Source organism: Haliotis rufescens, unplaced genomic scaffold (genome assembly GCF_023055435.1).
Source record: "Haliotis rufescens isolate VD_foot unplaced genomic scaffold, xgHalRufe1.0.p SCAF_85, whole genome shotgun sequence".
In the NCBI taxonomy this organism is placed as follows: Eukaryota; Metazoa; Mollusca; class Gastropoda; order Lepetellida; family Haliotidae; genus Haliotis; species Haliotis rufescens.
This window is the reverse complement of record NW_025964378.1, coordinates 691,059-946,987: the sequence shown is the minus strand read 5'-3', so window position 1 is coordinate 946,987 and position 255,929 is coordinate 691,059. Positions and strand designations below refer to the sequence as shown.

The 255,929-nt window shown below is 41.2% G+C and overlaps 1 protein-coding gene across 3 annotated transcripts; it reads right to left on the bottom strand.

Moving 5' to 3' along the window:
- Positions 1-26,750: 26,750 nt before the first annotated feature.
- LOC124146914 lies at positions 26,751-187,164 on the bottom strand. 3 transcript variants are annotated; one of them, XM_046517472.2, is made up of 9 exons: positions 186,217-187,164; positions 116,836-116,957; positions 98,098-98,222; positions 65,283-65,656; positions 53,975-54,028; positions 38,314-38,467; positions 32,656-32,771; positions 29,922-30,015; positions 26,751-27,090 (listed from the first exon to the last, which is right to left on the bottom strand). In XM_046517472.2, exons 1-9 carry the CDS (start codon positions 186,253-186,255, stop codon positions 26,810-26,812), a joined length of 1,359 nt encoding a protein of 452 aa, XP_046373428.1. In that variant the 5' UTR covers positions 186,256-187,164; the 3' UTR covers positions 26,751-26,809. The 3 variants fall into 3 exon arrangements, with proteins under 3 accessions (XP_046373428.1, XP_046373429.1, XP_046373430.1); XM_046517473.2 differs by having other exon boundaries at positions 38,314-38,452; XM_046517474.2 differs by lacking the exons at positions 116,836-116,957; positions 186,217-187,164 and adding an exon at positions 107,204-107,666.
- Between the last annotated feature and the right edge of the window lie 68,765 nt (positions 187,165-255,929).

Sequence of the window (255,929 nt, the reverse complement as noted above, 5' to 3'; positions counted from 1 at the left end):
CCTCAAACAGTCCAGGTACTTATCAGTAGTGTTTCACATTGTGGTTTAAACATATTTATATTCACAAATGAATCTGGATTGGTAACAGGAGAATTTACCTCATTTCCATTATTGCTTTTTCAGTATTGTGCTAAATGATTTTTTTTCTATTTACAGACTGATGGACTTTGCCCACTGTAACCTGAAAGGGATGCTTCTTCCACTTCACCCAGTGTGGGGAGGAAAGCTCAACACTGTTGTCTCCAAACGGAATATTAGCACTGTGGCGATATGACAAAGTTGTCTTCTATCGTTAACTGTGTTTAATCACTGTAAGTGTAGCTGTGTACAAGAGTGTGCCTAACGCCATGTGCTTGCAGCATGCTCGTTTGAGTTATCTCCCCTATATCCCTATGATGCTGATACCGATGTAACTGCTAACCATCCATTGAAGAGACCATTCACCATTGCAGAGGTAGTAAGTACAGTTAAAGGACTGAAAAACAATAAATCTCCGGGACCTGATGGGCTCACAAACGAACATATTAAGTATGCGGGAAGATCTTTATTAAAGCATATTATGGTTTTATTCAATGCTATTATTAAACATGAATATATACCCAAAATGTATCATATTGGCGAAATCTTACCAGTACATAAGGGACGAGGAAAAAGTAAAAGTGATCCATCTAACTACAGGGGCATAACACTAACTTCAGTCCTAAGTAAGCTTTTCGAAAGAATGCTTCTCAACAGAATCGAAAAATGGATAAGCGACGATGTAACCTTCCCTCACCCACTACAGTTTGGATTTAGAAAAAATGCTGGTGCTGAAACGGCGGCTCTCACTCTTCTAGAAAGTATTTCATACTTTAACGAAAGAAACTCACCAGTTTATTGTGCCTTCCTCGATAACGAGAAAGCCTTCGATCGTGTTTGGCTTGACGGTCTCTTCTACAAATTACATAAATTTGGTATCAATGGTAAATTATGGAGAATTCTACGTTTGTCTTACAATTCTATGTACTCATGTGTTAGCTTTGCTGGCTTCAAATCTGATGTTTTCCCTGTTAAACAGGGTGTAGGCCAGGGTCGTGTCATATCAGCATGGCTCTTTACTCTTTATATAAACGATTTGCTTCATGAACTAAGCAATTCCGGTTGTGGACTATGTCTCCCATGGGGACGATGCCCAGGAATACTGTTAGCAGACGACACGACCTTGATCAGCTGTAACACAACAGGTCTTCAAATGCTCCTAAACGTTGCAGAAAATTATGGTAACAAGTGGCAGTTAAAATACAATGTGTTCAAAAGTGCTGTCCTAACTTTTGGATGTAGTAAAAAAATAGTGTCGCCTGAACATCTTTACATTGGTAAGATAAAATTACCTGTTCAAAAGGCAATTGTCTATGCGGGAGTGTACATAAGTACTGCTAAAACTTCGGTAGAAAGAACGAGGTTAGCATGTGAAAAACTGAGAAAATTGATAAATGTAAACCATGATTCTGGCCTGTACTTTGGTGGACTTAATCCTATAGCCGCCGTGCGCATCTGGCAACGAGTGATATTACCCTGTGGCTTATATGGATGTAATGTGTGGGGAAAACTATCATTAAAGGAATATGAAATGCTAGAAATCACTCAACGCTATTTCTGTAAGAAAATCCAGGGTTTTAATAAGCGTATGCCTAAAGAAATAGAGAGGGACACAATTGGTGTTATATCAGTACAAGGATACATTGATCAACAAAAGCTTTTGCTCCTTGGTAAGCTATGTAATTCAAACCTAATGTATATTTTCAAACAAATGTTTCTAGCCCGACTTGGACAGTTTAGATATAAAACAACACTAGTTAATAAGAACAAGTGGGACACGAAATCACCCATCTTTAGCATGCTACATCTTGTCTCCAAATATAATTTATCTGACGAGGTTAATGATTATATAATGTGTTCAAATTTCATCAAGAAACGATTATGGTCAAAACTGGTGAAAGAAAAGATTCACCAACACGAAAAACAATTACTAAACAATGCGTTTCTGAGCAGATTATCTCTGTCAAGATATCTAACAATACGATCTGGAAGAGAACATAGATTATGGAAACTTGCTCTCGATAGACCAGAATATTTCACTTCCTTAGCTAGACTAGTTCGCTTAGGTTCAATGCCAATAGAATCAAAGGAATGTATTTGTGGAACAGTTGCGAATGATATAGTGAAACACGTTTTCATGTCATGTCAAAAGAATTTAGAAGAAAGAAATATCATATTTGATAAAATCATTGATTTGCTTGATGTTAAAATATTTGTGAGAATCTGGGCAGACGATGACACCTTTCTGACTTTTTTGCTTGGCGGTTTACCTGAACAACTTGAAGTAGAATTAGACTACAATGTATGGGCAGAGAGCATGATAAATATTGGTGGTGCAGTAAAAAAGTGGGATGAAGTCATCCGAAGCTGCTTATACTAAACAATGTATGTATTGTAAACAAGTGTACATTTGTAAATAACACATGCTAATTGTCCATCTAATAACACAAATAATAAATACGATACATATGTATAATATTTTTTATGAACTACTTCTGACACATATGTAATATATATATGTATGTGTGTGTGCACATTTATACTATAGATGTTGTCCTTTCACTGTATACCTTGTACTCTTCATGAAATGGAGGAAATAAAGAAGATCTATCTATCTATCTTACGAAGGTTACGGGTAGGCATGGTGTCTCGTGACTTTAGTCTACCACGTGCGAGTCTCATCAGGCCATAACTGAATAACGGACATGAAGTAGTAACATATAGTTACGTGACGTCATAACATTTAGGAGAACTATGACGTCACAATACCAAAGTGACAATGGACAAATAACTTACGCCTTTACATTTAACTTAGGACACACATGTTAAACATTTTAGTCAGCCGTTATTACTCGTAAATTAGGAGATAAACATACTGTGTTTTCAATGTAGAGCTAGGTTACCTGTAGATTTAACCCCGCTAAATTGAATTTGGAAGCGAACGCGCAGCGTGAGGTTTCAAATGTTAAATTTAGCGCGGTTAAATCTACAGGTAACCTAGCTCTACATTGAAAACACAGTATGTTTACCTCCATTCTACCATGACTAAATAAAACGCGAACTCTTTGGTGTTAGCAAATATACTGAGTGAAGCGGCATGGGTTGAGTTCAGTGTTTTGCGTGGGTTATCGATCTGAATTACGGAATCACCAAACAAAATATGGTGCTGTATATACTCAAGCAGTTTGTTTACACAGTTATACTTCACTCGAACATATGACAGGCATTGAAAGCTTATAAGCACGGCAACTTGGTAAGCTAACATGAGGTGGGCATCCCTAAAGAAAACAAAGCAAGCTTTGCAAGGCTTTCGCTCTACATCGCGCGTCACCATTATGACGTCATATCGCTCATTGTGACGCAAAAAATATGACGTCACAGTCGTATATAGAAAAGCGCCAAAATTCCAAGCGCTCTGTTGTCTCCCAAACGTAAATACATTCCCTTTGTTGATTTCTGTCATGTTTTTCTGCACAAAATGTATTGCCACGTATCCTTTGAATATTGTAGTAACCGCATCTGTACATTTCGTAACCTGTAATTGTAGATATAATTATTTAAATATGCCTACCGACAATGACTGAAAATAGTACTATTCTGTGAATATTAGCTTCCGCGGTGATGCGGTCGTCAAACCAGCTGTTTCAATCAGAGGGGGTTTATTGTGATTTAATAGCCTCTGATTGACCAATCAGAATCGAGTAAATTCCAAATTCATGGTAGAATATGAAATACTGTAAGGGACATTCTCGCGATCTCGCGTTCTCGTGATCTCGACCTTTGGAAACGAGCGAAATATGCACCAAACACGAGAATACGAGAATGTCCCTTACAGTATTTCACACGTAAATGTTAGTTGTTGGTTTGTTGTTTTACGCCGCACTCAGCAATATTCCAGCTATATGACGGCGGTCTGTAAATAATCGAGTCTGGACCAGAGTATCCAGTGATTGATATCATGAGCATCGATCCACGCAATTAGGATCGATGACCGTGCATCAACCAAGTCAGCGAGCCTGACCACCCGATCCCGTTAGTCGCCTTTTACGACAAGCATAGTCGCCTTATTACGGCAAGCATGGGCTGCTGACGACCTATTCGTAAATGAGGGAAATTGACATTGAAATAAACATGTTCTTCATCTTCAATATGACCATAACAGTTACAACCCCATGTCTTCAACATTTAAAGTTTACATATCTGCTTGTTTTGATTTTTAAATATGCAAGGCCACATCTAAATGTTGTACAGGAAATGTCACAGAAAATGAAAAGCTATTGTGGTTTTGTTACGATATCATACACAGGGGATGAAACGTTATCTTGAAACCCCACCATCCGCATGTTTACTGTTATTAATATCTTATATATACAGTATCGGTATCATATTTTGTTTAATTGTTCAGCTTAAAGCCACGTCGAGCAAAGTTACATAAAGCCTAAATTTTACATAAAACCAAATATTTCGAAATTTTATTTCCCTACTGTCATCGCAAGACCTTAATATCAGTACAGCAAAGTACTGCTGACGACTTAGAGAGAGCCTTCCGCCTGGTTAAAGAAGCTGCTGAGCACCCGAGGATATCAGGTGCTTCCTCAAACAGTCCAGGTACTTATCAGTAGTGTTTCACATTGTGGTTTAAACATATTTATATTCACAAATGAATCTGGATTGGTAACAGGAGAATTTACCTCATTTCCATTATTGCTTTTTCAGTATTGTGCTAAATGATTTTTTTTCTATTTACAGACTGATGGACTTTGCCCACTGTAACCTGAAAGGGATGCTTCTTCCACTTCACCCAGTGTGGGGAGGAAAGCTCAACACTGTTGTCTCCAAACGGAATATTAGCACTGTGGCGATATGACAAAGTTGTCTTCTATCGTTAACTGTGTTTAATCACTGTAAGTGTAGCTGTGTACAAGAGTGTGCCTAACGCCATGTGCTTGCAGCATGCTCGTTTGAGTTATCTCCCCTATATCCCGTCTCTCACTTAAACGTTTGAACGGAGGAGGCGTTGCACAGTACGTGGGAAGCACTGCCATACAATCTCAACCATATATTATACATTCCGGAATGTTCGTTTGTTTAGTTTTCAAAATTTTAATCGAGAAATGTGTCAGCATATTTTTTAAGCGTAGTCTGAAATGGAAGTCGCCAGTGCCGTAAAGCTCGAGAAAGCTGCTTTCTAATAGGCTGATGTCGACTTCTTGTTAGTCATTTCAGTTGTCGGTCAAAGTTCGCGAAAGGAGGTTCTGACGTGACCGGTAATGGGATGTCCTCAGATCTTTGTTCATCTTCCCAAGGCAAGTGAGTTAACTGACTTTAAAAGTCCAGTTTCCACCCTTGCCGAACTAGGCTGGTATTATGGAGTTACATTTTGGCTGGGCTAACGAGTCTATGCATAGTCCAATCAAAATCGCGCATCGAAATCGAAATCCGGTTCGTAAACTGTCGTGCAGATTTCGGTCGATTGCAGGATTTGCAAAGCATGTGCACCGCCAACTCGTCAGCAGATATTTTCCAAATCTATTCATGTTTTTAATCAAGGTGCTCACGTGATTTGATGCGTTTCGCGATGTAAGACCCGTTTTATCACAATATAGATCTTCATTATCGATCAGATCGTCCCGACTGGGCGCCACCATTTTATGTGAAGCAAACACAAGTGATACGACAATTGGGATCTGATTGGTCAATAGGAGAGGCTTAGAAGGGACATAACTGGTAATAACCGGTGGTGGCCCTACGATCGAGCCCAGTAATTCCAGCCTAGTTCGGCAAGGGTGGAAACTGGACTTTTAAAGTCAGTTAACTCTCTTGCCTCGGGAAGATGATCTTTGTTTTGCGGCAGCGAGAACTTAGATCTGATTTTAATGAGATTGCACTTCTCTCTGCTCATTAATGTGAACTGTGATATTTCGACCCCCATGTGCCTTGAGACGTCATGTTGTGAGGTACTCATTGATATGATGCATGTAATATCGCCTATGGTACCCGTATTAAATAAAGCACCATCGAATACCCGACCCGTTAAGATCCAGGGTAGAATAGGTCTTCAGCAACCTTTGCTTGCCGTAAACGGCGACTATGCCTGTCGTAAGAGGCAACTAAGGGGATCGGGTGGTCAGGCTGGCTGACTTGGTTGATGCATGTCTTCGTATCCCAATTACGTGGATCAATGCTCATGATATCAATCACTGAATTGTCTGGTCCAGACTCGATTATTTACAGACCGCCTTCATATAGCTGGAATATTGCTGAGTGCGGCGTTAAACAACAAACAAACAAACAAACAAACAAAAACCATCGAATACCCATGTCTTCTTTGGTTCATATTTCGCCACCATCAAGCATGGATGTCAGTCAGCCATTGAATAGAATATTGTATTCATTTTTCAGTCCGTTTCAAATAGTTATGACTTTGCAATGTAATGTTATTTCTTCATCGTGACCACAAAAAGCAAGGTGACATTTTGGAATGTATCCGTCTTAAACGGCCCCAGTAGGTATAATGTCCGACTGATGATGCAATGGAAGTATTAACTTGAAGGGCTATGTTAAATGTTAATGCGTGTAGTATCTACTTGTTCTACTTAAACATTGTTTGTAATAAACCAGGATAAGAAATGCTTCAGTAAAGACAACAAAAACATTAATCCTATTTATACTTTAGCATACGACCAAATATTGGATATAAGAATATTAGACATGCAACTTCTGAAAGAGTGAATGAGTGAGTATTGTTTTACGCCACTTTTAGCAATATTCCAGCAATGGGCCTCACACATTGTACCCATGTCCGGAATCGAACTCAGGTCTTCGGCGTGACGATCGAACGCTTTTACCACTGGGCTACCTCTCCACCCCAACTTCTGAAAGAAGATGAGGAGGAAGGTCTCAGGTCATCATTTCATTGTTCAACGGTTTGTTTGTTTGTTTGTTGTTTAACGCCACACTTACCAATATTCCAGATAGATAAACGCGGGCTGTAAATAATTGATCTGGACCAGACAATCCAGTGAATGACACCATGAGCATCGATCCAAGCAAATGGGATACGTTTGCATGCATCAACCAAGTCAGCGAGCCTGACCTACTGATCAGGTTAGTCGCCTCTTACGACACACATGGGTTCCTGAAAGACCAATTCTAACCCGGAATCTTCACGGGACCATTGTTCCACGGCATTCGTCGTATTTGAAAATTATACATGTGGTATGTCAGTTTAGCTGACTATAGGAATGGGTGCCCAATGCCAGCTTTAATATTTAACACTATCTACAGATTTAAACTTTTGAAAGGGGTGGTCGGGTAGTCTAGTTGTTAAAGCGTTTTTCTCGTCACGCCGAAGGCCCGGGTTCGACTCCCCACATGGGCACAATGGGTGAAGCCATGATATTGCTGGAATATTGCTAAAAGCGGCGTAAAACCATACTCACTTATTCATTTAAACTTTTAAGATATTACTCTGGGGTACAAATTTAACGTCTACCATCAGCCACCAAATCCCTGATATCTTGTGACAATTCGCTGTTATATTTTTACTTTTATATCTATATCTATATCCATATACAGTTTGTAGCAGATCGTGTGGTATAACAAGATTTGCGTCAGGGTGTTTTTTTAAAATGATTCAACAACAAACATTTAAAACTATATTCTGGTTGGTGTAACACATATTTTATACACAAATAAATGAGATAAACACGAAAGTTGTCAAAGGACACCCTTGCTCTTACATAATACGTAACCAAAAAAGCATCATACGTAACAATGAAAAGAAGCTATGCTATTAAACTGAATATTAAATAATTACAGGGATGGTTAATCGAAGTTTAATTTGATAAACGTAAATGTTGAAATTACCAAAATGGGAGATATGGTTATATCTTTGATTTCATGGATCACTTTTTACATTTATTCGTGCTTTAAACCTGTGAAGGGGGCATGGGTGGCCCAGTCGTCTCAAGCGCCGCGATTCGCTATGCAGAGTTGCGTCCCTTGGGCACGCCAGAAATCTATGATTGTGGGTTCGAGTCCAGGTTCGCCCCGATTATGTTTCTAGATTTGTCAGCACCATACTCGTGCTCGTGGGTTTCACCGAAGTGGTAAACTTCTGAGACTCGCATCACTTCGGGCTTTCCTCCCACATCAAGCTGACACGCCGTGATATAACTGGAATATTGTTAAAAGCGGCGTTAAACCCAACTCACCCACTCACTCACTCAATTATTAACCTGTAAGAGACTATATTACCACACTATTTATGTAGTTGAATACACACTATATAAAAAGTTGTAATATTTGATATCCATCTGAATTACTTTATTAAAACTTCTTTGAAAGGCAAGGGTACTGATGACAATCATCGGTGAAGTCAGTGACATAAACAAAGGATGATTGTCATCACTACCCTTGTGTATACATAACAGGCTTCTCTACTCCAGTATAACAATATCTACTCTACAGTATAAACATTGCCTCCTACTTGTATATATACTTGTCAACCAAAATCTGTTTATCACTTGCTTGATAACGGTGTTAGAACCTACACCGAAACGTTGCTCTTAATTGTAATAAAGAAGTTGTTCATCCATAAATTCTTATCCTTACGGAATTTATTATAGATTGTGAATTTGTTTTTTTCTTAATACATGTACAATAAATTTCAACAAGCTTTGAATACGAAAGGGTCACGCGATACTGTTGGGATATATTTGAAATCTTACACATGTTTGTGGATATGATGGATATTCGAACACTTCATTGTCTGGCATGTTTGCATGTTGACGTCGCATGGCAAGAGTGTTGCGGTGGTAGGGTCAGGCGACAAAGGTGAGGTGAAATGGGGTTTAACGTCGCGTCCAAGATTATTGCACTTATATAGCGACGTGCATGCACGTGTATGTGTGTGTGTGGCTGCTTGTACTAGTCCGGACTGATGCCGATTTATAGTGCTAGCTCACTGAGATACCATGCCGCAGTTTAACATGAATACCCCACTCAGACACAGTATACTGACTCCGAGCCGACCAGTCCTTGTTTAGACCCTTAATGCCGAGCGCCAGACAGGGTAACAACAGGTAACGTCTTTTGGTATGACGCGGGCGGGGATCGAACCCCGGACCTTCCGCTCTCCGGGCGGACGCTCTACCATTAGACCACGGAGGCGGCCTCAGGCAACAAAGTGTTGGTGGGGCACTCATCACTGGTTTTCAGGGTCCATTCCTATGGTTTTCACCGCTGTTTTGCCTTTTGAGGCCGACGGAATATTTTTCGGCGGATGATCGAAATTGGTTGTCGGCGTTTTATATCTTATAATATATCGAAATGAGCACATATATATTGATTGTGTATACCATTTGTTCACGTTATGGAGCAAAAGGGCAAACTCAGTCATGACCTAAAGGCATATGTCATTGTCCTTTCAAGCAAGGAAAAGACGAAGTCATAATTGTTATACCTAAATGAAGTATTCATATGTCTAGGGAGTGAGTGAGTATGGTTTTACGCCGCTTTTAGCAATATTCCAGCAATATCACGGCGGGGACACCAGAAATGGGCTTCACTCATTGTACCCATGTCGGGAATGGAACCCGGGTCTTCGACGTGACGAGTGAACGCTTTAACCACTAGGCTGACCGACCGCCCCATCTGTCTAGGGAATTAAATGTGGAAATTATTTAAAACTTTTTTTTTTACGCTTTTCTGATCCAACTTAAAGTTACTGAATGGAATAATTTGTAGATAAATAATAAACAGCTGAGAATAAATGAGTTCAATTGTGTGTTAAAGAAACATTTTAACAAGAGATGTTTTATATGAGACAGGTTCATTCCTTATTATGGCTGGGTTACTACCAATGTGACCTTGAACTTTTAACTCACTTACTCACCCATACCTTAACGTCAGGAATAAGCTTAAATAAACTGCCGGGTAAAAGTATACACCCATGTTTGATGGTGGCTAAAAATGAAACAAAAAATAAATGGTCATTCGATTGTGATTTTTTTATGCTAGTATTATTATATAGGTTCTTTAAATATTGTCGAGATATTAAAGGAATGGTTAAATTTTCTTGCCTAAATTCTTCCGCCAGGACTGACAAAAGACACAGGGGTAAGGCTCCATGCCAAACCGGAAGTAGATACCAACTACCATTTTTTCGCTGGACAGTAAAAAATGCGATTTCACCCGAGAACACGGAGCATTATTTAGGCAAGTTTGTAGCTCTTTAAATGAATATTTTGAACTACATCTAACTTCTATCACCCACCAAATGACTTCCGGACTCTAATCGTTTCAGTATTTTTATACGACATATTTTTATCTTTATCTTTGACATAATTTGGCGCGAAAGAGACGAGTCGAAAACTAGAATGCTTTTCATCGTGAAAGTGACATGAATTCTTTCATATTAGCGTAACTTTTTGTCAGTTTTAGCTTTAATAAGCTATTTTCTAATTCGTCTCATGAACCTTTATGTGATTTATATTTAACAAAACAAAAACTGTTCGAATTGATGGTAGTTGCTTTAACACTGTCTTGGTTGTTGATTACCTCATATTAGATGGCTGTCTTGTTAGTTGCAGCTTGATAAAATCCCATCTATATCTTGTATCTGGCTTTCAGATTGCCGATAAGCCAAACGTGACGCCACGCTGAGGATATTCATCCCCAAAGACTGACGGAAGCAATTTTTCATTGCTGACGCCCTGCACGTATGTGCAACATATACCCGCAGATAACTACCTCAAGGTAAATCCAGTAACGTGAAAATATTATACTATCGTTACATATATATAGAGAATCTCACCCGAATGTCTTTTGATATCAACTATATCAACACGAGTTGATAAAAGTGGAAAAATTCCGAGGTTTGCCGAGGATTTTTGCCACTTTTATCAACGAGTGTTGATATATTTGATGTCAAAAGACACGAGGGTGAGATTTTATTTATCATCCAACATCATTCTTTCAACTTTTTCAATTTGTAGACAGTAATTAGCAGTGTCTTCAGTGTAAAAAGTACTGCAAACAGCTTCAGTAGCAGAGCCATAAGTGATGTCATTTGATTGTGACGTCATGGTAACAAGTGACGTCACAATGGTCTGCAAAACATTGTGATGCAATTTCATTGCAGCGATATCTACAGTGTAGATATCGCTTGATCTCATCCAAGCGATATCTCCTGTGGGAGCCAGTTTTGGATGATAAATACACTGTATGTACAAAATCTGCACATCTGAGCATTAATATAGTCTCTGACAGCGATGGCTCAAACTTCTGACGAGGATTTCGTCTCTACTGTCATGGCGTCCCAGGTCCAAGCGATATGTGTTGACATTGATCATGGTGATAATTGCCGTAAACGACGCTACGAAGAACAAAGCGATAACAAGGTGGACAATATGAATAAGAAAAGTAAAGGTGAGAACGAAGTGATCTGTGATGATTTACTTTTACGTGACGATGCACGGCTTAGTGACGTGGTGAGAGCTATGCATCTTTTGACCACAGCACTCACAACACGTATGGACAGCCTTGAAGATGGTATGCTCAAGAAGATAGAACATTCTTTTGAAGATTGACGATAGACAAGAAGAATCTATAAAATTGAACATTGTTCTTAAAAATGTACGCGAGACAGAAGGGGAATATATAAGGAACAAAGTGAATGCTATTTAACAGGAGGAATTGAAGTTGAGAAATATAATTATTGACAGAGCTGTGAGAAAACATACTACAAACAACCGCTACCCTGGAGTAGTCATGGCCACCTGTATGTCCATGGCAGATAAGATTGACATTCTAAAATCAAAAGTCAAACTCAAAGATTCGAGAAATTTTAAAGATATATACATCGCTTCTGACAAATCAAAACAACAAAGGCTATATGAAGCCAATCTGAGGTCGATCGCCACGGCTGAGGGTGAGGATAGGCTCGCTGTGAGGGGTGCGCGTCTCGAGGTAAGAAGATCACGTGATGACAATATACACCATGGAGACAGATACACAGCACAAAGGTGTGAGGTGGGTGAGCGTCACACTGACAACCCCGACCGATACGACACATCACATGTAGATGGTGACTGGCAGACCCAGGGAAAGTATGCCAAACACGACAGACATCGGTATGGCCGTGAGGAAAGAACTACAAGCAGAAGAGGAACAGATACAGCGTCCCCGTCTACATGGGGTAGACCCGGGGGTAGAAGATAGGCCCTATGCGGGTTTTGGAATGTAGCTGGATGGCCCGGTGATGCACAGAATAATAATTTCGCATTACGGCGTGACCTTTTACTTTCACGTGACATGGATATAATTGGGATATCTGAAACTCACTTACGTAAGGATGAAGAACTGTATTTAGATGGTTATAAGGGGATTGGACACCATAGAGAGTTACTCCATAACCGTGCCAAGGCTGGATCTGATGGTGTAGGTTTTTTAATTAAAACCTCATTCCTAGGTAATTTTAATAATATTAATGTTGCTGATATTTCTTCTGAAGGCATATTATGGCTAGAACTAACTGACCATTGTAAGTCAAAGTTTTATTTGGCAGTGTGTTATCTCCCCCCTGAGAATTCAACGAGAAATGTTTGTGTAGCTGACTTTCTCGACACCTTGTCGCAAATTTTAGAGTTTCAGTCATGTGGTACAATACTGTATGTATGTGGAGACTTCAAACTTCATTTGTATACTGAATGGAAGAAATACAGCATCCAATGACTTTACCTACATATCTACGAAGGGTGCCTCTGTAGTTGACTATTGCATAATACCACATGAATCTCTATGTGATTTTAGCTGTTTTCAAGTATTTAGACCTTCAGCGCATAGATGGCGCTGGTGTTGAACAGGAAATACAGACTTACATAGTTAGCTTGATCACTCGCTGTTACAGTGGTCAGTGTCTTGTGAGGCTATTAATATTGGCTCACAGGTAGCAGATAACTAGTCAGACACGGTTTATGCTACAAGCTTTATTACATCTGATGTACCTTCTGACTTTTTAACATCTGATAAATGTATAGCACACTTGAATGACATCATATTGCAGCTCCAGATGTCGACCCAGTCCCAGAATGACCTAGATCTAGGTGCGGAGACTGTCACAGACTTAGTTCAGAGAGAGATGCATGAAAAGTTAAACCAAGTTCTCATGTGGATTTTGGTGGTAAGAGCAATAAAAAGCGTCGTGTGAGAAAGCCATGGTGGAATGATGATCTGCGTGTGTTGTGGAATGACATGTGCGAGGCAGAGAGAAAGTGGTGTAAATGTAAACGCCCTGGTAATGAGAGAATGTTTCTGAAACATATTTTTGTTAAAAAGCGAAAACACTTTGACAAAACAGTGCAAATTGCTAAACGAATGTATGCGACAGGGGAAAGAAAACGGTTGGATGAAATGTGGGAGGATAATGATAGAGAGTTCTGGAAGAAGATTGGTAAAATTGGGGTAGGTGGGGAGAGACGAAGACAGATCCCCATGAGAGTGGTTTTAGAGGATGGAAATGTGTTTGAGAAATGGAGTGATGTACTAGATAAGTGGAAGGATGATTATTGTAAACTGCTAAATGGTGACGTCAGGATGCAGAATGTTAAGTGTGACAGTGAGACTGGTAAAAACACATATATTGTTCGACTCTAAAATTACTATCTTTGAAGTAACCAGAGCGGTTGATAGAAGCCACTGTGGCAAGGCTCATGGTGTTGACGGTATTCCAATGGAATGTCTTAAATCTCAAAATGTTATTTCGGCGATGCACAATATCTTTAATATATGTTTTAGCACAGGGAAAATCCCTGCATTGTGGTTAAAGGGCATAATTAACCCTATACCAAAGTGTTCTACTTTAGATCCTGCGGATCCTTTATCATATAGAGGTTTGACCCTCACCAATTATATGTACAAATTATATTGTAATATTTTAAATAACCGTCTGCAATCTTGGGCTGAAAGCACAGGTGATCTAAATGATGCACAAAATGGGTTCCGGAAGCGTAGATCAACTACGGATCATATTCACTCTGTTTGTTCTTTTATTGAAACTAGAAAATGTATTAAAAAAGACACTTTTTCTGCTTTTATCGACTTTCATAAAGCGTATGATAGCATTAACAGAGGTGTGCTGTGGGAGAAATTATGTAACATTGGTGTGAAAGGGAAAATGTTTCTAGCACTTCAATCTTTATATGATGTGAAATGCAGTGTACGTATAAATGGTATGCTTACACCCTGGTTTAATGTTAATCGTGGTTTAAAACAAGGATGTTTACTTTCGCCAATTCTGTTTAACTTTTTTATTAATGATTTGCTTCACAAGCTAAATGAAACTGGTATTGGTATTTGTGTTGATGATATTACTATTGCAGCCTTAGCATATGCTGATGATCTTATTTTACTTGCAGAATCGGCAGACGATTTGAATCGTCTATTACATGTTATGAATACATGGTGTATTGATAATAGTATCCTTATTAATAATGACAAGTCTAAGATTGTACACTTTAGAAATGTAAGTGTTCCAAGAACAACAGCTTTTTTAAATATTGGTAACTCTGTTTTAGACATTGTTGATTGTTATAATTATCTAGGCTTACTGCTCACGGAACATGTTGACTACAATGCTATGGCAAAAGCAGCAGCTAAATCGGCTAACAGAGCATTAGGTCATCTTATATGTAAACATAAGGCAAATGGAGGACTGCAATCCACTACTTATTCCAAATGGTATGATACGATGGTTTGGCCAGTCTTGAGTTGTGGGGCATCTATCTGGGGTCATCGTGACATTTCTTCTGTAAATGCCGTTCACCATCGTGCTTTGAGATTTTTTTTGGGTTGGGTAAATACGCTCCAAATGTTGCTGTTAATGGAGATATATGATGGATTTCTCCGATAGTTAGACAGTGGATGTGTATTGTTAGACAGTATTGTCGTTTTACTAAAATGTCCCTTAGATTAAATAAGTATGTTTTTATGTGGTCTGAACGTTATGCTAGTGGACGTGTGAAAAACTGGAATTTTCGTGTGAGGGCAAAGCTGAACGAATGGGGTCTGAATATTTCTGAGAATGTTAGCGTGAAAAGTGTAGTTGTACGTGTGCAAGATATATGCATGTGAAAGTATCTGTCTGAATGGAATGAACGGTTATGCAAGCCTGGCGGAAGAACGGGTGGTAACAAATTACGTACGTATAGAATGTTTAAAGATGGGTATGGATGTGAAAGTTATGTAAGTATGTATATGCCTCATTCTTACCGCTCTGCCTTCTCCAAATTTAGATCAGGTACTGCTCCTCTGAAGTTGGAAACAGGCAGATATACGAATATGAATGTGAATGAAAGAGTGTGTTTTCAGTGTAAGGAAAGTATTGAAGATGAATGTCATGTATTACTTGATTGCCCTGTGTACGATGATTTGCGTGAAAGTTTATACGTAAAGGTGAGTTTTAGCTATCCCAACTGTCTAGAGTTATGCAATACGGATAAACTTATTGTACTTTTTAAATATTATGTATATTTTACAGCCAAAACCTGCTTTTTAATTTTCCAACGAAGAAAAAATATTTTATATGGCTAGTGACGGGTAGTATATTTTCATACCCCTTTTACACCAATATATTTATGCTGTACATACTGTGATATATTTTAAGTCTCTCGTAACCCTTAAAGGGTGGCTCACTTTTATGTCCTTTTATATGTATTTATGTAATTATTTCTGAGGTGAGACTCAAATAAACAATCTGTCTGTCTGTCTGTTACTTTCATCAATTATCTGATTTCGCTGGACAGTAAAGAATGCGATTTCACCCGAGCACACGGAGCATTATTTAGGCAAGTTTGTAGCTCTTTAAATGAATATTTGAACTACATCTAACTTCTTTCACTCACCAAATGACTTCCGGACTATAATCGTTTTAGTATTTTTATACATATTTGTATCTTTATCTTTGACATAATTTGGCGCGACTGAGACGAGTCGAAAACTAGAATGCTTTTCATCGTGAAATTGACTTGAATTCTTTCATATTAGCGTAACTTTTTGTCAATTTTAGCTTTAATAAGCTATATTCTAATTCGTCTCATGAACCTTTATGTGATGTATATTTAACAAAACCAAAAGTGTACGAATTGATGGTAGTTGCTTGAACACTGTCTTGGTTGTTGATTTCCTCATATTAGATGGCTGTCTTGGTAGTTGCAGCTTGACAAAATCCCATTTATATCTTGTATCTGGCTTTCAGATTGCCGATAAGCCAAACGTGACGCCACGCTGAGGATATTCATCCCCCAAAGACTGACGGAAGCAATTTTTCATTGTTGTTACTTTCATCAATTATCTGATTTCGACATATTTAGACTTGTACGTCTTCCCGCATGGCTCACGCGGGACAGCTTAAAGCTCGGAACTGGTGTTTAAAGACACGCACGATTCATCAGTTGCCTTGATTTTTTATGATTCTGAAAGCAAGAGAATACTAATTGGCGAGGTTAGGTTGCTTCATTATTTATATTAGGAATGGAGACATTCCCCTCTACATAGAATACCCCTTTCTAATCACCATCCCCCCATCCCACACCTCATCCCACCCCTCATTCCACCCCTCAGGTAACCTGGTGCCTGGTCTAACATCAAGTAAGTGAAGCGAAGAAGGGAGAGATTGAGAGCGAGAGAGTTGGAGAGAGTGAATGAGAGAGTGATTGAGTGAGAGATTGTATCTGAAAGCGATCAATTTACTCCAGTGTGATTACATTGGTTGTGGTATTTTTATACCCATGCTACCAGTGAGTGAGTATGGGTTTACGCCGCTTTTATCAATACTCCAACTATATCACGGCAGGGGACACCGGAAATGGGCTTCACAGATTGTACCCATGTCGGGAATCGAATCCGGGTCTTCGGCGTGATGAGCGAACGCATTAAACCCCCCCCCTCCATGCTACCAAATTCTTTTGACCTGGTTAATGAACGTTGTACAAAGAAAGGGAGGTTGTATCTAAAAGCCTTGCAGAGGTTATTTCATTGCTAATGCATTGATAATATAACTACTTCATGTCAGATATCCCCTCATTTCCCCTAGTTTCAAACTATTTCCAAATTATGTACTCCGTATTTCCCGACCCAAATCGGCAGTTTTAACCCACGTGATGTTATTGGCGCAAACAAGAAGCCCCCTCATGGTATACAATCTCCCTAAATCCAACTACCACCACGTATACTTTAATAAAATTCACCCTTTGTCTCAGTGTTCCGTTCACTATCCTTGAAACGAAGTCAGCTCGCATGCCATTTCGTTAATAATTGATTCAGCAAGAAGAAGCTTTCTGTTGCGTTTAAGATTCACAGCAATTACCAATTCCATTATTTCCATGTTTCGGTCGTCAAGGAAACATAGAAAATGGCTCAGTCGCTACGTGAAAACAAGAAAACTTAGCTTCGAAAGCCGTGCTGCACCAGTTGACCAATGGGGTCAATGACGCCACTAATGCGCTCTGCAGTGCTTTAGACTTTAAGCCGCTGCAGGAACTGCTGAAAGTGAAAGATTCCACTTTAATACCGCTAATTTCTCCATCGTCAACTCCGACACAAAATGCTATTCATAAGGAGTAGGTTTTAATCGTAAACAATGGGGGAGATGGGGGGCGGGTGTGTGTGTCTTTGCGTTTAAGATTCACAGCAATTACCAATTCCATTATTTCCATGTTTCAGTCGTCAAGAATTGGGCTTCACCAAAGGTACCTATATGGAGGATCGAACACGGACCTCCGGCGTGACGACGAGACTCTTAAACCACTAAGGCCACCCCACCGCCCCTTGCTTACTGTGTCACATATGTCTTGACTAAACTCGTGATCGTGTCTCCAAACGGTAACCGGGTATGGGCCTTTAACACCAAAGATATTTCAGGGGTCTTCTTTAGCAGGTCAACGTTCGCCAGCGACTTGGACAGCTGCTCAGAATTGCCTTAGGTGCTCTGGAACCCCGAACATTTTCATGCATTATTGATGACAGTGTGAAAACACATCCATCAGCTCTCTCTGTATTTTAATCGATTGTATTACAGTTAAGGTTCATAGACTTGAAACTGTTGTGTTTTATGTTTTGCCACTATTGTAAGACGACATTTCTTCTGTTTGGGAAAAAGGAATATTGAGTTAAAGTGTTGTCAAATGTCATCTTGTATTGATATCCAGTGACGTTAAGGTGATGTCAAATGTTATCTTGTTTTGATATCTACAGTGACGTTAAGGTGATGTCAAATGTTATCTTGTTTTGACATACAGTGACGTTAAAGTGATGTCAAATGTTATCTTGTTTTGATATCTACAGTGACGTTAAGGTAATGTCAAGTGTTATCTTGTTTTGATATCTACAGTGATGTTAATGTGATGTCAAATGTCATCATGTTCTTGATATTCACAGTGACGTTAAGGTGAAGTCAAATGTCATCTTGAATTGATATCCACAGTGTCGTTTAGGTGAAGTCAAATGTCATCTTGTATTGATATCCACAGTGACGTTACGGTGAAGTCAAATGTAATCTTGTTTTGATATCCACTGTGATATTTAAGTGATGTCAAATGTCGTCATGTTCTTGATATCCACAGTGATGTTAAGGTGAAGTCAAATGTAATCTTGTTTTGATATCCACTGTGATGTTAAAGTGATGTCAAATGTCGTCATGTTCTTGATATCCACAGTGACGTTAAGGTGAAGTCAAATGTCATCTTGCATTGATATCCACATTGACGTTAAGTGATGTTTTATGTCAACATGTAGTAATCTCATAAGAGCTTTGGAAGTAATGCCTAATGTCACCGTATGAAGATGCCCAAGGTGACGTGAACGTGATCTCTAATGTCAACGTGTAACAGTGTCCAAGGTGACACTTAAGTGAGGTATGATGTCAATTTGTAGTGGTGGTCAAAGTGACGTTAAAGTGAAGTACAATGTCACTGTAGCATATTGTGCAAGTTGACATGAATGTGATGTATTATGCATCGTCTATTGATATCCATAGTGACGTGAAAATGATGTTTAATATCAACGTGTAGCAATGCCGTAAGTGCTGTGAGAGTGATGTCTAATGTCACTGTGGAAAGACGCCAAAAGGTGACGTGAAAGTGATCTCTACTGTCAACGTGTAATAATGTCGCATGATGTCCAAGGTGACGTGAACGTTATGTCGAGTGTCAACGTGTATAAATATCCGAGGTGCGGTGAAAGTGATGTCGAGTGTCAACGTGTAGTTATGTCCAAGGTGACGTAAAAGTGATGTCTAATGTCAACGTATAGTTATGTCCAAGGTGACGTGAAAGTGATGTCTTATGTCAACGTGTAGTTATGTCCAAGGTAACGTGAAAGTGATGTCTAATGTCAACGTGTAGTTATTTCCAAGGTGACGTGAAAGAGATCTCTTATGTCAACGTGAAGTTATGTCCAAGGTGACGTGAAAGTGATGTCTTATGTCAAGGTGTAGTTATGTCCAAGGTGACGTGAAGGTGATGTCTAATGTCAAGGTGTAGTTATGTCCAAGGTGACGTGAAAGTGGTGTCTTATGTCAACGTGTAGTTATGTCCAAGGTGACGTGAAAGTGGTGTCTTGTGTCAACGTGTAGTTATGTCCAAGGTGACGTGAAAGTTGTGTATTGTGTCAATGTCAACGTGTAGTTATGTCCAAGGTGACGTGAAAGTGGTGTATTGTGTCAATGTGAAGGTATGTCCAAGGTGACGTGAAAGTGGTGTTTTGTGTCAACGTGAAGTTATGTCCATGTTAACGTGAAAGTGATGTCTTATGTCAACGTGAAGGTATATCCAAGGTGACGTGAAAGTGATGTCTTATGTCAAGGTGTAGTTATGTCCAAGGTGACGTGAAGGTGATGTCTAATGTCAAGGTGTAGTAATGTCCAAGGTGACGTGAAAGTGGTGTCTTATGTCAACGTGTAGTTATGTCCAAGGTGACGTGAAAGTGGTGTCTTGTGTCAACGTGTAGTTATGTCCAAGGTGACGTGAAAGTGGTGTATTGTGTCAATGTGAAGGTATGTCCAAGGTGACGTGAAAGTGGTGTATTGTGTCAATGTGAAGGTATGTCCAAGGTGACGTGAAAGTGGTGTTTTGTGTCAACGTGAAGTTATGTCCATGTTAACGTGAAAGTGATGTCTTATGTCAACGTGAAGGTATATCCAAGGTGACGTGAAAGTGGTGTCTTATGTCAACGTGTAATAATGTCGCATGGTGTTCAGGGTGACGTGAAGGTGATGTCGAATGTCAAGGTGATGTTATGTCCAAGGTGACATAGAAGTGATGTGCTCTGTCAGCGTGTTGTAATGTCAAAGGTGGATTGAAAGTGATGTCTTATGTCAACGTGTAATAACGTCAAAGTTGACGTGAAAGTGATGTCTTATTTCAAGGTGCAGTTATGTCCAAGGTGACGTGAAAGTGATGTCAAATGTCAAGGTGCAGTTATGTCCAAGGTGACGTGAAACTGATGTCTTATGTCAACGTGTAGGTATGTCCAAGGTGACGTGAAAGTGGTGTCTTGTGTCAACGCGTAATAATGTCGCATGATGTCCAAGGTAACGTGAAGGTGATGTCGAATGTCAACGTGAAGTTATGTCCAAGGTGACGTGAAAGTGATGTCTAGTGTCAAGTTGTTGTAATGTTCAAGGTGACGTGGAAGTGATGTCGAATGTCAAGGTGTAGTTATGTCCAAGGTGACATGGAAGTGATGTCTAGTGTCAAGGTGTTGTAATGTTCAAGGTGTATTGAAAGTGATGTCTAGTGTGTAGTTACATCCTAGGTGACGTCAAAGCGATGTCTGTTGTCAACGTGTAGTGCTATCCAAGGTCACATTTAGTGATGTCAAAAGTTGTATTGCATTTCCCCATTTCGATACAAAAAACAAACAGAAATATCGTCAGCAACCAAGTTTATTTACATTGTGTACATATTTAGAGTCGTGCAAAAATTAGCAAGTATTGCTCAGTAGGGAGAGTCAGGCCGCGTCGATGCAGGTTCCACGTCTACCCACGACGGGCTGAGTAACCATCCATACTTCCTGGATCATTGATGATAAGCTGTTGTACCTGACTATCGCATCGTTATGGTTGGTAAAGGGGATAGGACAAATCGGACTATCGATGCATCGCAATTGGCCATGTCCCAATGGCAAGTGACAACTTCATAATGAATCATCATGCCGCCAAACACATGCTGCCAGAGACCGACTATTTCATATTCGGGAAGACGAGAGTGAGGGGTGATTTGGTATGGATATTGTAATGCTATTTTGTCAAGCTCCAACTGCGCCACCTGGCCCCTCTTAAGATAACTATATGAGCCTAAATATTGTTATATTTGTTTGTAGTTTGAGGTCGCAAACAGCAATATTCCAGCTATAAGACGGCGGTCTGGAAATAATCGAGTCTGGACCAGACCATCCAGTGATTGACGCCATGAGCATCGAGACACGCAATTGGGATACGATGACATGCATCAACCAAGTCAGCGAGCCTCACCACTCGATCCCGTTAGTCGCCTTTTACAACAAGCATAGTCGCCGTTAACAGCAAGCATCTAAAGCATGATTATTGTTTTCAAGCATTTTCTGGTAGAATTCACCCAGTCCCCCCACCCCACCCCCAATAATGTGAAATAGTCGGTCTCTTAGTGGTAATTTTAATTTTCATTATTTGGGATAAAAAGGATCACCCTCCTTGATGAGGCAGGTATTATCCAGAGTTGCCCCCTTAACTCCCCGACAAGTTCCGGGTAAAAGATACATTGCAACAGCTGTATCTACACTGCGATTGTTTTTTCCACTATTGCAATATAGTTATAACTCTAACACACTGGCATTTAAACTAGCGCAATATCATAAAAATAACAACTTTGTATCTGGATAGTCACCTCTAAGTATGATTGCGTTGCATCAAAATTGTTCGTCGGCTCCCTCAATACATATGTCCAAAGAAGATAACAGGTTTCCAATCGGTCATCAGTTGTAAATGTATATTTTGTCATAGTTATGCTTGCCGAGGGCACGATTAATTGTTGTATCACAACGAAGGCCGTAGTTAACTGGTAGGGGTGCCATTAAAACATGTCCACTTAGGGACTTGTCAATCATCAAGGGAGAGGGGATGGGGGTTGGGGGTGGTAGTGAGTGAGATTGGGATTGTATCGTTATTTATTTTTCCCAATTTATGTAACGTTTCGTGATGAACCACCCTCCTGGTAATAAATTGGTTGGTTGGTTTGTTGTTTAACGCCGCACTCAGCAATATACCAGCTATATGACGGCGGTCTGTAAATAATCGAGTCTCGACCAGACAATCCAGTGATTAATATCATGAGCATCGATCCACGCAATTGGGATCGATGACATGCATCAACCAAGTCAGCGAGCCTGACCACCCGATCCCGTTAGTCGCCTTTTACGACAAGCATAGTCGCCTTTTACGGCAACCATGGGTTGCTGAAGATCTATTCTACCCTGGATCTTAACGGGTCCGGTAATAAATGATCAGTCCCTAAGTAAAGTTCCATAATTGACAAAACTCAGAACTGTATCATTTTTTAAATTTCATGCTACACCACCCACCAATATAGTTGTGATACATTTTAGGGACCCCCACCCTCGTCGCTGTCCTTTTTTCCACTCCTTCCCCCTTAATGACCAGTCCCTTATGTTACCAATCCCTAGTACAACAAACACCCGTTCTCCCAATTAAAGTGTACACTAGTACTGAAATGGATTTGATGTTATGTAATAATAACAAAATTAAGACTGAATTGAGAATGAGTACTTCAGATAAAAAATATTTGTTCCCATGTCATATGTTTTAGTGGAAAATATGTTGCAAAATTCGCCTTTTGAATTTTTTTTATAAAAAGCGGAGAAAAAGTGTGTGTGTGTTTGGGGATGGGGTGGGGGTGGGGAATGGGGAGGAGGGGGAGGGGGAGGGGGGAGGGGGGCACCCACGGCCTTGGGACATCTCGTATGAATTGTCATATCCCCCCACAATAACACGTCTTTGTATGAAAAGATTGTTCATACACTCACGAGTGTTATAACATGTTGGCAGAAACTTTGGTATTGACTGACTGATAACTAATTGTTGTACCGTTTAGCAGATAACACTATTGGCTGACTGAAGTGCATCGGAGATGGGTGTGGAAATTGAGTGATCTTGATCAGGGCTCAAGTGCAACACAACGGCAGTCCGGTCATGTATTGTTAAGGGAACATACGTGATCGCAAAACGATTGCTGAAACATAGTCTTTAAACATATCAAGACTTGAAACACAACAAACTAGGAATGTACATTCGTTCTCGCCATCCTAAATTGTTGCACTGCTGTTGAAAAAAATCCAAGTTATTGCCATAGATTTACATAATGAAAATCATAACACACATAAACGAGATGTTTTCAAATATAAAACCATCAATATGTTCAAATCAGCGGCATGGCTTTGTCTCAGGAAGTGACGTCATGTCACATCCGCTAGTCAGTGATCCATGAGTAGTCACGTGACACAAACATTCTAAGCTGAGTAAAACACGACAGCCTCGTTGTGCAAAGTGTATCTAATGGAACATGAAAAGCAATAGGCCATTGGGATTACAATGAGGTAATTGATTCAGAAAACTACATCCGATACACAATACCCATCTAAACTGCACTCACAGAACACATTTTCCCGAGTTTCAATCATTAAACATTTTACTTAAACCGACTGTAATATAAAACACCCGAAATAATAAAACGAAGGCTTTTAAGTCTAAACTACTAACATGTAAATTTGGACACTGTACATGAATGACCCGTCTACGCTCTTTGTCGAAATTAGATATAGATGTGTTGTCATTCGTTGTTTATCTACAAGGCACTTGTCTCTCAACCAGATACCGAATTATACTACCCATGTCATTTAAAGCTGGGCTAGGCTATGAAAAAGTGGCAGGCCAAGCAAATTTACCCCCGTCGTTCGAACACCAATTTGTCTCAAGCATTACTACTGTATGGATCAATCGGGTTTATGATTAACCAAAATAACTAGAATTAATGTCTCACTTTTACACAAGACATCATTACAAGGTTTAGATCGGGACAGAATCGAAGAAACAGGCTGTATGTCCCTCGTTATGGGTGGACTCGTCGCCGGAAGTCGGGGTGTCACAATGGCTGCTGTCGTCGTCGGTCGCCAGAAACCCCGTTTTAAACAGAAAATTGCAAACACATTTGGATTTTCTATATCCAGCCTGAACAAATAACCCGTATGATCCATGTCATGAACAATATAGGCAATGACTTGACATAGGAGCTAGACTGTTGAGACAATCAAGGCATAGGTCTGAGAGAGGCACCAGACTGTGGTGACAATCTGGGCATGGACTGGACACAGGAACTAGACCGTGGTGACAATCTGGGCATGGACTGGACACAGGAACTAGACCGTGGTGACAATCTGGGCATAGAGTGGACACAGGAACTAGACTGTGGTGGCAATTTGGGCATAGACTGGTCACAGGCACTAGGCCGTGGTGACAATCTGTGCATAGACTGGACACAGGCACTAGACAGTGGTGACAATCTGGGCATGGACTGGACATAGGAACTAGACCGTGGTGATAATCTGGGCATGGACTGGACACAGGCACTAGACCGTGTTGACAATCTGGGCATGGACTGAACACAGGAACTAGACCGTGGTGACAATCTGGGCATAGACTGGACACAGGAACTAGACCGTGGTGACAATCTGGGCATAGAGTGGACACAGGAACTAGACTGTGGTGACAATCTGGGCAGGGACTGGACACAAGAACTAGACCGTGGTGACAATCTGGGCATAGACCGGACACAGGCACTAGACCGTGGTGACAATTTGGGCATAGAGTGGACACGGGCACTAGACCGTGGTGACAATCTGGGCATAGACTGGACACAGGAACTAGATCGTGGTGACAATCTAGGCATAGACTGTGAACAGGCACTAAACCATGGTGATAATCTGGGTATAGACTGGACACAGACTCTAGACCGTGGTGACAATCTGGGCATAGACTGGACACAGGAACTAGATCGTGGTGACAATCTAGGCATAGACTGTGAACAGGCACTAAACCATGGTGATAATCTGGGTATAGACTGGACACAGACACTAGACCGTGGTGACAATCTGGGCATGGACTGGACACAGGCACTAGGCCGTGGTAACAATCTGGCCATGTACCGGACACAGGCACTAGACCGTGGTGACAATCTGGGCATGGACTGGACACAGGCACTAGGCCGTGGTAACAATCTGGCCATGTACCGGACACAGGCACTAGACCGTGGTGACAATCTGGGCATAGACCGGACACAGGCACTAGACCGTGGTGACAATCTCGGGGTAAACTGATCACAGGCAGCAGACCGCTGAGTCAACAGTTGTTACGAATCGCCTTATCATTATATTTCAAGATGGGTACCACTACGAATTGTTAAATATAAAACTACATTCAAATAAAATATGTTTGTTTATAGTGTTTCGTTAAAAACAAACCAAATAAAAACACTGAATAGTAAAAGGAATCAATCCAAGGTACCTACACTTAACAAAAGTGTGAACTGTGTGTGAATCCTCAGAGACACCTAAGACTAAACACGTAAATATCTGGAATATAATAATGGCACTGCCGTTCACGGGATATCTTGTTTCAGTAGAGGCATTTACGTCAATGGTTTTCAAACTTAATCGACATGGGTTGTCTCCCTTGATGAAATGGGTTACCTCCCTTGCATGGGAACGCCGTGCACAACGAGGGTGCCGTGTCACCCTAACTACCACACATGGTGGAGAAATACAGACGGTGGGGGTGTCCTTATGCACTGCAATATACCAAGCTCAGGTAACTAGTCTCCATGGCGTTGAGAGACCTGAACGTTCAGGCAATATCTACACTTTTTACACCACGACGTAAGTAACACAATAAGCCGTCTGTATCACTACTAGTCCGTGCTGCCAGGCCTCTCAACTGTTCAGTGGACTGATATGAATATTTACAACTGCTGAAAGACACATTTCTGCATTAGGTGCGGTGCACCGGTGTGGTAATAATAAACTATGAATAAATAACATATCTAACAAATTGCGATAATCAATTTATATAAATGTGTGGATGTCGTATTTCAGTTGAAGGTACGATCCAAGGTGCTAATGTATGGAAAACACGCAGTGAGAATATCAAAGGATGATATCGTCGAGTTATGACGTCACCTATGACATCACAGACATATCGAGATGAAAGGGTACTATATCCAGTATTGTTAATCCCGTGTTTAACACGTTAACACCCGGTGTCTGTGGGATCCATACTGGCCTTCTCCAGCTCGGCGACAATGCTCGGTAAAAGTGTTGAAATTTCAATTCCATGCACTCCATTTGTGATCTGCCATTTTGAAAATAAGCAGTTGCCCACGCACATACTTCGCTAATGGCGCCACTCCTACATTCCGTAACAACAAGTGAATCTTTCAGTCAGTTTCTGAAAGGTTCAGAAAACCTGTATCCACTGAGCGCTTAATGATCCCAGAGTGATTGTCCACAATCTTGAAATATGGCGAGTCACATCTATTGCATCGTGTGAATAACACCCCCGGATTATCAAGGGACACATATTCTGCCTTTATAATTGTATCACGGTTTAGCTAGAGTTTCGCATTCATTATACACTGGATTTGCCATCACTTGTGCCTATTCCATTCATTTCTTTCCCTGATTTAACCTTCTTCTCCTTGCTTTCCTTGATCTCCTCGATCTCCGACTTATCCGGGCTGAGGGAGTCTTCCTCTTCGATGGTTGGAACCAGGCTTCCGCGCAGGCGCGCCTCCGAGAGATTGGAGAGTGACGGGCGGGGAGATAACCGAGGAAAATCCCTCCGGTCATCCAAGAGTATCACAGAGGCATTGTCTATCTTAATCTTGCACTTGCTCTTCCCTGCCTTGTCTGAAGAAGAGAGTATACATTGTTAGTTAGTGAGAAGGGTTTTACTTTGAAGAGTGTTTCGGCTATAGCAATGTGTGTCCGCTAAATGTGGGAGGATTGTCACTACTTTGATGGAATACAAGGGTATAGTGCTGACAGGTAGTAGTAGTAGTAGTAGTAGTAGTAGCGTTAGTAGTAGTAGTAGTGGTAGTGGTTGCAGTAGTGGTAGTGGAAGCAGTATTGTTTGCAATATTGATAGTGGATAGCGTAGTGACAGTATTGTTAGTTGTGGTTTGAGTTGTAGTGATAACCGTAGCAGTAGTGTTAGTTGTAGTGGCAGAAGGGTTAGTTGTAGTGATAGTAGTGTTAGTTGTAGTGATAGTAGTGTTAGTTGTAGTGACAGTAGTGTTAGTTGTAGTGATAGTAGTGGCAGTTGTAGTGATAGTAGTGTTAGTTGTAGTGATAGTAGTGTTAGTTGTAGTGATAGTAGTGGCAGTTGTGTTAGTTGTAGTGGCAGTAGTAGCAATATTGTTAGTTGTAGTGATAACAGTGGCAGTAGTGTTAGTTGTAGGGATAGTAGCAGCAGTATTGTTAGTTGTAGTGATAGTAGCAGCAGTATTGTTAATTGTAGTGATGGTAGCAGCAGTATTGTTGGTTGTAGCGATAGTAGCAGCAGTATTGTTAGTTGTAGTGATGGTAGCAGTAGTATTGTTAGTTGTAGTGATGGTGGCAGCAGTATTGTTAGTTGTAGTGATGGTAGCAGCAGTATTGTTAGTTGTAGTGATAGTAGCAGTAGTATTGTTAGTTGTAGTGATGGTGGCAGCAGTATTGTTAGTTGTAGTGATGGTAGCAGCAGTAGTGTTAGTTGTAGTGATGGTAGCAGCAGTAGTGTTAGTTGTAGTGATAGTAGCAGCAGTATTGTTAGTTGTAGTGATGGTAGCAGCAGTATTGTTAGTTGTAGTGATGGTAGTAGCAGTAGTGTTAGTTGTAGTGATAGTAGCAGCAGTATTGTCAGTTGTAGTGATGGTAGCAGCAGTTTTGTTAGTTGTAGTGATGGTAGCAGCAGTATTGTTAGTTGTAGTGATGGTAGCAGTAGTATTGTTGGTTGTAGTGATGGTAGCAGCAGTATTGTTAGTTGTAGTGATGGTAGCAGCAGTATTGTTAGTTGTTGTGATGGTAGCAGCAGTATTGTGGTTATGGGGTAGCAATATTGTTAGTTTTTGTGGGAGTAAATGGTGAATGAACCTATAGTGAATGAACCACCAGTGATTGAACCCCTAGTGAGTGAACCCCTAGTGAGTGAACCCCTTGTGAATGAACCCCTTGTGAATGAACCCCTAGTGAGTGAACCCCTAGTGAGTGAGCCCCTAGTGAGTGAACCCCTAGTGAGTGAACCCCTAGTGAGTGAGCCCCTAGTGAGTGAACCCCTTGTGAGTGAACCCCCAGTGAGTGAACCCCTTGTGAGTGAACCCCCAGTGAGTGAACCCCTTGTGAGTGAACCCCTAGTGAGTGAGCCCCTTGTGAGTGAACCCCCAGTGAGTGAGCCCCTGGTGAGTGAACCCCTTGTGAGTGAACCCCCAGTGAGTGAACCCCTTGTGAGTGAACCCCTAGTGAGTGAGCCCCTAGTGAGTGAACCCCCAGTGAGTGAACCCCTTGTGAGTGAACCCCCAGTGAGTGAACCCCTTGTGAGTGAACCCCTAGTGAGTGAGCCCCTTGTGAGTGAACCCCCAGTGAGTGAGCCCCTTGTGAGTGAACCCCTTGTGAGTGAACCCCCAGTGAGTGAACCCCTAGTGAGTGAACCCCTAGTGAGTGAGCCCCCAGTGAGTGAACCCCTTGTGAGTGAACCCCCAGTGAGTGAACCCCTTGTGAGTGAACCCCCAGTGAGTGAACCCCTTGTGAGTGAACCCCCAGTGAGTGAGCCCCTTGTGAGTGAACCCCTAGTGAGTGAGCCCCTAGTGAGTGAACCCCTTGTGAGTGAACCCCTTGTGAGTGAACCTCTTGTGAGTGAACCCCTAGTGAGTGAGCCCCTAGTGAGTGAACCCCCAGTGAGTGAACCCCTTGTGAGTGAACCCCCAGTGAGTAAACCCCTTGTGAGTGAACCCCTAGTGAGTGAGCCCCTAGTGAGTGAACCCCTAGTGAGTGAGCCCCTTGTGAGTGAACCCCTTGTGAGTGAACCCCTAGTGAGTGAACCCCTTGTGAGTGAACCCCCAGTGAGTGAACCCCTAGTGAGTGAACCCCCAGTGAGTGAACCCCAAGTGAGTGAACCACAAGGCTACTGAAGCGCTGATAAAACACAATGTTTTTAAGAATCCAAGTACATGTACGCCAGCAAGAGTTATTTTACGTCCGCTTCCTAAGGTTCATTGAAAGCGTGTTGGCAACAAACATTTGTTGATAAATGTTGTTTCAAGTTTTTCTTTCGGCTTATTAGACAACTAAAGCACTTTACCTCGGGTTTAGTTAAAACTGTAAACACGCGGGGTGGGGAATAACCCTCTCCATCGCGCTTCCATTTTCAACTAAATAAAGCGAGAAAACTTTCAATATCACAAGAATGAGTTTTTTAAGCATGTTTTTTTATGAATCACTGTGAAATACAGTGTATGGTGATGTAACCAGGTGTGCGCGAAAAGTTGAGCGGATCCTGCCCACCTGGCACCTGTCACAAACACATGCAAAGGCAACTAAAACCTTGTGTTTAATCCTGTACGTAGCAATAACTGGAGAAAAAGTATCACAGGTGCTGTAAGGAATGGTGTGTGTCAAAGACGACTTTGAAACTTCTTCATATTAAGTCACTGTTCCGTTCATATGCCACCCCCTCTGTAAGGAGTAAGGAAGGGGGTACTTACTGACGACGTATTCGTCAATACGAAGAAGCTGTTCCACCCTCCACTCATCCACCCCCTCAGTGATGCATAGTTTACGTAAAGCGTTGCATTGGGACTGAAAGAGAACACAAATATATCATCTTGGTGCTAGATTGCATTGAGAAGGAAAGAATAGAAATAACACAAATTTATAGTCTTTGTGCCAAGATGCATTAGAACCGATATTAAGGAACGAAAGTACAGCATCTAAAGACAAGGTAAAAAATCCCACCTATCTACGCATGGGTAAAACCGGACATTAAAAATAACAGATGCCATTTATTGTCTCGTAAACACTTTCATGGTGAGGTCATATTAAAACGTTGAAAGAACTGGAGGAGTTTCTAACGTTGTCCATGGTGAATAATGAAGACCACCACATGGACGTTACGCGGACAATTATAAATTTTACTCATTTTTTTCTCAAATTTAAAAATAATTTGAAAAAAAAAACCAAATTAAAAGTGATTTTAGATGCATATTTCATATATCCGTAAAATAATCAAAATTGACACACATCATGTCAATGACCCAGGTTCCATATGGCATACATTGAACAGAAGATTTTCAAGGGGAAAATAATATTTTTTCAATTTTGTTTATAGCCAACATTAGGGTCCCAAACTGACTGGCATCGTCGTCCCATGGAAGCAATTGGATCCCGAATTGTGGCGGGGGGAATGTTCACCCACTTTCCCAGCAGTGCTTGTGCCATATGTCGGAGGTTCTGTAGTTGTTGCTGACGTGCTCACAGTCGTTGATCCAGTGCGCCCCATGAATGTTCGATTGGGTTTAAATCACGAGACCTGGAGGGCAATGACAAGACCTGGTTGTTGTAATTCCCGAAAAAGGCTGTTGTCAGTCTTGCCGTGTGAGGTCAGGCGTTGTAATGTTGGGGAATAACTCTCGCTTGTTGCATAATGGGAAGGATGTGTGGCCGAAGAATCTCATTCAGGTAACGTTGTGCCGTAAAATTCCCCAGAACTTGCACCAAGTGTAGGAGATGGCAGCCCACATCATGACGCTACCACCATCAAATCTGTCCACTTCCTGTATGCAGTTTCGTGCATAACGTTCTCCGCAACGCCTATAAACACGACGTCGCCGTATGAATCTGTCCTAAGCTCTAGTAGTGATACGTAGTCGACCGGATCTGGGAAGGTCACGTGTTGTCCCTCGTGTCTGATAACGGCTCCACATTCTTGTAATGGTGCTTGGTGCTACGTGAAAAAAACGAACCTGGCTACAGCTGAAGATGATTCTCCTGTTTGCAGTCGGCCGATGGCGTTGCTGGGTTGGGCTTCCGTCAGTCGTGGCATGTTTTCGCTATTCAATTGCTGTAAGATTGTTATGGCATGCAAATAAAAACCCAAGTTTTTAAAGTCCAACAAGTGATGTTGCACGTGCATGTCATGTTGGTGTGTTTCGACGCCAGGCGCTCACGTAGTTGTGTTTTTTCGATCTTTTCACCAAATTTCTGCAGTACCTCATTGTTTCTACACAAATCAATCCCAATCCATGGGACCAATTACGTTGCGGTATTAATTTTGAATGGATGTCAGCAACGCTCTGTCAGATATTTACGATTTTACTACTTTTGCGTTTCTTCTTTTGCAGAGTATATACGTTTGGTATTTTACAGTACTATATCAGTTTGAGGTGTAAAATGACCTGTCTACAGTGACCTCTTCGCAATTATTTTAGTGCTTTCAGTAATATAAGTGCTTCGGTCAGTATACCAGTAAATATGCAGGTGTTTATCCGAAACTGTTTCATCAAACGAGATGCAACAGAACAGTAGTTTAAGACGCATTGGGCATGTTGAGGCTAAAGTTGTTTACAGGGTGTCTTTCACAGAGAAGTATCTTTAAAATTGCATGCATATATAACAATTCATGCCATTAGAAATGCGTAGAAAATAGAAAATAAAAACCAGCAACTATATTTTGGTTGTGAAGCAAGGAACAAACCTGAAAAAGAATTACCTCCCTTACAACACAAACACTCGCATTTTCCGTAACCTACACGAAGGCATTCATTCGGCTTGACCCGGAATGACACGAGTTGGTCACGAATGCACTGGAAGGACAATGAATCGAGTGGTTCCGATTTACACACACAAACCATTCCTTAAGGGGCCGTCCATTTGATATTCTTTTGAGGAGTAGGGTGTTGTGTGGCTTGTGGGAGCCAGGGATTTTGTACTGAGACTAGATATTTTCCAGTTACAGCTGCAATACCAGAGATTATTATAATTAGGTATACGATCCGAAATGTTAAAAATTCACAACATCTTGCAACAATGTCTTTTGTCGATAAAATCCCCCTTTCCAATAATATCAACTGATCGGTCCATTACAAATATTGACAGGTGTTTTCATCCGATTACCTGTGTTTGTTTGTCTGTTTGTTGTTAAACGCCGCACTCAGCAATATTCCAGCTGTATGACGGCGGACTGTAAATTATCGAGTCTGGACCAGGCAATCCAGTGATTGACATCATGAGCATCAATCCACGCAATTGGGATCGATGACATGCAGCGAGCCAGACCACCCGATCCCGTCAGTCGCCTTTTACGACAAGCATAGTCGCCTTTTAGGGCAAGTATGTCTGATTATCTCTATATATATATAGAATAACCGTTGATGTCCAGAGATGACCATTGGTGAAGGCTTGCAATCCGGCAATCCTTGCCGGTCAGATATATTTCCTCACCCTAAATATTTGCAGTTTAATCTCTGTGTCCCTCAGGCTGTTCTGTATTTTCTTCTTCCGGCTATACACAAGCTTCAACCGGAAGTGCTCGTGATCTTTCACAGCAACCACCAAACCTGAAACGAAACAGGGCATGTTAAAAGGAAAGCGTAAACATCACAACTTTACTCCATGTAACGCGTACACAAAACGACCGCCTCCGTGGTCTAGTGGTAGAGCGTCCACACGCTCCGATTCGATCCCCGGCCGCGTAACACCAAAATACGTCAAACGTGTTACTTCTTGTTACCAAGCCTGACGCTCGGCATTGTGAGGATAACACAAGGACTGGCCGAGTCGCAGTCAGTATACTGTGTCTGAATTGGATATTCCTGTTAAACTGCAGCATGGTATCTCTGGGCTAGCTCTATAAAATCCGGACTAGTACAAGCAGCAACACACACACATACACACACACACACACACACACACACACACACACACACACACACACACACACACACACACACACACACACACACACACACACTAATCTTGCACGCGACGTTAAACCCTATTTTACCGTACACAAAACGCAACGCGGAGATCATCTTTGGTGTCTCCGTGATCAAGATTTGCACTTTGGGACAAATGTGAAGTTCAGACGAAGATGTCCAGATCATATACATCTACAAAATATCTTATATATTGCTCACTCGGCTTACCCCAATTCTACCTGAAATAAGGTTTCAATAAGATATTAAACCATGCCACAATTTGTCTTGGGCGTTGTTGGGTACTCGTGGTTAACCTTTCCGCCAACACCTGGTGTCATCACAGCTTTTCAGTGATCTACTCATATAATTTGTACCGTTATTTTGCCTTTTTCGTCCAATGGAATCTTTTTCGGCGGATAATGGACACTTGTTATTCTGTGGTGTTGACGTTTTGTAAACTGAGGAGCAAATGAAGCTGTACCTCTCAGTTTTTTATAATATGTTTTGATTTTCAACTGAAAATATAAGTTTGCGAAGTTTGATCCAATATATGAACTGTAATAAAGAATAATTCTACATGGATAAATTTTGCTTTTATTGAAACAATATATTTTTTACAAATAATTACCCAGCCACTGATTACTTTTACAAATTGTTGCAGAAATGTGTGATGGTTAAATAAATGGTTCTTTCACTGTTTAATTAATTACTTAAAAAATAAAGTCGGTCTACTTTCTTTTTCCCCTCGGGTTCTTTACTCCTCCTTACATCATTGATTAATAGGATTGTCACACAACATGCATTTAACATCACTGAGCGATGAGGACAGTACATCCCACCGTCTATCTATCTGCTATTCTCTCTCTCCCTCTCTCTCTCTATTTCTCTCTCTCTCTCTCTCTCTATTTCTCTCAGGTTCTTTACTCCTCCTTACATCATTGATTAATAGCATTGTCACACAACATGCATTTAACATCACTGAGTGACAAGGACAGTACATCCCACACACCTATCTGCTATTCTCTCTCTCCCTCTCTCTCTCTATTTCTCTCTCTCTCTCTCTATTTCCCTCTCTCTCCCTCTCTCTCTCTATTTCTCTCTCTCTCTCTCTCTTTCTCTCAGGTTCTTTACTCCTCCTTACATCATTGATTAATAGGATTGTCACACAACATGCATTTAACATCACTGAGTGACAAGGACAGTACATCCCACACACCTATCTATCTATCTGCTATTCTCTCTCTCTCCCTCTCACTTTCTCGCTTTCTCCTCTCTTTCTTTCTTTCTTTCTCATTCTCTCTCTTATTCTCACTTTCTCCCTCTCTCCTTCTTTTTCTCTTTTTTTTCTTTCTCTCTCTCTTTCTCATTCTCTCTTTCTCCCTCCCTCTCCTTCTCCTTCTCTCTCTCTCCTCCCTCTCACTTTCTCTCCTCCTCTCTTTCTCTCTCCCTCTTTCTCTCTCTACATCTCTCTATTTCTCTCTCTCTCCCCTCTCTCTCTCTCCCCTCTCTCTCTCTATTTCTCTCTTTCTCCCATGTTCTTTACTCCTCCTTACATCATTGATTAATATGATTGTCACAAAACATGCATTTAACATCACTGAGTGACAAGGACAGTACATCTATCTATCTATCTATCTATCTATCTATCTATAAGGACAGTACATCTATCTATCTATCTATCCCACACATCTATCTATCTGCTATTCTCTCTCTCGCTCTCTATTTCTCTCTTTCTCTCAGGTTCTTTACTCCTCCTTACATCATTGATTAATAGGATTGTCACAAAACATGCATTTAACATCACTGAGTGACAAGGACAGTACATCTATCTATCTATCTATCCCACACATATATCTATCTGCTATTCTCTCTCTCTCTCTATTTCTCTCTCTCTCTCTATTTCTCTCAGGTTCTTTACTACTCCTTACATCATTGATTAATAGGATTGTCACACAACATGCATTTAACATCACTGAGTGACGAGGACAGTACATCCCACACACCTATCTATCTGCTATTCTCTCTCTCTCTGTCTCTCTCTCTGTCTCTCTATTTCTCTCTCTCTCTTTCTCTCAGGTTCTTTACTCCTCCTTACATCATTGATTAATAGGATTGTCACACAACATGCATTTAACACCACTGAGTGACAAGGACAGTACTTCCCACACACCTGTAACAGCAACCAATACCATTGTATAATTTCTCCTTTGTTTATGTTTATGTTTCTTTTGTTGTATTTGTAATTAATGTAAGTCTTTCTAACTAATTTAATCCCACTGCTATCACTGTTTTATCCATAAATCCCTCGACCAAACATTTTTGGAATTCTTTCTTTTTCCGAATGTGTTAATTATTTGTTGATTAAAACAGGTCAAAGTAAGAAGCCTTTCACTTGTCATAAATAAATCGTTTTCTGTTCTTTTCTTTTTTCGTAATTTCCCTTACAGGCAATACAATTTCGAGATCATTTCTCAAAATCAACATTTTAATGGTTTTTTTTTATTTCGACACAAAAAAATATAAAATTTCGCAAGCCAAATATTATATTATAGGCCTAAATACCTGGGCAAAAAATAGTCACAGAAATCTCGATTAATGAGAAGTTTTTCTGTCGGCAATGTCAAGTCAAATGGCCCGTTGAGTTAGATAACCTTCAATTATGTGCTTAATTACCTAGCATGAAGAGCTTCACCTGACAGTCACTGTCCATAAATATGTGACGAACTTAATGGTTTTCTTGCACGAAGGCGTACCAGTGTCGTTCCCAATCACTGCTATTTTCAATATGGCTTATTGCTGTTTATCACGCTGGTACCACCGTCATTGACGTGCTGTATCAAAATAAACCGCTATTTTTCTTCAGAAGGCGACATAGGTTACAGACCTTTTAAACATTGAGTGTAGAAAGTTTATGTGTTTAACGTTCTATCCTTGTGACGATTATTAAAAACGAAAGTTAAATTTAACATGACTGAACGAGTATGAGTCACTACGCTACATTTTGATGGAATGACGTTTTTAGTCCAGGGCTAGCACGACGCGGACAGTATTCTCACAATTTACCCTTCAATCAATCGAACCTTGACGGCGTGACGAGCGAACGCTTTAACGAGTAGGGCGTCCTACTCTGAAGAGACAACATAACCATGAAGAAGGAGTGGGCGGACGTGGTCATTGACGGTGTATAAGTTTAAACCATTATTACCTTGAAATGAGCAACTATGCTGACGACGATGTGTTCTCGTGTAGAGGGCGTTACCGATAACATGAACTGATATTGACTTAAGAACAGTTTGTTTGCTTGTTGTTCATCGCCGCCCTCAGCGTTATTCCAGCTGTATGAAGGCGGTCTGTAAATAATCGAGTCTGGACCAGACAACCAAATGATTGATATCATGAGCATCGATTTACCCAGTTGGGATATCTATTAGCGGCGAGCAGCGGCGACACCGTATGCAAATGAGCGGATATCCAATATCATGTTCAACCTTGTCGGACAAACACTTCTTTCCAAGCTCTTCTAAACCTTGGTCTACACTGGATCTCATCGATCATACGTAGCTCTAGGAATAGTATACAGAAGCCGAACCTTCTCTTAGCGGCATTTCAATATTTAGGCAGGCAATACCACTGACCTATTTGGATCAGTTATTGATTTTACAATCCCACTGCTCCGGCCGATGGATATAAACGACACGAGCCGCCATGTCCAAATAGGGAAAATGGCCGCAGTGGGCCGTCGATGATTGGCTGAAATATGCGCGCGCATTGCGCCCAAACCTAGATCCGTTTCTGTGAAGTCGTTAAAGTTTGCTAAGCAAACTAATGAAGTCCTGGAGATGTTTTTTTTTTCAAAACCTCTCTATTGATTTGTGTTCATGTGCCCAGATACGAGCTTGCTCCAAGTTCCGTGTGTAATTAAACACAGAATTTAGCCCATCCATCTGAAATAGTGCTGTGGTGGGGAGGGAGAAATCCGTCCGGGAGAAACTTACAGGTTTCCATCATTTTGATGGCGGAATTTGGACTCTGTAAACACCACACACGCGGTTAATGGCTCTCGTTACGCAAGACGGACAACACAAGGTTGTGAATGTTGATTGTTCGTACACATTTGTCGACTGGATAGCCTTGTTTTCCGCGGTGTAATTAAATTAGGACGGTATGCCATTTACTTCGCGGAATAAGATAGACGCGAAGGGACTCCCGGTTCTCGCGATGGTAAGGGAACCTAGTGGACATCTACGAATGCAGTTGAGTTGCATCTGGAATGAACCATTCTATACCCGCATTGACTGTTCCTTGTCATGTATTGCACGTGCATTGGCTAAAACCACTGGTTGCGTTCAGTTCTGTGTTTTAAGTAGCCTTTTCCAGCACTCGTGACAACTCGTACTGTAATCTCTACATACTGTTGGCAAATCGTAATTTAATCTCTACTTACTGTTTTCATCTCTTTCTGTTATCTCTACTTTCTGTTGACAAATCGTAATTCAATCTCTACTTTCTTTTGACAAATCGTAATTTAATCTCTACTTTCTCTTGACAACTCGTTCTGTAATCTCTTCTTTCAGTCGACAAATCGTATTTTAATCTCTACTTTCGGTTGACAAATCGTAATTTCATCTCTACTTTCTGTTGACAAATCGTAATGTAATCTCTACTTTCTGTTGACAAATCGTAATTTAATCTCTACTTTCTCTTGACAACTTGTTCTGTAATCTCAACTTTCTGTTGACAAATCGTAATTTAATCTCTACTTTCTGTTGACAAATCGTAATTTAATCTCTACTTTCTGTTGACAAATCGTAATTTAATCTCTACTTACTGATGACAACTCGTTCTGAAATCTCTCTACTTTCAGTTGACAAATCGTATTTTAATCTCTACTTTCTGTTGACAAATCGTAATTTAATCTCTACTTTCTGTTGACAAATCGTAATTTAATCTCTACTTTCGGTTGACAAATCGTAATTTAATCTCCAGATTCTGTTGTCAAATCGTAATTTAATCTCTACTTTCTCTTGACAACTCGTTCTGTAATCTCTTCTTTCAGGTGACAAATCGTAATTAAATCTCTACTTTCTCTTGACAAATCGTTATTAAATCTCTACTTTCTGTTGACAAATCGTAATTTTATCTCTGCTTACTGTTGACAAATCGTAATTTAATCTCTACTCACTGTTGACAACTCGTATAACCCTCCATGGCAGGAGGAAGGCCAGGATGAAGACGAAGTCCTGGATCTTGTAGTTGGGGAGGCGATTGAGGAACACCAGATCCACGACAAAAGACACGATGACGATAAAGGCATCAAACACCTGAAACATACAACCCTAAATCTTCAGATGCTAAATCATGACACATCCAGTACTTCAGATGCTCACGTGTAAAGTCAAAAGGGTTAATGCTGACAAATCCATTACTTCAGATGCACACCTGAATTTTTATAGGGTTTATCATCGCATATCCTTTAGTTCAGACACACACGGGTAAAGTCAATGGGACAATTACAGATTCAATATACGCAATCATCACACAACTGGTTCAGTTACACAATTACAGATTCAAGATGATCAATCATGATTCAACCGGTACTTAAGATACACAAGTACAGATTCAAAATGTTAAATAATGACAGAGCTGATACTTAAGATACACAATTACAGATTCAAGATGATCAATCATCACACAACTGGTACTTTAGATACACACGTACAGATTCAAGATGATCAACCATGACACAACTGGTACTTCAGATGCACACGTACAGATTCAAGATGGTCAATCATGACCCAACTGGTACTTCAGATACACAAGTACAGATTCAAGATGATCAATCATGACCCAACTGGTACTTAAGATACACAAGTACAGATTCAAGATGATCAATCATGACACAACTGGTACTTAAGATACACAAGTACAGATTCAATATTATCAATCATGACCCAACTCGTACTTAAGATACACAAGAACAGATTCAAGATGATCAACCATGACACAACTGGTACTTAAGATACACAATTACAGATTCAAGATGATCAACCATGACCCAACTGATACTTCAGATACACAATAACAGATTCAAGATTATCAATCATGACCCAACTGGTACTTAAGATACACAAGAACAGATTCAAGATGATCAATCATGACCCAACTGGTACTTAAGATACACAATTACAGATTCAAGATGATCAACCATGACCCAACTGATACTTCAGATACACAATAACAGATTCAAGATGATCAATCATCACCCAACTGGTACTTCAGATACACAAGTACAGATTCAAGATTATCAATCATGACCCAACTGGTACTTAAGATACACAAGTACAGATTCAAGATGATCAATCATGACACAACTGGTACTTAAGATACACAATTACAGATTCAAGATGATCAACCATGACCCAACTGGTACTTAAGATACACAAGTACAGATTCAAGATGATCAATCATGACACAACTGGTACTTAAGATACACAAGTACAGATTCAAGATTATCAATCATGACCCAACTGGTACTTAAGATACACAAGTACAGATTCAAGATGATCAATCATGACACAACTGGTACTTAAGATACACAATTACAGATTCAAGATGATCAACCATGACCCAACTGATACTTCAGATACACAATAACAGATTCAAGATGATCAATCATCACACAACTGGTACTTCAGATACACAAGTACAGATTCAAGATCATCAATCATGACCCAACTGATACTAAGGATTCAAAGGTACTGATGGGGACTGGTCAGGAAAAAAATGCTACATGCAACTTGGTGGGGGCACGACAATATATTACATAAAATTGTTTTTTACCTTTGTAAAATTATGATACAGTCCTTAGACCAACCCCCCACAACCCACCCCCCACCCCCCATAATAAATTACCAGTCCCTTATACACGGAAATGTGTGCAGTGTTTACATAAATTGTTATTTGGAAATTAACAGGAATGAAATGTTCTTACGTATAGTCGATTCTTTAATCAAGCACAAATTCATACGTAAGCAATAAAGTTAACGAACGCCATAAGAATACGATGACATCAGATATAAGATTAAGACGAACAACTTTTTGAGATAAATCTAACACAAAATGTTACACGACACAAGGCAATTGCCTGCCACACAGTTTTGTTCTGAAACTTGTATTACATCTGTATAAACTGCAATCTAAACAGAAACGGTTTCCTTGGAACGTGCATTCAATATTTGTAATGGAAAAGGAAACAGTTTTTACCAACATTTTATATTAAAGTTATTGCCGTTTCAACAGTTTCCTCACACCACACCTATATATGAGTGAAAAGTTGGTCTTCAATCAAATACCATACTGTTTTATGGTCTACAAAACATATTTACAAACGACTTGGCCGGTGGAGCGTCTCGCCATTTTCGAGAATCAACGTGCCGTTACAGACTTCGGAAATTCACTCGTTTATCATAAGATCCATAAGAAGAACTCGACAAAAAGTACACATGAAAAATGAAAAAAAACACTCTTTGACAACCTGTAGCGTGTATACCGAACGGGCTATGCCGCTTGAAGGCAGGATGATAAAATGGATATTCTACCCCGAACAAATAAAAGTCAATCAATACATATCTGTCACTGGATTTAATGGATTAAAAATCGTGACTATTTAGTTATTGGTCCTCCGATTGATGTTTTTGCGGGTATTTGAGATGACTTTGACAAATATATCCTCATCTTTATTGATTACTAGGGGATTTATTAGAAACAAATAACTCAAGTATTCACACATTTGATTACCCGTCTCAGTGGTGTAGTGGATAGAACGTCTGCCCATAGAGCGGAAGGTACTAGGTTCGATCCCAAAAGACCTAAAAGGATGGGGCTTGTTGTTACCCTGCCTGGCGTAGGGTATCCATGTTTAACTGCGGAATGGTGTCTCAGTGAGTTAGCACTATAAAACCGGCATTAGTCCGTACTAGTATAAACAGACACACACACGTCGCAATATCAGTCTAGTAATCTCGAACGCCACGTTAAAACGTCATATTTTCATGTTCGGTTTAATGTTGGTGTATTTAAATTGGTCTAAAGTTGCATCAAGGTTTTCTGACGGTATATTTAAAAAAAAATCAGATTCTTTCTGGTCATAATTCTTTCCAAATAAAAAATGTACAGAAGGTGATGTGAAAGGTTTGAGGTGTGGCAGGGTTTACTTACGTGGGGTGGGGTGTGGGGTGGGGGGTGGTGGTTTAATTTTGTGTACGTTCCACGGAAACCAATTGTGTTATTGTACAGGCCAAACAATCAATAACGTATTGAAACAAGGCTGAGAAAGTATTGCCAAGCCTATGGTTTATGTGATTAAACGATATCGTTAAGTATTAGCCAGACTCCTTTCAACATGCAGCCTTGAAAAGTAAGGTCTTATTCAACTTAGTTTCATTCTTTGAACAACGTGGATGTTCAGTGGCCCAGCTGGTCTGCCATACAAAATTAAACACTTTGCTCTAAAAAGTGCAAATTCAATTTCCCAGAATTGGTACCCAGAGATGTTTTCATCGGTTTGCCGAGTTCTTTTAACAGAGGTGGGATTCCAATGAAGTTTGGACTAACTCTTCCGATCTAAATGTGGAGTTTATTTCTAACCATGCGCGTTAGAACTGCGATTACCTTTCGTGCCTGTATGCACGTGGTGAAAGAGCGTGCACGCTCATTTCCAGCACAGCACTTAATGTAATGACTACATGTGTTGTGTGAAACACTGCCTACTTCAGTGAAACATCCCATGTCCGTCATTGAATAAACTTTAGCTTCCCAGTAATCAACGATGTTCAAGCACAATCATTTTTCTCAATAAAAAATAAGATAAATAGCATTACTGATTAATGAAAGTGCTTTTGGTTCAACGAGATTTAGAAATTTAAGTGCATCTTGGTGTCGATGCAAACTTGGAATATGCCTTATCATAGCATCACGATTTTCGTCAGGTTTAAGGAAAAACCTTTTTTTTTGACTGGTCCGCATATTTTATCATTACATGTAAAGAATTAGATTTTTTTAAACATATGTTTTTTCCTTTCCATCTCAAGTTTAAAAAAAAATTCAGATGCGCCTTTGTTGTGAATACAAAGCGGGGTTGAAAACTTTGAACAATGAATAAGGATATGCAGTAGGGTGTTGTTGTTGTTGTTGTTGTTGTTGTTGTTGTTGTTTCACGCCGCACTCAGCAATATTTCAGCTATATGATGGCGGTCTGTAAATAATCGAGTCTGGATCAGACAAACTAGTGATTGTCATCATGGGCTTTAACGTCGCGTTCAAGATTATTTAACTTATACAGTAACGTGTGAGTCTGCTTGTACTTGTCCGGTTGGTTGGTTGTTTAACGCCGCACTATTCCAATATTCCAGCCATATGACGGCGGTCTGTAAATGATCGAGTCTGGACCAGACAATCCAGTTATTAATGTAATGAGCATCGATCCACGCAATTGGGATCGATGACATGCTTCAACCAAGTCAGCGAGCTTGACCACCCGATCGCGTAAGTCGCCTCTTACGACAAGCATAGTCGCCTTTTACGGGAAGCATGGGTCGCTGAAGACCTATTCTACCCGGATCTTCACGGGTCTGTACTCGTCCGGACTAATGCCGGTTTTAGGTCGCTGGGTCACCGAGATACCATGTCGCAATTTAACATGGATACAAACAAGTACCATCTTTCAGGGTCTTTTGGGATCGAACCACCGATCTTTCGCTCTCCGGGTGGGTGCTCTATCAACTACACCACGAAGGCGGTCAGTGAAACCTCGTTAATTCGATATATAATTGTACCTCGAGTTATCCGTTGTTCGATAAACGTACTGCTATAAGATTGTTTGGAGGGATACTGTCAGACCATTAAAGTAACATCGTCTTAAATGATATATCGAGTGTATAACCTGTGCTGGTGCGCTGAAAAATTGCTTCTATAATAAATAAATAAATAAATAAATAAATAAATAAATAATTAATTAATTAATTAATTAATTAATTAATTAATTAATTAATTAATTAATTAATTAATTAATTAATTAATTAAATAAATAAATAAATAAATAAATAAATAAATAAATAAATAAATAAAGATAGATAGATAGATAGATAGATAGATGCCCTCGATTGTCATTCTCAGCTCCCTGGGGAGTATACAATCCAAGCTGCCCGTGAGGCGCTAGAAGGTTATACACTTATCAAAGCACACACAAGTAAGGCAAGGCAAGTAAGTCTCAAAAGTTCCAATAAATTGGTCTAATATTTGTAAGAGCTTTACAATTAGCTCGAAGACCAGCAGCTTATTATGTTATTATGTTATTGTGCTAATATAATGTCACTAAAACAGCAAAATATGTTTTAGTTTGTTTTTGTATTCTGTTCATACATTATCATTCCAGATTAATTTGTTTTGTATTAATGCACTGACCCAAAAAGAGCCTGATGACATAGACTCAGTTTCAAATGCCGGCGAGGCTTCGTTTTGATCATTTACACATTATCGATGCCGTAGACAGTTTTGTTGCTATTCATTAGGAATTCATGCATCTTGCTGTCCTTGACATTTAGTGAAAACGTTAAAACTTCATAAGAAAAGCAGTTTTAATGATTTATGAAATGTACACATATCAGAGTATACGCGTACTTTGCACAACATGTATGACAACGCCCAATCAATACATGTTCGTTTCTCTTCGGCTTTTAAGAGTTTATTTACGATTTATTTTGGGAAGTCGATTTCACACACACAACCTCATATCTATCACCTACCCCGCATCCCCCGGTCTGTCTCTGACCCTCTCTCTCTATCCCCCCTCTCCCTCTCTTGCACCCCTCCCTCCCTCTCTCTATCTCTCCTCCTCCGCTTACCTCTCTCTTCTCCACTGTCCCCCCTCTCCCCCTCTCTCTCACACATCCCCTACCTCGCTCACTGTCTCTATCTCTCCCCTCCGTTTTCCTCTTTCTTCTCCCCTTGCCCTCACTGTCTTCTCTTCCTCCCTCACACTCCCCCTCTCTCCTCATCCCTCTTTCTCACGCCTTCCTCTCACACACTGTCTCTCCTCATCCCTCTTTCTCACGCCTTCCTCTCACACACTGTCTCTCTTCATCCCTCTTTCTCACGCCTTCCTCTCACACACTGTCTCTCCTCCTCCCCTCTTTCTCCTTCTATCTCTCCCTCTCTCTCTCTCTCTCTCACACACACACACACACACACACACACACACACACACACACACACACACACACACACACACACACACACACACACACACACACACACACACTTCAACCGGATGCACCCAACGAAAATGATCACAGGTGTCTGAATGCCATCCAATGCTACTTGAGGCGCTGGAGAGATCTACAAGATATTTTACTAATTACACATCAAAGAGCTATGATTTTTGTTGAAAAGAAAAACAACAGATGAAATAATTTGACTTTGTAAGCCTGATTTAGCACTTGTGTGGAATTGCCAAAATATTGATGGAATCGTTCGTCTTATCGCATGACGTCATACTGCAGGGAATTCTGGCTTGTCTTGTTGTTGTCGGTGCCAGACTGCTGTAATTAACTACTAGGTTCATCTTGTAGGCAGTGACCCTTGTGTAGCTCGCTCAAGCAAGACTCCAAACCGGAAATATTTTTCTAAAGTGAGTTTGCTTAACGCCGCTGAAACAATATTTCAGTTATATCACCGTGTGTCGGCTTAACGTGAAATGAAAGTACAGCCTTGCGAAGGTCGTAGTCACGTTGGTGAAAACCATGACCACGGTTTTGTATTCAAAAATTTGAACCCGTTATGAGCGGATCTTGCATTATTAAGGGACGTAACCCTGCACATTACTAAGGGACGTAACCCTGCACATTACTAAGGGACGTAACCCTGCACATTACTACGGGACGTAACCCTGCACATTACTAAGGGACATAACCCTGCACATTACTAAGGGACATAACCCTGTACATTACTAAGGGACATAACCCTGCACAATACTAAGGGACATAATCCTGCACAGAGAAGTTCGATGTCCGAGACAACTGTGCTATGCGGGTATCCAGGTATGACATTTAAACTCTGAACACGGTCCATGAGGTTCAGTAATACACAATATTGAGTGAGAGATGGTTAAATGTCGCTTTGAACGGTGTCTCATTCATGTGAGTGAGTCACTGATTTTACGCCGCTTTTAGAATATTCTGTTATTAGCGAATGTAGAATTCAAATATATTCACAGACTGATCCCGACAGAGACACACACAATAATAACGTCGAATCAGGGTTCCCGTGATTTTTGTTCAGGTGAACAATTGACTTGCATTTGCATGTGTTTGTGACGGTGCAACCAGTGGGGCAGGTTGAAGTTACCCTATCGCGAAAATCTTGTATCATCTCTATTTGATAGTGATTCATTTACACATGTTTATGGTGTAGTTGGGATCGTACAACGGTCTCTGCTTTCAGCATATATTTCTTATCATTATGTGTCGCTTTTATTCACAATATTCATGTACATGACATCAGCAGTGATAATCATTATCTCAGAAATAAAAATAATAATTTATCATGAAATTAAAGCTAATCCTATAGATACGCGGTTCCAGAGGGCTGTGTGGGCAGTGGGAGAAGGGGGTATTGGGGGTGGGGGTGGGGGGTGGGTGGAGGCAGGTTGATTTAATTGGAAAAAATCCCCATCACGTTGACTCACTAAATCATTTGGTGACATTTAGTCAACAAAAATATCCATTAATCCTCCAACATTTAACCAACAAACACATTATGTCCCTCGCATTTAATGAGAGCTCTCCCTTTTCCAAAACGCATGCACCCGTGTTTTTAAAAAAAAGAAGCTGTATCCTTGCATGGCTGCTGCGGCGACTTTGCACTAGGTGGAGAATGTCAACCTCTTGTAGCATCCACAAGAATCATGAAATAAGCTTCATCCAAGCAGCAGACTGAGCGCTTGAAAGACTAACTGCTAACGGTCTTGTGGCTACCTACTAATACCACGTGATCAACGAGGCTAACCACGATGCCACGAGACCATGCCAATAAACATTTATTCCCCCCGACATATTTTCACGGGGGGGGGGGGGGGGGGGGTTGGTAAACTCCAAGCAAAATTAGCAGGGTCTCATCGTAGGAACAAGCTTTTCTTATGGAGATTTATTCCCAGAATATCCGTTTGCGAAACTCAGTTTGTATTGAAAATGTTGAGAGTAGAAAGAAAAATGATTATTGAGAGGAAAACTGTCTCAAGAAGCACTTTATTCACCTTATGAAAGACAGAAGTAAGAAGGATTGCGAATACCTACTTTGCTCGGTTTAGTCAATATCAGCTGCGGTCGGATTCTGCCCGATTTGATTTCTGTTCGCCAAGCAAAGAGGCAATCTCATATAGCCCGCAGCTATGCTCTTGCATCGTTAATACCATAACAACATTGCGATAACACATTGTCATATATAAAACTGCATAACGCTCGTAAATTGCGGGCGTATTGGTGAATATTAGGGGCAAACTGGGAGCACGCATTGTTGATGAGACAGTTTTATGAAAACATGGTGGCAAATATTCCCTCTGGAGCTTACGTAATGGATAATTGTGGAATATCAATATGAGCTTAATGAGCACGAGTTTCCATTTGTTTATAGGGAATATTTTTACGTCTGTGAAGATTTGCGTCGACAGTAGATATTTGGAGTCTAGAGTACTTAAGTGCAGTGGAGACATTCTATACAGTACTACATACTGTTGGCCCGGCGGGTGGTGTGGGGTGACCATGGTAACGTCTTTGTTTGTTGATCACTATTTAAACCTAACGCTTCGAACGCTACAACTGAATCAGTAGGAATACAATCTGCTGTCCTGAGGCCTGTCTGAAAGAAGTGGTCACAACGGCCCACAAGCACATACAGGCAGCAGGTACTGATTCGTATTGCATAATCTATATATTATTCCATACAAGCCCTGTTTAATTTCTCCTCCCATTATGTTTCTTGTATGTGGATATTGCTATTATCTTACTGTCCCCTCTCTTTTGTATATATGTACACACGGTGTGTTGAGCATTGAGCATGTCCCTGAGTGATGTGGACCTTTGCGCTATACAAACAGCCTACCATCATCATCATCATCATCATCATCATCATCATCATCATCACCACCACCACCACCACCATCATCATCATCATCATCATCATCATTATTATTATTATCTGTTACGGGAGATCGCAGGCTGGTGATGATGGGTGGAAGTTAGACATGTATTTTAACTGTTCAGGAAATCAATAAAAGTTTGGATGGATTCCACATTTTGTGACGTTTTGTTACTGAGTAGAGTTACATTCCTCACTCACTCACTCACTCACTCGAGCCAACCTTGGAATCGAACTAATGATACGCGGATCCTGATTGCTACAGGACATGCGTTAGAAACGAGACCTAATCATGATCGGTTTAACGGGATATGGAATAAAAAACCGAAACACGTTGGGAAATAATGATAATGATAATAATCACTTATAATATTGTCTTGTTTGTTTGTTTGTTGTTTATCTCTATATGTAGTTATAAGAAGGAGGTATGCAATAGTCGAATCTGAATCAATTTTGGTTTGTGTACTTGCCTAAATCTTCGCAAATACAGTATCCTGAATATTTGGCAGACATCGTATTTCTTTCTTTCTCGGGTATGGTTATACGCCGCTTTTAGTAATATTCAAGCTATATCACGGCGAGGGACACTAGTGATTGGCTTCACATATTGAACCCATATGAGGAATCGAACCTGGGCCCTCGGCGTGACGAGCGAACGCTTTAACCACCACCGTAGGGATTCCGGGACAGAAAATTGATCAGGTGGCTACAGTGCGTGACGTATCTGTCAAAATGTTGTTCATGATATCAACCACTATGTTTTCTGGTCATATACATTATTTTCACGATATTGCAGATTGTATCTTAAAGCAAAATTCACTCACGCGACCTCGACAACGTCTGAAGCGTTTTTCGAATGCGAATATGTTTATTTCGAATTACAACTTATTCCAGGCTACAGTAACCTACGGTTATAACGAACTCAAAGGGACCACTAATTTTAATTTGTTATAACCGTAGTTCGTTATAAGCATATGTACAACATATATTCAAGATGGACGGGACCAAGAAACAGTTCGTTACATCCGGAAGTTCGTTATAAGCGTGTTCGTTATAAACGTAGTTTACTGTATTGTGAATAACACCTTTCTTGAACTACGGTTATTTCGAACCCATCCATTTACCGAAATACACGTGTACCTAATCATGTGACTCCTTGTACCATTTGACCGCCTCCGTGGTCTAATGGTAGAGCGTCCGCCCGGATCCCCAGGCGCGTCACACCAAAATACGTTGAAAGATGGTACTTGTTGTTACCCTGTCAGGCGCTCGGCATTAAGGGGTTAAAACAAGGACTGGTAGACTCGGAGTCAGTATACTGTGTCTGAGTGGGGTATTCATGTTAAACTGCGGCATGGTATCTCAGTGTGCTAGCACAATAAATCGGCATCAGTCCGGACTAGTACAAGCAGCCACACACACGTACATACACGTGCATGCACGTCGCTATATAAGTGCAATAAACTTGGACGCGACGTTAAACCCTATTTCACCTCACCTTATACCATTTTAAGCCAAGTAGAAGTAAGTAGGTCACAGCGAGTGTAACGAATACGGGCTCTTGCGTTAACTATTCCCATTAGAATGGAATACCAAAACCAACTTAAACCAAGAGATGTAACAACCCGGTTACTCTGAGTGCATCACTTAAACCACTGGACACATGATTGGCAGGTCACTGTGACCTTAGAAAAAACACCCATTATCCTACTGACAAAGAGAGTATCCAAAACATTCGTTCTGAAAATCACAGAAAATAAACAACTTATTTTTTTCAAAAAGCATTTCACAAATCTTTGAGGTTGCAAGTGTTCTTGAAAGATGACTTTAAGAATAGGGGACTTGTTGATGTGATATAAGTAATTACACTTCCACGTGTCATCACCCAGAGCTTCATCGTCTGTAGGATGCTGATGAGAGTCGATGGGAACAAGATAATGTTATCAGTAATACGTTTTAACCGCGCAGTTAAGCTGATTGCTCGGATTTGGATGGTGTCGTTACTCCATCTCCTATATTTCCCAGTTGTATAGTTGTATACAAACAGCTGTTTCAAAATGTTGTATTAACGAAATCGTTGTATTCAAAGTGCAACAATAGTGAAATAAAACTCCGTCGCAAATTAAAGCAGCTTTTAAACATGTTCTGTCAGGAGATTTTGTGGAACACTCTGCCAGCGAGCACCTAATGGACCATTGTAAAGCACCTTCTGACATGAGAAATGCTATTTATTTCACTGAATTGTAATTCCGTTTATGGACTGTGCTTTTTACATCTAGACCAAGGCCACGTTTCGACAGAAGTAGAATTAATGCCCTACATGATTCATAGCCCTTAATTACGATTGCATTTTCTGTGGAAGGAAGATGTGATGAAATGATAACGGGCTACAGTTAGCGTCAACGAAAGACGGGATGAACTCGACAGTTTGTAGCAGGATCAGGCAAAATTAAAGTGATTTGAAATGTTATATTTTACTGCAACACAATGGAAAATCGATGATGGATGGTTGGAATTTATACCCTCTTATCCGAGGGTTTTGTGATGGGACGATTAAAAAACTGTTTGTGTTATCAGTAAAGTTGTTTGTTGGAGATGTCGTTGGAAATTCGCAATCACATAACAAATGTGGGTGATCCACTCGTCTGAGGCGCTGCAATTCATTGTCTAGATCGAGAGTTGCGTCTCTTGGGCGTGCCAGGAGTTTGTGATTACTGGTTCGAATCACAGTTTCGGACTGGTTGTCTGTTGTTATTTTATTTTTGTTTGTTTTAAGGGGATAGGTTATTGTTTGTTTGGAGTTAAACAACAAACAAACAAATAAATAAACAAATAAACGATAGCCTACCCCCCTAAAAAAATAAATAAAATGACATTAAACAACTAGAACCAATTAAACAAAAACATATAATGTCAAAAACAAACAATTACCCCATTCAACAAACCAAACTAAACAGAACAGACACACAACCTAAAAGATACCCAACCTAAAACAAAATACAAAAGTCTCCGACAAGATCCAATGGCTAGCAAATATATAGTCAGAAAAAAATAACTTACAAACTCAAGAAAAACCCCATCTCATATCAAGGATCCTGAGCATGAAAAGATAAAAACATGGCTTGAATCATCGGACCGTACATGTTAATACGACCAAAATAAACGTTTTCGCCAGCTTCGTGATTGATTGGCTAGTATTTGATAACGAAAGTCAGGTTTTATTTGTGAATACTAGGTTTTTTGTTATTGATTACTGTATTTGGGATGCTTTCAAGACGTGGGAGGAGGTTGATGATGATGATTTAGTTCGGGAAGATCCACGGAGGACATACGCTAAGGTGCTGTCAGTGATCACCTCGTTATAGCACGGGCTGCTCATCGTTCGGATTTCAGCCGTTAGGCTGGTCAGAAGCAGGAACTAATAAGGTGTAATGCCAGGATACGTAGGCTAATTACTGTATGACATATAAAAACTGCCGATTTTCGCGAAATGGGCGATCAAAGCTATTAACTGAGGCCCCGAGCAAACCAGTTGCTGCTGACCTTGGATAGAACGAGGTACAGCGAATTCAATTATCCCGTATATATTTTGTAATTAGATTTACTGATAACTTGACCAATGTTAGATATAACGTTGGTTGGTTGGTTTGTTGTTTAACGCCGCACTCAGCAATAACCCAGCTATATGACGGCGGTCTGTAAATAATCGAGCCCGGACCAGACTATCCAGTGATTAATATCATGAGCATCGATCCACGCAATGGGGATCGATGACATGCATCAACCAAGTCTGCGAGTCTGACCACCCGATCCCGTTAGTCGCTTTTTCGACAAGCATAGTCGCCTTTTATAGCAAGTATGGGTTGCTGAAGACCTATTCTTTTCCGGATTAGATATAACGAAGACGTTCGTTATAAGAGACGTTCGTTATGCAGAGACGTTCGTTGTGTAGAGACGTTCGTAATAGACGATGAAGTCGTTTACCTTTTTATGGAACACCAAGTATCATTACTACTTGAAAGTACATGCAATTCAGACACACATGTTCGTGTGTTAGTCGGGATTTCTTATGATTATGGAAATTGTTTTGTCGCGTACTATCTATTATACAGAGACGCTCATTATAAGACATGTTCGTTTTATAGGGGTGCTTGTTAAACGGATACGTTCGTTATGCAGAGAGGCTCGTATATAGACATGTTGATTATAAAGAGATGTTCGTTATACTGCAACGTTCTTCATACAGCTATGTTCGTTATACAGACATGTTCGTTATGCAGAGATGCTCGTTTAGTTTGAAAATATATTATTTTGATCGAAACAACCAACTTCATTTAAATTGAAAAGGAGCCCAAGTGAGAAGAGAGATTCAGGCCTGAAGCTGTGGAAAATCTAGACTTTCTTTATTTAGGGTAACAGCAGGGCTGGGCGAAATAATATGGTTCAGGGAGTGTGAGACAGGCTAGTCGTTATACAGAGAACATCGTTATAATAACAAACAGTTGGCGAAATTGAACGGAATAAGATGAAAGAGTAAGAAATGACCAGCTGGATGATGAAGCACAGAACTGATGTAAGAGTGAGTGAGTATGGTTTTATGACTCAATATTCCAGAAAAATCTAAACGGGGACACAAGAAATAATCTTAACACATTGTACCCAAGTCTGGATTCGAACCCGGGCCTTTAGCGTGACGAACGAACACTTAAATCTTCAAGCTACCCCACCGTCCTGAAGACGTAGTTTGTTTGTGGTTTGTTGCTTAACGCCGCGCTAAGAAATGTTCCAGCTATATGACGACTTGTAAATAATCAAGTCAGGACCAGACAATCCAGTGATCATGATCATCAATCTACGCATTTGAGATACGATGACATGTATCAACCAAGTCAGCGAGCCAGTTAGTCGCCTCTTACGACAAGCACAGGCGCCTTTTACGGCAAGCATGGGTTGCTGAAGACCTATTCTCTTCCCGGATCTTCACGGGTCCCTAAAGACACAGACCTGATGGAGTTGTTATTAAAAAAACACGTTTCCCTGTCCGACTCATTTGTCTGTGCAATATCTATTGGCAAATAACCATAGAAGCCCCTGGTCAGCAAAGTGGACACGCGGACATTATAACGATGCTTCAGAGGAGAGTAGCCTTACGAGAGACGTTGCCTCAAGATCTGCATCCCAATTCGTCTCCAGCCAGATGCTGTGCTAAGCGCCATGGAATTGATACAGTTCGTCCGTGTAATTAAGGTGTAAGGGGGCCATTAAGCGGTACATCCTAAACACATGCGCATAAGACCTTTAGTAAGGGTGAGTGAGTGAGTTGGGATTAACGACGCTTTGAACAGTATTCAAGTGTGTCAGCTTAAAAGGCAAACGAAATAAACCTATTTTTCTTGTACTTTTTCATCATGAAAATAATTTACCTAGTAGTTTCAGAGGCCAAACAATGCAAATATCACAAGTTTCTCATTTAATTTATTCATGAAATAGGTTCATATTTTTCACTTTAACCGAGAGTTCCATTTCCATAATAATTAAATTTTCGTTGTGTTCATTGAAATTCCTGTATACTGATTAGCTGATACGCGGATTCATACAGTTTGCACATTGGTTTTTCGATTCATACCTCAATGAACCGAAAAAAATACACAGTCAATCCTTAAATAAACACACCATGGCTTATACCCCTTGCGATGTGACGTCATTGGTGCCAATTGATAAAGGAATGACGTCATAAGACTTTATTAGATCCGTTTCACGTGGTGTAGGTACAGGTGTGTGATTCTATCTTCTCAGATGCGCAGCCTATTGTTTTGTTCGGTGCCGCGCTGTTCATAATACAACGCTGAGCACAATAATAACGGCACGACATTTTCACTTATTGTGAGCTGATACTAACTAATTCTAAAATTGCGTTTTGCTTTCAGAAATAAAAAAGAAAGTGATTTTGGCGTGTACACTTCCCCTTTAATGTCGGGTTGATGCAGAACGTTAACCAAGAGAGCGGGTAAGATACTAACAAAACTGGAAACATAATTGGGGCGAGTAGGGATTCAAACCAACTATAACAGTTTCCTGGTGTGCCCAAGGGACGCAACTCTGCAGAGCGACTTACGGCGCCTCAGACGACTTGGCCACCCGTGCCCCCTGCCCTCCCCCTAAAATAACACGTCATCTAAATAGGTCACCGGAAATTCCCTTCCTGCACGCGACACGATTCGGATAAATTTCTAAATAAATGTTCCGATAATCAGAGCCTCGCTGTCGTGACAAGCTTGAATGGGCTGTCGTTGACTGCCTTCAACTGGATCTCTATACATCATAGCAGTTAATTTAGCAGGCTCGAAAAAATTGGTATAACTTGAACCAAAATAGCTGGTCTGCAATTTGGCCTAACTCTTTTATGTTTAATCCTGGGTCGGTAGAATCACACACAGTCACGTGACCATGGCTGACATTTCTGTTACGGTGAAGACAAAAATAGGGAACCATATCAATAAATGTTGTGTGCCAATTGTCTTGTGTGTCTCAGCCGCTGACTTGAGTTTACATAACGACATTGTTGTCAAGGGCCAGCGTGTTCTAAGAATCACATTCTCACTTGCTGTGTTATAAAGGGACTCTACAGGATGGACGCACTGATTAATACTTACTTCTAGTTTACGATGGCAGAACGGCGTGCCGACACATATTGCCTTTAGGAAAGTCTGAAAGGAAACAAGCCATGCATTGATTAAATAGGTAGGTATAATATCAATATAATACAATTATCATCTTAAAATTATCCCCATCATCCAATTTAAAACAGCACTATCATCTTCTCCTCTCATCGTCATCCCCGTTTTTATTACTATCATTATTATTGTAATGCTAATAAAGATCATTATAAAACATTAAAACTATCATCGATAATACTGTTATCGACACAGTAATCATCATCATCATCATCATCATCATCATACCAGCACCATTATCTCCTATCATTGTCATATTCACCTATATCCCTATCCTTATTATTGTAATACTAATAATGTCCACTTTAAAGCAGAAATATTGTCGTCGATAATTCTTTTATTGACACAATCATCATCATCATCATACCAGCACCATTATCTTCTATCATCGTCATATTCACCTATATCCCTATCCTTATTATTGTAATACTAATAATGTCCACTTTAAAGCAGAAATATTGTCGTCGATAATACTTTTATTGAGTGAGTGAGTGAGTGAGTGAGTTTGGTTTTACGCCGCTTTTAGCAATATTCCAGCAAAATCACGGCGGGGGACACCAGAAATGGGCTTCACACATTGTACCCATGTCGGGAATCGAACCCGGGTCTTCGGCGTGACGAGCGAACGCTTTAACCACTAGGCTTCCCGACCGCCCACTTTTATTGACATCATCATCATCATCATCCCAGCACCATTATCTTCTATCATCATCATATTCACCTATATCCCTATCCTTATTATTGTAATACTAATAATGTCCACTTTAAAGCAGAAATATTGTGGTCGATAATACTTTTATTGACACAATCATCATCATCATCATCATCATCATCATCATCATCATCATCATCTTTTCAATTACCATTGTCATCATGTGATATTGTTTTATGCTAATGTGGGAATGTTCTGACACAGTTTTCGGCAAATATCTCGGAGAGTGACCCCAAATATGGATTTCTGTTTTTTACCCACTAGGGAACAACGCAAGTTCATCTACATGACAGACAACCACACAATGCACTGGGGCTACCCAAACAGCCATCCAACAACAGACGTGTCAACACGACGGACGGTGTCCTGATAAGACAGCCCTGCTAATCCACGTGAGAATACCATTTTCGCACCAAGTAAACAACCCTATAATTAGTTTGCTATAATGAAACACGTTGAGTCGGAATTCAATCAATTACTATGCAAGTGGATTTAAGGAAAACTGTGAAACCACCTGGATTCGGACGGAACCGTTCCCAACGAAATTGTCCGCATTAACAAATATACAGTTTAAAGTGCAAGTTTCATGGATACATACAACTTTGCAGATTTGGATAGATCGTCAATACAAATATCGCAGTAAAAACATTGACATCGGCGCGTAAATAAGGTTTATTTGCACTATTGTCCTGTCTATAAATTTCAAATACGGCGGAGGCGGAGCCTTTATATACAGAGGATCCAAATATGGTCTTGTTAGATGAAATTACCTTCAAAACTACACGCTTGGTCGCACAAGCTACCTGCAAAATCATTAGTGACCTATTGGTGTTATTCCGGGACAAGCCGAATAGCGACTCCATTCGTGACCAACTCGTGTTATTCCGGGACAAGCCGAATAGCGACTCGTGCCCCTCTCGCGGCCATTTTTGCGACCGGGTTCCGTCTTAGCGCAAACGGGCATACCTAAAACAATTTTCAACTCGTTGCGTAATTGTTCACATATATTTCACAATATATCATATATATTTCAGATGCAATTTAAAGCACACCTGGACATGCGGAATTCTACATTATACAGTATGATTGAACACATTTAACTGTGTCTTGGGTATATTTTTAGATGCAAGACATATATAAAATAAAAAAATAATTTTTTGAGGGATTCTTTGACGAAGAACTTGAAATCATACGCGCATTCTGATTGGTTTGTCGTATTTTCGCACATAACATTCATCGATAGTGGGGCGAGTCTTCTTTCAGGTTTCGAAAAGGGGCGAGTGGTGACGAATGCTCCAAAATTACACGCTTGATCGTACAAGCCCGCCCCTCCGTTTGCGCTTTGACAGGAAGCCTCCGTTCACGGTCTTAGTCGGCTGCGCACGTCCTCAGCAAAGCTAACGTATTCTTCGCTCTTTTTAACCCTTAGACATTCTCCTTTCCACAATTAACAATGACCATTTGTCAGCTGTACTTTCCTTCGTATGGGTCGGTTTAAAGGGTTAAAACATACCAACTACATTTCAACAACGGAAACGAAAAACGATGTTATTTGCATCAGGATTATGTGAGATATGAATAACCACTGATCGTGATTGTGACAGAATATTTTCCGGGCAAATAAGATATCCATTCATGTTTGAAGGTGGCTAAAAATAAAACAAAGAAGAAATAGTTATTCGACGGTAATATTTTTGAGGCGGACACCTTGGTTACGTTTTGGACCATAAGTTTTCAAGGTTTGGTAACTGTTGTCACCCTTGTTCTGTTTTGATAACGTTTGTAATTTGTTGTTCAAATCCTATTTTCAAGTTCAAATTAAACTAGTGAGCGAGTGAGTTTTGTTTTACGCCGCTTTTAGCAATATTCCAGCAGTATCACGGCGGGGGACACCAAAAATAGGCTTCACACAATGTACCCATGTCGGGAATCGAACCCGGGTCTTCGGCGTGACGAGCGAACGCTTTAACCACTAGGCTACCAGACCGCCCCCATATTGAATTCGCTCGCCCATGTTCATAACGGTTGTTTATATTGACTATAGGCATTCTAGAGTGAGTGAGTGAGTGAGTATGGTTTTGCGCCGCTTTTAGCAATATTCCAGCAATATCACGGCGGGGGACACCAGAAATGGGCTTCACACATTGTACCCATGTCGGGAATCGAACCCGAGTCTTCGGCGTGACGAGCGAACGCTTTAACCACTAGGCTACCAGACCGCCCCCATATTGAATTGGCTCGCGCATGTTCATAACGGTTGTTTATATTGACTATAGGCATTCTAGAGTGAGTGAGTATGGTTTTACGCCGCTTTTAGCAATATTCCAGCAATATCACGGCGGGGGACACCAGAAATGGGCTTCACACATTGTACCCATGTCGGGAATCGAACCCGAGTCTTCGGCGTGACGAGCGAACGCTTAAACCACTAGGCTACCAGACCGCCCCCATATTGAATTCGCTCGCGCATGTTCATAACGGTTGTTTATATTGACTATAGGCATTCTAGAGTGAGTGAGTGAGTGAGTATGGTTTTGCGCCGCTTTTAGCGATATCACGGCGGGGGACACCAGAAATGGGCTTCACACATTGTACCCATGTCGGGAATCGAACCCGAGTCTTCGGCGTGACGAGCGAACGCTTTAACCACCAGGCTACCCGACCGCCCCTGGCATTCTAGAAGTTGGTGAGTAAATAAGTAACGTTCAACTTTATGGACAACAACTTTTGGTTTATTGCATGCGTTTGATGTGGCCGCTTCTGTTGAGGCTGAAATATTCATCATGACAGGTCGCTTGAACAAACCGCTGCGAACAAAGTCATACCAAAATCTCTGATCTAGATCACATATTTGTCACTGACCCAAAACACACAAAAAATGTTTACTAAGGGCCGGAATTAATGTTTGTTTGAGAGGATTATTATTTTTTTTTCAGCTATCCATTGACCAAAAACACATTATTCTTCAGAACATGTCAGTTTTCACAAAGTCCAAAATATATTATTATGTAAAATGTGAAACATAAAACTTCTTTTGCTCGAAAGAATGATTCAGATCTGAAGTGAAATGAATTTTTCCTGTTATGTTTGACTTTGAAAATGTCGTTTCATGGAGAGCGCAAACTAACAGGAAAGATTGTGTGTCATATTTTATTCATAACTCAATTTATTAATATGAATAACAAACAATCTCGTCACTGTTGGTGGTTAATGACACGTTATTCATAGAGCGGACATCGATCGAAGAACACTTTTATTCAATTAAAACAGTCTGTTATATGAAAGGCACAATGTTTTGTAGTTTAATGTTGCGTTTTATCGTCGTCCATTCAACATTCAACAATGCGTGAGGCTTCTTTGTTTGATGGTCAAACATACAATTTGTCAGCGGTGCAGAATTGATAGTTGGTGTGGAAACATAAATAGCCCGATTTGGGCAAAAGACCTGATCATGCGATTCAAATATTAAGCGTAATCTGATCAATATACAATATCATAGTATAGAAATCGAATTTAAGAAAGTGACAAGAGCTCCCGAGGGTTTAATATTCAGTTCCGCATTACACGACAGGACGACTGGTTCAGAGATCTAATTTACATGGCCACACATCGCGCTGGGTAGAGTTGCCTCCCTTAGATGTGACAGAACCAACCCAACCGAACGAGTTCGAACCCAGTTTTAACGAACTATTTGTTTATCGGTGCTCCATGTATCTAATACAACATACAACTCCTACATAGGCTCGAAACAACAATCGTTGGTCTTTACCGTCATCGTAAGAAACCAAAGTTTTCGCGTCTATTTGTTCTGTGAAATTGAGGAAAAACCTTTTTGAGCTTTGTGGTGCTATGAGTTTAGCACTTAATACTCACATCCTCATCATTAGACGTGGTTTGTGTGTTTCCGTATTTCCTCCAATCCCGGATAGGGTCATTAGTTTTTTATAGACTGGTTTTGATTGTATGTGCGCTGCGTGATCTTTATGTCGTGTCGTGTCAGGTTCCCGGTATTCTGATGAATTTATTTTTATCCAAGAGCCAAGAGCCATGTTGGGATAACCCTATTGTTTAAACGGAGAGAGAGAGAGAGAGAGAGAGAGAGAGAGAGAGAGAGAGAGAGAGAGAGAGAGAGAGAGAGAGAGAGATTTTAAACAAGAAATCGTGGAATTTCGATCTCATAACGGAGTTCCACAATGGGATAGTCGATGGATAAAAGGATTCACACGAATGTCTTGGTCTTGTGAGAGGAACAATGTCATTTTCAGAGTTTCTGAGACTGAATGAGTTTGTTTCAGCAAGATTTGAACCCATTTAGTAAAACACAACTAATGACAAAAAACAGATTTGCAGGATTAATGTAAATACCAATTATATCAGTATATGGATTTATCCACAGATGTCGATTTGGAGGAATTGTTATTTGTTGATGGGAGGGCGAGGTGTTTCAGTACAGACGTCTTCGTGCAGTCGTGCCGACAGTTGCGAGAAGAATCTTGAAGCATCTTTTGACTTGGGGGGATTCATCGATTCTTGCGCAACTTGTTTGGATTTGTATTTTGCTCCGCTGATAACAAGGGGAAGTGATCTATGCTGTAGGCGCTAAGATCCGCCGTCGCGAAGGTGTCCACTACACGAAGCTGGCAGTGTAGTAACAGTTTTTTTGTGCGGTGGCTTTTGATGTTGCGCTCCCTCTAACGATTTCTACACCAATGGGCAGTCACTCCGCAAGACTTGTTTTTTTCAATATGACGGGCGTCTGGGTGGTCGGGATTGATTTGGACCGCAACACTGTAAAGCGTGAGCCGCCATTCTTATCAGGTACGGTGTGAGGTGCATTTTCATCTTAATGTTTAAAAAGTTCAAGTATGTATCCAGTACGTGTGCACGTGATTATCTGGTTGTTGTGTTTGCGTCACCGACAGCAAGACTATAGTGCATGAGTGAGTGAGTGAGGGGTTTGCTATTTAGCATTTATCGTGACATTATACATTCCACGTGAACAAAAATGGATTATGAACTTTCAGATATGCTTTGAGTTTTGGCAAATTATTACTAAAAATCACTTTTAATATATCAAACAGCTTACATAATAAACAGAAGGGATATATAGCACTGGAACTGAGCATGCCACAGGAAGCACCAGGAAGCAATAAAAATCCACATTGCCATAAAACGGGTCTTACTTCGCGAAGAGAATCAAATAACGTGGGCCTCTTGATTTATAACATGAAAAGATTTGGAAAATATCTGTTGACGCCGTGTTGTTGGTACATATGCTATGCAAATCCTGCAATCGACCGAAATCTGCACGGCAGCTTACGAACCGGATGTTGATTTCGTCACGCGATTTTGATTGGACTATGCATAGGCTTGTTAGTTCAGCCAAAATATAACTCCATAATACCAGCCTAGTTCGGCAAGGATGGAAACTTGACTTTTATAGTCAGTTAACTCACTTGCCTCGGGTATATGCCCTTTGGTGAAACCCACGAGCACGGGTATGGTGCTGACAAACCTAGAAACATAATCGGGGCGAACCGGGATTCGAACCCACAATCACAGGTTTTTGGTGTGCCCAAAGGACTGTGTGTGCGTGTATTGACTTAGCTCATATGCTGTTTAAATATGCATGATGATTATTTGACAACATACGTGCTGTTTACATTAACGATTCTGTCTTGCCACTATTATAATGTGTACGAAATGATTCAACAGTTATGGTTGGCCATATTATTACTAGACCGCCTCCGTGGTCTAGTGGTAGAGCGTCCGCCCGGAGAGCGGAAGGTACGGGGTTCTATCCCCGGTCGCGTCATACCAAAAGACGTTTAAAGATGGTACTTGTTGTTACCCTGTCTGGCGCTCGGCATTAAGGGGCTAAAACAAGGACTGGTAGGCTCGGAGTCAGTATACTGTGTCTGAGTGGGGTATTCATGTTAAACTGCGGTATGGTATCTCAGTGAGCTAGCACTATAAATCGGCATCAGTCCGGACTAGTACAAGCAGCCACAAACACACACACGTGCATGCACGTCGCTATATAAGTGCAATAATCTGACGTTAAACCCAATTTCAACTCACCTCACCTCACTATATTATTACTGGTAGAACTACGTGTGTTGGGACTTGAATGTATTAAATACTTATCACATTCATTTACTTCACTGAGACACTAACCATGTTACGCCTAATGCAATACGTTCCATAGAACACATCCGTGTCTAGTGAAGAGAGCGTCTGCCCGGAGATCAGAACGTGCGGGGTTCGATCCCTGGCCGATCAAAAGACGTTAAAAGATGATACTTGTTGTTGCCCTGCCTGGTGCTCGGCATTAAGAGGTTAAAACATGGCATGGTCGGCTCAGTATACCTCTGAGTTGGGTATTCATGTTAAACTTGGTATCTCAGTGGGTTATCACTATAAAACCGGCTTTAATGAAGCTGGACTAGTACAAGAAGCCACCCACATGGACGTGCTAGTCCTGCACCATGACCGTCGAATATATTTATTTTATGAAAAAAATAAATCTAGAAACTCATACAAAAGCAAGTCTTGCCAGCTCAAGCTAGATCTATTCCACACTCTGAAATCAGCATAGGGAATTTTATTTTATTTTTAGAGTCAAGAAGGATATTGTGTAAAATAAGATTTCAGAGACTAAATGTTAGTCTAAGAACGTGCATGTACGTCGCTATAGAGGCGCAATAACCTTGAACACGACGCTAAACGCCATTTCACCTTTCCTCACCCAACGCTCCCAAAGATTAAGTATTAGGAAATCCCGAAAAGTAAGATATCCTTCGTTTCAAGATTCCCTTCACTCTTATATACCACAGATTCCTCTCCAGGCCGTTCTTCTGTCTGGAATTGACCGTTTCACGCCACGTTGTTAATGGCTAAATAATGACCTTCTTCAGAAAGGTCACGTACAATTCGATGTGTCAACCATTAGTCTAAATTAGGTTAGGCCGTCACGTAATAATGACTGTCTATATCTCAGTGCGTATTTGCCTGGTTAAGGGGCAAGTATGGCCACGTGTCAAGGTTATGGCCAAATTGATCTGTTCAATAGTTGGTTAGGCTATTTCTTCTGAAGTAAGAAAGCTATTTGTTAAATTGTCATGTGTTTCTTCGAAACCATGATTAATTGGGTGTTTATTGGGCCTTGTCCTGAACTATTGAACAAGATGGATGATGAATACGAGGAGATGGTGCTGGGCAGTGGGACGACGATGTTGGATCGATGTGGGAGTTGGATGCAGTGCATGCATATGCTGATATAAAGACCATATAATACAAAACGCCAACGCCAGAAAATAACTCAATCTTGATTATGCGCCGAAACAGATCCATTGGCGGTGAAAATTACATGAATGGATTATTGGAGATCAGCGATGACACCAGGTGTTCGCGAAAGGGTAAGCATGTCCTGCCCTACCAGTAGCACCTAATCACCACACAATTTGCAAGCGTTTGTTGTCTGACGCTGCGCAGCGGTACTCCTGCCGTGCGACGCTGGTCTGTAAACAAACCAGATAAGGCAGGTTTAATGTCTCTGCCTAACCTTTCTTTTGCAGTTGACTCGTATTTAACTCGGGAACCCAGTCCACCAACAGACGCATCGACACATTTCACAAGTAAACGGTATCGGGTGGTCAGGCTCGCTGAACTTGGTTGATGCATATGATCGTATCCCAATTGCGTAGATCGATGCTCATGATGTCAATCACTGGATTGTCTGGTCAAGACTAAATTATATACAGACCGTCGTCATATGGCTGTAGTATTGCTGTGTGCGGCGTTGAACAACAAGCAAACAAACAAACAAACAAACAAACAAACAATTTTATACGTCAACGCAAGAGACAACCGTCAAAATCAATAACTCAAGAATGAACACCACAGTGCAAACTACTCAAACATGACGTCATCATATTATCCCGGTCGACGAATCATGCTACGTTCAAATTGTGGTATTAACAAACCTGAATGTTACCATGTCATACTACCGGGTACCCAGTCACTGCTTTGTGAACAAAAGCCAATGTCGATAGATTACTGCCGACGTTATTAAGTATGGTTCTTTTTCTGCAAGACTCACAGATAACCACAAGCAATCCATTCATTTATACGAGTGTAAGGAATGTTTTGCTGCTTGCTAACTCTCAGTGAACTGGTATTAGCTTTGAGAAAAGTATTCTCTTCGCAATCTAATTTTTGCCCATAGTGAGTGAGTGGGTAGGGTTGAACGCCGCTTTTAAAAGTATTCCAGAAACCAGAAACCTATGACCATGGGAACCAATCCCGGTTCGCCCCAATTATGTTTCTAGGTTTGTCAGCACCATACCCGGCTCGTGGGTTTCACCGAAGTGGTAAACGTCTGAGACGTGCATCACTTCTGGCTTTCCAACCCACATTAAACTGACACGCCGTGTTATAACTGGAATACTGTTAAAATCGGCGTGAAACCCAACTCACTCACTCACTTATAAAATGATTTATCACCGCTGCTAAAGGACAGTTTTTAGATAAAAATATAGGAAGTTTTGATTTTTGTCCTGGCTTTTAAGATTTCCAACCCGTTCATCCGATTATCGATACATTAAATCAGCAGTGTTGTCACATCAAGTTAGAATTACGCTATGAAATAGCCTTAGACCTAAAGACTTGTTTACATGTGGACAAATATGTTTTCACCAATACAAAGTTTGTATGCACAGGTCTGTAATGTCACCGCAGGCTAAAAAGGTTCCCAAATCGAGAAACCCAAATCGACATTTCTCGAAACTTTCTTAATGATATTATCAGGGATTGACAGACACCAAAGAGGTGATGTGAGAGGTTTTCACGCCAGCTAAAACATTCTATAAAGTTTGCTACTTCAGATTTACTTTCATTGATTACAGTGCCATCGGCATCAAATCTAAAGTGCCATGGTCTTCAGTGCGGGTCGCAATCGGTCAATATTGCTATGTCTATTTTAGTTGCAGCCCTCTCAACACAGCCTTATTTCCCGGACGGGAGAACATGAAAAACGAGAACATTACAACGCAACTACACAATGCAATAAATGTGTCATTAGGTCTCTGCACTGTGATGCTAAGCTATGTTTGATTGAAAAATCATGTGTAAATTTGTAAATGGCTAAATATTGATCCTCGTATGTTTCATCCATAGTAGACTTAGAGGCGGCAGGTGATCCTCCGAAGGATTTGTCTTCTCAAGCTATTGCTCGGCAACCCCCTTGGGATGAACACCTTCTACCCAATGTCTGTGATCTTCTCGATGATGTCAGACTGTACTCGCGGGATATCTTGACATTATTCACTGTAGGCTATTTTATAACTGCGCGTCCTAAGGTTTTAATCACAACTGCTGACGGTAGGCAAGACTTGCAAGGCTTTACAGCACGAAATGGCACGTTTTGGTGGCTGTGCAAGTACAAAAAGACGGCATATGTTTTTTTGACGCCATAATTGTTGTAATAATGGCAGTTTCATGGATGTAAAGCAAGCATGAATTAGACCTGTGTTGAGTTAAAAAAATCCCATTTACAACTTTTATCGCATCTGTTATTTTAACATTTTGGATAATGTATTCTATAGCATCCTGTTTTATTTGTAAATTCGTTACGTGTGTTTCAGATGGTAAGTCACGGTAGAATGTACATGTAATATATGCACGCCCATTAACTTGTGAGTATGCACACGTTCTATAAAGTAGTTTACGTCGCTTGCAACAGATCCTTACCATCATAAACCCACATCCAAGCATGTTCTTAGGAAATCCCATTTCTTCCCATACTACCTTATTTGGTAGGCTTCTTACCTTATTCGGATAGAATCATGACCCTCATTGCCGCATCGGGTAGAAATAGCATCCACCCCATTCATCATATAGAAATACTCCCCACCCCACCCCTAATCTGGTAGATTCGTATCAACGATCTGGCACATCACCCCATCGCCCGTGAAAATCCGGGTTAGAATTGGTCTTCAGCAACCCATGCTTGCCATAAGGGGCAAATAACGGGATTGTGTGGTCAGGCTCGCTGACTTGGTTGATGCATGTCATCGTATCAAAATTGCGAAGATTGATGCTCATGATGTCAATCACTGGATTGTCTGGTCCAGACTCGATTATTTACAGACAGCCGTTATACAGATTGAATATTGCCGAGTGCGGCGTTAAAGAATAAACTAACATCCCTCCATTAATTCCCAGATCTTTGTCCTCATCTCTACATCTAATAGAAGCATAACCCTCACTCTCCCCAATACAACCCACATCCCCCATTCCCTCGAATAACCCCAAATCCATTTCCCCTTCAACCAAACCTTACCCCCCACCCCAACCCCAATACCATCATCTAGTAGAATCAAAACCCCTCAACCCTCAACCCTCATCCACAAACTCACCCTCTCATCCAACAGATTCACACCCGCATCACATCATCAAACAGCGACACACCATCATCACCACATCTGAAACCCCCAACCAAGAGCAATGACTTACCTCAAAGACCAGTAGCGCCAGTATTGTGATGCTGGCCAGGTGGAATGCATGGGCGATATCATCCTCCACGCGATGCTCCGATATGCTCCGTGAATGCCTACTATTCTGAGTCTGTGGCCACCCAGATGAGTTTGTATGCACGGTATAGCTCCCACGTCCACTGTTCCTTCTTACACGTGTGACATTTCTCGGGACATATGTAGGCGTAGAATAACTGCTAATGTTTAATATCCTTTCATTCCAATAAATATTCGACTGAAGGAGTTTTTCAAAAATCTTGTCATTGTTGTCTTCTTCAGCAATGGTATCCGGATATTGTCTATGCAACTCTGCAACAAACTCACTTATCTTCCCCTCCGACCTTTCCAGCGAATCTGAAACAATTGAAAATGAATTAATCGAAGTCTTCCGACAAGGATGTTTGCTCCAAAGGTACGTTTTGCTGGGTAATTAGCATATTGAATTTATTATTTATTTGGAAATCAATTGAAAGCGGTTTCCACGCCAGCTTCTCGTAACACGGTTAGGGTTTGTGAAAAGGGCTTTGCGAATTTTACAAATTGGTTGTAAAATTTCTTTAAGTAGTAATTAATTAAAGGATTTCACGGAGATGGATGGACCAGGAGATGAATGTGCTGCTCCCAGAACCGAGGGTCAGGATGTATCTTAGAGGAAAATGGCTTCGTGACATCTCTGTACACATGTGATCGTGTATTTGCAGTGAGATGAGATGGTGATTTACGCCACTTTGAACAGTATTTCAGTTATGACACTGTGTGTTAGTTCATTGTGAGAGGAAGGCCCAGCTTGCTGCCTGTCGTGAACATTCATCACTTTGGTACTGTAAGACCAAAAAACATAATCGGTGCGAACCAACGAGCATCTAATCCAGACACAGTAAAGGGACGCAACTCTGACCTCAGGAGGCGACGTTGACCTGTGCCCCTGGACAACCTCCTGAGACACAACAAAAATATTCCCGTCACATCTTGGTGGAGGACACGAATTGTGGGCTTCACATATTGTATCAATATGGTAAACGGACCCATTCTGTATGACGAGCCAAAACAACCAGATTTACCCAGAGCCTGTATATAGACCTATCTTATACCCCGTTCACATGCACAACATTTACTAACGTAAGTTATTTTGCACGGGTAACTATACATACCTATGTATATGTAAAATTACTATGCGTTCATATGAAAATCGACTTAGGTGTGTAAATGAAGTATGTAAATTGTGTAAGGAACACATATTCGTCAGTCTGTTTACGACTTTCAACACAAAACAGGGTGTTTTCCAAGCAAAGTTAAACGAGAAGAGAGTTACTTCACCGAAAGTTTTCGCGTGAAGCAACATGTGTTTGATTTAATTTGTACACAAAGTTTTGACTCCTTGAAACAAAAAGAAAACAACGTCCGCTCAACTCTGTATATACGCATAAAAGTTGGCAACTGTTGACAAATTGTTTGGTGTTGGCAAAAGAACAGATATTAATGAGATCATCGTTTTACGTTGACACAAACGTTCACATTGCAACATATACACACAGTGCAAATTTACATTTACATTTGCACCTGCTCCAGACATGACGCAAATTTGCTCCTTGTGTTTACATGACAAGTATACTCACGTAAGTATTTCTACACACTTATGCACATATACACACATATATAATGAGGCGCATGTGAACGGGGTATTAGTAACGTTATACAGACTGGCAATTACCACAAAAACAACAACACGTTGACCTATGGAATAAACCTAAACTATTTACTACGTCCAATACCAATTTGAACAGTCTTTCCCCATTTGTCTAAACCAGCCTTTGATAAATCAGTATTAATTGTGAAACCTATACAGCTGACAAGATCCAATAATCCTATTCCCACTTGTGACTGTGAACGATTCAGTCTTTTATTGGCGATATCCATCTTATTTATCTACAGCCATTGTCAAGAACGTATAAACCCTGGTGATATATTAATCACATTGCTATGTTGCTGTGGAGATTGTTGTAAGTTTATTTGTAGTCATTGTCGGTGGGAGCAAACGGTTGAAGCGCTGGTAGAATGCCATGTTGTTTAGCACTATCCATCACTTGCTTGATAAAGGTGTTCGGATCTACACCGAAACGTCGCACTGATTGTAATAAAGAAGTTGTTCATCCATAGAACTTGTCTTACTTCATCGAAGATGTTCATTAAAACGATGTGAATTATGCAACATCTCTCAAACGTGATATAAAGTAGCTGAACAAACATATTTACAATTGTATTTTAGTAACCCCTAAAAGGCTGACGTACAATTATGCACTGTCAGCAATTATCTAGCTTACGTATAACACACAAAAATATCATAGTTTGCTTGAAATTCACATGTTGTATTCTATTAGCTGTCTGCAGCACATTTCTTGTAATATAAATATACCCAACATCACATAACGACATCGCCTGTGCGTCAGTCTGGCAATTATTGCTAGACAGCCTCTCCATTTCACACTGGTGCTTTCTGTGGCATATATGGACACAGTTTATGTACACCTACCATGAGTAGAGTTTTGCGTCTCCCAAACTTAACTGGCATCTCTCTGTCAACCATGGGTCCGGAAAGAGATGGCATTTAATTTTGGGAGATGCAAATTCACAAAAAGGTGAGCGAATTTGGTCCAATGTTGTCTTCAGGACAACTAAACTGAAATGACATCTTGATATTTGTTTTAGAGATACCGCAACCAAGTTGACCGGTTTAAGGGGGCACGGGTGGTCCAGTCGTCTAAGGCGCCGCGATTCGCTGTGCAGAGTTGCGTCCCTTGGGCACGCCAGAAACCTATGATTGTGCGTTCGAATTCCGGTTCGCCACAATTATGTTTCTATGTTTGTCAGCACCATACCCGTGCTCGTGGGTTTCACCGAAGTGGTAAACGTCTATGACCTGCATCACTTCGGGCTTTCCTCCCACATTAATACTGTTAATGCTGTAAAAAGCGGCGTTAAACCCAACCCACTCACTAATTGATGTAATTGAACGGTTTACGTAGCTTTAAACAGTACAGGTCTTAGACGTGTTCCACTTTGTGAAACCTACAAGCGTGGTTTGATGCAAAATATCCTTATCAGAGCGAAGTTTGGATTCAAACCCACGATCAGTGGATACTGCAAAGGGACGCAACTCAGCACAACATATTACGGCGGCGTTTACCATTGAATCAGCATGATGACTGATTGCACACACAAAATAGATAAAAACAGTGACTGTTCCCAATAATGAATATATCGTATAGCCGAAATTCTTCCACACCAATGATCAAAAGGTACCACTGTTTACAATCATTGCCCACATGAAAATTGAGATTGTTTCAAATAAACAATTCAGCAGTCAAGACGAATCCATGAAGCTGTTAGTCTTCCATATAAGAGGAAGCTGAAAAAAACAATTATGAGATAACTTGATTCCACGCGGTGTTTTCTACCATTTATGTCAGGTCCAGTGGGAAGAACCATGATCTTATCATCCATGAAGAATTCCGTTGCAATATGGAGTTGCAAAGTGGTTTCTAACGGAAGCAGCAGCTCCAGCACACGACAACGCTGCCGCTACCACTCCCCAGGAGAAACGCGTCATCACGCCGGCTGTAATAAGACCTGAAGCACTGTCTGATTTGGTTTTTCCACTAATTAAACATTTTGTTATCCGGTCGGATCAACAACGACCAAAGCCTGGGAGTTGGATTGTTTTACGAATGTTGCCCAGCACAGAAAACGGTTGAAACTCGTTCAGTGTGACCCATTTGAACCGCGTCATGATTAATATATTGAGAGTGACAGGTTTTACGCCATTAATATCTGCACCGGGGACGAGGGAATTTGACTACCTTGTTCCTATGTGGGGGTTTGAACATGGGTCTTCGGCGTGACGGGCGGACACTTTAAACACTGCGCTACCTTGCCGTACTTTTGCATTGTTAACGAAATCTTGTGTGATGTGAGCATATGGTTGCTTTGGCGAACATATGTGTCATCACTGATTTTCAGTGATCCATTCATATAACTTCCACTCCTATTTTGCTTTTTGTGCCCAATGGAATCTGTTTCGTCGGATAATCAAGACTGGTTATTCTCTGGCGTTGACGTTTAATATTTCATAAATGACGCATCCGGCAAATTGATGATGATGTGTCATTTTATGGAAGGGGCAACCGATGGCGTCGACCAATCAAACGAGTTCATATTCTTACACACAGTTGAGTCGGACATTTGTTGGTAAGCAACTGTAATAAGACAACACATTCATTCGAACGATATTACCAAATAAGTCGACGTCGACGTAAATGGGTGTTACACAATGTTTTCAGACGGGCAACGAGGTACCACTGGTATCAACGAAGTACCACAGGCATCAGCGAGGTACCAGGGTAGCGAGGTACAACACGTCTCAACGAGGTACCAGGATAGCGTGGTACCACAGGTATCAACGAGGTACCCGGACAGCGAGGTACCATGGGTATCAACGAGGTACCACAGGTATCAACGAGGTAAAACAGGTATTAACGAAGTACCGCAGGTATCAACGAGGTACTGGAAAGCGTGGTACCACAGGTATCAATGAGGTACCCGGGCAACGAGGATACATAGGTATCAACGAGGTACCCGGACAGCGAGGTACCATAGGTATCAACGCTTTACCCGGACAGCGAGGAACCACACGTATCAACGAGGTACCCGGACAACGATGTACCACAGGTATCAACGAGGTACCCGGACAACGATGTACCATAGGTATCAACGAGGTTCCCGGACAGCGAGGTACCATAGGTATCAACGCGGTACCCGGACAGCGAGATAGGTACCACACGTATCAACGAGGTACCCGGACAACGATGTACCACAGGTATCAACGAGGTACCCGGACAACGATGTACCCCAGGTTTCAACGAGGTACCCGGACAACGATGTACCACAGGTATCAACGAGGCAACCAAACGTTTGTTCGTTCGTTAAAAGCCTTACTCAGTAATATTCCAGCTATATGCCGATTGCTTGCAAATAATCGAGTCTTGACCAAATTATCCAGTGATTGATATTATGAGCAACGATCTACACCTTCGGGTTACAGTGACACCATCAACCAAGTCACTCATATTGACCTCCCGATCTATCAAGTCACTTACGACAAGCACAGGTTGCCCGGAATTCGGACCTGGAATCCCCTTAGGGTTCAAACTAAGGGCCATCGGAAAGGAATAGTCACATAGTTTATCATTGGAGCGGACTATGATAAACACTTGTGGTCACGGGGGGTACGGGTGGCCCAGTCGTCTAAGGCGCCGCGATTCGCTGTGCATGGTTGCGTCACTTGGGCACGCCAGAAATCTGTGATTGTGGGTTCGAATCCCGGTTCGACCCAATTATGTTTCTATGTTTGTCAGCACCATACCCGTGCTCGTGGGTTTCACCAAAGTGGTAAACGTCTGAGACCTGCATCACTTCGGACTTTCCTCCCACATTAAGCTGACACGCCGTGATATAACTGGAATACTGTAAAAAGCGGCGTTAAACCCAACTCACTCACTCACTCACTTGTCGTCACGATGTTTGACATCCGTGGCTGGTTGTCAAGTTATGCACAGAGTGTCTGGTTCTCAAGAGGTTCAAACATGATCGTGAGCAGACGAGGTTAACCGATTCATAAGTGTCTTGGGTTGGTGGGAGGGGTGTCTAATCGGTCCTACATTCGTAAAACCAAACTCACTCTCTCAGACACACTTTCCTCCCACAACAAACTGACACCTCGGCAAATAACCGAAATAATGTAAAAGACGGGCCTCCAACCATTATGGGTTTCAGACACTTCCTTGCACAAAAAATGTTTTTAAGCCTCGGCGTACTACAACGTATACCAGCGTGCTTTTAACGTATACAACTTACACCTAACTTATCCGTAGCGTGTTTCAGCGTAGTGGGCTTTTTGGCAAAAATTCTCATACATGTACGTCCCCATACGTTACACCTCACTTATCCATAGCGTGTTTCAGCGTTGCCGGCGTTATGGAAAAAATTCTCATACGTCGCCATACGTTACTGCTACGTTACACTATACGTTGCAGTGTGACAGAGCCATTAGCACTACGAGGGGGCACGGGTGGCCCAGTCGTCTAAGGCGCCGCGATTCGCTGTGCAGAGTTGCGTCCCTTGGGCACGCCAGAAACCTATGATTGTGGTTTCGAATCCCGGTTCGCTCCGATTATGTTTCTAGGTTTGTCAGCACCATACCAGTGCTCGTGGGTTTCACCGAAGTGGTAAACGTCTGAGACATGCATCACTTCGGGCTTTCTTCCCACATTAAGCTGACACACCGTGTTATAACTTGAATACTGTTAAAAGCGGCGTAAAACTCAACTCACTCACTCACTCATTAGCACTACGACAGACGTAAGTCTATGTCAAGGTATGGGAGTCACGACCACCTTAGCGCTAAGATCACTTTGTACAACAGAACCCTGGTCCTTGTCACAGAAGTTAGCAAGATCACACCACACATCAAAGGCGTACCGGCGGGTCGTCGTCCTGCGAATGGAAAAAATCGAGGGGTCGTCGTCCTGCGAATACCCCAGCAAGATGTCACTGAACTGAGTTTTTCTCCCACGCTCACGCTTGACGGAACAGACTATTATCGTCACGTTCACAACCTTGTTTCTTTCTATTTTATGATTTACAGATAATTACATTCAACGCTGTGATGGTTCTGTGGCGTGTCTGGCGAAAGCTTAAAATCTTAAAAAAAAACATGTTTTATATGTGTCTCATATTCGTTTAGTTTCTGATATGAATTTGTTATTTTTTAGACGCAAACGATCATGAAAATGTGTGTTATATTAATGTGTAATTTTAAAAACGCCAGTCCTCTTTCGGGCAATTTTCACGAGCCCTTTCGGGCCGGCAGCTGTTCGCGTGACATTTAGAGCCAGCCGATTGGCAGAGACGGGTCACGTGACTGACACGTCGATGACATCCGTTCGACCCGTATGAAGATCCTCGTTCTCAGAGGGGCGATGCCATCGTGAAGAGATCACTCCAATAACTTGAAGCTGGGCGATTCAAATTGCAAACTGTACACTGTGTCAAACTCGAAGTCAAACCAGTCCGCATATCGATCAAGCAAAACAGGGTATCATACATTTATTCATCGCGATGTGATGTAATTGTAACGTTGTTTTATTTATGAGAAATAATAATTAGGTATTGTTACAGTAGCACCGAGTGAATGCGATAGGGGGAAATAGATTATTTTAATGGCGACACGACACGACAACAGCACGTCTGAAAGATAATGCCTTATCTTTTAGCTTGAATAAATTGATAATAAACAATCGATTACCAAAAGTGATTAAGTTACTTTATTTGGGGCGGGCGAGCTGAAAAAAGAATAATAAGAATAACTCGTTTTTAAGGTTAAGGTCAAGATCAAGCCGGATGCAACTACAATACACAGACATTCGCCATGACAGAGTTGATTTATAAAACGGAGAATATAACACCGTGGATACAGTCCTTGGCATCTTTACGCATTCTTTGATTCTACACTCCGCTAACCATATGGACAGTTGCGACGATAGTCATTCATTAGGAAATAGACCCATGAAGATCCGGGGTAGAATAGGTCTTCAGCAACCCATGCTTGCCATAAAAAGCGGCTATGCGTGAAGTAAGAAGCGACAAGCGGGATCGGGTGGTCAGGCTTGCTGACTTGGTTTGATGCATGTCATCGTATCCCAATTGCGTGGCTCGATGCTCATGATATTAATCACTGGCTTGTCTGGTCCAGGCTCGATTATTTACAGACCGCCGTCATATAGCTGGAATATTGCTGAGTGCGGCGTTAAGTAACTTTGAAACAAACAAACAAACAAACATTAGGAAATTGACGTACTTCATCGTGGCTCAGTTTTCACTTCCATATTTCTCTTTATGAGAGTGTGGCTGGTCTAGTAGTTAAAGCGTTCGCTCGTCACACCAGCGAGTTGGTTCGATTCCAATCATGGGTACAATATATGAAGCTCAATTTTAGTGCCCCGCATCCCTTTAGGGCTGAAATATTGGCACACGCGACTCACCCATTCGTGGAATTGCTAGAAAAACGGAACAATATTCTCAGAACAAGTTGTAAATAAACTTTGCCATTGTTCAGACATGTTTATATTTGCTGTTGAACGCTAGAACAGCAGATAGCAGTAACGTGTCACTATACACAGATAAAACACCATAGAGGATCCCTTTTAAAGGAGCTCGTCGAGTCCGGATAAAACACTAAGCTTCCAGATTCCATTAAGCTGTCTACAGCATTAGACTTGATCTCTTTAGTATATTGTCGTAAATAAAAACGACAAAACCACTCCTATAGTCATAAGAAATAAGAAATAAGAGTCCATTTTGCGATTCCGACTATATCACAAACACATGCAAAGGCAATTTAAGTGTTCACCTGAACAAACACGGGAAATGTGAAGACGTCCTTCACATATCTATCATAAAACGTTTTGAAAGATTACTAAGACCTTGAACCAAGATGAAACAATAATTCTGTTGCAAACTTCCCGAACGTGAAACTCTTTCATGGCACGGAGTGGTCGGGTAGACAATAGTTAAAATATTGCTGAAAATTGCGCAAAACACACTCAATCCCACACTCTTTGTGTATAATATGGGGGGGGGGGGGATCGGTAATGCGAGGTACCCGGACAACGATGTACCACAGGTATCAACGAGGTACCCGGACAGCGAAGTACCATAGGTATCAACGAGGTACCCGGACAACGATGTACCACAGGTATCAACGAGGCAACCAAACGTTTGTTCGTTCGTTAAAAGCCTTACTCAGTAATATTCCAGCTATATGCCGATTGCTTGCAAATAATCGAGTCTTGACCAAATTATCCAGTGATTGATATTATGAGTAACGATCTACATCTTCGGGTTACAGTGACACCATCAACCAAGTCACTCATATTGACCTCCCGATCTATCAAGTCAATTAGGACAAGCACAGGTTGCCCGGAATTTGGACCTGGAATCCCCTTTGGGTTCAAACTAAGGGCCATCGGAAAGGAATAGTCACATAGTTTATCATTGGAGCGGACTATGATAAACACTTGTGGTCACGGGGCGCATGGGTGGCCCAGTCGTCTAGGGCGCCGCGATTCGCTGTGCAGAGTTGCGTCCCTTGGGCACGCCAGAGACCTGTGATTCTGGGTTCGAATCCCGGTTCGACCCAATTATGTTTCTAGGTTTGTCAGCACCATACCCGTGCTCGTGGGTTTCACCAAAGTGGTAAACGTCTGAGACCTGCATCACTTCGGACTTTCCTCCCACATTAAGCTGACACGCCGTGATATAACTGGAATACTGTAAAAAGCGGCGTTAAACCCAACTCACTCACTCACTCACTTGTCGTCACGATGTTTGACATCCGTGGCTGGTTGTCAAGTTATGCACAGAGTGTCTGGTTCTCAAGAGGTTCAAACATGATCGTGAGCAGACGAGGTTAACCGATTCATAAGTGTCTTGGGTTGGTGGGAGGGGTGTCTAATCGGTCCTACATTCGTAAAACCAAACTCACTCTCTCAGACACACTTTCCTCCCACAACAAACTGACACCTCGGCAAATAACCGAAATAATGTAAAAGACGGGCCTCCAACCATTATGGGTTTCAGACACTTCCTTGCACAAAAAATGTTTTTAAGCCTCGGCGTACTACAACGTATACCAGCGTGCTTTTAACGTATACAACTTACACCTAACTTATCCGTAGCGTGTTTCAGCGTAGTGGGCTTTTTGGCAAAAATTCTCATACATGTACGTCCCCATACGTTACACCTCACTTATCCATAGCGTGTTTCAGCGTTGCCGGCGTTATGGAAAAAATTCTCATACGTCGCCATACGTTACTGCTACGTTACACTATACGTTGCAGTGTGACAGAGCCATTAGCACTACGAGGGGGCACGGGTGGCCCAGTCGTCTAAGGCGCCGCGATTCGCTGTGCAGAGTTGCGTCCCTTGGGCACGCCAGAAACCTATGATTGTGGTTTCGAATCCCGGTTCGCTCCGATTATGTTTCTAGGTTTGTCAGCACCATACCAGTGCTCGTGGGTTTCACCGAAGTGGTAAACGTCTGAGACATGCATCACTTCGGGCTTTCTTCCCACATTAAGCTGACACACCGTGTTATAACTTGAATACTGTTAAAAGCGGCGTAAAACTCAACTCACTCACTCACTCATTAGCACTACGACAGACGTAAGTCTATGTCAAGGTATGGGAGTCACGACCACCTTAGCGCTAAGATCACTTTGTACAACAGAACCCTGGTCCTTGTCACAGAAGTTAGCAAGATCACACCACACATCAAAGGCGTACCGGCGGGTCGTCGTCCTGCGAATGGAAAAAATCGAGGGGTCGTCGTCCTGCGAATACCCCAGCAAGATGTCACTGAACTGAGTTTTTCACCCACGCTCACGCTTGACGGAACAGACTATTATCGTCACGTTCACAACCTTGTTTCTTTCTATTTTATGATTTACAGATAATTACATTCAACGCTGTGATGGTTCTGTGGCGTGTCTGGCGAAAGCTTAAAATCTTAAAAAAAAACATGTTTTATATGTGTCTCATATTCGTTTAGTTTCTGATATGAATTTGTTATTTTTTAGACGCAAACGATCATGAAAATGTGTGTTATATTAATGTGTAATTTTAAAAACGCCAGTCCTCTTTCGGGCAATTTTCACGAGCCCTTTCGGGCCGGCAGCTGTTCGCGTGACATTTAGAGCCAGCCGATTGGCAGAGACGGGTCACGTGACTGACACGTCGATGACATCCGTTCGACCCGTATGAAGATCCTCGTTCTCAGAGGGGCGATGCCATCGTGAAGAGATCACTCCAATAACTTGAAGCTGGGCGATTCAAATTGCAAACTGTACACTGTGTCAAACTCGAAGTCAAACCAGTCCGCATATCGATCAAGCAAAACAGGGTATCATACATTTATTCATCGCGATGTGATGTAATTGTAACGTTGTTTTATTTATGAGAAATAATAATTAGGTATTGTTACAGTAGCACCGAGTGAATGCGATAGGGGGAAATAGATTATTTTAATGGCGACACGACACGACAACAGCACGTCTGAAAGATAATGCCTTATCTTTTAGCTTGAATAAATTGATAATAAACAATCGATTACCAAAAGTGATTAAGTTACTTTATTTGGGGCGGGCGAGCTGAAAAAAGAATAATAAGAATAACTCGTTTTTAAGGTTAAGGTCAAGATCAAGCCGGATGCAACTACAATACACAGACATTCGCCATGACAGAGTTGATTTATAAAACGGAGAATATAACACCGTGGATACAGTCCTTGGCATCTTTACGCATTCTTTGATTCTACACTCCGCTAACCATATGGACAGTTGCGACGATAGTCATTCATTAGGAAATAGACCCATGAAGATCCGGGGTAGAATAGGTCTTCAGCAACCCATGCTTGCCATAAAAAGCGGCTATGCGTGAAGTAAGAAGCGACAAGCGGGATCGGGTGGTCAGGCTTGCTGACTTGGTTTGATGCATGTCATCGTATCCCAATTGCGTGGCTCGATGCTCATGATATTAATCACTGGCTTGTCTGGTCCAGGCTCGATTATTTACAGACCGCCGTCATATAGCTGGAATATTGCTGAGTGCGGCGTTAAGTAACTTTGAAACAAACAAACAAACAAACATTAGGAAATTGACGTACTTCATCGTGGCTCAGTTTTCACTTCCATATTTCTCTTTATGAGAGTGTGGCTGGTCTAGTAGTTAAAGCGTTCGCTCGTCACACCAGCGAGTTGGTTCGATTCCAATCATGGGTACAATATATGAAGCTCAATTTTAGTGCCCCGCATCCCTTTAGGGCTGAAATATTGGCACACGCGACTCACCCATTCGTGGAATTGCTAGAAAAACGGAACAATATTCTCAGAACAAGTTGTAAATAAACTTTGCCATTGTTCAGACATGTTTATATTTGCTGGTGAACGCTAGAACAGCAGATAGCAGTAACGTGTCACTATACACAGATAAAACACCATAGAGGATCCCTTTTAAAGGAGCTCGTCGAGTCCGGATAAAACACTAAGCTTCCAGATTCCATTAAGCTGTCTACAGCATTAGACTTGATCTCTTTAGTATATTGTCGTAAATAAAAACGACAAAACCACTCCTATAGTCATAAGAAATAAGAAATAAGAGTCCATTTTGCGATTCCGACTATATCACAAACACATGCAAAGGCAATTTAAGTGTTCACCTGAACAAACACGGGAAATGTGAAGACGTCCTTCACATATCTATCATAAAACGTTTTGAAAGATTACTAAGACCTTGAACCAAGATGAAACAATAATTCTGTTGCAAACTTCCCGAACGTGAAACTCTTTCATGGCACGGAGTGGTCGGGTAGACAATAGTTAAAATATTGCTGAAAATTGCGCAAAACACACTCAATCCCACACTCTTTGTGTATAATATGGGTGGGGGGGGATCGGTAATGCGAGGTACCCGGACAACGATGTACCACAGGTATCAACGAGGTACCCGGACAGCGAAGTACCATAGGTATCAACGAGGTACCCGGACAACGATGTACCACAGGTATCAACGAGGCAACCAAACGTTTGTTCGTTCGTTAAAAGCCTTACTCAGTAATATTCCAGCTATATGCCGATTGCTTGCAAATAATCGAGTCTTGACCAAATTATCCAGTGATTGATATTATGAGCAACGATCTACACCTTCGGGTTACAGTGACACCATCAACCAAGTCACTCATATTGACCTCCCGATCTATCAAGTCAATTACGACAAGCACAGGTTGCCCGGAATTCGGACCTGGAATCCCCTTAGGTTTCAAACTAAGGGCCATCGGAAAGGAATAGTCACATAGTTTATCATTGGAGCGGACTATGATAAACACTTGTGGTCAAGGGGCGCACAGGTGGCCCAGACGTCTAGGGCGCCGCGATTCGCTGTGCAGAGTTGCGTCACTTGGGCACGCCAGAGACCTGTGATTGTGGGTTCGAATCCCGGTTCGACCCAATTATGTTTCTAGGTTTGTCAGCACCATACCCGTGCTCGTGGGTTTCACCAAAGTGGTAAACGTCTGAGACCTGCATCACTTCGGACTTTCCTCCCACATTAAGCTGACACGCCGTGATATAACTGGAATACTGTAAAAAGCGGCGTTAAACCCAACTCACTCACTCACTCACTTGTCGTCACGATGTTTGACATCCGTGGCTGGTTGTCAAGTTATGCACAGAGTGTCTGGTTCTCAAGAGGTTCAAACATGATCGTGAGCAGACGAGGTTAACCGATTCATAAGTGTCTTGGGTTGGTGGGAGGGGTGTCTAATCGGTCCTACATTCGTAAAACCAAACTCACTCTCTCAGACACACTTTCCTCCCACAACAAACTGACACCTCGGCAAATAACCGAAATAATGTAAAAGACGGGCCTCCAACCATTATGGGTTTCAGACACTTCCTTGCACAAAAAATGTTTTTAAGCCTCGGCGTACTACAACGTATACCAGCGTGCTTTTAACGTATACAACTTACACCTAACTTATCCGTAGCGTGTTTCAGCGTAGTGGGCTTTTTGGCAAAAATTCTCATACATGTACGTCCCCATACGTTACACCTCACTTATCCATAGCGTGTTTCAGCGTTGCCGGCGTTATGGAAAAAATTCTCATACGTCGCCATACGTTACTGCTACGTTACACTATACGTTGCAGTGTGACAGAGCCATTAGCACTACGAGGGGGCACGGGTGGCCCAGTCGTCTAAGGCGCCGCGATTCGCTGTGCAGAGTTGCGTCCCTTGGGCACGCCAGAAACCTATGATTGTGGGTTCGAATCCCGGTTCGCTCCGATTATGTTTCTAGGTTTGTCAGCACCATACCAGTGCTCGTGGGTTTCACCGAAGTGGTAAACGTCTGAGACCTGCATCACTTCGGGCTTTCCTCCCACATTAAGCTGACACACCGTGTTATAACTTGAATACTGTTAAAAGCGGCGTAAAACTCAACTCACTCACTCACTCATTAGCACTACGACAGACGTAAGTCTATGTCAAGGTATGGGAGTCACGACCACCTTAGCGCTAAGATCACTTTGTACAACAGAACCCTGGTCCTTGTCACAAAAGTTAGCAAGATCACACCACACATCAAAGGCGTACCGGCGGGTCGTCGTCCTGCGAATGGAAAAAATCGAGGGGTCGTCGTCCTGCGAATACCCCAGCAAGATGTCACTGAACTGAGTTTTTCACCCGCGCTCACGCTTGACGGAACAGACTATTATCGTCACGTTCACAACCTTGTTTCTTTCTATTTTATGATTTACAGATAATTACATTCAACGCTGTGATGGTTCTGTGGCGTGTCTGGCGAAAGCTTAAAATCTTAAAAAAAAACATGTTTTATATGTGTCTCATATTCGTTTAGTTTCTGATATGAATTTGTTATTTTTTAGACGCAAACGATCATGAAAATGTGTGTTATATTAATGTGTAATTTTAAAAACGCCAGTCCTCTTTCGGGCAATTTTCACGAGCCCTTTCGGGCCGGCAGCTGTTCGCGTGACATTTAGAGCCAGCCGATTGGCAGAGACGGGTCACGTGACTGACACGTCGATGACATCCGTTCGACCTGTATGAAGAACCTCGTTCTCAGAGGGGCGATGCCATCGTGAAGAGATCACTCCAATAACTTGAAGCTGGGCGATTCAAATTGCAAACTGTACACTGTGTCAAACTCGAAGTCAAACCAGTCCGCATATCGATCAAGCAAAACAGGGTATCATACATTTATTCATCGCGATGTGATGTAATTGTAACGTTGTTTTATTTATGAGAAATAATAATTAGGTATTGTTACAGTAGCACCGAGTGAATGCGATAGGGGGAAATAGATTATTTTAATGGCGACACGACACGACAACAGCACGTCTGAAAGATAATGCCTTATCTTTTAGCTTGAATAAATTGATAATAAACAATCGATTACCAAAAGTGATTAAGTTACTTTATTTGGGGCGGGCGAGCTGAAAAAAGAATAATAAGAATAACTCGTTTTTATATAAAGGTTAAGGTCAAGATCAAGCCGGATGCAACTACAATACACAGACATTCGCCATGACAGAGTGGATTTATAAAACGGAGAATATAACACCGTGGATACAGTCCTTGGCATCTTAACGCATTCTTTGATTCTACACTCCGCTAACCATATGGACAGTTGCAACGAGAGTCATTCATTAGAAAATAGACCCATGAAGATCCGGGGTAGAATAGGTCTTCAGCAACCCATGCTTGCCATAAAAAGCGACTATGCGTGAAGTAAGAAGCGACAAGCGGGATCGGGTGGTCAGGCTTGCTGACTTGGTTTGATGCATGTCATCGTATCCCAATTGCGTGGCTCGATGCTCATGATATTAATCACTGGCTTGTCTGGTCCAGGCTCGATTATTTACAGACCGCCGTCATATAGCTGGAATATTGCTGAGTGCGGCGTTAAGTAACTTTGAAACAAACAAACAAACAAACATTAGGAAATTGACGTACTTCATCGTGGCTCAGTTTTCACTTCCATATTTCTCTTTATGAGAGTGTGGCTGGTCTAGTAGTTCGCTCGTCACACCAACGAGTTGGTTCGATTCCAATCATGGGTACAATATATGAAGCTCAATTTTAGTGCCCCGCATCCCTTTAGGGCTGAAATATTGGCACACGCGACTCACCCATTCGTGAAATTGCTAGAAAAACGGAACAATATTCTCAGAACAAGTTGTAAATAAACTTTGCCATTGTTCAGACATGTTTATATCTGCTGTGAACGCTAGAACGGCAGATAGCAGTAACGTGTCACTACACACAGATAAAACACCATAGAGGATCCCTATTAAAGGAGCTCGTCGAGTTCGGATAAAACACTTCCAGATTCCATTAAGCTGTCTACAGCATTAGACTTGATCTCTTTAGTATATTGTCGTAATTAAAAACGACAAAACCACTCCTATAGTCATAAGAAATAAGAAATTAGAGTCCATTTTGCGATTCCGACTATATCACAAACACATGCAAAGGCAATTTAAGTGTTCACCTGAACAAACACGGGAAATTTGAAGACGTCCTTCACATATCTATCATAAAACGTTTTGAAAGATTACTAAGACCTTGAACCAAGATGAAACAATAATTCTGTCGCAAACTTCCCGAACGTGAAACTCTTTCATGGCACGGAGTGGTCGGGTAGACAATAGTTAAAATATTGCTGAAAATTGCGCATAAGACACTCAATCCCATTCTCTTTGTGTATAATATGGGGGGGGGGACTGTAACCTTGAACCGTATTCTCATGTTTTGTCGTCAGGGCGTCACCTTTAATGACCGTATGTAATTTGCCCATGAATCATGACTCGATACGTAAAATAGTTGATGTTACGCCCATTTTTTTTTTATCTCGATTACCTTCGTTACTATGATAATGCTACTTGACATGAGGAACAAAGTACGTATTGGTCGCAAGGAGAGGTTATTGTTATTAAGTACACTCCATCGCTTGGCCTTGGCATATTTATTTACTGTTTGTTGTTTAACGCCGCACTCAGCAATATTCCAGCTATATGACAGCGGTCTGTAAATAATCTGGACCCGACAATCCTGTGATTGATAACATGAGCATCGATCTACGCAATTGGGATACGATGACATGCATCAACCAGGAAAGAGAGCCTGACCACCCGATCCCGTTAGCCGTTAGTCGCCCCTTACGACAAGCATGGGTTGCTGAAGACCATGCTCCGACAGTAAAGTCCAAACTGATGTAGGTTGGGGACATTTCATTATACGAGGAACTACATGTAGTCTGTGGATGCTAAGAAGTTAGAGAAATCATAACAATATTATCAGTTTTGAGTGGAAAAGACCCCACGACCGGAAGCTGTAAATCCAACTTAAAAAACATAATCTGCTAACTTTGCGAAATGGGAATCGCCCAGTTTCCAATCTCAAAGAATTTGCCAAAACGTTTCCTGCCAACGGAAGCCAGGGGCGATTATTAGCTAATTTGAGGAGTAGCGAAAACTGGAAACATTCGATATTCTTCATGTCAGTTCCCTAGACTAGTCTTGTATTATACATCCATTTCCTGACGCTGTTCTGGCATCTGCCTGTTAAAAGTCCCTCCCAACTAATCAATGATCTGTGCAAGATATATCAATGAAATTCTGCTGATTGGAAGAAAGAACGGAAATCGTGGGAAGAATAGAGTGTACCCAAATCAACTATTGGAGCGTTTCGTTGATGTTTCTTTTTTAAACCAAGTGTTTTTTTCTGTGTTACAATGCGGTAATGAGCGTTTTAAGTTGTTGGGTACCACACCAATTGGAGAACATTGCAGCTAATGTAGCGATGATATTAGCGGGAAGAACAAGATTTTTGCAAAGGGAGTGGATTTCGGATTGTTTATAACATATTTATGAGATATTCATATCGTGGTGTACTGAATGTCATCACTTAATTGGTGATTGCTCTACTTTAGAATATGACAATGGCTTCATGCTTTCTGGTTCCGTTATCACGCATAGCGGGCACCTCGGTATTCCATCCCATCGTACAATCCACGCACGGACTGAGAGGGGCGGGGATAAAAAGTCCATCTTAGAAACGCGATAACATTCTGTCTTGGTGACAAGTAATAGGTAGGTAGGTAGGTAGGTCTCTCTCCATCTCTCTTTATCCCACTGTGTATCTCTCTCCATCTCTCTTTATCCCACTGTGTATCTCTCTCCATCTCTCTTTATCCCACTGTGTATCTCTCTCCATCTCTCTTTATCCCTCTCTGTGTATCTCTCTCCATCTCTCTTTGTGTCTCATTCTCTGTGTTTCTATCTTTCTCTCTCTCCTCTCTCTATCGGTCTTTCTCTCTTTCTCTGTCTCACTCACTGCCTCTCTCTCTCTTTCTCTCGGTCTAGCTGTCTGTCTTTCTGTGTGTGTGAAACTCAGGTATCAGCGTACACGCTCGTAATTACCCTTATGAGATTTTACCTACACCCCGGACGCCACGCGATCTGCATCAGAAGCCATGTTATCTGCATCACCGCGCAATAATAATAATAACAATAATAATAAAAATAATAATAATACAACAAAAAACTACTACTACAACTACTACTACTACTACTACTACTATTACTACTACTACTACTTACTTACTTACTTTGGAGATTTAACGTGCGCTTTCAGACTGATGCGTATTTCGCACACGGGCCCGGCCAGGCCATTTAATGTGTTTCCGAAAGGGGCGAAAGTGGTCTGTGCAACCCAAGAGGGGGGTTTTAGGGGTTGCTTATATAGAATTTTGGAATTTTGAGATTTGGAATAGATGCCGATGGGATTGGGGAGGAGAACTAAGGGAGCTGGGTATGGTGGATGTTTGTTTGTTTATGTGATTTTGATTTGGTAGGTTATTGTGTTTTTAGATGCGTTTTATTAGTTCCGTTTTGATTAAGAATACGCCTAAGGCCTTGAAGTTTTCTAGTTTATTTTGTGGGTTTAGTATTGCTTCTAGAGTTAGAGCCTTGTTTAGATTGAGGGTGGTTTGTAATGCGGTTCGATGTGTTAGGTAGTGTGTGCAGTGGATGAGTGCGTGTTCTGGGGTTTCTGGTTGTTTGCAATGTGGGCAGTTACCTGTAGTGTGAAATTGTTCAAGTGGTTATTTAGGTTGGTGTGTCCTGTTTGGAGTTTAGTGATTACTCTGTCGATTTTTTTGGATGACTGGAGAATTTTTGGTTTGGTTAGTGGTTTGCTGAGCACTTTTTTGATTTGGCTATTTGAGTTTAGATATAGGTTATGCCATTTTTTGGGATTTTTTGCTTGTTTACACTTTTAATTTCTGATTTTGAGATGGGTAAGTTTAAGCTTATTTCTGGGATTTTGAGGGATAGTTTAGCTGCTTTATTGGCGTTTTTATTACCGTATATTCCTACGTGGGCGGGTATCCACAAGAAGGTTATTTGTTTGCCTACTTCTACTAGGTTTATTTATATAGCACTTAACTCCACGCCCAAGCACACTCAAAGCGCATACAAACACGAATACAATAGTCACACAATATTTTGTACTCAATACGTGCTTGTACAAGCAGCCATTGTAGTGATCATTATGCCATGACACTTCTTTGTGACAACTTCCTTATTCCCTATTGTTTGTTGAGGGTCAGGTCTTCTTGTGCTTATTCAGTGAGATGTTTAAGTTTTTCAGTGTCTATATTTTGACAGTATTGTTTAGACTTACTATTATCCTACCGTTGTGGATGCATCGACGTTCTGTGGGCTTACTGTGATTGGTCATGGCTGTTTGTGTTGTGTTGTGTTGTGTTGTGTTGTGCACAGACCCGGATTACACAAGGAAGCCAGTGTGACAAATGGGAGAGAAGTCAATGAAATACGACGATCGGTGCACAGTTTTATTCTATCTTCTTGCCGATTTAGAGATTTTGTCTGAGATGTTGGCTTTGCTATATGATACTGCGATGCTGAATGTAAATAATAATGTATCTGTAGCTATGGAAGATAACCCAGTAATTAAACACTTACAGAACAATACTTATCTTAATGCCATTTATACAATGTATGCTATTTCTCGTGTCACTTTCAATACATTGCTATTTGTATATGTATCATGTTTGGGAGAGGCATTCAGATAAGCAAAATTTGCTTGTTTGCCAATCCCTCCACTTTATGGAAATAAATATGTTTATATCAATACGGCGATAAAAGAGTGATGGAGCTGGGTGCGATAACAATGAACAATAAGGAAACAATACAATAAAATACAACCCATTTGCTGACACTCAATACGCTTGCTCTGCATTCATCTGATGAGGGGCAAGATGCAGCCATGAAACGTCGATACAAACAATAAAGAAGCTATACATAAAAGCTTCAGGTCTTCATATTATCCCAATGCCTATCAAAGAGTGAGTTGGGTTGAAGGCCGCTTTTAACAGTATTCCAGTTATATAAGAATGTCACCTTAATGTGGGAGGAAAGCCCGAAGTGATGCAAGTCTCAGACGGTTACCCTTTAGGTGAAACCCACGAGCACGGGTATGGTGTTGACAAACCTTGAAACATAATCGTGGCGAACCGGGATTCGAACCCACAATCATAGGTTTCTGGCGTGCCCAAGGGACGCACCTCTGCACAGCGAATCGCGGCGTCTTAGACGACTGGGCCACCCGTGCCACCGCCTATCAAGGACGTGTTTGTTAACATAATAGATGACATTGTGTAAAAAGTATCATACGAGGTGATTGGTCAGTGGTTACGTTATTATGGCAATGATATGGAAAAAAACCCAAGTAGCTAATGTGTCGGTTAAAGAGAGACTACACTCGGTGACAATTAACAACCCGTGCCATCTTTTTGTAGCTATTTGCGAAAGCCTTCAGTTGTATTGTATCCATCACCATTTCAGTGAATTGAACTGCAATACGTCTTTAGAAATATAAATAAAGAAATAGAAAAAAAGGTTTTCACGAAAGCTTTCAAAACCAGTTTGTTTGTGTGGTCTCCCTGGTTACTGGTTACTCGGAGACACTGTATGAGTTTGCCACAAGGTACTAATTACAACGTCTAGAACTGGTCTGCAAATTGGTCCAAGACCTCGGAGCATAATTTCTCTGCGAGACAACATCTTGCCCGTATCCAAGCATGGCAACATGAGCCACCTTGTTTAGAGATGCTTGCAACCAAACTGGGGTTTGTAGTACCAATAAAATAATATTGGGATTGTTTCATTCTAAACAAAACTTTCGGTCTGTATGAACACTTGGGTTTAAATTTTTTTAACGATTGAACTCATTTTTGGGGACTGACATTTTTTTGGAAAGAGAACTGTCTGTACGAGGTGATTCTGACGATGTTGGGATTTCCCTTGAGACATTCTGAACACTTGGAACAGCTACAGCTCGAGGAACGTTTTTCTAATCTGACGTAGTATTAGTGTAACTTAACTGAAATAGACATCATTCATAAAAAAAACAAAATACATGTACATACCCACAGGTAAAAGAAAACAGAAGAGTGTGACAATGTTTGGACATCTGTTTTATTTGTTCTTGACCATTAACTTTTATGACAAGATGCCCGAATAAGCGAGTGAATGTTGTTTCCTCGTCCCCGTCATTTGATGACGATGATGATGATGATGATGTTTTTTTTTTCTTGACCATTAACATTATGACAAGATGCCCGAATAAGTGAGTGAATGTTGTTTCCTTGTCCCGGTCATTTCATGATGATGATGATGATGATGTTTTTTTGTTCTTCACCATACAGATTTATGACGAGATGCCCGAGTAAGTGAGTGAATATTGTTTCCTCTCCCCGATCATTTGATGATGATGATGATGATGATGATGGTGACGATGATGATGATGTTTTTTTGTTCTTGACCATTAACTTTTATGACAAGATGCCCGAATAAGTGAGTGAATATTGTTTCCTCGTCCCCGTCATTTGATGATGATGATGATAAGGATGATGATGATGATGATGATGATGGTGAGGATGATGATGTTTTTTTGTTCTTCACCATTAACATTTATGACGAGATGCCCGAATAAGTGAGTGTATATTGTTTCCTCTCCCCGATCATTTGATGATGGTGATGATGATGATGATGATGATGGTGACGATGATGGTCAAAACCCGAAAATGAATGTTGATTTAGGCCAAAGTCACGGCGTCCTCTTAATTAATAAGTCTGGGGGAGACAAGCTTGTTGTTGATGGCGTGAGCGACGATTCGAGCCGTTGGGGTATGATGACGCCTGGAGAGTCAGGTGACTCATTGTGTCCAACCAATACCCAGTTTGTCTTTCTTAGGACAAGTGTGCCGTACTCGGGGCCTACTCCAACCCGTAATCACAATGAAGACACCATACAAACCGACCCAAACAATCGGGATACACTCAAGGACATTTTAACCATCTGATCTCCATAATCATATCTGTCGAAAGCATGGTTTTGGTATAAAGAACCCATGGAATCCCCAAATTGAATTGCGTTTAACGGCGTTTTCATCAGTATTTCAGAAATATCACGGCATTGGTGAAACCCAAGTGCACGGGGTTCGTGCTGACAAATCAGGAAACATTTTAGTACACAAGACCACTTGATGCTGGCACGCAAAAGGACGCAACTCTGCACATCGCAAAAGACGACTAAAGGCCTGGAATCGCCATGGTGACTTCAATGGTTTAAGCGATGGTAGTGGTTTATTTCAGTAAATCAGGCCACAGGCCCATTTTACAATATATATTCAAGCATTCGAACATGTTTGGTTCAATGGTTTAAGGAAACACAGAGTTTATTTCAGGTATATACTCCGAGGTATATTCATCAAAGAGCACGAAAAAAAGTAACCAGGACTCAAATTAGAAACAACAATGTGAAACTGTAAACTTCAAACCAAGGCTGGATGTCGGATTTGGTGCAAGGGAACGAAAACCGGACAAGTGTGAGAAATGCGTGCATGATGGGAAGTCAATAGCTGATCACTCACACCTGGCCAGCTGGCTGTAATTACTGACCGTGGCTATGGCCATAAGAGGCGATGGAATGTTAATAAGTAATGCAAACCACACACCCGTTTCTTAGATGAGTTTGGTGTCAGTCTGGTAAATGATTGAGACACATGGGCAACTTCTTGTCGTCTGCTTTGTTCTGCACGTGACATTAGGATGAGACCATGAAATATTCACGCAACATAATCCAATTGTCGGCACAATAGCACGCAACATCTGCAGAGACATCAAGTCTAGGTTTAAACAATACGTAAATTTATCACATTTCTTAATGAAATTATCGCCTTGACTGACTCTTCGGAAGGTAATAAGTTGATTAGTGGAGACAGTTTACACGGCGATCCATTCCCATTTTATTATAGACACCGCGGTCCGGAAATAACGGTTGAAGGAACAAGGTGGCTGGGGTTCCATCCCCGAAATAATTATAGGAATTTGCGTGAAAAACGTACCTAACAGTCTTTTTAGCTCGTTGGAATAAATCATTATTTTGTCTTCCTTGTGAGATGTCCCGAAACGTGGTCATCAAGGGGTACTTGGTGTTTGTACATTGACCTGCTGTTTTTCTTGTCTGTTTTCGAATGAAGAGTAGTTGCCTTATACGTGACACTTCACACGCAAGTGATTCATTATGTATAACAAAATCCTTTTATTTTTGCTCTCCCAGTGTCTGTTTATACATAAATATTATCGCCGTTTTAACGTCGTTTGAACAATAATTCGGTTACAGTAAACTACGGTTATAACGATTAAAGGGACCGCTAATTTTAGTTGGTAATAACCATAGTTCGTTATAAGCACATATACAGCATAACTACAGCAAATGGACGGGGCCAAAAAACAGTTCGTTATATCCGTCAGTTCGTTATAAGCGTGTTCGTTATAAACATTGTTTACTGTATATCACTACATGTCAGTGGAAACTCGATGTATTGCAGGTCGTGGACGTTGACCACTTTTAGTGAAACCCATTATCATTTGTTTGGTACTGGCAGACAATGGATGGTGCTTAAAGCTCCGCAATGAATCAGCGCATCCTGGTAACTCGTCATAGCGAATTGTGGCGCTCAGACCTTTTGGCCACCCTGCCCCTTAACAGTGGGTGAGTGAGTTGGGTTGAACGCTGTTGAACAGAATTTCATTTATTTTCACGACGTGTCAACTTAATGTTGGAAGAAAGCCCGAAGTGATGCAGGTCTTAGACGTTTACCACTTTGATAAAACCCACGAGCACGGGCATGGTGCTGACAAAACTAGAAACACTATCAGGGCGAACCGGGATTCGAACCCACAATCATAGGTTTCTGGCGCGCCCAAGGGACGCACCTCTGCACACTGACGACTTGGCCACCCGTGGCCCCTTCTTAAGCAGAAACATAAGGGTTTATCATACAGACGTGAGTGCGGCCTTTTGAATTGTTCACAAACGTCCACCAGAAGGCTTTCTTTTCTGGAATATGGCGAAGCATTAAGCTTACGACCTGGAATTCATAGTACATTTTACCTCTTATAGGTAGTTGGGTGGCCGAGTGGTAAAGGCGTTGACTCGTTACGCTGAAGACACGATTTCGATTCCCCAGATTGGTGCAATGTATAACGCCCATTTTCGGTTTCACCTGCCTTGATATGACTGGGATATTGCTAAAGGCTGCATGACACTCTATTCACCCTACCAACACGTGCCGTCTTACTGCTCATGCGTAATGCACCACACGATGAGGTATGGATATGTAGAGTTCAGAGTAACCTTCAATTCTACGATCAATGACGCCGTATAACTTCAAGAACACACCAAAACCTAGTCTGAAACTGGGCGAACCACCATTTTATTTATTAAAATAATCCCTGTTTTCCAAGAAACACCATAGTTAACTTAGGCCTTATCAATGCCCACATCTTCATTATGTTTTTGAACTGACATCTAATTAACTCGGACTTAGTGTCTCGAAGTATTGTCTCTTACGACTTTATTTGACGGTCATGGCATCTTTCATTTTGGTCCGCATGTCTGATTAGTCGATGAGCAACAAATATAGAATAATACAGTATTAAGTGATGTGTGAGGTAAATATATACAGGCACATTACATCGATGTGTCGAAGTAGTCATACAATATATGAAATACGTCGCATGGAGTCAAGGAGTCACATAGAGTGATGGAGTTACGGAGTCACATAGAGTGATGGAGTTACGGAGTCACATTGAGTGATGGAGTTACGGAGTCACATAGAGTGATGGAGTTACGGAGTCACATAGAGTGATGGAGTTACGGAGTCACATAGAGTGATGGAGTTACGGAGTCACATAGAGTGATGGAGTTATGGAGTCACATAGAGTGATGGAGTTACGGAGTCACATAGAGTGATGGAGTTACGGAGTCACATAGAGTGATGGAGTTACGGAGTCACATAGAGTGATGGAGTTACGGAGTCACATAGAGTGATGGAGTTACGGAGTCACATAGAGTGATGGAGTTACGGAGTCACATAGAGTGATGGAGTTACGGAGTCACATTGAGTGATGGAGTTACGGAGTCACATAGAGTGATGGAGTTACGGAGTCACATTGAGTGATGGAGTTACGGAGTCACATAGAGTGATGGAGTTACGGAGTCACATAGAGTGATGGAGTTACGGAGTCACATAGAGTGATGGAGTTACGGAGTCACATTGAGTGATGGAGTTACGGAGTCACATAGAGTGATGGAGTTACGGAGTCACATAGAGTGATGGAGTTACGGAGTCACATAGAGTGATGGAGTTACGGAGTCACATAGAGTGATGGAGTTACGGAGTCACATAGAGTGATGTAGTTACGGAGTCACATAGAGTGATGTAGTTACGGAGTCACATAGAGTGATGGAGTTACGGAGTCACATAGAGTGATGGAGTTACGGAGTCACATAGAGTGATGGAGTTACGGAGTCACATAGAGTGATGGAGTCAAGGAGTCACATAGAGTGATGGAGTTACGGAGTCACATGGAGCCATGGAATGTCAATGAGTGATGGAAACATGGGGCCACATGGAGTCATATGGAATCACATGGAGCCATGGGGTCACATGGAGTCACATGGAGCCATGGTGACAAGGGGTCACATAGAGTCACATGGAGCCATGGAAACATGGGGTCACGTGGAGCCATATGAAGTCACATGGAGCCATGGTGACAAGGGGTCACATGGAATCATATGGCGTCACATGGAGCCATGGAGTCACGTGGAGTCATGGAAACATGGGGTCACATGGTGTCATATGGAACCACATAGACCCATGAAGTCACCCGATCCACGTGTTAGTATTTGTGACCGCCTCCGTGGTCTACTGGTAGAGCGTCCTCCCGGAGCGGGGAAGGTCTGGAGTTCGATCCCAGACCGCCTTCTACTGAGTCACAAACAATGATAAACCTAATGCAATACGTTCTCCAGAACACATCACTGCCCCCCCCCCCCCCCCCCCCCGGTCGGGGATATATAGTCGGCAAAACAGAGATCCGAAGATGCCTCTCTTCTCGGTTCGAGTGGATGATATTTCTTTCGAAGTTATAAGAAAGTCTTGATCGGAACGATGAAAGTTTTTAAGGGGTAAGAATGCCCAAGTTGCGTGTGAACCCGAAAGCCTTCTCAGTATGGGGTTTCAATAATTCATCGTTGGGGCCAGAGTCATAATACACAGGTCAACAGTCGTCAAGATCGATTCTCCAATCAAACCAAACAGGAATTACTGGAATTGTTCGTTCACAGAAGAAGTATATGACGATTCACGCTTATTGCCGTGTTTCCTAGTTTGTGCAGTGCGCTCGTTGGTACAACCCGGTGGAATACTACCATCGGGGCAATATCCGTTTGGGCGCAGTGTGACAGTAATCGATAACAAGACAAAACTAATCGATAAATAAATCAGAGTTTCTTAACATGGCCCTATAAGAATTACAATCTCAAGACGATTGCGCGGGACTTGAAAGAGGATGATACATTTCATTCAGAAATAGAATACTTCTATACTCTTCCAGAAATTGCAATCTGGATTGAAAGTGTCAACTCTCCAAACTAGTTCCACAATGGAAGAGCAGATCGATTTAATGAAAAGTTTTACCAAAATTTCCACAGAAGTCTCAACCGCTTGATATAGAACCATCACATGATCCTAAATTGACAGTAATAAAAATGGAACGATACTTTCGCCATCTTGTACAATGTATTGTGGCATTGCATGCAGGATGTATTACCAGCGGCGGAGTGTAACGCCACATTTGAAAAAATACAAAAATAAATATTAATTTAAATAACTAATCGCTTATGTTTTTTGTTAAATTTTGCATAACTTACACATCCACTCTTGAGCTATGTGATAATAAATACTCATAATATTTTTAGTTTCGATTCGTTAGCAACTTGTAAGCTATGGCGACTTATTCGTACAAAGCCCGACAATCTTTCAGCTCGATTTATTTGGCTCACTTAACTCTGGGAAGATTATGTCCTGACACTGTAGTGTTATTAACGGCCTGCTGTTCCACGACATGCAACACGAGATGTGCAAGTCGCAGTCGTTGACGTAATCGCATCAACAGTTGACGTCAGCGTCGGTTTAGGAACGCCGTGATTCTGTTTGATGTTAGTAGGGATGTGTCAGTTCTCACATTCAGGACAGAGGTACTCCATAAACACTTGTATTGCAGATACCGTTATTCATTATCAACTGCATGGAAATAAACAACACCTATGGTTTGATGTTTATTGTTGTTTCAAACATGGCATAGTCACTTGTTTGGTCAATACTAATAACCTTGCGACTATATTGGGCTACAGATTGTTCAAGGGAGTTATTTGTGTACCTTAATAAAGTTATTAAGCCCTTATCACTTAATCCCTACCAATTTCAGCAGTAAGGAGGGATATATGACGATTGCTAAGCAATCAAACGGATTAGAATAACAACTTATAATAGGTGATCATTTGATATAATCATGGAATATAATGAAACTTCGTTAATCCAAAACCTGTTAATCTGGACATTCGGCATCGGGAGGGGTACTGCTGGGAATGTTTACTTTTATATACAGGGACATTGCTGTTTCAACATTATTCGTTAACCAGGATATTTGTTAAATTGGACAAGTGTGATCCACCATAATCCAAGACCAATAAAGATTACACTAATGATTTAAGTGAATGTTGTTTTACACCGCTTTTAGCAATATTTCAGCCATATCATGGCTGAGATCGTCGGAAACTGGTTTACACATTGTGCCTAGGTGGGGAGTCGAACCTGGACCTCTGGGGTTACGAGCGGATGCTATAACCACTCGGCTACCTACCGCCTTTAATTAAAGCACGTAAGGTAGGCCATGCGAAGAAAAATATTTGGTATCGTGAACAGCATGCGTTATGTTTTACAGTGAATAGCTGGGTGAGTGAGTTGATTTAGAGCCGTTTAGTATTAAGTTGTGATTTCGGTATGTATGTATGTATGTATGTATGTATGTGTGTGTGTGTGTGTGTGTGTGTGTGTGTGTGTGTGTGTGTGTGTGTGTGTGTGTGTGTGTGTGTGTGTGTGTGTGTGTGTGTGTGTGTGTGTGTGTGTGAGGATGGAATGCCGCAATTGATGCAGGTGATAGAGGAATACCCCCCAAAAAACCCCAAACAAAACAAAACAAAAAAACACACACAAAAAAACAAAATAAAAAACAAACAAAAAACCCCACTAAAAACAACAACAAAACAACAAAAACAACAACAAACAATCAAACAAACAAAAGAAAAACAAAACAAAAACAATACAAAAACAACAAAACAAAACAAACAAACACCCCCAAAAACAACAAAACAACAACAAACAAAAACAAACAAAAACAAACCCAACCCTCGATCTTGTGAATATTGCTGACAGAAAAAGGAACACACTCGGGTGAAAGTAGTAATTGAACCAGCGGATATTGTCACGACAACGGAACACTACTCGACACAGTCTAAGACTAGGCGAACCACCATTCCATTTAAAATATATTATAGTTCCTGCAACCAACATGGGTCATATTGAATATATGTCTTCACGCATTTTTCGTTAAGTTTGTTTGAGTGAGTGAGTATGATTTTACGCCTCTTTTAGCAATATTACAGCAATATCACGGTGGGGGACACCAGAAATAAAATGTGTTTGAAGTGACATCTCATATACTCGAACTCCAGCCTCTTGAAATATTGTTTAAGTCGACGTTACACATGGTTATAGCGTCTCCCTTTGTTCGGATGTCTGATGAGTCGATCAGCGACATATATCGAATAAGAGGAAGAAATTTGTGAGATGAGAACGCATACAAGTACATGTCCCCAATGTGTCGTAGTATTCATACAATTGATCAAAGAGATTTAAATGCTGGCTCTCTTGTAAAGTTCTAAGTTTAATTCTTTATTCCATTTATGAGCAATAAACACATTAATCACAAGCATGTTCAGTAATGTGACGTTTGTATCGAAGCCCTGTTAACTCGATTATTACATTCTTGTGCATCATCGACAAAAACGTCGCTGAAGGTAATTGGAGTTTCTCAATACTGGGCAGCGCACGATTGTCTCCTATGATATAACATCGATATGTTACTGCGTGGATGTCAATCGTTTTAACTTATTGCCATAACAAACGGCACACGTAAATTGCGAAAGATCTCTACCTTGTTCACAGCTTCAGTGAAATTCCCAATAAATTGATTGGCAAACAAGGCTTCAACACAAAACACTTTTTGAAAAAATATCGTTTCAACTGTCCTGACACAAAGCGTCATTCGTGACTTGGTACCATACAATAACACCTCTGAAATATCAATGTGAAAGGTAGAAGAAGGCAACGTGGTTCTTCGTGCACAAATGAATAAATCAGACACATTTCAAATAGGAACAAGTGAAATCGCACATCTGAGGAAATAGTTCGCGTGAGTTCTTACAGCTAGAAGCAATGTTATTCCTTATGAAAAGAAACATTGATCAGAATATTTACACTGGCGTTTAAGCTCTGTCTATTGTTCCTGCTGAATCATTCTGCTCTGTAATTCCATAATTCCTATGCCTCCTGGAAGCCAATAAACACTCGAATCAGAAACAAGACAGTGTAGAAACTATCTAGAAGCAATTAACAAGCCGGTCTCGTAACCTAGGCGTCTAAACAATGAATTCTGATTGAACAGCCTATAGATTTTTCAAAACTTTGTGCCCGAGTCGACACCAAATAGCTAGCGCCAAATGGGTAAATCAATTGTATGATGGAAAACGTAGAACTCCACAGAAAGCATAGATGAAGACACAACAAAGAATATTCTGGGCAAAAAGACTCCTTCATTATTTTCCCTTTACGCTTGGCCAAAGAATATGAAGTATTATTGTCCTTTACTGATCAATACACACATTATATCATCAATACATGCATTAAGGTTTAACTGGCAGCTATGCAAACATTATAATTTTAGTTAATGGTCGATGGTGACTTGCTGTTTGTCGGATTGCAATTTAGCTAAAATATAGTTGTCGATGTTGGCGAAGGACGTCAAAACAATAACACCACCCTCAATGAACATTGAGTTTTTGTTGCACACGAAACGAGTTCCGAGAAGCATAGTGCCTTTAAACCAGTGCAAAGACACAGTATTTAATTGTATTTGTACGATGATGAGCGTTATGTTGTAGAGAGCTTAATGAAGCCCCGCAAGTTCAGACCTTATGACGACAAAACGTGCAGAACACAAGGAAAATCTCATTCTGAATTATTGAAAACTTCAAATCTCGGTCGTCACGCCGAAGACCCGGGTTCGATTCCCGACATGGGTACAATGTGTGAAGGCCATTTCTGGTGTCCCCCGCCGTGATATTGCTGGAATATTGCTAAAAGCGGCGTAAAACCATACTCACTCACTCCTAATCTTGGTGCTGTGATAAGCCCAATATGCCCTTGAAATGACATTGTTATAATATACTTGTTACAACTGCTGCTCAATAAACCGTATTTGTGATTATATTCAAGTTGGTATTTCCGCTGTCCAAAGTGTGAAGTGAGGCCGTCTTATTTTTGATAGTCATTTTTCGCATTTATTTCACGCTCGCTTTAATTTCAAGATTTACAGTAAATCATTCCCCCGAGTACATCTAATTACATCCTTACCGATTGCTAAATAAAAGCGACAACGATAATTTACTTAATAGAGTGGGATGACGTCGAGGAAGAATAGATGCATGTATCACAACAAACATTGAAGACAAGCTAATTTGTTGGAATGATATATGCCCTTATGCACTTGTATGTCTTCTAAGATTTCATGCCAATAAAATTGCTTTACGTCAATAACCAAACACCAACGCCCTTTGCAAACTTAATGACAAATTCTGGTTGCTTATCCTGGGGACGAACCAATGTCTACTTATATTCGTGTAAGACTTCAATCCTATAAATGAAGTATATAAAATGACTGATATTAATGATATAATTTGTTATTATTTACGAGATAAACATACTCTGTTTTCAATGAAGAGATATGTTTCCTGTATATTTCACCGTGCTACGCTTGGAACAGAACGCGAGGTGGTTATTGCGATTTGAAACCTCCAATGTGACCAATCAAAATCGAGTATTTTACAAATTCACGATAAAATGGTGAATGATTGAATTTTGTTAAACGTTGCCTTTGAAAATAATTTTTCAATATTACATGACATGTCAGCTTAATATTGGGATGATTGGTTGGTTGGTTGGTTGTTTAACGCCGCACTCAGCAATATTCCAGCTATATGACGGCGGTTTGTAAATAATCGAGTCTGGACCAGACAATCCAGTGATTGATATCATGAGCATCGATCCACGCAATTGGGATCGATGACATGCATCAACCAAGTCAGCGAGCCTGACCACCCGGTCTCCTTTTACGACAAGCAGAGTCACCTTTTACGGCAAGTAGGGGTTGCTGAAGACCTATTCTACCCCGGAATCTTCACGGGTCAATATTGAGATGAGAGTCGTGTACGAACGTCATAAAGACGCTGGTGAAACACACGCGTACGGGTTTGGGGCTGTCAGGCCAATGGAAATTTTATGGCGAATCGGGGAGTTGAACCCACTTTTAGCGGATCCTGGCCACGATAAAAGGTCTTAACTCCCTACACCATTGAGCCAGCCGTGTAACCTAAATTAAAGTATATAGTTTACGCAGCTCTAAGAACGCTGCCCCGGCTCAAATGGCGATACACGTGTCCAATAAACCCGACCACCGGCGGAACATCAATCTTACTTAAGCACAAATGAAGGAACAGTTTCCTTCAATGGAGACGCCAATTACATAAGAAGGTTGTGTTCAATTTCCAAATTCATGTTTTTGCACTTTCTCAGACATGACTTGATGAACATTTGCGTGACTCAAACAAAATCATGGAATATACTACACATAATAGAGAAATCAATACAAAACAATCATGTTATCGAGGCTAGTTTGAAATATTTATGACAACCTCAACCCCCTCACCCCCATCATCAGGTCCTCCAGTAAACGTATCTGTTCCTTGGGCATAAAATCGTGTGAACACAGTGCTTGACTGTAAGTTGTGAAAAACTGCTTTTAACAACGTGATTGGTAATCTTTCCCATCGGACCATACATAACACCAGTAGGGTCGATCATTAGGACATCAGTGTTTTTTCTAACTCCATTTTGCAATACACTAAGACGCTTCTTCACATTGACGTCACTTTGTTGTCGATCACTGGGTGTTTTGTAGTAAAGGATTAAAGGAATTGTAATGATTGGTTGGTTGGTTTGTTGTTTAACGCCGCAATATTCCAGCTATATGACGGCGGTCTGTAAATAATCGAGTCTGGACCAAACAATCCAGTGATTGATATTATGAGCATCGATCCACGCAATTGGGATCGATGACATGCATCAACCAAGTCAGCGAGCCTGACCACCCGATCCCCTTAGTCGCCTTTTACGACAAGCCTAGTCGCCTCTCACGGCAAGCATGGGTTGCTGAAGACCTATTCTACCCCGGATCTTCACGGGTGGAATTGTAATGAACAGGGGTAGCATCTGAAATAAGATATTCATGGAATTAATATTCATATTGATGTAAGATGGATGACCTTTACCTTTGACCTTATGAAGGTCAAGTATGAGCTCTCCGAGGACAAGGGCACAGTCAGTGACACAGAAGAGCACTACGGTGAGAAGCATGTACTTGCTCTTGAGGATCCGTTCCCCGTCTCTCCGCCATCTGCAAACAGAATACATACGGCGTGTGATACTGCAGCAGGCAATGTGGGCATGTAGAGGGTTATGTGAGTCTGTGGCAGGAAATGTGGGCATGTGGAAGGTTATGTGAGTCTGTGGCAGGAAATGTGGGCATGTAGAAAGTTATGTGAGTCTGTGGCAGGAAATGTGGGCATGTAGAAGGTTATGTGAGTCTGTGGCAGGAAATGTGGGCATGTAGAAGGTTATGTGAGTCTGTGGCAGGAAATGTGGGCATGTAGAAGGTTATGTGAGTCTGTATCAGACAATTTAGGGATGTAGTAGGTCATATGACACTGTATCAAACATTGTAGGGATGTAGTGGGTCAGTTGACGATGCATCAGACAATGTAGGCATGTAGCAGGTTATGGGAGACTGTATCACACAATGTAGGCATGTAGTAGGTCATGTGACACTGTATCAGACAATGTAGAACTGTAGCAAGGCATGTGACAATGTATCAGACAATGTAGGACTGTAGCAGATCATGTGACACTGTATCAGACAATGTAGGCATGTAGGAGGTCACGTGACACTCTGGCAGACAACGTACGACATGACATAGATCATATGACACTGTAGCAACCATTGTAGGCATGGATGAGGTCGTGAAACACTGTAGCGGGTAACGTAGGTCATGACATACATGCAGGTCGTATTTAACATATATATAGCAGCCAATGTAGGGCACTGTAGCAGACAGTATAGGTCATGAAATAGGTCATGACATGGGTCACTATAGCAGGCGATGTAGGACAGGATATAGGCCATGTGTCACTGGCAGGCAATATAGGTCATGACATGGGTCGTGTCTCACTATAGCCGGCAAAGTAGGACAGGCTATAGGCCATGTGTCACTGGCAGGCAATGTAGGTCATGACATAGGCCATGTGTCACGGGCAAGCAATATATGTTATGACATAGGTCGTGTGACACTGTGGCAGGCACTGTGGTCGGTCATATTCCATTCATACGATGTCAGCCTGTAACTAGTTGACTCTGGACCAGACAAACAAGGGGTGGATATGATGAACAACGACCATCTCGGATGAGGTACGATGATACACCAACCAAGTAACACATTGTAAGAACTCGATCTCCAGTCAGTCGGAATTACAATGAGCATTTGGCGATGGAGAATGAAATCCCTAGGGACTATGCATCTCTCACATTGACACGGCTCAAGTACACCGATGACACGAACGTCCCCGGTGTTATTAGAAGGGAAACAGCCTACTGGCGATGTGCTAATGAATTGCGTGTCTGGCGGTGGACAGAGTGTCACGAATTTCCGTCACTGTGTCTTTGAAGTGAAGTAAACATCATGTAAATAAAAGCGACAAATCCCTTTCCATGTTCAGAAGAACTTTCTGCTACAAGCAGAGTAGAGTGTAAGATTCCGACTATATTGTGAACATATGTTTATGATCGACTCAAGACAATTAATTAGTTGACAGAGGTATTCAAAATATTAAAGTAACTTCTCTTGAAAGCACTAACTGATGAATTAAGGTTAATTATGGGAGTGAATGTGGGATTCGAACTCACGAATATATTGGTACGTACACAGGGTGTTGGCGCCTTTGACCATTGGGCCACCCATCACCACTGTACTATTAATATTAGCTGTAAACTAGTAAATGAGACCGATAGAAAAGTCAGTGTAAATGAGTTTCTCGCCCCTCTATGTTCGTAAATACACACACTAACACACATCCCCCCCCCCCCCCCCCTCCACACACACACATATCCACAGGCACAGACACACACATAAACACAGACACGCACACAGCTGGACACAGTCACAAACACAGACACAAACAGAAACACACAGACACACACAGACAGTCAGACTAACACACAGACAGTCACGCACACAGACACACACAAACACACACAGACAATCACGCACAAAGACACACACACAAACACAGACACGCACACAGATAGTCACATACACAAAAAAACACACAAACACAGATACAAACAGAAACACACAGACACACACACAAAGTCAGACTAACACACACACACGCTCACAGAGACACACACAAACACAGACACACACAGACAATCACGCACATAGACACACAAACACAAACACACAGACAATCACGCACACAGACACACACACAAACACAGACACAAACAGAAACACACAGACACACACACAAAGTCAGACTAACACACACACAGTCACGCACACAGACACACACACAAACACAGACACAAACAGAAACACACAGACACACACACAAAGTCAGACTAACACACACACACGCTCACAGAGACACACACACACACACAAACACAGACACACACAGACAATCACGCACATAGACACACAAACACAAACACACAGACAATCACGCACACAGACACACACACAAACACAGACACAAACAGAAACACACAGACACACACACAAAGTCAGACTAACACATACACGTTACGTTTACAAATCTAGTCAATACGGAACATATTGGCCATGATAAAACGAATCGCTGAAAGAAGAGCAGGATAAATATATATGACACAACTTTCCTGGGGACCAAGACAGACCACTCCGTATGTATATATGTTTTACATCAAATACCTCATTGATTCTCAGTATCCCTATCACAGTTTGAATAATATAATTACTGTCTGGACGGGGCTGGCAGATGAATATTTTTCAGGGAAGTTCTTTAATTTGGAAGATTCTAAAAATATGACCGAATGAAGAATAATCATCTATCGGTCTGACCTATGCCAACTGCAAATATGTACGCAGACGAGCTACGTCTGCGAGAGATGCGGAGTTTGAGTGATGAGTTGCATCTTCAATGCATATTCGCACATCTTACCCTTGAGAGGAGAAAGGAAGCAGTGAACCTTCTGCAATCTCCAGCAAAATAGCGATGCGTAAACGAAACGATTGATGGAATGATGTAACATGAAGAATTCTATTAGTTCGAATCATATAATAAATTCTTTCAAGAAACTCTCTGATGTTTGACCTATTTTCAAGCCAATTACAATTGACGTATTTGTATAATTTAAAAGCATACCTCACAAATTGCAAATATATCGTCTTGTTAAGAAGGATAACAAGGGTACAACGAAACTTTGATGACTTTTATATCATTTACTGTTTGTGTCGTGTCGTGGATGAGTGAGTGGTTTTACGCAGCTTTTAACAGTATTTCAGTAATATCACGGCGTGCCAGCTTAATGTATGAAGGCGGTTGTGGCAGTGATGCATGTCTCAGACGTTTACCACTTTGCTGAAACCCACGAGCAAGGGTATGGTGCTGACAAATATAGTATAATCAGGTCGAACCGGGGTTCGGACCCACGACGATAGGTTTTTGGCGTGCAAATTGCGACGCCTTTGACGACTGGGCCTCCTGTGTCGCGCGAAATATCCGATATCAAATCTCTTCCAAATACATACTCATGGAAATAACTATGAGAACACATGTAATGAAAAGCAGTGTTCGTTCTGCCATTAACTTATTTTGTTGACCTACATGTGAATCCCACGGCATCAAAAGTAGGCTCCATGGACCCCATTCTTCCTTTTTTGTGGAACCGCCATGTGACGTCTGTCTGTAAATAATCGAGTATGGGCCAGACCATCCAGTGACTGACATCATGATCACCAATCTACGCAATAGGGATACGATGACATGCTTAACCAAGACAGCGAGTCAGACCACCCGATCCCGTCAGTCGCCTCTTATGACAAGCATGAGTTGCCGAAGATCAGTTCCAACCCGGACCTTCACGAGGTGCTGGGGGCACGGGTGGCCCAGTCGTCTAAGGCGCCGCGATTCGCTGTGCAGAGTTGCGTCCCTTGGGCACGCCAGAAACCTATGATCGTGGGTTCGAATCCCGGTTCGCCCCGATTATGTTTCTAGGTTTGTCAGCACCATACCCGTGCTCGTGGGTTTCACCAAAGTGGTAAACGTCTGAGACCTGCATCACTTCGGGCTTTCCTTCCACATTAAGCTGACACGCCGCGATATAACTGGAATACTGTTAAAAAGCGGCGTTAAACCCAACTCACTCACTCACTCACTCACTCACGAGGTGCTTGTCACACGAGTTAAGTTGAAGATCGAGTGGCTGCAACGTCTGACACCGGATAACGTAGTGCTATCATGGCGGAGTAACTGGTTTTCCTGAACAAGGCTCGTTAGTTTTAATTACCGTCCTCCGTGAAAAACCTGGAATTCGAGTGTGGTGTAGAACCCTCGCTCATTCTCTTACAGCCCATCTCCGTGGTCCAGTGGAAAAGCGTCCGGAGAGCGGAAGGTCGGAGTTCTAACCCTTGCCTCGTCATACCAAAAGACGTTAAATATGGTACTTGTTGTTACCTTGCCTGGCACTCGGCATAAAGGGGCCAAAACAAGGACTGGTATCCGCTGGTATACTGTGTCTGAGTGGGATGTTTATGGTATCTCAGTAGGCTCGCAGTATAAAATCGGGATTAGGTCGTACTAGTTCAAGGAGACACACACACACACACACACACACACACACACACACACACACACACACACACACACACACACACACACACACACGCACGCACGCACGCACGCACGCACGCACGCACGCACGCACGCACACACACACACACACACACACACACACACACACACACACACACACGTGCATGCGCGTCGCTATTTAAGGGAAGCAACGTTCAACCGCATTTCACCTTACTCACTCACACACTCACTTATTATAAAACATTGCAAACATCACGAATCATATTTAAATTTTTCAAGATATTGCAAAAAAGCCCTTATTTTCGTCATCGTAATACATATTACACACTACAATCTCACACAAATCACTATAACACAAATTACGGTATTAAGGATATTATTATCAATTATTCGGTTGCAGTTGTTGACTTAAACAAATCGTTATCACCTTCAAACATATTAGTGTGTTTGTTAAGCGATGAATGTCTTTTTCCATCTTTCTTGTTTTCCTTTTATCCTTGTACAAAAAGGACATGAATATTATTAATGGTTCCGTGTCACAATTGTTGGCCTCGGACAGAAAACCCTTTCTCTTCAGCCTACAATTTGTTTCCAAATAACCAATTAGGCGATAATTTTCAATTATAATGAATTATCCCAAGTCATGTCCGGACAAAAGAATGCAGCCAACGGTATGTTATTGATTAATTAGCCACCACGCCTAGTTTCTTCTCAGAGGATTGGCAAATGAGAAGACACTGATGATTCTTGTTGAGGCTAATAAAACAATTAGCGAGATTAATACCAAACTACCAGAAGACAAATGCCATCAATAACAACTGTTCCAAGGTCGTTTTATAGTCATATTTGTTTTAACGAAAACCCACCGATGCTACTTGGTTATACATTGTCGTAAACAATAAACGATAATACAAAAGGAAAAAGGACAAAGATAACGGAACTTATATGAACACTCATGATCACTGTAAATATTGACACCAGGCGTTCGCGAAACGCTAAGCATGTCTTGCCCTATCTATAGATTCCGTTACAATATAATTGGCATGGTACGAATATCTTCATTGAAAAAGTAGGATGAATATGTTTAGGCGTTTCAACGATACATGACATGAAATAAGGTATCAAGGAGTGGGTGAATTTGGTTTTAACGCCTCTTTGAACAATGTTCCAATTCTATCACGGCTTAACTTAGGGGGAAAACCCAAAGTGATGCACGGGTATGGTGCTGACATATCTTGAAACTGGGATTCGAACCCACGATCATAGCTTTTTGGCGCAAGCTCCTCACAGCGATAGTACGTTCCCGGAGCTCTCTATACTATCGCTGCGACCAGTCAAAACTCCCCACTGTGAATAGGTGGCCACAACCATGCTTGGAGTTGAACTCGCAACCGAATGACCGTTATGTTTACAAACAAGTGACGACTGTCGTGACGCCGAATACACTTATCGCTGCTAAAATTACTTTCTTCGTTTGTCAATTTGAATTTCTGTTTCATTAAAACTATCGTGTTATTTATATAGTAAGAATGTAAGGGAGAAGTTGGTTGATTTTCCGTTAGTCTGCAATCTCGAACCAATCTAATTATCAAAACAACAAAGTAAATTCATCTGGAAAACATGGTCAGTCGTAAACCTTTTCAAATTGAAATATGATGGCATTCCCAAAGACATAAACAAAAGTATAAACGTTACTACATATGGGGTTGGAGGGCAAATTTCAAGATTCTTGAAATGGCCGCGCCCACACTGGTGGCAGCGATGTTACTGAGAGTGTAACGAAGGTGTCACGCGCTGGGAAGGAGCTTGATTTTTGGCGCGTCCAAGGGACGCAACCCTGCATAGCGAATTGTGGCGCCTTAGACGACTGGGCCACCCGTGCCTCCGTCAAGGCGTTCAACGAGACATGAAACGAAGCAAGAAACCAAGGAAATAATACAAGCAGGAATCTTGCAAGGTTGGGACAATGTGAGGTGAGGTGAAATGGGGTTTCACGTCGCGTCCAAGATTATTGCACTTATATAGCGACGTGCATGCACGTGTATGTATGTGTGAGGCTGCTTGTACTAGTCCGGACTAATGCCGATTTATAGTGCTAGCTCACTGAGATACCATGCCGCAGTTTAACATGAATACCCCACTCAGACACAGTATACTGACTCCGAGCCGAACAATTCTTGTTTTAGCCCCTGAATGCCGAGCGCCAGACAGGGTAACAACAAGTACCATCTTTTAACGTCTTTTGGTATGACGCGGCCGGGGATCGAACCCCGGACCTTCCGCTCTCCGGGCGGACGCTCTACCACTAGACCACGGAGGCGGTCTGGGACAATGTAATCATGTTTGTTTGTTTGTTAACGCCGCACTTAGCAATATTCCAGCTATATGACCAGACAATCCAGTGATTACCATCATGAGCGTCGATACGATGACGTGCATCAACCAAGTCAGCGTGCCTGACCACCCGGTCCCGTTAGTCGCCGTTAGTTGCTTAACGTCGCTCTTAGCAATATTACAGCTTTATGACGTTGGTCTGTAAATAATCGAGTTTGGACCAGACAATCCAGTGATTGACTTCATTAAGCATCGCTCTACGCAACTGGGATATGATGACATGCATCAACCAAGTCAGCGAGCCTGACCACCCGATCCCGTTAGTCGCCTCTTATGACAAGCATAGTCGCCTCTTACGGCAAGCATTGGTTGCTGAAGACCTATTCCACCCAGGATATTCACGGGTCTAAAGTAATCATGTAATAAATTTAGCTCGGACACCTTACGATTCTTTCTGAATTTTGGATTTTATATTGGTAAAACATGACTTCAAAAATTGGTGGTTTGCCTATTTCAGAGTCACGTGATTGTGATTTGATACCCCTTACTGGCCAATCAGCATCGAGTAGCCGGCAAAGTAACGTTAGGAAGTTCGAGGGATCAAACTGGCGAGCTGGGTTTTTATACTTTAAGGTTACTAACGATAATGGAAGTGTATTGGTCTCACATAGTATTGTAAGTAGACACATTTATGTGACTCTTACATTCTGTAATCATTAGACAAATACATGCGACTCTCACATGTACAGCATTATCAGTAGGGAATTGAGGTGAGGTGGGGTGAAATAGCGTTTAATGTAGCGGTCAAAGATAATTGCACTTATATAGGAACGGACATGCATGTGTGTGAATGGCTGCTTGTACTAGTCCGGATTAATGTCGATTTTATAGTGCTAGCCTACTGATATACCATACCGCAATTTAAAATGAATGCCCAACTCAAACACAGTATACTGACTCCAAGTCCCTGTTTGGGCCCCTTGTCCCTTAGTGCAAGGCAGGGTAACAACAAGTACCATCTCTTAACGTTCTTTGGTATGACGAACCCCGGACCTTCCTCTCTCTCTACCTCTAAACCACGGAGGCGGTCTGTGGAGAAATTAATTCTGTAGATGTTTAATCGCATATGGATGTTACTGGACACAGTTAAATTTCGCTTCGTCTATCAACTAATTATTAAGGTGACACGATGACATGGGCTTCTCTAGAAGTTGAATACAACCCTGCAATGCGTTGGCTCTATCAGATGTGAGGTAACTCATGAAAGTGCACAGCCACCATAAAAAATGAAAATATATTTTGATGCAATTATTGATATGCATTAGCTGCTTGAGCTGCGACTGCCTGCTTTATTGGATTGTGCTGATTTCGCCCACGTTGTGTTTTAGTTTTACATATAACCACGTGACGTCAGTAACCCCAGTGATAATGACTTCATCCATATTAGTTATTATTATACAGGTTATTGAGTGAGTGAATAAGTGAATTAGTTGGGTCCAACGCCTCTTGTAACAGTATTCCAGTTGTATCACGGCGTGACCGGTTAATGCGAGAGGAAAATCCGAAGAGATGCAGATCTAGAACTTTCATGAAACCCACGAGCTCGGCTACGGCGCTGACAAAACTTGAAACAAAACGGGACGCAACTGATTCATGATATGGTATTTGAAAACATGCTGTTCACGAACAAAATCAGGCCTCAGCCTCAATCAATCATGTAAACACTGTTATGTTTTGTCCTAGACTAGAATTGTAACAGTATAAATACCATGACATAAAATTTGTTTTATAGTAAATCATTTCAACTATAAACTTGATGCTGAGCTAGATACGAAAACGACATAACATGAAATTGAAAATGCTTCAGAACAGCTACACTACAAAAAGAGTGTCAGTAGAAGACATAGCACACCCAAGCATGTAAGACAGACATTGTGCACTGACTACAAGAGTGGCTGACCTTGGGGAATGTCCCGTTGTGGAACGCAATCCCACGTTAGCCACAGAGACCAAGCTACCAATATAAAAAAGACCGAAAACTGAGACTCAGCCGGAATGTCTGCACTAAAGACAATTATGAACATGGATAACGATTTTTGAAAAAGTACATAAAATATCACCAGGTCAACGTACACTTCATCCGATGTTTCAATCTCCACGCTGATCGTGTCCCAGTCCTTCATGTCCGCGGTGTGTGGAGCTTGGTGCCACTCTTGGACGGTTAGATACTCCAGGAATCACAGTGGAATAGTCACCAAGTTACCCACTCCTTTTGATGTGTCTGGAACACCGACTGCCATTAAACTCCCTTTAGGACCGATGATGGTTGGAACCCTCAAGTGCCGAGTACCGACGATCGTCATAGATAGTCTAAAGCCCGAACGAAGATCAATACAACGACTTGAGGAGGCTCCTTACACGGTGTTATAACGTACAGCACCTTTCGACTGGGTCCCATCTACAAGCCGTCATTCAGACTCATGCTTCTTTATAAATAACTCACACTGAGCTAAGAGCTCTCCCGATCCGTTTTTCTGGTCGGGTGACGACGAGCGGGTGGTCGGATTATTGATCCTTTGCTTCAGCAAGAAACTGCTGATGAAGTCTCCGACTCCAGAAGTGTGATAAGACGGAGGATGCTTTAATCGTTTAGGTACAATATTCATGAGTTTTGTCAGTGGAAAATCACGAAAGTAACAAATGTCGTAATTTACGATGTATAACCTAAAGCAATTTAGGTTGATTTAAATCAAGTACCAGTTCCAGTTCCATCCGCCGAGGGGTGAGATGGGTGTGTCGGCAGCCGGCGCAGAAGTGGCGCTTTTCACACTGTTGCCCGTTCAATACAGAAACAAATCTACGCTTTCATACAAGACCACCGGAAATTAGATTTCGTAACTTAGAAATGGCTGCAAGACTCTCTATTCAAGATTGATTTACCACCAAACATAAACAGCTCATTCGGAAGTAATGGCATTCCTGTTGTTCTGCCATGTATTAGTCTGTTCCACCGAAGTCCATGTATATATTGGAAGAGCATCAAACAGCCTGTATATGTTTTCGACTTGTTAAATTATGAATTCAAACCGATTCCAACCAGTCATCAGTTGGTTGTTCCCATTTGACCATTCGATACATACTGAACGAAAATTAATAACGTAAATAAACGTGACAAAACCCGTTCTATATTCATAGGAAAGACAGACCGCCGTCATATAGCTGCAATATTGCTGAGTGCGGCGTTAAACAACAAACAAACAAACAAATCATAAGAAAGAGTCCAGTGTAGAATTCCGACCATATGAGCTTGTGTTTGTGAATCACTCTCAAATAGTGATGATAGCAGGTTTTTGCGAAAAAGTCAGCGAATCCTGCCCCAACGGTTGTACCCGTCACAAACACATGCAAAGGCAAGCCAATTGTTCTCTTGAAAACCAAACAACAACACGTGAACATATATATGGCAGGAGTCAAAATGGCTAACTGCATCGGACATTAATTTTGCCACTGATGCGTCGATTTCGGAAATGTCCTCCACATGTCTACCATAAACCTTTAATGAGGCCTTGAATGGTGTAACCTTGATCAAATAACGTGTGAGCACGGATGACGCTCTTTGGAATCTTTGTAGAAAGAGCATGCTCGATTGTACCTCATAAGTTGTGAAATGTAAACACCAAAGGCGCTAGCTGCTGGAATACTCCTAGACTAAGACCTCCCCTCTTTATTCAAATCCCGGGTAAACTCTCATATAATGGAGAACCCCTAATTTTCCATTTTCAGTTAAATATGACCAAGGTGCTTCGATCTTTCTTCTTATCGCGGATCTATAATTCTTTTTTAAGGTTCACTTTATCGACATGAACGCCACCAAGTCCCGTGGAATACAATCATCCCATATTTCCTTTTGATTCTATCTCACGCCCCCTGGGATGTGTTTTTTTATTCAATACATTCACAAAGGCTGCAACTGCTTGCAGTTAGACAGTGAACGAGGTCCAGCTAATCCTCAATGGCAGGTCTTGCATCTGATGACAGCCCCATCGGTATAAGAAGGACTTCAACAAAGGAGAAAGACATCCTCTGAACCTTTGCCAAACATGGGGAAATCCTTTGGCAATCTAACGCTGGATCTTCCTATAAACCATAATCGTAACGGCATAGGAACAATCTTAAAAACAGGCCTCTCCAGGGATAAGATATATTTTTTCTCTCATTTTTTTTCAAAGGAGAATCGCTCCTTAAAATGGCGTTTCTATGAAAGGGGAGGATGTGGTATTGTATTGGTTTCGCTGACTGCAAGCTGCCATACCAGCTGTCTATATACGTCTATGGTTGATCGTACAGCATTGCATCTCACGCTCCCAGTCTTGCGGGGAAAGGTATTATCTGTGTTAACAAGAAGCAGAGATCAATATCTTGAAAGACTTTGCTTTGTGAAAAAGCACAAATAACTGAATGCGTCATCAGAAATATAGCTTCAACCAAGACCGCGTATTAGGCATTTTAAAGCTCCCCATAACATTCTGTATAATAATCACATCATAAGGAAAATATAAATTTAAACGCCTTTAACGTGTGTATACAAATGGACTTTGTTCATGCGGGGAAAGCTCTGTTCACTGATCTAAGTTTAGGACAACACTGTTCAGAGAGGGAGACACTGTTTCACAGGCCATGTTTCTAAAAATTGTCGTTTCGGTGTTAATCCACTTCCAGGACAATTTTCACAAGTTTAATATCGGGGAAAAAAGACGCTGTTCATAATTGAAGATGGAAACCATTCACACTTTCACAACTGAAGATGAACACTGTTAAATGTTCACTGTTTGACACAGTTTGAGATATTCACTTCAAAAATTTGAGATGAACCCTGTTAGAAGATAAACATTGTCCACTGTTTCCGATAAACACTTTTTAAACACTGGTACCAGACAAAGATCAACAATGTTCACTGTTTGTGATAACTACTCTTCATAGCCGAAGATAAACATTGTTTACAACTTGAGATAATATATGTCACAGTGTCTGATAATGTCCTCCTTATTTTCTGCTTGAACGATATCCACAGCATGAGAAAGAAACTGTTCACATTTTGAGATACACGCTGTTCACATTTAGGGCAATTCAGCTTATTACAGAAAAAAATCCCGTCGTAGACAAAATGCTGTTCACAGATAATGTGAAGCACTGTTCACATTTAGGGTAATTCAGCTTATTACTGAAAAAAATCACGTCGTAGACAAAATGCTGTTCACAGATAATGTGAAGCACTGTTCACAGATAGAGATACATATTGTTAACAGATAGAGATAAATATTGTTCACAGATGTAGACAAACATTGTTCACAGTTTGAGATAAACAGTTGATTTTTGAAAGAAATCATAGTCAGAAATTACCACTGTTCACGTATATACTCGTAGGTATGTTCACAGATAGAGATGAGCAATATCTACAGTTGGCAATAAACACTTTTCACAGGTGTAGACCAATTGTGTTTAAGTTAAATTAACAGTGATAAATAGTGTTCACATATGTAGTCAAATGCTGTATGCAGTTGGAAGTACGCACTGTTCACATGTGGAGACAAATACTGTTCAGGGTTGGTAATAAGCACTGTTACACAGATGTAGACAAATACTGTTCACTGATGGAGATCAGCATTGTTCTCAGATGTGCTCAAATGCTGTTTGCAGTTCACAGGTATAGAGAAATGCTGTTCACAATAAACAGATGTAGTCAAATTTCTGTTAACAGTTCACTGATGTAGTCAAATGTTCACAGTTCGCAGATGTAGCCAAATGTTGTTCACAATTCACAGATGTGGTCAAATGTTGTTAACAATTCACTGACGTAGTGAAATGTTCACAGTTCACAGATGTAGTCAAAAGTCGCTCGTACCGTCAACATTGCAACACCCCACAATGTGCCTCAACATCCCAACTTGTGCAACAGTACCACACCATGTGGCTCAATACCAATTGCCTCCAAACCACACCAAATGCCTCCATACCACATCAAGTGCCTCAATACCACACCATGTGCCACAACACACCAAGTTCCTCAATATCACACCACATGCCTTAATACTACACCATGCGCCTTAACACCCCACCATGTGCCTCAATACCACACAAAGTGCCTCAATACCATGCCATGTGCCTCAACACCCCACCATGTGCCACAACACCCCACCATGTGCCTAAATAAAACACAAAGAACCACAATAACACACCATGTGCCTCAATACCACACCATGTGCCTCAACACCCAACCATGTGCCTCAACACCCCACCATGTGCCTCAATACCACACCATGTGCCTCAACACCCCACCATGTGCCTCAATAAAACACAAAGTACCACAATACTACACCATGTGCCTCAATACCACACCATGTGTCTCAATACCACACCATGTGCCTCAATACCACACCAAGTGCTTCAATGCCATGTGCCTCAATACCACACCAAGTCCCTCAATACAACATCATATGCCTCAACACCCCTACAAGTGCCTCAATACCACACCACATGCCTCAATACCACACCATGTGCCTCAATACCACACCATATGTCTTAATACCACACCATGTGCCTCAATACCACATCATATGTCTTTATACCACACCATGTGTCTCAATACATTAAGTGCTTGTCGTAAAAGGCAACTATCGTAACGGGACCCGGTGGTCAGGCTCGCTGACTTGGTTGATGCATGTCATCGTATCCTAATTGCGTGGACTGATGCTCATGACATCAATCACTGGATTGTCTGGTCTAGACTCGATTATTTCCAGGTAGCTGGAATATTGTTGAGTGCAGCGTCAGACAAACAAACAAACAACATGCGCCTCAACACCCCACAATGTGCCTCAATACCACACCATGTGCCTCAATACCACATGTCTGTCGTAGGATCCGAATAAAGCCCGTAATCTTATGTTTACAATGCCATCATTCGCACCGTTGTTCATACTGTTAGCCACTAGTTTGTCTGACAGCAGTTCGAGTATTTATAGACCCAGGCTATACGGCAGTAGATTATACATGTAGCTTCGTTTATTGAATACATCTTTATGTTTAAGAAATCCGTTATATGATATTCCTGATGGATGAAGTTTTAACATTTAATAATGGTTTACCGTGTGCGTGTTTATGAACTAAATATCATACAAATCGATCAACTTTCTAAACGTTCGAATATTTTGGATAATATGTTCAGAAACATGTAACTTGTTCACCTCCAACAGATGACGCAGTTGCACGGGCTGGACCTGTTGTCGTTAAACCATTGACACAAATGGAGAGGTCTATGTTCAAGACCCCCCATCAGTAGACAAAAATATATCTTCATGTAGTTATAGACGTGTTGGCGTTGAACCTATAATTGGATAATATGATATGAATCTATTGTTTTGAACGGTTTTCTTTCAGTATTCATCATGATCAAGTCTGGTAATCTCGTGGCCAGGAGTAAGCTTACCCACCCACTATTGATTACGACTGACCCTCGTGTCAGCCACGCCGCAATTCATCACCTTCATTCTCCAAGACAAACAGTGTACCAGTTACTGAGGACGTTAGCGGATAGCTCCAATTAGAGTTAGACTGATATATTGTGAGTATATATATATATATATACAGAGAGAGAGAGACAGAGAGACAGAGAGAGAGAGAGAGAGAGAGAAAGACAGAGAGAGAGAGAGAGAGAGAGAGAATGAGTGAGTGAGAATGAGAGAGTACAATGAGTGAGAAAGAAAATGAGAGAATACGCTAGTAATTAAATCTTATTAGGGATAGAATGAGAGAGAATGGGGGAGAATGAGTGAATGAGAGAGAATGAGTGAGTGAAAATGAGTGAGTGAGAGAGAGAATGAGAGAATGAGAATGATGAGAGAGAATGAGAGACCTACCTACCTATCTACCTATATACCTACCTTAATATTAATACAGACTTATCATTACACGGCGATAAAGAAGATGCATGCACTCTTTAAATAATATTTCTTTACCGATTTACGAACTAAACCCATCCTTTAAGGATGAGGATGTAAACTTTACTGTAATCATACCGTTTCCACACACTTATACCATTTACCTGTATCAAACAATATCACACATAAATAGCAGCATTAACGGATGCGCTAAAGAAAAGTATTGATTATGCCCCCACATGTGTACAACACCTCTTCACCATCTTGTATCGAACATTGTGTTTACGTCTACCCTAAGTAAACCAGGATATTTCCGAAACCGTGTAGATAATGGATGTTTCTTATATTAAGCACAGTTCATGGTATTATAAATACAATGTACATATTGATAAAATGAATTAAGTGCCTACTATGGAACGTATCTACGCCGGTTGTACATAAAAACAAACAGTAGTCCGATTTTCAAATGACATTAACATGCGTCCATTGAACAAAATGAATTAAATACGAATAGTTTTTTTTGGTTGTTTGTTGTTTAACCCCGCACTCAACAATATTCCAGCCGTATGACGGCGGTATAAACATAATCTGGACCAGATCCAGTGATTGACATCATGAAATTGGAATACGATGACATGCATCAACCAAGTAAACTAGTCTGACTATCCTGTCCCGCTAGTCGCCTCTTACGACAAGTAGGGGTTTCTGAAGATCAGTTCTTACCCGGATCTTCATGGGTTACACGAACGGACCATGCAATATTTAATATTTAGTTTTGAAAGCAACAAATTCTTCGAAGCAGAAAGAGCCAAGAATAACTATAAGAACAAAATGAATACAGGCTGTTAATGTCTAATCGTTCCAGAAATCTTTCAGCCTCCTTTCACAAATGTATCGTACCCATATTGTGTATTTTACTAAAAACATCTGACCCGTGAAGATCAGGGTGGAATAGTTCTTCCGCAACCCATGCTTGCTGTAAAAGGCGACTGTGTTTGTAAGAGGCGACTAACGAGATCGGGTGGTCAGGCTCGCTGGCTTGGTTGAAGAATTTCATCGATCCCAATTGCGTGGATCGATGCTCATGTTATCAATCACTGGATTGTCTGGTCCAGACTCGATTATTTACAGACCGGCGTCATATAGCTGGAATATTGTTGACAAACCAACCAACCAACCAACCACCTCCTAACAACTCTTTTTAATGTGTTTGTGTTTACTTTTGCCTGTTGACAATCCAGTTTTCGTTTTTGAAAATAAATATTAAAACCACAACCTTTTCGAGTGAGTGAGTGAAAACTGACACAGTGTATGTAAACCAGTTTCACGAAACCAAGAAGCATGGCGGGAACTGTGTTTGACCCAGGATCATAATCGGAAAGACTGCCATATTTCGAACCAGTAAACAGTGGGTCCCTGCACAGGTAAGGGACACAACTCTGCCTAACAACTTCCAGCGTCTTAGGCCACTTGGCTACGCGTGGGTACATATTTTGAGCCTACATAATGAAGACATAATGAAGAGCAATTCGGATGCATGGCATCTACAAATGAAGGTGATTCCAGCTTCCTTTGTAAACAACTCGTCTCTTTATTTGTTAAACTTTGCCACTTTAAAATGCATTTGTCAACACTGAACATGTTGAAGCCAGTATAACACCAATCGTCAACATTCAACCCAAATTACAAATAATCACCTTGACGCAACGAAATGCTTAACTTCACTGAACAAACAATCAGAACTCCAAGCCTAATCCCTTAAATACACGCACCCAGGTTCCACGCCAAAACATGGCGCAAAAACGCCACCTTGTCTTGGAGTAGAGATACATCAATATGGCGGCGTGAGAGCAAGTGAAACCCTATTTCAATATTCATACCAAAATATGGACGATATTGATGCATCTAAATAAAGTTGTACAAGGAATTGGGATTTCTTTTTGATTTAAATCCTGTCGTTATTTCACCGAGGTTAGAAATGACGTAATGCGACTACGAGATGAAAAGACTTTTGGGGGAAAAAATTAGTTGTCGCGGGATGACGAAAAAGCATTAGCAGTCTGATCAATATTAACTGCTACTGCGGTTCCATAGGGCAACACGTTCGATGAAAGACCCGAGGAGGTTACTTTCTCGACGCATGCCATGTATCGCTATAATACCTTTTCATTCTCAACGTGTAAATAGAACAGCCAGACAAACGTAGGTGAAGGCGATGGACTCTTTTAACCGCCTGCATATCATGCTAAGTAAGGATTCATTGATTTGTATCGTACATACGTTAACATCTCCACCGCAACGAGGTCACCGAGTCCTGTTCTGTTATGGGGTGTGAGCGGCAAGGATTAAGCTTCAGCATCCGTCATTTTCAGTTGCACTCCATTAATCGGCTTGTGGTGTGGTGCACTCCATTAATAACGTTTTGAGTTTTCAGAATGCCAGGCAGCTGTTGATGAACATTTTTCTTTGACATTCCAAATTTGACGCATCAGTGACCAAATCATGTCCGATGCATATCTCTTTTTAACCCTGTATCGTAATATGTTCCCATGTTTGTTCACTTGACTTGCCTGCGCATGTGTTTGTGACGGGATAGTCAGGTATAATCATACATTGATAAAAGATGATGCTCATGATACATAGCCGGAATCGTACAATGGAAGAGAGGCTTATGAATATGGAAACCGTTTTGTCGCCTTTATTTATTTGTAAAGTGTCTATGATTTTCTTTTTTGTTTGTTTGTTGTTTAACGCCACGCCTAGCAATGTGTCAGATATCTGCCGGCGGTCTGTAAATACTCGAGCCTATGTTCAATTTGTTTAGATATGTTCAATGTGGATGTCGCTTGTTTAGGTATGTTCAATGTGGATGTCGCTTGTTTAGATATGTTCAATGTGGATGTCGCTTGTTTAGGTATGTTCAATGTGGACGGTCACTTCTTTAGGAATGTTTAACGAGGATGGTCGCTTGTTTAGGTATGGTTAATGCAGATGGTCCTTTGTTTAGGAATGTTCAACGAGGACGGTCGCTTGCTTAGTTATGTTCAATGTGGATGGTCGCTTGTTTAGGAATGTTCAATGTGGATGGTCGCTTGATTAGTTATGTTCAATGTGGATGGTCGCTTGACTAGGTTCAATATGGATGGTCGCTTGTTTAGGAATGTTCAACGAGGACGGTCGCTTGCTTAGTTATGTTCAATGTGGATGGTCGCTTGTTTAGGAATGTTCAATGTGGATGGTCGCTTGTTTAGTTATGTTCAATGTGGATGGTCGCTTGACTAGGTTCAATGTGGATGGTCGCTTGTTTAGGGATGTTTAAGGAGGATGGTCGCTTGTTTAGGTATGTTCAATGTGGATGGTCGCTTGTGTAGGTATATTCAATATGGATGGTCGCTTGTTTAGGTATGTTCAATGTGGATGGTCGCTTGTTTAGGTATGTTCAATGTGGATGGTCGCTTGTTTAGATATGTTCAATGTGGATGGTCGCTTGTTTAGGTATGTTCAATGTGGATGGTCGCTTGTTTAGGTATGTTCAATGTGGATGGTCGCTTGTTTAGGTATGTTCAATATGGATGGTCGCTTGTTTAGGTATGTTCAATGTGGATGGTCGTTTGTTTAGGTATGTACAATGTGGATGTCGCTTGTTTAGGTATATTCAATGTGGATGGTCGCTTGTTTAGGTATATTCAATATGGATGGTCGCTTGTTTAGGTATGTTCAATGTGGATGGTCGCTTGCTAGCTATAATGTGAATCACTGGTTGTATTATTTAGAAATACAGGTAAATACCACTTTTACCGACTAACTGAATATAATGAAATATCTCACCTGGCTACTATTTGCTTTGGCGGCTCCTTTTGATCTCTTCTGAGCTCTTCCTCCAGCTCGTTCTCGATCTTCTCCACATAGCCGTGAGTCTTGGCCAGAACCAGCGTCTCTGCTACGAGGGTCTGCAACAATTAACACACGTTATAATGATGAGGAAAGGGATCAAATATAACGTCTCCTCGAACTAATATGACGCGGTGGGCAATTTTACAACACAAAATAATATGATGCCCTTTGTTACCGAACAACTTTGCTGTTGGATGTACTTTGACCAGATATGCCTATCGGAAAATGGCGGTAAAGCAGGAAGAGTGGGTGAATGAGTGAGTATGGTTTTACGCCGCTTTTACTAATATTCAAGCAATACCACGACGGGGGACACCAGAAATGGGCTTCACCAAGCAGGAAGAACGGCCATTTGCGCTAACATCACACGATAGTGTTTGAGGCAGTAAAGAACGGCCATTTGCACTCTGATAATGATGGTAACTGATGCAGTAACGTGTTGTCATCTGCACTAGCATCACATCTGATGATGATGGTTACTGATGAATTGACGAACGGTCATCGGCACTGGCATCACTTCTGAAAATGATGATGACTGATGCAGTAGCGACCGGTCATCTGCACTAGCATCACATCTGATGATGATGAATACTGATGCCGTAACGAACATCCATCTGCGCTTGCATCACATCTGATGATGATGGTGACTGATGCAGTGACGAATTATCATCTGTACTAGCATCGCGTCTGATGATGACAGTGACTGATGTAGTAACGAAATGTCATCTGCACTAGCATCACAGCTGATGATGATGGTGACTGATGCAGTAACGACCGGTCATCTGCACTAGCATCACATCTGATGATGATGGTGACTGATGCAGTAACGACCGGTCATCTGCACACGCATCACAGCTGATGATGATGGTGACTGATGCAGTAACGACCGTCATCTGCACTAGCATCACATCTGATGATGATGGTGACTGATGCAGTAACGACCGTCATCTGCACTATCATTACATCTGATGATGATGGTGACTGATGCAGTAACGACCGGTCATCTGCACACGCATCACAGCTGATGATGATGGTGACTGATGCAGTAACGACCGTCATCTGCACTAGCATCACATCTGATGATGATGGTGACTGATGCAGTAACGACCGTCATCTGCACTATCATTACATCTGATGATGATGGTGACTGATGCAGTAACGACCGGTCATCTGCACTAGCATTACATCTGATGATGATGGTGACTGATGCAGTAACGACCGGTCATCTGCACTAGCATCACATCTGATGATGATGGTGACTGATGCAGTAACGACCGGTCATCTGCACTAGCATAACATCTGATGATGATGGTGACTGATGCAGTAACGACCGCCATCTGTACTAGCTTCACATCTAATAGCGGTTAACGAACGGCTAGTCTATGGTAGAATCAGGCCCGGTGGTTGTGTGTGCTAGCTTCATTATGAATTGACAAGACAAAAAACATTTTGTTTTTTTTCGGAAAAAAGGACATATGTCTGATAACTTTAACAGCTATATGAAAATAAATGATGGTTAAAAATGCAGAGAACGTTAATGCAGTTCCGGTTGAATCTAGACTTGACTGTGAATGATTATCCTGATCGAGGCCTGTATGAGCAGCATCTGCCACAACGGGAGATGGAAAGACTGTGTGATAAAATCTTAAATGACAGGCTAAGTGCAGCTACTCTCTCCAAAGGCTAGATGGAGACATTTTAACGGTCAGTGGTCTATCTCTTGTCGACAGGTTGGTAAAGAAGTTCTCTACGAACACTGATTAAGCACAAAGGTTTTTCAACGTGATTACTTATTCCATTTCCATTTTTAAACCACTGTCCTTTGTCACAAGGGACTAAATATGTCTAGGTGTGCTTGTTGTTTAACACCACACTCAGCAATATTCCAGCTGTTGTTGGTTGTTGTCTGATGTTGTTAAACGCCGTACTCAGCAATATTCCAGCAACATGACGGCGGCCTGTAAATAATTGAGTCTGGGCCAGACAATCCAATGGTTGATATCATGAGCAACAGTCCACGCCGTCGGGGTACGTTGACACGTCATCATTTATGTCACCGAGACTAACCAACCGAGCCATTTAGTAGCCTCCTTCGAACGGCGTAGGACTTTAGAGATGCCTGGGAATTGGGATTACAATATGATAAATACGAATCTGGGTAATTGGGTGTCAGGTGTACAACGTTATCACTTGTAAACGTCATTTTGCCATGCAGCTGCACGACTTCTTGTTTTTTCGGAATTAAAAGACACATGTAATGGGTTTTAAGAAGTACTTATCAGCCCCGTTAACTGTTTTAAAAGATCGTGTGACGATGGAAATTGAAGCTAAAGCAACATTGATTCACCGCCTAGTTACCAGTGACTTTCCGCATTCAGGTGATGTTTGCAGAAGAGTGCCGAGTTCACCATTGAACTGGGTTCTTGAAGACAAATTTCAGTGTCTCCGGCGTAAAGTTACCAAGGCAGATGGAGTGTGTTTTTCTTTAATTACAGACAGAACTTGAAGCATGCTCGTCCCTCGCAGAATCTGGTCACACTGGTGTCAAACATAAATCGATAGTGAATTTAAAAAACCCATATATGATCCCACGCTGTATTAAACGTCACGAGTTTTCTTTACGCTATCTTCAGTGAGTTCATGGAAACAACTCCAGATTTAGACGTGAAATTAAACACGGACACATTTCAACCAATCAGTCAAGTATTGAAACCATTCTACCCAGGTCTAGAGTTGGCAGACACGGAGGCGGGTTCCGTGTATTAGCTTTTGCCTCTGAATAATGAGGCCATGTGGAGGTGAAATAATATTTCTTACGCAAGACGTCTTCGTAGATACATCTCTACGTCAGTCAAGATGGTTATTTTTAAATATCCACAGCTGCTTGTATTTAAAAACACTGCCACGAGTGTCGATAACGCTGAATCCTGTGGGGCACGTACAAAAGTAGCCGGTTCGTCGGTGGTAACAACCACACACTGTTTGTTCAACAGGTGGAAGATTTAGATCAGATTCTTTGATTTTCGTGCGAGGTTTATAGAAAACAATGGTTGCAACGTGCATAGATGTACCTAAAACACGTGCAGGTATGCACAAACATGCACGTGTGTGTACACCTTGACGCGATACCAGAGGCTCCCAAACATATGTTCCAGTACAAAATTTATATTCTGAAGATAAAAAATAGTTTTTGTGTTTTTCACAATCTTAGAATAGGAGAACCTTATATTGATATTTCAAACATACCTTTCCTATATTTTCTAGCTTGTTCAATAATGTGTTTTTTTTGCATTTTGAACTTACTGGATTTGTTTTTAATATATCAATAAATTGAACTGATCTGTTTCAAGTTGGAACTGATGCCAATGCAAGTGGTGTAACTCTATCCATTAAACCACACCTGCGCAAAAAAGGTTTTTGAGAGAAAAACATCTTTCATCTAATGTGTGTTATTAGCTCTGAAATAACATTAACGGTTTTTTAATTTCGCAGCGCAATTCTAGCTACATGTTCACCGTAAATGCTTCCTTGTTCTAGAAGCCTGCAATTAAGAACCAATTGGTCTCGCGGGAGTTGAACCCGTGCGACACTTAGATTCAATCCATTGAATTCACGTCCATTCACGTGAACACTTTACTGTTAGGGGGGCACGGGTGGCCCAGTCGTCTAAGGCGCCGCGATTCGCTGTGCAGAGTTGCGTCCCCTGGGCACGCCAGAAACCTGTGATTGTGGGTTCGCATCCCGGTTCGCCCAGGTTATGTTTCTAGGTTTGTCAGCACCATACCCATGCTTGTGGGTTTCACCGAGGCGGTAAACGTCTGAGACATGCATCACTTTGGGCTTCCCTCTAACATTAAGCTGACACGCCGTGATACTACTGGACTATTGCTAAAAAGCGGCGTTAAATCATCTCGCTCACCAGGAAATAAACACTTGAAAAAGGACAAACAGGATTTTATTTTGATAGCAATTACTTCCGTCAACATTCAGATAAGGGAACATGTATGGGACAGGGAAAGGGCGAAACCAAATCGTCAATCATTTATTTTTATACATGTAGAAATATTATATCGAGCTTACTTATCAATGCTTGTTACATACTGGATCTGTGTTCTTCCAGGTCTCCTAACTTTATATCAGTGAGTGAGTGAGTTGATTTAATGCCGCTTTTAACAGTATTCCAGTTATATCACGGCGTGTCAGCTTAATGAGGGGGGAAAGTCCGAAGTGATGCAGGTCTTAGACGTTTACCACTTCGGTGAAACCCATGAACACGAGTATGGTGCTAACAAACCTAGAAACATAATCGGGGCGAACCGGGATTCTAACCCACCATCGTAGGTTTCTGGCGTGCCCAATGAACGCAACTCTGTACAGCGAATCGCGGCGCCTCAGATGACTGGGCCACCCGTGCCCCTTACTTTATATCAATTAACATACACCACTCAACGGGTCACGTACATAGGGAGGGTGATGGCGGTTTAAATATATAAAAAACAGAACGCTCATCGGTTCATTCTTTGGATATATACGAAGTCCTTATTACAATTACAGTGGGACGTCTTTAAGTTGCTGTCTGTTTGTTGTTTAACGCCGCCCAAAATTTGTCTTATATTCGTACCATGGTGTAACTTTCTACTTATAAGGAAATCAGGTTTTTGTATGTGTGTTGTTTAACGCCGGACACAGCAATTCCCAGCTATATGACGGCGGTCTGTAAATAAATGGCGTCTTGACCAGACAGTCCAGTGATTGACATCATGAGCATCGATCTACGCGATTGGGATACGATGACATGCATCAACCAAGTAAGCGAGCCTGCCCACCCGATCCCGTTAGTTGCCTCTTTCGACAAGGATGGATCTATTCTAACCCTGATCTTCAAGGGTTCCTCGGTCAGTGTTTGGGATCCTAATACTATATCGATTTATCCAGAGGTCAAGACAAGAGGGTTGTGATAATTGATATGAAATATGAATAAATAAATGAATCAAGAACATTTTAATTAATTTACATAGTATTATAAATAAACGAATTTGATATGTCGGTCGATCTATGCGATGCTCATAAAATTAATAATATGTTAAAAAAGTAGAATTCTGGTTAGAGGTATATGGTGTTACAGGAGTTCGATTGCGGCATATGAATATCTTCTTTTCGGGTTTTATTGCCATATATGCACGATGTCCTGAGGAACATTCATCGTAAATTTACCAAATCAATTTCAACAACATTCAAATGTATTTTGTATAAAAAGGCCATAGGCCCAAATACATGAATTGCATACAATGATCGTGTCACAGATAGATTGATTCGTATGTTTCATTTCAGTATATTTCTCGTCTTGAAGGCATATTTGAAATTTAACACAACAGATTTTAATTAAGGATTGACTGTGTGTCTTTTTCGGTTCATTGAGGTATGAATCGAAAAATCGATGTGCAGCTGTATGAATCCGTGACAACGAAAACATGTTTTATCTACAATAGTTTAACCAAAAACAGTTGTATATATGAAAGCAGACAAAAATGCCGAGGTTGATAAACATTCCAGGTGTAGGTATACATACTGTGGCGTGTCATTAATCAGGTGATCGTTTAATTTATGCACATAACTTGACACGCCTACAAAGTTAGTATCCAATCAACGGAGAATAAGATCATAACAATGTTCATAGAACCTGTCAATCAAGGGAAAAGGCGAGAAGAACTGCAACAGTCAGACTGTAACGAACCGGAAGAAATATGTCCGGGAGAAGGCGGCTGTTTCAAATGACATGGTCAGTTACCGCAAGATTAAAAAAATAGTTCTTTAAGAATGGGAAGACACAGTTGGAAAAATGCTAGTCAGATATGAAACCCGAAGACATAAAAGTTGTGGAACCGAGTCGAGCGGGAAAAAGACAGGCGAGCGAGCCTGCACGTTTGCTGTTTCATTCCTTCTCGGCCTTCGGTCTCAAAGGATTGTTTGGACACTGAATATGCATTAGTTTCGCTACATGTCCTGTGCATGACGATACACGTGAGCAGAAAGGGAATTCCCTAGGCTCTAATATTGGGATTCCCCGACATTCCGCAGTAATAAAAGTAGTCCGCCTCGGTGGGCGTGGCTCAATTTTTCACATTCATTGGGAAATGAATGCAATAATGCCACACTCAGGCGCAGTGGCGACTCAGCATAACATTACTGCCACAGGTTAATTTGCATATCACATGACCGGACTTTTCTCTTGTTTGTAAACAAACGCGCTTTTTTCAGAAATCAGCATAGAACGGACTAATGCAAGTATTTGGGGGCGCTTTACATATTGTTTTGCATAATTATATAGATATGCTACTACAACTGCGACAGTTAGTTGCATGACAATATATATTTATACATCAAAGTGACCGTATCGCTAGCTCTCCGTTGAGCTTCGATGGCAGCACGTGGAGCCGTACAACCAATGTAAACAAATGATAACTGCGAAAAATCAAGTAGATTTTCACGTTTCTTTGGATACTTTCTTTATGAACCGTAACCATTCTTTGACATTTGTTTGTGAAAATGTGAAAACTTGTCAAAAATGAAACGGATGAAAGGATACGCAATATCTTGAATGGACTGTGAAGGATGTGACGAATCGTGGCAGAGGTACCATGCTGGCTTCCGACCGCGAGGAACTCTGGGTAGGAGAGTGCAAAAATACTAGACCAATTCCGCTGATCAGAATGCAGGAATTTAATGATCACATCGAAAATTCATTTATAATTTTATAATTTGAGGTTGCCCTAAGGCGAAAAAAATGTTGGACGGACGGTCGAATTACTTATTTAGTATGTATTGCTTTCGAATATATTTTAAGGATGAACAGATACAAGAGAAGTGATAGAAATCTTCGATATTATTTATATTGCAATTTGTACATGGTTTTGGAATTTGTGGTGTCTTCCGGTTTCAATATTAGGCCTTGTACATCCAACTCGAGCACGAGAAAAATCGGTAGCAAATATACTCATATCAAAGTCGAATCTATTTAATATTTCTCTTATCCTAAAAGTTGGCATCATATTCGTATCTAGTACAAGATGATAACCGCTACCAAAGGGATGCTACCAAATTTTAAAGGATGCTACTAAAGGGAGCCTACCATACGATGCTACCAAAGTATGCTACCAAAGGATGCTACCAAAGGGAGGCTACCAAAGGATGCTACCAAAGGATGCTACCAAAGGATGCTACCAAAGGGAGGCTACCAAAGGATGCTACCAAATGATGCTACTAAAGGATGCTACCAAATTTAAAGGATGCTACTAAAGGGAGCCTACCATACGATGCTACCAAAGGATGTTACTAAAGGGAGGCTTCCAAAGGATGCTACCAAAGGGTGCTACCAAATTTTAAAGGATGCTACTAAAGGGAGCCTACCATACGATGCTACCAAAGGATGCTACTAAAGGGAGACTACCAAAGGATGCCACCAAAGGATGCTACCAAAGGGAGGCTACCAAAGGATGCTGCCAAGGGGTGCTACCAAATGATGCTACCAAAGGATGCTACCAAAGGGAGGCTACCAAGGGTGCTACCAAAGGAAACTACCAAAGGATACTACCAAAGGAAATTCCCAAAGGAAACTACCAAAGGATGCTACCAAAGGGAGGCTACCAAAGGATGCTACCAAAGGGGTGCTACACAAGGATGCTACCAAATTTTAAAGGATGCTACTAAAGGGAGCCTACCATACGATGCTACCAAATGATGCTAACAAAGGATACTACCAAAGGATACTACCAAAGAGAGGCTACCAAAGGATGCTACCAAAGGGAGGCTACCAAGGGATGCTACCAAAGGAAACTACCAAAGGATACTACCAAAGGATGCTGCCAAAGGATGCTACCAAAGGGTGCTACCAAAGGATGCTTCCAAAGGGAGGCTATGAAAGGATGCTACCATACGATGCTACCAAAGGATGCTACCAAAGAATGCCACCAAAGGATGCTACCAAAGGATGCTTCCAAAGGGAGGTTACCAAAGGATGCTGAGAAAGAGATGGGGAATGCAACTTAAACAACGCCCATCTTACTAGAGGGTCAAATCCGTCATACTCGAACTGCCTGCCGGAATCGGCTTTGAGGGAAGATCGACTCCACATGAAACTCCTGTCAACACCTCATTATCCTACCTTAACCACAAAGACCGGCTCGAGAATGCGGAAACCGTCGACTCTGGAAGTTGCCACAGCTCTTTATTCAATGGTTCCTCCGCCACAGGCTCAACGAGTTTACACTCGCCCGACCCCCACACAAGGAGAACTCACTAGAAGTCAGTTCCAATGAATCTACTTGGAGAATGTTGAGCAGGTAGGTAAGTGCCTTATATCTAAAAAACAGCATTTTGTGCACTTCGGATGCAAATGATGATGCATCATCAAGGGGACTTACTCTGAGAATGGTAATTAAGATGAATTTTTACATAGACTTGGCGGAGCGTTATATCATGCAGCATTGTACTCGTTCAAAGATGGTTTGAAATGAAGTGAAGAGGCTTTTACAGCGTCTTTTGAAATTCTCAGTCTGTGAACTATTTTTTTATATTGCCTTGTGATATGAAATAAATCAGCTTAAAGTCGTATTGCACATATCACAGTTGTGGCCCGACTTTCAGGAGTTGTGTGTGCCAGTAATGACTTTACAGCAGCTATGGCTTTTACCTTACTTCCAATGGTCTATGCATTTTGAAATGACTTGTACGCCCGGAAGGAAAAGTGTTATGTAAGGCTCTTACGTTAATGCTAATCTGAAGACTCTTTCACATAAAGTAGAGCTACTTGAACATGTCGGTAATACCTTGAATGAGTGAGTATGGTGTAATGCGTGTAGTATCTGAGAGAGAGAGAGAGAGAGAGAGAGAGAGAGAGAGAGAGAGAGAGAGAGAGAGAGAGAGAGAGAGAGATGACACGTATGTATATCAATATTGTATTTGAGATATCATATTTGCATTTTCCACATGCGAAGCACGTAAGTCACGTGAGGTGATGTTTTTGTAATGTAATTTTAAACAAGAAATCGTGGAATTTCGTTCTCATAACGGAGGGTTTTTCAGCACGCACCGTTCTCGTGAGTTGAATAAAGTCTTGAAACTGTCATTTCATTAATACCCAGGGATCTAGTCAAGTAAACACTTGTGTAGACATCAAGGGACTTCAGAGAGGAGCCCTCTCATCCCCTCCCCCGCAACCCCCCCTCCCCCTTCCCCACCATACACACACTCTCCTACCCCTCCTTTCCATGTGGACTTAGCATTATCAATGATTATGTATGTTTGCGAACCTGACTTCCAAGTGTATTCAACTAATCCGATCCGTGGTCAAGGAGCGCGATAGATATTCACTCAATAACGAATGAGCTAGGCCATTGATGATGCTTGTTCCTTTCCTAAAGCAAATACTATCTGTCTTCTTTACAGTATTTTTCTCAATCGTTGAGAAACAAACCTAACACAGGCTGATGAACGCCACATACGGTTTATGGACAATCTGTTAATTATGTACTTTCACCTCACTTTATCGCTAAGGTAATCAATGTGCGACTGCGTAGTGTTAATACAAATATTTACATATAAATACAAATATTTACATTCCCTGTATTCTCTGTTTACCTTAAAGAGTATCTGGGTGGAGATAATGGCCGATTCCATAAAGGTCACAGATACATGAAAATTAATATCATTCGGTGGAACACGGAATTAGAATGAAATTGATTTTTCTTGAGGGTAAAGCCAAAGGGATACGATGACATGTATCAACCAAGTCAGCGAACCTGACGACCCGATCCCGGTTGTCGCCTTTTACGGCAAGCATGGGTTGCTGAAGACCTATTCTGACCCGGATCTTCATTGGTGGACTTCCGTTAGACTGTCTCACAGTCTCTGAACCATGATATTTTCTCTTCCGCCCAGACCTGTAATGCCATAGTTCTAAATAAAGCAAGTCTAATTTATCCTCATTTAACCGAGGCTCCTTTTCATTTTTTCCCCCAACAAATTTCTGATTTAATTCATTTTATTTCTTGACAGAACCCAGACACGTGTGGCTAATATATATATTTTGCGAGGGCACGAGGCCTAGCCAAGCGGGATCAGTAGCCATATCTGTGCTTGTAGACCTCTGCGGCTTGAAACCTTCTCCACAAATTAAAATAGTTGGATTTGGCCGAAATATGTTTGAATTGTTACCTTGTTTCGTTTTGTCGCTGTGTACATCTGACTGCACTTCGTAACGTCATGACAGAACAGACCGACTGTCAACAACGTATGAACGTGGCCGTGACGCCTCACAGACTAGGGTTAGAGTAGCTTCCCTTTGAAAATGGGCAGTTACTCTAGCGGACAGACCGATGGATTGCCGCGTAAGGCAATTAAAACAATTGTTGTTTTGCGTATATGTTGCTTAGCCACCGTATAAGAAACAGATTTCAGTTGGAACTATATTGGCTACTGTCACTGTTCGACTGACACATCACTTACCCCGAGACGTAATAAATATTAATGCGCGCATTCCAGGAAAGGCTCGCTAAATACAATGTTTATTCCTAATGCAGGATATTTACCATCCCCAAACACACTCGAAACAACTCCGATACAAATGTGGCACGCCAAGATATGAATTATCACTGCAAAAGCCCCATCAATTACTCATAAGAAAACGTACACCAATTACGTCGTCCCCAAACCTCACCTCAATTAGTCCCTTCAAACTGTTGAAATAAATCAACTCACTCACTCACCCATTATCACTCTTTGAATTATTGACGAGGTGATCAAGCCACGTTACAAAATACAATGGTAACAATATGACTGGCATACCTCCCATGTATTAACATACACTCACGATAATCATTTTTAGAACGAGACCCAGGTGTTGGTAGTTGGTTCTGCCAATCAATAGTGCAATATTTAATCGAGAGATGTAACTGATCTACCAGGTGGTAAACACATCATATAATCAACATAGTCATGATGTAAGGCGTAGGCAGGCAGTTTGGTCATATCCTGCCCAACTGGAGGCCTCAAGAAAGGAATGGTTTTTTGAGCACAGCTTCAATTACGTTCATTTCCTGAAACTTCGTAAGGAAACTGGCATCGATTACGAGGAGTATATTTTATGTACATTTGGGTAGTCTCACAGTCATAAAACAACGATACAGTAATTTCACTGATCAGTATCCCGGCCGTTTTCCTTCCCACACAATCAAAACCCTCATATCCCAGGCAGTGAACTTAATGAAGATGCCAGTTCAATACAAGTCAGCTGATGGAGGTTGTAGATTCCCCATGTTGATATATAGGTCAGTGTGCGAGCATGACCACTTTGTAATTTAACGAGTCCTACCTCAGGCATAATATGCAACGCTACATAAAAATCCATATCGTATTTCAGTCTAGTGTTTAAGTAGGCTGTTATTATATCAAATATAATTCATTAATATTTTATCATATCATAAAGTCTCGTCTAATCTCGCGAGCTCCGTGATCTGGCGTCAATACAATACGCCATACAGGTTGCCTTGGTGATCCAGAAACATTGAAATGGAAGAAAAGTGATGTATGTTCTTTATATTTTTCGTGATTTCAAACAACAAAATTAATAAAAAATCATAACTATGTGTAAATTTAATAATTAAGTACAGGAAGCTGTGGGAATTATTCCAGCTGCTTTTGTAAGATTTTAACTGCTTTGATTGCCGTGATCACCAGCCACTGGCACGCCAAACCTAAAATTCTTTCTTTCCCGTGAACATTGAGCAGATTAATACTTCACTTTACCATAGATAATGCCATACACCAAACCTGGAATCACGAGCCAAAAAAATCCAAATGAGGTCACCTTCCGGATTTCGTTTTTAAAGGTATGTACATGGGTGTTATGTTTACTTGCTCAAAAACTATTGCATAACGTTGCCTAAATGATTAGATAGCGGTTTCCCGAGGATGGTGGCTAATGTAAACAAACATGGCTGCCAGTCATTTGGCACTGTATCGTAAACAGGGCGGTTCACCCAGGCTTTGTATTCCTACGCAATGTCTGACGTTACTACAGTGAATAACAATATGTCTTAAGCTTCGAGTGACATAATTAATAATAATAGCATAATTAAGAGATTATTACCCGTGTTTCCGTGTCGTAAATGTCAGATATTAGGAATATAAAATATGTATTGCGCTCACCAAAGGCTCGCAAAATACAATTGTTGTTCCGAATATATGATATTAACGAAACGAAGCAATATAATATCTTAATATCTTCAATATAATGGCTTATAATATCTATGTAACATATCATTGTGATGACGATGATCTTAGGTTAGTAGACAAGGACTACATTTCTTGCTAAAACAATATTCTCCGTTGATAAAATTAAAAAAGGACACATTTTATGAATTTTAAATGTTATGACTTCTTTTTCTGAAAAAAACCTTCTTAAAACAGAACATACATTCCTGATAATTGACACCGGGGGCACGGGTGGCCCAGTCGTCTAAGGCGCCGGAACTCGCTGAGTTACGCCCCTTTGGCACACCAGAAACCTGTGTTTATGGGTTCGGATCCCGGTTCGCCCAGATTATGTTTATAGGTTAGTCACCGGCATACCCGTGCTCGTGGTTTCACTAAAATGGTAAACGTCCGAGACATACATCAATTCGGGTTTACCTCCCGATATAACTGGAATACTCTACAAAGCGACGTTAAATCCAACTGACTGACTGACTGACTGACTGACTCACTCAAAACTACATGGAAGCAGAATATGCATCGTCGGGCTAACGTCAAACATGTCAGCTAAATCATAGTTGTATTTAAACAGGCATCTACCCGAGGCAAGAGAGGTAACTTACTATAAAAGACCAGTTTCCACCCTTGCCAAACAAGGCTCGGGAAGATGTAAAACAGGCGGTGCTGGACACAGTGCGTGCACTATAAGGGATGAAGCAATTGCTATGTGAATAGCATCAGACACCTTAAGGCATATAAAGGTGGGTTCCTGTGTTCAGAAAACACTAACGATTTCGAAATTTGGTCCCAGAAAATTCATGAAAATATTAATTGTGCTTCAAATTGTTGGGAAAAAAGAAATTGTCTGCCACAAAAATCACATTGTTATAAGGTATTTTTTAGAAAACATTATTTTGGCTCATATATCTAATTAAAACAATATCTGGTTTAAAATAATTTGATTTCAATACAAAATCCCCTTGGGCGGGGGATGGTCTTTTTGAATTGGGATTCAATATTGTTAATATCATGTTAATGAAGGTAGCAATTAATGTTATTAAATGTTATATCTTTTAACGTTCATTCATTTTGTTAAATGCTCACAACAGAAACATCATTCGTGATTTCAACAGTGTCAAATATGGCGGAAGATGGGCGTTTTTAGCTCTTTAGCTTAAAACCCCCCAAACTATTTACTATATGTAGACAAGTTTAAACAGCATGCTTCTTGGCATTTCTCGTTATTTCCATTTCACATTACCGATGAACAGCAGTTTGAAGGGAAAAGAAAGTGTGAAGTGTGAGAATCGATGTATCCTCTGTGTGCGTGGAAAATGCCAATGGGACCAAAGCCTCTTGATATATGGTTTGATGTATAATATTGATCAATCCTAAGAGGCATATAGTCCATATCATCAAACTTACTATTACCCGTCATTGATTTAACTTACACGAGCACATTTTCTCCCTCTCCCAACCCCCCTCACCCCAACACACACACAAGTATATCAGGACCCCCTACGGCTATCATTACTGTCCTCACAGAAACAAATTCATTTGAATAAGCGACTAACGAGATCGGGTGGTCAGACTTGGTTGGTGCATGTCATCGTATCCCAGTTGTGTTAATCGACGTGCATGGTGTCAGTCACTGGCTTGTCTTGTCCAATCTTGATTATTTACAAATGGTCGTCATACAGCTAGAATATTGACGGTAAGAAACAAATACTTATACCTTAAGATGTTTAACTCCTCCTCATGAAAATAGTCAGCATTTTATACTGTATTAACCACATAGAATAACACCAACGTCCTAAGGCAACGTTGACCTCACATTGTTCAGCCATCAACAAATGCTCATTGGAATCAATTAGTCTAAATCTCTCCTCTTTTATAAGCTGCTTATTACAAAGACCAACGTTTGGCAGTTCAGACGTATATTATTTTAAAATGTGATGACCCACTCTTTCTAAGTTATCCCTATGGTTACCAGTGATGACCAATTGTTGCTATCCTGCTCATATTGGTATCAGTGATGACCCATTGTTGCCATCCTGCTCATATGGGTACCATTGATGACCCATTGTTGCCATCTTGTTGCTATGGGTACCAGTGATGACCAATTGTTGCCATCTTGCTCATATGGGTACCAGTGATGACCCATTGTTGCTATCTTGCTCATATTGGTACCATTGATGACCCATTGTTGCCATATCGTTGCTATGGGTACCATTGATGACCCATTGTTGCTATCTTGCTCATATTGGTACCAGTGATGACCCATTGTTGCCATCTTGCTCATATGGGTACCAGTGATGACCCATTGTTGCTATCTTGCTCATATTGGTACCATTGATGACCCATTGTTGCCATCTTGTTGCTAAGGGTACCAGTGATGACCCATTGTTGCTATCTTGCTCATATTGGTACCATTGATGACCCATTGTTGCCATCTTGTTGCTATGGGTACCGGTGATGACCCATTGTTGCCATCTTGCTCATATGGGTACCAGTGATGACCCATTGTTGCCATCTTGCTCATATGGGTACCAGTGATGACCATATGTTGCCATCCTGCTCAACTGGGTACCAGTGATGACCCATTGTTGCCATCCTGCTCATATGGGTACCAGTGATGACCTATTGATGCCATCTTGCTCATATGGGATACCAGTGATGACCCATTGTTGACACCTTGTCGCTATGATTTCCTGTGATGACCTACTGTTGCCATCTAGTTGCTATGGGTATCAGTGATGACCCATTGTTGCCATCTTGTTGCTATAGGTACCAGTGATGACCCATTGTTGCCATCTTGTTGCTGTTGGTACCAGTGATGACCTATCTTTGCTATCTTGCCCCTTTAGGAACCAGTGATGACCCATTGGTGCCATCTTGTTGCTGTTGGTACCAGTGATGACCTATCTTTGCTTTCTTGTCCCTATAGGTACCAGTGATGACCCATTGGTGCCAGTTCCCCCCTGGGTAACAATGCCGACACATTGTCGCCATCTTGTAACTATGGGTACCAGTGATGGACCGTTGTTGCCATCTCGCCTGATGATCACCACTGATGGATTGATTGAGTATAAGCATTTTTAGACTTGTCTGGATCAAGCTGGATGACTGGGTAGTGTCTATACTGGGAATTGACAGACACTCTCAACATTGGTTTCATGATGTAACAACACGTATATGTCATACCAGCGGCATTTCCAAGCCTTGATGTACACACAAATGTGTGCACCATGCATGCTAGACACTGGCTGTGATACTATTCCCTAACACCACTGATACGTACACTCGATAATCAGGAGGTCTCAGTTGAAATGACGCCTACTAAAGTGAACAAATGTATTGATTGTCAGGGGCAATGTTCCAGCTTAGTTTAGCTCGGGACAGAGCCAGGGCAAAACACATCTGATCAGATTTATCAAAACACTAAAACCCAGACAGTCCAGCTGAGGTGGTAGATATTCCGTCTTCTGCTTCCTGTTTACAGAAATGTCCAATCATGCAAGGCGGCATATTCGGCCCGCAGCACAAGCGGAATGATAAGTGGTCTGTCCTTATTGAATAATGCTCTGTTGTATTCTCCTCACATCGGAAATACAAACTTTACTACCAGCAATAGTCACTTTTCACATGTCTGTATATCAATAACGGCATTTTGTATATGAATTTCATGTTTACTCGGAGTCTTGGTCTAAAAATTAGCCGTGTGTTCGAATCCCATATACAGGCCAATATGTGATACTTGGTTTGTCTACCCCTTTGGATTTTGATCCCACATGAAGCTGACACGCCATAGGAGTACACGCCAATTTCATTACAAAATTGAGAGAACCCAGTCGTCCAAATTGGCGTAAGTTGCCTCCCCTAGGCGTGCCAGAATCCTATGATCGACGCTGCATATCTCGGACATTAAGACTTCATTGGTTTTTGCCACATGAAAAGGTAAATGACACAATATAATATACCCTCCACGAAGATTAAATAGAACGTTAACGTAACGAACGATTGACAGGTAAGTTCACTGCGTCATAATCAATGGATGACGTCATCTTATATCGACCGTTGCGTGAAACGTTCAAACAACAATCCAGGGAACTGGAAGAAATGAATAGCATATGTAATTAGATTGTTGTTAAAGTGATAACAATCAGTTGAGACAAGGCTTCCTCCATCGTGTGAACAAAAACAATAAACTTTTGAAAAATATTTTTCCGGAAAATAATGGGTCTAGTCATAAATAATTGCACAAAGTCAGAAACTGCCAATTCGTTCTGGAATAAGTACAGGTATTTGCTTTGATTCACGTTATTAAGTCTATAAATAGGAGAAAATGGTCCCGCTAATGCCGTATTTGTTTGTGATAAATATGCCTTTTGTATCACGACATTGCTGATTCGGGATAAATGAAAAGTGACCGAAGCGCGTAAAATCATAATATGAGACATCCCACGCAACCTGCTTCGTCGTGAATGGACAAACTATTAAACACAATCGAAACAATCGATTTTTGCTCAATCTCGTAACAGAAAATTAGAGCCACAAGGCTCTATCGTTCACCTGACTCACAAATTTTATGACACTGCAGTCGTAGTCTTCAGCAACCCATTCTTGCCGTAAAAGACGACTATGCTTGTCGTAAGAGGCAACTAACGGGATCGGGCAGTCAGGCTCGCTGACTTGGTGAATGCATGTCATCGTCATACAGCTGGAATATTGCGTCGTAAAACAACAAACCAACCAACTACATTAATATACCGTCAATCTTGAAATTAACGCGAAAGGGAATTAAATGCGAAAAATACGAGTGGTCTTTGTTCGCATCATTGAAAGTTCGCATATATGTCCCTCTATAGAAGATATTATGTGTCCTTGTCTTTGTCCTTGTTCTTGTCATACTATGTTTATATAGAATTTCTATATAGCATTTCTACACAAGAGTCGAAACCATAATATGGACTCGACAATGCAATTCTATTTTATTAACGTAGCAAGTATACTCTTTCAAAGACGTAAATGTGGCCCAGTTATTATTTAAGGTACACGAAGGGCGGGGGAGTCTGATGACGTCATGTAAATCACCAAACCAAATCACATTCGCTAAAAAAAATGTATACGCTAAGACTATAGTGCAATGCAGTTTTGTATTTTGTGAAATTTTAACATACATACCATGACTACAAAATTTTGAAAGTTTTACTTACATTTCAAATACAACTTTCTGATCAGCAGATTCAAATGACAACTATAAACATACAAACAGAGAACTTTATTTAGCGAACGTTGGCGGGCACTCAATTCTGTTACAAGTATTGCTTCAAACGTATTGCCTTCCCCCGAAACTATCTTGTGACTGGATTTCAGGTCCATCGATCACTTGATTGTCTGGTTTGTTTACAGGCCGCCGTCGCATGGACGGGGTACTGCGGCGTCAGGCATTAAATACTTACTTGTTTATGCAAATGTGTGAATGGCGGGTGCTACCGATAGGGCGGGCATGTTTTCCCTTTTCGCGAACACCTGGTGTCATGACGGATTTTCAGTGCCCCATTCCTATAAATGTCACAGCAATGTTGCCCTTTACGCCAAATGCAATCTGTTTGGGTGAATACTCTAAACTGGTTATTGTCTTTACAATTCATATTTACACCGCATGCAGCACCACATTTGTGACAAGCTCGTGTTATTCCGGGACAAGCCGAATAGCGGGTTACGGAAAGGGGCGAGTGGTGACGAATCGCAGCACCAATGTTGGTGGCAGTTGCATAAGTGGACCTTTGACAGTTGATAGTAATGTTGAAGACACCCGTGTATTGGACCAGTAAAAGGAGGACATATCATGACCAGGATGGTCTGCTTAATGAAGTAAGTGATTGTGTGTTATTAATAAGAAGGTGTGATAGCTGACGGTGTCATGGAATAGTGACTGGAGTGAGACACTTGACACCGTTAACTTTAGCAAGTCTTGTCATATTTTCAATGACATAACCGAGAGTATTTTGCCAACTGCCACGCGCCTGAAACATGGCCGGGTTTCGTCTAAGTCTTAAACGTTGAAGAGTCTCGGAATGGTTGTAATCAACAGACCTATGTGTTTTGTTTTGTTTTTGAATATCTCGACAGGGCACTGAACAGATTTTGCGGGGTAGCCCACACTCGAGAAATAAAGACTCTGGATTCCCCCTGTGCGAGGTTTAGTTTGACGTTCCTTATACTTCAGGTATTTTCTGTTCGATGAGTTCAAGAGGATATAAGAAAGAAACTGCACGCCAAATTTCAGCTTCATCAGTCAAACAGCATCCGAGGGGAAGGTATTTAAGATCATGCTAAAAGTACAAAGCTCCTGGCAAAGAACAGTGTCGGTGTTCCTTGGAATCACAAGGGCATGCACCTTTTAAGTCGTCTGCCACAAGAGGGAGACACCGCTTTGAAGTGATGTAGGTCACTAGCTCTTGTCTCGTCAGCAGAAGACGTTGCCGTTTTGTTTAGATCGACCCATTTAAGTGAACTAGAGTCAAATTGTCCAAAACGCTGGTCTATTTCCGCGAACAGTTTTTGCCTGATTGGACTGGTTTCACCATTTTCCCCGCCACCAAAAGGTGTAGGATAGTGAAACTAGGCTTTGGCCATCCTTCCAACAACCTCTCCTAATTTTGCTCGAACCCTTACTTTTCGAAGTCGTTTAGTTTCCATGGCATCCACATGAAAAAACCTACTCATTCCACAGCTTGCATGTATGCAGATACGTTGATGAAATATGGTGGCAGGCTAATGTGCGGTGGAGTCTCAGATTCGGTTGTCCAATTGTGCACCTACATTGACTTTTATTGCCCATGACATCATTTTCATTTTGGGGACACCAACCATGGTGCTACAAAAGTCGGATCAAGGTAAAAAAATCACAATATCACAGAAACAAAAAAGGATCATGAATACATTTTGAAAAATGGGTTTCAAAGTATGGGCCATGGCGGAGATGGTTTAAATAGAATCGGTATTCTTGAGCACATTTTTGACACAACACAAGGTCATCCATGTATAGTTTCAGCTTCATATGCCTTGTAGTTTCAGAGGAGATATGGAAAGACAGGGATACGTGAAAGTCAAAGGGCCTAGCTGGATAAAAAGAATCTGAATATGCATGTAACACCTATATTCTTTTTAAAAGCACATACTTGCTGAAATTCGTATAAAGGATACATGCAGAAATGGCGAAGTAGTGACTCAAAACGACATTTTCAAAATGGCCGCCGTGACGGCCATATTTGATTTGTGATCGGATTCCTTTGGGCATTTCCAGAGACTCTATAGATAGGATCATTTTCATTTTCATTTTCATTTTCAATTTTCAGCTTCATAGGCCTTGTCGGTTCAGAGGAGATGTCGAAAATGCAGATGCTGGAATACTAGAAAACAGCCGTACGCGGAAGTCAGACGGTTGTTGTTTGATCAAATATACAAATGCCAAGAAAAGTATAATATATTATATATAAAAGCCTAATGATGCTACTTTGGTACCATAATTATATTTTTTCAAATCGAAATTTCGCGTTATTTCAATTTTTTCTAATTACTTCGAGTTTAATTCAAAAACTCGTAAATCGAAATTTAGAGAAATAATAGAAATAACGAGAAATTTCGATTTAACAAAAATAACATTTTGGTACCATTAGGCTTTCGTAGTTATACTGCATACCACATACTTGCTACATATTAAATTTCATAATGATACATGATAAAGCTGAGACAGCTGAGTAATGGCCAAAAAAGACATTTTCAGGCCTGTTTTGAGACACCATAGCTGGGATCATTCACACAAAATTTCACCTCCAAAGGTCCTGTAGTTTGAGAGTATGTCAAAAATGCAAATGGATAGGGATCGACGTACCGGATGGACGGACAACGAAAGCAACAAAACGCACATTCCATCCCATTTCAAACACTGCAAGTACAATACTGACCCGAGCTGTTCGCGGGACAGGTGAGCGTGTCCAGTCCCCATGTACATAAGACTCAGACACAGATTGACCACACAGGGAATTACAACCTTAAGAGTAACGGTTCTAATCAAGTAAAAAGTGGATGACAAGATTATATGTGGGCGTGCAGTCCCTTAATGTGATCGGCAGCTGTAATCCTGACCAGCCAAGAGCCATTTTCATGTGCTATATGAATGATCATACACTACCAGTCAAAATTAAATTCCCGTCGGCGTAGGATGCTTGAATGTGAAGAACTCAGGTCGTCATGCGACCAGCATGCATGACGAACATGCAGCTTCTCGAGAACGTATCGTGCCACGTACGAATCGCGTTATTCCTTTGTAACTTACTTTTGAGCTCTGAAGCTGAATAATAATAACAATAATAACAATAATAATAACAATAATAATAATAATAATAATAATAATAATATAGCTCTAAACTCCGCACTGGTGCATGCTCAAAGTGCGTGTCATTATTAACCCCGGTCAATGGTTCAGTAATTATTATCAGTCCTTGGGGAGTACAAGATCCAAGCTATCTGTGATGAGCTAGAAGTTAACAATCACATCACTATCTCATCCTATCGGGTACCCATTCACTGCTGGGTAAACATTGGCGTATTTCGAATACTTGACCAAGGAGACGACACATGTGCTATATGTACATGTGGGCAAGTACCGAGGTCCCAGAAACACTCAGGAGCCAAGCTCCGAATACTGTCATCCATCTAAGGACACTCCAAGACCAGCATTGCTTAACGCCTCCTGTGATGTGTGACCCGTGCGCTGTACGCAGGACCACGTATCGCCACTAAAAACATACAAGTACAATTTGAACGAACATTTTATTAAAAACATTTTATATAAAACAAGTAGGTGTGGAAACGGTGAAGTGATGATGGGCGAGGAAGCGTCTCACGGAGCATTAACTGTTCACATCAACGAAATATGAAATAATTATTTAATATCTTAAGCGACATTATGGCTTGGTTCGATCATTTTATTACCGTCTTCAATTCGTCATACTTGTAGTTTTAACATACATGTAGACGTCCATCCATGGTACGACACAGAATATTTAGAGGGCATCATGGAACATGATAGATACAAAATTCTTTGGAATAGACCCGTATACAGCCTCAGACCTATCTAGCCCCAAAACCAGATCTTGTCCATTTAGATAAATCCAATGAAATCGTATAAATCATTGAATTTTCTGTCCCTTTTGACACTAATGTGATTGGCAAGATTCTGGAAAAACGTGGCAAATATGCGTTCCTCGCTTTCGAAATGTCACGTTGCAAGAACCAAATTGACTCACTATTTTTCACGGTACCTCCCAATCTGTTGACTGACATCGGGAGAGTATCCAGATTTGCTTCCAGGAATATAGCCCTTCTGACAATCTGGGTAATGCAGAAGGCTGCAGTGTTGGGGAGTTTTTACATTCTCCAAAAGGTTCTCGGTGGGTTTGACAAGGCAGCGCTTCCTGGAAGAGGTCCCTTTCGCTGCGTGTAGAGGGGGCAAGGGCCCTGAGCTGATGGTGATCCTAACCAGCCTGACTGTACCAGGATCACCCAAACCCTCTTTGCTGCCTTTATTTATTTTAGTCTGTACACAATAATAATTTATAATGTGCCAGATTCCATTCACTAAGTTAATGCTTTCATGGCGCTACGTACGTTGAAGCAGGTTATGCTACAGCGAGGAGAAAGTCGTGGCTGGGAGCGAGGGGTGTTGAGCGAGGGTTCTGTTGGTAGATTGGTAGAAGTGTTGAAGCCAAGTTTTCGAAAGATCTGTGACCAAAAGTTTTCAAGCCGGTTTCTGGAACATTCAGCGGGTGTTCACTTTCAGAACGGAGAGATCTAGAGTTATGGGTGTCAAATTTGAAGTTCTCGTAACAAATCGTGCGGCTGTGTTTCGTATGTCGGAAGCCTCTGGAGCTGTTCCTTTGCATCTCCCCAAGGCAAGGGAGTCAACTGACTATAAAAGTCCAGTTTTCACCCTAGCCGAACTGGGCTGGTATTATGGAGTTACGTTTTGGCTGGACTAACGAGTCTACGTAAAGTCCAATCAAAATCGCGCAACGAAATCGAAATCCGGTTCGTAAACTATCGTGCAGATTTCGGACGATTGCAGGATTTGCAAAACGTGCACCGCCAACTCGTTGTCAACAGATATTTTCCAAATCTTTTCATGTTTTTAATCAAGGTGCTCACGTAATTTGATGCGCTTCGCTTTGTAAGACCCGTTTTATCACAATATAGATCTTGATTATCGATCAGATCGTCTTTACTGGGCGCTGCCGAGTTCGACTCCCGACATTTCTGGTGTCCCCCGCCGTAATATTGCTCGAATATTGCTAAAACAGCGTAAAATCATATTCACGCACTCACTATAGCAGCTGTTACATGAATCTAGTATAAGTGAAATATTGTTGTTTTACACCGCACCGCAATATTCAGCTTTACATCACAACAGCCAGTACATAATCGAGTCTTGACAAGGCAAATCTGTGACAAAAGACGTTAGGAAGGATCTCCGCCATTGGGATACACTGACATCCAGTCATAAAAATGAGTCTGAAAATATAATTTAAAACCGCGGGACTGAAACATGAAATTTCCTATAACTAGGTAAGGAAATTGTAGGAATATGTCTTCCTTCTAATGAAAACTGTCATTATGGAAATGTTAGTTGTGAACATAGAATATTGTAGCATGTACATGAAGCCAATTTGCTGAGAACCAAACCTGTTTGTGAATGTGATCCGTTTCTAATCCCCCCCCCGTACTTAGATATCGGACACATGAGTGATATATTAAGTCTTACAACGTTTAGGATTACTATCGTAATTACTATGGAGGGCTGCTTCCTGGCAATTTGTTGAAACACACCTTGAAACATGAAAGAAGTCTTGCGAGAAGTTGCCTCGATCTTTGCAATCTGTCATCTTAAATCAGAAAGTGTACGACATGCGATGTGTGATTGGGTTGGAAGGGTGTCAAATGCCTGATTGGTTAAATCTGCACTGAGGCTTTGAACTCGTCGTTACCATTGGACCGCTCACTGTTCGGTGTACCAGAGTACTGTAGCGCCAGTATTATTATTATTATTATTATTATCATCATCATCATCATCATTATACAACATGATGACGACAAAGGTAACCACGCATGCCTATAGCTACAATGAAACCTTTTGAAAAAATTACCAAGGCCTTGACTGCTGTCCACAGATTAAAAAACTATTAAGCGAGGGTTGTATGACGCCGTTGGTCATCTTCGCAGAATGAGCAAGCTCGAGGGAACATCAGAAGCTTTAAAGCTGCTGCAATATTAAATGACATGAAAAAATCCGTGGCTATTGGGACGTTGAAGTCACCCCTCTTGTCTTGTGGATATGTTTTTGTCAATCTAAATAGCTTTGCATAGACAGACGAGGTCGTGTCATTAGTGTCTTATACTATTAATTAAGGTGGGCAACGCCTGGACAATATGTTTGTTTGTTGTTTGCAAAATTCCAGCTATCTCTGAGAATATGAGATTTAATGATAGCCTGATCTCAGCGATCTCAAAACACCAGGTCAACGCCATCAGCGACAGTGTCAATACCATGAACACGTGTCTGACCATTGGTCAAGATAATGTCGACCCTAACGTCAAATTCCTAGCTGTGGCCATTGCCGTATCTCCGTCACAAACAAACATAGCATCAACGAGTAATCAATATAGGGAGTAAGTGAGTATGGTTTTACGCCGCTTTTAGCAATATTCCAGCAATAACTCGGCGGGGAACACCAGAAATGGGCTTCACACATTGTACCCATGGCGGGAATCGAACCCGGGTCTTCGGCGTGACGAGCGAACGCTTTCACCACCAGAGTACCCCACCTCTCCAGTAACCAACAGAAACTCGTCCTAGCGAATACTTTAATAATACAATGATAACACTAGGTGTTCGTGGACCGGGTAAACGACACAATATCTTCGCTGACCGTATGAGCAACACCAGGTGTTCGTGTAACGTATGAGCAACATCATGCCAGGTGTTCGTAGACGGTATGAGCAACACCAGGTGTTCGTGGACCGTATGAGCAACACCAGGTGGTCGTTGATCGTATGAGCAGCACCAGGTGTTCGTTGACCGTATGAGCAACACCAGGTGCTGAGGACCGTATGAGCAACAACATGCCAGGTGTTCGTGGACCGTATGAGCAACACCAGGTGCCGAGGACCGTATGAGCAACAACATGCCAGGTGTTCTTTGACCGCATGAGCAACACCTCGTGTTCGTTGACCGTATGAATAACACCAGGTGTTCCTGGACCGTATGAGCAACACCTCGTGTTCGTTGACCGTATGAATAACACCAGGTGTTCCTGGACCGTATGAGCAACACCTCGTGTTCGTTGACCGTATGAATAACACCAGGTGTTCCTGGACCGTATGAGCAACACCTCGTGTTCGTTGACCGTATGAATAACACCAGGTGTTCTTGGACCGTATGAGCAACACCTCGTGTTCGTTGACCGTATGAATAACACCAGGTGTTCCTGGACCGTATGAGCAACACCTCGTGTTTGTTGACCGTATGAATAACACCAGGTGTTCCTGGACCGTATGAGCAACACCTCGTGTTCGTTGACCGTATGAATAACACCAGGTGTTCGTTGACCGTATGAACAACACCAGGTGTTCCTGGACCGTATGAGCAACACCAGGTGTTAATTGACCGTATGAACAACACCAGGTGTTCCTGGACAGTATGAGCAACACCAGGTGTTCGTTGACCGTATGAATAACACCTCGTGTTCGTTGACCGTATGAACAACACCAGGTGTTCCTGGACCGTATGAGCAACACCAGGGGTTCCTGGACTGTATGAGCAACACCAGGTGTCCGTTGACCGTATGAACAACACCAGGTATTCCTGGACCGTATGAACAACACCAGGTGTTCCTGGACTGTATGAGCAACACCAGGTGTCCGTTGACCGTATGAACAACACCAGGTATTCCTGGACCGTATGAGCAACACCAGGGGTTCTTTGGCCGTATGAGCATGTCATCAACCTGGTTCTGTCATCATGTCATCTATTTACAATTGATCGTTCATTGCATTATCACCGCGCCTGAGAGGATCGTAAGGGTCCGACTATTTGATATTCGGGAAGGGGCAAAGGAAGGGGCTGGAGTTTTGTGTTGAGACTGGGTATTTTTTTCAGCTACACCTTCAAAACCAGATATATTTTTTTCAATTAAAATTTCAAGCCTAAATATTTCTTTTTAAAATATCTTCCAAAAGTGTACTTTTGTGGCAGGCAGTATTTTTTTCAGCTCTGTAGTTTCAACAGGTTCTTTCAAGAACTCTCTGGTATTTCTTTCGCTAAAATTCAAGGCTCCCCCTTAATATCAAATGGACATTCCGTAAGGCCTTTAAATATGTCAAATACTTGCAGACTAAAATGAAAGCTTGTGTCTGGTTTAAAATCCGAATAGTTCATCATAAGTTACATTGTTTGCCTTCTTATCAATCATTACCCACAGTCCTCAGTCAATATTTCTCCAATAGGGTAGATTGCAATAAACGTCTCTTCCTTGGTCATTAGCCCGTAGGGTAGATGTCAATCAAAGCTAAGTACTCTATATCACTGATGGTCCACTCTTTGTAAACACAAGTTGGTCATGACACAGGGGTCGTACAACACTTGATTAACTTAAGGCTATTTCTTCCCGTGTCAACCTTGTCCTGTCTACAGGCGTCTCCTGAAGCCGTGATGTTGTTACTGAAACTGACCCAACCAATGAGAGTCGTTCATCTGTGTGTCAATACCTCCGACACCACACCATTGATTTCTAGTCTGGCTCACACCAGAACACGAGCAGCAGCAAGGTGACACGAAGAGTCAAGACATTAAGAAGCCCTAAGCTGAAGAGATCCTCTTCATTGATGCAAGACTCCATACCTGACCCGAGGGTTAAATAGGGATATTCCCCTAAGCCAGTAGAAGGTGTATGGCTGGATGGTGAAGCCAAATTACTGGTTTATATGCCATATTGACTAGCTCTGAGCCGCGATGAGAAGCTCAAATGGGACCGACTGAAGTGTTGGGAGGCCATTAGGTACGAACAGGGCAAATCACCTCAAGTGTCGTAATACATTCTCTAGCTTAGGCTCCTTGGTCCTAGTATTGATTGCTAGAAGGTTATAGACGGTTCCGAACTGGAAGGGAAAAGCTCAACCAGGAGTTCCATGCCCTGGACTTGTAAGCCCGTATTATGGTCTTGTATCCTTTGCTTGTGTAGTCTTTAGGGCAAAGCCCCTCAGGTTCCAAAGTGCCCGGGGCCATTTGAAAAAAGTGCCAATAATCCCCCTTACATTATGTCCACACGTTGGGATCTGAGGAACATTAGACTATTAGTGAGGGTAGTGTTAATGTAAGCGAGATGTTACTCCAAATTACTCATCATTGTCTTTGTGTTCCAGAGAGTTATTTTCTATCAGACATGTGTGATGTTGTGAGTTTGTGTTTTTGACATGGGTTATATTACCCAGGTAGCTGAGAATGCAGTTGACGTGCACACAGATTCGTGTAGGGGGTATTTACGTCATGCACTAAGAGAGGAACATACGTAGAGGGGAACATCAGCTTAGGACTTAGGATAAGTGTGCATCAGAGCTGACGTGACTTGTAACAGGGCAGACCACGGGCTGATAAGCGACAGTCTTCCTGCTCCAAAGATGTAGCAACAAAAAGTTAGCTGTTAATGTGTTAGCTATTCACAACAAAACCCGGGTTTCGAAACCCCCATGGGTACAAGGTGTTGAGTCAGTTCACGTTGCTTGGTTTCGGATTCGCCAACCTTAAAAATCGAAAATTGGGGGAAAGAAAATCATTATTGCATTTTTTTTCAAATACTTGGCTTCGACTGAAACCAGAACCAGTGAGACCGGATATTTTGTAATTTCCACCCACCGAGCCAATTAAATCCCAAATCCCAAATTTAACTTATTTTATTTCGATCTTCCGATAATGTCAATAATGCAATCCGTAAACCAAAATAGAAAGTCAGGCATATGCGATATCCACGTACATGCATGCACTTTTCGTGGCATAATGCATTCTAGTAAATCTTGAACGTCAACGCCAGGTAATAACCAGTCTCAATTATCCGTAGAAAGGTATTCCAATGGGCGTTAATGACAAAATAGCTCTGAGGATTATAGGGGCGGTCGGGTAGCATAGTGGTTAAAGCGTTCGCTCGTCACGCCGAAGACCCGGGTTCGATTCCCGACATGGGTACAATGTGTGAAGCCCATTTCTGGTGTTCCCCGCCGTGATATTGCTGGAATATTGCTAAAAGCGGCGTAAAACCATACTCACTCACTCACTCACTCTGAGGATTATATGAATGGATCACTGAAAATCAATGATGGCACTAGGGGTTCGCGAAATTGATTAGTATGTCCTGCTTGCCGGTCGCACCGCCACTCACACAATTTGCATGGAAAGGTACGCCTATCTTGCCTCACGCCTGACACGTGCGTTAAACCCATTCGTCACCACTCGCCCCTTTCCGTAAGCTTGACCCGGAATAACACGAGTTGGTCACGAATGGCGTTAAACCCTAGTCACACTAGAGGCGGAATGAGCCGGAATACCGTCGGAATGAAAATTCTTTGTTTATATTCGAAGTGCATTCTAAAACTTCTGACTGCATTCTGAGTGCATTCCAAATATTCGGGCCAATTCTTGTGGCCGGCCCGAATGTTTTGCTCATGCTCAAAACTTTCGAGGTGCATTCGAACTGGAGAACTATCGAACGGCATTCGAAGTTTATTTTAACTGCACTCTGACTGCATTCTAAATATTCTCACGGCATTCCAACAGCATTCGAAACATTCTGATCGCTTTAGAGGGAGAATCGAAACGCCAAGCCACTTCAAATCCTGCCAGAATGTCCCGAATGCGCTTCGAATTAGCCGGAATGTACCTCGAATGCATCTCGATTGCTGCCGGAATCTATTTCGATATTAAAAGAATTCATCTGGAATGCATGCCGGCAGCATTCTTGATACATTCGGGATATTCGTGTAACATTCGAAATACATTCTAAGTATTCGAGCTGCATTCTGTTTGAATTCTTGGACGTTCGAACCTTATTCGGCGGCCACTCCGGGAGCGTTCTGACTGCATTTGAAGAGCATTCGTACAACATTCGAGGCACCTTACAAGAAGACAAGGGCGGTATTCGGGCAGCAATCGAACCGCACTCGTATGGCATTCGAACTGCATACTAAATATTCTGACTGCATTCTAACAGCCTACTAAATATTCCTACAGTGTTCCAACTACATTCGAGCTGCATTCGAGAGCTAATACACCCGGAATGTGAAAGAATCATTCGAGGCGGGTTCGATTTGAAATTCCCTCCCAAATGTCGCACGAATTTTGAAAATACTCCATTCCGGCTTGTTCTGCTTGATTCCTGCTGATTCCGAATAAGTGGGGCGGGGGCATTACTTGCACGCCCGGTCATATAAGTCTCTACTTGCGAGATTAGTAAGTTAACGAGACCAGAAAGCCATTTGGACTGTTTCTGTAAATTTGCCAAGGAGGTTAGGACCACATGTCTGATTCATATTTAATCTTATTGTAGAAACATTCATTTGTTTTAGTATATATATCTAACCGAGTTTCCGACAGACTGTTGTGAATTTGTGATATGAATGGGAAATATAGTTCCGACGTAACATTATCCCAAACAAATAACGTAATTGTTCATTCAATTCAGCAAATCTTGATTCAGATGAATTGGGAAAGACACATACTTTGATAACCTCTGATTGATCAATCAAAATCGAGTAATTTCTAAATTCATGGTGGAATAAGGATTAAACTTCGTTCTTTCCAACACGTATTTGTTTTTGGGCTTATAACAACTCCTAATTTGGAGGCAAAGCTAAAGTGTGCCTAAAAGCCATTTTGAAGGTAAATTTGTCTAATATCTGATAGTGAGTGAGTATGATTTTACGCCGCTTTTAGCAATATTCCAGCAATATCACTGCGGGGAACACTAGAAATGGGCTTCACACATTGTACCCATGTCAGGAATCGAACCCGGATCTTCGGCGTGACGAGCGAACGCTTTACCCACTAGGCTACTCGACTGCCCCTAATATTTGATAAAGGTCAAGTCTTTGAGATAAAGGTAAAGATTGATTGTTGATTTTTCTCTTGAAGTTAAAAGATTCAGGCGTGTTGTTCTCATTTTAGCCATTATTCCATACTTGTTAATGTCTTAAGTTGCAAACATTCAGTTATTAGAATACAAAGTGATACTGGACAGCCATGTGAACATACCCGATAATTTTCATAACACTATATCATACTTCTTATTCACTTATTCCCAGTGATAAGACTTCAAATTGTGACCTTTCAAACAAAGACCGAGTAGTTAATATAGCCCGATCTCTTTCCAGCATGGATAATAATCAATACATTTTGAAATAAACATATTGATTCCAGATTTCATTGACGTGGAATCTTCCACCACTATCTGCCAATGCCTCGTACGTTCCAATGACAAAACTTAAACCTTATCTTCAATCTTTATTTTAGATGGACGTGTGTATGCCACCTGTTACTGTGTGTCATGGTGCTGCATATTGCTTCATGTAGGTAATAGAATATTATTATTTTCCCGTGAAGAGATCATCCGTTAAATAAACATACAGCTGTATTACACATTGTGTAATACCAAAACGCTTGCTTATGTACTCTGGGAACAAATTTCACGAACAAATATTGAAAATTCTCAACACCCGTGGGTTTATTCAACGACATTGCGTATAGAGATGACAGATCACTGAAAGGAGCTTATGCGCACTCGATGACCCCAGCAACCCTGTTGCTAGGCTGACGTCACATGACATTGTTTCGCCGGTGGATATTGCAATAAAGAATTGACTTTCACTTTGTGTGAGTTCATTGGAGTATGAACCTTCATAGAGTTAGGGCCAAACTGTATGAACGTCGGAGCACAATTTTATCACAATTTCTTACCTCAAAGGATGTAGGCCAAGATCTAAACACAATTTTATTTAGTACGTGTCACTTCATGTTTACACTGACAGCCATACAACAACCAGCTATATCACGGAGTAAATTATAGTTCCTCAAAAAGAGAGGTGACATGAGCGTATGGATGCACAACTTGCTCCACTCGTGAATAGTTCAGGTATCTGACTCGCTTTCGCTGGTCAGATACCTGAACATTTCACTCGTTTCCTAAAATTGGTATTACACGGGAGATCGTTTAGTATTCTATATTTATTTTTATAAGACGCACAGACTCTGCTGCTTGTGGGATCGAATCCCAGATTCGCTTCTGTTATGATGCTTGTTTTGTCAGCACCATACCAATGTACTTCAGGTTCACCATATTCGTGACCAACTTGTGTCATTCCGAGACAAGCCGATTGCAGGTTACGGAAAGGGGCGAGTGGTGACGAATGAGGCTCGCCAAAATGGGACCTGTACCATACGGGCTTTCCGCCCACATCAGATTGACACCCGGTGGTATAAGTGAGATACTGTAACAAATCAGCGTCTAACTCACTCGCTAATTTTATCACACTAGGTCATGTTCTTTAAAGTAATATTAGTTCTGCGGCTGTCATAAGTGTGTATTAAGGGATGAAAGATCGACAATCGTACCCTCATAATACCGGATTTTTAAATTCCTTTTTTAAAACAAATGAGGATTGTCCCACCAAATCATTCAACACCGTGCACAAACATTGATGTTTGTTTCACAGTATTACTGGCTATGTACCCGGTTAAAACTGATCTTCACCAAACCATCGGGATCGGGTGGTCAGACTCGCTGACTTGGTTGATGCATGTCGTATCCCAAATACGCAGATCGAAGCTCATAACTCGATTATTTATAGACCGCCGTCATACAGCTTGAAAATATTGCAGAATGCGGCGTTGAACAACAAACAAACAAAACTATCATAATAAAAATGTAAATCAGTTTCCGTGTGAAGTTCACCGAAAGATAATCGTTACACGGCCTCTCTGATTTCAACATGGGAACTTGTACATTGTGTATTGTGGTCTCCAAGACCCATTCATATTGATTCCACACAAACCTTGATAATGTAGACCCCGATATGTATCAGGATGTTTCCAAACACGTGTCCCGTATACTATTAATTCCGACTCGGATCGAAGTCCATTCCCCCCCTCTCTTGACCCTGTCTGTCTGACATAGCTGCCGCCCAGGGTGAATCACCACTTGCAGTCAATATGTAGTCCACTTTACACATTTTTCTCTGATAACAGTGGCGGTAATTGTGCATCGCTGCGCACCCGATATTGACAATTGCCACGAACCAGGTATTAAACCAAGGAATAGCAAGATTCTGCAAGTGAAGGGCACTTACATAATTAGCTGGAGTGAATATTGAATCTTATTTGGCCAAAGGAAAAGGAATTAACAAAACGGAAACCGCTCTAACTCGAAGTGCTTCAGAGCGATGTTTCGTTAAAGCAGTTCTTACTGAGGATCGCGAGTCGTTGTTGTCGAATGTTCCATAAGCATTCGCTTATCGCAAAACAGGAATTAGGATATATCTGAGTTTCACTGCAACTCAAAAAGAAATTCACACAGATTGACACTCGATTCCCGTGTTTTTTTTCAAATTAATGGAAACCTCACGCTTACGCGTTCAAATTCGTTTCACATTTATAGGAATCAAATCTCTACCGAAACCTCTATCTAAATATGGATAACTTTGGATTTATTTGAAGTACGAAGCACAAGAATGTCTGTACAATGTCTATAACATCAGTCTGTGACTTCAACCACTACATGTAGTCCGACGCCCGAGACTAGTAAAATCCTGTTCGGTCTAGTAAGCTCAGAAACATTAGTCCATACAATAATTCAAATATCAACTAAAAATAATGCTGAGAATCAAAAGATTTTAACACAGACTGTAAGGTTTGGAATGGTGGAAACTGTTTCTGAAAATAGATAATTCGATGTTTGGAACTTTCAGAAAGTTCCGATGTGTTTGTCCAGTGACACAGTAAAAAATACGACTTTGTGATCACATAAAAAATGCAAACAATTCTTTTAAGCTTTCTTGAACAGGGTTAATAGACGTTATTTAAAAACCCCTGAGCAGTGGAAATGTACAACGCAGATATAAGCCATATAGTCTTTCTGACACCTTAAATCCCTGTGTTTGTCTTGATTCTATTTATCACCCAGATGTCTAGTATTATGCAGTGGTTAGGCTCTCGTTGAAGGATGATTGTGAAAGAGGAGCGCTAGAAGTGTCCTTCTCTGCCAGAACGTCGAATAATGACGATATGTAATTATATATACAACCATCCTTTGGTGAGTTTTGCAATTTAGGTTCATTTATACGATCTGGTCTTTGGTACAGGGGCCACTGGCGATCAAGGACAGATGGTTTTCAGAACACTGTGCTGCCTCTTCACAATACACTTGTGTGGGTCTCCCACTTGATGGTATTTTGAGACAGTTTATTAACTCACATTTATGTAAAGTGTCTACTTATGTCTCATTTGTACTCATTTCGTTTGCTATATTATGATGTTTGTGACAATCATATTTTATTCATACAAAATTGATTTTTGTCTATGATGGAATTTAATAACACATCGTGATGAACCATCGCTGCGTTATTTCGTTGGGATAACTTGTAACGCGTCGTTTGGCTGGTCTTTCAGACCATGGCACTGGGTGGTCTAGTGGTCTAGTGGTCTGCAAAGTGTTCCATAGCCGGGCCAAGATCCGCTGGGTTCGAATCCAGACTAGGTTTCGCCTGGATGGTGACTCTTGGTCCGTCATGAACATGTTTGTTCGAGGCGACTAAACTGATCGGATGGCCAGGCTCGGTGACGTAGTTGATTGCGTGTCATTGTACTCCGATAGAGTGGATTGTTGCTCATTATATCAATCATTGGATTATTTGATCCAGATTCGATGATTGACAGCGTCATATGCAGTGCGTGCAGCGTGAAACAACAAACAAACTACCATACCTTTGATTTGTTTTCCAGAAATTATTTTACAATTCCACGACCGACCACTATTCTCATAACCGGGCCATTTAAAACAAATGTACATTTAAAACCCAAAGTAATATTTGACTAGCATTCGTACCATGGTGTAACTTTCTACTTTTATGGAAATAAGGTTTTTATTATTTAACGCCGCACTCAGCAATATTTTTGACTAGCATTCGTACCATGGTGTAACTTTCTACTTATATGGAAATAAGGTTTTTGTTTTTTAACGCCGCACTCAGCAATATTCCAGGTATATGACGGCGGCCTGTAAATAATCGAGTCTGGACCAGACAATCCAGTGATTGACATCATGAGCATCGATCTACGCAACTGGGATACGATGACATGCATCAACCAAGTCAGCGAGCCTGACCACCCGATCCCGTTAGTCGCCTCTTACGACAAGCATAGTCGCCTTATTCCAGCAAGCATGGGTTGCTGAAGACCAGCTCTAACCTGAAATCTTCACGGGAAACGAAATCAAGTAGCCACTCTTGTTTTCATGTATCTCTAGAACCAAAACACGTGTCAGTTTACATATTGATAATCCGAACATGCGAGTATATTATTCTACACTATATTATTTTTATTCATTTGCTGTTTATATATTGCGTGTTTTAAATGCCCGGATGGTTATAGAGTCAAATACCTGATTTTACCCGATAATATTGAATCGGTCGGTGGTTCGATACCAAAAGGCGTCAGAAAAAGGTAATTGTTGTTACCCTGCCTTGCGCCCGATATTAAGGCACTAAAACAAGGACTGGAAGGTTCGGAGTCATTATACTGTGTCTGAGTGGGTAGTCATGTTAAACTGTGGCACGGTATCTCAGTGTGCTAGCACTATGAAACCGACATAAGTCCGGCCTAGCACAAGCAGCCACACACAATTGTACCCGTAGCTCTTTATGTGCAATAATCTTAACCCCATTTCACTTCCCATCATCACCCATCATCATCTGATTCTCCCATGCGCAATATAACCCTGCTCCGAAAAAGTCCAGTGACGTTTTTTAGGCTCACAGACAACGTCGAGGAGTGAGTGAGTGAGTGAGTTTGGTTTAACGCCGCTTTTAACAGTTTTCCAGTTATATCACGGCGTGTCAGCTTAATGTGGGAGGAAAGCCCGAAGTGATGCATGTCTCAGACGTTTACCACTTCGATGAAACCCACGAGCACGGGTATGGTGCTGACAAACCTAGAAACATAATTGGGGCGAACCGGGATTCGAACTCACAATCATAGGTTTCTGGCGTGCCCAAGGGACGCAACTCTGCACAGCGAATCGCGGCGCCTTAGACGACTGGGCCACCCGTGCCACCGCAACGTCGAGGAAGGAAGTGTGAGAACACAATCCAACCTGTATCACGACATGGACATGTACGTATGGTTGGAATTAAACCCGTGACGAGAGAATGCAACTGTTTCCTTACTCAAGTGTCTCTTACTATCCTTAAGACCGCCTCCGTGGTCTAGTGGTAGAGCGTCCGCCCGGAGAGCGGAAGGTCCGGGGTTCGATCCCCGGCCACGTCATACCAAAAGACGTTAAAAGATGGTACTTGCTGTTACCCTGTCTGGCGCTCGGCATTAAGGGGATAAAACAAATCGGCTCGGAGTCAGTAATCCATGTTAAACTGCGGCATGGTATCTCAGTGAGTTAGCACTATAAATCGGCATCAGTCCGGACTAGTACAAGCAGCCACACAAACCACACACGTACATGCACGTCGATATATTAGTGCAATCTTGGACGCGACGTTAAACCCCATTTCACCTCACCACCTGATCATGACCTTACTATCCTTAACGACTGAGTGGGTGAGTATGATTTATTACGCTTTCAGTAATAAGCCAGCCTATAATTAAGTAACCATAAATATAAATTCGCACACATTTTTTCCTTGTAGGGAATCGAACCCGTTATACACTTACCACTCTTAATATCATTAATACAGTCGTTAATATATTATAACTTGCTTGATACAGGAACACATTCAATGAATCTTTCACAAAACAACAGACATTGCAATCAGCTGATGTCTAAGCCCAAATACTGGATACCGAAAATAATGAAAAAATGAACCTCCTCATATTAATAGACACTGTCATAAGCTGATATTTGACCTATTTAAGTTGTCTAGTATCTGCTTAAAGTGTAGCAGTGATGTCAGAACTTCGGACACCTATCCCTGTCCCCTCGACCCTCCTACCAACTTGTGGTATTGACTTCTAAGTACGGCACAAGTAACAGCCGTCGGTGACATTTTCGATCACAGTGCTTCGCTTCTAAATCCTTTCTGAAATGACGACTTTCATCACTGGCCTATATCGAGTCATTTGGGAGCCGGGGAAATGTCAGTTACTGCTGTCTGTAGCAGGTGATGCTGACAGCACGTCGTCGACGATGCAGGGACGTCTCCGATGTTGTAGTTGGCTAAGGCGATTACAGCGTCTACGGCTCATTCCAAGATTTACCTTCCACATTGCACGAGGCTGGGCTACGGTTGTTGAGGGCCGGGTGAGTGGATGGTGGCGGGCAGGGGTGGTTGTAGATGTGAATGGGTGTTAACGCGGCTTTGAAGTTCATGTATCAATAATTAGACTGGAATTAATTCCTTGGCATTTGATTGGCTTACTAAACAATTTTATTTGCGTTAATGTTTCCGTTAACTGAAAAGAAAGAGGCTACGCCAGGTACGCATTCGTCACCACTCGCCTCTTTCCGTAACCTGAAAGAAGACTCATCCCCCTATCGATGAATGTTATGTGCGAAAATACGACAACCCAAAAAGAATGCGCGTATGATTTCAACTTCTTCGTCAAAGAATCCTTCAGAAATAAGTTTTGATTTTACATGTGTCTTGCATCTAAAAATATACCCAAGACACAGTTAAATGTGTTCAATCATACTGTATAATTATAATATATAGGGAAATATATGTGAACCATCACGCAACGAGTTGACAATTGTTTTAGGTGTGCCCGTTTGCTCTAATACGGAACCCGGTCGCAAAAATGGCTATGAGAGGGGCACGAGTCGCTATTCGGCTTGTCCCGGAATAACACGAGTTGGTCACGAATGACTGGGTACGGTTGTACTGTTTCCTGATTTGCTGATAATAGAATGGGCGGGGCTGGTGTTGCATAACTGCGCCGATTGTTGACACTGATTACGTAATGTCTACAGTTTTGTGTGTGTTAATGATCAAAAAAGCATTCTGTGAAGATAATATTGTTGACGTAATGATTTCAGTTCATAAGAATTGACGTCGATATGTTTTGCGTTTACGAATTTATAAGAGTGAGAGTATAGTTTTATGCCGCAATTAGCAATATTCCAGCAATATTAAATATTACAGAGACACCAATAAGCTTCACACATTGTACACATGTGGGAAATCGAACCCGGGGCTTTAAGGTTACACACAACCAAATCTTTTCCCATTGACTTCTATAGAAACGTTATATTTTTTTAAAAAATAACTAAGCATTCAACAGCTATTACCTGTACGAGTGTGCACAGTTTGGCCTTAGAGCAGCAATAAAAAAAATAAAAAAATGACTAGCTTTTGCCAGCTCCTTTTCCGAGTACAGGAAGCTAAACACACCACCCCCAGTTTCGCACCAAATGTCACCTACTTGAAAATAGCTGTGGTCACATTCAACATAAGTCATCATGTTGAAAAAGACAGTACTAAATATAGAAAACCATGGTCACTTTTAATAACTGGATGGATGTACATTTGAAAGACATAAAAATCTTACAGAATATCCTCCAATCACAGCCTGCAGATATCTCTCGATCTGCACTGAAGGCTCCCTACGAAAACCGCACTGTCCAAACTGGTTCTGATTGGGTGAAGTAGAACCATAACCACACGCCTACCCACCGCCCCTGTGTTATAAGCGTGTAAGTAGTTGCACACTTCCACACCCGTGTGTAGCTTACAACTCCAGAAACGCAAAATGAATAAAGCTAATGCTTATTTGTATCATTACAATCCATATAAATAACGGTAATACTTTGAACAAGAACCGTTAGGTAATGAAATTGTTCCGATTAACGTAACCAGGGATGGAGTAGTCTCTTTGTACAGATGAAGATTACGAGATCGCATCATCAACACATTGATGTCGGCAACCCTATGATGCAGCAATCACCAAAGCTCTTCCAAAAAAACTTAATCATAACAGAAGCTTTGTTGATGACATACAAGGAATTACTATTCATATCGTCCTGCTTTAATGCTGCAATTTTACACCCCCGGACTATGAAACCTGCATATTATAGAGATTCTGGGGCTATGGGATGTCTCGCGTACATGCTCTACTGCAATCATGCTTTATTTTTGTCGCATTCGTCCGTAACGCAATCTCCACTCAGTTTTGTTTATTACCATGTAATCTTCTGTTCTCGCTACACCGTTTGCCTGCTCCCATTATTTGAAGCAGATCATTAAGATGCCTGATGACAAGCAGCTATCAGCACTATAGCGCCATAATAACGTACACAAACCAGCCGGCGGACATTCATTGAATTCAAAGTCATCTTCATCAGTATATTAATAATAATTCTTATCTTCGTACACCTCGTTATCTCGAAATTAACAGCTGCAAGGATATAATTTCAATATTTATAATAAAAGTGTCAGAGGGAGAGGGAAACGTGGTATATTTGTGTCAGCGGTGTATCACACGTGCGAACGAATTTTGAATTGTAAGAGACAAGATAATTTTAATAATAAGGCTATTTACATGCATAATAGCGCAGAATCCACATCACTGAGGGGCATGCTCAATTGCATTATGGAAGAACATAGAAAGGCAAGTTTGATAAGTATTTATCCCCCTCCATTCCCTTGCTGGTCTACATATGTAGATGGTGGTGGCACGTGGTCCTGTGCATTGCTGTTTCACTTTTCAGACCAGACGACTTCATCCAAGCGAAGGACTCTGCAGGATTGCTGATCTTCTCAACACACTGCACATAAACTCGATGCAGTGGTCGTTTAGAAAGTTTATCTGAAAAACTGAGTCTGGGTCGACTTGATATGGCACTTCGCTTGGTTGACACTCATTTCTGTAACGTCCAGCAGTACAGAACCATCAACAAAATCAACACCGACATTGAGATTATGTCCCACATCCTTGGCTCGTTTTAGAAAACTGTGGAATGCAATGTTTTCATTATGAGTCTTGACATGCTTCACAAGAGGATCATCAGACAAATACATGTGTGCAAAAGTGCACAAAAAACAATTCTATCATGAAGAGCCTCCACATTAATCAAACCACGCCCTCCCATCATAATTTGTAAATATAAGCGATTTAGGGAAGAGCAAGGGTGGTGGGATCTATTGTCTGACAATATTCTTCGCGTGAGGGTGTCAATACCCTGAATTTCTTGTTTCGTCCAGTCAACAACACCAAAAGAATACGAAAGGACGGGCAGAGCATACGTATTTGTGGCTTTGACTTTATTGCGAGCGCTCAGCTCTGAACTCCAGATTATCTTTAGTCTACATTTGTAGTCTACAAGTTTGCCCTTGACATGGGCATTCTGGAGTTTGTCCCTAATCTGCACCCCTAAGTACGTATAGGCCTGACCTTAAAAAGCTTCCACGAGATTGTCAATAATTCTTCCTCCAAGTAAACTGACTGATCCTCCCTCTTCTACCTTGCCACGTTTTAAATGAAAAATGTTGCATTTGTCGAGTCCAAAGGACATGCCAATATCATTAGAAAATGACTCGACAAGCAGAATCTGTTTTTTGAGGGTAGATCCTCCATTGGCAATGAGTTCAAGGTCATCCATGTAAAGGAGGTGAGTAAGGGGTGTTGGGGATGATTATTATTATTATTATTTACAGATTAAAATAAAAAATGCAGCAAGGATCAACATAAGCTCAGGGCCCTTCCCCCCTCTACACACAGCCCAGACATGGGACTTCTACCGGGAAGTGCTGCCTAGTCAAACCAACCTAGAACTTTTCGAAAATGTGAAGACTCCCCAACACTGCAGCCTTCTGCATAACCCAGATTGTCAGAAGGGCTATATTCCTGGTAGCAAACCCGGGTACTCTCCCAATGTCAGTCAACAGATTAGGAGGTACCAAACCTAAGGCACCGAGAACAATGGGGAGTCGGACAACTTGGTACTTGGGATGCAAGTGTGACATTTCGAAAGCGAGGTCTGCATATTTGCAATGTTTTTCCTCAATCTTGTCAATCACATTAGTGTCAAAAGGGACAGAAAATTCAATGATTTAAATGATTTCATTGGATTTATCAAAAAGGACAAGATCAGGGTCTGGATACGTCTGAGGCTGTAAATGGGCCTATTCCAAAGAATTTTGTATTTATCATTTTCCATGACGCCCTCTACATATTCCGAGTCGTATTAATATTCTTCTTCTTCTTATTTTAATATATGATTCGTTAACTGCTGTTCGATTTTATGAGCGTTCACTCTATTCATTATGAACAAGTTTAAACATGTACAAAAACATACAGTGATAATACATTTTAATTAATTGAAATATATGGTTATGTGAAATTGTTGCGCAGTAGAAATGTTATGCATTTCTCCCGCTCCCTATTGCGTATATAGTCCCCAGACACTGGGGGTAGGGCTCCGGAAGGATGGAGCTGTCCGCCTACCATCTGAAACTGAATGTATCTGGCCAAGAAGGGGGTGGGTGTGGTTCTCCGGAAGAGGGTTGGGGGCGAATACGCCCGAAGAACATGTCTGCGAAAACACGTTTTTAACATATAATAATTATTCTCAAGATGAATAGCTCCCCTTTGGGCAATTTCACAAACGTTTGGTCTTGCACAGCTATGTTCGGTATTCTCATAGCTACTTTCCCGTCTAAGTGCATACAAAACTGCTGCATCCTTGACTAACTGATGAGGCGTGGGTGGGATATAGCTGTCTACTGAGATTGCTTGGCAGTTTTAACCTTGACGGCGCCTATAATGTGATATGATATCTGAGCAGGGATGTTTATATATCTACCGGTCTACGGGGGCGGGTGGAAGCTCCTACACATCTATCATGGTAGCCATGGCAGCGAGACTAACCAAAAAAGTAAGTCACAATTTCTTCATTTCTAGGAACCCATTTTGCCTCATGCTTCAGCGTGGGATATCATAATATGAGGATGCACGTTTGGGAGATAGAATATGATTTTGTTCATATTAATATCTACATCACACCTACACACGGATTGTGACATACACGATCTCGTGGCTGTCATGGAAGATGCTTCAGCAGTTAAAACGCCCACTTAAATGAGTTATAGTGCCAATAGAATGAGTGAGAATGGGTTTATGCCGCTTTTAGCTTTTATTCCAGCAACGTCGCAGCGGGGGACTCAAGAAATGGGCTTTACACATTATACCCATGTGGGGATTCGAACACATCGGCGTGACAGCGAACGTTTTAACCACTAGGCTACCGCACCGCTCCAGTACTAACTGAAGAATACTTAAATCGATAATGATAATGAAGATGATAAACCTGCCAATAATAATAATAATAATAATGATAATAATAATAAGTAGAAGAACACAAGTGTAATGAACTGCTACTACTACTACTACTACTACTACTACTACTACTACTACTACTACTACTACTATAACTACCATTACTATGTACCACCACTACTACTACTACCAGCAAAACCACCATCAGCAGCAGCACCACCACCACCACCACCACCACAACTACTATTACTACTACTACTACTACCACTACTACTACTACTACTACAACCACCACTACTATAAATTAGTTGTCAGCTAACGGGACCAGGTGGTCAGCCTCTCGTATCACATCCCCGCTGCGTAGATCGATGCTCATGATGTAATCACTGGATGACCTGGTCCTGATTCGATTATGCACAGACCGCCGTCAAAAAACTCTATTTACTTAACTCATTCGTGCACGTAAATAGATTATGACGAGTTTCTGAAATATGAATCTGCATATCATAACCTATTCAGTTGTTACGTTGTACGTCTCAAGAAAAGACGAAAACACCATCAATATAATAATATATACTACTTAACATTATATCATATAGCATCATGCGTCTGTGAACTCTCATATAATTGACATTACATACGAGTAGATATAGGTCCCCTAGCAACAGCAAAAACGGGACCAAGTCGCCAAAGGCGCGGCAATTAGCTGTGCCTATAATACCCATGAAGGTGACGCAATCTAACCCCGCGGCGCCAGTCGGGGAACTAGTTCTGAATTCGGTACACCAGCAACGACATTCCAAACGCCTACGTCGAAGACCCTCGATCCTATACTTGCTTAATGCTTCAATAAGATGCATGTAAAAATATCGTGATCTGGTTTAAATCAAGGCTACCAGGGAGACCGACATTTGAGAGGTGTCTGGATGACTAATCGTGTGCAGAAACTTCAGGACGAGTGGGCACCAGTTTTTCTCCAGCTTTCGAAATGATCAGCCGGCTTTATATGATGATTCGAATAGATTTAATGCCGGTGATTGCTATCTCAAATGTGCGTGTGCCGAGCCGTGCCATATATACAGCAAAACCCTGTTAATCACGGCAGAACCAGTGACATTGTCAGAACAAAAATCGAATAAACAAATCAGACGTCCACAAGTCGGAGTGTCCGTATTGACGGGGTTGTGACCAAGGGAGGTTTTACTTTGCGAATAATCGTCATATTTGTTTAGCTCGTCCTACGCCGGTGTGCTGCTGTGTTCAAACACATGGACGGAACACACAAGGACATTGTTAAAGACATTTTTCTCAACAATAGTGTTGCCATGAGGAACAATGTTTGAGCAATATTGCTGCGGGAGAAGCAAATACTTGGGGACCACATACGTGGAATAGTAACTCGGCTACCGCAGTTTGTAACAATGAAAGAAATCGAACCTTTTCATGGAGATGAATTACCTACCAGTTTGCTGAACAATTGTGTCCCCCCAGATAATGTCATGTGATGGCTATGGATATAATCTTAAAGAACTCTATCATAGGGCTATGCCTAAGTTGAAAACTTCATTGGGAACTTCAAAATAAAGATATAATACTATTAGAGTTTTAGGATAGTTATGACAAAGTTCAGGCTGTCAGTGAGTTATGATTGTTTGTTTGTTTGTCTTCAGGATAATCAGAGGGATGAAATCGTTATGATGAAGTTCAGGATAATGCTGTCATTGAGTTATGATTGTTTGTTCGTCTTCAAGATAATCAGAAGTGTGAGATTGATATGATGAAATTCAGGATAATGCTCGGTTCACCCCGATTTTGTTTCTAGATTTGTCAGCACCATACCCGTGCTCGTAGGTTCCACCAAAGTGGTAAACGTCACAGACCTGCATCACTTTCCTCCCACATTAAGCTGATCTGACACGCCGTGATATAACTGGAATACTGTTAAAAGCGGCGTTAAACCCAACCCAACCCACTCACTCACTCACTCACTCACTCAGGATAATGCTGTCAGTGAGCTACGATTGTTTGTCTTCAAGATAATCAGATGGATGAAATTGTTATGATGAAGTTCAGAATAATGCTGTCTGTGAGCTACGATTGTTTGTCTTCAAGATAATCAGATGGATGAAATTGTTATGATGAAGTTCAGAATAATGCTGTCTGTGAGCTACGATTGTTTGTCTTCAAGATAATCAGAAGTGTGAGATTGTTATGACGAAGTTCAGGATAATGCTGTCAGTGAGCTACGATTGTTTGTCTTCAAGATAATCAGATGGATGAAATTGTTATGATGAAGTTCAGAATAATGCTGTCTGTGAGCTACGATTGTTTGTCTTCAAGATAATCAGAAGTGTGAGATTGTTATGATGAAGTTCAGAATAATGCTGTCTGTGAGCTACGATTGTTTGTCTTCAAGATAATCAGAAGTGTGAGATTGTTATGACGAAGTTCAGGATAATGCTGTCAGTGAGCTACGATTGTTTGTCTTCAAGATAATCAGATGGATGAAATTGTTATGATGAAGTTCAGAATAATGCTGTCTGTGAGCTACGATTGTTTGTCTTCAAGATAATCAGAAGTGTGAGATTGTTATGACGAAGTTCAGGATAATGCTGTCAGTGAGCTACGATTGTTTGTCTTCAAGATAATCAGAGGGCTGTCATTGTAAGTATGATGCCTTTATATTGATGTTATCCGACGGCTCTAATTGTTAGAATGAGGCCTTCATGGTGATGGTGCTATCAGAAGACTATGGTTGTTCGGATGGCGCCTTTAGGATAATGCTATCATAGGGTGATAAATGTCAGGATGAGGTCTTCATGTTGATGCAATCAGAGGGCAATGATTCTAGAGTAAGACGTCAAGGTAAAGCTATAAGTGGACTTTGATGGTTCGGATGCTATGAAGATGACACACTCATGTTTCATATCACTAATGATAAAACGTCATGTTTATGCAACAACGCTGAACGCCTCCAATCTCTGTTTAACCTTTCTGTGGTGAAACAAAATTGTGCAATCATGACCTGGATGATCAATGTTACATTCAGCTGCGTTCATATGCATTAATCTGATTGCAATGTAGTGTTATTTAGCGCAAGAATGTGTGTCATGTACAAAGTGTTACATATGCAGTATGGTGGAGGATTAGTCGAGGTGAGGATGGGGTGAGGTTGTGGTGAGGTTGCAGTGAGGTTGAAGTGATGAAGTTGAGATGAGGTTGAGATGACGTTGAGGTGAGGTTGCAGTGAGGTTGTGGTGAGATTGATGAAATGTTGAGGTGAGGTTGCGGTGAGGTTGAGATGACGTTGATGTGAGGTTGCAGTGAGATTGAGGTGATGTGATATGGTTGAGGTGAGGTTGAGATGAGATTGAGATGAGGTTGATATGAGGTTGAGGTGATATAAGGGTGAGGTTGTGGTGGGGTTGGGATGAGGTTGAGTGAGGTTTAAGTGCGGTTGAGGTGATATTAGGGTGAGGTTGTGGTGGGGTTGGGATGAGGTTGAGTGAGGTTTAAGTGCGGTTGAGGTGATATTAGGGTGAGGTTGTGGTGAGGTTGGGATGAGGTTGAGTGAGGTTGAGGTGAGGCTGAGGTGATATTGGGGTGAGGTTGCGGCGAGGTTGAAGAGATGTTGAGGTAAGGTTGAGATGAGGTAGGGTTTAAAGCAGCATTTCTGGACTTTCTGCTTTTCGAACTGTTTAACCGACCGAACCCTGCCTTCGTTGCCCATTCTATCAACTACAGTTATGTGCATCATTCACTCCCCCATGTCATGCCGTTGTTTGTCCACCAACATCTCAGCCAAACCCACAGCGATGATTCAGTAATGGCCACATTAAACCCTCTTGGGGATTCGAATCACGTAGATGGTGTGTGAGTGATGGGCATGGCCTTACCCTCAGCAATATTGCAGCCATATCACGGCGGGGACGCCGGCACTAGGGTTTCTACATTGTACCCATGTGAAAAATCAATTCAAAACAACCTCAAGACCACATCACTGCCCTCAAACCCATGCAGAATTTGTGAGAGCAAAAAAAAATGCAAAAACTTTGTTAAATTAATTATTAATAAATTGTTTTCAGTCGGTGATTGTGATAATATTAGGGATATGTCGATCAACATCTCTCTGATCTTGAGGATCAAGGTAACTTTTGCTGCGGAATAGAATGCAGCTTCACTTCCGCTTCCGAAATACAGTCCTCTCCACCAAAGGCAACAACATGCGTTGAACTACCGGTATCACTACAGGGGTAAACTATGGATCAGGCTAATGGAGTTTTGTTGTTTGGTTTCAGTTCGTGATGGCGTTAGGTGTGTGGATGTATGGAGCGGTTGTTGCATGACTATGTCAAAGACTTTTCGACAACTGCCTTTTGAAACGACACTAGTTAATTGACATCAAATTCGAACTCGGCAAGTCAGCTGGCCATAAAGGTTCTTACGTTGCAGCTTCGATTTTCGATTAGAGAAATAGAGAAGTGAAAGGATGATACAGGTCATTATTCATACACATGTGATACAAAAACGGGGAACATGCACATAGTCAAACACCGCTGTGTCGAAATTGAGATCTACGTAATTACTTCGAGTTAACCGATGTTCGACACAACAAATGACAACAGATATATTTCTCCGTAAGAGTATTTGTACTGCTCCTATTACGTATACCCTTTTGACAAATATGCAGACATGACTTATTTTTTTACTTGTGTTTTGATATGATTCTGTTATCGTGAAAAATGTTTTCTTGACATCAATACTTTGGGGTTTAGTTGTGTGAGATTGTTCATGATATGTCGAAGTTAACTGGACAATGTAAAGTAGATTGTTTTGCAATATTCGAGATACAATCACGTCTCCAAATGTCTTTATCATGATGTGCCAAAGAATTAGATGGTATATTGGAACAGAGTAATTGATTGTGTGAGTGAGTGAATGAGTGGGTGACTGAGTGAGTAGGGTAGGGAGGGAGATATGCTGAGGAGGAGAGGCGGAGAGGAAGGGGGGGGGGGGGGGGGGGCGAAGAGTTTGAAGCGGAGTGGGATGGTGAGTTAGAGAGGATGGGGAGGAGTTGAATGAGGGGGTAAGGCAGAGAGAGATAGAGTGAGGCGGAAGAAAGGGGGGGGGGGGGGGGGCATGCGGAGGGGGAGACATGGAGAGGTTGAGGTAAAATCCAAAAGCATGGGCATGGAGCTGACAAACTATACATGTAGATCATAACTATATCAACTGTCTGATTCGAACCCATACCAAGAGCATCAGGAAAACCATGATTCGGACAAACTCATTCAAGGTGCCATTTACCTCGTGTTGGTTATTCAAAGAGAAAATCGACCCCAAGTAATGCAGGTCAAACTGACCATACATGCACTCCTAAAGCAAACCCAAACCTTTATCTACATACAAACCATTTATCATGACGTTATAAACATAAATTTGTAAAAAGCAAAGAACCCCAAACCGTTTGAATAACATACTTTTCATCGGCATGTGCAATTCCCCCGGACACACAGTAATAACTATTGACTGCAGGGCACCGTCACAATTACAGCAATAACTCGGCAAAATGATACCCCCTTAGTGAACCAACACAAATTACCTTAACATAATAGAGAAAAGCCTTCAAGGCTAGAGGGTCCTGGACCGTAACAGTATATGAAGAGCTTCTAGATGTAACATCTTCATTGATTTCCTCCCAATTGTCCTAATTCGGTTGCATCCTGTTCCGATAGAAGAGCTAAGGCATCCCAGACCAGCCAAATGTTAAAATATTGATTGAAATGGAGTTTTGTCTCACATGGATATTATTTTATAGTCTAGAATAAACACAGACTCGCGGTAAAGGCAACGGTGGACAGATAGAGAATAAGTGGATGAAACACCATTACCAGAAGTAAGTCGTTTTGGTGGCAATAAGAGTATCAATTATTCCAATGTTCCGTGGAAACCCTAGGTAATGTTAGGCTTCATAACAAAAACCGTCAGACGGGAATTTCGAAACGATAATTGATGGAATAGGGGTTTTGGTTTTGTATACATTATTCATGTCAGGACATTTCTGTTGGATGGATGGAGCGTTGTTGTGTGCGGGTTTGGCTACTCCCAGATTGTTACAAACTGATTCGTCCGTGTCCCTAAGTAAATAAAGCATGAGATAAACATGCGTAACCATGCGGCAAACACGGAATATACACTCATCTTTTATGTATAAGGTCAAACACATTAATTGTTTGTTCTCCGTGTTTTATGCTATAAAGTTGGTATATGGGACGATTATTTTCAAATCATGTATGATTTTACGTTCTGTTGATATGAAGAGAAAGTAATTTGGATCCTGTGTTATCTGCAGGCATTTTTGTTAAGAGATGGTTTACATTATATATATAAATATAGTAATGTACATAATTTGCAAAGATGAGGCAACCTTCAGTTAAGATTACTTTTTCTGATTCAATAATGGTCTAAGAGCCTTCCGACCCGTGAATATCCGGTCTTCAGCAACCCAATGCATGACGTAAAAGGCGACTATGCTTGTCATAAGAGGCGACTGACGGGACGGGTGGTCAGACTCGCTGACTTGGTTGATGTATGTCATCGTATCCCAATTGCGTGGATCGATGGTCATGATGTCATTCACTGGATTGTCTGGTCCAGACTCGGTTATTTACTGACCGCCGTCATATAGCTGAAATAGTGCAGAGTGCGGCATTGAAAACAAACAAACAAACAAGCAAAGAGCCTCCAACTGATTTACCCACTTGAACTAGATATAAAAGATACACGTGAAACCACATCATATTTTTATATTTAAACCTGTGCAAACAGATTGGGAGTTATGAAAACATAACCACGAGACTGTATGGCAACAGGTATGACTTCAACTTTACAACATGTTATAACTTTTGAGGTACAACCGAAAATGCTTTTTCCACTGAGATTTCAAAGAGCGTCATAGACTCTTGATCAAAAGTTGATTGATCAAGGTTTTAGCATTTAGGGCCTCGGTGAAGCTTTCACTGGTCTGTTTAGTAGACACGTGAAGGACCTTTCCAAATTTGACGCATCAGTGATAAATATTATGTTTCCGTGTTTGTTCAGGTAAAGACTTGAGTTGCCTTTGCATGTGTTTGTGACAAGGGCCACCGGTGGGGCAGGATATGCTCACACTTTCGAGAACACCTGGCACCTTCACTGTTTGCTAGTGATTCAAGAACACATGCTCATGATATTGTCGGAATCGTACAATCGATTCTGCTTTTTAAAGAAAGTTCTTATGGTTGTGGAAGGGGTTTCCTCGCTTTATTTATTGGACTATCACCTATGTGTGTATGAATACTTTGACGTTATGACGTAGAGTGCCATGAATTATTTTTGAGAGATGCAGACTCCTATTTATAAATATCTTTGACCAAATCATCATTCGAGGGTCTCTGTGATCTGAGAAGCAGATAGCTTTTGGATATTTTTGTGGAGTATGTCCCTTGGCCTTTTTACACTAAACGATCGTGGCGTTGAGACTACCGAAACTGCCCCTCTTTAATACTTACGCATACAATGGTTAAGATAAGGCCGCGAAAACTATAGCGTTAAAAGTGAACATTCGCAAAAACATAAATCCGGAGTATTCTTTCACAAAGAGCGCCAATTGTACTAAACAGACAATAAAACAATAATACTAATTGTTTGTTTGTTTGTTTGTTGTTTAACCCCGCACTCAGCAATATCCAAGCTATATGGCGGCTGTCCTTAGATACTCGAGTTTGGACCAGACAATCCAGTGATTCATATCACGAGCATCGATCAACGCAATTGGGATACGATGACATGCATCAACCAAGTCAGCAAGCATGACCACCCGATCCGGTTACTCGCCTCCTTCGACAAGCATAGTCGCCCTTTACGGCAAGCATGAGTTGCTGAAGACCTATTCTACCCGGATCTTCACGAGTCAATATACACGTGCGACAGGTGTGACACTAAAGACACTTTGCGAATCTGGACCTTGAACCTTGTCAATATTTTTTTACGATATATACGTTAACATTACGATCCAAGTTTCTATCTTGGAGATATGGCTTGACTATGAAATTGCCTGATAACTACCAAGTATAAATGCCAAAAATGTATTAATCTTATCTCAATTGCCTCATGACAGATAATGCTGATGTGGCGATGTGTACGGAACTATACCTGTATATTTAGTCGGTGCTCTTTTTGCACTTGAAAAAAACAGGACCACGAGATACATTAATAAATACAGAGCATCGTCCCGCATATTTGAAGTACGGTAAACTACGTTTATAACGAACACGCTTATAACGAACTGACCGATATAACGAACTTATTTTTTAGTCTCGGCCATTCGTTGCATATATGCTTTATATATGCTTAAACCGAACTACCGTTATTACGAACTAAAATTAGTGGTCCCTTTGAGTTCGTTATAACCGTAGTTAACTGTAAGTTGTAAGTCACATTTCCGGATGGGGACATCTTTACTGTCAATACAAATGCCGTGAAACCCCGTTCATTAGGATGGTGCGGTTTCAATAAATTCATCCCGAGCAACACGTTTATTGATTAACGAATCATCGGTAGTATTGACATTCCAGTTTAATTCACTTGTTCGTTAGTATCACATCATTCATTGGCTGTACAATTAGCCTGGGGCATAAAATGTCTCTGTTAATAACCATTAAGAAGGGGATACCCTATCGTCGACATCGATTTCTATGTATGTCATCGTAGGCCCACATACACCCAAGGGACTACGATAGTTAACCTCTGACTGATATTATGAAAGATGTTAAAGTACAGGTAACGTCGTGATTAGGTTTGGCCCCTCGGGGCGGTGGGGTAAAGCGTTCTGTCGTCACGCCGAAGGCCCAGTTCGATTCCACACATGGGAACAATGTGTTAAGTCCATTCCTGGTTTCCCCCGTTGTGATATTGCTGGAAAATTGCTAAAATCGGCGTTACACCATACCCACTCACTCATGGAACAGGTTTGGCCTCTAATTAAAGTTCATTGGCTGCATTCGTCTAAATTTGACTCAATGTGGGTGAGATTAGTTACAGAATTACCCCAATCTAAGTACATGTAGCTCTCACTTATAGTACGTGACTGAGTTTGGTTTTACGCCGCTTTTAGCAATATTCCAGCAATATCCCGGCGGGGGTCACCAGAAATGGGCTTTACACATTGTACTCATGTCGGGGATGGAACTCGGATCTTCGGCGTGACGAGCGAACGCCTTAACCACTAGGCTACCCGCCCGACCGGGCTCCTTTTCAATTTAAATGGAGTCAAATGTTTTCGATAAAAAAAATATATTTTCAGAGACATGGACACATGGAAACACCGCTTGTCTCGAAATTCGGATAACTCGATGTTTAGTGATACCCAAGGGATTCGCGTTAAGGAGGTTTAACAATATTTAGCACCAGACACCGTAGTTGTAACGGACGGTTATTCCTACATAAACTCAATGATATTGGTATTATATATTATTTCACTGAAGCCTTACACGTCAAAAGGATGGCGTATTTCTTCGCAGATCGGATGTTACATCAGGGAGTCAATTCGGCAGTTTCAGTTTTGTGGCTATGGCATTTCCGTTACACAATATCTGTTGCGAAACAACATGGCGGAGTAGTTCTATAAGCCACGCGGCCTGGTCACGTGATTCGGGGATTAAAAATAATCTAAACGTAAACTGACTGTTTTGCGGCACAACGAGCGTGTTCTTAAAGAATATAACAGACAGAGGTCTGACCTACACGACTGAAGCTACCCTTGCAATATACAACTAGTTTCTATGTAACAAGGCACGAGAGCTGAATCGGGCTGTTACAATCGATGGCGGAACGGAATTTCTTGTGATGGGTGCAGCAGCCTCATCTGAAGCTGTCTGATGAACATTTCTTTTGTGACTAGCCTCAGGTCGCCTCCCTAGAGTCATCAAAGTTTATCACGGGAGCACAACCATGCAGATATAGTAGATAATACATTTATTCAGTTAGAGATGAAACGGGTCATATATTGTATAGGCTAGGAGAAGGACCGGCCATTTGATATTCCAGGATATAACGTGTCCTTAATAGGGGTTGTCCACCAAGATTAATTGTTCAACGGACATGCTGAGTGAGTGAGTGAGTGAGTGGGTTTAACGCCACGGTTATGTTACGACGTGTCAGCTTGAAGTGATGCAGGCCTTAGATGTTTGGTGAAACCTACGGGTGTCCTGAAAATAAACTAATTTCAGCATCTGCTCCACACACACACACACACACACACACACACACACACACACACACACACACATCCAATGTTATGATTGTCCGCATATCAACGCTAGTGTTATATTTCCTTCCCTTGTCTATGGACACGTGAAGATCCGGGGTAGAATAAATCTTCAGCAACCCATGCTTGCCGTAAAAGGAGACTATGCTTGTCATAACTGACGGATGGTCAGGCACGCTGACTTGGTTGATGCATGTCATCGTATCCCAATTGCGTGGATATATGCTCATAATATCAATCACTGGATTGTCTGGTACATACTCGATTATTTACAGACATATTGCTGAATGCGGCGTTAAACAACAAAACAACAAAACAAATCCCTTGTCCATACCCCCATTGAGAGTATGTTTAAAATTGCTGAGTCCTAGTAAGGGAAAGGAAAAAACTTTGTTTTTGTAAGCTTCTGATAATGGGCATCTTGATGTATGATCATTCAATACAAGAGCAGCAGCTGAATGAGGCTGTAGCACTTAAGGACAGAATAATTTTCTTGTGATGGGTGCAGCGTCCTCTAAACTGTCTGACCGCCATTTCTTTTTTGACTTGTCAAAGGACACTTCCCCCGAGTCATCAATGATATCACCATATCAGAGAGAACAACCATTCATATATAATAGATAATGCACTTATTCAGTTAGAGATGAAACGGCTCTTGCATTATATGGGCTAGCTGACAGTCACTATCGCAGCCTGGCCTTGGTGATTCAGCTTTACCTAGCGTGTTTCTGCCCCATCGGTGGCAAAGCACAGACCCAACCTAATTGTTTGTTTCCCAGGCACTAGGGATTTCAGTAGTCACCGTTGATATAGGGCGGAACGAGGTTGGACTGGGATCCTGCACCAGACTTGATAGTGATAGTGATACTGATATGTGATTGAACGGAAAGTGTACATCTGACTTGTGACCATATATTAAATGAAGTATCCTTTCATGCAGTGTCTGATTTAATCAAAAACATTGCATCAGCATGAACGTTTTTCAAGCCCTTTTACATTTTTACGACGTTGACATATATTTTGTAAGTGTGTGGCTGAAAAATTCTGAGCCTATCACCAAAGGATGCACAGTGCCCCCTTATCAGTTTGTATGTTTCGAGAATAATACTTTCCATGTTTATAGGCTGCCTTTGAACCAAATGCACAACAAGGCAGCATATTTCTGCAAGCATCAAAGTGACTAGGTATTCTCTGTTGTTGAAAATGGTCAATATCGCCAACTGAAAAGGCCAACTCCAACAGTCATCCATGCGGAAATGGTGCCAACGTTATGATATGATGCTTCTTCCTTTGTCCCTGCCTGTTAAGACTTGGGCAGTTGAGTTCAGGAGGGGAGGAGAGAGAGACTCGAAGATGATCCAAGATCAGGAAAACCGTCAACTGCCACCACTAAGGAAACTGTTGATAAAATTCATGATAGGATTCTGGATGATCCATAAATCATCAAACTTCCCATACCAATACAGTAAGCGAATCTCAGTAGAGAGCTGAGAACATTCTGAGGAATGCGCTGGCCATGACAAAGGTTTGGCAAAGCTGGTTCCCAAGGCTTCAGGTTCATCATCTCTCGTGAGACTTTACGTCGTTTTGAAGGGTATTTTGTTGGCTGAATTGTAACCATGGATGAGTTTTGGGTTCACCACGATCATCTAGAGAGACTGAACAATTGCCACAACAGTGGTCACATCTAACGTCTCCTTCGACGAAGAAGGCCAAGTCTGTTCCATCAACTGACAAAATCATGGCCTCGGTTTGCTGTGGTTACAAAGGAATCCTATTGTTGGACTACCTCTCAAAAGGTCTGACCATTAATGGACAATATTACGCTAATCTGCTCAGTCAGCTGCTTGAGAATATCAAGGCTAAACGTATTGGATAACCCGCTGAAGAGATATGGCACCGTCAGATTTCCACCTTTTTACAAACTTGAAGATAAAAGGGCCTTGCAAGCATTGTGCTAATTATGATGACATCATTTCTGCTCTGGGGTACTTTTTAAGCCACCAGGGGGAAACAGTCTACACCAGTGGGATCCAGGCACTCCAGCATCCTTGGCTTAAGTGTGTGGACCTCGGAGGAGATTAAGTTTAAAATTAATTAGCAACCATCACCATCAACGCATCCATCGCAGTCAGGGTGAAAACCTTTCAACCAACTCCCGTAGAGAATGAATTTCTTTTAAATCGCGGGGCATGACATCTATAGCGGACTTCATGGTGGCGTATTTCTTATAGAATCTGAACCAGTATGGTCATTGTGAGAGCAACGTTCCATGACGTTGTGGTACGATAAGACATGACACAACCATGTCATACATGCCAGTCAACATATTATATACTTCGCATCCTTTTTGAACATCCTATCAACATTGTATCGGCTCCTTCATATACGACGTTCTGGAGACTACAAAATAAATACCAGTGAGTGAGTATGGTTTTACTCAACTTTTAGCAATATTCCAGAACTATCACGCGAGGGAAATTACGAACAGATTTCGCACATTGTGCCCGTGTGGGGAATCGAAGCCGGGTCTTTGGCGTGACCAGCGAACGCTTTAACCACTAGGCTAACCCACCGCCCGGATAAATACCAAAGTGGCTTTAATTATGTTACCTTAGTAAAGGAAGATACTTTTGTGACGTGATTGCTTAATTGAATTTCAGTAAATGACTTGATACCGATAATTATGATCAATTACAGTCAACTAGACACCTATTTACCTCTCTCTCTGGGGATGCGGACACTGATAGTTTGCAATTTAGCGGGATAATGAAGAGGAGTGACATCATGATGCTGAGAATGGTAAGGAGGTTTTAAGAGATGCTCCTCACATGTATTAAGTCATTTACGTGAAGTCGTTCCAGAACTGTTAGAGGAAAGTACTAAATGTTACACCTCGCTTGCCTCCATGGTGTACGATGCTATCCGAGGATATGACATTACATGGTTTTTACACCTCACTGACAGGCACTAACTTTCTTTAATGACAATAACGTGAGACAGTGCCACCAGTAGGGCAGGACGCAATTGGTTTGATCAATTTAATAATTAGCATCACTATTTTGCCTTTACCTCCTATGGAATCTGTTCCGGCAGATATTCGAAATAGTTTCTCTATCGTTGACGTTTTGAGGTGAGGTGAAATTGGGTTTAACGTCGCGTCCAAGATTATTGCACTTATATAGCGACGTGCATGCACGTGTATATGTGTGTGTGTGGCTGCTTGTACTAGTCCGGACTGATGCCGATTTATAGAGCTAGCCCACTGAGATACCATGCCGCAGTTTAACACGATTACCCCATTCAGACACAGTATACTGACTCCGAGCCGACCAGTCCTTGTTTTAGCCCCTTAATGCCGAGCGCCAGACAGGGTAACAACAAGTACCATCTTTTAACGTCTTTTGGTATGACGCGGCCGGGGATCGAACCCCGGACCTTCCGCTCTCCGGGCGGACGCTCTACCATTAGACCACGGAGGCGGTCGTTGACGTTTTGAATTAAAATACATTTTTTCATAGGGCAAGTTATTATCAGACATGCCATCACTGTTCTCTGTAGTGTACTGCATTTTTGATTTTTACTTTTTACTTTTACATTATATCCTTTACGCAAAGCCATTACTTTCTCTAAAACAAACGTATATAGAGATACTGGGAGATATATAGAGATTGGTATTTTATGTCATTTAGGTAAATAATAGGGACAAGGTGATGAAATTAATAAACACAAAGAGGTGAAATAGCTTCTACGTCGCATTAAGCAATGTTCCAATATCATGGAAGTGCGAGGGATGCCAAGACAAGGCTTTACAATCTGTACCATTTGGGGATTCGAGACGGTAATCGGCGAGGCGGGCAAACGCATCAACCATCTGGCTATCCTACCCCTCGAGTTCTGAACATGAATGGACTTATATATGACAAATGTTAGGGAGTGTTTGGAATGGTAAGTGAGCATGTGTGGTTTTACGCTGTTTTCAGAAATATTCCAGCGGCGAGGACTGACAAAAAAAGGGTTTCACACATTGTACCCATTTGGGAAATCAAAACCACGTGACGAGCATTTGCCATTAACAACAAAGCCACCCAAACGTCAAATTACAAGGACATTGCATGCAAATAGCATGAATCTTCAGAAGATTTTGTCCGACTCAATAACATTTCAAGTAAAGAGCAGCTCTCATTTTTTAACTAAGGATTTATTTCTCCATTTACATCTCTCCGGTAATCAAGATATTAACTGTAATGCATCAATCAGAACAAATACAAACTATACAAACGAGATATTGTGTGTTTCTTGGAAATGCATTAGCGACATTTGGAATTCCGGGTTCCCATTTAACGTAACATGTTTTTAGAAGTAATTAGTGTTAAGGTTTGGAAAGATGTTCTGGAACACGCATAACCATGTCTTAGAAATATTGTAATAAGAGGATAGTGTGCGTGAGTCTTTGAGCTTTGGTATTGTTACAATTCATTAAAGTAGATGTGAGCGTGCCTAGCGGCATGGAATAACAGAACAATAACGGATGCTTTAGGGCAAGTTCCGTTAACCAGGCTTCAGTTAATTTCATATTTTTACATGTTGACCAAAGTAGCATGTCTATACAGTGAAACCTCGTTAATCCGGACCTCGTTAATCTCGACGCTTAACCTTCCGGACGATTATCTTTAGGAACAGTTTAATAACTAAACATACATTACGGATTACTCCTGATCCGCGAATCCGTAAATCTATTAATCCGGACGATATCACTGGCAACGGTAAGTCCCGATTAACAGGGTTTCGCTGTATAAAGTAACTACTACTCCTCTTTATTCTTACAATATAAGCCCCGGGGTTTAGAATTCGTCCCAGCAACCAATGCTGGTCATAAGAGGCGACCAAATGGTTCGGGTGGTTAGGCAAGTCAGCGTGTCACGGTGTGGGCGGTGCTCATGATATCAATCACTGTTTTTATGCTCCAGATTCGATTATATTTTCACGCCACCATCATATCGTTGGTATATTGTGCAGTGGAAACAGTCGTCGTTATATAAATGGTGTCAAACGGTACTCATTTCGTAATCTACATATTTCAAATGTGTTTGACAAAGACACAAACTGTAGGGGGCACGGGCTGTCCAGTCGTCTAAGGTGCAGAGTTGCGTCCCTTGGGCACGCCAGAAACCTATGATTGTGGGTCCGAATCCCGGTTCGCCCCGATTATGTTTCAAGGTTTGTCCGCACCATACCCGTGCTCGTGGGTTTCACCGAAGTGGTAAACGTCTGAGACCTGCATCACTTCGGGCTTTCCTCCCACATTAAGCTGACACGCCTCGATATCACTGGAATACTGTTAAAAGTGGCGTTAAACCCAACTCACTCACTCACTCACAAACTGTATTCATCAAACATGTCATTTAACGCTCGTGTATACTGAAAATGGCAATTGTTATGACATTGTGTGAACGTTCTATACACTACGTTCACTGCTATACATTAGTCATGTATAATGTTCATTCACGTTTTTAAGACATCTCCTCCCTAACACCTGTGGAGAAAGCTCAAATGAAGAGACAAACACATTTCTATAATAATAGGAAATCTCTTTAAACAGTGTCCATTCCACAATGCGTACTATATCACAATCAAATGTGTATGAATCACTATCAAATTGTGAAGATACAAGGTGTTCACAAAAAGATGAGCGTACCCTGCCATCCGATGCCATACATCACAAACGCGTGCAGCGGCAAGTCAAGTGTTAACCTGAACAAACAAGGAAAATATGCTACAAGTCTAACAATGAGGATTCTAAGAGTTCGCGAAAACATGAGCGTAGAGTTCATCTTGCCCCACTGGTGACATCCGTCACAAACACATGCACAGGCAAGTCAAGTGTTCACCTGAACAAACACGGCGATAGGGTAGTTGAGTGGTTCAGCATTTGCTCGTCACGCCCAAACCCCGGTTTCCTTTTCCCACATGGGTACAGTTTGTGAAACCCTTTTCAGGTGCCCCCTGCCGGGATATTGTCGGAATATTGATAAAATAGTGTAAAACTCACTCACAAATAGTCGAGGGCAACCCATGCCATTCACACACTAGTAAAGCAGTATCTTGCCAGCATCCCGTCACTCATGGCTTAGTGTATGATCCCCGTATGTGACAACGAATCCACAATCTAGGTGAGTATCAGGAAGTATATATGCATGATATCACCTCACCTCACCTATAAACATTTACTGTCAATATAACGTCATTTGTAGGGAAGTATGTCATGAAACAGCCCAATAAATAACGGTCTCCGTGGTTACAATCAGAGAGTTGAGGTTATTTGGAGTTTAAGGTCACGTTCAAGTCTTTTGCAGTGATAGCAGTGTGTGTGTGTGTCGAGTGTGTATCGTGTGTGCGTGCTATTCTCGACTTATGCCACTTGTATAATGCTAGCCCACTGAGATACCATGCCGCAGTTTAACATGAATACCACACTCAGACACAGTATACTGACTCCGAGCCGGCCAGGCCTTGTTTTAGCCTCATAATGCCGACCGCCAGACAGGGTAATAACAAATACCGTCTTTTAACGTCTTTTGGTAAGACGCGGCCGCGCATCGAAACCCGAACCTTCTGCTCTCCGGGCGGACGCTCTACCACGAGAGCACGGAGGCGGTCATTGAGCAATAGTAATGTTTCACATCATGTGTTGTTAGGAAACAAACGAAGCAACGGAAAGGCAACTCAATTACCTGTTGCCAAGGAACATTGTCAAAACATGATATAAGATAATACATAACGGTCTCTGTATTTCAATATAAGCCATTTACATAATTATGTAAAAAACGCATGCATATCATAAGCGCTGCTGAAACTTTTCAGGTATATATATGATCCCTTAAATATATTTCTGCTAGTTTTGTCAAGGTTCTGAGGTTACAAGCTCATATTTCAACAATGGGTTACTCGACAGACCAGTCCTTGTTTTAATCCCTCAATACAGACCGCCAGGCAGGGTAACAACAAGTACCATCTTTTAACTTTTTATTTGGTATGACGTGGACAGGGGATCGAACCACCGACCTTTACAATAGCCCCCCCAAGTACTCTATTTTTGTTAGTGATGTGGGATTGTTGATCGGAAGGACGGTCACAATGTATGTCCGGTTGATCGCGTGCCATCGTACCCTGTCGGTGGAGCTTGTTCATGATGTCAACCTCTGGATGGCCTAAACCAGAAACGACAACTGACAGACTGCAGTAATATGTAAGAGTCCGTGAATTGAGGTTTTAATCCGCACAAAACATTATTCCAGCAATACCAAGACCACAATCTTCTGACATCATACCCGTGTGAAGAATGGACCTCAGTCTTCCATGTGAGCGTTTTAACCACTGGGCTGCCCCACCGCCTTAATTATAGACGGTTCAATCATGGAGGCAGACGAACAACAATCGCTAGCTTACAATTGCCAGCTTATAGAATCCAAGTACTATCTCAACGGTCCCTGTGCTTCCCTTCTTCAGCAATGTGTCATTTTTATAACCAACATAAACGATAGGACTAACAAACGTTGAGTTCAGTTTACGACAATTGATGACCACAACGAGCAATATCCGTGATATTCAGTAAATCTGAAATCGATCTCCAAGCAGTAAAACGACCGAATAAGCTAGTATTATGATTGAAAATGCACTCGACGATGAAACTCGTCGGCGGTAAGGCTAGAATGAAATCTACTTCTCTTGTATAGAGATGCTGCAGAGAAATTGGAGCAACTCGTCTAGACAACTCATTCCTCTAGATAGAAACGGCATCCTTGACAACATGGCTTGGGAGCAACCTCTACAGCGGGTCAACAGTCGCGGAGGAGACAATAGCCAATCGCCATTAAAACCGCTTCGAAGAAACCCAAGCATTAGGTCTTCTTTCAAGCACGGTGCATTGTACCTTATAAACATATTGCCATCACCGGTCTTGCTTTACAATGATAGAGGAGCAGGAGAGTAATGTAAATTGAACATTGACTTTAACACAAACGTTTATCTATATTTTGGCTGGGAGACCTTGGCATGACACCTAGACTATTACGTATGCAAGACAGGGCGTTATTGCACGAGATGATGAGACGTCAAGATAGACGTAGAAGCTCAAGTGTCAGCTCCGTCGTTTTTAACATGTTCTCAGCTGGTGCAGTATGACTTGTGATAAACGTCGACTGTTTATTGCCCAGAGGGGTTCCGAGATTGAGCATGGCATTATCGTGATAATGGCACACTCACTTTTGCATGATTCTGATTTAAATGTTAGAGTCTGTTGTCATTTCGGAATGTGTTTACAACGCTGGCAACTTGGTCTCTTAAAAGGATCTGTTTTAGGACATAAAAAGGTTGACGTTGATGAGGTCCATCTCTGACGTGTCTTTGAGAATTAACCTGTCGCCTCCCGTCAGTCAAACATGGCTGGCCAATCGCAATGCCCAAAGTGACTCACAATTCGTGGCCAGAGACTTCAAAACGGTCAAACGTTTATCAAAGCATAGATATTGTTCATGTCAGTTCTGGGACAATAATGTCAAAACGAATGCCCCACAGTGCAATTGGCAATCACATATATGTATTTTATATATAAAAGTATTTCGAGCGCGAAATATAGACAGAAATATATCACAGAAAATAAAATAATTTTGAAGTGTATTGTGAGTGAGTGAGAGTGAGTGAGTGAGTAGGGAGTTCGATTTAACGTCGCTGTTAACACCATTCCGGTTATATCACAGCATGTCAGCTTTATGTGGGAGGAAAGCCTGAAGTGACGCAGGTCTCAGACGTGTACCACTTCGGTGAACCCCACGAGCACGGCTGACAAACCTAGAAACATAATCGGGGGGAACCGGAATTCGAACCCACAATCATTGGTTTCTGGAGTGCTCGAAATGTATTACCAGCGTTTGCTGTACACAATGATTGGAAAAATACGTCCGACATTGTCACTAATAGTGTGGGAGACATCGATATCTCTGGAAATAACATCATGTCATCTTTTAAGCAGTATACAGATCATGAAAAAACGTTGATGACTAATTTTCCCCTCATTATTTGGGGCGTGGTGACTCCACCCTGGCTAACGGTTAATTGTGTACTCTTTGTGGATGTTTAATTTTACGAGTAATTACCGTTAATGATTACTCAAATAGGAGAGCGATTGGGATGAGTTAAACATTCGATACTTTCTGAATTTCTCACTTTCCAGCAATTTGTTATTGACTCAATTTTAAATTACGTAATTAAATTGACCTAGAAGTAACGACGGCACTACTTTTCATTCATTCACAACTCTACAAACAGACCACAATCCCTACGCCGATAGCCAAGACCCGAGATTAACGTAATGACTAAAAAAAAACATATTTACTCTTCTTGAAAATTTTCCTGAGCTCAGATAAGATATTAATCACAAATATTGTTTCTGTATTTATCTTTTTTCATGTTAATGTTTACAAACAACACCGAATCATAGATATAGTCATCGACAGAGTGTAAACAAACAAGCTGAGATGGCTTCCCCTTGTCCGTCGAATTAGACGCGCGTTATCTGACCGGAAGTGTCTTTCTACTGCCACAAACGATCTACTGTTTTGGTGACGCGTTCCGTGAAACCTTGTTGAATTAATACAGTAGTCAAAACAATAGTGCATCCCATTATCTGAAATTAAACGACAATCTTTGAATGTTTTTTTTCCTCTAATGTAAATATTTGCCAGTTTCCCTATACAAAACGTTGCCTGTCACCTATCAGCTGTTAGGCTGTCCAAATATGGTCACGTCAGGTCACATTCATAACGAGGAAGACGTTGTATTAATTCAATAACAAATCTCAGTTTTCTCCCGAAGAAAGTTCTTTTTATATTAATAACGAATAATACGAGTGTTAATTATTCACCGTTCTTCATTGATTGTGACACAGTCTTTAGACGTCAGTTTTTTTAAATGTAATATAATACACACTGATAGCAACCTGTCCAAAATCCACGACCAAAGGCGTTTGCTTTGGTGGTCGACAAATCTTGTCAGTTCTAGTTTCAGTGATACGATAATAGTCAGGGTGATTTCTTTGTCATATATCATCATCCAGTGTTTGGTCAATGTCTGGTCAAACAGAATCATTCACAGTTCCGTGTCTTGTTTATTTGCGATTGCATTATTTAGAGACCTTTGCGCCGATCAGCCTCGTAAATAAACGTAAGTGAAAAGGTTTGTGCGTGAGCGACCTTTTACATGCGGATGGATATTGTAATAGCTAAAAGGTCATCTGTTTTACAGTTCATGAAAACTGACATGATTTGGAAGAGATGAACTAATAGGATGAATTTGGACGAATTAATTAACCTAGTCGACACTCGGAAATACAGATACTATGTTTTAAACATAAACGTTTTAATTCCCTCGACAAGATTCACTTCATTTCACTTGGGACATAATCTGTAATGCTCGTAGCTCGTAGGCTATTCTTTAAAATATGACCATGTGATACTGTCATGTCATGACATAATGCATGCATCTCAATGAGATGTTGGGGGTCCTATAGACTGATGGACGTGTCATCTTCCTTTGGAGATACGAACACTGGATTCACAGTAACCTGCTTAACATGGTGCTTAATATAGTGTACAAAATAAATAAGTATCACTTTAGACAGAGATCATCAGTCACTATAGTCATAGGCTCCAACAATACAATACAGACTCTACAGTCAGAGATCAGACTATACTAGGACATTACAATCAGACACTATATTCATATCTTGCAACCAGACACTACAATCGGAGACTAAAATCAGTGACTACAATCAGACATTACAACCAGACACTGCAATCAGGCACTACAATCAGACGCTACAAGCATACATTACAAATCAAACACTACAATCAGAGACTACTTTCAGACATTGCAATCAGGCACTACAATCAGACACTACAACCAGGCATTAATCAGACACTACAATTACAACTACAACCAGACGCTACAATAAGACACTACAACAATGAAAGACTACTTTCAGATATTACAATCAGATACTAAATCAGACACTACAATCAGACACCACAATCAGACACTACGAGAGACTACATTCAGACACTACAATCAAACACTACAAATCAGACATTACAATCAGAGACTACGAGAGACTACAATTATACACTACAATCAAACACTACAATCAGACACTACAATCAGACACTAGAATCAGACACTACGAGAGACTACATTCAGACACTACAATCAAACACTACAAATGAGACATTACAATCAGAGACTACGAGAGACTACAATCATACACTACAATCAAACACTACAATCAGACATTTCAATCAGATACTAAAATCAGACACTACGAGAGACCACAATCAGACACTACAATCATACACTACAATCAGACATTACAATCAGACACTACGAGAGACTACAATCGGACATTACAATCAGACATTACAATCAGACACTACGAGAGACTACAATCGGACATTATAATCAGACACTACAATCAGACACAACAGACACTACCGCGCGGTAGTCCAAACATCATTACTGTAACGTCTTATTTACTGTATAATTGTTTCAGTTCTGATTGGCAGTACAAATACGATATTATTGTCTCTGGAGTAGCCATGTGACCACTATGAATCATGATGGTACTAAACTCAAATCAAAAGTGCACAGAAAAAAAATTACAAAATAATTCCATCATAACTCTCCAGATGTCATTTGTTGCGAAACTATAGCGTTTTAATTTATTAAATACACCCCTACATGTAAACTGAGTGTTTACATTTCTGGGACCATGGATGCATTTATCCATTCTAACTCTACTAACTTCGTCGTTCGCTCGTTTATGTAAATATCCAACCTCTAACCGCCATAGATAATCAAATATGTTACAGCAAATTTCACAGATGAAGGCCGATGGAATGAAATTGATAATACAGTTTATATATTAATTTGCTTCTGAAATTCTCTCATTACTAATAGATTCAGTATCTAACAGCGTTACTGTGGCAACTTGAGACGCTGGAAGCACCGATACTCATCCCAGATAGGTGCTCGTTATCAGCCAACAGCCAGCCGATGTTTTCCAAGGTATGTTTAACGCCTGTTTCCCTAAAACTTCGCAGAAAATTAATCCAATGACGGAGAAATGAAATGTGAAATGAATGACTAGAGTTAAAAATGCACTATAAAATTATCCTTTAAATGACGGTCACGATATACAGGTTGCTAGGTATTATGTATAAAAAGTGATTTTTAAATGAACGGTCATATATGATAGTTAGATTTCCCTCCCCCTTTCCTTTTTACATATGTCGTTAAGCAGAGTGAGTGAGTGAATTGGGTTTAACGCCGCTTTTAAACAGTATTCCAGTTATATCATGGCGCGTCACCTTAATGTGGGAGGAAAGCCAGAAAGATGCATGCCACAGACGTTTACCACTACGGTGAAACTGACAAGCACGAGTATGGTGCTGACAAACCTAGAAACATAATCGGAGCGAACCGGGATTCGAACCCAAAATCATAGATATTTTCCGTGCCCAAGGGACGTAACTCTGCACAGCTCCTTAAGAATATGAACCCAACATATTAAACTGATGAAGACGATTGAGCATAATTCTTGCAGTATCACGCTAGGACACTCCAAGAAAGGGCTATACATATTGTACGTATGAAGAAGTCGAACCGACTCTTTTATGAGTGCAAATAAATCACAAAGGTTTCCCGACACCCTTGTCTATATTGGTACTAAAATCCCCTTAAGATAAAATATACGTCATAAATACTCTACTCAACTGACAACAATCTTCTAATAAGTAAATTAATGGTACTGACACAAGCCTGGTTATCAATTGTACAGATCGCGTTGTTAGTTATCTCCAGGATGTTTCTCGCCAAGATGCCCCCGGCTGGTTTGTGTACGTTATTATGGCGCTATAGTGCTGATAGCTGCTTGTCATCAGGCATCTTAATGATCTGCTTCAAATAATGGGAGCAGGCAAACGGTGTAGCGAGAACAGAAGATTACATGGTAATAAACAAAACTGAGTGGAGATTGTGTTACGGACGAATGCGACAAAAATAAAGCATGATTGCAGTCGAGCATGTACGCGAGACTTCCCATAGCCCCAGAATCTCTATAATATGCAGGTTTCATAGTCCGGTGTTGTAAAATTGCAGCATTAAAGCAGAAAGATATGAATATAAATTCCTTGTATGTCATAAACAAAGCTTCTGTTATGATGAAGTTTTTTTAGGTGGAGCTTTGGTGATTGCTGCATCATAGTGTTGCCGGACATCAATGTACTTTCTAAAGCATTCAACGTATTGATGTTAAAAAAAATGAACATAGACCATTCACCATCTGCTACACATAAGCCTATTGTCGAAGTTGCTTTAACTCCGTACGCGTCAACACACAAAAGTATCAAGACTCAGGTTGTTCTTCATCCATTTGGGGCGGTCGGGTAGCCTTGTGGTTAAAGCGTTCGCTCGTCACGCCGAAGACCCGGGTTCGATTCCCGACATGGGTACAATGTGCGACGCCCATTTGTGGTGTAATTTGTGGTGCCGTGATATTGCTGGAATATTGCTAAAAGCGGCGTAAAACCAAACTCACTCACCTTTCATCCATTTAGCCACAAATACGATTCAAATTGTCATTTACCACCCCTGTACCCACATTATCAACCATTAGTTTCCTTTCACAATGTCAACATTCCAAAAAGTATGGTCATACAACGTCTCAACCTAAAAACACATTTTTCTTTCAGACCTCATCATCAACATATGGACTTCTTTGTCGAGTAATAACCCATTGTTAAAATATGAACTTGTCAGCTCTGAACCTTGACAAAACTAGCAGTAAAATATTAAAGGGATTATATATGTACCTGGAAAGGTTGAGCACCGCTTATCATACGCATGTTTTCTATCCACAAGTAAAATGCTTATACTGAAATACAGAAACTGTAATGTATTACCTGATATCATGTTTTGACATTGTTCCTTGGCAACAGGTAATTGAGTAGCCTCTCCATTGCTTCGTTTGTTTCCTAACAACACATGATGTGAAACATTACTATTGCTCATTGACCGCCTCCGTGGTCTCGTGGTAGAGCGTCCGCCCGGACATCAGAAGGTCTGGGGTCCGATCCCCGGCCGCGTCATACCAACAGACGTTAAAAGATGGTACTTGTTGTTACCCTGTCTGGCGCTCGGTATTAAGGGGCTTAAACAAGGACAGGTTGGCTCGGAGCCAGTATATTGTGTCTGAGTGTGTTATTTATGTTAAACTGCGGCATGGTATCTCAATGGGCGAGCACTATAAATCGGCATCAGTCCGAACTAGTACAAGCAGCCACACACACACACACTCACGTGCATTTACGTGGCGATATAAGTGCAATGATCTTGGACGCGACGTTAAACCCCATTTCACCTTACCTAACTTATGCTTATGAAGAAGAATATGCAGGATTCCTTCATCACGTAAACGTGGTATTTTAGACTTTTATTGAAGTGAGATCAATGTCGTCAGAATGAGTGATGCTATTCTGTTATAAAAGTGTAAAAACTCTAATGTTCTGTTAGTTCTGTGTTCGATTCCACACATCCTTCAATTACTGCAAACACTGCAAATTACTGCACTGTTGTTTCAACTGAGTCACATTCTGCCAGACAACCTGCTTGATATATCAGATCCGCTCTCTGCCTCTTTAACCACATTAAGATGTTTGCAGTCCATGGTGAGTTCATGCCATTGGGAACAGCATTGACATCATCGAATGCCAGGCAGTTGCTTGTGGCGACCATCATGCATGAATCATTCGTACACCGACCGGTAGGTTTACTTACAAACATCTATCGTCATCCCTTGCCACAGAAACACACTATTAGCATCATTAAGTGTCTATCATTAAGTGATTTGACACCAGAAGACCACTTGCTTCTATACGAGGGACATTGGCTATGCAGGGCTTTATAACACATAGCCAGGAGGTCCGCGCTGCACGTTGGTCCTGTCTTGAATCATATCGATGTCATTGACGTAAACGGGACAAGAATACTCACCGACGTCACGCCGGTCTATCTATAGTCATATTTTTTTATAAAAAATCAGCTTTTTCATATCTGTCGTGTCAAGAGGAAGTAAGCCAAGGGCGGGTTACCATTTCTTCATTCAACCTCAACCCATGGTGCCATTATTTTGGTGTCAAAACACAAGGTCTCTGATAAGAGATCCAACCAAGTGTTGATCTGGTACAAAGCATCGATTTCGTTCAATAATGTAAACGTACGCATGAGATTTAAAAAATGACAACAAAAAGTTAAACAAAAAAGGCAAACTATTCATTATCACACAAGTGTACACGAGACTGGTTGTCAGTGATGTGACATGCGCATTTTCCTACATAAATATTTCATCACACACATACTCGATGGCATCGTCAAGTACTGGAGCTGAGAGACATGAATATGTTTGTTTATTTATATCATGAAAACATCGTCAGTACGGCACACCAAACTGGCTAAACTGGGCAACAATAGATTATATTGTGTCTATTTCTACATTGCAATGTTGGACTGTTGACAAAAGTATCGTTCTAAATACAACTCTCTTACATAAGTACCTTTACTGATTGCGCGGTTCACAAAGTAAACATGGCGATGTTTATACTCCCCGTGATAAATAGATGTATATCGATGTCTTTGATTGTTCTCTATCTGAATTGGTTTCTGCACAGACAACTACGTCAGGAACACCATCATAACAGACATCAAAACGGTGAACTGACAAGCGGGGGCCTCTGACGTAATCCGGCAATCATGGACGTATTGGCCTTCCAGATCTAGACGACGCATTTTCTTCTCTAGTGAGAGCGACAAATGAAGCAAAGCGAAGGAAGGGACATCAGCGACGGCATTCTACGTCATCGTCTTGGGTCAGCTTGACCTAGGAAGTTAACACTCTCCACTGACCCAATTTAAACAATGTTACGCAAGATTCGTAAATGCAATCTTGTATGCGTCACAGATATCATAAAAGTCTCTATGATTGATGTCTTTAACAAGCTGCCGATTTCTCTCGGCTTGTTATGAAGACGTTGTTCTATGATATAGTTCTCGATAGATCAATCATGGAAAAACAGGGTTATCCGCTATAGGAACGTGATAGTTAGTAATAACGGGGAACCAGCTCACTCATTCACCTTCTTCACATTCATCATGTCAATATGACTGTAATAAATATTGCTACCATGTATAGGGCCGCTAGGGAGCCGACTAGCCGTCACCCCTCAACCCACGTACTGAGACACTGCACTGTTACATGGTGGAAGCAGCGACAGGGAAATGGGAAATTTCTTAATAATTTCCCCGCCTGTGATCATACTGCTGGAGCAGATATTAACCACTTTTTTATGGGAAGCAGATGCATCTAATTATCCTGTTCACTGGCTTAAAGAATTCGATACATACTTCCATTTACTTTGACAATTGCGCTGTCAAGCATTACAGCAATATTCAGGAATTATGTGATGTATATTCAACGTAAAATATAATGCCTATTAAATAGAGAATCTGGTTCCTAAAACGTAATTGAAACTTAAAGTAAAATTCCTACCATCTGCTGTCCTCACAAGCAATCAAATATCTGAGTGTTTGTTTGTTTGTTGTTCACACCGCATTCAACAATATTACAGCTATATGGCGACGGTTGGTACATAATCGAATCTGGACCAGACAGTCCAGTGATTGACATCATGAGCTTCAGTCTACGAAATTTGGATAGGATGACATGCATTAACTAAGTCAGCGAGTCTGACCACCCGATCCCTTTAGCCAAATCTTCCTATAAATATAAGCTAGTTGAGACCAATTCTAACCCGGATCTTTTAGGGGCAAACATCTTAGGGGAAAAAAAGTGAATTTAAGATCAATAGACGTACATGCATAATACATTAACATATTTGCAATATATGTGTGTGCAATACAAAATTTGACCTGAAAAACCAAATGGGAATGGCTTCGTTTCGTATAAAATATTTAGTAATTATACAGATAGGATATTCAGTGTTTGTATCACCAGTTAGTATCCAATCCGTGTCAACAGTCATATGGAGACAGTGTAGAGTTGAGTGTGCACTATTAATAGTCGGTCTCAGGTTACCAGACAAGAAATAAATCCACGATGACATTTTGTTTGTATTAATATTTCAGTGACAGAGTTTGAGCTTTCGTAACAACATCGATGGCTGAAATGATACATTGTTCATCGTTACAGAGAGAAAAACCTAGGTATCGATTTTTTATTATCAACATAGAGCTTACTCACTAAGACGTGTTATGTAGAAGCAAGCTATTGGTTTCCGGTTGCATTGTAACAAACCTGTTTTCATTCTCTGTACTTTCGTAATCAAGATAATTAAAATATGTTTTGGCTGAAGTGCTTAGCCTTCATTATGAGGATCTTGTGTGAGGAATCCTCATTAATTTTTTTAATTGAAAATAATGGTATCCCGCAACTAATAAATAATACGTTCGTGGTCACGTGTGCTGAATATCAGCATTAACATGCTCTGATCTTTTAATTATAGAAATAATCTGACATCTCAGCTTTAACTCCTGTTAAAGGCGGACCATATGTGCTTGAACACCCAGACACAAGCACACACCAATTCCTAGCTCCTCATCAGCTGTAACAGTTGTTAACGCTCAACAATTGTCTGTAAATACCACAGGACCGGTAACACGTAGAGTCATTCATTTTGAATTTTCATGACACTGCTAGAGCTATGGGGATCAATACACAGCTACTTCCATTCGTAGGCTGCCCCATTTCCCTGCATGTGTGAAAATATAGTATTTGATTAAACTTAAAAACTCCTATATATTCTGCATGAATAATAAGTAGACCGTTAATGAAGGAAGCTCCGTCCTATAATACACGATGACAAGAAAGCTGCAACATAATCTTGTATTGACATAGATGCATTCACACATATATTTAGGATCGGATGAAATGTATATCAGGGCTGGAATTACCCTGTTATCCTCTTCACGTATCCTGGAAGCATATTATCATGAACATAATCATGAACATAATCATGAACATCGTGTTACCTACCCTGATTGCGCTGTCCTTCCTCTTTCCATACCGTGGCATTATCGCTTCGTATAGTCACACAAACACACGATAAAGACTGATTCCAGTGGATCATTCCCACGATAGCTCAGTAGCCGAGCATAGTACTAATCCAGCACTAATCCACGGGACACAGAAGACCGTTATCCTTGCAAACACTATAGCCGCTTAATCAGACAGTTGTGCATGAACGATATCCCTGAAACTGCTCGAACCGAAGAGGAAACCTCAGACTTCACAATCGATCTGAAAAGAAGCGACAAACGTGATGTTGTGATGATCGGCTAAGATATACACTTTTCGTGACCGTAGGTTGGTGTATATTCGGGTGGGTGGACAATTGCGAAGCTCCACGTGTCATCCGCACGTACAGGTGCGATACATTTCACAAATAAATAGACGCTACAGAATTCCTCTCAGCGGGTGTGCCCAAGAGGGTAATTTGATCACCTAATCGTAAAACAAAACATTTTGTTTCGCTGCTTTGCAGGTTGAGAGCGCCTGCACCTTTACGCTCGCTTCAGTTCCGCAATTCCTGAAGAAGAATCAGCGGGGAATTTTCACATCAGTTCCTGTTCACTAAATCCTCGTTTTGACAAATTCTGGATCTAACGTTGCTCGGTGTTTTTACAATCTGTTATAAAATTTGATAAGGCTTGGCGCTTTTTCTGCTTCCTAAAACCATCAAAGCGAACATCTACGGAAACACCTTGGGAAACTTCAAGGTAGCTCCTACTTTCTGTCGAAGGGTGAAGAGTAACGAGATCTCCTCTGTCAGGAAGGAACATATTTCATAAGACTAACTTCCAAGCAGCGTTCACTCCTCAACAACAGAGATTAAACTCGATTCCAAGATCCCTCGCGTTCGTCGGTGGCAACGTAGGGCTCGTGTGATGAACGGAGCCTGGACCGGAGCGACTAGCAGTACTGCCAGTCAGAGGACTGTGTTGCAACTAGTTATTGATCCTTCAACATGGGACGGACGGAGCAGGCCAACACACATGTCTTTAGGTATAGTGCTGCACCGGCTTATCTCACGTCATAGTATAGGTGAAACGAGCAGTGGTACGAGTCATGAGTGTTATTTTATCTAAGAAAGGTACTTAACGCTTGAGAGTGTAAATACTTTCTTTTCTTCAGTATGGTAGCAATTATTTTCAGTTGTGATAGAAGTATTGTTTGTGAAAGTCTAGTTCCGGAAAACGGTCTCAGCTCTTTTGGAACCAATCATGGTAAGTCAGCTTGCGATGGGTTGGGACGAGGGTTTTTAATTTGGAAGATTGGTTGGGGGAAACCAATTATTAACGTCTACGTGGGTTCCATGTTGGATTCGATCCGTGGATTTCTGATTTTAGAGCAAACGCGCTGTCCTTGGTGCTACCCAGGTAAAGGAGGAAATACATGCAGGGCTATATACCAGCGAGCATCTCGTCAGTAAACATGATGCGACTAATGAGCTTGATGCTTTCGTTGGTGTTCCGTCATTGGGACATTAACAATATGTGCATTGGTTGTGGTGCCTTTATTTGGACATTAACAATATATGCATTCTTTGGTGTTCCTTCATTGGGACATTATCAATATACATGTATGCATTCCCTGGTGTTTCTTAATTGGGACATTAACAATATATGAATTCTTTGGTGTTTCTTCATTTGGACATTATCAATATATATTTATGCATTCTTTGGTGTTTCTTAATTGGGACATTAACAATATATGCATTCTTTGGTGTTTCTTCATTTGGACATTATCAATATATATGTATGCATTCCTTGGTGTTTCTTAATTGGGACATTAACAATATATGCATTCTTTGGTGTTACCCCATTGGGCCATTCAGCAATATATACTCTCGTTACTATCACGGATTGCTAAAGCTGTCACAGATTGCTAACACTATCACGGATTGCTAACACTATCACGGATTGCTAAAGCTGTCACAGATTGCTAACACTATCACGGATTGCTAACACTATCACGGATTGCTAACACAATCGCGGATTGCTGACACTATCGCGGATTGCTAACACTACCGCGGATTGCTAACACTATCACTGACTGCTAACACTATCACAGATTGTTGACACTATCGCGGACTGCTAGCACTATCACGGATTGTTGACAGTATCACGGATTGCTAGCACTATCATGGATTGTTGACACTATCACGAATTGCTAACAATATCACGGATTGCTAACACTATCACGGATTGCTGACACTATCACGGATTGCTGACACTATCACGGATTGCTAACATTATCACGGATTGCTGACACTATCACGGATTACTGACACTATCACAGATTGCTAACACTATCACGGATTACTGACACTATCACGGATTACTGACACTATCACGGATTGCTAACACTATAACGGATTGCTGATACTATAACGGATTGCTAACACTATAACGGATTGCTAACACTATAACGGATTACTGACACTATCACGGATTGCTAACACTATAACTGATTGCTGACACTATCACGGATTGCTAACACTATCACGGATTGTTAACACTATCACGGATTGCTGACAATATCACGGATTGCTAGCACTATCACGAATTGCTTACACTATCGCGGATTGCTAATACTATCACGGATTGCTAGCACTATCACGGATTGTTGACACTATCACGGATTGCTAACAATATCACGGATTGCTGACAATATCACGGATTGCTAACACTATCGCGGATTGCTGACACTATCACGGATTGCTAACACAATCACTGATTGCTAACACTATCGCGGATTGCTAACACTATCACGAATTGCTAACACTATCACTATGTGCTGACAATATCAGGAATTCTAACACGGAAATACTAAGGAAATGAATCTGACGACGTACAGTCCCATTCTTCAAATCAGCCCTTGTCAAGTCAACGCTTTATGTGAAGTCATTGACATCTTGTAAAGCATGTGTCAGAAATCAACGCGTTTGTCGTATCCTATATTGACAATCCGGGACAGCTCACATAAACCCTTCAATTCCTATCTCGGTTTCCAGACACCTGAACCTTGTTCCTGCCAACTCAATTTGCCTCCACTTGCCTCCGAAACAGTTTCTCTTCATCCTTGAGTATGACAACAAAGTGGAGTAACACATTGGTACACTTGACTCTCACCTAACTGGTAGATCTTTATCCTCGAGATGGGGGAAGCCATTAAACGGAATGACTTCCCTGGAGCAACACATTAGTCTTGTAAAACGCGTCTTTCTCTCTTGAAATTGAACGTAGTTCTCCGTGCTATCCAACTGATCATCCCGTACGCTGGCTGGCATAAGGGATGCTTCTTTGGAGACTACTTCGACTGAGTTAGTTTGTGCGTATAGGTACTTGGGTGTACGTGAAGATGTGAGTTATAATGCTTGGGTAAGGCAGTGTGTGTCAAAATGTGGATAGTGCGTTGGTTGTATAGGGATCAAATGTGGGCAACGTGTCCATATTGCATGAACGTAGGAAGTAGAGAGTGTTCAGTACGTGGACAGAACGTGGACTGTATTTGGAGAGAACGTGGACTGTACTTGGAGAGAACGTGGACTGTACATGGAGAGAACGTGGTCTGTACGTGGACAGACCGTGGACTGTACGTGGAGAGAACATGGACTGTACGTGGACAGAAGGTGGACTGTACGTGGAGAGAACGTGGACTGTACATGGAGAGAACGTGGTCTGTACTTGGAGAGAACACTGTCAGTATTCAGGCTCTACGTGTATACATCGTAGACAGAGCATGGCTAGTACGTGTATACATCGTAGATAGAGATTGGCTTACGTTTATACATCATAAATTGAGATTGGCATACGTTTATTCACTGTAGATAGAGCATGGCTAGTTCGTGTATAAATCGTAGATAGAGAGTGGTTAGTACGCGTATACATCGTAGATAGAACACGGCTAGTTCATGTATACGTCGTAGATAGAGAGTGGCTAGTTCATATTTATTATATACATCGTCGGTAGCTCGTGGCTAGTAGGTGTATACTTCGTAGATAGGGAGTTGCTAGTACATGTATACATCCTAGATAGAGAGTGGCTAGTACATGTATACATCGTAGATAGAGAGTGGCTAGTACATGTATACATCGTAGATAGAGAGTGGCTAGTACATGTATACATCGTAGATAGAGATTGGCTAGTACATGTATACATCGTAGATAGAGAGTGGCTAGTACATGTATACATTGTAGCTAGAGAGTGGCTAGTACATGTATACATCGTAGATAGGGAGTGGCTAGTACATGTATACATCGTAGATAGAGATTGGCTAGTACATGTATACATCGTAGATAGAGCGGTGCTTGTATGCATTTCAATGTAGATAGAGCATTGCTAGCGTCGTGCATATATCATCGATGGAGAGTTGCTAGTTTGTGTATACATCTCAGATAGAGAAAAGCTGTCCTCGAGGATAGTTCCATGATAGTTTTGTATTTAGCGTGGATAGTACGTGGGCAATAGGTGTATATAATATTCGTTGACTATACTTGGACTATACCTGTACAATCTGTGAATAGTAACTCCATAATACGTGGGTAGCAAGTGAATATAACGTGAATACTGGGTAGGTGGTACGTGGAAAAATGTGACCGGCAAGTGTATAATACGTAGATAGTACGTGAGTAACGCGTTGGGGGTGAGGTGAAATGGGGTTTAACGTCGCATTCAAGATTATTGCACTTATATAGCGACGTGCATGCACGTGAGTGTGGCTACTTGTGCTAGTCCGGACTAGTGCCGATTTTATAGTGCTTGCCCACTGAGATAACATTCTGCAGTTTAACATGAATACCCCACTCAGGCACAATATACCAATTCCCATACGACAGTCCTTGTTTTAGCCGCTAAATTTTCAGCGCCAGGCAGGGTAACAACAGGTACCATTTTTAACGTTCTGGTATGACGCAGCCGGGGACTGAACCCCGGACCTTCCGCTCTCCGGGCGAACGCTCTACCACACGCCCACGGAGGCGGTGGCGTTCACGGTGCAGACAAGTACGAGGGTAGTTTTTGAAAAAAAACCACCTTGTTAAATGTGATTTACTTCGAATTACCATCATTAAAGAATGCCAATTTAACTGATCCTTTCGGAATTATGTTCTATGCAGGAGATCAGTCTGTGTGTGGTTTCCTTGGAAACGAGTGCAAATTGCCAGTAGAAAACAGGCTAACATGCTAGTATCCACAAATAGCCAAACATTGAGAGAAGTTCAACTGCTTGATATGAGCAACATAATTTTCAGCGAAATATTCTCGGAATCTGTATTGTCCCAGTAGCAAAAACACTCTGGTCAGCGTCGGAATACACTTAAACCTATGCTGCCCTCCATGTTCCTTTATTTTACGTCAAGAGTATATCTCCAAAGAACCAACATTATCAATACCATGATTTCAGATTACGCAAGCATGTAAAATATGGATCCAATTACAGGTCATTGAAACTATTACGGACCAAGCAGGTTTGAAATATACGTTTGGCTTTTATATTGTTTATTACATACTAAAGATATCAACATGCTGATTTCTAATTCCAGGTTCAAACCGCTGTGATATTGTGAACACGAGAACAATGGATATCTCCACCTAATATATTTGCTAGTAGTTCCGCTAATTGTCTACTTTCTCCGACTGCAAATTACGTCCACTAAAATAAATGTGGGCCTATTTACATCAATGATTTAATCAGGACATAATGCGTCTTTCCGCGGGCCTCCTTCCTATATTAAAACTTCAAGGATGCTTAGCCCTGGGTGGACGGCATTGGGAAGTTATTTATGACTGGTAAAGTAGCGCTAGTGCTTTGTCCATCGTACCTTTAATGATCTCCTGGTGATTCGTATTAAGCTCGCCAACTACTGAGGGCTTCAGACGCACTTACAGCTACGTCTTTGCTGAATTTTCTACGTCAGAACAGGTCTATCCCGCCACGAATCATCGATACATGCGACAGTTTTCATCCATGAACACACACGGAACTAGTCGAGGAAAATGTTTACAAAATCCCCGCCATCTTTATAAATAAACAATTTTCATATAAATTTGATAAATAGATTTAGATGTTATTTAAAATGTAGCTGTTTAGAAAACTTCGGCAAATATTAGTATTGGGTTGACATTTGAACCGTGAAGCCTTAAACTGAAGAGGACTGCGAGGACGGCCGTGATAAGGTTTTAGCTGTATGCTGTCTGAGCCGCTATGGAGCTTTTGGAAAACTACTGTAACTACATTTAGAGGGCACAGAATTGTTTTGATTACAAGATAACCGACAAATTACGATGTAAAACATATGCGTTAAGTCAGATATGTTCATTATAAAATAGAATGACTTTTCCTTCCTGTTTTCATGTTTTTGTGGTTACTTTTAAAAAATTGACGAACATCTGGAGATCAGGAAAGTAGATTCGGGATGTGTCCTGCAATTACAATCTTGCGTGGGTCTGGTTTCGTTTACTTCTGATTTGAGGCATCGCAATGCGGACCGAGTAATGTTTAAAAAATTCAATGGAGAATACTTCCGTTTTCCCATTACCCGTTGAACGTTTGAGTGGCTGAATATAAGGTAACTAAAAACGACAAACACAATTTCCATAATAATAAGAAATCTCTGCTAAAAGCAGAGTCAATTGAACGATTCCAACAGCATCACGAGCATGTGTTTATGAATAAATATCCCATAGTGATGATGCAAGGTGTTTGCGAAAAGAAACGTGGGATTCAAAGAACCTCTTGCTGTTATCATTCCTTGGCAAAGATGAGTCCATGACATGTGTCTTATCCGTGGTGGTCTTATAGAAGTGACGGGGCAGGTGCATACAGATATTACCGCTGTACCCGTGTTTAACAGACTGTACTCAAAACCGGACTGTTTGTTTGTTTGTTTGTTCGTTTAACGCCGCACTCAACAATATTCCAGCTATATGACGACGGTCTGCAAATAATCGAATCTGGACCAGACATTCCAGTGATTGACATCATGAGCATCGATCATCGCAATTGGGAAACGATGACATGCATCAACCAAGTCAGCGAGCCTGGCCCCCCGATCCCGTTAGTCGCCTCTTACAAGCACAGTCACCTGTTACCGCAAGCATGGGTTGCAAAACCGGGCTGGAGATTGGCACCATGATAAAGTGAGTGAGTTGGGTTTAACGCCGCTTTTAACAGTATTTCAGTTATAGCACGGCGTGTCAGCTTAATGTGGGAGGAAAGCCCGAAGTGGTGCAGGTCTCAGACGTTTACCACTTCGGTGAAACACACGAGCAATGGGTATGGTGGTGACAAACCTAGAAACATAATCGAACCCACAATCATAGGTTTCTTGCGTGCGCAAGGGACGCAACTCTGCACAGTGAATCGCAGCGCCTTAGACGACTGGGCCACCCGTGAACCATGATAAAGTAAGACCCACTAATCACTGAAAAGACTGTATATATGTAGGACAACTGTACAAGATGTAGATAACTGTGAGTACAGCTGTACATATGGGTGGGGGTGAAGTGAAATTGGGTTTAACGCCGCGTCCAAGATTATTGCACTTATATAGCGACATGCATGCACGTGTGTGTGTCTGCTTGTACTTGTCCGGACTAATGCCGATTTTATAGTGCATGCCCACTGAGATACCATTCCTAGTGGTTAAAGCATTCGTATCGCGACGAAGACCCGGTCTGGATCTCCCACACCGGTACAATGTGTGAAGCCCATTCTGGTGTCCATCGCCGTGATAATGCACGAATATTGCTAAAAGCGGCGTAAAACCATACTCACGCACTCATTTTTTATGACAACCATTGTGTAATGGGGATACCAAGACGCCGCATTATTTTTACCGCTCTACAAATTTACAATAACAGGTCCACATGCATGTTTCGGGACAACCAAGTTCGACACAACAAGAGTTCGATTACCGCAACGATAAGCTCTGTCTCCAAAACTGGTTTTATGTGAACCAAATCGCTTTTTAAAGTTACAGAAAGTGTTTCGTAAATGATATAGGCGTTTCTATAATCACACCCACCTGTGCCTTAACTATCTTTTATAGCTTAGCTTATATTAGCGAATGCACAAGTAAATTTATTTACAAGTAAAGACAGTGATAGCGGGAACGTGGCCGATGAACCGGAAGTACTAATCTGGTTATATAAACTGACGCACAAAAATGAGTAGTGGCGTGGGAGTGCCATATTGATAAGTGTGTATTTACACGTAGCTTGTCGTGGTTTGTGCACGTACGCGAATGCATCTGGGTAAATGCCATTTGTTGAACTGTATCGTGTGCAGAACATGATTTGATTACTACTTAGATCTACAGGTTTCGTCTTCAAGTTTGTTGACACCTTTTCCGCATACCAATCAGTGAACAGTTGTCGGTTCAATTATTTTATTGCCTTTGAACTTCCTCATGCCAGTCGACAGAATGAACATATATGTGTGTTGTTTTTAGAAAAACGCTGTTTATTGTTTTTACGGAAGTGCTCTACTCAGCGCTAAAAAGCATTTCAATTTGTGTTTGATTGGATTAAGGTGGGGATGGGGATGGGGGATGGGGAGGGAGGGGTCGCATTGATATTGAGTCGCATTTTTGGCTAGGGGTCAGCATTTGCAGATAATTTCAAGATTTAAACTATATGGCATACGGGGGTGATGGCAACGCCGTTGCCGAATCGTATTGATATCTATTTTCGAGAACGCTGGGCACAGGTTTGACACTGTTCCAGGTGTTTGAGTATGTTCTTTTACGCCGTTTTACGTTGTAACGAATGTGTTACGTACTATGATGAATCTTGACACCGTGAAGCAGTGGGACACAACACCGCAATTTGCAGTCATATTGCAGTCATTTCAGGCATTGCATGTTTGGATATAATATCTTAGAAAGTGTACATGTTGTGTCTTTTCGCTGCACATTTACTTCTAAAAAAGGGGGCGGTCGGGTAGCCTAGTGGTTAAAGCGTTCCCTCGTCACGCCGAAGACCCAGGTTCGATTCCCGACATGGGTACATTGTGTGAAGCCCATTTCTGGTGTCCCCCGCCGTGATATTGCTGGAATATTGCTAAAAGCGGCGTAAAACCATACTCACTCATTCACTCTAAAAAAGTTAAGGACCGCTCGATTCTTTCAAATTACTAATGTTAATCGGTCATGCCATGACATATTAACTGTACAGTAAACTACGTTTATAACGAACACGCTTATACCGAACTGTTTTTGGGTCAGTCCTTTTGCTGCATATAGGCTGTATATGTGCCCTTAACGATCTACGGTTATAACGAACTAAAATAAGTGGCCCCTTCTAGTTCGTTATAACCGTAGTTTACTGTAGTAACATGAAAGTATTGGGTGGTCCTTCACTTGTTTTGAGTAGTATGCTAAATTAATGTATGTATTACATGCATTAAGAAAATAAACAATGTGTGGGGTGCGTTTGTTTCCAAAACGAAAACTAGAATATCAAGGTGAATGGTGCCAAATGGACTTACTGTATATAACGTAATGTCTAAATGTGATTTCATATCCCCTGAAAATAAAAAGCGACAAAACCGTTTCCATATTCATAAGAAATCTCTGCCAAAAGCAGAGACCATTGTTCAATTCCGACATTATCATGTACATGTGTTTATGAATCACTATCAAATAAACTGGGCGGCAAAAGAAAGTATAGGTCGAGTTCCATGATCGATAAAAAATAACAAGAAGAGGTTTTGTTGTGAATTATAATATAATCTAGGGAGGGGTAACAAATGATTGATCAACCACAGTTTGAATGAAATTGTGCAATCACAGGTAATGTAAGCTCAAGGTAAACAATGGTGGGGTAAGAAATTTCATTTTCAAAAGTTGTCTGAAATGTCACCAAAAAATTGTCAGACACACTACAAGTTCATTGTCGACACAGTTGCCTTCAGTAGCTTGTATGACCTCCAGGTGCCTCAATGCATGCTGTGATACGCCGCCTCATCGATGACGTCAGTCTTCTGATGACGTGGACTGGAATCCGTTGCCTCTCGTCTCTCAGGGCCTGCTGCAATTCTTGTCTGTTGACGGGAGGCTGATGGCGTGCGCTAATCTGTCTGTCAAGATGGTCCCACAGATGTTCAATAGGATTCACATCTGGTGAGTGGGGAGGCCAGGGCAAAACGTCAACGTTCTGCTGGTTTAGAAAGTTCCGAGTCAGTCTTGCAGTATGGAGCCTGGCATTGTCGTGTTGAAACAATGTCCCTGCTGTTGGTTTTGTAAGAACGGAAGCACAACTGGCTGCAACACTTGGTCTCTGTACTGCACAGCGTTCAGGTTTCCCTGTTTAATGACCAAATCAGTCTTCTGATCTCCACAAATACCGACCCAAACCATGACACCTCCCCCGCCGAATGGATGGACCTCTCGAATACACGCCGGAGCCAAACGTTCCCCTCTGCGTCGATAAACTCGTTCTCTGCCGTCATTTCAAAACAAGTTAAACCGACTTTAATCAGTAAACAGCACTCGACGCCAATTCCTCACTTGCCAGCGTCGAACCTGCCTCGCCCGTCGCAGTCTCAGGCGTCGATGTTGAGCAGTCTGTACCATTCCTCGGAAAGGACGATACGCTCGAATTCCAGCAGCACGAAGTCGTCGTAGTGCTGTACGTTGGCTAATGGGATGTCCTAACACTGTTGCTGCCGTCGCCGTCGCCGTTACGAATCTGTTTCGCAGGTGAATGAGTCGTATCTGACCGTCTTCCAGTGGTGTTGTCACTCGGGGTCGTCCGGTTCTTGGCCTGTCCTGTGTCCTCCCTGTCTGCCTGTACTGTTGAATCAGCCTCGCTACTGTCAGTGGTGTACAACCAAACCTTCCGGCAATTTGGACCTGTGTTGCCCCCCTTTCGGCCATACCGATGGCTCTCTCTCTCAGCTCCTGTGACAGTCGTGGTATTTCTTTTGTGTGCTTTCATCGCGTGTGGTTGTACCCTGCAGACGAATGCATTTATACAGCTAACATGCACGTGCAGTTTATGCCACAGGTGGGAAACCTGTTTCACCTTTTTTTTTGTCACCGCACGAGCGCCGTCAAAGGTGGCGCGTTCGGGTGAGGTTTTTTTTGGTACCTGTTCCTGGGCAGTCATATTCCCAATACCCACTTTCCACTTGTTATCGCTGTTTTCAGGAAAATTACAAATTGCCAACCTTTACTTTCTTTTGCCGCTTAGTTTAGTAATGATACCAGGTGTTCGCGAAAATGTGAGCTTATCCTGCAAAACCGGTGGCACCTGTCACAAACACATTCAAAGGCAAGTCAATTGTTCAATGGAAAAAAACACAAGAACATATGGTACAAGTCAAAATAGGGAATCGCACCGGAGTGAGTGGGTTGGGTTTAACGCCGCTTTTAACAATATTCCAGTTATATCGCGGCGTGTCAGCTTAATGTGGGAGGAAAGCCCGAAGCGATGCAGGTCTAGGACGTTTACCACTTCGGTGAAACCCAGGAGCACGGGTATGGCGCTGACAAACCTAGAAAAATCCTGCGGCGAACCGGGATTCGAACCCACAATCATGGGTTTCTGGCGTGTCCAAAGGACTCTACTCGGCACAGCGAATCGCGGCGCCTTAGACGACTGGGCCACCCGTGCACCCTGAATTGCACAGGATATAAGTTTTGTCACTGATGCGTCGAAAACCATAATTAATGAATAATCGGGTTATATGGGGGGATGTGTTGTAATTCGATAATGTTTCATTATATAGGAGTGAAAATCGGATTCAAACCCACGACCACAGGACCATAGCACACCTAAGGGACGCAACTCTGGACGCAACTGATTGTGACGTCTTATGCAACTGGACCACACGTGCCTAATAAAGCAATTGCGTATCGAATACTACAACTTCATATGAGACAATTAGTACTACCAATTGGTGGAACGATAATTTGAAAAACAGATAACCACAAGTTTTGAGCAAAGGAAAATATTCTCGCCAATGGGCCATACCTTTTTCACGCCCATGGGCGAAATATTTCAATGTCGCTATAAAATCGTTGAAATCAGTTAAAATGAGTTAAATTGTGTGTCATGATACTTGAAAGAAATAAAATTTCTGTATTTGCGAAACAAAAACATGAGTTTTAAGTAAAGGAATATATTCTCGCCCATGGGCCACACTTGTAAATGTGTAAATATTGAGTTTTTGAACATTTTTTTTATATATATTTTTTCTTCCTTAGTATGTTTCCATGAAAACAGCATGTTTAATTTTGTAAATACGTTTGACCGAGACTGGGAAAAGACCGTAGAGTTTCTGGGCTATTGGGTTTCCAGAATTAAAATGGGACGTGTTTAAGTAAACCCATAACGATTGTTCATTATGAAATAGTTCGCTGAAGCGTAAGGCATGAGGTCCTGTCAAGTTAAATAACTCATATTCACAGACGTGTAAACCCCATTTTGTTTAATCAATCAAACTAATTCTGAACATATATCGTATTTAGGCTTCAGAGAAACATGTTTGGCAAGACACATTTCCATAAACATTCCTTGGCATCGACTCAGATGCACACTAAAATTACGACAAAACATACAAGTACGAATCTAGCACTCAAAGTTCCAGCCATAAAATACGAAACTGTCAATCGTGCTACTTTAGACGAAGAATAAATGGGGGGTGGAGGCAGTGTCTGTGGTTGATGATAGACGGGAAACTCCTCTAAATGTTCCAAAAATAATTTAATTGAAATAATGTAGAGGCAATTATGTTGTAAACACGTCTCCCATCTTTGTCAATCTGAAGTCTCGTACAGCGCGAGAGTTTACGTGATTTCGGTCAATTGCGTTTTCTGTCTTGAAGTATATTTTTCAAGAAGCGACAGAATAAAGAGAGTAAAACAATTATCAATAGATTCTACACAATTATAACAGGGTTATGTGAAATATTCTTTGTAAAACAAGAGAGTACGTCGATCAGACATTATACAAGAACAGAAATGCTGACGTCTTCCATCTATGAACAACCAACGTCTAAATCCCTGTCAAAGACGTTGGTGGGAACCCATCGCCAATGAATGAATAGCTGATATATTTAGACTGGGAAGAATTCTGATGGTACAGCAGCTTCTTGCGTTGTTTGGGGGGAGCCTTACCAAACTTGAACCATATTTGAGAAATAAACGACTAGTGGGAGTTGTTTATTGTAGAATAAAACACTGCAGGGAGAATAACCACGAGGGGCGCTGTCCCGAGTGTTTTATTCTCCCTGTAGTGTTTTATTGTATGATAAACAGCGACTACGAGTCGTTTATTTCTCGTATGACATATCAACATAATGTACAGTTTCTTTAAGAATGGTGATAAAATGTACAAGTCTTGAAAATATTTACCCGTTTTTTAATAACGATGGCTCCCTGAATAGAATCCCACCTCGACAATGTTGGACAAGTCTATTTTATGAACAGCTGGGTTTAGTTGGTATTTCCCGAATTTTCGCAAAATCCTCACGTCGATTACTTGTACCTTTTCCCCAAATACCTGCTGTCACATCTCTCCCACGTTTGGATGCGATCGTTCAGCCAACGCGTTTACCTGCGTTGCCCAACTGCGTAACAACTCGCTAGGCACTTCTCTGAAAACATAACGTCGTCCAATTTACGACGTCATCAAGTTGCAAGCGCATGTTCGAATCTCCAGAAATGACGTCAAGATAGAACAATGTTTTATCGTGAAATAAACCACGCTTCGTTCTTCATTGTTCCTTTGTGATTTATCGCATAGGTATCTTATATGACATATCGTCAAAATCGATATGTCGAGATGGAGGAATTGGACTTAACGTTGATTCGTTGTGTGGTTAAACCGAACCGAGGACACGTCTTTTGTTATTGAAATATCTATAAAAGAATCAAGATCCAATATGCAACCCCAGTCTCGATAGTCCCGCCGAACACATCTTAATGAGTGTGGAGTATAGGAAAATGCGATCGAATTCCCGGCGAACAGTCAACGAAGTGTGTCATACGATCTGACATATGTTGTCAGAGAAGATGGTATTTATAGACATGTCATATCATTTTCAGCAGTACCACAAAAATAAATAAATACATAAAACAGATCTGATTACACGCTTATGTTTGCTAGTAAAGCAAGCGTATGTGCATAACGCATGCAGGTGTCCAGCTAGTCTACCGATATTTCCTGGTTGCATGGAAACAGTGCCAAAATAATGCGGTAGATAAAATGAACCTTTGGGATGATCACCATGTGAATACACCCGTGAAGACCCGGGATAGAATAGGACCTGAGAAACCCATGCTTGTCGAGGCGACTAACGGGATCGGGTGGTCAGGCTCGCTGACTCGGTTGTTGCATGTCATCGTATCCCAATTGCGTCGAGCGATGCTGATGATGTCAATCACTGGCTTGTCCGGCCCAAACTGGATTATTTACAGACTGCAGTTATACAGCTGGAATGTTGCTGAGTGCGACGTTAAATAACAAACAAACAAACATGGTGGATAATTAAGTTCACTCGCACATTATGACATTGGTATTAGGAGACAGCATTTGTGCCTATTCCTAATACAACATCGGATAAAAAAGTGTCAAAACCTAGGAGACAACGTAATCTTAAAAGCGTACAACTTGATTGAAAACAGCTTTTGGTTTATTGCATATAGCGACGTTTCGATGTAGATTCTTACACCGTCACATCGTTATCACACTAGCTTGCTGTATGCAATAAACCAGAACTTGCTATCCACAAAGTGCTTCTTTTTCTTAGTTAGTAATCAACTTCTAGAATGTCAATCAAACAGTTAAAACATAATCGTTACGACATTTAAGAACTGACCTTCACTTTGTGTGAGTACATTGGAGTATGAACCTTCATAGAGTGGGGCCAAACTGTATGAACGTCGTTTCCCTATTGCGTAGACCGATTCTCATGATGTAATTCACTGGATTGTCTGGTCCAGACTTGATTATTTACAGACCGTCGTCATAAAGCTGGAATGTTGCTGAATGCGGTGTAAAACAACAAACAAACATTAGAAGGGACCTGTGACCTTAGGACCTTGAAGAGCGTGCATTGATCAAGTCCATTAAACAACAAACAAACAAACAAAACTAGGGCTGATCTGTACTTTTGTTTCATATTGCCCTTGAATATAGACATGAAATGGTCAATTATGCTCAACCTCGAAGAAAACAGAACTACAATCTTTGTGGGAGAAAGTATGTACACTCTAATGTGATAAGGAATGTCCCCTTCGTAGGATACTAAATACAAAAAATAGTTAATTTTTGTATGATACAAAATAATCTAATGTATCAAAATATTCAAGTAAAGTTACGTCATTTCAAACTGTAATTTAGATATTTATCCGACTTCTTAATATCTTAAAGAACATATGCGTCCAAGGCGCCGCAACTCGCTGTGCAGAGTTGCTTCCCTTGGACATGCTTGAAACCTATGACTGTTGGTTCGAAATCCCGGTTCGCCCCGATTATGTTTCTAGGTTTGCCGGCACCATACCCGTGCTCGTAGGTTTCACCGAAGTGGTAAACGTCTGAGACTTTCATCACTTCGGGCTTTTCTCCCACATTTAGTTGACGCGTCATGATATAACTGGAATACTGTTGAAAGCGGCGTTAAACCAAACTCACTCACGATGATAGGCAACCAAGCCACCGAGTCCGACCACCCCATCCATTCGCCTCATATGACCAGTCTAGGCTTCTTGAGGCGTATGCCAACCCGGCATCCACACTTGTACGGGGTTGGAATTTCAGGGATAGTAATCAGCTACCCTTGTGTCTAGATGTATAATTTATGTGTATACCCAAAAATGCCGCGTAAATCAGATCTCCAACGAAAATAGAAGCACCTTTGAAAACTCTCACTCTAGATCTGCGTGTATCTTTATTTGAGATTCTGTGCTTTTTTATCCGACGTGCACACTAAGTTACAAGCTTATATTTCCTGTTTAATTTTTTGTGATGTTTGGAAATGTTCTTAACTGAGACGTTGATGTGGATATACATTAAACCAACCAGGATCCATTGCAGGTGAAGTAGAATTACCTCAATCACAACGATCTCTTCAAAAGACATTTAAAACAGACTTGTATCTCTTTAAATACAAATAAACTTAAGAGTCCGTGTTTTATTTGAAATGAGAATTTTTAAAACCAAGCATAGATAAGGGACGCATTGAGGTTTCTTTAATGGAGTGAATTTAATGAAAAATGACTATAAAATAACCCGTAGATGCCCAAAACTGCGTGACCAGATTTCAATCTTCTTTAGTAGTCTCGGCTGTTGCAAGAAAATGAAGCAGTCCATTTGATAGGCAGTTCAATGGTTGTGTATCACCAAATTTGAATAACGAGGCTTTTCGGAATCCCACGAGGCTTGGAAGTATTTGTTGCCTACCAATGCCACCTAAGGCGGTGAAGAACTAGTCATTCTATCATTAATAAGCTCTCGGTGTCGATTCCCCACGCATTTCTATTGATCTTCAAGGGTAACCTGTTGTAGGAGTCAGCTCAAGGCAACCCATGACTGAAAAAACTCGGAATGTTGCAGTCTTTACGATCAAAGGTGCAAAAACGCAAGTCCAATCTTAATGGTAACCCCGTTTAAGTACCGGGAGATCTTTGGGCCAAACACTCGTCACTGTTTACTTGCAGTGCGCCATCGGGGACGCTGAAGACGTATGGGGTTGTTACCGAAGCACCTCTTAAGTATTTGGGAAATCACTCCATTAGGTTGAACTGTTGGTTGGATAGTTAAGGATTTACTTCACCAATCTCAAAATAGCCCTCATCAATACATAAGAAGTGTTATAACGTGCAAGAGGTAGAAAAACACTGCACTGCAATTAATATTCTGAATCACTGTATCATATTCGTGAAGGTAAAGATAAATTGGAAATTGAACGGTATAAAACCACACGTCACCCTTTTCGTTCCGAGGCTAAGTTTATTAACATAAAAGTAGCGATTTCTTTGTTCCATATTGAGTGGTATATGGACTTTAGAATCAGTTTAGTGTTAAATCCTCATAACCAATACAGCGACGTATACTGTATGAATGAAGAATGCATACTTGATATTGCCAAGGGCAGTTAGCTTTTTGTGCACAGTCGGGATCAGTGACAGCACAATTAACATGTGATGAATCAAGTTTTGATCGACAAATATTGATTCTGTAGGACGTTGTATAACGTACTTCATAGCCCTGCTGGAATAACGGTGATGTATTACCGTGGTTGTCTGTGATAGATAAAGAATTTAGGGAAGTGTGCCAGAAATACCATAGAGTGTTTCAGGCAGATAGATTCCAACGTCAATGCGATGTATAAAGGGTGACTATCGAAGGCAGTTTCAGTGTGATTGAAATTGCATTGCGATTGTCAAAACACTCTTTTCACAATACAGATGAAACTATTGCAGTATTATTACGATAATTTGATAAGTACTTCTAACGACCTTCAATTTTCTTGCATTATTCAACATATTGGCAAAGCCTAAGATGCCCGCTAAGTCATAGATTCTGCACTTTGCGTTATGCCAAGGATGTAGCTAGGGATGAGCCGCTGCTCGTGGTCGTTGGTTCTTTCCAAGTGGATTCCCACGTGTCTCGTCATGCAAGTTGTATTTTGATAAAAAATGGAATGGAAAAGTGAACGATTAACAATATTTTTTATAACATTTCAACGGCATTAAATTTACAGATAGCTGCATCAACAGTGTAGAGAAGCTATGTATTAATAAATATTCACCATCAAATTGAATTGCCATTGGGAATGGACAAAATCAACACGATAGTTCGATCAGTCGAAAGTACGTAAGTGACATGTGAAACACAGTTGAAATATGTTATTGTTTTCATTTAAAAAAATACTGTTTATAAGTATTAAGAATACCCTGAAACGAAATTATATCTTGGTCACATGGAACATAAAAAGATGCAAACGTGCGTGTGTGTGGTTATATCAATCATGGGAATCTCTTTAAACCGGAAGCTCTAATATCTAAACGATCGTTTTCTAGGAACGTCTCTATTTTAATTCATTAAATACTGAACACTGACCCGAATACGGTCGATTTAACAGGGATTGGTATTTCCCGGAATAACTATACTTGGCCACGAGATGAGGGAAGGCGGGGACGGTTTGTGTGTGTGTGTGTGTGTGTGGGGGGGGGGGGGGGGGGGGGACTCCGTTTCCCCACAGACCCCTGCTTCTGTTTGTTTGTTGTTTAACGCCGCACTCAGCAATATTCCAGCTATATAGCGGCGGTCTGTAAGTATTCGACCAAACATTCCAGTGATTAGTGTCATGAGCATCGATCCACGCAATTGGGATACGATTACATGCATCAACCAGGTCAGCGAACAAGACCACCCAATCCCGTTAGTCGACTCTAACGACAAGTATAGTCGCCTTTCGTGGTTTGCTGAAGATCTATTTTAACCCAGATTTTCACGGCTCCTGACTTGTAACAGCGAAAGATTTGTCAAATAATTCAAGCGCCTGTGGATATACTTCTATGACATCGTGTAATGTCCACAACAACAATATTCACTGTTACGTATTGCTTTCTTTATGAGGCTTAGAACTTGTCAATCAGCCCTCGTATATACAATTCATGAACACTAGTGCGATATATCCGATATATGGATATATCGCACTAGATAACCTGAAATGCATGTTAATTTCAGTAACACACACACACGCACACACACACTCTATCTCTCTCACACACACACACACTAACACCCCCCCCCCCCCACACACACATATATATATATACAAACACACACACACACGCACTCTCACACAAACTCGAACTCCTTCACACACATATACACACTCTCTCTCTCTCTCTCTGTCTCACACACTAACACACTAACACACACATTAACACACACACACATATGTATATATATATACACACACACACGCACTCTCACTCAAACTCGAACACCTTCACACACATATACACACACTCATAACACTCACATTCACAGACACATACATGCACACACACTAACACACACATACATTTGCTCACATACATACACTCTCACACACAAATATACACATATTATATTTTTCTTTGAATGTGACTTGTTAAATGAAGAAAGAGACATTTTACTTAGAAATATAAGCAGTATAACCGAAAACACAACTGATCTCAATTTGATATCCAATGTAAATGGGGATTTACCAGAACAAGATAACATAAAAAAAAAAGTTAATTATGTACATAGTTACATACGTAACACAAAGAGATTTATGTAAAGTATATTTTTCTCACTGTTCACTAATGTTTCCTATTCTTTTCTTTCCTTCTGTTCCGTTCATGTTTAGGTCAAGCTGTAAATCAATTGTGAAAATATCTTGGAGAAGGTGTCTAAGTTTGCGAAGTTGTACCCAATGCCATTCACTTTTTGTGAATGAAATATGTTTGAAGCAAACACACACTCACACACACACAAACACATACACACTGTCACACAACACTCAGACACACTCTCACACTCCAACACATACACACCACTCACATACAGACCGTCACACAACACTCACACACGCGCGCAATCTCACACACACATACATACACACACAAACACTCACTCACATACGCACTGTTACACAACTCTCACACACGCGCGCAATCTCACACACACATACATACACACACAAACACTCACTCACATACACACTGTCACACAACACTCAGACATACTCTCACACTCCAACACATACACACCACTCACATACAGACCGTCACACAACACTTACACACGCGCGCAATCTCACACACACATACATACACACACAAACACTCACTCACATACACAGTTACACAACCCACACACAAGTGCACTCTCACACACTTACACACCACACACACTCTCACACACACACACACACACACACACACACACACACACACACACACACACACACACACACACACACACACACACACACACACACACACACACACACACACACACACACTGTCTCTCTCTCTCACACACACTTAATCTTTAATCATTTAACTACCAAGCTAATTACCAGAAAGAAGGAAATCTAATTTGCTTCTACATGTTTAGAATAAATAACACGATGTCAAAAGTCCTGCAATATTTATTGTTTGACATTTGGAACAAAAGATGTTTCACAATAATCAAACATAGCCCGTAATTGTCTGCAGCTACGTAATTTAATATAAATGATTGAAACATAGATTGCTAGTGACTTCTAACAGTTACCTCACTAAAACTCAAGCTTGTTACTTATTCACCAAACGCTCTTGTATAATGCTTTCACAACACTCCAGTGCCGAGTCGGGCGTCAGGGTTCAATGTCGTGCAGCACGCCAATCATGGTACACGCACTTGAACACTGTTGGGTGACCCACCAAATTAACCGGAAGTATGGCCATATCCGGCGACTAGCGCCATTTGCCCGTGCTAACAAAGAGCTCATCACCATGATGATTTTACCAATTGATTTTGACCACCGTCTTGACAAGAGGGTCAGTTTCACGTCCTGATTTGGACAACAGAATCTGCCCGCTGACGATTGTGGCAGACTGCCAATACGTTCCACAAATTATATACACGTACCTTCACTGTTTTGGACTTTTAAAACCTTTTGAAACAAGATGTACTCATTTCCAGAAAATCATCCTTCAGTTGATGAATCTCGTGTTGCTAGGTTTATAGTCCAGGTTATTCCTTCATGTTGTATTGACTATGTTATTGGGAAGAGATTTACTTTGTATTTACTTTGTGTGCGTTGTATATTGAGTTTCTTTTGTTGTGATAGTTTCTTCATACTGTCTGGTTGTGATAAAACATCAAGGTAAATGATACTTGATGTCCCTCATCACTAGCCTCGAGTCTAGTTGGGATTCCGGAATAAACAATTAACCACTAATTGGTCACATTTTGAAATATCCTCCACAGGTCCACTATTACACCATTTTTTAAAGCTTTGCTGAGGCCTTGAATGTTGTAACCTTGATCAACCAATTTGTTGACCCTCTCTCTCTGTCTCTGTCTCACTCTCTCTCTCATATCGGGATTAAAATTCGTTACATCCTGTTACCCTTCCCATAATCATAAAAATTTTGCCATTGTGGTTATACCATTAACATGTGCTTTATGGACAAAGAGTGAAACCAGGTCTTCGCGAAAAGGTGATTCAGAACATGTCACGCCCCACCGGTGTCACCGTCACAAACACATGCAAGGCAAGTCAACTGTTCACCCGGGAAAATATGGTATATCTGACTAAACAATCCCTCAAAGCTTACTATAGCTAGTGTTAAATTGGACAATGCCATATTTCTTGTGAAAAATCAAAAAGACTAGAATAGTTATGTCGTAAAAGCCGACTATGCTTGTCGTAGGGGGCGACTAATAGGATCGGGTGGTCAGGCTCGGTGACTTTGTTGATGCACGTCATCGTATCCCAGTTGCGCAGGGCGATGACATCAATCAGTGGATATTCCTGAGTGCGGTGTTAAACAACAAATAAGTAAACAAATAAACGACGCCTGCTCCTTAACCCCAGTGTTTGTGATATATTAGGAGTGTGAAAACGTGAGTGAGGGATTTGGGTTATACGCCTCTTTCAGTAATAATTCAGCCTTTAATGGACTCCATCATATCCACGTGGGGATATGGTCACTCTGGAGTGATGGTCACACGCTGTAACCACACGTCGTCAGTTTATAACTCCATCCCTTATACATCATAGAAATGTCTTTTCGTACTAAAGCGTTATAACCTAGATAGTACATTCTACCATTAACATACGTGTTTATATGTCGTGTGGACATAGATCACACAGGGCACTCTCATCTTGGGTGGTATTAATTCGATGTTGATGTTATCTCAAAACATCGCCATGTCAATCTTACAAACGGATGCTCGTGAATATTTTCTTAAACCGACTCAGACACTTCTCGACTGTATTCCGGAACAATGGCGCTATATCGGATAATTTTGTAAGTAGCATTGGTGTCCGACAAGGGTGTATATTAAGCCCCTTCTTATTTTCCTTTTTCATAAATGAAGTGGCATATCAAATCCAAAATAATTGCACTGATGGAATACAACTACATCCCGAAACAATTGAATTATTTCTCCTTCTTTTCGCTGACGGTATAGTCATGTTCTCGAGCACAATACCTGGCATGCAAAAGCAAATACATGTATTAGAGAGTTATTGTGACGGGTCAAAACTTACTGTAAATATAGATAAAACCAAAGTTGGTGGTAACATATCCAGAAAAGGAAAATGGCTCTACAGAGGGAAGCCAGTAGAAGTTGTTCCATTTTATAAATATTTAGGCGTGTGTTTTACAAGTAGATTAACTTGGTCAAGGAATGCACATTACATTTCATTGCAAGCCAAGAATTTTTTTGTAGGCATATTAAAAAGTCTTAGAGTTATGGACAATAGTACATATGATGTTAATTTTAAAATATTTGATACAAAAATAAGCCCGATTCTATTGTATGGATCAGACATTTGGGGCCTAGAACATTTTGATGTTATTGAGAAACAACATTTATGTGCATGTACTCGTAAAAAGTTCTTGGGTGTAAAATCTAGCACAGAAAACGCAAGGGTATATGGTGAGTGCGTAAATTGTAGGATTTCCCATGTATATCAATAGTTATTTAAAGCTTATTAAATACTGGGTCAAGCTATTAAATATGCCATCTTCAAGATACCGAAGAATATGTTACAATATGATGCTTCTATACGACAGCCATGGGAAACAAAATTCGGGATCAAAAGTTAAAAACAAGTTATGCGAATGTGGATATGGTTATATTTGGGTACAGCAACATGTAGATATGCCACAGCATTTCTTCCCCCGTTTGACACAGACCTTAAAAGATATGAAATCCAAAAATGGCATGGTTCTTTGTCCAGTTCTAGAAAAGCAAATTATTACACTACATTTAAGACTACTATAATACGAGAACCTTATCTATTAAGTGTAAATTTACATAAGTTTAGAACAGCTATTTCTCGATTTCGTTGTGGCTCACATGATCTATTTATCGAAACAGGCAGATATGAAGGTATTGCAAGAGAACATACACTTTGTAGGATTTGTAAAACTGATGGTATTGAAGAGGAATATCACTTTTTATGTTTATGTCCAGTGTAAAAAGATTTAAGAGCAAAATATCTAAATAACTATTTCTACCGCAACCCAAACGGTAATTTTTTTTGTAAATTAATGACTTGTGATTGTACAGAAACTATTAGAAATTTATCAATGTTTGTTTATCATGCTATGAAACTAAGAAAATTTGTAACACGCCCCAGACAATGTACCATAGGCCTTTGGTCTCATAAGTACCATGAATGAAGATTGATTGATTGAGTGTATTCATAGTGAAATGAAATCATGGTGTTTTTCTCAGTTTACATGTGATACCGCAATATCAACCCACTGTCATAATTTTGAATGAGTGAGTGAGTGAGTTGGGTTTAACGCCGCTTTGAACAATATTCCAGCGTGTCGGCTTGAGTTGGGAGGAAAGCCCAAAGTGATGCAGGTCGAAGACGTTGATGAATTTGATGAAACCGACGAGCACGGGTATGGTGTTGACAAATCGAGACGAATCGGGATTCAAAGCCACAATCATAGGTTTCTGGCGTGCCCAAGGGACGCACCTCTGCACAGCGAATCGCGGGGCCTTAGACGACTCGGCCACCCGTGCCCCTACAAATTACATGATGGCGGAGGAGATTTTGTATGAGGACTTAACGTATTTCATGATAAAATTACAGACTTTGCTTGGATTTTTCATGTTTCCGAGTTATGTACATTGTACAGAGAGATTGAAAAACTAACATATTCGGTGCAGCCAAACATCAATAAGGTTGATATATCTTACATTCTGAATTAAAATATGGACACACAAACATGTAATGATAATTAATCCAATATCGGATAGATGACAAAGGGTACATTTGCACTCCGGTAAGGTAAATTAATTACATCTTCTATTGTGACGTCAACCAACTATAAAAGTCAACCAGTTTTGGGATGTCAGTCGCTTCTACCAATGCACTACAGTGGACCTGTTTTGATCTCCCCGCTGCTATTGTAGACCACATGTTCTGCAATGAAGTGTAAATACAATTATTAGCCGAACCTACTAGCGCTTGGCAAATTAAACACCAGAGGTTGCGCCGCATTTTGGCGTGCAATTATATCTCGGATCGTTAACCAGATCATAGGTGTCCAATTATAGCATACAGCTGAATCGGAGCGTTACCTGGTGATTGTAGCAGTAGCGTTCGTGTTTATTTGATATTGACTGTCTGCAAATGAGGTCGCATATTTCGCTGTCATATATATTTAACAATGAAAAAATTATATATATATAAAACCCCAAAACATACAACGTATTTTTCTCTTGATAAAAATAACGATGTTTAATGATTCGAAAAATCATTTTATGCCGGAACTGCTTGTTACTCTGTCTGTGTCAGAGTTATCTCCCTTTGTTTATACGTCTTCTTCAACTATAGCCTCGATGCCAATTGGAGACCGAGATCAGGTTTGAGATACATAATTCACAGCTCATTTGGCTTTTCTCGTCTAAGAACTGCTATCTTTCTTATTTCATTGACTGCACCTATCTTCCTTTTTATGCATTTACCATCACTCGAAGTAATTAACAATGTAATCATCCATTCGGTGGAATTTCGAGTACGCCTATCAGTGCCTTATGACGCTTCGTCAGAAACATATTGATGTCATAAAACTAAAGTGCTTGATAATGCTGATAACACTATTTACATCGGGATGAAGCTGGGGAGGTAATTTCTTAAATCGTGTTTCCGTAGTTGCAAAGAATTCCTTCCCGGAAGGTTAAATCGGAAACAAAAAGGCAATAGTTGATATTACCATTCCTTCTTTATTAGCCTTTTTCAAAATGGCGATTTGTTTGAAGCTGTTACGATGTGATAGCCTGGTAGTTAAATGATTGAATTGTTTATGATTGCAAAATAAATTACATGTGTATTTAATGTTACGAATGGATAACTGTATTTAAATTTAATTATAATAATATTATATGATACGTGTATTTTATTTTATTTGTTTGAATATGGTTATCGATGTTAAGACGTAGTATGGAACCAAAGATGACAAGATTACATGTGATAATCTCTCATAACACGAGGAGCGGTTTTCGGAGATTCCCTTTGTTGGTTGTCTCGAACAGGTCCCAAAGAGTTCGACACAAGGAGGTTCAACTGTATGTATTTGTTGTTAGCCTTCGATCGAATCAAACACTGAAATATGACCGTTCTTTTAGAAACTAAACGTGTCTATGCATAGTCCAATCAAAATCGCGCACCGAAATCGAAATCCGGTTCGTAAACTGTCATGCAGATTTCCGTCGATTACAGGATTTGCAAAACATTTGCACGGCCAACTCGTTGTCAACAGATATTTTCCAAATCTTTTCATGTTTTTAATCAAGGTGCTCACGTGATTTGATGCGTTTCGCGATGTGAGAACCGTTTTATCACAATATGCATTTTGATTATCGACCGGGCGCCGCCATTTTGTTTGAAGCAAATGCAAGTGATGCGAGAGGTGGAACCTGATCGGTCCACACAGGAGAGGCATAGAAGGGACATAACTCGTAACAGCCTCTGGTGGCGCTACGATCGAACCCAGGAATTCCAGCCTAGTTCGGCAAGGGTGGAAACTGGACTTTTAAAGTCAGTTAACTCTCTTGCCTCGGGAAGATGGGACTAGTAAAAGCTGACAAACACACACCGCTCGCACTCACGTCGCTATGAACGTGCAATAATCTTGAACGTGACGTTAAACCCACATCGCCACCTACCTCGTTTACCTAACCATTACCTGTGGCAAGCATTCTTTGTTTTCAAGTGTAATTGTGTGGCATGCTTTTACGTACTGTTTAATGCTGTTATTTCAGCATAACTAAATAATATTGCAGCTAAGGTTCTTTGTATTTTATGTTTCAGCAAAAAAATCAGATTCTTTCATATTCAGAATTACTGATACATCTGATATATATGGGGTATAACGCAGTGAAATGTGTTGCAGGTCTACACTTCAGAAGAGATGTGGCAGAATTAGGCCAATATATCTTACAATTCAAATCAATCTTCAATCATGATGGAGTAGGCGCTCGGCACATAACGGTTAAAATGGTCCACCGTAAGATGAGAAGTACATTTTCTGACATATTTGTTTTTAATTAGCCATATCGGAAAAACCTGACAACATAGATATGATCTGTCATTTCTGACAATGTCTTCATATTTATCTGTTTCAATTCGTAAGTTATGAGAACTTGTAACAGGAAATCTGGTCAAGACTCTGGCACAGTCATCAAGTGAAAATCCCGTTGATGTAACTTTCGAACCCAAATATATGTGAGCGTATACTGCCAAACTGGTGGCACCCGCCACAAACACACGCAAAGGCAAGTCAATTATTCACCTGAATAAAACACCACGGGAACATATGGTACAAATAAAACTCGGGAACTGCATCGGGCAAATTTGTTTCACTGATACGTCAAAAAATTGGGCATGTCCTCCAATATCCACAATAAAACGTTTTGAAAGCTTTAAGGCCTTGAATAAAATTGAGGAAGGAACAGGACCAAATAACTTTATTCGACCAAGCTATCATGTGGTTATGTCCTGTCATATGTTGCGTGCACTGTTGCACCAGAACAGCCAAATTTAGGGGTCATGGCTTAAACCTGAACGAGTTTCAATGGGAATGCTACTACTGTATATGAACTAAACTACCAATGACAGAATATCTACTCGGTAGTGAAAAACCCCAGTGAAAAACATGTATCCTTGCCAAGAAAAATATACAATGGGTCGCAGAAAAACACAGGTTTTTGTTTTGTTTATTTGTTGTTTAATCCGCCTTCAGCAATATTCCAGCTATATGACGGCAGTCTGTAAATAATGAGTTTTGTCCAGACAATCCAGTGATTGACATCATGAGCATCCATCTACACAATTTGGATATGATGACATGCATCAACCTAGTCAGCGAGCCTGACCACCCGATTCCCTTGGTCGCTTTTGATGACAAGCATGGGTTACTGAAGACCTGTTCTTCCCTGATCATTACGGGTAGAAAAACCACAGGTCCAAGCAGGTGAAGTACTTTAATGAAGTCCACCACCACGGTTATGGTTTGAACAGATAAAAGGTTAAATTGGGATAGAATACGGGATTCAAATCGACGATCAGCGGTTCCTGGTAGCTGCGGAACTCTCTACAGCGCATCTTAGAGTGAGTTAGTGAGTTGGGTTGAACGCCGCTTTTATCAGACTAGTGAGTATTCAAGTTATATCGAGGCGTGTCAGCTTAATGTGATGCAGGTCTCAGACGTTTACCACTTCGGTGAAACCCACGAGCACGTGTATGGTGCTGACAAACCTAGAAACATAATTGGGGCGAACCGGGATTCGAACCCACAATCATAGGTTTCTGGCGTGCCCAAGGGACGCAACTCTGCACAGCGAATCGCGGCGCCTTAGACGACTGGGCCACCCGTGCCCCCGCGCACCTTAGACTACTGGACAACCTGTGTACACATCAACTGACAGTTGATATTTGTGCTTTCTTTCAACAGTTTGGGGGTTTAGCCATCCCCAAACCGTGGCTACCCGTGAAGATCCGGGGTAGAATTGGTCTTCAGCAACCCATACTTGGTACAAAAGGCGACTATTTGTCGTAAGAGGATCAGGTGGTCTGGCTAGCTGCCATGGTTGATGCATGTCATCGCATCCCAATTGCGTGGATCGATGCTCATGATGTCAATCACAGGATTGTCTGGTCCAGACTCGATTATTTACAGACCGCCGTCACATAACTGGAACATTGCTGAGTGCGGCGTTAAACAACAAACAAACAAAATTAGTCTTTACTGCTTTATCAAATTGATGTAATTTCCATCTCGGGAAGTGATGTTAAATGTGATCTCCTGTTTTCGGTTCGTGTAATACTGATTAAGTCAATGTTCACCGACCGTAAGAGAACAATTGTTCTCAATTCAGCTAAATGAGCAAAACACACAAATAATACTCTTTTTAATTTGTAATATGAGAAATAAAGATAATAAGGAGACAGAAACATACACGACCACGTTAAGAAATAGGTTAATCATATCATTTGTAGTTATCTTAAAATCGAAACGATTCTACAGAGAATTCTAGGTCACATTTTCTGACCTTAATTCGTTTTTGCTCTTAAATCTAATATACATTTCTCAACTAATTATGATTGTGGACCGTGTGTTTGCCAGTATCTGAACAAGTACAGTCCACCTCTACTTTAGTATGTTAAATTGATGACAAATTGATGTAGATTTCTGATAATCAAGTAACGTTGTTTATCAACCGTGAACTGAATATAGTTTGGTCAACAAAGTCAAGCTTTGGATGGAAATCTGCCACCATTGAATAAAGGGTGACAATCAGTGTGAGGTTGTGATTGGAAATGCATACACGTGATTTCGGACATTCAGATTGATGCAGTACTAATCATTGCTCGGTCAACAGAAGGATCAGGCAGATTACCCCCCTTGACAGTTGTTTGACCTCTAGAGGGCGCTGCAGCCACTTCCGATGACGGACATGGACATAAAGGCTGTGCTAATGATTTTAACCTCCTTACACTATGACTGGCGTCCGTATGTAGACCACCTGACACGTGAAGCACCGACCATAGTGATAATCTGTTACGCTGCTTCAATGAACCAAGCAGCAATTATTCTGATGAAGAAGAGAATTTTGCCATTTTGCCATGGAAATTTAAACAGTATTGTTTTTCTTAAGGGAATGAATTATTGTCTAATTTATAGGATTCTGTAACTTGGTCAGATTGAATTTAATCGTAAAGAATTAGAGTTATGAAATAAACAGATAAACAATAAGAAATCAAACCATGAACCTTGAACCATTTCCAGATGTTTTTTCAGCGCATTCGGAACACACCCAACACAAGGAACAATTTATACCTCGTATATAAAAAAAACACATTTTTTAAATCGACTATTCCAGTCTAGCAATATTCTTAAGCATAGTTATTATTTCCTATCATAATGAATCAAGTTACCCCCAGGTGAGACCTGTGAAGATCCGGGGAAGAATATGTCTTCAGCAACCCATGCTTGCCGTAAAAGGCGACAAACGGGATCGACTTGGTTGATGCATGTCATCGTATCGGATCGATGCTCATGATGTCAATCACAGGATCGCTGGTCCAGACTCGATTATTTACAGACCGCCGTCATATAGCTTGAATATTGCTGAGTGCGGCGTAAAACAACAAACAAACAAACAAAAGGAGGGGCATGTGACCTTGGGAAAATGGACAAACTTGAAGAGCGTACATTGATCAAGACCATTAAAGAACAAACAAACAAACAAACAAACAGAATTAAAGGTGAGCTGTATTTTTGCTTCACATCGCCCTTGAATATAGACATGAAATGATCACTTTGGGAAAATTATGCTCCTCCTCGGCGTTAAACAACAAACAAACAAACCTCCAGGTTAGGAGAAAGTATTGTAATACTATATAAGCATATTTTAAAGATTGATTAAAAGTACAATCACACAAAAATAGTGTTATAACAGACGTAATTTGAAATTTCAGTCTTCACTTGTACATACACGTAGTAATACGGCAATCAAAGTTAGTCGAGGTCCTTTCGTGAAACATTTCTGATCATTATAAGCAAGCGGTTTTGTATATGTACACGTTCCTGAAACGAATTGCCAGAAATATTTCTGCATTAACACTCTCCGGATGTTAGGCATTCAGAATACTCCTTTCTTTTTCGCCACTTAGTTTCAGCATCAGTTGTTACAGTAAAATTGATTGACTTAATCTCTGTTAAACTATTATTTAGTGCTTCATCGGGCACTTGTTGAAATACGTTTCTGAGAAAGACATAATCTGTAGATCAAGAACGACGCACAACCGTGCTGGCTGACTTGAAACGTTTAAACACACCTTGGGAATGTGATGAATGGGTTTCTGCTTAAGTCGAAAATTAATTATTTTTATCTGATCTTAACATTCAAAGCATAAGAATCTCGAACTGTTAGGGAATTCCTATTCATCCTTGGCTTGTAGTCGAGTATGTTTTGTCGCCGACGGAAATCCACGATCTTAACCGAATGCACTGAAGTAATACTTTACTGATCTGGTCCTAGGATATTTTTAAACCGCGATGATCATGTGGAATATTGCCTGGGCGGTTCAGCAAGTTACCACTGCCGTGGTGAGCTAGAGAATTATTTCAGAACTACATACTCTCAACCACGTGATGCAGCCTCGCGTTTCGAATGGCCAACAGTTCCAATAAGGTAGTTCGTGAGATCCCGGAGTCGTACGATCGCTAACCTAACGATCCTTCACTATCCGATGACCCGTATCAGTGTTTCAAAATCCGTGTTTATTTCGCTCTATTTCACTGTTTGCGTTTGATCGCCAGGGATAACTGAGAAACGCCATTAACATGGAACATTAAAGCAGGTCAACACCCTGATACAATCCAAACCGGTAATCAAATAACAGTAAAACCATCCCCCCCGTGATGGCTTGTGTGATCGCGGCCAATAGCGGCCGACGCCTTCCAAACGATCTCAATTATGACCAAATCTTTCGGCGTTTGGGATCGCCCACAGCACCTAGGTCATTTATTTATGTCACGGAATTCTACATATCGAATATATGCCATGTCCATTCTGGTATTATCTGCGCTGGGCGTGCATGGCACCGTCCTTATTTACTAACAGTCAAACCTTGTTACACTCAAATACTGGAACTGAGGAAAGTGGTTCTATATGTTGTCTCTGGAATTACAGGCATGGCTTAATCATTCCAAGTGCTTTGAGGGGTGACGGTTATGAAGACCGATCAGAACCTATGAATCTCCTGGGAGGGAGAAAGGAGGGGTGGGGGTGGGTGGAGGAGGGGGAAAAGAGGGGTTTTCTGCAAGAAATCCGTCCCTTAATGATGCTACGTTCTGATACAGGGTGACTCAATTATGATGGAAGTCAGTGTAGACATTGTATTAGACTGTTGTATATTCCTTGAGCAAGCCGCGGAAACTAAGACCAATACTGAATCTAATCCCACATGCCCACCCACAAGGATGGTGACAGTCTGCACTTGACATCAGGGGTTGTATCATCTTCCCGAGGCAAGAGAGTTAACTGACTTTAAAGTCCAGTTTCCACCCTTGCTGAACTAGGCTGGAATTCCTGGGCTCGATCGTAGCGCCACCAGTGACTATTACGAGTTATGTCCCTTCTATGCCTCTCCTATGGACCAATCAGATTCCACCTCTCGTATCACTTGCACTTGCTTCAAATAAAATGACGGCGCCCGGTCAAGACGATCTGATCGATAATCAAAATGTATATTGTGATGAAACGGGTCTAACATCGCGAAGCGCAGCAAATCACGTGAGCACCTTGATTAAAAACATGAAAAGATTTGGAAAATATCTGTTGACAACAAGTTGGCGGTGCACAGTCTTTACAAATCCTGCAATCGACCGAAATCTGTATGACAGTCCACGCACCGGATTTCGATTTCGGTGCTCGATTGTGATTGCACTATGCATAGACTCGTTAGTCCAGCCAATATATAACTCCATAATACCAGCCTAGTTCGGCAAGGGTGGAAACTGGACTTTTATAGTCAGTTAACTCACTTGCCTCGGGAAGATGGGGTTGTATTGGCTAGTGCCTTTCCAGGTGCTCTTTTCTAGATTTTGTCACGTTATTGTTATTTTTGGGGTTGTGGTAGTAGGTGGTCGAGTGGTGGGTGATGGTGGTGGTGTGATGGATTTAACTAATGCATCCGTGCAATAAATGCCCGATACCTCTCTCAGCTGGGTGACGTCATCGGATATCCTTTCTCTGTAGAACCAATGGCGTCAATAATTATCTGGTTGAGATAAAACTATATGAATATTTAAATACATTTGGCAAATGTCCATTTACGTTTTCTTCTGCCGGATAGAAATGATAAAACTTCAGTGTGCGATTGAGAAAGGTATCAACTATAGGCAGTTAAAGCACCTGTTTGTATTTCGCATTTAACTGCGCGTAGTCAAACACTGTCAAGTGTAGTCTCCAAACCACCAACAAAGTACATGAGGATATTCATATACAATTCATACAAAATAATACCAAGGTGACAGCTATATGCAACAAATTAATTTATCCTTTTTTTAAAAGTTTTCTTATGTTATATGGCGGTGTAATTTATTGTGAAACAATTATTGTAACAATATTACATTATTTCTGTTGAGATTCGGTAGAAGCTCATTGCATTGTATTTGGAAAATGATTCGTTGTCGGGAATGTAGTACTATTTAATGTAAACAGTGGTGAGGAAGTTTTTATATATAGATGCCCGAGTTACCTGTACACTTGCACAGCATGGATGGATGTGAAATGGGAAACATATTGTTTCAATATGGGAATCGACACGTAACACTTAACAGTACAATAAATGTGGCCTGATTGCTTAAGTCCTTACGTTACATGAGTTGATGAGGAATGAATTGGACTCACTGATGGAGAAGAGCTTCACGTCCGCTGAGATAATAAAACTCGTCTGCAGCAGAATTACAAAACTGGCAAATGGACACATGGATCCAATCTGCCTACATGTTCAGGGACCTGCCATTTAATAGGGGAGGGACAAGAACCATGCGTTTTTGTGGAGACTAGATACTACAGCTGCAAAATCAGTTATTTAAAAAAAAATAAAACTACGAGCCTAGATATATTTAAAAAAAAACACACCTTGCAACAACGTATTCTCTGTGACAGTATCTTGTTTTCCCAGATTGGAGCATGAAAGTTTTTAAAAGCTTTTTTTTCTGATACATTTTAGAAAGAAATCCAATAAAACCCCTCCTATGAAAATTCCAAAATAGTCGGTCCCTTAATATCTCGGAGGTGATTGGACTTGGATATTGCATGAGTTACATTGTAAGTGTAAAGTATGGATCGCTCGTTTCCTTTGCGTTCGTATGTAACACCACATCGGACTTTGAAAATATGAATTTTATGCACAACAGAAAGAATTATTTGGGAATACAAACACTGTGGACATTTACCTCAGGTTTACGTCTACGGAGGGGCAGGTTGTGTCGTGTCACGACTAGTTTCATTATGGATTCCTCCAAATACTTTCCGAGATAATTTGTAGGGTTGAGACGAGCCGAATGTGTTCGGACCGGCCAGGACCACCCAGTACCTCAAGTCCATGAACTTGGTTGTGACTTGTTATGACATAAAAATTGATGGGATTCGAACCACGGACCTTCTGACCTCCTTGTCCACATGACCAAAGAGGTCAGCTGCATCAGAAACCTGATAAGGCAAGGATGGCATCTGCGGATGACTCCACGCCCTGCTACACATTCTTTGCACATGAGGAAGTCTTTGTCCAACATCAGTACCACCAGCTTTGATGCAGGTCATTGCAACGCCACCTTACTCGTCTGCAATATCAATTTATAGAGCATCTAGTTCAATATATCAGTAACAAGTTATCAATAATGACAGAACGCGATGCCTCACATAGAGAACTAATCAAGATGTCTAGACTGACAATAGGTGCTAGAACGCAGAGAAACGTCTATCTTCAGCTGAGTAGACGCATTCCGTAACAATTTGTATGACATTCATCTCGATATCATAAGAAACAAAATGGGTAATGTGTATGCACATCAACTCCGGATCAATTCAAGTATCAAACCAAAACGTCAAACATAAACAAATTACAGCCTAAATTTGGTTAAATTAACATTCCTCACGTCTTGAATGTCTGTGTATTAATGCACTATAACTCAGTATGATCCGGGCAGATCTTTAGTCGAGGGAATGGGCAAACGGACAGTGATCATGATATAGCAATTTCGTCGAATACGTCTTTGGATAAACTCTCGTAAGTTTAGTTGAGTTGAGATGAGGTTAGGTGCGGTCAGGTGACGTGAAGTGAGGTCAGGTGAGGTCAGGTGAGGTCAGGTGAGGTCAGGTGAGGTGGTGATTAGGTTTTACCGTCAAGCTTATTGCACTCGTGTGACAACGTGCATGCACGTGAGTGTGGTTGTTTGCACTAGCCCGGACTAGTGCGTTTTATAGTGCTAGACTAACTCTTAGTCTATATAGAAACAAATAAAAGGGAGATTTAGAATGTGAGAAAGGTCTAGACTTGCTTCATTTAAGGCTGTTGCATTACAGAAAGGGCTGAGCAGAAGGGAAAATAATATGGTTCAGGGACTGTGATACAGACTATTATAATGGTGGCCCACTGAGATACCATGCCGCAGTTCAACATGGATACCCCACTCAGACACAGTATACTGACTCCGAGCCGACCAGTCCTTGTTTTATCCCCTTAATGTCCAGCGCCAGGCAGTGTAACATCAAATACCATCTTTTAACGTCATTTGGAATGAGGCGGTCGGGGATCGAACCACCGCCCTCCCGGCATACACTCTCCCCTAAACCGTGGACAGACTCCACTTATAAAATCTAGTTGGACCGCCTCTGTGGTCTAGTGGTAGAGCGTCCGCCCGGAGAGCAGAAGGTCCGGGGTTCGATCTCCGGTCGCGTCATACCAAAATACGTTAAACGATGGTACTTGTTGTTACCCTGTCTGGCGCTCGGCATTAAGGGGTTAAAGCAAGGACTGGTCGGCTCGGAGTCAGTATACTGTGTCTGAGTGGGGTATTCATGTTAAACTACGGCATGGTATCTCAGTGGGCTAGCACTATAAATCGGCATCAGTCCGGTCTAGTACAAGCAGCCACACACACACACACACACACACACACACACGTGCATGCACGTCGCTATATAAGTGCAATAATCTTGGACGCGACGTTATACCCAATTTCACCTCACCTCACCTAGAAAATCTAGTCCTTGAGATCTTCACTGTTGGATGGATTCAAGTATGATGACTGATCAGGAGGTAGTAAATTGCTTATTAGATCTTCGAAATATACATATTTTGTTTTACTGATGTGATTGTCTTGCACTAACATGCCATAACATGTGAAAAGACGTGAGCATCCCGCAGAATGACAATGTACCTTGACTGACTGAATACAACTAAAATGGCATGGGGAAATCGTCTTCATGTGGCAATGAGGGGGCACGGGTGGTCCAGTGGTCTAAGCCGCCACGATTCGCTGTGCAGAGTTGCGTCCCTTGGGCACGCCAGAAACCTATGGTTGTGGGTTCGAGTCCCGGTGCGCCCCGATAATGTTTTTAGGTTTGTCAGCACCATGCTCGTGGGTTTCACCGACGTGGTAAACGTCTGAGACCCGCATCACTGCGGGCACGCCGTGATATAACTAGAATGCTGTTAAAACTCAACTCACTCACTGGCTAATTTGGCATTGAAACATAAAAATGTGGCCCAATCAACTTAGAATGGTAACTCCTCTCTGAAGGTGTTGGGATACGAGGTAGACATAGATTGAGTGTCAGACTACCCCTTTGTGTACATGGTACACGACATAACGCGTTAAAATGAACAGTTGGTAACCTATTCAGCTCTTGTCGTCTTAACGTATTATGATTTTAAACTCTTTGACCCACTCAACGCGATTAACGCAATGCAATTTTGTCCAAAAAAGTTTTAAAAATGTGCAAGGTCACGCTTTCTAAAGGCTCGGAGGGACAAACCTAATTCAAAAGTCTTAAGTTTCGTAATTAATCCATCAAATTGTTATTCAGTTAATGTGGTATTAAAACATGCCAAGAAAAATACAGCAAGCCCTTTTGTCTTTGAAAGCAATAAAGCTGTTATCTAAAAGGAAAACGTACAAAAATGATCAATTTGGAAAAACAAATTAAAAAAATATATGATCAATCCCATCCCCTCCCCTGGACGTAGAAAGATGATCTCTTCCATTCAGAAATGGTCTTTTCTACGTACCAAGGCCTCATTAATCCAGAAACATTTTAATCCCACCAGTTCCCTTTCATAGTTACCGTCCGGATAAACGGAGTTTCACTGAACATGTAACTGCCAAGGATAATAGTGAGTTGGGTTTAACGCCGCTTTTAACAACATCCCCGTGATGTCACTGCGTGTCAGCTTAATGTGGGGAAAGCCCGAAGTGATGCAGGTCTCAGACGTTTACCACTTCGGTGAAACCCACGAGCACGGGTATGGTGCTGACAAACCTTGAAACATAATCGGGGCGAAACGGGTTTCGAACCCACAATCATAGGTTTCTGGCGTGCACAGGGGACGCAACTCTGCATAGCGAATCGCGGCGTCTTAGACGACTGGGGCATCCGTGCCCCCCAAAAGATAATAAACACCCTGGAAGTATATAGATTTTAATTAGTAAGCTTCTTTCAATTACGCTCACGCCGTTCTGAAGCTGTTTAGACAATATTAGCTTAACATTCACATATTAGTTCGACCTTTTGATATTTGCATACCCTTGTATATTTTCCTCTCAATACATTTGTAGAGAGAGGCTTAAATGGAACACTATTTCCATTCACCTTTACTGTGTATTTGGCAAGCTTCAACATATCTTCCAACGCCCAATCTATTACAAGCTTAACACAATGGAAGTAACTGTCATGGAGTTAATTACTGCCATCGACTGTGCGCAACTTGTCATCCGGGTGTTCATTAGCCAATCAGAACACCGCTACAGTTGAAACGTCGGGGCAGACCGGGCCAATCAGACGAATTCTTATCGAACCAAAATGATTTTTCATAATATGTCAAGTGTATATTTAAATATATCTCACATAACTGATTACTGGTGTCCCCGCCGTTAGATTGCCGGATTGTTGCTAAAAGCGGACCCGTGATGATCCATATTAGATTTCGTCTTCAGCAACCCATGCTTGTCGTAAGAGGCTAGTAACGGAGATCGGGTGGTCAGGCTCGCTGACTTGGTTGATATATGTCATCGTATATGGATCGGTGCTCGTGATATCAATATATCACTGGATTGTCTGGTCCAGACCCGATTATGTACAGACCGCCGTCATCTAGCTGGAATATTTCCGAGTGCGGCGTTAAGCAACAAACAAACAAACAAACAAGCTAAAAGTGGCGTAAAACAATATTCACATACTCACTCCTGCGATTACAGTACATGTGTTTAACTTTCGATTTAATTCCGTGTTCTAAATATCAGCTTGAATCCTGTCTGACTACCGCCGTTAAATTTTTTTCTCCACAACGCTTTTCTGTGACGTATGAAAAACCTGATGCCCTAAATATCGGGCAATTTATTACAGATGGCATAAATAGCAGGTATAACAGTACCGTCTGGAAAAGAGCCCATAGCCAATAGCCCATTTGTTTTATGGAACGTTGGTCAGATTGACGGTGCGCTAAGGACAGCGTTATCAGCCAACGTTGCCATAAAACGCCAATATGAAATCCCACGTCAAGAATGTATTTGTCGGAGCTGTTGATGCTACAGTGTGAAGCATGGGAACATCCCTATTGATTTCAAATTCCTCTCAAGGGGAATGATTTGATAGCTGGCATTAATTTTTTTATGACGTCTTTTCAAAGGAGCGGGGTATTATGGTTGAAATCGTTATGGCGATGAGCTATGGGTACCACCAGCTACAAAGGGCCAAGGTCACAGGTCAGTGTTGATCAATCTGATTGGCGTGTCTGTTAACAAGCTGGGTGTTTACATACAAATATTTTTTTGTTCTGTGTGATGTGGGTGAAATTACATGATCAGCTCTACTTCGTTATAACGCCCTCGTTTTAACGCAATGGATAGGGTAATTGAAGTGGCTATTGCGTTGGATATCATTAACAATATATAAAGATATGCATTCGCAGAAATGCCATTCTAATCTCAGAAAACTAACGGTATCTGCAGATATGCATGGTTATCATCAAATGAATGCATTTAACATGTATGTGTTACAGCAATCGTGGGAGGGACAATTTCATCTATCGCGCACGTACAATAACCCCCCCCCCACACACACACACACACACACACACACACACCCCTCCCCGTGGAGATCCGGGTCGACTAATGGGATCGGGTGGTCATGTTCGCTGACCTAGTTGATGCATGTCAGCAATAAAACAACAAAAAATAAGCCCCGAAGAGAGGGGAGGAAGGGGGTGGGGGGTTGTCCAGGGTAGAATTGGTCCCCTATGTTATCTGGTTATTTTATTGTGTGAACTGGCTTATCAATATTACAGAGAATGTGTGAATATATTAATGATAACATCTATTGTGTATATCATGTTTAGGTATACAGTACTACAAGAGCAAAGATGTAGCAAATACAGTTATGTATTTATTAATTATTAAATCAGACCAGGTTAGGACTAGATGCCGAATGCACACGAACTGGATACGTGTCCCAGTTGGAAAACACCTCGGCACAGTTCAGCGATGGACTTCAGCTCAGTACAGACCAGTATCGGCCTACAACGGGACGCAATGAATCCACGTGGTTGTCTAAGTACCGTGGAATTAGTCATAACGAAGCCATCTTCTATAATAGAGGATAAGGATTATTGGTTTAGGGATTTGACAATTGAGTTTGCATACATGAACACCGTATATTGGATAGCCCAAGTCAATGAGGTTATCCTGGCTAATTGTCGGAGTGGATCTCTTCCACTGGTGTAACAATCGGGCTGGACAACTGGGGTCACTGGGGTCGATAGTAGAGCAGGATAGGCGCCTGCTTCGTGAACTCTAGGGGTACAGTGTAGAAGAAACCTTTAAAAACATATGCTTGGCTTGGCATCTACATGTATCCTGGCATATAGCATATACGAGGTACGACTCAAATGCTGGCTCTGATAGATTCTTTTTCAAACAAGCATAATTTGTTTGTATGGGTCTTTAAAAACATATGCTTGGCATGGCATCTACAGTATACAGACTCAATTAGTTATACTGGCCCGAAGAGTGTTTTCTTTTCAAACAAATAGAAGCTGGTTTGCATTCAAATGCCACGAATATAAAGTATGACTTTAAAGGTAAATGCAAAACACCTAGCAAATAAACCATGTCTTTGTGTGATAAGATGATCTTCAGTTGTCGCAGCGCCAATAACAGGCCCCACGGGGTAGGTCTCATATAATGTCATGATTAAGTGTATGAGTGCATTGAGTCGGAATGCTTTGGCATTTTACTAAATGAAAAAATACAAATACTTTGTCTAATGTTTAACATTTAGTACAATGTTTTGTAGAGCATTAAGAGAGTGGATATTTAAACACCACCCCCATTGCCAGAAGAAACACAAATTCAACAACATCGAGATAGTGGAGTTGAGTATTCATTTGTGCCTATGAATATTTATTTCATTTCCCCTTAAACGTATTAAATATTTTCGCGATTTTTATTTCATATGGAATATTGATTTTCGCGACTTTCTTCATCACAATGAATAACTTATGGAAAAAAAATAATTCCAGCAAATATCGTCCCAGGAATAACCTAAAATGTAATCTCAATATTTTTCTCCACAAACTGTAAACTTTGGGGCATTCTTCACTTTGTATGCTATGCATCAACGCGTCAAGTACCGGAAGATTCGTGTCCAAGATGAAGGGAGACAATCCATCACTCCCACACATGCATGTCTATATACAGCTGATGTATTATCTGAGGGGACAGGGATCTGTAATTAGCTGGATAGTGACCTCCGGTTTCTTATAGATTCACCACAAACTCTACATGATGGAATCGTTATGAAATGAGCATATATATAAGGTCTTTTTTGGTGTTTTTTTATAATTTACCAGAAACCCAACTGGATGGAATCCCTGTAAGATAAGCATATATATTGCATCACATCACAAGTACCGTTATCTGCCAGATTTTCGCTTTAGCAAGTACTTTTATAGGTTTCACCAGGTGTTTATATCCATCACCAGCGTCTTATCTTTAGCATCGGGCCCGAAACATTTATGTTAAGCTTGCAATAGATATCCATAACGATGTTATTTTTTATTTTGCTACATTTGACACATTTATTTCCTGTTTAAATATCAATTGACGAATATAGTAATATTTTTTCACCTGTGGTATTGGGACGTGCTTTACCAAATTGTTATAAAAAAATCATTTGTCTCAATTTCCGATAGGCATACGATCTTTGTTAATTGTTCCTGGGGTAGTTTCTTTGGGGGGATGGAGGGATGGAGGGATGGAGGGATGGGCGGTATGTCATACGTATATGTATCAGTTGCTGCGCCATGGAAGGCACACACACACACACACACACACACACACACACACGCACGCACGCACGCACGCACGCACGCACGCACGCACGCACACACACACTATCTCTCTCACAAACACACTAGCACACATACCACAACACAGCCACAGACACACTGACGCACACACAGATATACAGACACACGCACGCACACACATACCACACACACAGACAGACACACGCACACACGCATGCAAACACACAGCCACACGCACGCACGCACACAGCCAGAGATACACACACACACACACACACACACGCATACGTGCACGCACACACACCACACACATGCATGCACGCACGCACAAACGTACGCAGACACACAAGCGCATACACACAGACAGACACACCCTCCACGCATGCACGGACGTACTAACGTACGCAGACACACACACACACACACACTCTCTCTCTCTCACAAACACACTAGCACACATACCACAACACAGCCACAGACACACTGACGCACACACAGACATACAGACAAACGCACGCACAAATGCATGCACGCACACACACACCACACACACAGACAGACACACGCATGCAAACACACAGCCACACACACGCACGCACACAGCCAGAGATACACATACACACGCATACTTGCACGCACACTAAACCACACATGCATGCACGCACGCACAAACGTACGCAGACACACAAGCGATACACACAGACAGACACACACACCATGCATGCACGCACGTACTAACGTACGCAGACACACACAGTCAGACACAGCGCATACACACAGTTCTAGAAATACACACTCACACACAAAGAAGCACGCACGTACTCACCAAAGCAATCACGCAGACACACACAAACACACGCACACACATACATACATATTCACATGCAATGCGTAATATATGTACATAATAATTAATGATGTACTAGTAATCAATATCTGTTGTTTCCTAATTGCAAAGGGGGCGGTCGGGTAGCCCAGTGGTTAAAGCGTTCGCTCGTCACGCCGAAGACACGGGTTCGATTCCCGACATGGGTACAATGTGTGAAACCCATTTCTGATGTCCCCCGCTGTGATATTGTTGAATATTGCTAAAAGCGGCGTAAAACCATACTCACTCACCTAATTGCAACGATTCATGTATTATGTTGTTGTTCTTTTCAGTGATAGCGTTTTCAGATGTAAACAAGTGCGCCTTTTTTAATGCTGAAGTATTTATGGAGTAAATAGTGAGGTACTTATGAAAGTCTACTAATAAATGCAAAATCACTTTCTTCCTCCAAATCGTTCCTTTTACATTTCCTGCCATGTTTCCTGTGATCGCAGCACTCCGACTGTCGAAAGTCAATGTTAATGTAGGGGATGAATGGCTGTCTTAGCGCTAAGATCGCTTTGTGTAACGAGGCCGGGATCGAGCACTGACAACTATCGGAGCGACGAGTAATGGATAGCCACACTGAAGTAAACTACCGGGGAAAATAAAGTACACACTCATGATACATGGAGGCTAAAAATGAAACAAACAAGAAATAGTTTTCGACGTTGGTTTTTGATACGGGTATCACAGTTGTGTTTTGGACTTTAAATTTGCAATGTTTAGGCGACTGTTCTCAGACTAGTAACGTTTTGATAACGTTTGTAATTTTTTGGTCAAATCCATTTTTCAAGTGTATATGTTGGCGTATATCACTTTCTTCTGCCCCGCAGTTTATTTTAGGAGCAGTGCCCCTTTCTTTCGCCCCTTTTTGTGATAACTGGTATCAAACGTGTGTGTGATCGATCTGAGATCGAATTCCAGGTCCGTGATTGGCTACTCCAGTGGCCATGATCTAAGGGCAGATAATCATTTTCTGTTGTCGTTCGCTGATAACTTTTTCCTGCTTCAGTCGATTGACTTACGTCTGCGCCGAAATAATTTTAGACTGTTAAATAAAATGTATGGCTTTTGATCTTATCTAGTTTGAATTATCACCATCGCCTTGATAATCCACAGACATGGCTTAAACTTGTTTATGAAGGAGGGTCACGCTAGGCATGAAAACTCAGCAGTAGGCCGGATGATTTCACTCACGACCGTTGCGTGATGTTTTTAGTTTAGCTTGTTTGTTGTTTAACGCTGCACTCAGCAATATTCCAGCTATATGACGGCGGTCTGTAAATAATCGAGTTTGGACCAGTCAATCCAGTGATTGATATCATGACCATCGATCCACGCAATTGGGATACGATGACATGCATCAACCAAGTCAGCGAGCCTGACCACCCGATTCCGTTAGTCGCCTCTTACGACAAGCATAGTCGCCAATTACAGCAAGGATTGGTTGCTGTTGTGTGATGTGTTAATTTGCCACTACCATCATGAAAATAGACTAAAATATACATCGATTCGATGCTACAGTAGTTAGGGCGTGTAAGAAAAGGATTACTGCACTCTGACATATGCCATTTATCTTACAACTTGTGGTTTCAAAACGAATATAGCCGGCTTTCGCTCGTAAGATATTTTTTGAAACAACTCGTTGTAAGATAAATGGTACCAGACAGCCACTCGTGCAGTAATTCTATAGCGCTACAGCGATCTCAAAGAGTGCTGGATGGTTGTGTACTAAGTTGAAAAATCAAATATTTTTGAGAGAATTGAAGTTGGTTCTTTTCTGGGATTGCAAAACGTTTGATGTTTGGAGAATCCACGTGGTATTAATTCCACTTGTCTTAAACACTTTATGTGAATATAACGAAAGACCTTGCTTGTTTGTATTCAAGGATTGTTGTTTATCTTTGGGACAGAGTTTTGGAGGTACATTGGCTGGACCCAGTAATATATATATCTGTCTTTGTACGGGGCTTTGGAATTCGGTACAAATGAGGCATAGACCTGACTTTGGGTTTTAGAGCCAGGACAAAAGGTCACAGTTCTGATTTCTTCCTCAGTTAACACACTGGCCTTAAATGTGGCATTATTTTATATTTCTTTTTTGACCAAGCTCTGCGTTCAAACAAATAATGTAGTGATTTTTACATATAAAGGTTGTGTCATTTGAGGCCTTGTCAGTGGGATCAACAGCAAACGTTGCATGTCGGGCTGCCAGACTTTGGATGACTAAATTTGCGCATTCTGCCATGACAACACAACGCACTGACTTCACCCACTCTAAAATATATTCACAAGGTTCACCCTCTCTTCTCATGATATTATAGTCGTCATCTTCTCATGAGATTTAAAGGGGCACGGGTGGCCCAGTCGTCTAAGCACCGATATTCACTGTGCAGAGTTGCGTCCCTTGGGTGAGCTAGGAACCTATGATTGTGCATTCGAGTACTCGTGAGTTTATACGTCTGAGACCTGACACCTGCATCACTTCGGGCTTTCCTCCCACATCAAGCTCATTTGCCATCATATAACTGGAATACTGTTCAAGGTGGGGTTAAAACCAACCCATTTAACCAGAACTCCTTCTTAAAGTTGACGGTAGATATTTTAAATTAAATTATGGTGCATAAAAGTTTGATCATCCGTTGATGGATGAGTGAGTGAGTGAGTGAGTGAGTGAATATGGCTTTACGCCGCTTTTAGCAATATTCCAGCAATATCACCGCGGGGGACACCAGAAATGGGCTTCACACATTGTACCCATGTCGGGAATCGAACCCGCTTTTGACGAGCGAACGCTTTAACCACTAGGCTACCCGACCGCCCCGTTGATAGATGACCACCCCATAAACACTCAAACACAAGGAACTATTTCGTCTCAACTCTGTCGATCAATGGAAGATTCTAAGGTGCAAATGACATCCCTTAAAGGAAACAAAAGCTCAAAATACCTCCCGACTCCCACGTGACTTCCAGGGTGTATTTTCCGTTCGGCGTTGCCTGCTGAGCTGTGGCCTCACGGGCTTCTTAATTAGATCGGGAACTGCGTGTGGTAATTATAGATGATATATTGGGTTTGAAACAAGTAAGGGGGCATAGACGGCCTTGTCACATGGCAACGCATTCCTTTGTGCAGGATTGTCTCCCTTAGTTGCAACACTCTCCGCTGATTGTAGTTTTGAGTCGTAGATTCGCCTCAATTACGACTCTTGGTCTGCCAGTACCTCAGTCTAAAAGCAATTTTAACATGATCTTCACCAAGTAGTTAACGTATGCGACCTCCGGATCCGTCCACTCTAGGCTTTTTTTTAATGGAGGGGCGGTGGCGTATTGGTTAAAGCGTTTTCTCGTCACGCCGAAGACCCGAGTTCGATTCCCGACATGGGTACAATGTGTGAAGCCCATGTCTGGTGTCCCCCGCCGTGATATTGCTGGAATATTGCTAAAAGCGGCGTAAAACAATACTCACTCACTCACTCTATTAGTGGAATTTGTTTCGGCGGATAATCGAGACTAGTTGTTCTCTGGCATTCACGTTTTAAATTGACTTAAACTGGTCGATGTTTCTGCTGGTGAACTGGTGATCCCGGATTTCATCCCGAGCTCAGTTGCATTGGTCAATTGTGATGAGTCAGACTTTTGCGCCGGGATTTTGAAACAGCCCCGCAACATATTGCAAAACGAAAACATATCGTTTTTTAGTTTCAACAAAAAAATAGGAAATGTGCTGTTTTGTCATCAGATTTTCTGGTACATCACTTTTCTGGTTTATTTTCATCCCACTGTCGTTTTGCTGTGCGACGTTAGGCAACAGACAGTCTGTTGCAGTTGTTACATAATTAAAAGATTATGTAATTCTATTTGCAGTTCGAAATATTCCGTTTTATAAATAATCAAGTCCAGAAAACAAACAAATATTGTTTTATGCAAACTGTGTGAGTAGGTTTGTTTGTTTGTTTGTTTATTTGTTGTTTAACGCCGCACTCAGCAATATTCCAGCTATATGACGGCGGTCTATAAATGAACGAGTCTGGACCAGACGATCCAGTGATTGATGTCACGAGTATCGATCTACGCAATTGGGATACGATGACATGCATCAACCATGTCAACGAGCCTGACCACCCGATCCCGTTAGTCGCCTTTTTCAGCAAGCATGGGTTGCTGAAGACGTATTCTATCCCGGATCTTCACGGGTGGTGTAACTGGGTGCTACCGGTGAGGCAGGACATGCGTACTCTCTTCATGAACACCTGGTGTTATTACTGATTGCCAGTGATCCATTCATATAATTTTCACCGTTGTATTGCCTCAGGAATCTGTTTCGGCGAATAATCTCGACTGCTTGTACTCTGTCGTTGACGTCATATATTTTATGAATTAATCTGACAAGTGAGGATATCACTGACATATTATTTGAATCAATAAAGTGAGCATTATGTACATTTTTCAGCTTGTGTCGTTTCTAATAATAAATTTGACTTTGTACATATATGATATAATACACCAACAGACGCTCAGGAAAGATACACGATGGTTGCCTTTATATTCAGCAGGAACAGCTGCAAAATTGCTGATGTCGCGAATGAGCTACATTTATTCAGTATCTGGATCAATGTGTTATTCAACAGATTAACAGCCCTGCAGTGCCAAAGCGATTCTTTTTCACGGACCGACGGCTATGAGAATGTCCTCCACTTAAAACAATCCCTTCATTTAGACTTTGATAATGCCTTCTTTGAAATTATTTGAAAAATAGACCAGAACTCTTTGTTATCTGTATATATTATGCATGTGTTGCCCTTGGTGATGCTCGTGGAAGTTGTCAGCTGCTGATGCAGGTGAAAGGTGATCTTTATGTTTGACATGAAGCTCAAATGTCGTCGGCCCCTGTCAAGAACCGAGTTAGAATAGGTGTTCAGTCACCAATACTTGTTGTAAGAGTCGACTAACGGAATCGGGTGGTCAGGCTCACTGACTTGGTTGATGCATGTCATCCTAATTGCGTAGACTATTGTCCTGATGTCAATCACGGGATTTCCTTGTCCAGACTCGATCATTTACAGACCGCCGTGTATATAGCTGGACTATTGTTAAACCAACAAACAAAACAAGGTAGCGGGGTTCTAAACGAGTAATTGATCAGTTGCTTGAACGTTTAGAAAACATCTTAAATAAGGGTATACATGTATGAATTGTTTAGGCATCTACAAGAATATATACATCCTTTTTTTACTCTTCCTCGTCTAATAACGTTATCGTGGACATCGTCATTGGTACCATTTTTTACCAAAACATTATATAAATAATTTCAGACTTATATGAATATTTGAAAATAAGAAAGAGTTCACACCACATCATTCTGTCGTGTTCCAGCAGCCGAGGTCGGCTTTTACACGTCATCAATCGGCTGGCGACTCATGTAGTGTACATTCACCTGAGTGTCAAGACAAAAGAAATAGCTGTGTCAATTCCATGAGTACACAATTGAAATGTTGGTTCAAGATAAAGTAGACATGAATAATTTACAAACAACTCTCCATTCAAGAAAAATAATGGATGGTTTAAACCATAAAGTGATGACCTCCCAGATGTTGTTTAAGATATGCTAAAAGCTATAATTTCTTTCTAGTTTTCACACTTCGTCGACGCTGGATGCTTCCCATAACGGATAGCAGTTAGACGGCAGACATATTGGATACTCTTAAAAAGTCATCCACTATGGATACCTATGCGACGCCATCTATAAATGTCCCCACATTCAGACAATGAATACCCGTTAGACGGCATCAATAGTCGACGTGCTTAAAACCCCATGAATATCTTAAACCGCTGTCCATAATACACGAAGATACCTGTAAAATGCACTCTGAATGCGATCGACCATTTCTGCTGAAAACTGACCCTTGAGGTGGCTCGTAGATATTGTTAGACGGGACTAAAATTGATTCGTCGACCTCTGTACTGCATGACCTTAGTGTGCAGTCGTTGCTGGAGAAGCGGACACGCCCCAGAAATCTGGTAGTGGTCATGTGATCATGAAAGGCGATAGATCACTGATATATTTTTAGCAATTTCAACGACCGTTTACTGTCAATGAATGCCACGATCACCCACGTTTGTCTACAATCACTATGTTGGAACTATATTTTCAAAATGTCGTTTACAAGCATCTTTTGACTATATTTAGGATATACACTTCCAAATAAGTATCTACGTATATTCAAGACTAAAGTAAATTAAACACAAATGAACAATAAATGCGCAAAAGAATGTCTGTAAAACGTCATCCATTAAGGATACCCGAAAAGCACCATCCACGATGGATACCCGTAAAACGCCATCCATGATGGATACCCGAAAAACGTCATCAATGATGGAGACCCGTAAAACGCCATCCATGATGGATACCCGAAAAGCACCATCCATGATGGATACCCGTAAAACGCCATCCATGATGGATACCCGAAAAACGTCACCAATGATGGATACCCCAAAAGCGCCATCCATGATGGATACCTGAAAAGCGCCGTCCATGATAGATAACAGTAAAACGCCATCATGGATATCCGAAAAACGCCATCCATGATGGATACCCGAAAACCACCACCCATGATGGATACTCGAAAAACGCCATCAATGATGGATACCCGAAAAACGTCATCAATGATGGATGAACATAAAACACCACCCATGATGGATATCCGTAAAACGCCATCCATGATGGATACCTTCAAATTCCCTCTGCTGAGGACAATGGATACCACTGGTCGCTGTACACTCGTTCCATGACACCCATATTTGACACCCTTAAAACGCCATCCGTAAACACCTTCCATTATGGATAATCTTAAGATTGGGCTAACCACATCGAGCTGACACGCCAGATCTAACTGAATACTGTGCAACGCGGCGTTAATCCGAACGCACCCGCTCACCAGACACAGGGCATTACCTCAAACCGACAGCTGTGCTGAGCTGTAATCTTATTAATATTGATAACTCAAGTGGAGTAATTTTGAAGCAGAGAAATATCATATTACCATAAACCATGCATACATACATGCATGATGCACAGGAAACCAATGCATTATTAGCAGTCGATATACTGGGAAAATAACAACTAATGATTCATCGGTCTGAAACGCATAGATCAAGTTTAGCTTACTATTGAACAGCGCGTAATGGATGTGATGGCCCGAAGAGCTACAAGAGATTACAATTTAATCACATAGCTTTATGAAGTACAAGCGCTTGGGAATGATCGGTGATTGAACAGATTAACATATATCCCCGGGTACGCTTTTATGCGTTTCATAGAGCTGATGAAATACGTCAGATGTCCTACCGTTGCATGTTCAAAAGATTGAACCGTGATTATCATGATTACCGTCTTCGCCATGCTTGTGGTTTTGACACAGAAGTCCATCCATGGCACTCAGAATATGTAGAGGGCGTCATGGAAAATGATAAATACAAAATTCTTCGGAATAGGCCCCTATACAGCCTCAGACGTATCAAGGCCAACAAACCTAATCTTGTCCTTTTTGATAAATCCGATGAAATCATTTATATTTTTGAATTTTCTGTCCCTTTTGACACTAATGTGATTCAGGAAAAACATGGCAAATATGCGGACCTCGCTTTCAAAATGTCACGCTTGCATCCCAAGTACCAAGTTGTCTGACCAGGTGGGTTTGACTAGGCAGCGCTTCCTGAGAGAAGTCCCATTCCCTGTCTGGGCTGCGTGTAGAGGGAACAAGGGCCCTGAGCCGATGATGAGCCTAACCAGCCTGACTGTACCAGGAACAACCAAACCCTCCGCATTTTTTATTTTTATCTGAAAATAATATTAAATAATGATAGTCAGTGACCTGACAATTGTGATTATGATAAAAATGATGATGCCAATGATGATTTTGATTACAGGAATGAATAATAACCTGATTATTGTTGTTATTACGGTAATGACGGTGATGTCTTTGACACTCAAACTTTCCTTCCTCCCTTGCCGTGAATAGCTGGAAAATTGCTGATGCGGCGTAAAACAACATCCATTTATTCATTCCTCCATTCAATGGACACCGGTACTACTTACGATTAATGAATAGGAAAATCAAAGACACCGAATCAAAAGTAATTAGTTTCAACTGAGCGTTGAGGACAGAGGAGCTTCCCTATCGGCGATGTGACGACATCGCTGTTGGAAGCGCCAATCATGTCGGTCACCGCAGCTTGTGGTACAGCCTCAAGATAACTGACGATTGTATCAATATCGAATAAGAGACACACAGAACTGCAGGGACTCTTCAGAGGGTCAATACTCGATATGCAAGAAATCAATTTTGGAACAAAGAGACCCACACGGAGTGACATTGAAGGTAATCACACGAAGCCTCATACTTGCTGGGTGACCAGGGCGGCAGAAATGTCACCGTTTACTTAGGTTTGATGACATTTTATCGCCAGTTTGATTCGTGCTTATTGCGCTTTCATTATGACACCTCACTATGTGGATGAAAAACGTCTGGTGCGACGTTAATGCAACGTCGCTCTATGCAGGGTTCAAGAAATACTTTAGGTCAAAATATTTCCATCTATTGCAAAGGCCTTTGAATTCAAGCGTTTTCACTTTCAAAGTTTTTTTTATTTCATAACTCGTCTTGGAATGGAAATCCAAAAGCACAGTTAAATGTGTTTGCGATTTTAAGAGTTAAATGATTATGTACAGAAACCGAAAACCATGGGGTGTTCATGGGTTAGCAGTCCTCTAATTGTACATGGATTGATTTTATCTGAACTCACAGGCTCACAACATGTATCTTGTGAGCGCCTGACTCAAAGTGAGAACAGAGTTACCTCCCTTTACTGACCCGTGACCTTCGTTCGTTATCAAGTTCTAGGACCTTTACCTTATCAAAGTTATTGCATTATATCTGCCTAAATTTGAGAGACAATGTGTTGTCAAAACGTCCCCTGTGATCTACAGGTATTACAGGCACATATATGTACGATGCTTTCGCTACAGTTCAACAACAAGACTTCTGTAGCGCCACATCACCACGACGTCTATGTTGACCTTTGTGACGTGTTTACAGCGGATTGGGTGTTTTACACGACCTTCAGATAGTCGGTAACTGTGAATATGCTTTAACGAAATATGTTCATCTCGATATGCCCAGAACATCGAGAATCAAAAGACCTACTATTTCAAAGTGGCCATGTGATGCGTGGCCATTGAAAAGATACTGAACGAAAATCTTTAGGGATCATGAAATAATTTTGGATTTCGTTGGCAGTGAAGACTGAGCACACAATTTCATTAAATAATCCCCAAAAATATTCATGAATATTTTGGGGGACTATTTCATGAATATTTTTTGGGACTATTTTATGAAATTGTGTGCTCAGTGCCCTAGTTTTTGTTCAATATATAAAATGTAATACGGATATTTTAGAGAAAATAGGGCATATACGATCTGGGGGATAGATATGTGATTGCTGCACATTGAACTTGATAACGCTAGTGGACATTGTGCATACACGCACATACACACACACACAGACATGCAGCTTTCATGTTTTATCTCATGCCGAAGAGACAAACATATGTTTGCACGGCGAATCTGTCAGTCTGTGGTTTTAAGTGCTGGGGTTGCCGTTGTTCCGATGTGGCAAGTCCTTAATGACTTTGGTATTTCCATGACTTATATGATGAACCGCTAGATGATGACATGTTTTGGAATGCCATGTTTTATGCTAAAACAAATGTGTGCAGTTGATTACAGATAACGGCGATGATGGAGATCGATCCTTGTTAGGACCTCAATAAAGAGGACAATTCTCCTGACAAATCAAGGATGTTTTGATGCAAGATGTATTTACTGATACCTAGTGATGTAAGGGCAATGAGCCAAGGATAATTAGGCTGTAAAGTATGTGCGTGGGGTTGTGTTTCATGTCGTTTAGAATAGCGGTTCAATTATATCAAGGAGTGTCAGCTTGAGTTGGGAAGAAAGCCCGAAGTGATGCAGGTACCTGACGGTTACCACTTTGGTGAAACGCGTGGGTGTCCTGTCAATGTATTGAATTGAGCCTTCTCCTCTCACTGTAAACAAATCGTGACAACATATCTACCTCTACGCCCTCACCTGCCACACACACACACACACACACACACACACACACACACACACACACACACACACACACACACACACACACACACACAGAAAGAGAGACACACACAGAGAAAGAGAGAGACACACACACACACACACACACAGACAGCCCCACACACACACACACACACACACACACACACACACACACACAACACACACACACACACACACACACAGAGAGAGAAAGAGAGACACACACAGAGAAAGAGAGACACACACAGAGAAAGAGAGACACACACACACACACACACAGACAGACACACACACACACACACACACACACACACACACACAGAGAAAGAGAGACACACACAGAGAAAGAGAGACACACACACACACACACACACAGACAGCCACACACACACACACACACAGAGAAAGAGAGACGCACACAGAGAAAGAGAGAGAGACACACACACACACACACACACAGAGAAAGAGAGACACACACAGAGAAAGAGACACACACACACACACACACACACACACACACAGACAGCCACACACACACACACACACACACACACACACACACACACAGACAGCCACACACACACACACACACACACACACACACACACACACACACACACACACACACACACACACACAGAGAAACACACAGAAAGACACAGAAAGACACACACAGACACACATGTACATGCACACTGACACACGCAGAGATGCGCATACACGCAGACACATACACATACACACACATACACACACACACACACAGACAGACAGAGAACACACAGAAAGACACACACAGACACACACGTACATGCACACTGACACACGCAGAGATGCGCATACACGCAGACACATACACATACACACACATACACACACAGACTCAAACACAAAGACTCAAACACACACACACACACACACACACACACACACACACACAAAAACCAAAAAAAAAAAAAAACCCAACAAAACAACACAGACACAGACACAAAACCACACGGATAATTTGACGATTCTTTAAAGGTGATAATACAATGCCCGGTTAAAAGTCCGGTTTGATACTCTTTACTCCAATGTTAAGATCTTTCCGGATTTTAACGTTACTGCTATATTATCTTCTCCTGTCCATAACCCGCTTGTTGCTCGAGTGTATGTTTTGATGAAACCCAAAAACACGGCTATGATGCTGACACAGCTATAAACATGAACAGTGAGATTTGTGATTCGATCAAAAGCTTCTGGTACAGATGCATGGCGAGTTGCAGCGCCTGCCATGACTGGCCCACCCCAACGTCCAATGATTTAAAGAAAGATTTATCGATTTCGACATGCAAACAGTTTGCCGTGAAACACGTGAGATTGGGGAAGATGTTTATGAAGCCAACAATCCTAACAAGGGTTGATGCGGTTATTCAAATATGACTGATTAAAACAGAACCTCATAGGCGAGATCTGTTATCAGAGCAATCGCTTGTAATTTATCCCTGTGCAGAGTTGCGTCCCCTGGCCACGTCATAAACCTATGATTGTGGGTTCGAATCCCGGTTCACCCCGATTATGTTTCTAGGTTTGTCAGCACCATACCCGTGCTCGTTGGTTTCACCGAAGTGGTAAACTTCTGAGACCTGCATCACTTCGGGCTTTCCTCCCACATTAAGCTGACACGCCGTGATATAACTGGAATAATGTTAAAAGCGGCGTTAAACCCAACTCACTCACTCACTCACTGTAATTTATCCGTAGATACCCAGGTGTTATCTAGGTTCCAGAACTCAATGCTTGTCTTAAGAGCCAACAACAGATGGTCTTCTGGGTCACCATGGATCGCTGCTCATGCTGTCAAACACTTGCTTTAACACTACTACTACAACAACAACTACAACTACTACTCCTGCTGCTCCTACTACTCCTACTAATTTTGTTTGTTTTGTTTGTTTGTTGTTTAACGCCGCACTCAGTAATGTTCCAGCTGTATGACGGCGGTCTGTAAATACTCGATTCTGGACCAGATAATCCAGTGATTGACATCATGAACATCGATCTACACAATTGGGATACGATGACATTCATCAGTCAAGTCAGCGAGCCTGACCACCCGTTAGTCGCATCTTACAACAAGCGTAGGCGCCTTTTACGTCAAGCATGGGCTGCTAATGCTACTAATTCTGCTACCACCACCACCACTACTACTACTTCTACTACTACTACTACTACTACTACTAATGCTTCTGCTACTACAACTAATGCTACTACTACTACTACTACTACTACTCCTCCTCATACTACTACCACCACTACTACAGCTGCTGCTACGACTACTGCTGCTACTACGCCTAATAGTTATTAATATTATGTCTAAACGTTTACTTGATAAGGATTGTTAAATTGTCTATCCAAATGTATGCAAAAGAAGAGACGTTTAATTTTAATGTGCACACATATAATTCGCCACATCCACATCCTTAAGCATGCTCAAAGCACTACATTATCACCTCGGTCAACAGATCAGTGACCACTCGATTTTTATTCTCATCTCCCTGGGGAGTATAAAACCCAAGCAGCCCGTGGGACGCCAACAGGTTAAGAGTCACATTCTAAAAGTCATCCATTCATTGTTTGGTGAACATATGCATATATGCATTTCGAACAAAGTCACGTGCCCGAGGGGACACCACATGTGCCACATGTGCTTCAGTGTGGGGCAGGACCCAAGCCCTAGAAACCCATAGGAGTCAAGCTGACGCATTCGTGACCAACTCGTGTTATTCCGGGACAAGCCGAATAGCGACTCGTGCCTCTCTCGTGGCCATTTTAGCGCAAACGGGCACACCTAAAACAATTGTCAACTCGTTGCGGGATGGTTCACATATATTTCCCCATATATTATATATATTTCAGATGCAATTTAAAGCACATCGGGACGTGCGGAATTATACAGTATGATTGAACACATTTAACTGTGTCTTGGGTATAATTTTAGATGCAAGACATATGTAAAATCAAAAATTATTTTTAAGGGATTATTTGACAAAAAACTCGAAATCATACGCGCATTCTGATTGGTTTGTCGTATTTTCGCACATTACATTCATCGATAGGGGGACGAGTCTTCTTGCAGGTCACGGAAAGGGGCGAGTGGTGACGAATGAAGCTGACGAACACGGTCACCCATCCAACTACTCTCTGCCTCCAACGTTGCTTAACTCCACCTGGTTTGTGACCTGTGCGCTCTGCTTGGGACCATGTAGGATCATGCTGGATCATGTTGGATCATGTTGGATCATGTTGGATCATTTTGGATCATGTTCAGACCGTCCTATAACTGAACCGGCTAACATCAACATTCACCAACTTACTATATACTTGGAGTGAAAGTCCTTTCGTGTATAACTAGTTTTAGCCACATAAGCTCCCACAAGAGTTTATCCTGATAGCCGCTAGCCTTAATTCGTCGTGGAGAGTTGCTTCCCTTTGACATACCAGAACCATATGAACGAAGGTTGGAATCCCCTTTTCGTCCTATTAGAATCTTTCTCTGCCAATACCATACCCGTGCACGTAGGTTCTTCAAATTGGTAATTTCCCGAGGACGTTCTTCCAGATTCATGCGTCGTGATACAACGGGCTGAACCCTATGTTACTCACTCATATCAAAGATCAAATATCCTTATTATCCAAAAAGAGATATCGGGGCTTCTGCTGTCCTATCTCTAGTTATATAACACAGGTGAGGTGAGGTGAGGTGAAATGGGGTTTGTACGTCGCATGCAAGATTATTGCACTTATTTTGCGACGTGCATGCACGGGTGTGTGAGCGCGTGTGGGTGTTGCCGCTTGTACTAGTCCAGACTAATGTCGATTTGATAGTGCTGTCCCACTGAGACACTGAACACCCCATTCAGACACAGTATACTTACGCCGAGCCGACAAGTCCTTGTTTGAGCCCCTTAATGCCGAGCGCCAGGCAGGGTAACAACAAGTACCATCTCTTACGTCACTATCTCGAACGTTCTACCTCTATACCAAGGAGGCGGTCCTTTAACACAGACCTTGTCATTGTTGAGGATCTCGCTCCACACAAAGATCTTAGCGCTACGAGTGTCGTAAATCATTTCATGAGTTAAGCTAGCCCTAATATTAACATTGTTTTGTGGAACATGTTTCTGTCTCAATATTTGATGTCTCGGTGGTATCACACAACAACTATTCCACCACAAACTGCTACAAGTGAGTGAGTGAGTAAGCTTCTACGCCACCTTTAGCAATATTTCAGCAATATCACGGCGGGGGATACCAGAAATGGGTTTCACACTTTATACCCATTTGGGGAATCGAACCCGGATCTTCGGCGTGGAGTGAGCGCTTTTACCGCTAGACTACCCCGTCCCAGAGAACTACAAGAAACCCCAGGTCATACACGGTGGGTGTACTCGCATAAAGATAACATAAACGTTAGGATGTTGTCTTACTAATCATATTTAGTTCGATTCCAGAAGAATAATGGAACATGACCTCGTCCTGTAATGATCACTGCAACAGTGCGGTGTCAGAGTACTGATGTCCGGATCGAAGCAGTCATATCTGAGACGAATACCAGTCTCAACACGCAAATACCACAGATGTTAAACAGTGTTATTGGTGTGTAGGGTGATTTGTTGGCAACAATGACCTCATCTCTCAAGACTTGCTCCAACGAGTTCTCCGTTTCGATCAATATTTCTCTAATGTTTTATCAATATTAGGCATTGACGGTCCAGATCTTGTGCGACTTCAAATCAGCGCTCATTTACCCAAATGAAAAACCATTTTCCCCGACAGATCTCCCTCATAGTAGCTATGCATCGCCCATCCATCAGCAATTGCCAAGGCAGATTCCTACGCCGATTATTGTGTGATTTGCCGGAAATGAGGACAATATGTTTACGCATGGGCTTACCTTCAAATAACTCAGTGATTGAAATAATATTTGACTGTGCTCTTTTTGTACAAATCCTGCTCTGAATGAATGTAATTCGCCTAGTGTATTTATAGTGGAGTATTTTCAAGTCACTTTACATAGTTTGTTTGTCTGGGTAGCGTCCTCGCCGATCGAATCGGATTTTGTCCAAGTGTCTTTAAATTCCTAATTATTTTTTTCAATGACTTCTGATCACCAGCACTTTCAAGTTGTATTTGCCTAAATATTTTATCAAAATTGATCGGGATAAATCATTACTTAGACGACAATATTGATTAAATTGGAAATTACTATTTGCCAAATGTTAGTGTTCTGAAAATGTTTATGCCATCTTCAAAGATTCCACAAGAAACGTTAATAATTTAGCTCAATTCAGCGCATCAAAAACACTGCGTTTACGCTTTTGTTATAAATATTTATTGAGTGGCATAAAAACAGGGCGACCGACTGGCGTTGATTGATGCCAATCAGTTTGTAGACGTCTTTGCTGAGATGGGGATGAAGACATGCATAAATGACATCACTCTTTATTAAGATTGAGCAGTTCATCGTTGTAGAAATGACAAGTAGAGAATTTCCACCATTTTCTAAATAATGGACCCCTTATGCCCATTCCATTATCTTAATTGTCTTGAAAATTCAAGTTATTAAGTTGAAATTTCACATTCTTGTCTTGAAATTATAAAGTTGAAAAGAATCTAATTTTATCATGAAAATTCAGGAAACTAAGTTGAAAATTCAAACATTACTATATTGAAAATTCAAGTTATTAAACTTAAAATGAAAGGTGCTTTATGTTGAAAATTCAAGATAACAGAAATGAGAGAATGAACTTCCTAACACTACACATGGTGCTTTGAGCTGACATTGTTGCCAGATAGGAACTTGTAATTCAAATGTAGCTTCCTGAATTTTAAACTTAAGAAATTGATTTTTTAAGAGAGCGCCTTCAATTGGGCTTCCATATGTTGCAAAAACTTTGGAATAATTTATTTTCCATCCGCATGTATAAGGGTATGTTATCTGGGGTATCCAAAGGCAATGTAATGAACGGATGTTGTCAAAATCCAGTATGTTTTGTACCCAGTATGTTCTGTACCAATTATGTTCCGTACCCAATATGTTCTGTACCCACTATGTTCTGTACCCACTATGTTCTGTACCCAATATGTTCTGTACCAAGTATGTTCGGTACCCACTATGTTCTGTACCAGGTATGTTCTGTACCAATATGTTCTGTACCCAGTATGTTCTGTACCCTGTATGTTCTGTACCCTGTATGTTCTGTACCCTGTATGTTCTGTACCCTGTATGTTCTGTACCAATATGTTCTGTACCCAATATGTTCTGTACCCTGTATGTTCTGTATCCAATATGTTCTGTACCCTGTATGTTCTGTACCCTGTATGTTCTGTACCCACTATGTTCTGTACCCTGTATGTTCTGTACCCTGTATGTTCTGTACCAATATGTTCTGTACCCAATATGTTCTGTACCCAATATGTTCTGTATCCAATATGTTCTGTACCAATATGTTCTGTACCCAATATGTTCTGTACCCAATATGTTATGTTCTGTACCCAGTTTGTTCTGTACCCACTATGTTCTGTACCCTGTATGTTCTGTACCAATATGTTCTATACCCCAGTATGTTCTGTACCCAATATGTTCTGTATCAAATATGTTCTGTACCAATATATTCTGTACCCAATATATTCTGTACCCAATATGTTCTGTACCCATTATGTCCTGTATCAAAATGTTCTGTACCCAGTATGTTCTGTACCCTGTATGTTCTGTACCCAATATGTTCTGTACCCTGTATGTTCTGTACCCAATATGTTCTGTACCCACTATGTTCTGTACCTTGTATGTTCTGTACCAATATGTTCTGTACCCAGTATGTTCTGTATCCATATGTGTTGTCCCCAATATGTTCTGTACCCAATATGTTCTGTACCCAATATGTTCTGTACCCAATATGTTCTGTACCCAAAATGTTATGTTCTGTACCCAGTATGTTCTGTATCCAGTATGTTCTGTACCAATATGTTCTGTACCCAGTATGTTCTGTCCCCAGTATATTCTGTACCAATATGTTCTGTACCCAGTATGTTCTGTACCAATATGTTCTGTACCCAGTATGTTCTGTCCCCAGTATATTCTGTACCCATTATGTTCTGTACCCAATATGTTCTGTACCCAGTATGTTCTGTACCAATATGTTCTGTCCCCAGTATGTTCTGTGCCCAATATGTTCTGTATCCAATATGTTCTGTACCAACATATTCTGTACCCAGTAGGTTCTGTACCCAGTATGTTCTGTACCCAGTAGGTTCTGTACCCAGTATGTTCTGTACCCAGTATGTTCTGTACCCAGTATGTTCTGTACCCAGTATGTTCTGTACCCTGTATGTTCTGTATCCAATATGTTCTGTACCCATATATTCTGTACCCAGTATGTTCTGTACCCAATATGTTCTGTACCCAGTATGTTCTGTACCCAGTATGTTCTGTACCCTGTATGTTCTGTACCAATATGTTCTGTACCCAGTATGTTCTGTACCCAATATGTTCTGTACCCAATATGTTCTGTACCAATATATTCTGCACGCAATATATTCTGTACCCAATATGTTCTGTACCAAAATGTTCTGTACCCAGTATGTTCTGTACCCTGTATGTTCTGTACCCTGTATGTTCTGTACCCTGTATGTTCTGTACCAATATGTTCTGTACCCAATATGTTCTGTACCCTGTATGTTCTGTATCCAATATGTTCTGTACCCTGTATGTTCTGTACCCTGTATGTTCTGTACCCACTATGTTCTGTACCCTGTATGTTCTGTACCCTGTATGTTCTGTACCAATATGTTCTGTACCCAATATGTTCTGTACCCAATATGTTCTGTATCCAATATGTTCTGTACCAATATGTTCTGTACCCAATATGTTCTGTACCCAATATGTTATGTTCTGTACCCAGTTTGTTCTGTACCCACTATGTTCTGTACCCTGTATGTTCTGTACCAATATGTTCTATACCCCAGTATGTTCTGTACCCAATATGTTCTGTATCCAATATGTTCTGTACCAATATATTCTGTACCCAATATATTCTGTACCCAATATGTTCTGTACCCATTATGTCCTGTATCAAAATGTTCTGTACCCAGTATGTTCTGTACCCTGTATGTTCTGTACCCAATATGTTCTGTACCCTGTATGTTCTGTACCCAATATGTTCTGTACCCACTATGTTCTGTACCTTGTATGTTCTGTACCAATATGTTCTGTACCCAGTATGTTCTGTATCCATATGTGTTGTCCCCAATATGTTCTGTACCCAATATGTTCTGTACCCAATATGTTCTGTACCCAATATGTTCTGTACCCAAAATGTTATGTTCTGTACCCAGTATGTTCTGTATCCAGTATGTTCTGTACCAATATGTTCTGTACCCAGTATGTTCTGTCCCCAGTATATTCTGTACCAATATGTTCTGTACCCAGTATGTTCTGTACCAATATGTTCTGTACCCAGTATGTTCTGTCCCCAGTATATTCTGTACCCATTATGTTCTGTACCCAATATGTTCTGTACCCAGTATGTTCTGTACCAATATGTTCTGTCCCCAGTATGTTCTGTGCCCAATATGTTCTGTATCCAATATGTTCTGTACCAACATATTCTGTACCCAGTAGGTTCTGTACCCAGTATGTTCTGTACCCAGTAGGTTCTGTACCCAGTATGTTCTGTACCCAGTATGTTCTGTACCCAGTATGTTCTGTACCCAGTATGTTCTGTACCCTGTATGTTCTGTATCCAATATGTTCTGTACCCATATATTCTGTACCCAGTATGTTCTGTACCCAATATGTTCTGTACCCAGTATGTTCTGTACCCAGTATGTTCTGTACCCTGTATGTTCTGTACCAATATGTTCTGTACCCAGTATGTTCTGTACCCAATATGTTCTGTACCCAATATGTTCTGTACCAATATATTCTGCACGCAATATATTCTGTACCCAATATGTTCTGTACCAAAATGTTCTGTACCCAGTATGTTCTGTACCCTGTATGTTCTGTACCCTGTATGTTCTGTACCCTGTATGTTCTGTACCAATATGTTCTGTACCCAATATGTTCTGTACCCTGTATGTTCTGTATCCAATATGTTCTGTACCCTGTATGTTCTGTACCCTGTATGTTCTGTACCCACTATGTTCTGTACCCTGTATGTTCTGTACCCTGTATGTTCTGTACCAATATGTTCTGTACCCAATATGTTCTGTACCCAATATGTTCTGTATCCAATATGTTCTGTACCAATATGTTCTGTACCCAATATGTTCTGTACCCAATATGTTATGTTCTGTACCCAGTTTGTTCTGTACCCACTATGTTCTGTACCCTGTATGTTCTGTACCAATATGTTCTATACCCCAGTATGTTCTGTACCCAATATGTTCTGTATCCAATATGTTCTGTACCAATATATTCTGTACCCAATATATTCTGTACCCAATATGTTCTGTACCCATTATGTCCTGTATCAAAATGTTCTGTACCCAGTATGTTCTGTACCCTGTATGTTCTGTACCCAATATGTTCTGTACCCTGTATGTTCTGTACCCAATATGTTCTGTACCCACTATGTTCTGTACCTTGTATGTTCTGTACCAATATGTTCTGTACCCAGTATGTTCTGTATCCATATGTGTTGTCCCCAATATGTTCTGTCCCCAATATGTTCTGTACCCAATATGTTCTGTACCCAATATGTTCTGTACCCAAAATGTTATGTTCTGTACCCAGTATGTTCTGTATCCAGTATGTTCTGTACCAATATGTTCTGTACCCAGTATGTTCTGTCCCCAGTATATTCTGTACCAATATGTTCTGTACCCAGTATGTTCTGTACCAATATGTTCTGTACCCAGTATGTTCTGTCCCCAGTATATTCTGTACCCATTATGTTCTGTACCCAATATGTTCTGTACCCAGTATGTTCTGTACCAATATGTTCTGTCCCCAGTATGTTCTGTGCCCAATATGTTCTGTATCCAATATGTTCTGTACCAACATATTCTGTACCCAGTAGGTTCTGTACCCAGTATGTTCTGTACCCAGTAGGTTCTGTACCCAGTATGTTCTGTACCCAGTATGTTCTGTACCCAGTATGTTCTGTACCCTGTATGTTCTGTATCCAATATGTTCTGTACCCATATATTCTGTACCCAGTATGTTCTGTACCCAATATGTTCTGTACCCAGTATGTTCTGTACCCAGTATGTTCTGTACCCTGTATGTTCTGTACCAATATGTTCTGTACCCAGTATGTTCTGTACCCAATATGTTCTGTACCCAATATGTTCTGTACCAATATATTCTGTACGCAATATATTCTGTACCCAATATGTTCTGTACCAAAATGTTCTGTACCCAGTATGTTCTGTACCCTGTATGTTCTGTACCCAGTATGTTCTGTACCCAGTATGTTCTGTACCTTGTATGTTCTGTACCAATATGTTCTGTACCCAATATGTTCTGTACCCAATATGTTCTGTAGCCAATATGTTCTGGACCCTGTATGTTCAGTACCCTGTATGTTCTGTACCCAGTATGTTCTGTACCAATATGTTCTGTACCCAGTATGTTCTGTACCCAGTATGCTCTGTACCCAGTATGTTCTGTACCCAGTATGTTCTGTACCAATATGTTCTGTACCCAGTATGTTCTTTACCCAATATGTTCTGTACCCAATATGTTCTGTGCCCAATATGTTCTGTACCCAGTATGTTCAGTACCAATATGTTCTGTACCCAGTATGTTCAGTATCCATATGTTCTGTACCCAGTAGGTTCTGTACCCACTATGTTCTGTACCCAGTATGTTCAGTACCAATATGTTCTGTACCCAGTATGTTCTGTACCAATATGTTCTGTACCCAGTATGTTCTGTACCCAGTATGTTCTGTACCCAGTATGTTTTGTACCCAATATGTTCTGTACCCAGTATGTTCAGTACCAATATGTTCTGTACCCAGTATGTTCAGTATCCATATGTTCTGTACCCATTATGTTCTGTACCCATTATGTTCTGTACCAATATGTTCTGTACCCATTATGTTCTGTACCCATTATGTTCTGTACCAATATGTTCTGTACCCATTATGTTCTGTACAACTATGTTCTGTACCAAGTATGTTCTGTACCAATATATTCTGTACCCAGTATTTTCTGTACCCACTATTTTCTGTACCCAATATGTTCTGTACATGTAGTTACTGTTGTGTAGACAACATAAACCTCGAACATTTCTGGTATATTTAGGGGCACGGGAGATCCAGTTATCCAAGGCTCCACAATTAACTGTGCAGAGTTGCGTTGTTTTGGGGAGCATACATCCTATGACCATGGGTTCGAAACATGTGAGGACAGCCGTGGTGGTCTAGTGGTAGAGCGTCCGCCCGGAGAGAGGAAAGTCCGGGGTTCGATCCCCGGCCGCGTCATACCAAAAGACGTAAAAAACGGTACTTGTTACCCTGCCTGGCGCTAAAACAAGGACTGGTCGGCTCGGTGTCAGTATACTTTTCTGAGTTGGGTGTCCATGTTAAACAGTGGTATCTCAGTGGGCTAGCACTATAAAATCGACATCAGTCGGAAATAGTACAAGCAGCCCCCCCCCCCCCCCCCCCCACACACACACACACACACAAACACACAAACACGTGCATGCATGCACTATATAAGTGCAATAATCTTGTACGCGACGTTAAACCCCTTTTCACCTCACCTCGAACCATGCAATTCCGACTTTCCTCCTACATCAAGCGGGCGTTCCATTATATAACAGAAATATTGTTCAAGGGCGTTTTCCCAAACTCCTTCTTTTACTTTGTGGTAAATAATCGCAAGTTAATTACCAAGCTAATTCAATATAAACTGAACAAAAAATAGTTAGGGATCATGAATATTTGGGGGATATGTGTTTGTTGTGAGGACTGAGCACACAATTTCATAAAAAATATCCTCAAAATATTCATAATCCCTAGCTATGTTTGCTCTGTGTGTTAAGGTGTGCAACGACGGTCGGCCTTCTACATGTATGTGTTATATACCAGAAAATAGATTAATTTGCATGAAAGTTCACAACTACTCTCTTTACATTTTGAATAATACCTAACAAGAATTTGCAGAAATAATCATGGAACCAATAACACAGAGACACGCGCAGTCGCAAACACAACGAAAATGGAAATGCATGCACCCACCCACACTCGCTCATACACATACATGCACACATAAGCATGTGCATGGACATTAACTCCTACAATGAAAGATGAGCGTAAAAGTGATGCTATAAAATACCACTTAGACGCAGAGTAAAAAAAATCACTTACTGAGAAACGGATCTGATGAGTTAACATATGTGGAAATCTATCTTTAGAAACCTGGAAAAAGAAAGTGTACCTCCATGTTTGATGGTGGCAAAAAATGAAACAAACAAAAAAGGTTATTTGAAGATGATGTATTTGATACGGGTATCATAGTTGTGTTTTGGACCAAACGTGTGCAGTGTTTTGTCCTGTTTTCAGCCTAGGGACGTATACCGTATTCGACGTAATAAGCGCCCCGCTCTAATAAGCGCCCACGGCGACATTTGCTAAGATATTGGCTAGTGAACAATCCCAATTAGCACCCCTTACGATTGATGAATGTACACAAGACTTATTTATTAGCGTATAATACGCACTTGTGTGTTATGCACCCTTAATTATGGCGTTTAATTTTGAAAAATATATCTGTCGTACATAAACATTTCAGGCTGACAGCATAAACAACGAAATTTATCTTTCAACTCTGTTTATTTTTATACCAAATTAATATTCTAATAAGAGCCCCCTATTTCTCATTTTGAGAGCGCCCTGGGCGCTTATTACGTCGAATACGGTATATACTTTCTTTTGTTTACATATCGAAATCTCATGCATCAGTAACAAAGAATGACACTTATTTTTGTAAATATCTAAGGCACCACCGATACCTCCTGAATGGGAAGCACAAGAACAATTGATTGATGTTCCTTCATCCAGGTGGTCCAGATGATGCAAAGATGCGGAGGCAGGGATACAGTTTTAGTCAAAAAATAATTGACATGGAACATGTACAAAACCGATCATTAACCGATATTTGTTTCTGTATTTCGATGTGAGTATTAAACTTTGTAAACAAAAACGTGGTTCGTCTGAAAACAGGATGCTATTTAACAAACATGATAATGTAATATATAAAATATACAAAGCTGTTCTTGTACCTTTCCTGCTGTACATGGATATATCATGTACAGAGTTAGGCAAATTATGTGGTAGCATTATGTACCGGTAAAAAAGTGTTCGCTTGAATATTTGATCTGACCAAAAAATTCAATCAATCAATCCTTTTTCAAGCACTTAAGAGGCCCCAGGTCTATAGTACATGTGACAGAGATGTTGCACACAATTTTAACCATTATTTACACATTTGGTTCTATATAACAGTGCGTGGAATATATCCATGGCTAAGTTGTGTATTATTAATTTATCTAGACTGTTCAACAATTGTCGGAATTTCACAATATTTCGATCATTGAAGTATACAGGAATATATTTGTTCTCAACAGTAGAGTGAAAAGGACATACAAATAAAAGTGATCTTTATCCTCTATATCCTGGCTATTACACATTTTACATAATCGTTCTGACCTTGGTGTTTTTGTATATCGCCTATTCTCGATGCATAAATCATGGGATGAACATCGAAATCTTGCCAGTGAATTGCGGTATTTCTATATATTTACATAAAATAGATACTGTTCAGTGTATATATGAGTTTTCAACATTCTATAATCTGAAAATTTATTCGATTTATGTCAACGAAAATGACCACGATTGCAGATAAATATCTTTTAGCCTCTGTAAAAAAGAATTCGTAAATACACTTTCAGATTGTACAAATTGATCATACCAAACATTTCTAACCCCACTATTGAATAACAATTATTTCACATCAGTTACCCAGTTAGTCTTTCCATTCGTATCGTATAACATCATCCTATTTGAACATTTCTTAGGGTATCTCGATGAATTCATTTAAGGAGTTTTAGCCACTCATTATGACTTTAATTTCAGCTGTGGTTATATTTAAATAGAGGAAATCTACCACATTCTCTATAGACCACTGAGCTGGATGTGTTGGGTCTTACACCAAGAAATGTTTTAACATGCAAATAACCCAAAAAATTACAAACGTTATCAAAACTTTACTAGACTGAAAAGACCGCCTCCGTGGTCTTGTGGTAGAGCGTCCGCCCGGAGAGCGGAAGGTCCAGGGTTCGATCCCGGGCTGCGTCATATAAGAAGACGTAAAAAGATTGTACTTGTTGTTACCCTGTCTGGCGCTCGGCATTAAGGGGCTAAAACAAGGACTGGTCGGCTCGGAGTCAGTATACTGTGTCTGAGTGGGGTATTCACGTTAAACTGCGGCATGGTATCTCAGTGAGCTAACACTATAAATCGGCATCAGTCCGGACTAGTACAAGCAGCCACACACACAAATACACGTGCATGCACGTCGCTATATAAGTGCAATAATCTTGGACGCGACGTTAAACCCAATTTCACCTCACCTCACCTCACTACTAGACTGAAAACAGTCTTCGAAACGCTGCAAACGTAAGACCCCAAACACAACTATGACCGTATTAAATAAATCACAATTACATTACCTTCTCGAGTTTGTTTCATATTAAGCCACCATCAAATATGGGTGTATACTTTCTTTTCCCCGGTTAATAAAGATAAATTTTCACATGTTTAAAAAGCATCGTTTAGGAATGCGCATTGCGAATAGCACACAGCCACAAACCTCTTAAGCGTTTCGAAACAGTTTTCTTGATATTCGTAACCCACTTTCGCCTACTCGGAGATGTCATAATTTATTAGTCGAGAAAACAGCATCTTATAAAGATAATAAAACAACGTAATATGTGCATTATTTTAAAAATACATTCTGCAAATGTTTGTTTTTAATATGTACCAACATTTGTTTACTTACTCAAAGATTTTCTGTTTTTTTAACTTGCGTTTGTAGATGTATTTTCATAGTCTGGAAGCATGAAGTGTTCACTTGCTTGAATATCTTTTTGTTTGTATATATAACTTTGGGATGAGTATTTTCATGGTATAGCAACATTCATCCTCGTCTCTACGTTACCCATCATCCTGGTAGCAGTTCAGTGCTGAGAGATGAAATTACTCGTAAATGCATTACCACGCCTCGAAGGACGTTTCAAAGCAAAACGTAAAGCGCACAGACCTCTTTGAAATAGTATATGGTTGTGTTGTGAAACGAAGGTTAAAAAAGTTATTTCGCAAATAAAATATATATGCATGGATGCATTAAACAACTTGGATAATACTGTGCTGTGGTATATCTATGTCGAACTGATTTCTTATTAATCGCGCAATAATAATAAATACACGTAGCAATTGGGTTTTAATGGAGACGCGCTTGGCTGGCAGAGTGAAAATGAAACTTCATCGCCCAAGAATAATCAGGCTCGATTATCCGTCGAAACACGTTCCATTAAGCGTAAAAGGCAGCAAATTGGTGAAGATGAATGGATCACTGAAAATCAGTGATGACACCAGGTGTTCGCGAAAAGGGTAAACATGTCCTGCCCTACAAATTAGCCCGGAAACCCTGTTTTCCTGTTTCTTTCTTGTCTAACGCCACACGTAGTAATATGCCATATATATATAACGTGGACTTTATTATATATATATATATATATATATATATATATATATATATATATATATATATATATATACATACATACATACATACATACATACATACATACATACATACATACATACACACACACACACACACACACACACACACACATACATACATACATACATACATACATACATACATACATACATACATATGTATGTATCAGTTTCAGACATAGTACTTTCGCTGTCTCATGACAGCTCTTCAGTGAGACAGCGAAAGTACTATGTCTGAAACTAATATAAAGAAGATGATGGACTAACGTGGACTTTATTATTTTATTATATATTACATTTACACCGAGTGAACATTTACCTCATTTTTATATATATATATATATGCATACATATATAAAAAAATAATCTAGTCTAGACAATCCAGTGATCGATATTATGAGCAACGATCCAGGTCCTCGGGGAACGATGACACGATTTCAATAAGCCACCGAGCCTGACCACCCGGTTCACTGGATGTCCTCTTACGACCGGCAGAGATTGCTGGAAACATATTCTTGTTCCTGACTAACGATTGATGTAGACAAAGAACGTATGAATACAGATGGCCATTTTATCATACCATGATTCGGTAATCTGAAGTATTTCTTATCAAAGGCACCGTCCGGCTTAACGGGAAGTCATTTTGGATACAACGGAATCATTGGTGATCCAGTCATCTGGAGCGCCATAATTCGCAGTACATAGTTGTTTCCCTTAGACATGCCCGGATCCATTGATGATGGTTCCTGATTATAATTCCTGGTCTATAGGCACATGCACGCGCTTATGGGTTCCACCAAGGACTCCAGCGTCTTGCTTATCTCATTTTCTAGTCGGCGGTCGGGTTACCTAGTGATTAAAGCGTTCGCTCGTCACGCCGAAGACCCGGGTTCGATTCCCGACATGGGTACAATGTGTGAAGCCCATTTCTGATGTCCTCCGCTGTGATATTGCTGGAATATTGCTAAAAGCGGCGACAAAAACATACTCACTCATACAGTAATCTATTTCCAAGCCTCTAGAGAACATATCAATAATGAATCTGACTTACGTCTAGGTCGACTCAGCACAAGGCCTGGAAGTAGCCATTGTTCTGCGCCCCATGTGGATGTTTGATAGATACAATTTTTTACATGAAATAACTTTATTTTTGTGACTAACTGTTAGCCTACTCCTACAGAAAACCAACACGCAGTAACATAACCGAATTGCTGTTCAAAGCCGCGTTAACAAACTGGTTCAGACAATGCAAAAACGCCAAAACTATTTCAAGCAAGATTAGTTCCGAATTCCTCAAAGTGTGTTTGATATACAGAACTGACCATAGAGTGTCACTACATCCGACAATATTATGAAAGTGCGGAAATGCCTCCCAGATGTTTCTACGCACCTGTTTGTGAGAGAAATCACGTGTGTAAGTATACTATAGCGCCAGCCATAACGCAGCGTTCCCCAACAGCCACCAGAACACCACATACAGCTAAAGTATGGCTTCTCTGTACGCAAACCAATTACCAGTGATATGAAGATGTACTGTTTGTCGAGAGCGTTCCAATTATTTCCCTTGGCAACGCCCAGCATCGTATGGTGCTAATGTGTTGACTTAGTGAAAGTGTCTTCAAGCATAAACGCCATCTTCTGTGTGCTGTGTAGGTATTACCGGCACCTGAAATATTGCCATTTTATTGAGCTAATTGCATCACAGCTGCCAAGTTATTAGGAACTTTCATTAGTGATTTAAAGCTTTTTCCCTCTACCGAGGTCATTATGAAGAAGAGAACATGATTGTATTGAGAGAAAAACCTATCCGGCTTTAGTTAAATATTAACTTTCGTAATCATAACGTGATGTGATTGCATGTATACTGTGTTAGTCTTCCATTGATAAACTTTAAGGGGTAAAAGTCAGATGTTACATTATTAATTTAAAACGTTTTTTGTAATTGTTATTCTAAAGACGCAACGTTCAGTTATGTATACATTTAGATTTTTATGTATGGGACTGGTTTCACGAAGCGAACTTAAGCCAATGACTGTCCAACTTCCCCGACGCTGAGACCGCTTTATGAAACAATGCCGAGTTTCAGTCCTAGGTATTTGCACATTTTTGGAATCAATAAATAACATAACCACTCACTTAATGAATGTATAGTTCCTACAATGATTTTTACACATACTTAAACCGCCCCCATGGTCTAGTGGTAGAGCGTCCGACAGGAGAGCGGAAGGTCCATGGTTCGATCCCCGTACGCGTCATTCCCAAAAGACTTTAAATGATGGTACTTGTTGTTACCCTGTCTGGCGCTCTGTATTATGGGGATAAAACAAGGACTGGTCGGCTCGGAGTCAGTATACTGTGTCTGAATGGGTTATTCATGTTAAACTGCGGCATGGTCTGAGTGGGTTATTCGTGTTAAAGTGGGTCCTTACGGTTCCTTCAGTGACATTACCACCCATCTAATGAATGTACAGTTCCTACAATGACATTACCACCCATCTAATGAATGTATAGTTCCTACACATGAC

What these genes read in the sequence shown, in the direction of transcription:
- LOC124146914 (XM_046517472.2), bottom strand. Translation starts at nt 186,255, where the DNA reads ATGCCACGGTATGGAAAGAGGAAGGACAGCGCAATCAGG. An exon ending in GGTTATACGAGTTGTCAACA is followed by an intron (nt 32,772 to 38,313) that starts GTGAGTAGAGAT and finishes GTTTCGTTTCAG; the next exon opens with GTTTGGTGGTTGCTGTGAAA. An exon ending in TATTGACGAATACGTCGTCA is followed by an intron (nt 27,091 to 29,921) that starts GTAAGTACCCCC and finishes TCTCTTCTTCAG; the next exon opens with ACAAGGCAGGGAAGAGCAAG.